General features: G+C 46.1%; 1 pseudogene; it reads left to right on the top strand.

The window, feature by feature from the left end:
* The first annotated feature begins 121,508 nt into the window (after positions 1–121,508).
* LOC138297142 (b(0,+)-type amino acid transporter 1 pseudogene) lies at positions 121,509–240,561 on the top strand (annotated as a pseudogene).
* The last annotated feature ends 47,797 nt before the right edge of the window (positions 240,562–288,358 follow it).

Raw genomic sequence — 288,358 nt, 5'->3', positions numbered from 1 at the left:
CCACTGAGTGCAGCCCGCCTGGTCACGTACAGTGAACTCACTTGACTTAGCTGCTGCCACTCCAAGCTTTTGTGGAAGGGGTGTACTCAGCATCTCCAGTCGTTCAGAGCCTGCAGTTGCAGGTAAGAGTTATTTGTGAATGTCGTATTTCCCTTTGTGTAGTTAGTGGTAAAAGAAAATACTTACTTATCTCATAAAAGTAAGTATTTAACTAAACAATCACTTATTGCTGCTGCAGCATGCATGTTGAGTTATGAGCCTGTGTTCATCCCCCTATATCCACCGCCACCCTTCCCACCCACCCCCGAGGAACTGTGGACTGCTCGACCCTCTTATTAGTGAGAGTCAAGTGCAGAAGGGTTACTTGGCCCAGTTGCTCAGGATCAAAAGTAAGTCAGGCCCTGGGAAATCAGAAGTAAAGGGCCCCAACCCCCATGGTTGTTCCCAGTAACCCCTACTTGCCCCATGGTTTACTGAACAGGGTTCCTGACAATCGGTAGCAAGCTGTGGGGCACCTAAGGTTTAGGAGCCTTGAGAGAGGAGTGGCATTTGCCATTTCCAATTTGCACCAACAGTATAATAAGTCAATTCCTTTACACACAAAGCAATACACATAGGCACTGGAAAACACAGGGTGGAAATAGACCTCACCACTATGTCCATAGATTAAAAGAATTATTTAAGTAAGAAAAGAGGGTGGAGGATTCCCTTCCTAATTTCATAAGGGACCACTTTGAGAGACTGAGTGAAAGGGAAGAGGCTGTAGTTGACTCTGGAGAGGGAACCATAGTAGGAACACATGAAGAGAGTGCTGTGAATTCAGGCTCTAAGATCCCATTAGGACAGAGCTGTGCAAGACACATTTTTTGTGTGTTCCCTAATACATTTTCCAAAATTTCACCGACACTGACCACCTTAAGTTTCTAAAGTACCTGACGTGTGTATGCTAACTCTAATTTCTAGATCTGGCATTCAGCCTGAACTTGTGCCTGTCTCCTGGTCCGGCAATACTAGATAACCACAGTTGACAGTTTTGACTTCTAGGCATTTTTTTCACTTAAGTCTTTAAAATTGCATATCTGCAGTTCTCAAGTAAATTACTGCATTTTACTCTATTTTTCTAAATTGGTGTGGGATTTTTTGTGTTGTGTTTTGGTTCTATTACTGTTTGAAGGGCTGCATAAATATTTTATACATTGACTCTAAGTTAAGCCTCATGTGTTTGTGGCAGTCTATCAGAAGGTTCATCACAGGTTTAGCTGTGATTTGCTTGTGTTTCACCCTGGCAAGTATTGTGGTTGCTGATTGCGTAGGGTTTCACCACCCTCCACCAGTGACCCAGTATCTTACCTTGAGGTTCAGTAGTAGGATTTGGACTTGTGTTTGTGCAGTACTATACAGTGATTTTGTGTAACACTAAAATCCCAGATAAATAATTTGATACTAGTTTGAGTTATTTTAAATTCTTCTAGATTGGCTCTTTTGCTTTTTCCAAATTCACTCTCATTCTACCTGACTCTCTGTAACCATACCTACAGAAATGGAATTCGAGCTCATCAGCCTGGAGAGCTACACTGTGGTTGAGGTCAAGCAGTTCTTTAAGGAAAGGAGACATCCAACCAAGATGGATACCTAGTAGTTGAAGCTTCAGAAAGCTTTGAGGGCCTGGGCAGAAACTCACCAGTTGCTGACAACAACAGAGGATGGGGATGAGGATGATGATATGGAGAATCAGGGCCACCTGGATTCAAGCCCTGAGAAGCAGTACTCATGGGAGGGGGGGTTGATTTGTCTCCTGAGTTAGAACTCTCTGCCAGGGCAGACAACAGTGTGTCTTCAGAAGGCCTGTCCCCAGAGGAGCTGGTAAACAGGAATGCTAAAAGGGAGTTTAGACTGCAGAAGGCCAAGCTGAAGTTGGAGGAGACAAAAACCGAGACTAATAGAGATTTGCCAAGGGAAAAGGCTGAGGCTGAAACAGCCTTGGGAAAAAAGAGACTAGCCATGGAGAAGAGGAGAATAGTCCATGAGCTGAGTCTCAGAGAGCTAGACATACGAGCTAGGCAGGCAGAGTCCACCAGTAATGGTGGCAGCATACCTGCACAGCCTGAAGGGGACAAGAACATTTGTCCATGTGGTAGGGGATGAAATAGACAAGTAGTTTTCTGCCTGCAAGTTGGCCTTTAGCACCAGAATGTCCAAAAAAAGCAACCTGGGGGGGATCAACAGAATGGTGGTCAGGGATCTCACCAGAAGAAAGCGGGGAGAAAAACCTAAACAAAAGAAGTTCTCTAAAGACCCCCAAAATAATTCCCAAGGGAACAACAGTAATAATTCCCAGTCTGAGCCTAAAAAAAAGGGGTTTTATGACAAACAAACAGGTAGGTTTGTCCCTTAGTGTAATGAGGGTTACAAATATTGGCACTCCAAGAGAGACACCAAATATCCTAAGAGGACACAGGCCCCCCATCGGTGGGCAGACACTTGGGTTTGCCAGTGAAGTATTTGAGGAGGAGGTGGTCCCAGTAAGCATGGGGTAGAGAGCAGAGGCTACATTAGTGTTCCTAGGAGATATAAAGATGATGCCAAAATCCTATATGCGGTCAAATTTCAAAGTATAGGCGGTGGGTCACCACCATTTGGCACAGGGTGGAGGCTTCGAGAGACACAGGAGCCAGTATGACTACTGTGAGGTCTGGTGTCTTCAGAGCAGGTCATCCCTAACACATTCCACCAGGTCATAGTCGCAGATAATAGTGAGAGTCACTATCCAGTGGCTCTCGTTCCCAATGAGTGGGGGGGGTCTCAGGTTCCCTCAAAGTAGCTGTGAGGCCTGCCATGTCTGTGGATTGCCTGTTAGGCAACAACCTAGAGCACACTGTCTGGAAGAAAGTGGAGCTCAGGTCACACCTGGAGATGTTAGGCTTGCCTGAATGGGTCTGTATGACCACGAAGTACATGGCTGCCCAAAAGGTGAGTCAAGGAAGCCTGGAACCTGGAAAATAGCCCAAGCAGCTGTCAAGAAAATGAAGTACAAGGAATGCAGGAAACCATCCTCTAAAGTCCCCACGGGTCAGGTTAATGGGACACTTGAGGAAGTTGCCCCTGAGCCTACTAGGCAGGACATTGCCACCCTGCAAGACTTGCCCGTGCTTGCTTGATGGCAAGTTAAGGGGTTAAGGATGGACCCACCAGGGAGGAAGTCTGCAAGGTGCAGAAAGAGTGTTCAGGTATAGAGGGCTTGCGATTGCAAGAGAGGGCCCAGGCAGTAGGTGATAACACTGGAGATTACCTTATCTATTGGGAGGATGACCTCCTATACTGTGAGCCTAAGGTTCCTGGATCTGGGGCAGCCTGTGTGCTGGAGGTCCCTCAGTGTTAAAGGGCCTTCCTCCTGGGATTGCCTCATGACATACCCCTGGTCGGACATCTGCAACAGGACAAGACCTTTGCCATGCTTTTCCTTCACTTCTACCAGCCCCACCTGAAAACAGCCTCAGACACATTCTGCAGGTCCTGTCACACCTGCTAGGCCAGTGTGAAGGCAGGGAAAAACTAAAGGTGCCCCAGGTTCTGTTGCCTGTTGTTGGCACTCCTTTTGAAGGGATTGGCATCAACATTGTTGGTCCCTTTGATCCCAAGACAGCCTTAGGCAATATGTTCATCCAGGTCTTGGAGGACCACACCACACAGTTTCCACAGTTCAACCCCCTGATGTAAGTGACTGCATCTTCGGTGGCTAGGATCCTGATGAAGATTTTTCCCCATGTAGGGTTCCCCAACAAAGTGGTGTCTGACAGAGGCACTAACTTTATGTCAGTGTGCATGAAGTCCATGTGGGATGAGTCTGGAGAAACCTGCAAGTTCTTCACACCCTACCACCTGCAAACCATCCGGCTTGTTGAGAGATTCAGCAAGACCCTAAAGGGCATGATAATGGGTCCGCCTGAGCCCATAACGTGGAAGTGGGATGTCATCTTTCCATGTCTTCCATTCGCCTACAGGTAGGTGGCACAGAAGGCGTTGGGTTTCGTTCATTTGAGCTCCTTTATGGCCACCATGTTAGGGGACTTCTCATTTGTGTGAGAGAGGGGTGGGAGCAAGCTTCCAGGAAGTTTCCACTAGATGTAGTCAGGGACACACTGGTTCTCAGTAACTAGATGCAGCACTTCTGGAAAAAGATGATGGACAATCTTGAGGCCAGTCAAGCAGTAATGAATCTCTGGTATGATCAGAAGGCCACACTGGTAGGATGTCAGCCTGACCAGAAGGTGTTGGCCATGGAACCTGTTGAGCCCAGAATTCTCCAAGACTGTAGGGCAGGTCCACATGAAGTGAAGGAATGGAAGGGGGAGCTCACATACCTGGTGGCCTTCAAGACCCCTAGGAGCCCTCAGGGTGCTCCACATTAACCATCTTAACCCACACTTTGAGAGGTCTGAGGTCACCATGCTCCTGTTGACAGATGACAAAGAGGAAATCAATCCTCTCCCTGACCTCCTGTCTACCCAAGATTATGATAGGTGACTACCACTACTCTTACCCCAGAGCAGCAGAGTGATTTTTACCAGTTTCTGGGGCAATTAACTTCTCTGTCTCTCTCACCCCTGGGCTCACACACTTGTTTAACCACAACAGTGATACTAGGGACAGTATGCCTCTCAAAATCATAATTTACAGGTTGTCGGATAAGGTGATAGCTATTATCATAGAGGAGATCTCGAAATGCTGGTACTATATGGGTTTGAGAATTCCAACAGTCCCCGGCACAGGCCAATTGTGCTGGTACCCAAGGCTGCCCCACCAGTCACCACCCCAGAATTTAGGTTTTATGTGGACCACCTGCACTGATGAGCTCAGACAGGCTGTGCACTGCCAAAGCCCTCAGTACTTTTGATCTCACATCAGGGTGGTGGCAGAATGCTCTGACTAAAGAGGCAAAAGAAGAGGGCTACTTCCAATTCAGGGTGATACTTTTTGGCTTGAAGAATGCCCCTGCCACCTTTCAGAGGCTGATGAACAGGGGTCTGTCTGGGAAGAAGTAATTCTGTGCCACCTAGCTAAATGACATTATTGTCTTCAGCTCCAGCTGTGAGGAACACCTGTGCTATCTCTGAAGGAGTTTCAGGCCCTGCAGCAGACAGGACTGACTATCAAGACTAGTAAAAGTCAAATAGGGCAGGGTACTGTGGTATATCTGAGCTTCATGTTGGGCGGGGACAAGGTGCAGCCCCTCCAGGCCAAGATTGAGCTTATCCTGGCCTATCAACCCCCCTAAACACAGACTGAGGTGAGAGCCTTCCTGTGTCTAACTGGAAATTATAGGAGGTTTGTTAAGGATTATGAAACCATTTTTACCCCCTCAACTGAGCTTATTTCTAAGAAGCAGCGCAAAAAGGTGATCCAGACATAGTCCTGACAGAGGCCAGAAAGCATTGACTCCCTCAAGGAAGCCATATGTACAGCACCTGGACCTAAGGTTCCTGATTTATCTAAAAAGTTAATTGTGCAAACAGGCCCGTCAGAGTATAGCGTAAGAGCTGTCTTAGAACAGTTATATGAGGAGGGACTAGTCCAACCTGCAGCTTTCATCCGCATGTTACTTCCCCGGGAACAGAGGTGGAGTGCTATTGAGAGGGAGGCATTTGCTGTGGTCTGGGCACTGAACCTAGGACCGTACCTGTTTGGGACTCACATCCGGCTTCAGAGAGACCACAGGGCCCTCAGATTGCTCATTCAAATGAGGGATGAGAATCCCAAGCTGCTGAGGTGGTCCATTTTCCTACAAGGATTTGACTTTACGGTGGAACACCTTCCTGGTGCTGACCATACCAATGATGATATTCTATCCAGATTCTTCCACTTTATTGATAAGGAGGTTGGATAGTTCTCCTGACGTTCGGCTTGGGAGGCATGTGCTAGGTCTGTCAGCCTTAAAGTAGTCTTTCCCAAACTCTTTGCCTTACTTTGATGGCCTTAGGACTCTGTGCACTTTATCATTGCCAAGCAGTGTTAAAGTGCGTATGCTTACTCCCTAAAGCATGGTACTATCGGCTTACACCCAAATGACAACTTTAATTTATGTCTACATCACTAGTGCAGTGGCACTTCATGTACCCAGGGCCTGTAAATTAAATCCTTCCAGTGGGCATGCAGCCCTTACTGTGCCACTCACTTCAGTAGCCTTTCAAAAGTGTCCCAGGCCTGCCACTGCAGACTATGGCCCTCATTCTGACCCTGGCGGTCTTTGACCGCCAGGGCGGAGGACCGCGGGAGCACCGCCGACAAGCCGGCGGTGCTTCAATGGGGATTCCGACCGCGGCGGTAAAGCCGCGGTCGGACCGGCACCACTGGCGGGGTCCCGCCAGTGTACCGCGGCCCCATTGAATCCTCCGCGGCGGCGCAGCTTGCTGCACCGCCGCGGGGATTCTGACCCCCCCTACCGCCATCCAGATCCCGGCGGTCGGACCGCCGAGATCCGGATGGCGGTAGGGGGGGTCGCGGGGCCCCTGGGGGCCCCTGCAGTGCCCATGCCACTGGCATGGGCATTGCAGGGGCCCCCGTAAGAGGGCCCCTAAATGTATTTCACTGTCCGCTGCGCAGACAGTGAAATACGCGACGGGTGCAACTGCACCCGTCGCACAGCTTCCACTCCGCCGGCTCGATTCCGAGCCGGCTTCATCGTGGAAGCGTCTTTCCCGCTGGGCTGGCTGGCGGTCTGAAGGAGACCGCCCGCCAGCCCAGCGGGAAAGTCAGAATTACCGCCGCGGTCTTTCGACCGCGGAACGGTAACCTGACGGCGGGACTTTGGCGGGCGGCCTCCGCCGCCCGCCAAGGTCAGAATGAGGGCCTATGTGTATGCAGTGTAACCTGCCATTTCCACCCGGCAAAATAAACCTTTTGCAGGCCTAAACCTTCCTTTTTAATAAATAAAAGTCAGGGTGCAATGTATTTAAAAAGTTGGACATATACTTTTAACTTCTACATATATTGGTAATGAAAAAGGTTTACATTTGGTTTTCATTAGGGCAAAGCCTGCCTCTCCCATAGAATAACATTAGGTTACTTCATTACATTTAATTAGTGCTAGCTTTAAGGTGTAAATATCAAGATTGCTGTCTCAAGAATTGAAATTTAAAACCCCCTTTAGTGTTAAATTTGAATTTAAAATCACAATCCTGAAAAAGCCAGTTTTAGAAATGGTCTTGTCCTAACCATTTGGTGCCTGAAACCTGTATCCTGGGTCACAGATAGTGATTTTGGCAAGATGGGGAATCTCTGAATTGATAGGGGCAAGCTGTCACTTACCACACTTGCACAGCACACAACCTCTGCCTATGCACATTCACAAAGGGTTTGACACTAGTCATCAGTGTCCGCAGACAAGCTAGGGCCGGGGCAGGAAGTTGGGAAATTACAAACTCATCTAGCGGTGGTAACCACCAGACCCTTCAAAGCTAGAACCACGTAAAAAATACTGAACCCTCAAACCCAAACTCTACAGTACACCTCTGGACCTGTGCCAGAGACCCTGAGTTTGCAGTTGCCACTTCAGAAAGCTAAGCATATTGACAAAGTTGCTGTGCTGCATTACATGAAAGGAAGAGAGCAGAACTGCTCCATATTTATAAATATGTGGAGTGCTTGTGCTCTCCTTGCACTGTGTGCAGCCTAGCACCAACACAGGCACCCTTGAACCATAGTGCAATGGTAACTTCATTACAGGCAGTATTGTTTTTGTGCAGGAATGGACTCCTTCCTGCACAAAACAACCTTTAGAGGCATTTTCCTCATTCTATGTGTGGTGCAGAATGCAGTACATGTAGAAGGATGGAATTACAAGGAAAAATAAAGATATTCCTCCTTGTTGTGCCTCATTTGGGAAGGTGTAGTATTGTGGCACATTACCAGGTTTACAAGTCTTTGTAACTCTAGGAATGCCCCAAAATCTAAGGGTGGATGCATTGGAACGCCCAATCTCCATCCATAGAACGTCTTCCATGTTGAAATTTAACGTAACGTCATTCAAGCTTCCTTGTGTTACATTTCTTTACAAACCCACACAAGGCCACACAAATCAGGCCTTGTGTAGCTTTGTAAATATTACTGCAGCCTTTGCGATGTCCTTGCATCACCTTGCATGATGCAAGGGCAGCGCACATTTTTCATAAATATGGGCCTAGATGGCTATCCTCCTAGCTTCCATACGGCAGTCTGCCTCACCACTCTTTAGTCAGGGTTCAACCCCATTCGTGGACAATATCAATCCATCTTCTGAAGATAACCGTGATGCCACATGTTTATAGGCTAGCTGTTAGAAATGGGGTCTCTGGTTGACAGTCAGGTTACCCCCTGTTCAAGCAAGGACCCTCACTCTAGTTAGGATAAAAGAGAATCACCCTCAGCTAACCCCTGCTTACCCCCTTGGTAGCTTGGCAGAGCAGTAGGCTTAACCTCAGAGTGCTGGGCGTAAAGTATTTGTACCAACACACACAGTAACTTAATGAAAACACTACAAAATGACACAACACCAGTTTAGAAAAATAGGAAATATTTATCTAGACAAAACAAGACCAAAACGACAAAAATCCAACATACACAAGTCAAGTTATGATTTTTTAAAGGTTTAAAATAAAAAGAGTCTTTAGGTAGTTGTAACACCACACTAGCGCTGCTAGCGTGAAAATGTACCTGGTTTGCGTCAAAAATAACCCCGCATGGGCGGTGTGCGTCGAAAGTAACCCTGCACGGCTGTGTGCGTCGAAAACAACTCGGCACGGCGGTGCGCGTTGAAAAAGCCAGCCACACGACGATCCGAAAGTCCCGCGGCGCAGGGTGCGATCTCTCAGCCTCCGTCAGCGATGCTGCGCGTCGTTTCTCCTGCTCCGGGCGTCGGTTTTTCGGTCGCGTTTCCTGCGGCGTCGTTTCTCAGCTGCGGAACCGGCGTCGCGTCGTTTTCTCAGCCGCGATCGGATTTGCGTCGATCTTTTCTCCGCACGGTGCTCGGTGCGTGTATTTTTGTCCTTAGGCTGCCAGCCTCTCCTTTCAGGGTCCCAGGAACTGGAAGGGCACCACAGAGCAGAGTAGGGGTCTCTCCAGAGACTCCAGGTGCTGGCAGGAAGAAGTCTTTGCTATCCCTGAGACTTCAACAACAGGAGGCAAGCTCTACATCAAGCCCTTGGAGATTTCTTCTTCAAGATGGAAGGCACACAAAGTCCAGTCTTTGCCCTCTTACTCTGGCAGAAGCAGCACTGCAGGAAAGCTCCACAAAGCACAGTCACAGGCAGGGCAGCACTTGTTCCTCAGCGATCAGCTCTTCTCCAGGCAGAGGTTCCTCTTGATTCCAGAAGTGTTTCTGAAGTTTGTAAGTTTGGGTGCCCTTCTTATACCCATTTTAGTCTTTGAAGTCACCTTTCTTCAAAGGGGACTCACACCTTCTTGTGAAATCCTGCCTTGCCCAGGCAAGGCCTCAGACACACACCAGGGGGCTGGAGACAGCATTGTCAGAGGCAGGCACAGTCCTTTCAGATGAGAGTGACCACTCCACCCCTCCCTCCTAGCAGAGATGGCTAATCAGGAAATGCAGATCACACCCCAGCTCCCTTTGTGTCACTGTCTGGTGGGAGGTGAAAAACAACCCAACTGTCAAACTGACCCAGACAGGGAATCCACAAACCAGGCAGAGTCACAGAATGGTTTAAGCAAGAAAATGCTCACTTTCTAAAAGTGGCATTTCCAAACGCACAATCTTAAAATCAACTTTACTAAAAGATGTATTTTTAAATTGTGAGTTCAGGGATCCCAAACTCCACATGTCCATCTACTCTCTAGGGGAATCTACACTTTAATCATATTTAAAGGTAGCCCCCATATTATCCTATGAGAGAGAGACAGACCTTGCAACAGTGAAAACGAAATTGGCAGTATTTCACTGTCAGGACATATAAACCACATTACTATATGTCCTACCTTATCCATACACTGCACCCTGCCCTTGGGGCTACCTAGGGCCTACCTTAGGGGTGCCTTACATGTAAGGAAAGGGAAGGTTTAGGCCTGGCAAGTGGGTACACTTGCCAAGTCGAATTTACAGTGTAAAAATACACATACAGACACTGCAGGGGCAGGTCTTGAGACATGATTACAGAGCTACTTGTGTGGGTGGCACAACCAGTGCTGCAGGCCCACTAGTAGCATTTGATTTACAGGCCCTGGCACCTCTAGTGCACATTACTAGGGACTTACTAGTAATTCAAATATGCCAATCATGGATGAACCACTTACATACAATTTAAACAGGAGCACTTGCACTTTAGCACTGGTTAGCAGTGGTAAAGTGCCCAGAGTAACAAAAACAGCTAAATCAGAGTCCAGCACTCATCAACAACCTGGGGAACAGAGGCAAAAAGTTAAGGGAGACCACGCCAAGGATGAAAAGTCTAACACGTGTCCCCCCCAGCTAAAAGTGGGGAGCAACTACCCAACCTCATGGGAGTTCTCATCACTAAGGCGGAAGAACCTGGACAGACCATCAGCATTGGCGTGCTCTGTACCGGGTCGATGTTCCACCGTAAAGTCCATCCCCTGTAGGGAAATGGACCACCTCAACAGTTTTGGGTTCTCACCCCTCATCTGCATTAACCATCTGAGGGGTCTGTGGTCGGTCTGAACTCGGAAGTGAGTCCCAAACAAGTAGGGTCGTAGCTTCTTCAGTGCCCAGACCACAGCAAACGCTTCACGTTCTATGGCACTCCACCTACGTTCCCTGGGTAGTAACCTCCTGCTAATGAAGGCTACGGGTTGATCTAGGCCCTCTTCATTCAGCTGTGAGAGTACTGCTCCAATACCATGCTCTGAGGCGTCTGTCTGTACAACAAACTCCGTGGAGTAGTCAGGTGCCTTCAGCACAGGTGCTGTGCACATGGCAGCCTTCAGGGCATCAAAAGCGTTCTGGCAAGCCTCTGTCCAGATCACTTTCTTGGGTTGCTTCTTAGAAGTCAACTCAGTTAAGGGGGTAACAATGGTACCATATCCCTTAACGAACCTCCAATAGTATCCTGTGAGACCTAAAAAGGCTCTCACTTCAGTCTGGGTCTTGGGAGGCTCCCAAGCCAGAATCGTGTCAATCTTAGGCTGTAGGGGTGCCACCTGGCCACTCCCCACCTGGTGTCCTAAGTACACAACAGAACCCTGCCCTATTTGGCACTTGCTCGCCTTAATAGTGAGGCCTGCCTTCTGCAGGGCCTCTAACACTCTCCAGAGGTGTTGCAGGTGTTCCTCCCATGTGGAACTAAACACAGCAATGTCATCCAGGTAGGCGGCACTGAACTCATCCAGTCCTGCCAACACCTGGTTGACCAACCTCTGAAAGGTGGCAGGGGCATTCTTCATCCCAAAGGGCATCACATTGAAGTGGAAGTGCCCATCGGGGGTAGAGAATGCTGACCTCTCCTTTGCCCCTTCAGTTAAGGCAATCTGCCAGTACCCAGATGTTAAATCAAACGTACTGAGGTACTTGGCAGCTCCTAACCGATCAATGAGCTCATCAGCTCGGAGGATGGGGTGTGCGTCAGTCTTGCTGACCGCATTGAGACCCCGGTAGTCCACACAGAACCTAAGTTCTGGAGTGGCACCAGGAGCAGTAGCCTTTGGGACCAAGACCACTGGGCTGGCACAAGGACTGCTGGAGTGCTCAATAACCCTTAGGGCTAACATTTTGGAGACTTCCTCCTTAATGCAAGCCCTCACCCTGTCAGTCACCCTGTAAACCTTATGTTTAACAGGTGTACTGTCCCCAGTGTCCACATCATGTGTGCACAGGTGTGTGACTCCTGGGATCAGGGAAAACAGTGAGGCGAACTGTCCCAGCACGTGGCGACAGTCCCTCTGCTGTTCCTCAGTCAGGGAGGGGGAGAGGATCACTCCCTCCACAGACCCATCTTTCTCTCCTGCAGACAGGAGGTCAGGAAGAGGCTCACTCTCTTCCTCCACCCCGTCATCTGTCGCTAGGAGCATGGATAGCTCAGTTCGCTCAAAGTGTGGTTTGAGGCGGTTGACATGTAGGACCCTCAAGGGGTTCCTGGGGGATTGCAAGTCTACCAGATAGGTGACCTCGCTCTTTCTTTCCACCACCTCAAAAGGCCCAGTCCACTTATCTTGGAGAGCCCTAGGCTCCACTGGTGCCATGACCCACACTTTTTGTCCAGGCTGAAACTCAACCAGAGTGGCATTCTGGTCGTACCACCGTTTCATGTCCTCCTGGCTTGCTTCCAGGTTCTCCTGAGCGAGACTCCTGAAGCGGGCAGTCTGGTTTCTTAGTGCCAGCATGTAGCTAAATACATCCTGGGGTGGTTTACTAGGAGCTTTCTCCAAAGCCTCCTTCACCAGACTGAGCGGTCCCCTCACAGGGTGGCCATAGATGAGCTCAAAGGGGCTAAAGCCAAGTCCCTTTTGAGGCACCTCCCTGTAAGCGAACAGAAGGCATGGCAAGAGGACGTCCCACTTACGCCTCAAGGGCTCTGACAGGCCCTGAATCATGCCTTTCAAGGTGCGGTTGAATCTCTCAACCAGACCATTACTTTGGGGGTGGTAAGGGGTGGTGAACTTGTAGGTTACCCCACACACCTTCCACAGAGACTTCATATAAGTGGATATGAAGTTTGTACCCCTATCAGATACTACCTCCTTGGGGAACCCCATGCGGGTAAAAACCCCCATCAAGGCACGTCCCACCACGGGGCGGTGACCGTCCTTAGAGGAATAGCTTCTGGGTACCGTGTGGCATGGTCCACCAAGACCAGGATGAACCTGTTGCCCATGGCTGTCTTGGGATCCAGAGGCCCCACAATGTCAATTCCTACCCTTTCAAAGGGAGTACTGACTACCGGTAAAGGTTGGAGGGGAGCTTTGCATTTCCCCCCACTCTTGCCACTTGCCTGACAAGTCTGACAAGATCTACAATAAGCAGCTGACTGCTTGTTCATCAAGGGCCAGTAAAAGTGGGAGACAAGCCTCTTATAGGTCTTGTCCTGCCCTAGATGTACAAGCAGTCAGCTGCTTATTGTAGATCGACAGTTAGGTTACCCCCTGTTCAAGCAAGGACCCTCACTCTAGTTAGGATAAAAGAGAATCACCCTCAGCTAACCCCTGCTTACCCCCTTGGTAGCTTGGCAGAGCAGTAGGCTTAACCTCAGAGTGCTGGGCGTAAAGGATTTGTACCAACACACACAGTAACTTAATGAAAACACTACAAAATGACACAACACCAGTTTAGAAAAATAGGAAATATTTATCTAGACAAAACAAGACCAAAACGACAAAAATCCAACATACACAAGTCAAGTTATGATTTTTTAAAGGTTTAAAATAAAAAGAGTCTTTAGGTAGTTGTAACACCACACTAGCGCTGCTAGCGTGAAAATGTACCTGGTTTGCGTCAAAAATAACCCCGCACGGGCGGTGTGCGTCGAAAGTAACCCTGCACGGCTGTGTGCGTCGAAAACAACTCGGCACGGCGGTGCGCGTTGAAAAAGTCAGCCACACGACGATCCGAAAGTCCCGCGGCGCAGGGTGCGATCTCTCAGCCTCCGTCAGCGATGCTGCGCGTCGTTTCTCCTGCTCCGGGCGTCGGTTTTTCGGTCGCGTTTCCTGCGGCGTCGTTTCTCAGCTGCGGAACCGGCGTCGCGTCGTTTTCTCAGCCGCGATCGGATTCGCGTCGATCTTTTCTCCGCACGGTGCTCGGTGCGTGTATTTTTGTCCTTAGGCTGCCAGCCTCTCCTTTCAGGGTCCCAGGAACTGGAAGGGCACCACAGAGCAGAGTAGGGGTCTCTCCAGAGACTCCAGGTGCTGGCAGGAAGAAGTCTTTGCTATCCCTGAGACTTCAACAACAGGAGGCAAGCTCTACATCAAGCCCTTGGAGATTTCTTCTTCAAGATGGAAGGCACACAAAGTCCAGTCTTTGCCCTCTTACTCTGGCAGAAGCAGCACTGCAGGAAAGCTCCACAAAGCACAGTCACAGGCAGGGCAGCACTTGTTCCTCAGCGATCAGCTCTTCTCCAGGCAGAGGTTCCTCTTGATTCCAGAAGTGTTTCTGAAGTTTGTAAGTTTGGGTGCCCTTCTTATACCCATTTTAGTCTTTGAAGTCACCTTTCTTCAAAGGGGACTCACACCTTCTTGTGAAATCCTGCCTTGCCCAGGCAAGGCCTCAGACACACACCAGGGGGCTGGAGACAGCATTGTCAGAGGCAGGCACAGTCCTTTCAGATGAGAGTGACCACTCCACCCCTCCCTCCTAGCAGAGATGGCTAATCAGGAAATGCAGATCACACCCCAGCTCCCTTTGTGTCACTGTCTGGTGGGAGGTGAAAAACAACCCAACTGTCAAACTGACCCAGACAGGGAATCCACAAACCAGGCAGAGTCACAGAATGGTTTAAGCAAGAAAATGCTCACTTTCTAAAAGTGGCATTTCCAAACGCACAATCTTAAAATCAACTTTACTAAAAGATGTATTTTTAAATTGTGAGTTCAGGGATCCCAAACTCCACATGTCCATCTACTCTCTAGGGGAATCTACACTTTAATCATATTTAAAGGTAGCCCCCATATTATCCTATGAGAGAGAGACAGACCTTGCAACAGTGAAAACGAAATTGGCAGTATTTCACTGTCAGGACATATAAACCACATTACTATATGTCCTACCTTATCCATACACTGCACCCTGCCCTTGGGGCTACCTAGGGCCTACCTTAGGGGTGCCTTACATGTAAGGAAAGGGAAGGTTTAGGCCTGGCAAGTGGGTACACTTGCCAAGTCGAATTTACAGTGTAAAAATACACATACAGACACTGCAGGGGCAGGTCTTGAGACATGATTACAGAGCTACTTGTGTGGGTGGCACAACCAGTGCTGCAGGCCCACTAGTAGCATTTGATTTACAGGCCCTGGCACCTCTAGTGCACATTACTAGGGACTTACTAGTAATTCAAATATGCCAATCATGGATGAACCACTTACATACAATTTAAACAGGAGCACTTGCACTTTAGCACTGGTTAGCAGTGGTAAAGTGCCCAGAGTAACAAAAACAGCAAAATCAGAGTCCAGCACTCATCAACAACCTGGGGAACAGAGGCAAAAAGTTAAGGGAGACCACGCCAAGGATGAAAAGTCTAACACTAGCTAAAACTTTAATGGATAACAACATTTTCAACAGGCATATGTACTCTTAGGAATTGAACCATCACTTACAGGATGGTTAGTCTAGTAATCGGATATGTAACAGGAAGCATATAATAAGGGTCTGAAGCACAAAGATGTTTTGTGGTTGCCAAGTGTGAGATTCACAAAAACACAGGGTTTGCAACCGCACACCAGCTTTTTATTGTAGCAAACCCCTTATTTGAGTCAGACATGTTTTTACATCTGATGAAAGGACTTTTCCATCTATTACAATCTAATATGGATCACAGGAGGGACATAAAAGAGGCCTCTGACTCCAGTTTGAGATTCACATTGGAATTCTTCTGTTGTTTGTGTGGCATTTGCTGTTTGAAGCCATCGACCAGTTACTGATCCCCTAACTGGGATAATAACTAAGTTGCAAAGGGGAAGCAGTGCCCAAAAGACAGATCCCCTTTGGGAATGTAAACTTCAGAGTTAGGGGTAGAGAAGGCATTGCAAATGGGATGAATACCCACAAATGTAAAGCTCATACTGAATGTTTATTGTACACTTCAATACACTCCTAGACGAAGTAGAAGTAATGGTCCATTCATGGGAGCCTATTCACAAACATACATTTGGTCGTATATATGATTATAACCAAATGAACATTTTTAAACCTGCAAGGAATTCACAAGGGGATTCTTTGGCGATGTAAATGATTTACAAGTGTGGAGGATTTCTCTGCCATAAGTGCGGGGAAATCCACACTCATAAATCACATTCAAGAGGTGAAGTGGGTGCCCTAAGGCATGGTTTGGTTTGCACACTTGGGAATGCATACAAACATATATTTTTGGGGAGTTCCAAGTTTAATCTGACCCAGTGCTTTAAATGGAAAAATACAAGTGCAGGTACTCTGTAATAGCGTACCTGCTTGTTTCTGAGAAGTGCCGGTACTCTCCAATTAAAAGTATTATGTTTTTCTTGAGATATGCCGGTACTCTCCCTCTCAAAATAAAAAAGTGCCGGTACTCAGTACCGGAGAGTACCGGCCCATTTAAAGCACTGATCTGACCCCTTTCTAGTCTAGAACTCTTCTGAGAGTTATTCCAACATTATTATTTAGGTCTGGAGAGACTCCCCTTCGAAGATGGGATAGAGAATGGACTGAATAGATTACCACCACATTTAACGGGGGTACGTGGAAAAGAATTCCTCCATCGGGTTTTCACTGCTGAGAAAAACAAAGTATGTGTTTGCAGAGATGGCTGCATTCCCCATGTGCGCACTTCCCCATGCTGAAGAACTCCACGCAGGGTGAGTAAGCAACATTCCCAAACGTAGGCCTAGCTGATTCAGTTTTCAGACTACTTCAGTAAATGTTTGTTAATTGCAATGCGGACAAAATGGCAGCCACTAGGGCTGCGTTGTTCAATTATAGGCCCCAGGGGGCCCTATTCAATGAGAGGTGGGGCTGAGCGCCCCTCCTCCTCAAGCCATTGAACACCCCTGGGGATCCCACCCCTGGGCACAATTTGCATAAAAGGGGAGGGTGGCTGTGGGCCCCTTCTCCTCGAGCCTTCAGAGGCCCTGGGTACCCCATCCCCGGGTCAATTTCCTTAATAAGGGGAATGAGGGAACACGCAGCCCCCTCCCTGCTCCGTGAGTAATTATCCCTGGAGCTGAAATGCTTCAAAAAGGGGAGGGCCAGCATGGCCTCCCTCCCCAAGTCTTTAAAATGTCCTTGGGACCCCATCCTACAGGGCCACTGTTTACATTTTAAGGGAATGGGGATACATGGTTCCCTTCCCTGATTCTCCCATGGTCCCGGGTAAAACAAATCCTGGGCCCACCTCACTAGCTATGTCCTGGGGAGCCCACCCCCAGTTCACAGTGGTTTCTCTGCCCGCACCAGCATCTTGCTGGGAAACCTGTGTTTGCTCCCGCCTCGCAGGTGCATTTTTTAATATCTCCCCCAAGCGGAAGAAACATAAAGGGCCTCATTTATTTTGAGCTTGGTGGAGGTGGTCACTCCATTACAAATGTGACGGATATCCCATCTGCCATATTACGATCCAATAAAAGCTTATGAATATTGTAATATGGCAGACGAGATATCCAGCACGTTTGTAAACCATCCACCAACCTCTAAATCAGGCTCAAAGTCTGCTCTCAGCGGGCGGGAGCTTTGAAAATGCTCTCATTGTCAGAAAGATTTGTTATCTGTTTCCCTGTCAGCAATGATGCGGGCAGGGAAAGAGATCAAGAGATTGTTCCCGCCTACTGAGGCCAGCATTAGTAGCTGCTTCCTGTGGGCGGGAGCAATGCCGGCTCCCGCTGCATGTGGTGAGATGGCTGGGGCTGTGTGGGCCCTGGTACTCCACCTGAGGCCCCCAACGAGATGCACTGTGGGTGTCCTCGTGGGCACAAGGACACCCCTCATTAATAATGCGGGCCCCGGAGAATGGAGCACCCCATATTCAAAAACGGCTCATGGAGAGGGGCTGTGTGGCCCCCTTCTCCATAAACTTAAGTAGTGGTGCTGGGGGGTCCCAGGGACTTGTTAAGGCTTGTGGATGGGGCCTGCGTGCCCCCCTTCCTTTAATTATCACATTGGGCTCCAAGGATGGGATCCCAGGGTCCATAATAGGATCAGTGAGGGGGCTGTCCTGCACCCTCTCCTTGAAAAAAATGCACCAAAAAAAATGCACCTGGAGAATGGGGTCCACAGGGCCCAATAGGGCTCAGGGAGGGGGGCCTCTTGGTCCCTAGCTCCTGTAAAAATATCCTTTAAAGGATTGGTGAAGGGTGCCACTTGGTCCCCCTCTCCTTTAAAAGGCCTTAAAAAAAGGTCTTGGGGGATGGGTTATTCAGGGCCTAATAAGGCTTGTGGAGGGAGTTTACCCTAGTGTCCCTGGGTCACAAAGAAATAATGCCCAAAACCCACATGCCTTCCAATACTTCAAAGTATAGGAAGTAGGTCACCATCAATGAGCCGAGGGTGGGGGCTCTGAGAGACATAGGAGCCAGTATGACTATTGTAAGGTGTCATCTGGTGTCAATATATTCCACCAGGTTGTAGTAGCAGAAAACTGTGAGGGTCACACCTGGAGACGTTTGGGTTCTCTTATTGGGTCTACATGACCACACGGTCCATGGCTGCCCAGTAGGGGAGTCAAGGAAGCCTGGAGTCTGGAAAAATGGCCAAAGCAGCTGCTTAGAAAGCAAAGGGCAGAGAGCTTGAGAAGCCAGCTCCAAAACTCCAACAGAACAGGTTGGTGGGGTGCCAGAGGAGGCTGTCTCAGAGCCTACCGGTGAGGAGTTTTGGAAGGCAAAGTAAGAGTGCCTAATGCAAGAAAGCGTGAGGCAGCAAGCTGAAGCCCAGGACACCTCTGGACATCTCCTCATATATTGGGAGAATGACCTTCTGTATAGTGAACCTAGTCACCTGTGCATGGGAAAACGTGTTTTGGTGCTACGGGGCCTTGCTACTGGGACTAGGTCATGATATACCCCTGCGCCTACTGAGTGGTACAAAAACCTGAGAATACGTTTAGGTGGCATTTCAAGCAACCCCGTCTGCCACACTTTGCTCTCCGCTGATGACGGCCAAAAGCCAGAAACACGTGTCCGGAGATACGACATTCGCCGCACCAACTTATGGTGAAAAACTTTCTACAACGTTACAGCACTTGCTGCACCCATTTATGGTGAAAGACTTTATAAAATATTATTCGAGTTCATTCTAATGACTGCATTTATCATGATGCTTTGGGGCTATTCGAGCTGAAATGTAAGACAGGGTGCTCCCTTTTTGGCTTATGATATACCCTTGGCAGGACATCTGGGGCAGGACAATACCTTTGCCAGGCTTGTCTCTCATTTTTATTGGCCCAGAGTGAAGGCATCTTCAGATACATTCTGCAGGACATGTCTCCCCTGCCAAACCATTTGGAAAATGGGGAGAAGCTCAAGGCTCTTCTGAATCACTTGTCTGTAATTGGTACCCCCTTTGAAATGGCTGGCCTTCACATTGTTGGATACCTGGACCCCAAAATTGCCTTAGACAACGGGAGTTATCCTGGTTTTGGTGGACCATGCCACTAGATACCATCCCTCTGAGGTCTGTAACAGATGCTGTAGTGGCTAGGGCCCTGATGGGGATTTTTACCCAAGTGGGGTTCCCCAAAGAAGTGCCTACATGAAGTCCTTATAGGAAAAACATGGGGGTAACCTAAACATTCTCCACGCCCTATCATCCTCAGACCAGTGGGCTTGGTTAAAGATTCAAGAATACCCTGAAACACATGATTATGGGCCTACCTGAGCCCAGGAAGCAGAAATGGGAAGTCGTCTTACCGCGCCTGTTTTGTGCCTACAGCGAGGTGCCACAGAAGTGAGTTGGGTTTAGCCCTTGTGAAGTCCTCTATGGAAACCCTGATAGGGGACCTCACAGTCTGGTGAAGGAGTGGGGACAAGCTCCCAAGAAGCCCCCCAAGATGTAGTTAGCTACATGCTAGCCTTCAGAAACCAGATGCAGAAATGCTCAAAGTAGGCTTCTAAAAAATTGGAAGCCAACCGGTAGGTCATGAAACTCTGGTACGAATAAGGCTACTCTGGTAGAGTTTATGTCTGGCCAGAAAATGTGGGCAATGGACCCAGTGGAGCCCAAGGCCCTCAAAGACTGTTTGAAAGGGCCTTATGAGGTAAAGGATAGAAAGGGGGAAGCCACCTACCTAGTGGACCTAAGGCTCCCAGAATCTCTTTAAGGATACTTCATGTAAACCACCTCAAGCCACACTATGAGAGGTCTGAGGTCACTATGCTCCTGGTAACAGATGATGGACTGGAGGAGGAGAGTGGACCTCTTTCATACCTCTTATTCTCTAAAGAGAAAGATGGGCCGGTGAAAAGTGTCAACTTCTCTCCTTCCCTGATCCCAGAACAGCAGAGGGACTGTTGCCAGTCTAAAAAAGAGACTAAGGGCCTGATTTAGTTTGTGGTGGACAGGTTACACTGTCACAATGGGGACAGATATCCCGTCTGTTGAAATGTAAATCCCATTATATTCTTCGGATTTATATTTTGGCAGACATGAAATCTGTCATCTTTGTGACGGAGTAACTCATCTGCTAAGAAATAAATCAGGCACTAAGTCCAAATGAAGGAATCTTCACAGTGATTTCTTCCAGTGGTCCCCGATGATGACGCCTCCTCTTCAGGCACCACCAGCTGTCTTGCTCTGCAGAACTTTACCTTCTCAGACATTTTCTTTTAAGTCGGAAAGTAAGAGGAGACCGGACCCAGTTCACTTAGTGTATCTAACTCATTTTGGTGAGCGCTAACTTTTGACTTTGCCCCAATCTCACGTGATTCGATGTCAGCATTTGGAACTTTGATCATTAGGCTTAATTTTTCAATGTAAACTTTAAAAATTCATAACTATTGTTCTACTGATTGAATTTTTGTCTTTTCGTTGTCAAATAATTTATTTAAATGTATTCTATTTTTCTAATTTGTATGGAATTTTTCATATTGTGTTTTCACTTTATTGCTGTTTGTGTGCTGCATAAACACTTTACACATTGCCTGTAAGTTAAGCCTGACTGCTTTTGTGCCAAGCTACAAGAGGGTTAAGCACACGTTAATTTAGTGACTTTTTATGGTTCACCTTGTCAAGGATTGTAGCAGTTTCTTGGGTAGGGTTTTACTACCCTAAACCAACAACCTTGTTTCTCACTGGCATAATATATCTTGTTTCTCACAGGTATAATATACCTTGTGTGGGCTGTCTAGCTGGGTTAAGTGACATATTGTGTCATGGGCATCCGGGTATATTGTAGTGAGACTTTGTTAAGTGACTTATTGTGAGTAGTGTTCTCCATCCCGTAGGTGTTGGTTTACTAGTAAATGGAATGAGTAGGGAATTCCCAAGTCACAAGTGCAGAAAGTCATGGCATAGAAACTTAAGTTTGATCGTGAGGGGGTAAGAACTTATGGCAGCATTGTGTCAACTTGTTCTTGATCAAGGATTTTGTATTACACCATGTCTCAGTCCAGTGCTGTGGGTCATTTCCAGAGGCCTCTAGCCTCCTCCTTCTGCAGGGATTTGGACTTTGTTTCTGCCCATCTCGTTAATATGGCATGCCAAGAAGTAACACTTGGGAGAGAGGAGGCTTTCCGTTAGGAATCAACTGGTAAATATTCTGTGATTGAGGGAACTTGTGAAGACCCAATACACAACTCTTCATGTTCCTTAAATCTTTGTGGTCTGTGGCTAGGGAAAACAAATTGGTTATTTCCATCCAGAAGGTGGTAGCTGTTGGGTAATCCCAAAATATGTGTGTGATGTCTGCAGCCTCTGCTTGATAGGGAGTTCAAACAGTGTTGGCCGTGGCATATATTTTTCCTATTCAAGCCAGGTAAGTCCTGTGGACAATGTTGAACTAGATAAACTGAAATCTGGCATTTTGCGATGTCTTGTGTGACGGTCCAATATTATAGCATCCCATTCTTTTTACATGAAGGCACGCCCCACACTGTGAAAGACGTGATACAGCATTTTCTTTCCAGTGCAAAATGTTTTTGTATTAGAAGAAGTGCTCTTTTTTTAGCAATAGCGCTTTTCACTCCTTTGCATCTAGTGGGTGTACAAGAGGGCATTCTAGCATGCTACATGCTTAATCCAGGATAACCACCCCTGGTTTTTGATGCAAAGCCTAGCTACAAACATTGCTAGACCAGGTTTTGCATAAAAAATAATTTTTCTTAGATGCAAGTACAAAGTAGGAAAAATGTTTTTACATTTCATACATTGCTTGTGTGCTGCACTATGTACTATGTACCCAATGTGCGAAATTCTTTAAAAAATGTCTAGGTATATAATTTTGTACCGCAAGGGTAACCTTTCAGCACAAAACATGTGATAAGTAGTATGAAAGCAACTTTGCCCTATGGTGTAAAGGTGTATGCATGGCGGTAGGCAGTTTTAACGAGAGCCAGCTCATGGATTGAGAGCAACGGCAGGCTCTATTTAATGTGGCTCTGTGCCAGTGTCATCTTGAGTATTTTAGGGGCCCCGGGCAAGACATACTGCTGGGGCACTGTTCAAAAAAACTTTGAATTTTATTACCAATTCCCTTCTAATTCAAACCCACATGATGCCAACAATATTAAATTATATGTTAAACTTTTTTTTTAATTAATTAGTGCTTAACCCTCTGGTAGTTTGGCACAAAGCAGTGAGGCTTAACTTAGAGGCAAGGTCAGGGAGAAGTTAATTCTCTGCTTCTACATGATCATGTGTCACCAGGAGCATCGTGACCTCAGACCTCTCAAGATGGAGTTTAAAGTGATTCATGTGGAGGACCCTTTGAGGGCTTCTAGTGGTCTTGAGCTCCACCAGGTAGGAGGTCTACCCCTTCTGCTCCTTCATCAAATATTGAACTGTCCAACAGTCTTGGATACCTCTGGGCCCCACAGGTTTCATGACCTACACCTTCTGGCAAGACTGAAACTGTATCAGAATGGTCTTCTGGTCATACCAGAGATTCATCACTTGACTGGCCTCAAGATTGTCCTTGCCCTTCTTCCAGGAGTGCTTGATGGGGATGCCTCAGGATACCGTGTGGCGTGGTCCTCCAAGAACAGCATGATCTTGTTGCCTAAGTCTGTGTTGGGGTCCAAGGGACCAAAAATGGCACTGCCCATCCTTTCAGCAGGAATGCCACCAACAGGAAAGGGAACCAGTGCAGTCTTCAGTTTTTTCCCTGCTTTTCTTCTGACCTTTCAGGTGGGACAAGACCTGCAGAATGTGTCTGAGGCTGTCTTCATCCATAGCTAGTAAAAGTAGGGAACAATCCTGGCAAAAATCTTGTCCTGTCTCAAAAGTCCTGCCAGAGGTATGTCATGACGCAACCCCATTAGTAGGGTCTTGTAACACTGAGGGACCACCTGCATATGGACTGCCCCAAGTCCAGGTACCTTAGGCTCACTGAATAGGAGGTCATTCTCCCAATAGATAAGGTGATCTCCAGAGGTATTACCTGCTGGCTAGACCACAGCTTTCCACTTCAAGCCCTCTAGAGTTGGGCACCCTTTTTGCACCTTGCAGAATTCCTCCCTGGTGGACCCACCCTCAACTTGCCATTGAATAAGCTCAGGCTGGTCTCCCAGGGCAGCAATGTCCTCCCTGGCAAACCAGGCAAACCCCGGGCCAAGGTCGTGCCAGTCTTCACCCGTCTGCGGCCGACTGAGGCTGGGCTACCCATCTGACACAGTTATTGCCAGAGATTCTACTCTGACCATAGCACGCCATGGGCAAGCACAGGGCAACGGGGTGAGCTATGCTGCCACATAGGCCCACAAGCGTAGATATGATGCATGAGCGGGCAGTAGGTTTATACTTATATTTACAAATGAAATAGCTCTGACCAAATTAATATTGTCCTTGGAGGCTAGGAAAGGAAATGGGGGGACAGAGAGAGGCCATGGGGAGCTATCAGCTGGAAGTAACACGTATGAGGATGCACCCCATGAATTGGCGATGGTTTATCTACCAAGGAAGGACAACTCACAATCAAGCAAAAGCTGCTTTCTCAGGTGCCCAGTTAGCCTGGACCTTGGGAACTTCAGAGGATAGTTTCTCACGCCCCTTGCCCTTCCTCTTTTTGGCAGCTGCCTGGTCCATTTTTCCAGGCTTTCTTGACTCCCTTCTCAGGCAGCAATGTACCATGTGGTTACACAGACCCATTGAGGCAAGCCTTACATCTCCAGGTATGACTTCCACTTTCATCCAGACAGTGTGCTCTAGATCGTTGCCTAACAGGCCATCTGCAGGCATGGCAGAGCTCACCGCTACTCTGAGAGAACCTAAGCCCCCCTCCACCCACCCACTCAAAGGGAACTAGACCATTGGGTAGTGACTCTCACAGTGGTCTGCATCTAGATGACACCTCACAGTCTTTATACTGGCTCCTGTGTCTCTCAGAGCTTTCACCCAATTGATGCCAATTGATGGTGACCCACTAACTATACTTATACTTAGAAGTATTTGATTTGAAGACATAGGATTTTGACATTATCTCTATATCCCCTAAGGATTCTAATGTAACGTCTGCTCTCTCCCCCATGCTAACTGATGCCGCCACCTCAACTGGCCAACCCAAGTGTCAGCCCACCGATGGTCATTTGGTATCTCCCTTGGGGAGCCAATGTTAGGCTTGACAGCCTTAGGGTGGTCACTGCCAACTTTTTTGGCTGCCTCCCTCCACTTTTTAACTCTATTTTTGCTGGTTTTAGGACTTTGCACACTTTACCACTCCAATGCTAACCAGTGCTAAAGTGCATATGCTCTCTCCCTTAAAACATGGTAACATTGGCTTATACCCGATTGGCATATTTAATTTACTTGTAAGTCCTTAGTAAAGGGCACTGCATGTGCCCAGGGCCTGTAAATTAAATACTACTAGTGGCCCTGCAGCACTGATTGTGCCACCCACATTAGTAGCCCCTTAACCAAGACTCCGGCCTGCCATTGCAAGGCCTGAGTATGCAGTTTCACTGCCACTTCGACTTGCATTTAAAAGTACTTGCCAACCCTTAAACTCCCCTTTTTCTACATTAAAGTCACCCCTGAGGTAGGCCCTAGGTAACCCAGAAGGCAGGGTGCTGTGTAGGTGAAAGGCAGGACATAGATCTGTGTATTTTATATGTCCTGGTAATGGAAAACTCAAATTCGTTTTCCACTGCTGTGAGGCCTGCTCCTTTCATAGGCTAACATTAGGGCTACTCTCATATATTGTTTGAGTGGTAGATTCTGATTAGAAAGGGGTACACAGGTCATATTTAGTATGGCCAGAATGGTAATACAAAATCCTGCTGACTGGTGAAGTTGGATTTTATATTACTATTTTAGAAATGCCACTTTTTAGAAAGTGAGCATTTCTCTGCACTTAAATCCTTCTGTGCCTTACAATCCATGTCTGGCTATGTTAGTTGACAGCTCTCTTGTGCATTTCACTCAGACAACCCCAAACACAGGATGCTCAGTCACACCTGCACACATCTGCATACTGAATGGGTCTTCCTGGGCTTGGAGGGCTTGACACTTACATTTGAAGGGACAGTGGCCTGCCCTCACACAATGGACTTCCAAACCCCCTACTGGGACCCTGGCAGACAGGATGGAACTGAAAGGGGACCTTGTGCACTTCTAAGCCACTCTTTGAAGTCTATCCTACTTCAAAGGCACATTTGGGTATTTAAACAGGGCCTCTGACCCTACCAACTCAGACACTTCTGGACAAGATACCATGGTGAAGAAACTCTGAACCAGATCCTGCAACCTGACAAGAAGAACTGCCTGGCTGCCCAGACGACTCACCTGACTGCTTTTCTACAAATGACTGCTGCTCTGCTGTTGCACTGCTTCCTTGCTGCCCTCTGGCTCTGCTGAGAAGTGCTCTCCAAGGGCATGGATAGAGCTTGCCTCCTGTTCCTTGAAGCCTCATGGCCAAAAAGACTTCATCCTGCAAAGAACTCCTTGTGCTACGAAAATTCGACGCACAGCCTGCATTGCTGTGAGAAGATCATTGCACGCCGAACCGGAACAACGCAGCCAGGAACGTTGACGCATGGCCCACTGGATTGAGGAATAGCCGAGCCGGAATGACGCAAACAGACTTCTTGCAAGAAGAATTGATGCAGCACCTGCCGTGCAACAGAGATTTCCCTGCATCGAGCACCGGATCAACCCAGCTTCTGTGACTTGGTCCCGTTCGCCCAGGATTTCTCCGCATCGTCCCCAGGGCGTCCAAAAACCTTGCAACCTGAAGAGGATCCAAGTCTTCGCGCCGGGTCTCGACGCAAGGCCCTGACTGTGTGCAAAAATATCAACAAATCGTCTGTGTGCACCCAGAGAAACCAACACACACCTCCCCGTTTTCCACGCATTTCCTCCTCTTGGGCCCCTTGCGGTTAATTTTGACGCAAACCAGGCACTTTGTGCTTGCAAGAGACACTTGTTGGTTTTTAAAGACTAATGACTCTTTTTATCATTCTCTAAAGTGATATTTCATGGTGTACTTATCAAATCTTGATCGTTTTGACCTGCATTTATCCAGATAAATATTCTATATTGTGTGGTGTATTTTTGTGGTGCTATACTGTGTTATTGCATGATTTATTGCACAAATACTTTACACATTGCCTTCTAAGTTAAGCCTGACTGCTCAGTGCCAAGCTACCAGAGGGTGGGCACAGGATAATTTGGATTGTGTATGACTTACCCTGATTAAAGTGGGGGTTCTTGCTTGGACAAGGGGAAACCTGACTGCCAACCAAAGACCCTATTTCTAACACATATGTTTCCAGAGTGATTCCCCCCAAACCTTTGCAGGACCCCTGTGCATCTTAAGGGCCACCTCATGGGCAGAAAACCACTTGTCAATGTCATCCCCTACCATATAGCTGGGCACCAGATCTTTTGGTATGCAAACTGTCTTGTCTGCTTCAGACACGGTGGCATGCTGTGATCTTTGTTGCTGGACTCTCCTTGCCTCACTCTTATGTCCAGCTTTCTGAGAATCAGCTAACTGGCTATTCTCCTCTTCTCCCTTGTAGTCTTTTTCCTCCAAGGCTGTTTCAACCTCAGCCTTTTCCCCTATGAAGACTCTCTCAGCCTCAGCCTTTTTGTCCTCCATCTTGAGCTTGGCCCTCTGCAGTCTAAACTCTATTTCAGATACGATCTGAACGGACGCTTTGCAGCACGGATTACTCATCGATGGGGCTTACCATGGCCATATCTGTATAACTCACACCGTTTTCAACCACTTTAATATCTTTGTCTCAACAATACGGACGTCATTGGCCCCAGATGGCTCAAAAACCACTCCACATTTGAACTGCTAATACGCACACCATCTTACACTACTGGATTTCAACCACGTCTTTTGAACGACCTTTGTCCTATTAGCTTTGATAAAGTCAATTTGATTAAACGTGTCAGCTGTAGCTGTGGCTGAGACTTTTTTGGACAAGAATAATTTTGATCTTCACTAACTACGTGGACTCAGACTTTCATTTACTTTCCACTTGGATCTACTTCATTGGACTACCTTTTTGGTGTGCCCTGGTCTACACTAATATACTCTATTTAAGCCTTCCTATGCACCAGCTCCTCTGGGGACAGGCTTTGTAAAAACACACTGCTCTCCACTCTGGCAGGGAGTTCCAACTCAGGAGACAAGTTATCACCCTCCCATGAATGCTGCATCTCAGGGTTTGCATCCAGACCCTGCTCCTCATCCTCCATGTCATCTTCCTCATCCCTATCCTCTGTTGTTGTCAGCAACTGGGGAGCCTTCGCCCATTCCCTCAGATCTTTCTGAAGCTTCTTTTTGGTGCCTTTCTTGGGTGGAAGTCTTCTGTCCTTACATAAATGCTTGAACTCAACCACAGTGTAGCTCTCCAGGTTGATTCTAAGTAAATGCTTCTTTTTGTATGGTCACCGTCAAACATTTTTACTGATGCTACTGGTCTTTTGACTCTGAGAGTGCACCATACCCCAGTGCCAGTGCCCCAACTCTGAAGTGTATGTCGGATTGGCTGTACCCAATTAGAAATGGCTAACTCACCTGTAAGTCCCTCAAATGGTACCGGAGAAACTGCGCAGACCCCAGTGCACTGTCTGAGTGGCAGACCAAGCTGCTCACACCATTCCTGATGCTGCTCTCGTGCTAGGCACAGCATGAGAGCAGTGCCAGGATTGCATGGGGGAGTCTGTGCTGGTGACACCAGGAGAGCAGAGGAACGAGGCATCAGGCAGTGTCGGCAGCGGAACTGTAAGTTTTTTAAAATTGTTATTTTATTCCCCCCATTTCCCCTCCCCTTGAGATTTGCGGCCGCCACCGCTGGACTGCAGGCCAGGGAGGTATCAACTCCCTCCTGCAGGAAACCACTTCGTAGTTAGCTGCAAAAGGCAGGCGAAGGTGAAGCTGCCTTTGAAGGGCAGATGTTTAACACTAGAAGGGAAGGATGCTGTATTGTTGAGGTAGACAGACTGGCATTTGAAGCAAAGGGGAGAAACTTATTGCCAAACCGAGTTCCCAAGGAGCGTGTAGCCCTGAGGTAGCCACACCCTGGGGGTGGGGTAATGAGGTCTGTACACCAGGAGAGAGGTCTCCCATCTTGAAAGTGGGAAGAATGGTACATCCTGGGATAGCCAGATGCCACACTCTACAAGGTGGTGTTCACTAGGTGAGAGGGAACCCGGTAGCCCATTGGATACCAACCACATCCTACCCTGAAGGCACTTTTCGCATGCAAAGAGGGCACCACTGGCACCCAGACCTCAGATCTCGACCCACTTGGAGGAAGGACCGAAGACAGAATGCCCTGCTGCACCAAGGGGCCAGCAAAGAGAGAGTGCACAGACGAGGACTACATCTGCTGCACGTGGTGACTAGCAAAGAGAGGGACTGAGTCTGCTGTGTCCTGCTCAAGAAGAAGCTGTCTCCAGAGCCCCGTCAAGTCAAGAGACTCTAAGGGTCATCTGACTGGCCTTCTGTTCGCAGCATAGGGACACAACAGCTGATGTTGTTGTATGCCAAAGTCTTCAACCTGCTACCACTGCTGTTGTGCAGCACCAAGGAGTAAGAGACACACAGATTTGCACCTGAGTATGCTAAATGCTGTCAGAGAGTTGCTGGGACCCACAGAAGGGAAATTATCAACCGAGGAAGGATTAGTCTGTGACGTGACAATTGGTGACTGTAGGCCAGTGGCACTGGAGTTGGTAGCAGCATACCATGTAGTGATCATTGGGTGCAAAGAGGCCTTTTTACCTGAGTTATTGGAGCAGGGCCTACAGGCTCACTCATGTAATGGTCTACTACTATGTGCTTAACTCATCCTTAGCCGACATCAATTTATCATGTAGAGCGGTGATTGCAAGCATGTGCTGGGTGAATGTGTGCCAGTGGCACTGGAGTTGGTAGCAGCATACCATGCAGTGATCATTGGGTGCAAAGAGGCCTTTTTACCTGAGTTGTTGGAGCAGGGCCTACAGGCCCACTCATGTAAAGGTCTACTACTATGTGCTTAACTCATCCTTAGCCAACATCAATTTATCATGTAGAGCGGTGATTGCAAGCATGTGCTGGGTGAATGTGTGCCAGTGAGTGGCACAATAAGTGGAAGACTCTGGGTGCCATTTTTGGAGGCCCAGGGCTGACTGGAAGATCATGAGGAGGTAGAGGAGGATGTTAGAATTCCCCCCAGACAGATTGGTGGATTGCTGCAATCCTGAGAGCTGTGTGGGAAACGTACCGGAGGAAGGAAGAGCCAGGCCATTCAGTACACTTCAAAGGGTGCTCCTTGATTCAGACATAGGTCACTGGGAAGGAGCTAAGCACATCTTAGAGATTAGATGGGTCTGGTAAAAGAATATTAAGGAGTAGTGCTGGGGCTATTGGATAACCATTTGGTGCACATGCCACTGTGGCTGATTTTCAGGTATGAACCTGTAGACACTCCTGCGGCATAGGTTGTGGAGCTATCAGATTTGGAGTTGTTCCTGCTGTGACAGATGGTTTTCTGGAGGAAAGGCAGCACAGAGGAGTGGGCACTTCAAAATGAAGTAGACCCCCAACACAAACTTCCAAGACACAGGCACTCTGCATCTAGTCCCACCCCAAGCCCGAGAAGCCTTGGACTTCTAGACCCTCATTAATACAGAGAGTAAGGGCCTAAAGGGGTACTAGGCTCATTTGGTAAGGACCCATAGTAAGCCGGGCCATTGTTCATTTGCAAGGCTTGTTTGCAGGACTACACAGTGTGGTCCTTTATTCTTTCTAGAAGCCTTTCTTGCAGCATGGTTGGGTGCGGCTTGTGGGCGGGGCTTGGCTCTATATAAGGGAGCCAGCCCAGCTCCACGTGCTCACTACTCAGAGGTCCTGGTGCAGAGCAGTAGCATTTTCCAGAGCTCCTGTCCCTGAGGCCTATCCAGTCATTTCCAGGCATGCCCTCGTTTATTTGGTGATCTTCAAGCAGGGCGGTAAGGCGGAGGTCGGGTTAGGCCCCCGACTCCGTTTTCCAGTGACCCTCAAGTTTTGGGCCTAAACTTAAAAAAATCGCATGTGCGATTGTTTTCATGGTATTTGGTTCTTGATAAGAGCGCGATCATTTCATGGCATATGTATTGTGTATTCCGAATCGGCAACAGTGTGCGCGATTCATTCGAGGCATTCACTTCTTGGCATTCAGATCGGCAGTGCGCGCCATCATTTCATGGCATTTGTATCGTGAATTCTGAATTGGCAACAGTGTGCACGATTCATTCCAGGCATTTACTTCTTGGCATTCAGATCGTCAGTGAGTGCGATCCTTTCATGGCATTTGGTTCTTGATAATAGAATCGGCAACAGTATGCGCGATTCTTTCCCGGCAATACACTCTTGAATCACAGATCACAGTGAGCGCGATCGTTTCATTGCAAGTGAATCTCGATGTTTGAATCAGCTACAAGGTGTGCAATTCATTTCTGGTGTTTAACTTTTGAAATACAGATCGGCAGAATGCGCGATCATTTCTAGACATTGATATCTAGATGTGCAGTTTGATTAAGGTGCATAATATTCCCAGAGCATTTGAGTCTTGAAACTCTTAATCAGAGAGTGACGTAGCAGTGTTATTCATGGTTCTAGTACAGTTCATTCATGCAGAGAAAAAACCATGTGCTCTTTGATTCTTGCTACAATGCAGAGATTATTGTAAGAAGTATTTGGAGAGAGTTTATTGTTCAAAATATAATATGTTAATTCTGGAATGTTCATAAGAAAATCTTGCATAACCTTTCTTGATTTCCAGGTACCTAGATTCTTGAGGCCTAGTTATAGTGAAGCCTTAGGCCATTCATGTTTTCAGCATAAGTGTTTATTTGAAACAAAACTTATTGAAAGTCATTGTGATTAATCTTGCAATTGTGTTGTTTAACTCTTGCTTCCACAGGTCTCCTTCCCCGCTGTTCCCAACCCAAAACCCATTCCCCCAGTTGGCCATTCTTTAACTCTGTGCTATATAATTAGTGGAGTTTGGAGCTGCCAAGAGGTGGACATGCTGGGAACATGCGCAAGCCCAGAGGATCTGGTCTCCTTGACAGTGAGCCCTTTAAGAACAGCACTAGATGCAGCTTTCCAGGCATCCTACTGATTCTTGTGATGTCTTACCTTCTGCTATTGCCTCAATGTGTAATTATACATAATGTGGAATGGAATGGAAGGAATTGTGTAGGGTGCACTAAACCTGAAGGCAAAGTGCTTAGGCCAGTGGGGAACATCCGTGGAGACCAAGGAGGTACATTGACAGAAGGGAGAAGAGGGAGGTTTTGAGTTGTTTATAGAAGACCAAGAAAGACTCCAAGTTCACAATATGTGCAGGCAGTGTTCCATAACTTAGCAGCCACTCCGAAGTAGGGGTGGTTTCTCCACCTGGTTTTATGGAATCTAGGAATGGTCACTTTCTTGAGAAAGGATACTCTAAGCAGTCTTTTGGGGGTGTACCAGTGGAACAGTGTTATGAAAGGCACAGGCATTTTACGGTGAATAGCCAGAAAGACCATGCAGAGAGCTTTATATATCACTCACTTTCTGACTGGCAGCCAGTGAGGGGAGCGGATGCCTTCCCTCGTCGATAGATGTTTAGGCACATTCAAGACCAGGCGGGCTGCAACATTCTGAATGACCTGTAGTACGTTTAGCGCGAACTTTCTGATGTTCAAATATATTGTGTTACACAAGTCTAGACAGTATGTAATCAAAGTGATAACCCCTGCCACTCAGAGTTCAGATGGAATGAGAGCAAATATCTTTTTCAAGATTCTGATCATAAAAAAGCAGGAACTCACAATCCTGCTGAGCCGTCCGTAAAAAGTAAGAGTGTTATCAAAAATGACCCCCAGGTTTTGAGTAGATTCAACTGGAAATGGTAGAGGACCAGAAGTCTCTGGCAACCAAAGTTCAGACTTTGGCAACCAAAGTTCAGACCACACTGAATGCTGCACTCCGAAAACCAAGATCTCTGTTTTTTCAACATTCACATTTAACTAGCTGCCCTCATCCAGCTACTGATGTAATTCATACATTGGTTGAACTTGTCTGCTACCAAAGGCAGAATAGCTGATATGGAGACAACAATTTGAGTGTCATCCTCATAGGATAACACCTGAAAGCCAAATGAGCACACCAGCTCTGCGAGTGGGGAGATATACAGATTGAATAGTGTGGGGCTGATGGAGAACCGCTCTGGAACCCCAAAGGGGAGCTTGAAAGGTGAAGGTTGTTGAGGTCCTCTGAGTCCCCATTTAGTTTGGTTTGAAGGTGAATGACTACACCTTCCTTCCAAAGACAGGGATACACTCCTGTTGTTATTATCTGATTGAATACTTCAACTAAAAAAGACACAATCTGATCCAGAGCAAGCTGCAAGACTGTTGATTGTCAGGGATCATCGGGTGAACCTGGCTTTATATTCTGAAGGAGAATTTTAACTTTCAAGAAAGAAATAGGAGGAAAAGCAGACAGAATTGCAGGGGAGTGCAAACCAGCAGGTTCACCTGCATCAAACGAAGGGACAATCCTATCCTCATGGACGTTGAAGTCTGAGCAGTTCATCAGGATCTTGTCTCTAAAATGGACCTCAACTTTGCTGCAGAAGCTTTGCGAGTTATCCATGGAATGTTGGACAGGAGGAGTAGAGAGCTCTTTTACCACCTTAAAGAGTTCAATATGGTAGTTTCTAGCAGACCTCATTTTATTCACATAGAAAGAGAATTTGGCTGCACCAATAGCACATTTACACAAGAGAATCAGCCGTTTATGTTTTTCTTTCTCCACTGGGGTGATTTTCACCTCCATTTCCATTCTTGCCTCTGACGCTGCTGTCTGGGATCTTTCAATTCGTCCAAGAACCAAGGAGCGGTGGCTTTAACTCCGGGCAGACCTTTGTTTAATCTGGAGCAATCTGATTGATTGCAGCCTTCAACCAGCCATAAAAATCTTCTGCAGTTGGTCCCTGTGAATAGTTATGATTAAGTAAGGATTCTCTGAGTGCAGAATCCAAATCATTATTAGAAATTTTGCTCCAATTTCTATAGCCTGCTCTACCCCATCTGCAATGCAATTTTATAGGTCACTGCCCAGTGGTCTGCCCAGCTTAATAGGAGACTATGTCCCACTACAAGGTCCGAATGGTTAGTAAAAATGGCATCCAACATATGACCTGCACTATAGGTGGGGGAATCTAACCAGCTGGATGAAGCCAAAATTAGTCGTGAGTTCAAGGAAAGTGTTTGAATCATTGCACCCCCTATCTTTGAAATGGACAACATCACCCAGTATTGTAAAGTTGAGATTTGTAATGAAAGGTTCCAAAACTTGACCCCAGGCATCGAGAAACTGACAGGCATATTTAAGAAAAGTGGCACTGCACACAGTGCAGCACCACTTTCCTTGCACCCTTTAGCGCCCCCCTACTGCCACCATGTGTGCGCTGTATTTAAAATATAACACACCATGACGAAGAGTAGGGGGAAAAATTGCAATTTTTTGAGTATGACGCTATTGATGTACTCTGCAGGAGTTGCGCCAAACTTTTGGAGTTACTCCTGCAGAGTAAATGGGGCCCATTGTATTCAATGGCATGCCATCTTTTAACGCCTGCTCTGAGCATGCATTAAAAGTGCCGAAAAAATAACGCAAGGAAATCTTTTAGATCTCCTTGCATTATCTTTTCAGCCCCCCCACCGGGGGAACGCCCCCTTTGCAAACATTATGCCTGGTGCAGGCATAATGTAGCACAAATAGTTACAAAGTGGCGCAATGCATGCATTGTGCCACTTTGTAAATATTGTGCAGCGTTTTTGGCCTTCTAACACCACATTAGCATAACAAAATGACGCTACGAAGGCGTTAGAATGGAGTGAGGGGCTCTTAAATATGCCCCTGCGTTTGAAAGCCAGAAGGGTGGTAGACTAAGAGCCCAGAGAGAGTGTTTTTCCTATTTTCTTTCAGTCTAAAACGTGCCACCTCGCAGGTGCCTTGCGAGCCTAATCTAATCGGTTCTAGAGTACAGTTGATCACATTTCTTGCTATAATGGCAAGCCACATAGCCCTGCATAGGGGCCAACCAAGTCTGGCAATAATATACCCAGAGGGACAGCTGGCACACTATCTGGCCCCGAGTCCTCCTTGGCCCAGGTTTCTGTTACAAACAGACGCTCTAAATCCAGGGCTTGAATCAACTCACACACTTCCACACTATGGGGCATATTTACAATAGCCCTGTGGCACACGAACGCTGCCAGAGCACTGCTTTTGTGATGCTCCAGTGGTGCATTGTCCGAGCATATATTTACAAGGCCATGTAAAGCTACCTTGCACAGCTTTTCATGGCCTTGTACATATGGACCCCTTTCACGCATACCTCTGCATGAACAGGGCATTCAATGGGTTTGCTGTGGGTGTTCCCACGCAACACCCATGGAATCTGACGCATTCCCAGATTTACAAGACTGGGAATGCATCAGATTCCTATGCCAACCCAGGGCAGCACACATAGAAGGAAGAAAACGCCATTAAGGATTGTGTGCAGAAAGGTGTCCCTTCCTGCACATAAACAAGCATCCCTGCAATGTAGGCACCCTTGCACCATAGTGTAAGGAGGCCTGTGTTGGCGCTAGCTAGCCAATTGTACACCAGTGCAGCGGAAAGTACAGGGATGCAGCATATTGCTGTAAATATGACGCACCCCTGCACTTTCTAATGTCGCAGCACATCAAGCTGGCTTGCGAAACCACATTGTGTCATTTTATTATAAATATAGGCCCATGTTTGACTTTCACGGCGCACATTAACCAAAGCGCATGAGATCTCCTCCTGACAATGTGCTCCCCTCTTCCTAACCTCTATCCCTTCTGTAATTATGGATGTTGAATCTCCCTACTCAATGGTTAAAACACCATTCCAATCGCAATTTGCGCAGCAATGAGCTGTAGTTTGAGCTAGGTCAAGGGTGCCACAACCCTTCCTCTTACCTTCAAGGTGCCACTTAAATAATTCTGTCCGTGAGTATTGAATCTGCTTACTCTTAGTGGTAGTTGTGTCCAAATGGGCAGCATTTCTGGCCCCTGGCGCCGTCCTGGTGGAGACGGGCACAGATGAGCCTGCCTTTGGTGCACCTTATGTACCACTATACACTTGTCGCAGAGATCCCAATGGTCAAATGCATATATTGTTTCCTTTTTTTCTCCATAGAGAAAACATTTTACTCCATGGTGATACCCTACACCTATTTAGTTTCAGGATGCAGCATTTGACATGTTCCCCTGGAAGGGGAATTACTCCAGCCCACTTCCCAAAGTAAATTTTTGCCTTGGTCTTCAATTTATTAGTGATATTGTAAGCTGCAGACTCCAGGTCTTAAATATGGTGGGGCGTGATTGTGCCAAACTCACAATATCTGTGGCTCTCTCAGCGTCCACGAGCAGGAATAGAAGGACTTCCCTGCTCAGTGGAACGTGATTGCAACCAACCCTGGAGCTGCTCTCATGCTTTTTTCAGCATGACAGCAGCTCCATGGTTGGGGGGAGCAGGCTAACCCAGGGCTCTATTTGAAGCTGGCAGCCTGTGTCATAAATCCCCCAGCTGTTTGACAGCCCTCGTATTGCTGGATCTACAGTGTGCATGTTGGGCTGGCCGTAGCTCGACAGATGGCCAATCTGACATGCGCACTATAAGGAGCAGCAGTCATCCTACAATTGCAGGATGCAGCCCTGCCCCCGCTCTCATGCTGCACACAGCGTGAGCGCAAAATAAAATGGCATTATTATGTCATTTTATTTATTTGGTTGCCTGCTGCGCTCACAGCAGGTGGGGCGATGCTCCTATGCTCCATAGGAGGAACCTCCTCTGGATATTGTACATGTTTACTGTGGTCAAGACCAGATAAGTTTGGAGGCAATGCTGTACTAATCTGGGTGGCAAACTTCCTTCAACATCAGTCTCATCAGTCTAGGCAGAAGGTTGTAGGTTAAAGAGCAGAGTGCTAACACACACTAGCTTATTTAAAAGATGAGCAATCTTGGCCTGTTTGTCTTTGACCCAGGTATTCCAATATAAAGACTGGATGATGTGCAGTAATGGTGAAGGGATTTTCCACTTTAACAACTTAGTACACAGTATTGCATGATCCACTCCATCACATGCCATAAAGCAGTCTATAAAAAAACAAATGTTTTTCACCTTTACACCTTTACACCTTCATGACTAGTCATATACAGTGCCAGTATGTTATCATTATTATTACCTATAAGGTCTCAATCCTTTTTATATGTGTGATATTAGACTATTTGAATTATCCAAAGACTAAAGTTTATTATGCGAGCATAAAACTTAGCCTCCAGGTCTAACAAGGCAATCTTTCTACAGTTTGACACAACGCTGGGGTCACCCTTTTTGTAGGTCAGATGCAAGAAATAACCCTGCCAAGATGATGGGTCAACCTGTGATTCATATGCACAGCTGTATAATGTGGTGAGCCAAGGTGACCAAAATTCAGGGTTGGCCAGAAAATGTTGTATGGGAGCCCACCAGATTTTGATGCTTTAAAAATCTTGTAGATTACATTAAGGCCCTTATTTTTAGTCCTTGGGGCAAAACTGTACTAACGCAGTTTAGCATCAAACAGTTTAGCACCGGCTTGCACCATTTCTGTGCACCACCCAGTCTCCATATTTATGGAATGGTGCAAGCCGGTGAAAAGGGTAGGCTAGTGTTAAAAGAAAATGTCGTTAGTTGGGTGCGGCTGGCGGTATGGAAGAAGGGGGTTTTGCATCAAAAAATGACACTAGGCAGGTTAGAGTAAAATAAAATCACTCTAACCTGCATAGAGTCCTTTTCTGACGCAAAATCATCCATACCACATGACTCCTGTCATGCCCACTACCCCAATGGCCAGCACAGGGGACCAGGGTCCCCTGGGCATGGCCATTGCACCTTGTGCCATGTATGGGGGGCCCAATTCATGGCCCCCTATGGCACTTTAAAAAAATATATATATACTTACCTGTACTTACCTGGGATGGGGCCCCCATCCTCCACTGTCCTTCTGGTGTGGGAAGGGTTGTCCCTGGGGCGGGCACCTCTGGGCTTATTCCATGGTGTTCCACCATGGAAATAGGCCCACAGGTCCCCTAACACCTGCCCTGACCCAGGCATTAAAAATTGGGGCAAAGCAAGCTTTGCACCATTTTTTGACCCCTCCTCCCTCCCTTGCACCATTTTTGCACGGGAGTATACATATGGCATTAAGACCATAGAGTCATTTTTTGCACTAGAACGCCTACCTTGCATCTTATTAAGGCAAGGCAGGTTTCCACATCCAAAAAATAACTTTAACTCTATAAATTTGGTGCTAGACGGGTCTAGCACCAAAGTATGAATATGGAGTTCGTTTTGCACCGAATTAGAGTAAAACAAATGTCACTAATTCGGTGCAAACAGAGTATTAACATGCCCCTAAGCTCTAATAGGGATTTTAAAAAAGTTGAAACATGAGTTTCCATTCTCCCTGTTATCTTACACATATAGAGGCATATTTATGAGTGGGGTTGCTTGCTCATGTGCACCTCACACAACATGGTGTATGTGTGACACAAACCCAAAATGCGATTTTTTGGCCCTGAGTGGCTTGATAAATCATGTCTTAAGGTGAGCCACCCAGACCTGCTTAGACATTGAGTTGCCCACATCAATCTCATACTTAGAGTTCAAACTTATTATCAACCTCCCGATTGTTTTGACCTTCCAGACCTACACATTTCCGTTACAGTTAGCCATTGTTGATCTGTAGATGTCTTCCTACGTTCCCAGATCTGTTGTTTATAATTTTCCCTTATAATCCTAATCCTTTTCAGCAGAAGAGTTTGAGGGTTCAGCACCTACATTTTTGCAGAATTCTATTCAATTTCACTTTTGCTCTCTCAGTTTTATATTAAACCATTCCTTCTTTGGCATGCTCCCAATGCTGAATTTTGAGAGATACTATTTAAAGAGTTAGTGCAATGCTGAACACAAGTTTAGTTATTAGTCCCCAGGTAAAACAACATAAAAACCAAGAACAATGTCCAACACCCATCTGCCTCTTCAAAAATTAAGGGCCACATGTATGAAGATTTGGTTTTGTGACTCGCAAAGTGCGAGTCGCAAAACCGGATGTACAACAGTCTAAATGACACTGTTTGCGATTCGCAATGGGGTCACAAATGACCTACCTCATGAAGATTCATGAGGTAGGTCGCAATTTACAATTGGGAATGGAGGCACTCACAGGGAGTAAAGGAAAATAGAATGCATTTAAAAAAAAAAAAGTACGTTTTCGTTTCATTTTTTTCAGAGCAGGCAGTGGTACGGACCACTGCCTGCTCTGAAAAAAACTTTTTGTGTGCAATTTGCGAATGGGTAAGCACCAATTTGAGACTGGTGCTAACTGCAATTGTTTTGTGACGCATTTAAGGTCACAAAACAATCATACATTGGACTGCGACTCCCAATTAGGAAGGGAACACCCCTTCCTAATTGCGACTCACACACTGTAGGAGGCTGGACTGGCTTGTAGTGAGTACCAAGGGGTACTTACACCTTGCACCAGGCCCAGGTATCCCTTATTAGTGTAGAGGGGTGTCTAGCAGCTTAGGCTGATAGAAAATGGTAGCTTAGCAGAGCAGCTTAGGCTGAACTAGGAGACATGCAAAGCTCCCACTATACCACTAGTGTCATATGCACAATATCATAAGAAAACACAATACACAGATATACTAAAAATAAAGGTACTTTATTTTTATGACAATATGCCAAAAGTATCTCAGTGAGTACCCTCAGTATGAGGATAGCAAATATACACAAGATATATGTACACAATACCAAAATATGCAGTAATAGCAATAGAAAACAGTGCAAACAATGTATAGTCACAATAGAATGCAATGGGGGCACATAGGGATAGGGGCAACACAAACCATATACTCTAGAAGTGGAATGCGAACCACGAATGGACCCCAAACCTATGTGGCCTTGTAGAGGGTCGCTGGGACTGTAAGAAAACAGTGAGGGTTAGAAAAATAGCCCACCCCAAGACCCTGAAAAGTGGGTGCCAAGTGCACCTAAGTTCCCCAAAGAGCACAGAAGTCGTGATAGGGGAATTCTGCAGGAAAGACCAACACCAGCAATGCAACAACAATGGATTTCCAGACGAGGGTACCTGTGGAACAAGGGGACCAAGTCCAAAAGTCACGATCAAGTCGGGAGTGGGCAGATGCCCAGGAAATGCCAGCTGTGGGTGCAAAGAAGCTGCCACCTGATGGTAGAAGCTGAGGATTCTGCATGAACGACAAGGGCTAGAAACTTCCCCTTTGGAGGATGGATGTCCCACGTCGTGAAGAGTTGTGCAGAAGTGTTTTCTCGCAGAAAGACCGCAAACAAGCCTTGCTAGCTGCAAGGGTCGCGGTTAGGGTTTTTGGATGCTGCTGTGGCCCAGGAGGGACCAGGATGTCGCCAACTGCGTGAGGAGACAGAGGGGGCACCCAGCAAGAGAAGGAGCCCACTCAGAAGCAAGCAGCACCCGCAGAAGTGCCAAAACAGGCACTACAAAGTGGAGTGAATCGGTGCTCACCCGAAGTTGCACAAGAGAGTCCCACACGGCCGGAGGACAACTCAGGAGGTCGTGCAATGCAGGTTAGAGTGCCGGGGACCCAGGCTTGGCTGTGCAGAAAGGAAATCCTCGGTGAGTGCACAGGAGCCGGAGTAGCTGCAAAAGACGCAGTTCTCAGCAATGCAGTCTGGCGTGGGGAGGCAAGGACTTACCTCCACCAAACTTGGACTGAAGAGTCACTGGACTGTGGGAGTCACATGGACAGAGTTGCTGAGTTCAAGGGACCTCGCTCGTCGTGCTGAGAGGAGACCCAGAGGACCGGTGATGCAGTTCTTTGGTGCCTGCGGTTGCAGGGGGAAGATTCCGTCGACCCACGGGAGATTTCTTCGGTGCTTCTAGTGCAGAGAGGAGGCAGACTACCCCCACAGCATGCACCACCAGGAAAACAGTCGAGAAGGCGGCAGGATCAGCGTTACAAGGTCGCAGTAGTCGTCTTTGCTACTTTGTTGCAGTTTTGCAGGCTTCCAGCACGGTCAGCAGTCGATTCCTTGGCAGAAGGTGAAGAGAGAGATGCAGAGGAACTCTGATGAGCTCTTGCATTCGTTATCTAAAGAATTCCCCAAAGCAGAGACCCTAAATAGCCAGAAAAGGAGGTTTGGCTACCTAGGTGAGAGGATAGGCTAGCAACACAGGTAAGAGCCTATCAGAAGGAGTCTCTGACGTCACCTGCTGGCCCTGGCCACTCAGATCAGTCCAGTGTGCCAGCAGCACCTCTGTTTCCAAGATGGCAGAGGTCTGGAGCACACTGGAGGAGCTCTAGGCACCTCCCAGGGGAGGTGCAGGTAAGGGGAGTGGTCACTCCCCTTTCCTTTGTCCAGTTTCGCACCAGAGCAGGGCTGGGGGATCCCTGAACCGGGGTAGACTGGCTTATGCAGAAATGGGCACCATCTGTGCCCATGAAAGCATTTCCAGAGGCTGGGGGAGGCTACTCCTCCCCTGCCTTAACACCTTTTTCCAAAGGGAGAGGGTGTAACACCCTCTCTCTGAGGAAGTCCTTTGTTCTGCCTTCCAGGTCCAAGCCTGGCTGGACCCCAGGAGGGCAGAAACCTGTCTGAGGGGTTGGCAGCAGCAGCAGCTGCAGTGAAACCCCTGAAAAGGCAGTTTGGCAGTACCCGGGTCTGTGCTAGAGACCCGGGGAATCATGGGATTGTCTCCCCAATACCAGGATGGCATTGGTGGGGCAATTCCATGATCTTAGACATGTTACATGGCCATATTCGGAGTTACCATTGTGAAGCTACACATAGGTAGTGACCTATGTGTAGTGCACGCGTGTAATGGTGTCCCCGCACTCACAAAGTCCGGGGAATTGGCCCTGAACAATGTGGGGGCACCTTGGCTAGTGCCAGGGTGCCCACACACTAAGTAACTTAGCACCCAACCTTTACCAGGTAAAGGTTAGACATATAGGTGACTTATAAGTTACTTAAGTGCAGTGTAAAATGGCTGTGAAATAACGTGGACGTTATTTCACTCAGGCTGCAGTGGCAGGCCTGTGTAAGAATTGTCAGAGCTCCCTATGGGTGGCAAAAGAAATGCTGCAGCCCATAGGGATCTCCTGGAACCCCAATACCCTGGGTACTTCAGTACCATATACTAGGGATTTATGAGGGTGTTCCAGTATGCCAATGTAAATTGGTAAAATTGGTCACTAGCCTGTTAGTGACAATTTGTAAAGAGAGAGCATAACCACTGAGGTTCTGGTTAGCAGAGCCTCAGTGAGACAGTTAGGCATCACACAGGGAACACATACATATAGGTCACAAACTTATGAGCACTGGGGTTCTGGCTAGCAGGGTCCCAGTGACACATAACAAACATACTGAAAACATAGGGTTTTCACTATGAGCACTGGGTCCTGGCTAGCAGGATACCAGTGAGACAGTGAAAACACCCTGACATACACTCACGGACAGGCCAAAAGTGGGGGTAACAAGGCTAGAAAGAGGCTACTTTCTCACACACACTCTTTTTGCGATTCGGTAAATAGATTACTGAATCGCAAAATAGGGTCTGTACATACCAAAATGTTTTTTTTCTGTTGCAAACGGTCGGATTCTGCAATTTGGGCTGTTTGAGACAGGAAAAAATCCGAAATAAGAAAAAAGTGTACGCAAGAACTGCCTTTCGTTACCTGGAGTTGTTGGTATAATTCATAGTTACATCAATGCAAAGTCTACCGTTAAATAATCGAAAATTGACAAAATACACAAATGTTAAAATTTTGAGAGCCCTGAACGACATGACGTCAGAAATGTTTGATTACTGATAACATTTCTCAAAAACAGTTTGCATGGACAACTACAGATTAATCAGGTAAAGTATATTCCACATTAAGATTGAAGTCACATATTAATACAAAATACACTTTTTTTTTTCCATCCAATTAAATATAAATCCTTTTTTTTTTTTAAAGTCGCTGCATAAACCTAACACCGTTATGTAAATAAACATGAATAACAAAAGGGTAAATATCTCCCACACTCTCCTTACATTTTAATTCAAGTGTTTGAATAGTCTCAGTGCCAAGATCGTTGATCTTGATCATCCCGTCCGATGACTTTGTGATATGAATTCCCAGGCCACCTTTGTTCTGCCCATTGATTTTTCTTTGCGGGCACTGGCACAATAAGCACTATGAACAATTATGGCTAATGACTCACACGTCCATGACTTCTGTATGGAAAGAATGTCACTTGTAGCAGGAAGTTACATGCGTTCTGTGTTTTTTTCTTTCAGTTTTCTTGCCAGTCCTTACTCATTCTAAAGCGATTTGACAACAAGTTTATTGGAGGCCAAGTGCCGCTTCTCCGCGCTACTCATGTTGTACTACACCAGAGTTCAACGCTGGGGCCAGCCAGCTCCAATCTTCTGCCTAATCAGAGCTTGAGCACTTCTACTGTAGTAAGGAAGCCTTGCCTGCCCGTCCAGCTGCTCCACTTGATGAACATCTTTCTACCTCGAAGTATGCAAAAGGGACTCCCAATACTGACCAAGACCCAGGCGTTAAATTATTGAGAGGTTTTGTTGTATTCATAAATGAAGTTGGATATCTAGCAGGAATAGGGCTTCGCAAATTTAATCCTGACAGAACCCCTTTCAGAGGGCCACGGGACAAGCGGGAGCTACTGGGCCCAGCTGTGGAGGTTGTGGCCTTTTACTTTTATGCCCCATGGTACGACCTGCTATGGGACCAGGCCAAGTACTACCCTTTCAGCACATATAACTTTCTTTAACTTCACTCTCTGTAATACTGTGGATTTAGCAGTCCAAGGCTCATCACGGGGAGGTAGGTGCAAGATATACAAGGGCTCTTAACTCATAATACCACCCCCAGTGACCACAATAAGATGATTATCTAATCCAATACTGATCTTTTGTGTAGAAATCAGTATTTCTTATATACACTAAGCACATCACACTAAATAATTCACATAATACTCTCTCAAGTGCTTGTCAATGCTGTGTTTCCCCTGCTGGTTCTCTATCTCTCTCCTCCACACTATATTCGGATCCCCTAGCGGGATTCTAGAAGGTGATCCCAGATGCTGCATGCACTAGCGATGTGCATCAATGTCTGCCTTTGGCCTTGGAAGGTTCTCAGCTGTTCGGGTGGTAAACTGCCAATATCCATCGACTCTCACAAGAGCCTATGGCCCTGCTTCCACCTTACCAGAACCAAACTCTGCAGAGGAGTCCAGGAGGCGGGGCACTTCTCTCTTGTTGCACTCCTTACTGAACAGCTTTCACCATGCCGTTCTTGAAGTTGATAGGATCAGCGCACTAGGGTGGCTGTTCCTGCTGGTAAACCGGTGAAGCGGTGACCTCCATGTAGGCAGCAGCTGGACTTGTTCCTGTGCCCCTCAGCTGGTTGCGACAAAACAGCTGACACAGCAATGACCCTAATGATTTTCATGCCCATCCCCCAGCATATGGTGCTCACCAATGTGAGTGACTGTCCCTATCAGGTCAGATCCTCCAGGTGACGGCCCCAGTGTCTAAGTGGCCCTCTATTGGCATAGGAAGTTCACAGACATGGGCTATAACCCACAGTATGAGTAGCATAGGGAATGGCCACAACACTTCCAGCAGCCCTATCCTGAAACATGAGATTCAAGGACATGGGCAACATCCCCAACAAGATCAGTGCTAACATATGTCAGTCCACAATTTCACTACACTTGTTTTCTGACTTCTGCAAAAGTGCGGACAGCTCTTTCACAACACTGACTGGTGACTGGACTGGCGCTGTACAGTCTGCATGCTGAGATCCACTTTCCAGGATCCCTGCTGGCCTCACTCTGTCCAGTCTCTCTTCTCCCCCTCCTCACAGGGCACACTGGTCTTGGCAGGTAGGCAGAAGGCCAGTGCTCCAGGCAGAGAGCAAGCATTTGTGGCTCCTAGGTGATGGTCCCTCATCCAGATGAGAGGCTGGCAGTCATTGGTCCCCAGTTCTGGTTCCAGCACCAAGAAATTTTGGGGATCTTCCCTCTCCTGATGAGACCGTGCTGTTCGACAAAGTATGTGGCACCGGACCACGCCTCCCACACCCTTGCCCCCATCATTGCCAGGAAAAGACAGGGCAGGGCCACCCACTTTGGCTCTTCTATGAGGGATTTCCTGTTTTTATACTTTTAACACGTGGAAAATGCGTATGTGCTCTTTGCCCATGCTTTAAACTAGTTGCGTCCAAAGCAAATGCTTACACCTTTTAATTCCAGTGTGACCCTTTAAATCTGAGCTCCTACAAGTGCTGATCTTGCCTTATGGCTTGTACCCACTAGGACCCGGTATTGTCTGACTACCTACTTCTGGGGAGAACGTAATTTATGTGGCTAAACAAGGTTTATCCAGAGTTGTTCTTATTTAGTCAGAAGGCCATTGCCTTTAATAGTTGCTTTTGATTTGGCGTTATCCTTTGTTACTTCCAGGGGTTTCTCAATTCACATTACCATTAGCTCGCTTGAGGAAGCAATATTAACATTAATACTGCTAACCTTTTGTGTTTTTAACTTACTGCCCCATATTGACTGCCAACTTACAGTTATTTGGGGATTTTCGATCCTATATGATTGAGGACATTTTTTTAATCTTGTGCTTCAGCATTGTTTTATGTCATTTTATGCAGCCTTTGTAGGTTTTTAAAAATGTCATCTCAAGTATTTTATCTAGTGATATAACTAATTGTTGTTATTTGTCGGGACTGTGATTAGTTTAGGTACTCAAGATGGGGAAAGGAAGTGTACTGAGAAGCACACCAGTGAGCCCTCAGGTAAAAAAAAAACGAAAAGTAAATAATTGCACCCTACAGGATACTGAAAACCTCATCGAGGAAGTTGGATCAATTCTATGTCCCAGGTCCCCGAAAAAGAGGACTGAAGTGCAAACCAAAAAAAAAGTAAAATTGCCCCTTTATTTAATTAAAAGGGCACTAAGGATAAATCTCTTAACCCTTAATCCCAATCCACTAGGAGTTTGGGGCCACATGTAAGTAGCATTTTGCACATCGCAAACAGCGAATCGGGCCGTTTGTGATGTGCAAAATGCACTTTGATATGTTTAGACCCATTTTTGCGATTCAGTAAACTATGTACAGAATCGCAAAAAGGGATTGCGACTCGCAATTAGGAAGGGGTGTTCCCTTCCTAATTACGAGTCGCAGTCCCATGTATGATTGTTTTGTGACCGCGAGTGCGGTCACAAAACAATCCCAGTTAGCACCAGTGCCACACTTGTGCTAATCCATTTGCAAACGGGAAGGGGCTCCCATGGGACTCCTTCTCCTCTCTGAATGGCAGTAAAAACATTTTTTCAGAGCAGGCAGTTTCCCTATTAGCAGCATCTGGCAAGCCCAATAGCAAGCTTCGATCAAGATTCCTCGACCCTATCGAGATCGAGGGTCTGAAGGCCAAAATGACCAATTTAAGACCTGTGGGAAAGTATTTCCCTTCTTAGAGCAGAGGTCACTGATCTATGATCTAACGTACAGACCTTGCTGGAATTCCATTTGCCCAGACAATTGGCTGATATACACAGGAGTAAGTGCCTGCAGCAGGTAAATAAAGGGGTATTGAGGCAACCTAATACCTCCTTAGGTAGGTCACCACTTCCAGGACCAAGAGAACTTCCTTTAGGACCCCTGTTCCCCATGAAGAAAAACGTTAGGGATCTTGTAAGGCCACACCCTGTGATTAACTAAGGGAGCTCAGAAGTGTCCAATATGACCCCCAAGATGGATAAACTGGCTCCTCCTCCAGGGTAGGGGGTGGGACCTTCCAACTCAAATGAATGAAAAAAAACACCTTTCTTTGAACTTGGCTCCACTACTTCCAAGAGTTCTAATGCTCCGTTACTGAATTCAGTGACAGCAGCTCCACGTAAGTACAAGTGGACATGTCCAAAAACAGACCCTGTTCTGTTCTGACCCTAGCATATTCTAGATGACAGGTGTCCCAAAGATCCAAACAACTCATAGGGAAAGTGAAGAGTCTTTGATAAATAAGGCAGCTCACTGGATTAGGGATGTTCAGAAATGTTGCAGTATAATTTATTCTGATATCCTCTCCGCCTCTCGACTACTGTCACCTGACGATAAATCTGATTTGATTAAACTAACAGTAGTTCACCCATCTCTTGTAAGGGGTCTAGTTTCCCTGGAAACCTGCACGATTCCCCCAGTTAGTTCCAGGATCCAGCTCAAAGTAAATGTTCTTGCAGAGAAGAGGACAGAGTGTCTGCATTCTTCTTCCCCAACATCCCTTGTTGATTGACTGGACAGCCCAATTAGGCCAGTTCAGACTAGAACAAATGTAACATCTGCAGTAGTAACCCAGGGTCCCCGAATACATACCCCAGTTTCAAGCTAGGTCGTAACTCATGATAGTTCTTTTCCACCTTCGTTGCTTGCCTTTACTAGTTCGGCCCAAGAACCACCTTTGATAGTTGACTCACCATCTGTAGAAATGGTGCCCGTAATTGTGTTCAAGGATACGAGAGCCTCCCGTCAAAATTATGAGACCATATCTTCACTACATAGCAACCTAGCAATAAATTAGTAATTATCTCATGGAACATTCCGTGACTCAAAAGTAAAGAAGCCCAGACAGACTGGCGGGGCTTTCATTGATAGTGAGGATGTTGTCATGCTTCAAGAGTCTTGGGAGCTAAATGAACCCCATAGGCAAGGGTTCAAATCTTTTAGTGTTCCAGCAAAAAAGGCAAAGTCTGAAAGGCCATCAAGGGGATTTGCCATATGACTAAAACAATTCTTCTAGATATCATGGAAATCTGCTAAAGATTGATTCACCTGACTTGAGGGGACTGGAGCTGTCTGCGGGTAATGAGGAAACATTGATTTCATACAATATCTATAGTAGAGCTGTCCCAAAGTCCTCAGAATCTCTAGTTGTAACTTTGTTGAAAGAGCTTATTGATAGGACTCCTCAAGGGCACTTATTGTGTTGGTGGGGACTTTAATGGCACTTTTGAGCCCTAAGTATTGATTAGGGAGATTGCCGTTGAGGAACACCAGACATGAGGAATAGCCCAACCTTTGGGTCCCTGTGTTTCATGGGCAGCTGGGTTGTTTTGCAAATTGTGGTAAGCTGTAATTTAAGAGCTTTTGATCGCCAAACACTTTCTGATCTGGCTAGATGTTCAACTTTCAAAAGGAACTTCTACAGGGTACTATTAAATATTTTCTATTGGACATTCATCACTGGTCGAATCTTATTAACATGGAGGTGATAGAGGGATCTGAAAGTGATCACGATCCATTGATTCTTATGATCCAAGATACGTTTAATGATCATGATTGTCTTATTAAATTGCCACTTGGTAATTTGGGTATCACAAATAATCGTAGAAATGTAATGTGTGAAAATGTGTTAGAAAATGATAGTGTATGTGGAGTTAGGTCCTATTTTGTCTTTGTTTTCAGATCCCGATTCTTCTTCTGATTTAATAATGGCCTCCCATACCGAGTGCTTTGATGTCCTGACACTACCTTCTCTAAATTACCAGCCTAAGGCAAACAACTTCAAGAACTACATTCTCTGTAATCCCACCTGATATAAAAAGTCTTATAGGTCAGCAAAGAGCACATTGGTTTAAGCTGTTAAAGGTGGCTCTCAGCGTGACATACAGCTAACCAGAAGCAAGTATAGATGAGTGCAGAAACAGGCCAAAGTAGACTGGGATGCTTCAACCTGGGAGTATTACTGGGTGCAGATTGCCCAGGTAACCAGAGTGATTTTTGGCAGGTGGTTAGTCATGGCACCAAAACAACTACTTTGAGACCAGAAAATGTCATGCTCCACCAGGACTGGGTAAGGTGTTTTCAGGCCCTCTATAGTGCAGGCCCAGAAGATCTTCCCAACTCTACTGAGGATGAATTCCCAGTGCCAAATCTAGTTGCAGAACAGACCAATGTTGATGACCATGTATTTTGTTTTGGCCGAGACCCAAGTTACCTGCAGATCTGTTTAAGTATGAACCCACCATTTGGGCCCCCGACCTAAATTGCCTTGCCAATGTCATCAAGGCAGGGGTCAGACCCATACTACCTGGAAAGATGCCAAGATAGTACCCATTTTCAAGAAGGATCTCAAATCTGATCCAGTCAATTATCATCCAATAAGTCTTCTAGATGCAGCAAAGAAAATTTTCTGAAGGCATATTAAGGACCATTTGGTGAATTGGATCGAGGATAATAAAAGCTAATCACAATTCCAAGGAGGTTTTTGTTAAAACAATTAGCACAGTGGACCAGGTGTTCAGATGTTAATTGTTAAGGTGGAAGGAGGTGGAACCACAAAGGCAGCCTTTATGTGCTGTTTGCAGATCTGGGGGCTGCCTTTGATATGGTTCCCAGGGACAGACTGTGGAGTGTCCTCTAGGAGTTAGGTTTCCCTGCCCAGCTTTTGAACGTCATTGTGCATTTACATCATAACAACTAAGCCCAAGTTAGGTGTGGAGCAAATGAGTAAGTCACAGAGCATGTTAATGTTAATAGAGGGATTAGGCAAGAATGTGTCCTTGCCCCCATGTTGTTTCTCCTATTCATAAATGGCTGTGTTGACTTCCTGACGAACTGCAGTAATGATTCACCAATCCTAGGAGGTACGAAAACCCCAGCATTATTATTTGCGGATGATATCCTTGTGGATCCTTTTGGCCAGGTTCAAATTATTCTGCACTAATCACGGCCTGGACATTAACACCAAAAACGAAAGTTTATGGAAATTTACCCCATAGGCATTAAGAAGTGTTGATACTCTGGAGGGTGAGAATCTTGAGAGAGTAACAGACTTCAATTACATGGGAGTATGTCTCTCTAGTAGTAGCTCCTGGGCTAGTCATATTGTAAAGTGCATGCTCCTACTTAACCATAGGGCAGGAGTTGCCCTGGGTCTGGCTAAGAGGACTTCCCTCCACCCTATGGGGGAGATTTAAGAAAAGTTGTGCTGCACCCAGAGCAGTGCTACTTTTCTTGCACCCCTTAGTGCCCCATACCACCACCATGTGTGTGCCTCTAGCTTCTCTGGGTTTGCCAAATTTGTGGTCTAGCCGAGAGCTGAACGCATTTTTGTCAGTCGCTTTGGTGAAGCACATCTTTTGGGAGAAAATTGGGCACCTTTGAGCCATCAAGTAACTGCAGGCTCAATTGCAATAACTTTTTGGAAGCAAACTTTGTTCCTCCATTTGAACCACACATGGACAAGATTGATCCACCTTTTACCAAGGCGTTACATATAAAATCCAGGCTGGGCACCTTTCTGCTGGCGTTCTTTACCTCTAAATGGACGGGCACTAAAGAGGGGAATAAACTATGCTCTGCATGTACTATGCAACCGGAATCTTTTCCGCACTTTCTTATTTGTCCTAAATATACCAGACAACGTAAACGATGGAGTGTCCCACTATGTTGTGCCAGCTATGGGCTGCTTTGAGAATTTGTCAGTTTGACATACTGCCCCATATTGTATTCTCAGTCGCAAAATACTTAAAAAGTGCTTGGCATATTCGACTGAGAACTCTACCACCTTGATTTATATGAACTGACATTTCATGCTCCTTGTCCCACGAGGACGACTGGAGGAGGACAAAATACATGGTTTATTGTAAAGTTGTATTTTTTTTTCTCTTCTTAAATATAATGGTCTAAATTCTGTTAAGAACTTGCATTGTAATATGTCATTTTTAATGAAACGTTTTAATTGTTGTGTTTTACTGTTCCTTGGGAAATTGTTAACATTTTTGCTTTTTTTTCTTCTTTTTTCTCACGAGACCTATGTGATTTTTGGGTCAAAAAGTAAATTTTATTTCATATACATTGCTTGGCTTTTATGGTCTTTAATCAAAATAAAAGAATGAAATTGAATTGAATTTATTGATCAGAAATTTCTCTTCTCCAACCTCACCTAATTTTACCATGGCATTGCCTATGTTAGCAGAGATGGCATGATTTGTGTGGAAAGTACCTACTGTCATGTGGAAAATACCTACTGGTTTGCTAAATTCTTCTCTTTTTTTGCCAAACAATATTACCCTTTCTGTGCCACTTGCAAACCCACAACATTGGAAAGGGATAACACCTTCCACAGTGGGGCCCTTTTGTCCATCTGCAGATGGACATCATCCAAATGTATAATTGCTGTTTTTTTCTAGGTGTCAATAACAGTTTGTATGTTCTCATATTAGATTGAAGCCTACATTTGTGCTTGAGCAGATGACTTTGCAGTTGCAAAAAGGCTAATAAGATATTGTATTCCTAGATTTGGGATTCCATTTCCACTAGGATCTGACGAGGGCTTCCATTTTGTGTCATCTGGACTTCTAGAAATGTGAAATTAAACATTTTCACTGTGTTTTCAGGAAAAGTTGAACGCTTTAACTCTACCTTGAATATCAAAATAGCAAAATGCTGTTATGATACTGCCCTTAAATTGCCTGATCCTAACCTGTGGCACTCTGGTCAAGCCGAGCCATTCCCACTTAAAAGAATAAGCTAAGTCCATAAGAGCTAACCACGGGCATTACACACTGCTCTTGTTCAATACTCCAGTATCTCCAGCTCTACTGAACTTGACTGAAATGATAACGTAACTCTTTGGTTTTGCAAGCAACTTATTCACTATCTCTACAGCTTCGGTTCCCAGGTCCTAGCTTCCTTACCTGATTGTCTGACTGAAGCCTGCCATGATCTGCAGCCAAGAGACTGGGTCCACATGCCTGTCCATCAACGAAAAGCTGATCTCGAGCCCTGGTGCAGTGGTCCTTTTGATATCCTGCTCACCCCGATCATTGTTCTGAAGTGCTGAGGAATATCAACTTCCTCTACACTTCCTGCTCTGACTACAGTGGATCACGGTCTCATGGACCCAAGAAAGAATTCCATCTTTCAAACCCTTTCAGCCTTGTTTACATCAAAATGCAGGCTCTCCTCCTTCCCACAGATATAATTTCCTGAGGATACAGGTGGAAGCCCCCCAGCTGTATGATCCCCTGGTTTGGCCAGGGTTCTCTGCTGTAAGCCTTGTTGTCTGACTCATGGTGCGGCTCTGTTTAGAGGGGCTGAGCTAAGGTTTTAGAGAGGTTTACTAAAGCCAAAGCACTAGGGTTGTGAAATAAAGTCAATCCTTCCCCATTCACATAAAGTCCACAACAGGTTTAATAAGGCAGACTTAGAGAAAATAAACATTTAAGGAGACAGTGCTTCGCCTCCTGAGACACTGAGCTTGTAATGCTAACCCCTTGCACAATTCACTACTCCTATGCATTCTTGTCCCATAAGCAACAGTGGGAGAAATACAGGTGGCAGAAACTGAACAACAGTGAGAGCTTAAGCAGGTGCCAGGCTTCTCAGGGATCAAGAGGACCTTCAAAAGATACAAATAATCTACGTTTCTCAGATGCTGAGCTAAGCATTTGTGAATGTCGCTTACAAGTGCCAATAAGCTGAATATGTCAGACCCCTGAGTGAAGGGCAGCTCCAACTATAACAAGGGCATACAAAATGGCTGTGGTTACACAACATGGTGTTTCAGTTAAATATCACATAAATTCAAAATACTTGATTGAAAAAGGCAAAACGTGTTTACAGTCTCTGCCTTTTGGACCTCTTGGTGCAAGCTAACGGGTATTTATAGCCATCATTCTGTTTATTGCACCTTCTCCTTCATGTCTGCCACGATCACATTCACAAACATTTTCAGCTCTCCGGCAGTCTTCAATAGTTGTTAATTGATATGCAGGGTCATTGCCTTTATTAGCTGTGAAAAGATTAACAATGCACATGCATAACTTTACAAAAAAATAAATATCACTATATGAATGAATACTGCAAATATGCCTTGGAAACTTTTCATTCCCATCCGGCAAGATACGATTCGGCTAGGACGAAATACCTCCTGAAAGACACTCTTCATGAGGGGCAAAAGGTGGGGGGGGCCCTTCGCCCTAAAGGACGGGCCTTAGGGTGATCTTGTTTGCAACATACAAACTACAGGCATACGAACATAGCAGGCGTACAGAACTCCTGTGGCAATTCTAAAGTTGAAAGGGGGACAGAAGGCCTGATTTAGAAGTTGGTAGAATTGTGAAGGAGTAGTCTTCCCGCCAACTAAAAGATCCATTTGTAGTGGGCGGACCCTCAGGGTATAGATGGCAGCGACTACTCCGTCTTTGCTGCCTACATGCACCTTAGGCGGCCTGACTAAGGGCTGCATCAGGTTTGGCCATGTGTCTGCCTGCCATATTTATATTGAGGGGACACATGGGCAGTTGTCACTGCATGTTACCGTCATGTAAACCGTGGGGGTAAAGGACAGTAAACATTTGAAAGTGATCACCATGCCATGGGAGAATGCTCCCTTGGCAATGGGGGTGAAGGGTCATTGTTTTTGTTTTTATTGTTTTCAAAAAGAAAATCCTGCTTTGGGATTTTCTTTTTGAAAATAAAAAAAAGACAAAAGAAAAGTTGTAAGTTTGATGTACGGCTCCGTCATGTTGACAAAGCTGTCTGTCGAACCTACAATACATTTCTAGGAAACTCTGTGACGGTGGTTCCTGAAAATGCTAGAGATTTTTGTGTGGGTAGCGGACATCTCTAAATATGGGGGGGCAGAATACGCTTGTACTTTTCTCTACCCAAATTCTAAATCAGCCCCATAGACTGGAATCACGTCAAGAACAATGTTATACTCTAGTGTCTCCCAAAACATTCCCCGTACAGAGTAAGCAAAGTAAATTGGTGTGGACATAATGCAGTCATCAAGAATTGAGACCTGGATGTTCTATGGAGTATTCCTAAGGAAGGGAATCCTCTATGGTGTGCCCATTGAAGTACAGTTACAAGTATGTTTCCTCTGTGGTAAGAGGCAGGGACAGGGCCCCTTGGGAGTTAATGGGCAGGTGACAGTAAATCCAGCAAGATGAAAGATTCAGACCCTGTCAGTAAGTCTCCAATAGGTGCAGATGAGTGTTCTGATATACGAACCTGCGGATCCGGGAGTGAGAAACGGGCACTACGCTGCTCTTCTTCACCAAATGCAGTTCTCAATTTCGATGAGGTGTCACACAAGAGACTAACAGCAAAAATGGATGGCCAGATCTACATAGGGCTCAGGTAGCAGGTAGCCAGTCAATCACCTCAGATTTAGATGGTGGTGATGAGGGGGGGGCAACTGCATCTTGTGGTCGAACAGGTGCAGACAGAAAGCTCCTTACTCAAGATGTCAAGGTAGGTCTAGAAAGATGGAGTCTGCGAGAGAAAGGATACATTACGGGGGCAGCCTTATGGGTGTTGGGTGTGCAGGTGTATGGGCAGTTTTGGTGTCAGGTGGTACAGGCGTATGTATATGCTTGAAGCAACTAGTACAGATCCCTCTGAGGAGACCACTGCACTTCACAGTGGTGTTGGTGATCAGTAATATTTAGCAGGGCCCTCTACAAAGCAGCTGCAGAGGACTTCTGTTATTGTACTTTGAAAACCACCCAGCTCCCTGGCTTTAGGTAGTGGCTGACTTCAGTTGCACACAGGAGCAGGGCAGCTTGGACCTGAGAATGGACAAAGTAGAGGGAGTAAATCAATTGTCTGCTGTCCTCTGGGACCACATCATAATTCAGTTTGAGATTCAAAGGAGTAGGTGACACTGATGGGCTGAAGGGGAGCATCATGGGTCTTTTTGGGAGGGAGCCACAGCACCAAGGGCAGAGTATCGGGCCAGTTCAGTTGTGTTTCTGAGTATATCTTTGCAAATCTTCTTACCCTAGAGTTGATATGGTCACTTTTCCTTGAGGACACTAGGTGGTAAGCACAATGAAAATGTTCTTTGATTTCTATGACTTTGCAAATTTCCTGAACAGGAGCAAACAAAGTGAATAATGTTATCACTTGAAAGGGGAATGAAATATCTGGCTACACTCACAGCATGGGTAAACACACAAGGTTAAGCCTTGGCCCACCATCAGAACATGTACACAATTATAAGAACATCCAAATATGAACAAAACTTAGGCACCATTTCCAGATGGCTGAAGGGAACTCAAAGAGGCAGGTGCCCTTAATCCCTTTCCTAATGTTGTAAACTTGGCAGGTGATGCAAAAGTGGCAATAATTCTGAGTGATATTTCTAACTGCAGATTCCGCACCTTAAAGTAGGTTACACATGCCAGGCTGGAATCGGAAACATTTTACAGCAGTGGTCTTGTGAGTCACTCAGTGGCACACGTGGGTCTCCAATTAATCTATTCCATCCTGGATGTGACAGAGCAGAGCTGCATATGAGAGTCACTCCTGCATACTTACTGAGTTCCTTTTTTTCCACACCTTACACTGCAGACTTGGAGTTCTACTTCCAACTTTGTTGTTTTTTACGGTGACTTCTAAACAATTTAATCAGTATGCTAGGGAACAATGTTCCTACCCAAAACAACAGGTTTCAAGCCATGCTGCAAGAGATGTCTTTGGTGCCTGGGCTCAGGCCACAATTAAGTTGTGCAACAGTGCACCCTCATGCACCTGAATCCAAGACCAGGGGGCACAGCCGTATTTCACCAAACACAGGGAGAAGTTGTAGCCTTTCCGTAGGTCTCACTCCCGATCCAAGTCACAGGTGTGGACCCAGTACCATTGTCGATGCTGTTCTTGCAATCACTCAAATTCATGCAGAAAGTCCTATGGTAAGTCCATAGCCAAGCGCCAGCATAAGAAAGTGAAATGGAACCCATCCCGTAACTACTTGCACCCCTTCAAGGCCCCAAGTCACGGAACCCATTGTTCCGCTGGTCCCGATGTGCACCAGATTTCTTAGGACATTGCTGATGATACAGCAAATTAAGGCCGTCAGGAAGACCATGCTGTAAATATTCGGTGAGCTTCTGGCTCTTTCTGGCTCGCCTTTTGGCCCCACAGAGCTTCTGGGGTCCACAGTCAGATTACCACTGGCAGACTTCTACTCCAAGCCCGAGATCCACACAGGCCCCTTATACACCAGTGTTGGTGTCGATGCCACCAGTGCCGGAAGAAGACCTGGTGCCACCAACACCAGTGTCAGGCCCTGAGCCAACTTCAGTTCAAACCTCACCAGTGTCACACTATCAAATTACAAAGGTGCAACCAATCGTCATTCAACCTCATTCAACCTCTCTCTGGTTTGGTGCCTCTGCCATATTGAACCTATCAGGAGAGGCTTCGTTATTTTATTACTTAAAATATTGATAGTGTGATGTAAAGCCTCTAAGGTCTGACTCCATCTTATGCCGACCCCCTCAACTGTATCTTAGTTAATGGAGGTCGCCATCTTATAACACTTGAAAAATTGAAGTTGCCATCTTTCCCAGTTTATGCAGAATCATTCTCATGTCTCCTATTTGACGCAGATGTCGTCTGACCTTAGCTCTCTAAGAACTTTGATAGCGTCAAGTAGTATGACTATTGACACAGATGTAACACCTAATGCGACATTCTTCTGCGTAAAATGTCTATTTTTCACACACAGCCATGTAGTTGAAATAATGTAGGCTGAATTGACGTCCTTTTATCTTATATGTTCATAAGGAAACAACTGGGACTCACACCTTGATGTGCATAATCTATGTAAGACATTCCTAAACGTATGTCAGAAATTTCAATTTCTGATAAGATTTACTATATAATGACTACCACTTGGCCACTTTTCATGAGAGACCCTTTGTCCAGATTTTTGCCCGAGTTTCTGCCAGAGATGGTCTCACCTACTGACGGCACACTTCGCAAATGCTACATCTTGCCTAAAGCCCGAGGCCAATAAAGCAGAGTTCCGGAGAAAGACAAGACTGCAACCTCAGCATGTGTTTGCCCTTCGTGGGGAACACTGTCTTCACACCTCAGCTGAGAAAGACAGCTGTTGCTGTCAATAAGCTGTGCAGTGCTTCTAAGCGCCCTGAGAAACTCAAGACTCCAAGTTGCTCTGCCTTCCATGCTCCCTTAGTATAGTGCATAGAAGTTGGTGTTAGTGCTTAGATGATATTTTAACCAAGTTAGTAATGTTAATTTTATTCTTGTTATTTAAAACCTGTCTTCTTGCTGTTTTATAATAGTCTGTGTAGTTGTTTAGACTTAGTGAGAAACAGATTATTCCTTTAGTGATAAATACTTTTTACTTAAAAGTGTTTAATCTTCTTAATACCCTGTGTATGTGTGATACTGTGATTTTAGGGAAATGGGGTTGTTACTGTTACCACAGTGCCCCTGATGTCTTTAAGGGATTGTTAGAAAACCAAAAGCAAGACTTCTATTTCAATTACACGCTGAGTAGTTTTCTGCAGGGCTACAATAACCTGCCTTCCACATTCATCACTGGTGCACTGATCCAAGTTCACCCATCTGTGGGTTTGGCATAGCTCTACAAGATATGCCAAAGTCATAACTTATGCAACAAATCGTGATGGGGTGGCTTGTTTCCCCCTCAGAATAATGGGGATAAATTATAAATTGATTTACAGAATGCTAGTGGGCTTGACACCTCTCCTGAGACAGAGCTTGCCTCACTACTTGAGCCATCAACAGAAGAGTGTTTCTCATTTGCAGTCGTGGTCCAGATGGTAGTTGAGGCACTAGTACTAGAGCTACCCTGTGTTGCGACAAAACAAATGTCTAACAGAGATCATACAGCCTGGGCCATCTAATTTCGAGACTTTGCTTCCCTTCAATGATGCCCTCATTGATAGTTTGATAGCTATTTGTGTGAATCCTTGTGCTTGTGCCTGTGAATAGCAGTTAACCGGATGTCAAAGTCCGGTGCCTGGTGATCAGGATTTTCTCAACAAAGGTTTTGACCAGTAAGGTGAATTATTTCCAGCTGCTCCTCTGGACAGGAAATCCAAGAGAATGAGGGCGACTGGCAAACACATGTTTTTCTCTTCCAGTCTAACAAAGCAATCTGTAAATGCTGTTTGTTTGCTTAGTTACTACAGGCATGCAGAGCCAGCAAGGTCATGCTGGCAGTCGTGGAAGACCTTAGGGTCTCTTTAGCCCAGATGATTCATAATGCATAGCAGTCATTCTATTGTGTTCGTCACTACACATAGATGTGCTCCACAAGATTTTCTGGTGATGTACAGGCCTCTTTCATCGATATGCTCTTTGATGCGTCCTGCCCTTTTGGTGAGAAGGCTGTCTCTGTGATGAAGCCTTTTAAGGACAGTACATCAATAGAGTGATCCTTGGGCCTGTTGACCCCTGCTGGACAGTTGCTGCATTACTTCAGAAAGGTCAGGGACTATTCCAGAGGGCTAGAATAAAGGGACATCCTTCCGAACCAGTGCAGCAGGCGCCCCGGTCTTTTCAAGGCTCTGGATGCGTGTTTAGCACTCAGGCCAACAGTTCCTCCTTCCCTGCGAAAATGGCCACCAAATCACTTTAATTTGTGCATGCACAATCCGTGGGGAGCAGGATTCAACATTTAATCCCAGTTTGGCAATTCATCACGTCAGACAGATGGGTTTTGCAAATTGTTCAGAATGGCTATATTCTGCCTTTTACTTCAGCCACACCCACTGTTTTGTCCACACCCGGGGGGATTCAATGAGCATTCTGTTACAGGAGCTGCTGCTGCTGCTCTCCAAAGGTGCAATCAAGAGGGTTCTACACTCAGAAAGAAGAGGGGGTTGTTTCTCTAGCTATCTCTTCATTCCAAAGAAGGACAAATTCAGAATGCTCATGTTGGTGCAGATCCTGTCTACTCTACTCAGGTGACTGAATGGTTTCCTTGGACCTGCAGTCCCACAGCTATGATCTGTGTTCTTGGTGCCAGGCACATTTTCATTTCACGGTTTTCCCTTTCAGCTTCACCAGTGTCCCTCAGGTATTCAGGAAAGTGATGGCAGTGGTTGTTGCTCTTCTTCAAAGGTATGGGGATATCTGTTTACCCATACCTCAATGACTGGCTTTTAAAGGCAGGCTCGCCACAGTCAGTGGTGAACCACCTCAATGGCAAACCTCCTAATAGCACTGCAGTTCGCGATCACAAAAACCAAAGTCCTACCTGACTCTGTCGCAGAGGCTTACATTCACTGGAGCAATCCTGCACATTGTGGAGTTCAGGACCATAATGAATCCAGGACATTCAGGCAATGATCCCGATGTTTTAGGCTTAATTCTGGATCACACTGAGAGAATTTCTGAGGCTTATTATCCCCCCTGCATCCTCCTTGTCAGGTATGCCAGGTGGCACATGTGGCAGCTGCAGTGGAACCTGAAGTTCCAATAGGCCAAGCATCAATGTAATATGATGTTAACTAGGTCTTGGAGGAGACTGCTCAAAACATGCAATGGTGGCTGCTCAAACCCACTCCACTTTATCTTGATGTTTCTTATGTGTACGTCGTATCAACTGATGCATAGCTGCTTGTTGTCCCTCTTGACTTTAAAGACTAGTTCTTCATTGCTATTATGTTAGCTTGATGCATGAGTGAACTTCAGACACTTTTCAGTGCAAGTGTCCTATATCACCTGTTTCACCGACAAGTTGATACCGTGGACTCGGATGGCATTCTTGTCAAAATTCATGGCACCCTTCCACATTGGGCAATCCATTACTCTGTCTGCATTCTTTGCTCCCTCTCACTCTTCGAAAGAGGAGAAGAGGCTTCACCGACTGAACCTCAAAAGGGCCGCAGCAAAGACCCTTGAGTGGACAATCAACTTTTAGTAGGGTTCTCTAGAGCAAAGAAAGGGAAGGTTTTGCAGAAGAGTACCCTGTTGAAGTGGGTAGTTCCCTGCATTAAGATATGCTATGTAGTGGCCAAAAGGCAGTCCCTGGCAGGTCTGAGAGCCCGGTTCACTAGGCATAAGGCTGCTAGCATTGTGCTGACTTGCGGAGTGCCTGTTATTGATATTTGAAAGGCTGTGACGTGGGTGCCAGTGCCTTTGTTCATGAAGCACTTCTGCTTTGACAGCTAGATCCAGCAGAAAGGACATTTCGCACACTCAGTCCTGCAAGACTTTTTGATTAGATCCCAATCCACAGACCTTACATTTGAGGAGGTACTACATTGGTATCTGTTCTAAGGTGAGAAATCTGTAGTTAGATTTATTTTTTAGTAAGACTTTTTCTGGTGCATAAGATTCCTTATCATCTTTTCATTTTCTCTTTCTGTGCAGTGGGCCTCTTTTTAACATCTAAGAAGGTTCCAAATGAGTATTTAGCACTAACAGTTGTTCATGCTCCACATCTGAGGGGGTGAAGGGAAAAAAAGACTAGAAAAAGAAACCAGCACACAGAGGTGGGGTTTATATGTGGCTCTGCTCTATCAATTCCAGGGAAGTATGGTACCAGTATGGAGGCACACAGCACCACCAAGCACAGCGAGGAAGCACTGCTGCAATGTGAGGTCATGTGATGAGCTGCATCACCTTGTGTTGGTTCCAATGAGAGGCAGCAAGGGCTACGATGTAAGGTCCAGTGTCAAGTTACTGTTACAATGACGAGTTCTGAGGGCTGCGATGCACAGTCCAGAATCTTGTTGTGTCACGCTGCATCACTTTTGATGAAGCCCACAGTTAGGTTGGCACAATAACTTCAACCCCACTTCCAAGGGTCCAGGACTATGGGGGCACAACTTGGGGAGTCAGGACTCATCACAGGCAGACTCCTGTCAAGGGTGTTGGAGCTTGTTATATCCCTGTAGCTCAGAATAGGGGGTCAGCCAGCTAGCCCTTGGAGTGACTCTAGTGGTCATGGGTTCAAGGTGCAGACTCAGTCCCCTTAACATTACATTTTCAGAGAATCTTTCATGTGGTCTTATGTTTGACAATTCTCACATTGGCTTTCTCAAAAAAAAAGCAACACATTTCTGAAATTATCCACAACACCGCTTGTCTTTCTCTTGACACCTAAACACTTTCTTAAATGTGAAACTTTAAACATGTCTGAAAGCATTTTACATTTCTTTTGCTTGTTTATTTCTTTTTTTTAAATGTAGTCTTCTAAAACGATACAACTGAGCCTTGACCTGTGTAATTTCAGACATGCCCCGTTGGGAGTGTTTTAAGTAGTATCAAATGTAATTATGCACAAAATGACATTCAGAAAAGCAGCCCAGAAGGATGGCCACTGGTAACTTGGCTGAAAGTAAAGAATGTAAAAGTGCTATGACACGGCTAGCATTTCCACAGCCGCAGGGTTTTCATTTTCTTTACTTTCAGCCATGTTGCGCAATGGCCGTACTGCTAAACATTTGCACAGGAATCGTCTGGTTATTGCACAAACATTTGAACAGTTGTATTATTTCGAAACATATTTTTATGTATAATTCAGCATGAAATTGAAAGCTTGGGTAAATATCATTCCTAATCAATTCACATTTTCAAAACATGGGTATCTGAACCTATTTCAGCAAGTTTCCCTCCCCCTTAGTAAAATCCCTTCTACTCAAGGGGGCCATCATGTTCTTGGTCTTTTCCCCATTTTTAGCCCAACAATGCTGGTGGGGTGACGTCACCCTGTGAATGTCAACAATGTAGTGATCGAGGAGCGAGCGGAAGGCGTGTTCAACCGCCACTGATGGAGGGCGGCTGAGACAGGCAGCAAGCGTAACAATCAGAGTGGATCCACATGTTCTGTGGAAAGAGCAGCAGCTCGAGCCACCATTTGCTCACAAACAAGCGACCTACAGTAGCCGCAGCTCCTCTATAGTGAGAGCCACTGGGAAGCAACCAATAACAGAGAAGGAGTACCAGCCACACTTTTTCTGCCTCTCTCTTACCGGCTGGGAGCATGCATCCAGAGGCTGTAGAGGGCATGCACACACACAAACACAAACTGCCATGTGCCGTACTAATAAAATCAAAAGTGCGCAATGGTCAAACATTAAAGTAGATGCTGTGCTGCCGTAAGGCATGCAACATTTACAGGGCCATCGGCGCTCCAGCAACTTAAAAAACAAGCTCTCCTGTTAAGAGCTCAGAACAAACAAAAAAAGTAGTTCCCAAACTACCCTTCCCAAATACTGGAAGAGGAATGACAAATTAATGCCATCAACAAATAGGATGAAAGAATAGAAGAGTGACAATGATGCCAGCAAATAGCAAGTCTATGAGTGGGATGTAAGCCCAGAGAGTGAATACAGCATGTCTCGAAAAGCCAGCGCATGCGGTGCCTAGGCTCGACCCAAAGAGGAAGATTTAGGCCTGGCAAAGTTTTATTTTTCAAAATGAATTTAATCATAAATTGTAGGAGCGAAGGCAAAACGTTTGGGGGTGCCCCTGCAGAAAGGGTCACGTCCAACATGACCCTTTTCAGCCAAAAGCCAGGGTGGACTAATCAACACCTTGATGGGCTTCTCTGCTTAGGCGATAGAACATGGGTGAAGGCCCTCCTACGCAGTCTCACTTGTCAGTTCTATGCCCCTCTAAACCATTTGGATCCCTCTGTTACTATTCTCCTACTAAAACGGCCCATGGGGAACACTTCCCCTCATCTGTGGACCCCATCTATGAAACACCAAACCTTAACTTGCTCACAGATGTATCCCAGTAGGCAGACAGTACCACTATTTGCAACAAAGTGATGAGGCCCATTCGTCCCATTGGATCAGAATTCTGTTCACAACCCAAGGAAAACTGTGCCCATAAGGAAAGTAACTAACAGAGGCCACTGGCAGCTGTCAGTGTCAAGAGCCAGGCCCTGGACCCTCCAGGGATTTCTGACCACTGAGGTCTCTCAGAGTGGAGGCAGACAGCCCCAGGTGTTAGGCACCCTACCCCCACTCTACCTCCCACCAGTCACAGGTTTGTATCCTGAGACTGGCTTTTCAGCTCAGGATCTGTATCCTAAGGTTGAACAGGTGACAGGGGTGAGTCCTTCCTTCGCCTGCCCCTCCATCAGGGTCTCCTTATCCTTCAATTGGGAGTGACTCCCCCATAAACCTGAGCTTTCTGGGCACCCTTGGTGGCCGCCCCTTCTAGTTCTCCAGACACTGGCCATAATTCATTACCCAGAATGTGGTCAATGGGCATCTGGGGATTACCTACCGCCAGTGGATGGTATTTTGTTTGCTACAGACCAGGCCCCCTTGCGTGAGTCCCAAATGGGAGCAATCAAAGCATAAGATTTGGAAATGGGTTGCCCTGGGCCACAGCACACCAGACCCTCCCTTCCTATTCTTAGAACAGGCATGGAAGCTCTCCCCCGCTATTCTGCGACCTATCTTGGTCACTGTGTTTTTTCTCCACATTCTGTTCGGGGAACATGAACAAACTACCCTCCTCAGGATAACTCCTAGGTACTTTCTCAGACACTCCGGTACTAATACAGAGATCTGCCTCCTTTGCAAGCTCCCTTGGGTAAGAGGGCCTGCAGTCAACAGGGTGTTGCTGCAACTCTGTGAAACAGTTAATGAGCATATGCTCTCTCAAAATTAGATCATACAGCCCCTCGTAGCTACTCTCTAGGCTGTACTACACCCAACCATTATGTGCCTTATTGGAGAAGTCCACAAAATGTACCCAAGACTGGTAAGTCAGATTGTGACTGTTTCTAAACCCTAAGCAGTATCCATCTGGATGAGAGAAACTTAGTGATAAGAGCTGCCTTCATATGGGTGTAGGACATCTAGTCAGTCACCGCTCAAGGCAACAGGTTTTCGTTCTCCATCAGATCAAGCCAACAGGGCATTGCTCTCTATCAGAACTTTAGTGAGGCCTGATACTCTTTGGCCTGGTTCCTATTACCCTTTTTATTCTCATCTATGGGTAACCTTACACTCTTAAGGATAGGGCAACTATACCTCTTTTAGCAGTCAAGTCGTCAAAAAGATTGAATTTGTTGTTCCCCAAAATATTCCTTTGTATTCAGTAATGAAAGTGCAATTCTTGATTTAATTAAATTCCATAATGCAATCTTTTTCATAAAATTCAGCATATTGGTTTCATTTTTCATAGAAATCTCTTGTATCATACATTTTTCAATCATTTTAGCATCATACAGAACTTTCTGGAGCTATGAAGAATTCTTCATGTAATAAATCCAAACAATATCTGATATATTTGTTTTCAAAAGGGTCTCCAGTAATTACTTTATAATCCTGATATTTTTACTCCTGAGTTATTACCAGTTGCTCCCTTGTTTGGGAGTCAGCCACAAGACATGTTATATTTATTTCCCAATCCTGATATTTTTGTTGCTGGGTTATTTCCAGTTGTTCTCTTGATTAGGAGTCAGCGAAGTAATTACTTTGTAATCCGTCTCTTTAGCTGGCTTGTGCCTCCAGAGACTGGCCTCCCAAAACTCCTCTGAGAACCTATGTATTCTGAGGGTTTCCTCATAGGATGTGAACCACCTATCAATATCATTTCAACCTCAAAGCTGGGCACCAGGTCTTTGGGTATGTGGACTTCTTAATCTCCATCGGACACTGTGCTGTTGCTGCCATTACCGCTAGACCCCAGGTGTTTGGCCTTGAAGTCTAGCTTGTTTAGGCTCAGTTCATGAGCCCAAAGCACGCTTTTTACTGCCAAGTCAATTTCGGCCTCTACCCTTTCCTTGCTATGGCCCTTTCTACCTCAGTTTTAGACTCTTCAGGAGACAGGGATTGGGAGTATACACTGCTTTCTGCATTGGATCCAGCAGCGAACTCCATCTCTTGTGGGCCCTCCTCTTTCCTCTGGAGCCACTGCCAAGTCACTTCCCTTCTCCTCTTCATCCTTCTCCAGGTCATCAGCCTCTTGGTCCTCTGTTGAAGTCTTCCACCAGTGAGCTACCTTAAAATCATATTCAGCTCCCCATTATTGAAGTATGCTAGGTCGTTGGGATCTATTTCCATATTTCCATTCTGGTGAAGTATCATAGGTGTGACAACAAAAAATGTCACAAGGGTGGCCAAGTATTACATTTGGAAAATTGACCAATTTGAAGGAAAAACTGAGAATTTAAAAAATAATCAATTTTGATGTCAATTCACTCTCTGAAACTTTTGTGTTACACAAATCACTGCACAGCACAGCACAAACACAACTACTCAATCTCACCACTGAACACCAATGTGGAAAATTGTGTTGTTGGTTGAGTGGGGTGTGAGCCCTTCTTAAGCAACACCCACAATCCTTTTCAGGGTGAATTACAAAAAAGCACTACGTTAACCTGTGCTTACCCCTCTGAAAGCCTGCAACAAAAGTAGTCACAGTTAACTTAGAGGCAATGTGTAAAGTATTTATGCAGCACAAAAACAGTAATCAAGTGAAAAGATAGCACAAGAAAAATCCCACACCAATTTAACAGATTGAGTACATTTTAATAAATTATTTGATACCAAAATGACAAAAATTCAATCAGTAGAACTGGAGTTATGCAAGTTTAAAGTTTTTATTGAAACTATCTCCAAAAAGCACAAGGCACACACTGCGGTTATCTGGTTGTGCTGGATCTGGACAAAGTCACAAGTTCAGGCCGACCTTGTTGGAGCATGGGCTGGATAGAGGGACCAGGTTAGTCAAGCTGAGAATTGTACCTTATGTCCTTGATGCAGTACATTGCATTGCGCTGTATCAGTTCTGGTGAGGAGCTGCGAGGGCTGTGATGCAAGGTCCTGTGTCGCACTGTATTGGTTTTGATGAAGCCCACAATTAAACTGGCACTGCATATGTAGCCCCACTTCCATGGCTCCAGGACTGAGTAGCACCACTTTGGGGGTCAGGCCTCACTGCAGGAAGAGTCCAGCTGCAGGGCTCAAGGATGTTGGAGCTTGTTATGTCCCTGTAGCACAGAACAGGAGGGCAGCCAACTAGCCATTGAAGTCACTCTGGTGGTCCTGGGTTCAAGGTGCAGGCAATGATCTCCTTCCTCAGACACCCGGGCAGCCTTTCATCAATGAGACACCAGAGGACTCCCTTTTCTGAGTCTTCCACAGGTCCAGAAGTGATCTGTACAGTTCGATCTGAGGGTTCAATAATTATACCTGGTGCTAACTTTTGAAGTGGGAGTGGTATTTGACCTCAACGAATGTCTGGAATTTCCTTTCCCTCCTGGCCTGGCCCCAGATTGTCTAGAATTACAATGGACTGGTGTGAAACCTTTTGTGCATGTGCTGAGACAGCCCCTTTGAAGTGTATGTGTAGTTGGTGACAGCTCCCCCCATCCTGCTACAGATAGCCCATCCTGCCAATACCTTGCCCCCCTTTGTATCACTGTCTGCAAGGAATACACAAGGGCAACTGCCAGCTACACCTAGTCATGTTACCCAGGATACAGGCTGCAGGCACCAATTGGTTAGGACAAGAAAATGGCAACTTTTTAAAAGTGGCATTTTCAGAACTTTGACTTAAAATCTGACTTTATCATTAAAGAGGGTTTTAAATTCCAATTCTTTTAAAATGTATTAAGGTAACCCTGTGTTATCAAATGGGAAAGGTAGGCCTTGCAGTAGTGAAAATACGATTAGGAGTTTTTTTTACTACCAGGACATGTAAAACTGAAAAAAAATTGTGCAACTTTGTAAATACACTGCACACTGCCCTACAGGCTATTTAGGGCCTACCCTATGGGTGATCTATAGGTATTAAAACAGAAGGTTTCGGCCTGGCAAAAGGTTTCTTTTTCCATGTTGAAATGGCAGTTTAAAACTGCAAACACAGGCTACAATGGAAGGCTACAGTGGCAGGCCTAAGACAAGTTAAAGCGCTACACAATGAATGCTGCAGATCCACTAGTAGCATTTAATTTACAATCTCCTCAGCCAGTCTAACTAATCCACAGGTGACACACCCTGTTCTGCTTAGAGTTGGAGATCTTTGTTAATTTAGGAGCTCATTACCACTTTGGCGGTCTAAGCAGAAGACCGCCGTCTGTGCGTGAGCCAAAAGACCGCCAGTGTCGTATTACAAGTCACAAACTTCAGACCGGCCAAAATCAGCCAAAAATCCAACACCGTCGGCCTGACTGAGGGCAGGAGAGAGGTGGTTCCACTGCCTGCATTCCACGCCGGCAACATCCCGCCCTCCAAATTACGACCCACAACTCATCACAGCGGTCTTTGCACGGCAGTAATCCATTGGCAGTCCAAATCACTGCAGTCAAAAACTCAACTCCACCGGAACACAACACCACATTGGACAATACGAATACCCCACATCTGACACACATAAACACACCACACACACCTGATCACTGCACTATAAAACACACCCTTATACATACCCATAACCCCTTGCATCCTGAATCTTTCACAAAAAAAGGAAATAATGCACAAATAGAAGACACTGCACCTGGATACTATAGGCACCACCACACCTAACACTACACAACTGCACCCCTGTACACAACAAACACATCGCCACTGCACACAACCACCACATACCACAAGCAAACCGAACCACACACCCCACCTCACTGAACAGCATACCCCGCACCCCTGCACATTACACACCCACAACACATCCACTATGTCACAACAGAAACACCCACTATTCACAGATGGGGAGCTGAGTGTCAAGGTAGACAAAATTGTCAAAGTGGAGCTACAACTGTTTGGAGCACAACAACATCAACAAGACTGGCGGTAGACCCCCACCTTCTCCCCCAGAGTTAAAATCATGGGAGGAGAAGGTCTTGGCCATCTTGTACCCAGAGGGCCTGATTGGAATACCAGGAGGACTGGACTCTGGTAGGTCAACAACACTCCCCGGGCACCATGTACCCCTGTACAGCATGTACCCCCACCACCCTGACACCCCCTCACAGCACCCTTACATGCACCAATCCACCCTGAAGCCAATACCCTCCCTTGCATGCCACACCTCCCCACTACCACTAATCCCACACAGGCCCAGCAAGTGCACAGATATATCCCACTGTAGCAAGTACTACAACTACCACAAGGCAACACTCCCCACCCTTGTATAACTGCTAATTCCACTCCACATTAGAACCCCTGCACGTATAATCATGTCACCCCTTTCACCTACAGGATACTTGAACCGCTCACTAGTACATGGCAATGACAGCATTGATGTCCACAACCTACTATACTACAAACACACAACAGCACTATCCATGAGCCCTTAAACATTGCCAGTGGTCAAGCATCTGTCATTGCCATCACTGGAAAGCATGTCAAGGCTATGATTGCAAACAACCATGTGAACAACAAGTACATTTCAACAATGTAACACACTTCCTATCCATCCACAGGTATCCCTACTACTGCTACCCAGTACAGGATGCCAGCGACAGGCAGTCAGCCCCTGGAAGTAGGCTCAATTGAGGACTACAACTCTGGATGCCTGAAAGGGGATACCCCACCTGGCCCATCGGGGATGACTGGTCAGTCTACCACCACCAGCCTCACCCTGCCGACATTTGAGTCCCCCACCTCTGTGGCTACTACAGCACAGGAAACCCCTCCGCCCAAAACCCGTGTCCCAAGGACAGGTCAATCTATTGATGCCCCACAGTACCGGGACCTGAGTTGACCCCTAACATCCAAGATGATAAAGGTCTTGGTGTCAGTGGGAATGGGCACACTTTGCCACGGTCACCTGCACTGGGGGCAGGGGCAGTGGGAGGGCAACTGTGGATCAAGGGATGAGGTACCAATGACTGGCCAGGAGGCCATCTCCAGAATCCTGGGAGCATGCCAGCAATCTCAGGACAGGATGGGTCAAATATTGACAACCTTGCAGGAGAACCAGAGGCTGCAAAGGGAATACCACCAGGAGGCCATGCAGCAGAGACAGGCACACAATGCCACCACGGCCTCCACTTGTGGGGTGCTCACTGAACTTACCAGCATCCTGCGTGCTTTCTCCACACACCAGCAGGCTCCTACCAGTAGCCAATCAACACCTGTGCCATCTACATTTGCCACAGCAACTGCAATGGAGGCCCAGGCAGAGGACTGACAGGCTATGATCACCCCTGCCCCTGCAGCTGAGGTTCCCCCACGCAAACAAGGTCATCCATCCAGGCATCCTGTAGGACCTGAGGCCAAGACCAAAAATACCGCCAGGAAGTGATCTCTCTCCTGAACATTCTCCGTTGTGTGCCACTGAGACACCCAGTTGACTGTCCACTGCCAAAACTAAATTTCCCTTGGCCATGGAGACTGGGCCTTTGAAACCAACAGCTGGGCCACCTACTCTGATGCTTTCAAATCCCATAACCCCACTCCTCATAAAATGCACTTTGAATCACAATAAACACATTTCAGTACAGTCATGGCTTACGTGTCATCATTGTCACCAGTACCATTTAATATGAAAGATATAAATTGAAATGCACATATAGGTGTCAATAAGTCTGACAGATGGACAGATGTGGCAGGAATGTCCAGCAGGTTGGTCATGACATCCTTCCTGTACTGTAATCCTATGCCAAGGTTGCCAACAGTCAGAAAGCAGAGTGTAACCACACATCTGACCTGAAGATAGAACAAGATAGGGTACAGCTTCAATGATGTCTCCCATGTTGTCCATCCAAGACACATGTAGAATTTAATGCAATCCACAGGAATCATGTTGCAGTGGGGAGGACACCACATTTCTACAAGGTTCTTTTACTCTGCAAGTCACACACATGCAGAGTAAAAGAACCATTCCTCATAGCTAACATCAGAAAACCTATCTTGCAATGTCTGAAACAAGTAGGTACCAGACATCTGCCTTGGGAACACTGTGGATGGATAGCTGGACTGTCATATGATAGGAGTAGGGCAGACCATACACATCCAAACTGCAGTCTTGAAACCATGCAACATAGGGAACCCTATGCTGAAGTCATGCCATGCCAGCAGTAAGTGCCACATGGCGTTGGTAGTATAGCAGTTACACCTCCCCTGATAGTAAGTCATCATCCCATCAAAATGTTTAACACAGATGGATGGATGTAGTGCCATCATATCCCCTGATACAAAACACAAGGAGGGACAATGTTACTAGGCAGACAGGGTTAGAGGTCCCATTAACTTTAGACTACCCATACCTGGCATTCATTGGAAGAATGTCCAAATCAACACAGTCCTAGAGTCAGCTGCAGACTCCTCATCTGCCTCCTAGTCAGTTCCAGAGTCATCAGCCTAAGCCACTAGTCCAGCTGCCACATCCTCCTCATCCAACAGTGGAATGTATCTTCTCAGGGCAAGACTGTGTAGCATGCAACATGCTACAATGATTTGACAGACTTTCTGTGGTCTGTACTGTAGGACACCACCGGACACATGTAGGCATCTGAATCTTGCTTTCAGTGCCCAAATGTCCTCTCGATTACACGCCTTGTTCGTCTGTGAGCCTCATTGTATCTGTCCTCCCCATCTAATGTAGGGTACCTCACTGGTGTCAGGAGCCAGAGCAGGTTGGGGTAGCCGGAGTCACCTTTGTGCACAAAGGTACAAATCATTAGGGAACTATGAGAGGCATAGAGCTTACTGTGAAGTGAAGTAGCATAGACGTTAGACATAGACAGTGGTACACTTACCAATGAGCCTCTGTAGTCGTTACATCATTTGTGGGACACTGCTGTTCCTCAAGATGTAAGAATCATGTACAGATCCAGGAAACTTTGTTATCACAAGGGATATGTATTGGTCGGCAAGACACGCCACCTGCACATTGATCGAATAGTGATACTTCCTGTTCCTGTGGACTTGCTCATTGGCTTGCTGAGAGGAACTAAAGTGATTTTGGTGCCATCAATAGCCCCTATTACATGTGGAATGTGTGCAATGTCATAAAAGGCAGACTTTACAGTGTACAGATCAGCGCATTGTGGGAACCTAATGTAGCTGTTCAAGTGCTTGAGTATGCCATCCAGTACATCCTGTGACACAAAACTGAACATTGGCTATGACATTCCTGCAGCCAGTCACACTGTCACTTGAAAAGATCCTGAGGCGAGGCAATGCAGGAAAGAAAACACCTGTACTGTTGGTGGTATGGCATGTGTATTACGTATGGCTGCAGGAGATCTGGCTCCAACTGGGTACACAGTTCCCTGATGGTCTGACGGTTCAGGCGATACGTCTGCATAATGTGTCTTTCTTCCATGGTAGCAAGGGCGACTAGGGGCCAGTAGACCAGTGTACTTCTCAATCTCCCCATTGGAAGGTATCTAGGCATAGGACAGAAGACATTTCAGGACATCTATTGCACTATTGTTATTAAAGTACACCATAGAAGTGGAAAACAGGACAAGTAATGTAAGGTATTTGAAACCTGACACAGGGAAACAGTTATTCACAAACTACACAACTGTGACATCCTGGCTGTCAATTCCATAGCTATACTTGTCACGAGGGGTCTGTACAGGAATGGAAGTCAGACATAGTAAACTCGTCCCTAAGTTGGAAACAGTTATCAAACGCCCACACGTTGAAAAGATTATACATCAGACATTTTGGCAGGTGACACTTCACTAGTGAGTTCACAAGAGTTTACATCGTACACCAAGCAACTAGTGATTGACTTCATGCTATGACACACTAGGATGACATAGATATCTTAAAAATATGTAAAATGGCTGCCGTCTGTCCTACATGCAGAGGACAGACGGAAGTGACCTCATCCCTCCGGCTTTAGTTGTCATGGTGGGAGGTGGTCAGAACCGCCGTGCAACTCGTCATTGGTTAACATTCATGTCTATGGGAAATTGAGGCCAATGATGATCACCGCCGGCGGTGATGGTCATGAAAGCGGCGGCTGTGACCTATATAGCCCAGCTCACTTGACTCCTGTCACTCGAGCAAGCAAGACCTCTACTGCGTGAGCTGCTATGTTCTGTATCTGGAAGCCACAACGGCACGTCCTGCAGGAGATAAGGCCCCAGCCTTCACCCCAGAGGAACTGGAGAAACTGGTGAAAGAGGTCCTACTTCTGTATGGACAGTTGTATGGGGCTCCAGATAAACAGGTCAGTACAATGTGATATACATATCAGCTAGGGTGGTGTTTGACAGTGAAAGTGTGTGAATATAGACACGGCATGTGTTGACTGCTGGGGTTGTGTTGTATGAATGATAATGGCGTATTTTTACAAGGAAAACAGATTGTGGCTGTTTGTGAATGGTGTGCACTTCCGAAATATGCGCTAAAGGTTGGATCCAAGGTATTTGATCAACAAATTCCAAATAATGTTCGAGAGAGTGCACAAGCGGTTCTACACCCAGCCACAGGATGTGATAGCTCTGAGCCCAAAACAGTCCACAGTTGATTAGATAGTAGAAGAAATACCACGGCACATCCCAGGTTCAAAGTGGTATCTTTTATTCCTCCATGATAAGTCTGATAAACGGTCAACCAAACATGTCCCCAGCACATAGGTAGCTGAGAAAGATGTCATCAAGCCAAGACAGTTCTTGTGTTCACAAAAATCAACAGCCGACACGTGTTTCGTCAGAAATGACTTTCTCAAGGCTGTGAACATAATGTTGCATATATGAGATGTATCAGTGATGTGTTTCCAACTGTCTAACGGATGGTGTTACGTCTAATAGTGGAGCCGTGACATATCAAAAACCCGAAGGCCCAAAGATAATACATGAGGTGATTAAAACAATGTGAGCACCCCACTCTATAAGTGTAAACTAAAAACTATCAGCACATGTTTACAAACAACACTGTGTTATTAAAGTGTGTACGGTGCTGTTTGCATGCATCAAGCAGTGATACTGTGCCTCAGTTAGAAAAGTGCAGAGCAAGTCGCAGATTATCGGTGCTCCTAAAGCCCCAAAGCACAGACCGAGAAGATGGTGTCAAAAACATAAGATCAAAAATTAAATAAAAAGATTAGGCATACCTATAATGCGTAGATTGAGTGAATGGTATGCTGTAGTTAAGCGAAGAAACGTCCAAATTAGACGTTGATCTCTGTCCTTATTTTTCCAAGTCCAAGTGATTCTAGGAGTATGGTGAAGTATTGGCCAAAAAACGTTCAAGGACCATGATAAGTCTGAAACAAGGAAAAGGGTGAGGTAATGAGCAATAACTGAAAGCACTCAGTATAAGGTAAAATTATATCCATTAATTAGGATAAAGTGTTGTAAGGAGTCAATTAGAGTGAGAAAGAGGCCGGAAAGGGCTCATCCATAATGTACCAAGAAAAAGAAAAACATAGAGGGGGCAGTTTTACCGGCAAATGCGTAGGTCAAACCAGCATACATAGGTGGTCATTACGACCCTGGCGGATGGTGTTAAAGCTGCGGAAATACCGCAAACAGGCCGGCAGACAAAAAAAGGGAATTACGACCCTGGCGGTAACCACCAACAAAGACAGCCACTTTAACACTTCGCCCGCCACGGCGGTACAGACAAACAGCGTGGCGGTCACCGCCAACAGACAGGCGGGAGACAATGTACCACCCACACTATTACAACACACCAATCCGCCACCTTTTCCGGGGTGGATTCACCGTGAATAAAAACACGGCGAAAACAGCCTTTGCTATGGGAAAACGCTCACCTCAACACACTCCACGAGGAACGACGACTCCATGGAGCCGGAACTCCAAATCCTACCTGCCCTTGTCTTTCTGCTCCTCTACGAACAACAGCGACATAGGCGCAGAACATACCAGTGAGTACTGCATCTACGACACGGGGGAGGGGGAAAGCAAAAGTTAGGGGGACACCCACCAAACACCCCCACCCTCGCATATTACAACATACACACCAATGCAGTCAAAAATATCACATGAACAACCCACAATCCCCCCGGAAGAATGCAAAGACAAAGCGAGATCCGTTCAAATATTGTAATGTGCCAATATACATGTCATATAAAAATATACTGAATCATATCTCGAAATCTGTCATAATTATATATTCAATACAAGAAGTAGTGCAGATATGTACACAACAATGTCCGTGCACCAACAGTCCAAAAATGCATGGGCGAGGCCCACAATAGATACCTGACCAAAATCAAAGAGAACACTGCCGGGGCATCATATAGAAACACTACAGGCACCTCAGGGGAAAGGGAAGGGGGGGCACCTCAGCCACATGACTGCAAAGCCAGATCCACAACGGGGCTCCATGCCCATTGATGTATCCTGGGGAGTGCAAAGCCACAGTCTCTCAAGTCTCTACAGTGGGTGGTTTGCCCACTGTGCCATCCTGGGGAGTGCAAAGCCACAGTCTCTCAAGTCTCACAAGTGGGTGGTTTGCCCACTGTTTTATCCTGGGGAGTGCAAAGCCACAGTCTCTCAAGTCTCTACAGTGGGTGGTTTGCCCACTGTGCCATCCTGGGGAGTGCAAAGCCACAGTCTCTCAAGTCTCACAAGTGGGTGGTTTGCCCACTGCTTTATCCTGGGGCGTGCAAAGCCACAGTCTCTCAAGTCTCTACAGTGGGTGGTTTGCCCACTGCTTTATCCTGGGGCGTGCAAAGCCACAGTCTCTCAAGTCTTTACAGTGGGTGGGTTGCCCACTGGACCATCCTGGGGAGTGCAAAGCCACATTGACGCAAGTAGATGCAGTTCTCAACTGGTACTGGAAGGGGCTGGTGGCCAGACTGGATGAGTCTCCCCGGGAAAGTTCCTGTCCTGTCACTGTCCCAACTGTACATGGGAGAAGGATGCCTGATGTGGCCGCCTATTCATACCCACACGGTGTTTGCCCCGATCAGCGGTCTTCACCATGGCGGTCTTGGCCTTGTTCAGCGGAGCTTTCCCATGGCTGGCTATGGACTGTTCTGCGGTCTTCACCATGGCGGTCTTGGCCTTGTTCAGCGGTGCTTTGCCATGGTGGTCTTGGCCTTGTTCAGCGGTGCTTTGCCATGGCTGGCTATGGACTGTTCAGCGGTCTTCACCATGGCGGTCTTGGCCTTGTTCAGCGGTGCTTTGCCATGGCAGTCTTGGCCTTGTTCAGCGGTGCTTTGCCATGGCGGTCTTGGCCTTGTTCAGCGGTGCTTTGCCATGGCTGGCTATGGACTGTTCAGTGGTCTTCACCATGGCGGTCTTGGCCTTGTTCAGCCGTGCTTTGCCATGGCTGGCTATGGACTGTTCAGTGGTAGCCTGAGATGGCGGTTCAGATACTGACATTGGGGTGTGGCATGACGAACTCCACACTGGACATTGGTGTGTGGCATGACGAACTCCACACTGGACATTGGGGTGTGGCATGACGAACTCCACACTGGACATTGGGGTGTGGCTTGACGTTCCATCATCACCCACCGGGGCTGTGGGATCCTGGTCCCTCCTTGCCCCTGACTCTGGCGGTGGCCTCCTGACCAGTAACGATACTTGGGCCCTCCTGGGCACTGACTCCGGCGGTGGTCTCCTGACAAGTAACGATACTTGGGCCCTCCTGGGCACTGACTCCGGCGGTGGTCTCCTGACCAGTAACGATACTTGGCCCCTCCTGGGCACTGACTCTGGCGGTGGTCTCCTGACCAGTAACGATGGTGCTGGCGGTTGTGTCTGGACCGCCGGAAATGATGGCGCACTTCTCCGCCGTGACACTCACAACAGGCTGGGCAGACTTCCTCGGAACCTTCCCCACCTTCTTTGGAGTTACAGCTGACTCACCAATCGCCTTTGATCCCATTTCACTTGTTGTCCCACCAGGATTCTTGACACGGTCCCGTCGTCCACTCTCCAATTTCAGTGCCTTTACAGGGGGTGGGCTGCCAGTGACTTGGCTCCGGGTTCTACTGCCTGCCCTGGTCGACGGTGCACTCCAAAAACCTGGAACACGCACCACTGGTACTGAAGGCTTTTTGGCTGAGGCGCTACGACGGGACTGATGAACAAGAGGGGGGGGGAAACAGGTCAATTTGACAGAGGGACAGTTTCTGACGGACACTGGGATGGGTAGCTGGAGGGTGTCTGGCAGTGGAGGTGGAGGAGGTGGTTGTAGGATGTGTCACTTCAGGTGTTTTGGGTGCAGGTGCAGGTACTGTAGGCTGTCGTGAGGTGGATGGATGTTGGGTGAGTGATTGCCGGCGTTTGTGTACTTTGGGAGGGGGCGTCACAGACACACTGGGAGAGGACACAGGGGACGTGTAAATGGCAGTGGAGGTGGTGAGTGCAGGTGAGCGGCTTGTGGTGCTGGGTGTTCTGGTGCGAGTCCTAGTGCCTGTAGATGTGGTGCATGCAGGTGTGTGTGTAGACGACACTGGGAGGGAGGAGGGAGAAGAGGAGGAGGGGGACACAGTGGAGACAGTGGATGTTGCTGTGTCTGTATGGGTGTGATGCTTGTGTGAGTGCCTGTGGTGCCTATGTTTGCTTGAGCTACTTTTGGGTGTTGACTTGTGTGCCTGCTGGTCTGTAGGTGTGCTTGGGATGGGCTGGGGTACAGGGGATTGGGTCTGGGTGGAGGAAGTTGGAGGGGGGAGGCTGGACACAGGGACAATGGCTGCCATCAGTGCTGAAGCCAAAGATTGCAGGGTTCGCTGAAGGACAGCCTGACCAGAATGAATGCCTTCCAGGAATGCATTACTGTGTTTCAACTCTCGTTCTACACCCTGGATGACATTCACAATGGTAGACTGCCCAACAGTGAGTGACCTGAGGAGGTCAATGGCCTCCTCACTGAGGGCAGCAGGGGTGACTGGGGCAGGGCCTGAGGTGCCTGGGGCGAAGGTGATGCCCACCCTCCTGGGTGAGCGGGCATGGGACACACGCTGAGGGGCTGCTGGGAGGGCGGTGCTGGTAGGGGAGGTGGTGGCTGTACCTGTAGAAGTGGGGCGCACAGATGGTGCCGCCACCACAGGGGAGCTCCCATCGGCGGACAGGTCCATGTCGCTGGTTGGTGATCTGGTGGCCGACGTGAAGCTCCCCTCGCCCTCCGTCCCACTTGTGAATTCAGAGTCTGTGGTGTGGCGCTCCATGGCCATGTGGGATGCAGCTCCCTCGTGCTCCGGTGCCACTGTACCTCCGCCTGTTGATGCTGATGTACAAAAGGACAGGGAGAGCGGAAAAGGGGGGAGACAGAAGAAAGAGTGCATGGCATACCGCTACCGTTGGCGGAAAAGACAGACGCAGCAGCCCCATGCATTACGCCGTGCTCCTGCCCTCTGCACATGCTATTTCTGGGATATGGCCTACATGGCAATGGTAGTAATCTGCCCACATGGATGGCAAAGGGGCAACTATACATCAATTTGCCTCTGTTTTAAGCTGGGGTAGAGTGCCACATGGCCTACATAACGGAGGGGCCTTGCCTACCTAACTTGCCCTGGCCTAGGGACACCCAACCAGACACCTCCACTGCACGCAAAGTCCATAGGATGAGGTTTTACTCACCCCCTTGTGTCTGCTGTGATGTCCTTAAGCGCCCATCCAACTCCGGGTAGGCCACCTCCAGGATCCGGAACATCAGGGGGGTCATGGTGCGACGGGCACCCCTCCCACGTTGGGAGGCCATCCCCAGCTGAGCCTCCGCCGTCTTCTTGCTGTAGCGGCGAATGTCCTCCCATCTCTTACGGCAGTGGGTGCACCGTCTCTGGTGGGCCCCCAGGGTCCGGACTTCCTTGGCGATAGCACGCCAAATGTCCCTCTTCTGGTGGGCGCTGACCTACATGACATGCACAAGGAAAGAGGAACAGTCATTACCTACTGCACCGTCGTTGTGATTGGCCCCCTCCCAACTCTATCCCTGTGGCCCATTCATCCCCATGCATAACTGTTCTAGGTACTCTGCCCCCTTCCCTCATCCACCCAGCCCTCTCCACCCAAGCCTAGCCCATACAACGTGCTCCCTGTGTACTAACCTGTTGGTCTGGAGGACCGTAGAGTAGCGTGTACTGGGGGAGGACCCCATCCACAAGTTTCTCCAGCTCCTGTGCAGTGAAGGCAGGGGCCCTTTCCCCAGACGCAGCAGCCATCGTCGCTTCCAGACCGAGGTCACAGCAGCACTAGCAGTGTAGGTCCTCTCCTGTCGGAGGTCAGGTATCTAGTGATTGAACAGATAGAAAATGGTGGTGACGTCCGCGGCAGGGCGCATCATCACAGCCAGCGCACCTGTTCATTGGCTCCTGGGACCCATAGGGTCCAATGTTAACCAATGCAGCATTGCGCCGCGCTCTACGACCGCCTACCGCAACGGTGTCCAACGCCAGCCCAGTTACCCCACAATTCCATTGTCACAGTTTAGAGGTCAGGCAGCCGCCATTTCAGGGGCCCACATGGCTTCAATTACTACTGCGTCACACATACCGAGGCCTACACTCAAAACCTTTCCCGGATGGGTTAATTGTCTGTTGTAGTCTTGTGTGTGACTGTGGGTACATACATGGAGGAATTCTGACAGTTTCTTTGCTGTTGTCCTTCTTAGGCACCGTCAGTTGGGACATATTGGAAGATGGCGGAATCCGCCGGTGTATCGACCGCTGGTGGACCTGTTGACAATGGAAGAGCGACATGTAATCGTGACCTACCGGTTTGACCGTGCCACAATCCAGAAACTATGTACCCAGTTGGAGCCAGACCTGATGTCACCAATCCGCCATCGGACTGGAATCCCCCCTGACGTGCAGGTGCTGTCAGTGCTCCATTTCCTTGCAAGTGGGTCTTTTCAGACAACAGTGGCCATGGCATCAGGGATGTCCCAGCCTATGTTTTCCAACGTGTTGTCCAGAGTGTTGTCTGCCCTGCTGAAACACGTAAGGAGATACATAATTTTCCCTCAGGTGGAGGATTTGCCTACAGTGAATGGTGACTTTTATGCCCTTGGACATATCCCCAACATCATAGGTGCCATTGATGGGACCCATGTAGCTCTGGTCCCCCCCGGCAGGAATGAACAGCTGTACAGGAACAGGAAGAGTTATCATTCTATGAATGTCCAGATGGTCTGTTTGGCAGACCAGTACATCTCGCAGGTAAATGCTATGTTCCCTGCCTCAGTGCATGACGCCTACATCCTGCGGAATAGCAGAATCCCTGATATGATGGGTGAACTCCAGAGGCACTGTGTATGGCTATTGGGGGACTCTGGTTACCCCAACCTGTCATGACTACTGACCCCAGTGAGGAATCCCAGGACAAGGGCAGAGGAACGCTACAATGAGGCCCATGGGCGGACTAGGAGGGTGATCGAGCGGACCCTCGGCCTCCTGAAGGCCAGGTTCAGGTGCCTCCATATGACAGGTGGATCCCTATTCTACTCACCGAAGAAGGTGTGCGACATCATCATCGCCTGCTCCATGCTCCATAACTTGGCCTTGCGACGCCAGGTGCCTTTTCTGCAGGAGGATGATCCAGATGACGGTGTTGTTGCAGCGGGGGAGCCTGTGGAGCCTGTGGACAGTGATGAGGATGAAGCTGATGAAGATGAAAACGACAACAGGGAGTCAGTCATACAGCAATATTTTCAGTGAGACACAGGTGAGTACGTTTTCATGTTTCACATAATATTAACTTTCACACGTCTACCTCTATCCTGTACCTACATTTCACTCCCTATTTGTTAACTGAGTTGTCCCCTTCCATTTCAGTTTCACTAATGTGGTAACCTACGTGTCAACAGCTTGCACCCTTGAAAGGCTTGTGATGTGTGACATTGGTATGTTGGCCTTCCAATGGGTAATCTTTTTTAACACTGTAATTGACAATACAAAGTTCACAATCATTGACTGACTCCAATTTTATTAGTGTTTCAAGGGTGTTTATTTAAGTGCATAACAATGAAGGGGCGTTGTGAAATGGGGATGGGTGATGGTGGAGGAATGTCCATGGCAGAGTCCAGTCTATTAGTCTCACAGGTACATTGCACATCTGGCCATTGGAAGTGGAGCTTGGGCAGTTCCGATTTGGACAGGGTAACAAAGTGAGACAGTGGGAGGACGATAAGGCTGGTCTTATTTCCTGGTGGGGGTCTTGCCATCTTGCTCTGTCCTGTTCCTGAATCTCAGGGCCCGCTTGCGTGGTGGTTGTCCGTCTGCAGGGGAAGGGGTGCTGGTGTGTTGGTCCTGTGGCGGGGCGTCCTGTCCACTAGCGCCGGCGGAGGTGGTGGGCATTTCATCGTCCTGGCTAGTGTCACGGTGTCCCTCAAGGTCTTTTGAATGTCCGTCAGCACCCCTACAATGGTGCCCAGGGCGGAGCCGATGGTCCTGAGCTCCTCCCTGAACCCCAAATACTGTTCCTCCTGCAGACGCAGGGTCTCCTGCAACTTGCCCAGTACCGTAGCCATCGTCTCCTGGGAGTGGTGGTATGCTCCCATGATGGAGGAGAGGGCCTCGTTGAGAGTAGGTTCCCTTGGCCTGTCCTCCCTCTGTCGCACAGCAGCCCTCCCAGTTCCCCTGTGTTCCTGTGCCTCCGTCCCCTGGACTGTGTGCCCACTACCACTGCCCCCAGGTCCCTGTTGTTGTTGGGGTGTTGGGTTAGCCTGGGTGCCCTATAGTGGTGGACACACCGCTGATTGACCTGTCCTGGGTAGGGAGGTTTGGGCCTGCTGGGTGGGTGCTGTGCTGGTGTTCCCAGGGGGTGGCAGTTCGGTGTTAGGCTGTGGCTGGGCAAGGGGAATCGACTGTCCTGAGGCCCACGATGGTCCAGGCTGGTCATCAAGATCCAGTGGGGCAGAGCTGCTGTCGTCACTGTGGGACTCTTCTGGGGGTGGAGTGGTGTTGTCTGGACCCTCTGGTGTGGTGACGTTCCTTCGGGTTCCTGCGGGGGTATGAGTACATGAATATTGCATGTGTGTGTTTCATGATGTGCAATGTTTGGGTGTGCGTGAGCCCCAGTGCAGGCATTCCTGTGTGGGGGCTTGTGTGGTGATGGTTGGGGGGTGTTGCGGGTCTGTGCAGTGGGCATGCTTTAGTGATGGGTATCCATGCTTAGTTATGTCATGCAGGTCTTGGGGTTGGGATGGGTGGTTGGTGTCATGGGTAGACAGGTGAGGATTTGGAGTGACAGGGGAGGGTATGAGGGTGGGGGTGTTTGATAGCATGCAGGTAGGGTGGGGGATATGATAGTTCAAATTTGACTTACCAGTGTCCGTTCCTCCAACGACTCCTGCGAGGCCCTCAGGATGCAAGATGGACAAGACTTGGTCCTCCCATGTTGTTAGTTGTGGGGGAGGAGGTGGGGGTCCGCCGCCAGTCCGCTGAACCGCGATTTGGTGCCTGGATACCGCTGAACGCACCTTCCCCCATAGGTCGTTCCACCTCTTCCTGATGTACTCCCTATTTCTTGGGTGCTGTCCCACAGCGTTGACCCTGTCGACTATTCTTTGCCATAGCTCCATCTTTCTGGCTATTGATGTGTGCTGTACCTGTGAGCCAAATAGCTGTGGCTCTACCCGGATGATTTCCTCGACCATGACCCTGAGCTCCTCCTCGGAGAAGCGGGGGTGTCTTTGGCGTGCCATGGGGTGGTGTGTGTGATGTGTGGGGTGGTGTATGTGTTGATGAGTGTGGTGAGTGTTGTGGTATGTGGTGTTTTGTGCGTGGGTGTTGTGTGGGTGATGGTGTAGTGTGCCTCTGTGTGATGGGGTTCTCTATTCTGTGCTGTCTCTCTCTGGCCTTCTCTCAGAAATTGTGGTCGTAGGGGTTTGTGTGTGATGTGGGTGTGTGTTTAATTATGTGTTGGGTGTGTGGGAGTGGTGTGTGTATGTGTATCAGGTGTGTGTATTTGTAATTGTCCAATGTGGCGGTGTTTTGTAGATGTGTGTGTATTTTGAGCGCGGCGGTGTGTACCGCCAATGGAATACCGTGGTTGAAAGACCGCCGCGTGGATTCGTGGGTCGTAATAGCATGGGCGTGTTTCTGTTGGCGTGGAGGTGGAGGATTTGTTTCCGCATGTTTATCGCTGACCTTTGGTGTGGCGGTCTTGTGTGGGTGTCTGAATTGCGGCGGATTCCGAGATGTGTGTCATAATAGCTGTGGCACAATTCCGCGGCCGCAGCGGTGTATTGGCGGTCTTCTGCCCGGCGGTAAGCGCCTTATACCACCAAGGTCGTAATGACCCCCATAATGAGGAACCACACAGTCTGCATTACCTCTGCTTCATATCGAGACGGATATAGAAAGGTGCAGAAAACTGCCAATAACCGTAAATAGGCAGCCGCTTAATGTCAAAATGTACAATAATAGATATGCAAGAAAAACGAGTACCAACTAGTAAAGGGGGGACTGCGCTATTTGGGAGGCCGCGCAATGTCTCTTTTAAGTACTGTAGTGAGTATATAAGAGCGTGAAAAACAGCCAAAGTTAATAAGGAAGCAGCGGCATGTTGTCTCCCGATACGTGGCTAATGAAATGTGAAAAGGTGAAAACTTACCCTGGGACTAGTAGCGGATAAGTCCTAACGGTGCAGCGTCTGTATAGTGGCGTGTGCCCTATTGAATGGCTGCTAATGAATTGGGCTCGAGGCAATAGAAATGAAAGACGGACTTGCAGTGAAATATCGCCACATGTCAGCCATATTGGAAGGAATAAAAGGCACGTAAAACAAAATGAAAAACGTTATAATAGAATGTGTGGATATGAAGAAAGACAAAGGAAAGTATAAAAATAGTAAAGCACACATCACCAGGACTATATTGTGGCCCTAATGATGTGAATAAACATTTACAGTATGCTAAGATAAACATATATAGTTATGGACACATATGTACATGGCAATAATGGTCCTCCATGTTGCGTCAAATAAGCAATCTACCAGGAGTCTCATACAACATGTAGGTTGCTTAGAAACCGATCATTAAGCCAAGACAGTTCTTATAGTCACAAGCATAGAAAGCCACAGATAATACAATAAATCTCTTTACAACATGAGTTAGTGACATAAAATAAAGCATGAAACAAAAAAAACTGCAACTATCTGTTGTCAACCAAAGGAATTTAGTTACAGACATATATTCTAATATACTTCATCTATAATATGTGAATGATGCATGCATAGTATCTGTATATGGCACATCTACTATGTCCTAGGAAATTTAATAAAATCTGTATTATTGCTTGAAAAACATAAACGTGACGTGATGGCAGGCAAACTGGGTGAAATCTAGACCAAATCTGGAAGACAAAGGTCAGGAAAAGTAATAATGTATCAAGATCATGATAGCTACAAAACGACATGTAGATCCTTATCAGAGTTTAGGCCCTCCTCTACCGCCCGTAGCTTTATTATCCCCCTACTTTCTAACTGTCTAAGGTGGAGGGTCTTGTTGCCACCTCTCGGACATCCGCCCAGGGTGGCAATACTATGTGTTTTGATATCCAATATTTCTCTATGAGAATGTTCCAAGTTATAATGTACAGCAAAAGGGTAATCCTTATTGTTGTTTTTTATGGCCCTGATATGTACTTGTAACCTCTCTTTGAGGGGTCTGATGGTACTTCCTATGTAAATTCATTTGCATGTGCAAACAAGACAGTATATGACAAATCTTGTATTACAATTGATGAATTGTTTGATATGATGTGTTATACCTGTGTTATAACAAAAGGATTTGGTTTTGTCCATGGTGAATTCACATATATTGCAACGGCCACATTTGAAAAAACCCTGCGGATGTTGTGGAATCCAACCATCATTTGTGAATGTTGGAAGAAAACTGAGGCACAAATGATCTCTCAAGGTGCGTCCCCTACTGTATATGATATCTGGTCTGTTCTTGAGACTGTTTCTCAAGATTTCATCCGATAGTAAAATGTGCCAGTTCTTATTTAGGATCTTGTCAATATCCGGGCTGGCAGAACTGTATGGTGTAATGAATAATAAACCAGCCCCCTTCGCTGGCTTCCTAGGAGTTGAATCAGCTAGTAGGGATGATCTATTGTCTGTCTGTATTCTTCTATAGGTATTATTCCACAGTGTTTTGGAGTAACCTCGATTGCGGAAACTTTGTTCCAATATTTCCAACTGCTGCAGGAATTCTTGATTATCATAGCAATTACGTCTAATCCTGATGGCCTCACCGTAAGGGATAGCTTTGATTTGTGAACGAGGATGAGCACTGGTAGCGTGCAGAATAGAATTAGAGGCAGTGGGTTTTCTAAACAGTCTGGTGTGAATATGGTTGCCATTGATGTAGAGGGTCAAGTCTAGGAAGCCTACAGTAGTTGTGCTGGAACAACTGGTGAAAGAAATATTATAGCTGTTCGTGTTAAGGTGATTGACAAAGAGATCCAGAGTAGCAGAGTCTCCTGATCAGAACAAAAGAACATCATCGATGTAACGGCCCCAATATATGATGTGTTGCGTGAGTTCTGGTGGGCATTTTAACCACATGAAAAAAAGAGAGGGACTGGGAGAATTATGGTCCAGTGTAGGATCTCCCTAAACGTGAACCTCTAAATAAACTGAGTACACTATTCCAAAAGATATATATGCGCAGGGACGAGAGATGTCAGTACTTAGCAGGAGAGACCTCAAGCATCAACTGGGATGCTAGGCATCATCATTGGGCTATCTCCTCATCAGACCGGCACTGCAATGTCTGGCGGACCACCCCACATATAGTGGTGGCACTCAACCGGAGATGGTATGGCAGATTCAATAGGGTCTGCAGTACGTACTGACAAAGAAAGGGGAGGAGAGTGAAAAATCGGTTAAAATTGGCTCTGAGCCCCAGGCATCATAATTTAATCACTCAAAATGAGGATCAGGCCAAGATTAAAAAAACACAATTAAAGGAGTTCTTGAAGGGAATAATGTCCCACTGTACTCCTAAAAAAAGGCAAAGGAGGTGATGTACCCTATCCTAACACAGTGTGTTCAACATGTTTTGCGCCTCTGCGGTCAAAAATTGATCCTATGGCGCTTCATCAGGACCATGAACTATTACTTCTCCTATTAATAACAAACTGTAAGTGCTAAAAGGTCACTTACTGGACGCGGACTATTTGTCACTGTCAGTTGGTCGGTAGGTCGCCCTGCGTAAAAGATAGAAACTGAGACATAAAATATAAAGGGGGTCATTCTGACCCTGGCGGTCTTGGACAGCCAGGGTCGCGAATGACGGAAGCACCGCCAACAGGCTGGCGGTGCTTCCAAAGCCATTCTGACCGCGGCGGTAAAGCCGCGGTTTCCCGCTGTTTTTGCCCTGGCTGGGAGAATCCTCCAGGGCAGCGCTGCAAGCAGCGCTGCCCTGGGGATTCTGACCCCCGTACCGCCAGCCTGTTTCTGGAAGTTTTCACCGCCAGGAAGAGGCTGGCGGTAAGGGGTGTCCTGGGGCCCCTGGGGGCCCCTGCACTGCCCATGCCACTGGCATGGGCAGTGCAGGGGCCCCCTAACAGGGCCCCATGAAGCTTTTCACTGTCTGCCTAGCAGACAGTGAAAAGCGCGACGGGTGCAACTGCACCCGTCGCACCGCCGCATTACCGCCGGCTCCATTCGGAGCCGGCTCCTGTGTTGCGGCCCAGCGGGAATGTTGGAATGGGGGCAGCGCTATTTTGGCCACGTGGCGGCCAAATGGCGGTTCCCGCCTGGCTGGCGGCAGACTTAGAATGACCCCCTTAATCTGTTAGCATGTTGGAATGTTGTAGTAATGTAGCGTCTCTTTTATCCAAAAAATGTTAAATGGCAACAATGCCTTTTTCTTTCGGTATGCAAGTGTATAAAGAGATAACATCAAGGGATGCTAAAATGTGCCCTTATGTCCATTCGTAATCTGCGATCAAACAAAGAAGATGTTTGGTGTCCCTAATGTGTGAAGAGAGATTACACACAAAGGGTTGTAAGTACAGATCAATAAATTCTGAGAGTTTTTCAGAAGGGGAGTTAATACCCGAAATTATGGGTCTGCCTGGGGAAAATCTGCTGTTTTATGTACCTTGAGAAGAGTGTAAGTACACAGAAAACTAGGTGTTGGATTGAAAAGGTACTTAAATTCTAGGTCTGATAAAAAAAACCCTGTCCCTCCACATACCCAATTTTGTTTCTATATCTTTAGTGATTCTACCAATGGGATTGTTGGTGAGTTTACAGTAAGCCACATTGCCTAGTAGTAATCTATCAATCTCTCTGATGTAGTCCTCTCGATTCATTAACACCATACTTCCCCCTTTGTCCGCCTCTTTAATCACAATGGCGGTCATTACAACATTGGTGGTAAAAGCCGCTTACCACCATGCAGAAGACCCCCAACACACCGCCGCTGCCGCGGAAAACCGCCACAGCTATTATGACCCACATTTCGGAATCCGCCAAAATTCAGACACCCACACAAGTCCGCCACACCAAAGCTCAGTGATAAACTGGCGAAAACAAAACCGACAGCGTCACGCCAACAGAAATATGCCCACACTATCACGACACACGAATCCACGCGGCGGTCGTTTAACCGCGGTATTCCATTGGCGGCACACACCGCCGCGCTCAAAATACACACACATTTACAAAACATTACCACATTGGACAATTCGAAATACACACACCTGATACACATACACACACCACTCCCACACACCCATTACAATATAAAACACACACCCACATCACCCACTCTTCTCCGCACTCACCGTCAACCAACCTACCCTCACCACCGACCCCGACACAGCCCTCAGCCTCTCGAACTGGATCTCCAACTGCGCAGACAACCTTGCTCCCCTTAGACGCACGCATCAACAGGCCATCACCAAAAAACCTCTCTGGTTCTCTGACACCCTTAAGGAATCGAAGAAAACATGTCGCGCCCTCGAGAAGGCCTGGCGCAAGGACCACACCGCCGACAACATGACCGCCCTCAAAAACGCAACCCGCGAACACCACCACCTGATCCGCGCAGCCAAAAGGAATTTTTTCACCGACAGACTGGACAAAAACAGCCACAACAGCAGAGAACTTTTCAGCATCGTTAAAGAGTTCTCCAACCCCAACGCCAACGCCGTCACGCCCTCACAAGACCTGTGCAACTCCCTCGCCACCTTCTTCCATCGCAAGATCACCGACCTCCACGACAGCTTCAGACACCAGACCCAACCAAGCATCACCGAACCCACACCCCCGGCCATCACCCTCAATGCCTGGACCCACATCAACACTGAAGAAACCAAAACCACCATGAACTCTATCCACTCCGGCGCCCCATCGGACCCCTGCCCTCACATCAGCTTCAATAAAGCCGACAACATCATCGCCCCGCACCTCCAGGCCATCATCAACTCTTCATTTTCTTCTGATACCTTCCCCGAAAGCTGGAAACACGCCGAAGTCAACGCCCTACTAAAGAAACCTACGGCTGACCCAAGCGACCTGAAAAACTTCCGCCCCATCTCGCTCCTCCCCTTCCCTGCCAAGGTAATAGAGAAGACCGTCAACAAACAGCTTACCAACTTCCTGGAAGACAACAACCTTCTCGACCCTTCACAAACCGGATTCCGAACCAACCACAGCACTGAAACCGCCCTCATCTCAGTCACAGACGACATCAGAACCCTGATGGACAACGGTGAAACAGTCGCCCTCATCCTCCTCGACCTCTTGGCTGCCTTCGTCACCGTCTGTCACCGCACCCTAATAACCCGCCTCCGCTCCACCGGGATCCACGGCCAGGCCCTGGACTGGACCGCCTCCTTCCTCTCAAACCGCTCTCAAAGAGTTTACCTCCCACCTATTCGCTCAGACCCCACCGAGATCATCTGCGGCGTACCTCAAGGCTCCTCGCTCAGCCCCACACTCTTCAATGTCTACATGAGCCCCCTCGCCGACATCGTACGCAAGCACAACATCATCATCACCTCCTACGCCGACGACACCCAACTCATACTCTCCCTCACCAAGGACCCCGCCAGCGCCAAGACCAACCTACAAGATGGCATGAAGGACGTCGCAGATTGGATGAGGCTCAGCCGCCTAAAGCTGAACTCTGACAAAACGGAAGTCCTCATCCTCGACAACACCCCGACCGCATGGGACGACTCCTGGTGGCCCACGGCCCTTGGCACCGCACCGACACCCTCAGACCACGCCCGCAACCTCGGCTTCATCTTGGACCCTCTTCTCACCATGACCAAACAAGTCAACGCCGTGTCCTCCGATTGCTTCCTCACCCTCCGCATGCTCCGCAAGATCTTCCGCTGGATCCCCGCTGACACCAGAAAAACCGTGACCCACGCCCTCGTCACGAGCCGCCTGGACTACGGCAACACCGTCTATGCTGGGACCACCGCTAAACTCCAAAAACGCCTACAACGTATTCAAAACACCTCGGCCCGCCTCATCCTCGACGTACCCCGCAACAGCCACATCTCCGCACACCTGAGACACCTGCATTGGCTCCCAGTCAGCAAAAGGATCACCTTCTGACTTCTCACCCACGCACACAAAGCCCTCCACAACAAGGGACCGGAATACCTCAACCGTCGCCTCAGCTTCTACGCCCCCACCCTTCTCCTCCGTTCCGCTGGCCTCGCGCTCGCTGCCGTCCCTCGCATCCGCCGCTCCACGGCGGGTGGGAGGTCTTTCTCCTTCCTGGCAGCCAAGACCTGGAACACCCTCCCCACCAGCCTCAGGACCACGCCGCATTCCGGAGACTCCTCAAGACCTGGCTTTTCGAGCAGCAGTAACCCCCCCTTCTCCCTAGCGCCTTGAGTAGCGCGCTTTATAAATGTTAATGATTTGATTTGATTTGACAAACCCCTACGACCAAAAAATTCAGAAAGAAGGCCAGAGAGAGACACCACCAGCAAGAACAACAGCATCCACAGGCACACAATACCATCACCCACACAACTTCCACTCACCTCACACAACACACCACTACATATCAGCACACTGATCACTACACAATCCACCCCACACATCACCTACACCACCCCATGGCACGGCAAAGACAGCCCAGGTTCTCAGAGGAGGAGCTCAGGGTCATGGTGGAGGAAATCGTCCGGATAGAGCCACAACTATTCGGATCACAGGTGCAGCACACCTCCATTGCAAGGAAGATGGAGCTATGGCAAAGAATAGTGGACAGGGTCAATGCAGTGGGACAGCACCCAAGAAATCGGGAGGACATCAGGAAGAGGTGGAACGACCTACGGGGGAAGGTGCGTTCCGTGGTCTCAAGACACCACCTGGCGGTTCAGCAGACTGACGGTGGACCCCCACCTCCTCACCCACAACTAACAACATGGGAGGAGCAGGTCTTGGCGATTCTGCATCCTGAGGGCCTCGCAGGAGTAGGCGGAGGAATGGACTCTGGTAAGTCAAATCTTAACTATTACATCCCCCACCCTACCTGCATGCTATCACACACCCACACCCTCACCCCCAGCACCCCAACTCCTCACATATGTCCCAACATCACAAAACACCCATCCCAACACCAAGCCCTGCATGCAACAACAGAGCATGGGCACCCATCACTAAAGCATGCCCACTGCACATACCCATACAACCCCCTAAACCACCATCACACAAGCTCCCACACAGGAATGCTAGCACTGGGGTACACGCTCACCCACCCATTGCACACCATGACACACACAGATGTAATAACCATCCTTTTATACCCCTGCAGGACCCCTACCCAACGTCACCGGACAGGAGGGTCCACACATGTCCACACCACCAACAGGAGAGGCCCACAGTGAGGACACCACCTCTGTCCAACTGAATCTAGATGACAATCCCGGCCCATCGGGGACCTCGGGACAGTCGGTTCCCCTCACACTGGCACAGGCCATCACAGACCTTCCGCCCTCTGGAAACACCAGCACAGCACCCACCCAGCGGGCCCATACCTCCGTCCCCAGGACATGTCAATCAGCTGTGTGTCCACCACTACAGGGAACCCAGGATAACACACCACCCCAACAACAACAGGGACCTGGGGGCAGTGGCAGTGGGCACACGGTCCAGGGGATGGAGGCCCAGGAACACAGGGGAACTGGGAGGGCTGCTGTGCGACAGGGGGCGGACAGGCCAAGGGAACCCACTCTCCACGAGGCCCTCTCCTCCATAATGGGAGCCTACCACCACTCCCAGGAGACGATGGCAACGGTACTGGCCAAGTTTCAGGAGACCCAGCGCCTGCAGGAGGAACAGTATTTGGGCTTCAGGGAGGAACTCAGACCCATCAGCTCCACCCTGGGCACCATTGTAGGGGTGCTGAAGTAAGTACTCAACAACAGGAGGGACACTGTGGCACTACAAGGGGCCCCTGACACGAGCATCGACGATGAACTGCCCACCACCTCCGCCGGCACTAGTGGACAGGACGCCCTGCCACATGACCACCACACCAGCACCCCCTGCAGAGGGAGAACCACCCCGCAAACGGTCCCTGAGATCCAGGACAAAAACAGAGCATGATTCCAAGACCCCCGCCAAGAAATGAGACCACCCTGATTGTCATCCTACTGTCGCACTTTGTCACCCTGTCCATACTGAAACTGCCCCAGCTCCACTTCCAAAGCCCATTTGGGCAATGCACCTGTGAGACTAATAGACTGGACTCTGCCATGGACATTCCCCCGCCATCACTCCTCACCATTTCACCACCCTCTCCAATATTGAGCACTTAAATGAATACACTTAAAACACAACACAATCTGCAGTCTGTCTGTGATTTCGAAATAGTGTATTAGCAATTACAGTGACAAAATGCTCTTTCAATAGTAATGTCAACATACCTATGTCACACAGCTCAAGTCCATGAGGAATCAAAGCAGATGTCACAGAGTGGGACCCACATCTGTCAAATCGTAAGGGAAAGTGACAACTCAGTGACCATACACTGGGTGAAAAGGACAGACAGTAGAGAGGTAGCAGTGTTTAACTACATGTAGTAGGCAGGTCTGTACTCTTACCAGTGTCTCACTGGAAATATTGCTGGATCACTGAGTCCCTGTTGTTCATGTCTTCTTCCTCTGCTTCCTCATCTTCACTCTCCACAGGCTCCACAGCTGCAACAACACCGCCATCTGGACCATCCTCCTGCAAAAAAGGCACCTGTCGTCGCAAAGCCAAGTTATGAAGCATACAGCAGGCCACGATGATCTGGCACACCTTCTTTGGTCAGTAGAATAGGGATCCACCTGTCCTATGGAGGCACCGGAACCTGGCCTTCAGGAGGCCGAAGGTCCACTCGATCACCCTCCTAGTTCGCCCATGTGCCTCATTGTAGCGTTCCTCTGCCCTTGTCCTGGGATTCCTAACTGGGGTTAGTAGCCATGACAGGTTGGGGTAACCAGTCACCTGCAAATGGCGAGGGACAACTGTTAGACACACACTAACCTGGAGGGATAACCCCAGACCCAGACAACCATTCACACTGTTTTGCTTCCAGGTGCTCACCTAATAGCCACACACGGTGCCTCTGGAGTTGACCCATCACATAAGGGATGCTGCTATTCCGCAGGATGTAGGCGTCATGCACTGAGCCACGGAACTTAGCATTCACATGGGAGATGTACTGGTCTGCCAAACATACCATCTGTACATTCATCGAATGATAACTCTTCCGGTTTCTGTACACCTGTTCACTCCTGCGGGGGGGAACCAAAGCCACATGGGTCCCATCAATGGCACCTATGATGTTGGGGATATGTCCCAGGGCATAGAAATCACCTTTCACTGTAGGCAAATCCTCCACCTGAGGGAAAGCGATGTAGCTCTGCATGTGTTTCAGAAGGGCAGACAACACTCTGGATAATATGTTGGAAAACATAGGCTGGGACATCCCTGATGCTATGGCCACTGTTGTTTGAAATGACCCACTTGCAAGGAAATGGAGCACTGACAGCACCTGCACTTGAAGGGGGATTCCTGTGGGATGGCGGATTGCTGACATCAGGTCTGGCTCCAACTGGGTACACAGTTCCTGGATTGTGGCACGGTCAAGCCTGTATGTGATTATGACATGTCGCTCCTCCATTGTCGACAGGTCCACCCACGGTCGGTACAGCGGAGGATGCCGCCATCTCCTCACATGTCCCAGCGGACGGTGCCTATGAAGGACAACAGCGACCGCAGAGTCAAACAACTCAGAGGTACGTACCCACAGTTTACACAGAACACCAATCATACACAAAAGGTGGCCTGTACGTGTGTTGAGTGTAGGCCTAGGTATGTGTGACGCAGTTGAAAATGAAGCCATGTGGGCCCCTGAAATGGCGGCTGTCTGACCTCTAAAGTGGGACAATGGGATGTGAGGTAACTGCGCTGGCATTGTACACCGTCGTGGTAGGCGGTCGAAGACCGTGGCACAATGCTGCATTGGTTAACATTGGACCCTTTGGGTCCCAGGAGCCAATGACGATGTGCGCCGGCAGTGACTGTACGCACTGCCGCGGATGTGACCGTCATTTTCTATCAGTTGAATCACTCGATACCTGATCTTCGACAGGAGAGGACCTACACTGCAAGTGCTGCTGTGACCTCAGTCCGGAAGAGACAATGGCTCGAGTGTCTGGGAAAAGGGCCTCTGCCTTCACATCGGAGGAGTTGGAGAAGCTTGTGGATGGGGTCCTCCCCCAGTACACGCTACTCTACGGTCCTCCAGACAAACAGGTATGTACACAGGGAGCATGTTGTATGGGCTATGCCTGTGTGGAGAGGGCTGGATGTAAGAAGGAAGGGGGGAGAGTGCTACGTGCATGAAAGAAGGTGAATGCATGTGCCACATGGCAAGGGTAGAGATGGGGGCCAATCATTTTGACGGTGCAGTTGGTACTAACTTCTCTTTTTGCCCTGTACATTTCATGTAGGTCAGTGCCCACTAGAAAAAAGATATTTGGCGTGCAATCGCCAAGGATGTCCGGACCCTGGGGGTCTACCACAGACGGAGCACCCACTGCCGGAAAAGATGGGAGGACATTCGCCGCTGGAGCAAGAAGACGGTGGAGGCTCAGCTGGGGATGGCCTCCCAACGTGGGAGGGGTGCCCGTCGCACCATGACCCCCCTGATGTTCAGGATCCTGGCGGTGGCCTACCCGAAGTTGGATGGGCGCTTGAGGGCATCACAGCAGACACAAGGGGGTGAGTACACTCTCATTCTGCTGACTTTGTATGCAGTGGAGGTGTCTGGGTGGGGGAGGTGGGCTGTGGGTTTCCCTAGGCCAGGGAGAGTTCCATAGGCAAGGCCCCTCTGTAAGGCAGGCCATGTGGCACCCCAGCCCACCTCTGTAGAGTGCCAAGTACACCTAGTCATGCCCTTGTGTCATATATGTGTGCAGATGTCGTCCATAACCTTGTAGGCTATTTCCCAGAAATTGAACAGTGGAGCCCAAGAGCGCGGCGTAGTGCAGGGGGCTTCTGTGTCTGTCGTGTCCGCCAACGGTAGCGGTAATACATGAACTCAACATGTCTCTCTCCTGTCTTCCGCCCCCTTTTTGTGGTCTCCCTGTTCTTGTGTGCATAAGCATCATCAGGCGGAGGAGCAGTGGCACCGGAGCATGAGGGAGCTGCATCCCACATGGCCTTGGAGGGCGACACTACGGAGTCTTAATTCACCAGTGGGACGGAGGGCGAGGGGAGCTCCACGGCGGGGACCGGAGCTGAGACCAGCGACACGGACTCACCCTCTGATGAGAGCTCCCTTGTGGTGGCGGCAACATCTGTGCCCCCGCATCTACAGGTACAGCCGCCACCCCCCCTACCAGCACCGCCCTCCCAGCAGCCCCTCAGCCTTTGCCCCGTGCCCGCTCACCCAGGAGGGTGGGCATCACCTTCGCCCCAGGCACCTCAGGCCCTACCCCAGTCACCCCTGCTACCCTCAGTGAGGAGGCCATTGACCTCCTCAGGTCCCTCACTGTTGGGCAGTCTACCATTTTGAATGCCATCCAGGGTGTAGAGAGGCAGTGGCAACAAGCAAATGCATTCCTGGAGGGCATTCATTCTGGTCAGGCGGCCCTTCACCAAGCTTTTCAGATTCTGGCCTCAGCACAGATGGCAGCCATTGTCCCCGTCTCTAGCCTCCCCCCTCCAACTTCCTCCACCCGACCCAATCCCCTGTACATCAGCGTATCCCAAGCATACCTACAGACCAACATGCACACACCTCAACACCCAAGGGTTGCTCAGGCAAACATAAGCACCACACATCCCACAGGCATTTACGCAGGCATCACACACATGCAGACACACCAACATCCACTGCCTCCACTGTGTTCCCCTCCTCCTCGTCTCCCTCCTCCCTCCCAGTGACGTCTACACTCACACCTGCATGTACTACATCTACAGCAACTACGTCCCTCTCCAGCACACCCACCATCACACCCTGATTACGTGCAGTCACCACCCCTACTACCATTCACACGTCCCCTGTGTCCTCTCCCAGTGTGTCTGTGACGCCCCCTCCCAAGATACACAAACGCAGGCACACACCCACCCAACAGCCATCCACCTCACGACAGCCTCCAGCGCATGCACCTTCACCCAAAGTCACCAAACGTACACCTCCTACAACCACCACCTCTTCCTCCACTCCCAAACCCCCTCCAGCTACCCGTCCCAGTGTTCCTAAGAAACTTTTCCTGGCCAGCCTTGACCTCTTTCCCTCACCTCCCCCACCCTGTCCGTCTCATAGTTCCAGAACTAGCACCTCAGCCACAACCTCTCCGGGACCAGTGGTGCCTGTAGTCACCGGAATCTGGAGTGCCCCGCCCACCAGGGCAGCCAGTGTGGCACGGAGCCACAGCACAGACAGTCCCCCACCTGTGAAGCATCAGAAGTTGGCCAGTGCCCGGCGGGAGAGGGGGAAGACTCCAGCCACCAAAGCCGCTCCCAGGGGTCCCGGTGGGAGTGTGGAGTCAGCTGTGACACCTTCCAAGGTGGGGAAGGGCCACAAGAAACCCGTCAAGTCTGGGAAGAGCAGCACGGCGGAGAAGACCACCATCATCCCCGCTGCCCAGGAGGCCACCGCCAGCACCAGCCCACCTGCCCAGGAGGCCACCGCCAGCACCAGCCCAGCTGCCCAGGAGGCCACCGCCAGCACCAGCCCAGCTGGCCAGGACAAGACTGCCAGCACAAGCCCAGCTGCCCAGGACAAGACCACCAGCACAAGCCCAGCTGCCCAGGACAAGACCGCCAGCACAAGCCCAGCGGCTCAGGACAAGACCGCCAGCACAAGCCCCGTTGGGCCATGAAGGACCGCCAGCAAAAGCCCCGTTGGGCCATGAAGGACCGCCAGCAAAAGCCCTGTTGGGCCATGAAGGACCACCAGAAAAGGCCCCGTTGGGGCATGAAGGACCACCAGCAAAAGCCCCGTTGGGCCATGAAGGACCGCCAGCAAAGGCCCCGTTGGGCCATGAAGGACCACCAGCAAAAGCCCCGTTGGGCCATGAAGGACCGCCAGCAAAGGCCCCGTTGGGGCATGAAGGACCGTCAGCAAAAGCCCCGTTGGCCCACGAAGGACCGCCAGCAAAAACCCCGTTGGGCCAAAGAGGACCGCTAGCAAAGGCCCCGTTGTGGCATTAAGGACCGCCAGCAAAGGCCCCTTTGTGCCATGAAGGACCGCCAGCAAAGGCCCCGTTGGGGCATGAAGGACCGCCAGCAAAGCCCCCGTTGGGCCATGAAGGACCGCCAGCAGCTGAGACCCTGCAATGGAGACTGCTATCTCAAGCACCGCTGCACAGGGCACCGCCCTCTCAAGCACCGCTGGCCCATGAGCGGCAAGGGCACTGACGCAACTGAGTCTGTCACGGGGTGAATGAAGCACTCTGGGCACAAAGCCCCCTCCAGAACCAGTGGAGAGATACATCCACTCCCTCTGTCCTTAGCAGGATGACGCACTCTGGGCACAAAGCCCCCTCCAGAACCAGTGGAGAGATACATCCACTCCCTCTGTCCTTAGCATGATGAAGCACTCTGGGCATAAAGCCCCCTCCAGAACCAGTGGAGAAAGGCATCCACTCCCTCTGTCCTTAGCAGGATGAAGCACTCGGGGCACAAAGCCCCCTCCAGAACCAGTGGAGAGATACATCCACTCCCTCTGTCCTTAGCAGGATGAAGCACTCTGGGCACAAAGCCCCATCCAGAACCAGTGGAGAAGGCATCCACTTGAGAGACAGTGGCTTTGCACTCCCCATGATGGAACAGGGGGCAACCCACCCACTGTAGAGACTTGAGAGACTGTGGATTTGCACTCCCCAGGAAGTAACAGTGGACAACCCACCCACTGTAGAGACTTGAGAGACTGTGGCTTTGCACTCCCCAGGATGGAACAGTGGGCAAACCACCCACTGTAGAGACTTGAGAGACTGTGGCTTTGCACTCCCCAGGATTGAACAGTGGGGAACCCACCCACTGTAGAGACTTGAGAGACTGTGGCTTTGCACTCCCCAGGATGTAACAGTGGGCAACCCACCCACTGTAGAGACTTGAGAGACTGTGGCTTTGCACTCCCCAGGATGGAACAGTGGGCAAACCACCCACTGTAGAGACTTGATAGACTGTGGCTTTGCACTCCCCAGGATTGAACAGTGGTCATGTGGCCCCCTCGTGGATTTGGCATTGTGCACTCATCCAGCTGAGGTGCCCCCCCTTTCCCTCCCCCTGAGGTGCCTGTTTAGTTGCTGTCTGATGCCCCTGCAGTGTTCTCTCCGTCATGGTCGGGGATCTTGTGTGGGCCTCGCCCATACTGTGTGGTCCCAGTGTTCCACGGACTTTCTTAGAACACTACCTGGACTACTATGCTTGGTATATATTATGTACATGGTGTATATATATATTTCTGCCTACTTGCTTTTAATATATTACAATGGTTACACTCATTTTCTATTGTCTTTGCATTCTTCCGGGGGGTCTGGGTGGTGTAACTGTGATGTATTGATATGCATTGTTTGTGTGTTGTTGTGGGTGAGGGTGGGGGTGTTGCGTGTGTGTCTCCCTGTTTTTTGCCTCCCCCCCCCTGTGTCGTAGGTGCAGTACTCACCATGGTCTTTGCCGCCGGCGTTCGTGCTCCTGGTAGAGGAGCAAGAAGATAAAGGCTGGGAAAATGTGGAGCTCTGGTTCCATGGCGTCCTCGTTCCTCGTGGAGTGTGTAGAGGTGAGCGTTTTCCCTTTGGGATTCCTGTTTCCGATGTGTTTTTATCCGCGGTGAATCCGCCCCGGAAAAGGTGGCGAATTGGCCTGTCATAATAGTGTGGGTGGTACATTGTCTTCCGCCTGTCTGTTGGCGGTGACCGCCGCGCTGTTTGTTTGTACCGCCGTGGCGGTCGGAGTGTTAAAGTGGCTGTCTTTGTTGGCGGTTTCCGCCACGGTCGTAATTCCAATTTTTTTTTCGCCATCCTGTTGCCAGTCTTACCGCCGCCTTAACACTGACCTCTAGGGTTGTAATGACCACCTATGTCTTTGGCTTCGGCAAGAGTCTGTAATGCCTTACGTTCCCGTACATTGATGTTGTGGGGGATTGTCCTACATCTAGTCAAGTGTCGTTTTTGTAGATGGTATAAGTCATTGGTCACCAATATGTAAAAAATGTCTATAGTATTGTCTGATGGTAAGGTGGGCATGAATCTAGATCGAGGTTTTAAGCCACTATTGAAGGTCTCAGACATCCCTATGCCCAAATCGGATAAAATATCCTCACAGGAAGGTACGGATGTAGTATTGGTGGTATCGTCTAAGGATAGTAAGGTCTGGATATCTTTTATGTCTCCAATGGACAACTCACAAGACATTGTGTCATCCCTTGCGAGGGAGGTCGAATGTTGTTTTGCCTTAAAGTATTTGAGTAATTTGCATTTACGTATAAATTTGAAAAGATTAATATGCATCTCTGTGAAGTCAGGTAGTGATGTGGGTACAAATCCCAATCCCTTATTAAGGACACTCAATTGGTTATTGTCAAGTACAGTATTGGACAAATTTATAACACAAAGATCATTGTCACGAGATGCGGAATTCTGTCCATTAGGGCCTAGCTCTTCATACTGCGTGTTGTTGATCTTGTAGTCACACCTATTTTGCCTAGTCCAATTTCTGGTGTTTTTTCTCTTCCCTCTTCTAGTTCTCTTTGGTGAGTAGCCTGCCCCATTCTGTTTTGTCTTTGACCCTTGCAAGACCTTTCCAGTTCCAACAAAAAAGTCGACTTAATGTTAGCAGTGTTTCTATTCTCTTGTGTAGAACTACCAGCTTCATCACTAGTAAGGCTAGAACAGCTGGACAAGTCTGTATCACTATTTGTGGTGTTGGGTAGTGTATGAAATTGTTGTCTAGATGTCCTGTCACTTTGTCCCTCTACATTTATGTTATCAGATTTACGGGAGTAAGTGAAAACCCTCCCTGTGGTGTAGTTGTAAGCATTTCGTTTTAATTTGCGCATTGTTTTATCCTTGAAATACTCTTGGTGTTTTCAGAGTACCTCTTTCAAAATGCCATAGTTTTTCTCTATCGCTTCAGATAGGTTGGTGTCTTGAATTTCCTTTTCTAAGAGACTGATGTCCAGAAGTAGTTTATCCCTTTTCTCCCTGGCATCTCTAATAAGAATGTCTATGATGCCGTATGAAGACGTTATTAGTAACTGTTCCCATTCTTGTAGAAGTAGTGGGTTAAGGTCCCCAAAGGACGGACAAAGTACCACTCAGAGACCCCTAGGAATTTGTTTTATCTGTATATACTTTTATAAAATAGTAAAATCCCACCACCTGGATAGTTCCTGTTTTTTTAATCGTTCCAATTTTACAAATTTCATTCTGAACCCTTCCTTTTTAGTACTATTATTGCTATTAGAGGGTTCTGCACATAATTTAGTGTTGAAAAGTTCTTCAAGTAATACCTCTCTATTATTATCAAAGTTAGACCTGTTGGAACACCAAAAAAAGACACAGCAAGAATCGAAATTAAACAAAGCATGTAGTCCACAATTATTAGCTAGGAATGCGACTCCGTACACAAAATATACATATACAAGTAAAACAAATTGTGGCTGTGTATGAATGGTGCGCACTTCCGAAATATACGCTAAAGGTTGGATCCAAGGTATTTGATCAAAACATTCTAAATAATGTTCGAGAGAGTGCACAAGTGGTTCTACACCCAGCCACAGGGTGTGATAGCTGTGAGCCCAAAACAGTCCACAGTTGATTAGATAGTAGAAGAAAAACCACGGCACATCGCAGGTTCAAAGTGGTATCTTTTAATCCTCCATGATAAGTCTGATAAACGGTCACCCAAATGTGTCCCCAGCACATAGGTAGCTGAGAAAGATGTCATCAAGCCAAGACAGTTCTTGTGTTCACAAACATCAACAGCCGACACGTGTTTCGTCAGAAATGACTTTCTCGAGGCTGTGAACATAATGTTACATATAAGAGATATATCAGTCATATGTTTCCAACTGTCTAACGGATGGTGTTACGTCTAATAGTGGAGCCGTGACATATCTCAAACCCGAAGGCCCAAAGATAATACATGAGGTGCTTAAAACAATGTGAGCACCCCACTCTATAAGTGTAAACTAAAAACTATCAGCACATGTTTACTAACAACACTGTGTTATTAAAGTGTGTACGGTGCTGTTTGCATGCATCAAGTAGTGATACTGTGCCTCAGTTAGAAAAGTGCAGAACAAGTCGCTGATTATCGGTGCTCCTAAAGCCCCAAACACAGACCGAGAAGATGGTGACAAAAACAGATATCATATATAAAGATCAAAAAATGAAATAAAAGTATTAGGCATACCTATAATGCGTAGATTGAGTGAATGGTATGCTGTAGTTAAGCGAAGAAACATCCAAATTAGACGTTGATCACTGTCCTTATTTTTTTGTTCATTTGCAAAATTCCAAGTGATTCTAGGAGTATGGTGAAGTATTGGCCCAAAACTTTCAAGGACCATGATAAGTCTGAAACAAGGAAAAGGGTGAGGTAATGAGCAATAACTGAAAGCACTCAGTATAAGGTAAAAGGATATTCATTAATTAGGATAAAGGCCCTCATTACATCATTGGCGGTAAAAGCCACTTACCGCCGAGCAAAAGACCGCCAACACACCGCCGCGGAATTCCGCCACAGCTATTATGACCGACATTTCAGAATCTGCCAAAATTCAGACACCCACACAAGTCCGCCACACCAAAGGTCAGTGATAAACTGGCGAAAACAAAACCTCCACCGTCACGCCAACAGAAAAACACCCACACTATCACGACACATGAATCCACACGGCGGTCTTTCAACCGCGGTATTCCATTGGCGGTACACACCGCTGCGCTCAAAATACACACACTCTTACAAAACACTTCCCCATTGGACAATTCGAAATACACACACCTGATACACATACACAAACCACTCCCACACACCCATTATAATATAAAACACACACCCACATCACCCACAAACCCCTATGACAAAAAATTCCGAAAGAAGGCCAGAGACAGACAGCACCAGCAAGAACAACAGCATCCACAGGCACACAACACCATCACCCACAGAACATCCACGCACCTCACACAACACACCACTACTTATCAGCACACTTATCACCACACACTCCACCCCACACATCACCTACACCACCCCATGGCACGGCAAAGACACCCCAGGTTGGCCAGTGCCTGGCGGGAGAGGGGGAAGACTCCAGCCACCAAAGCCGCTCCCAGGGGTCCCGGTGGGAGTGTGGAGTCAGCTGTGACACCTTCCAAGGTGGGTTCTCACTTGTGTCTCGTTTGAACTTCAGTAAATTTAGGAAACTCACTTAAGTCCTCCAGCTGGTACATTTTCAGAAAGACTATTCCCAAATAACATATGCCCTGCCATCCTCTAGGAGGACGATAATAAGACGATAATAAGCATTCTTCCCACAAATGCACAAATGTAATATACACCAGGCACTGGAGGATCCTGACCATTCAGCATAAAATTCCATTTACTCTGAAACAAAAACACATGTCTGCATTCACTCATACCCACATATATTCTAGCAAGGTAACTTTGCAGCCTGCATATACAAAGCTTCCCTACATGCTGTGCATCTAATGCTAACTGCCCTTGTTTAGTGATGTCAGTGTAAGCTTGATCAATCCCAGGTCTACAATGAACTACTCCCTTATCTATCTTAGCTTTGATTGCTCTTTTTCTGTCCTCTGTGTTATCTAGAAACTTCTTTTCTACAGGTGAAAGTAAACAGGTGCGATTATTCCTGTGTGCAAAGGCTGTTCCAAAGGTCAATATAGGTTCAAAGAAACCCCTTACTAAAACTATATATTTTCCTCAGCTATTCTACTTAAATATCTATTTATAGATCACAATTAGAAAATAAATATTGAATATATTCCTGGTCATAGAATCGTGTTAGTAAAAACTACACCTTATAGCATAAGTAAGCTATAAACTATGATAAGCAATTCCTTCCTCAACACAGGATGGAATCTGCGTACAGACTTAACAATCTTTTGCATCCATTACATCAACAAACTCACGCAATAAGCGATAGAAGACATTAGAAGGAAGTTCTTTCTCTTCAAGTAAGTATTTATCATCTATTTTAAACCTATCTATTGCTGAAAGAGTAGTAGTTGACTCTAAAGAACTAACAGTTGTGAGTGTTTCTATAGTATGGTTGGCTCCATTTGTCTCAAAAACAATCACACTCACAATCAATAACAGACATACTATTACACAAACAATTTCCAAACTAATACCTATACATTTACAACGACTATTTTCAGTGTGTTGGTTACTAAAGTGTCCCATGGTCTGTAAAGAATCAAAAAATAGAAGTAAACACAAAATATGGCTATGCAGCAAAAATAAAAAAATAAAAAAAGACAAAAATGTCAAAAATTCTTCAACTTTCAACTTCAATCCACCCTAATTTCTGCATTTTTTTTTTTTTAAAGTTCATTCACACTATCAGGATTCTCCTTGTCAAAATTCGGCAAAAATGTGTCAAATCAGTTTAGCATCTTGTTATCAAAGTCTCTTTAGGTACGACTTCATCAAAGTCTTTTCATTTACTTTCTCAAAAATTCAGCATCAGTTTTTCCTTTTTACTGTTCACGTACCAAAATATAATCTCGGAATGTCTCTATCAAAACAAAAATTCAAGAAATCTTCTTGCCATTCATTTGTAGTTACATATGCCCATTCTGGACCAGAATATTTCTGATTTGCAACTCTCTTTCTTTTCACTCTTTGACTACTACCAGCTTCTTCTTCACTGAGATCTTCTCATTTTTCCAACTTGTTTTCTTCCTGAATTGGTGGAACCACATTTATTTTCCCTGCTTCTTAGCCTTTTCTCTGGCCAGTTGTCACCTTTCAAAGGCCTTCTTGTTAAAACTCTTTTCAGAATTGAACTCAAACTCTTCTCCTTCGACGTTCCCGCAACTGGTTCAGGAGGAGTCAAACCCTCTTGGCTTGGATCTGTCTCAACTCCGTTTCCAATGGGGTCAGTCACCTGTTCAGTCTGGTTCATCAGACCACCTGCTTCTGAGGACACCCTCCTCTGAGCAGTGTTTCTCTCGACCGGTACTCTCTCTTGTTCCACTTGGACCGGTTCTTTTACCACTCCATTCATAGATGATTCACCCTCCTCTTCCAGGATACTTTCCACTTCGTCTGATACAGGAGTAGGTAAATCAATTGGAACACTTCCAGGTACGATCTTCAGCTCTTCTCTTTCTCTCTCTGGAACGCCCTGGAATACGTTTCGCTGCTGGTAATCTCAACAGCTCTTCTTCTTGCTCTGTTGGTTTGTCCACCTTCCGAGTGTGGCTTGCATGCACCTGGTTCGCAAGTCCTGCACACTTCACAGCTGTTGTTGTTATTAATCTCTTTCTTGTTCCACTTGGACCGGTTCTTTTACCACTCCATTCATAGATGATTCACCCTCCTCTTCCAGGATACTTTCCACTTCGTCTGATACAGGAGTAGGTAAATCAATTGGAACACTTCCAGCTACGATCTCCAGCTCTTCTCTTTCTCTCTCTGGAACGCCCTGGAATACGTTTTGCTGCTGGTAATCTCAACAGCTCTTCTTCTTGCTCTGTTGGTTTGTCCACCTTCCGAGTGTGGCTTGCATGCACCTGGTTCGCAAGTCCTGCACACTTCACAGATGTTGTTGTTATTAATATCACCTGGTAGGGTCTTTTCCACCTTTGCTTCAAGCACAACTTCCTCACATGCTTACGAATGACGACCCAATTACAAGCCTTCAGGTTGTGTCCTTGGCCTTGAGATTGTTGAAGTGTGGTTGCTTCAACCTGATGAGAAAAAGATCGAACCACATCAGCTAGGCCTTTGCAGTAATCTAACCCCAAGTCATCTGTAATATTTGTAAGAGCATTTGCAGGTACTGTTGGTAGTCTAATGGCTCTATCCATGAGTATTTCATGGGGCGACAATCCTGTTTTCTTGTCAGGAGTACTTCTCATGGACATTAGAACCAATGGCAAAGCATCTGCCCATTTCAAGTTTGTGGATTCACACACCTTTGCCAGTCTGGACTTTAGAGTTCCATTCATCTGCTCTATGAGTCCTGAGGCTTCTAGACGGTAACTACAATGGAGTTTCTGTTCAATGTTTAAAGCTGGACATAGCAACGTTAGCACTTCATTGTTGAAGTGGCTTCCTCTATCTGATTCCAAAGGGACTGGGAAACTGAAACGTGGACTTAACTCTTGAAGCAGTAATTTAGCTACTGTGAGACTGTGATTTCTTTTTGTAGGGTAAGCCTCAATCCAGTGACTGAAAATGCACACAATCACCAACACATACTTCAAACCAACGCATGCAGGCATCTCAATGAAAAACCATTTGCATTCTGCTAAATGGTCCTCCTGCCATGCCAATGTGTCCCATATTGACTACTGTCCGTTTGCCAACATTCTTTTGCTGGCAAACGATGCACTGAGGCAATCTGCTTCGGCAACTTGTCTAAATTTTGGAATGAACCAGTGCTGCTTAAAACTTCGAACCATTGCATCTATCCCTATGTGTGCTTGACCATGATAGTATCTAGCCATTTGAGTCAGTAGAATATTTGGCAGAAATACCTTTCCTTCTGCTGTCGCCCAGATATCATTCTCCCTCTGGACACATTTAAGTTTGATCCAATCCTCCCACTCTTCTTTAGAAGCATTGTCTTGTAGAGGCTTCAGCTCTTCCAAAGTATCACTAATTTGCAAAGTAAAATTTGCATAAATTTCATTATTTTCAGGTAACAATTCCCAATTTCCTTTGAAAGACATGCCATTCAGGGCACAAAACTTTGCAAACTGGTCTGCATAAGCATTTCCCAATGACACATAGGCCCTCATTACAACCCTGGTGATAAATCCTGCTTACCTCTGTGCAGAAGACCGCCAACATACCGCTGTGGCCGTGGAATTCTGCTACAGCTATTACGACCCACAGCTCGGAATCTGCCATAATACAGACACCCACACAAGTCCGCCACACCAAAGGTCAGTGATAAACTGGCGATAACAAAATCGACACCGTCCAACAGGAATACGTCCACACTATCACGACCCACTAATCAACGCGGCGGTGTTTCAACCGCGGTATTCCATTGGCGGTACAAAATACACACACATTTACAAAACACAACCACATTGGACAAAATACACACACCTGACACACATACACACACCACACCCACACACCCAATCCAATATAAAACACACACCCACATCACCCACAAACCCTTACTACCAGAATTCTGAAACCACGCCAGAGAGAGACACCACCATAAACAACACCAGCATCCACAGACACACAACACCATCACATACACAACATCCACGCACCTCAAACAACACACACCAATACATCCCCTCAAACATCACAACACACACCACCTTACACATCACCCACACCACTTCATGGCACCTCAACAACACCCCAGATTCTCTGAGGAGGAGCTCAGGGTCATGGTGGAGGAAATCGTCCGGGTAGAGCCACAGCTATTCATCTCACAGGTGCAGCACACCTCCATTGCAAGGAAGATGGAGCTATGGCGCAGAATTGTCGACAGGGTCAACGCAGTCAGGACAGCATCCAAGAACTAGGGATGACATCAGGAAGAGGTGGAACGACCTACGGGGGAAGGTGCATTCTGTGGTCTCCAGACACCAGATTGCTGTACAGAGGACTGGCGGTGGATCCCCACCTCCTCCCCACAACTAACAACATGGGAGGAGCAGTTCTTGGCAATACTGTATCCTGAGGGCCTCGCAGGAGTAGCAGGAGGACTCTGGTAAGTCAACTCTTTACTACCTTATCCCCCCCACCCTACCTGCATGCCATCACATACTCCCACACTCACCCTCACCCCATCACTCCAACATCTCACACATGCCCCACTATCACAACCCACCCAACCCAATACCAAACCCTGCATGCAACACCAAAGCATGGACACCCATCACCAAAGCATGTCCACTACAGATACCCACACAGACCCCAAACCCAATATCACACAAGGACCAAGCCAAGAATGCATGCACTGGAGTACAGGGTCACTTACCCATCGCACACAATGGCACACACAGATGCAATAATCATGCCTTTACACCCCTGCAGGACCCCTACCCAATGTCACCGGACTTGAGGTAACAGACATATCCAGTCCCCCCACAGAGGAGACCCACAGTGATGACAGCAGCTCTGCACAACTGTATCAAGATGACCAGCCCGGCCCATCAGGGACCTTGGGACAGTCGGTTCCCCTGACACTGGCAGAATCCACCACAGAGCCTCCCCCCTCAGGAAACACCAGCACAGCACCAACCCAGCGGGCCCATCCCTCTGTCCCCTGGACACGTCAATCATCAGTGTGTCCATCACTACAGGGAACCCAGGCAAACCCACCAACCCAAGAAAATCAGAGACCTGGGGGCAGTGGCAGTGGGCACACGGATCGGGGACAGAGGCACAGGATAACAGGGAAACTGGAAGGACTGCTGTGCGACAGGGGGAGGACAGGCCAAGGGAATCCACTCTCCACGAGCCACTCTCCAACATCGTGGGAGCTTACCATCATTCCCAGGAGACGATGGCAACGGTACTGGCCAAGTTTCAGGAGACCCAGCGGCTGCAGGAGGAACACTATCTGGGGATCAGGGAGGACCTGAAGTCCATTAACAACACCCTGGTCACCATTGCAGGGGTGCTGCAAGACCTTGTCAACACCAGGAGGGACACTGTGGCATAACAAGGGGCCCCTTACACTAGCCTGGATGGTGAACAGCCCTCCACCTCCGCAGGCGCTAGTGGACAGGGGGCACTGCCACAGGAACACGACACCAGCACCCCAACCCCTGCAGATGGAGAACCATCCCACAAACGGTCCCTGAGATCCAGGAACAAGACAGAGAACATTGTCAAGACCCCCGCCAGGAAATGAGACCCACATGAAGGTCACCCTTCTGTCCCACTTTGTCACCCTGTCCATCCTTCAACTGCCATTGCTCCACTTCCTATGCCCCTTTGGACAATGCACATGTGAAACAAATAGACTGGACTCTGCCATGGACATTCATCCACCATTCCCCCTGCCCATTTTACAACCTCCTCCACTTATTTGCACAGAAATAAACACACTTCAATCACAAAACAATCTGGAGTAAGTCTGTGCTTTCACAAACGTGTAATTGCAATAACCATGGAATATAACAATGTCAATTTACTTGTGCACATACTGATGTAACACAGCTGTAGGCCTGGAGGAAATATAGCAGAGGGCACAAAATGGGACCCACATCTGTGAAATGGAAAGCCAAAGTGACACGTCAGGGTCCATAGACTGAGTGTAAAAGACAGACTTATGCTAGCTCCAATAATAGTATAAGATATGGAAGGCAGTGACATCTTCTTACCTGTGTCTCACTGGAAGTATTGCATGATCATGTTGTTTCTGTTGTTGATATCCTCTTCTTCTGCCTCCTCTTCTTCACTGTCCACAGACTCCTCAGCTGCCACAAGACCACCATCTGGCCCATCCTCCTGCAGAAAAGGCACCTGACGTCGCAAAGCCAGGTTGTGCAGCATACAGCAGGCCACGATGATCTGGTACACCTTCTTTGGTGAGTAGTAGAGAGAACCACCTGTCATATGGAGGCACCGGAATCTGGCCTTCAGGAGGCCGAAGGTTCGTTCAATCACCCTCCTAGTTCGCCGATGTGCCTCATTGTAGTGTTCCTCTGCCCTTGTCCTGGGATTCCTCACTGGGGTCAGTAGCCATGACAGGTTGGTGTAACTAGAGTCACCTGCAAATGTTGAGGGACAACTGTTAGACACACACTAACCCTTAGGGAAAACCCCATACCCAGACACCTATTCACACTGTATAGGGTCCTTGTACTCACCTGTAAGCCACACACTGTGGCTCTGGAGTTGCCCCATCAAATAAGGGATGCTGCTATTTCTCAAAATGTAAGTGTCATGCACTGAGCCTGGAAACTTGGCATTCACATGGGAGATGTACTGGTCTGCCAAACACTCCATCTGCACATTCATAGAATGGTAGCTCTTCCGGTTTCTGTACACCTTTTCACTCCTGCGTGGGGGTACCAATGCCACATGTGTCCCATCAATGGTACCAATGATGTTGGGGATATGTCCCAGGGCATAGAAGTCACCTTTCGCTGTGGGCAACTCCTTCTCCTGAGGGAACACGATGTAGCTGCACATGTGTTTCAGTAGGGCAGACAACACTCTGGACAACACGTTAGAGAACATTGGCTGGGACATCCCTGATGCAATGGCCACTGTTGTTTGAAAGGAACCACTTGCCAGGAAATGGGAGTACTGACAGGACCTGCACTAGAGGGGGTATCCCTGTGGGATGGCGGATAGCTGACATCAGGTCTGGCTCCAACTGGGCACACAGTTCCTGGATTGTTGCACGATCAAGTCTGTAGGTGACTATGATGTGTCTCTCTTCCATTGTCGACAGGTCCACCAGCGGTCTGTACACCGGAGGATGCCCCCATCTCATCACCTGCCCCAGCAGACGTGCCCTATGAAAGAGAACAGCGAGCAGAGAGTCAGCCAACACTGAGGAATCACAAAATGTAATTTGCACACATTTATTAATCCGCAATGTGCCTGTAACTGTGTGTATTTAAGGCCTACATTGGTGTGACGCAGTTATTATTAATGCCATGTGGCCCCCTGAAATGGCGGCTGCCTGACCTGTGAGGTGGGACATGGGGATATGAGGTAACTGCACTGGCGTTGTACACCGTCGCGGCGTGCGGTCGAAGACCGCGGTGCAGTTCTGCATTTGTTAACATTGGACCCTATGGGTCCGAGGAGCCAATGACGATGTACGCCGACGGTACGCACTGCCGCGGACGTGACCGCCATTTTCTGTCTGTTCACTCACTTGATACCTGACCTTCAACAGGAGAGGACCTACACTGCAAGTGCTGCTGTGACCCGTGTCTGGAAGCGACGATGGCTCATGTGTCTGGGGAAAGGGCCCCTGCCTTCACTTCGGAGGAATTGGAGAAATTAGTGGATGGGGTCCTCCCCCAGGACACACAACTGTACGGTCCTCCAGACAAACAGGTGAGTACACTGTGAGCATGCTGCATGGGCAATGCCTGTTTGGAGTGGTGTGGATGGAAGATACATGGGGGGGCTGAGGCCTGCATGTGCGGACGGCGAGTGCATGTGCGTCAGGGCAAGGGTGGGAACGGGGGCCAATGAGTATGATGGTCCGGACGGGTAAAGAATTTCCTTTCCCCCTGTACCATTCCTCTAGGTCAGCGCCCACCAGAAGAAGGCTATTTGGCGTGCCATTGCCAAGGACGTCCGAACCCTGGGGTCCACCACAGACGGAGCACCCACTGCCGTAAAAGATGGGAGGACCTGCGCCGCTGGAGCAAGAAGATGGCGGAGGCCCAGCTGGGGATGGCCTCCCAACGTGGGAGGGGTGCCCGTCGCACCATGATTCCCCTGATGTTCCGGATCCTGGCGGTGGCGTATCTGGAGTTGGATGGGCGCTTGAGGGCATCACAGCAGCCACAAGGGAGTGAGTACACTCTCATTCAGCTGACTCTGTGTGCATTACGAGGTGTCTGGGTGGGGGAGGTGGGCAGTGGGTTCCCCTAGGCCAGGGCGAGCTTGGTAGGCAAGGTCCCTTGTGAGGCAGGCTATGTGGCACCCCAACCCCACTAGTTGTTAGTGCTATCTACACCTAGTCAGTCTCCTGTGACTTCCAGGTGTGCAGAAATCGGGCTTAGGCCTTGTACCCCATGGGCACGTGGTTAATCTAGGAACTATAAGTGCATGGCATAGTGCAGAGGGCTGCTGTGTCTGTTGTGTCCGCCAACAGGAGTGGTGTTGCATGCACTGAACATGTCTTTCTCCTGTCTCCGACCCCTTTTTGTGGTCTCCCTGTTCTTGTGTGCAATAGCATCATCAGGCTGAGGAGCATTGGCACCGGAGCAGGAGGGAGCTGCATCCCACTTGGCCCTGGGGGGCGAAACAACGGAGTCTGAAGCCACCAGTGGGACAGAGGACAAGGGGAGCTCCACGGCGGGGACAGGAGGAGAGACCAGCGACTCCTCCTCTGATGGGAGCTCCCTTGTGGTGGCGGGCCCCTCTGTGCCCACCACATCAACAGGTACAGCTGCCACCCCCCTACCAGCACTGCCCTCCCAGCAGCCCCTCAGCGTGTGTCCCGTGCCCGCTCACCCAGGAGGGTGGGCATCTCCTTCGCCCCAGGCACCACAGGCCCTGCCCCAGTCAGCCCTGCTGCCTTCAATGAGGAGGCTATTGATCTCCTGAGATCCCTCAGTGTTGGGCAGTCTACCATTCTGAATGCCATCCAGGGTGTTGAGAGGCATTTGCAACAAACAAATGCATACCTGGAGGGCATTCATTCTGGCCAGGCAGCTGCAGGAGACATCCTACTTTTTCACTCAGCTGGTGCTGACACATGCTCCGCCGCCACAGACCTCGCCGCAAGCACCGCCACAACTGACACCGCCGTAAGCACCGCCAGTGGCCCCGCAACCTCCTCAGACAGTGGCACCACCGCAGACATGGCTACCATCCCCAGTGGTCAGTCGTCAAAAGCTGGTGGTGAGTTCAAGGACCCTGGGCAGCTTCCATGAAGCAACCATGTGATCACAGTTGTCACCTGCATATGGAATGCGAAGCCGCAGAAGTGTGGGGTATGTCTCTGCCTCCATGGCGTATCATGCAACCTGTACCTCGGCAATCCAGTGGCACACACACCCAGGAGAGTGCATTGTTCCAGCCACACTGCGCATGGAGCACTCTGGGCACCATGCCCCCTCCAGAACCAGTGGAGAGATACATCCACTACCTCAGTCCTTGGCAGGATGTAGCCCTCTGGGCACCAAGCCCCCTCCAGAACCAGTGGAGAGATACATCCACTACCTCAGCCCTTGGCAGGATGAAGCACTCTGGGCACCAAGCCCCCTCTAGCACCAGTGGAGAGATACATCCACTACCTCAGCCCTTGGCAGGATGAAGCACTCTGGGCACCATGCCCCCTCCAGAACCAGTGGAGAGATACATCCACTCCCTCGGTCCTTGGCAGGATGAAGCACTCTGGGCACCAAGCCACCTCCAGAACCAGTGGAGAGATACATCCACTGCCTCGGTCCTTGGCAGGATGAAGCACTCTGGGCACTATGCCCACTCCAGAACCAGTGGAGAGATACATCGACTACCTTAGTCCTTGGCAGGATGAAGCACTCTGGGCACCATGCCCCCTCCAGAACAGTGGAGAGATACATCCACAACCTCAGTCCTTGGCAAGATTAAGCACTCTTGGCACAAAGCCCCCTCCAGAACCAGTGGAGACTGTTATCCACTTGAGAGACTGTGGCTTTGCACTCCCAGGATACAGCAGTGGGCAAACCACCCACTGGAGAGACTTGAGAGATTGTGGCTTTGCACTCCCCAGGATACAGCAGTGGGCAAACCACCCACTGGAAAGACTTGAGAGACTGTGGCTTTGCACTCCCCAGAATACAGCAGTGGGCAAACCACCCACTGGAGAGACTTGAGATCCTGTGGATTTGCACTCCCCAGGATACAGCAGTGGGCAACCCACCCACTGGAGAGACTTGAGAGACTGTGGTGTTGCACTCCCCAGGATAAAGCAGTGGGCAAACCACTCACTGGAGAGACTTGAGAGACTGTGGCTTTGCACTCCCTAGGATAAAGCAGTGGGCAAACCACCCACTGGAAAGACTTGAGAGACTGTGGCTTTGCACTTCCCAGGACAAAACTGTGGGCATGGAGCCCCCTCGTGGAGCAGTGGCGTTGTGCATTCATCAGGCTGAGGTGCCCCCCTCCCTCGCCCCCTGAGGTGCCTGTATATTTTCTATCTGATGCCCCTCCAGTGTTCTCTCCGTTTGGAGTCAGGTATCATGTGTGGGCCTCGCCCATGCGTTTTGGGCCCAGTGGTCCACGGACAATGATTGGTGCACTATCCGGACTTGTGTATTTGGTGTATATAATTGTATATATTGGATTTAGAATTTTGATAATTATATTTCACATGATAACATTCATTCAAATAATTTCCTTTTGTCCTTGCGTTCTTCCAGGGAGTGGGGAGATGGATATATAATGTTGCAGCATGTATTTGTGTGTATGGTATTGTGGGTGGGGGTGTTGTGTGTTGCGTGTGTGTGTGTCACTCTCTTTTCCCTCCCCCCTCTCCTGTGTTGTAGGTGCAGTACTCACCGTCGTCGTCGCCGCTGTTGTTGGAGCTCCTGAGAGAGGAGCAGGAAGGCCATCATTGGCAGTATCTGCAATTCGGGCTCCATGGCGTCCTGGTTCCTCATGGGGTGTGAAAAGGTGAGTGTTTTCCCTTCTGTGTACTGTTTCCGACATTTTTTTGTTCACGTTGGTTCCGTCCCGGAAAAGGTGGCGGATAGGCCTGTTGTGATAGGGTGGGCAGTACATTGTCTTCCGTCTGTCTGTTGGCGGTGTCCGCTGCGCTGTTTGTTTGTACCGCCGAGTGTTAAAGTGGCTGGCTATGTTGGCGGTTTCTGCCACGGTCGTAATCCCATATTTCTCTCCGCCGGAATGTTTGCGGTATTACCGCCGCTTTAACACCGACCACCAGGGTTGTAATGAGGGCCATAATCTTGTGATCTCTTATGTGCGTTGCATTTCACCATAGCAATTTTCTCTGGCTTTTGAACAGCTTGTAACAACTCATGAATTTTCTCATCATTCCTTACTGCTGAACCAGAAGAAGTAAAGAAACCTCTCTGTGACCATATCTGCCCAAAGTTATGCACAATGCCGAATCCACATTGACCATCTGTGTAGATCGTCACATTCATCTGCCTCGAAATTTGGCATGTTCTAGTAAGAGCCACCAATTCTGCTACTTGTGCAGAAAACACTCCTTAAAGCAATGAACCTTCCAGTATGCCAGTGATAGTGCATACCACATATCTTGCTCTCAAAGTGCCCACATTATCTCTCATTCAGGAACCAACAACAAAGATAATTTGATCATTGCCTTCCAGGCTCTGGCTCATCAAATCTAATCAAAGGAAATTCCCCAGACACCGACTCATTGTTGATAGTAAGTGTTGTGTCTTTATCATCACTGTTTGTCTGAATCTAATTTCCCTCATCTGTGCAAGTAATTGAACATCTTGTTTTACACAACAGATCTCTACTCAGGAGTGACACTGGACTTGAGTCACTAACCACAAACTTATGCAAACCCTTAAAATTACCAATTTTTAACAATAACTGGTTCTGTAATAGGATTTGTCAAATGTTTGTTAGCAACTCCCACAATCTGAACTGTCCTCCCTGACAGGGGTAAATCTGGAACCATTACAGATCTCAATGTTGAGCATGCAGCTCCAGTATCAACCAAAAAAGAAACTTTGTGACCATGCACCTTTCCCTTCACATAAGAACCTTTCTGATCCACTTCTAATGATGCAGCTATCACATACTCCTCGTCATCTGAACTATCCGACAGCCATACATTGTTTATTTCATTCTCACTATGTAAAGGAAATTGATGTACTGTATTGTCACTCTGGTTTGATTTCTGATTTGTGACCACCGGAGAAAGCATCACCTGTTGCTGATCCATAGGACTCTGCGGAACTTGCAATTGTCTAGGCATTTGAATCTGCACTTATGGCTGTAACTGCTGTACTTGGGGCATTTTTACTTGTTATACCTGCGGTTGTACATTTTGCACATGCTGCATTGGCTATAAGGTTTGGAAACCCTGCATCGGATTTACATCATTCTGGAGATTTTTAATTTGACTTCTCATTCTTGGTCCTCTCATGCTCTGAAAAGTACTGATATAATTTATCTGTTGAACAACACTCCCTTGATTTAGCATTGGGCACTGCCGTTTCCAATGCCCAATTGCCACGCAAACATGACAAGGTAACATTCTTTTTCCCTTCTGCTCTCCTTGCATCATCACAAAATTAAAATCCACACTTCAATTAACAACTAGAAGTGTCATTCCACCACATCCTCTACCTCTGCCTTGATTCTGAAACATACAATTTCCCTTCCCCTGCTGCTAAAAATGTCCTTGAATCCCTGCCTGTCCAGCTTTAATCTGTATCACCATCTCTTTCTCTTTCAACTTTCTCTGCTTCAGTTCAATCATATCACTACAGTATTTCACATTCTTTAACACCTCATCAATCGGTTTAGCTTGCCAACAAATCAAATGACCCTTAATCATCTGGCCAATCTCTGGTCTCAATCCTTCAACAAACCTGAACACAAAATGAATCATGTCTTTCGGCTCATTTGTTTCTGTACCACTGTAATGTTTAAGCGCTTTTAACAACCTTTCATAGTACGCATGGATCAATTCTTTCCCTTCCTGAGCTGTTCTATCAATGCGTTGCCAATCAATGTTTTTCGGCGAAATTCTCATCTTCAGGAACCTTATAGTAATATTTAATTACTTCAGAAGATGGTGCACCTGTTTTCTAATCTCTTTGCAGTTCACCTGTAGGCCAATCTACACTCCTTTTACACTCTACAATTTGCTGGAACAACAGTCTCAAAAAGAGTATTTTGGTCCTCCCACAGGCATTTTGCAAGTTTCACAAGCCTATCTGTCTGCTGATACCATTCCACTGGTTTCTCTCTTAACCTGGGGTAATCATTTTTAAAACTTAAAATATCAGTCCTGATCTAAGGTAGATGTACAAAATTCCCTCCTGGAGTTTCTGTCATCGGCAACATTTTTACTGGTTCTCTTGTCTGCATTATATCTACAAGAGGAGTACCTAAGTCTTTCTTCGGCCTTTCTCTTTCCTTGACCCATCTGCGTTCCCATTTTTCTAATGCTCTCCAAAATTGGACTCTCTCAAGTAATTCTCTAAAGTGTGTTTTCATCCCTGCAGACCTCATATGTTCAAAATCTTCAGCATCAAAATGTAATCTATAACTTCTCTTCAGGTTCTTCATTTTTGTAAGATCTATTTCGTATTTGTCTGCTAATTCCTGTAATTGCTTATGTGCTTCAACTGCTCCCTCTGTAATTAATCTACTGGGCTTTAGTATCTGATTCAAGTATATTTACTCCCATTGTCCCTTCAAAAAGTTCACCTGCTTCTATTGATAATCTAGTTTTGTTTATGACTTCCTCTCCTTTATTTTGATTCTCTGGGACTTTTGAAACACTCACATTTTCTAACCATTTTGTTATTTCCTGTGCAGTCAGACCTTTTAATAAAACATTATCAGACTGAATACTCGATAACTGCTACTGCATTGGACTCACACATAGGGGAGTTAATAATCTCCTCTCCTGGCCACTGCATGATCCAATTATTTCAGAATTTCTGACAGAAGACATGTCTATTAAAGAACTTGACTTGTTTCTGCTCTGTCCCATAGATGACATCAGCCCAATGTTACCATTCTCCCTTTGAACTCCTTGATTCACTACACCCCTGTTGCCCTGGACATATAAAGGCATAGGTGGACCAAATGTAATTGGTACTGAAATTGCATCTGGGCTTCTGGTTTCTACATTCTGAGGCTGTGTTATTCCCACATTTTGCATCTGTGGTAACAATATCAGAGTAGGCTCTTTCTGAATCAATCTCAGCTCTTCCGGATTCTGACTCGCATATAACACTAAATTAGTAGTCGTCCTCACAATATGAACATCTGGATAAATCTCAGAAACATTAATCTCTGGTAGCTGTCTATTGTCTGTTGACGGATTAAAGCTACTCTGCATTGGTGTTTGCTCAAAAGGACTATTCTGTCCTAAGCTCTGTGAACTCTGTCCTAGTGAACTCTGATTCACATTAGGATTAAGCTGTACCGAGCTCTCCGTTGTGCTTTGATCACTGTGAACTAAAATCTGTGACACTACAGCTGCTATCAGTGCAGTAGGATGTAGAGCACTAGTACCAGAACCTTCTTGAGCCACATACGGTGGTGGACGATTTCTCACAATCTGTGTAAAAAACTTATCATTATCTGATTCATCATCATTAAACAAAACCCTTATAGGCTCTTTTGATGTCTGCTCTTCAACTGCTGAAGAACTCTTTTTAGTCTTCTTTGAAACCTTATTTGTCTCTTTTTCACCTTGTAAGGTATTGAGTCTCCACTGTCTCTGCTCACTGTCCCATCTAGCTTCCGCTAGTGACTTTTCTGCCCTTCTCATTCTTCTCTCAAATTTCGAAGACTGTTGCTTTCTAGCTACTAGCACCTAGATCGCTAAAGCTTCGAACTGAGCTGGTCTCGGTGGAGGTCTCAGACCATACATCTTCTGTCTCAAAGTCTCCAAAATCCTCAAATTAAATGTACCAAGCTAAACAACCTACCTTTTTTGTGATCTTAATCCAGTGTTTTAACCAAAGACATGCTCTGGGACCTTTCTCCTCAATTACAATATATGCCGGAGTACCTACTGGCAGACAAATTTTTCCTTCCCTGGCCGGAATATACACATCTCCTCTAAGGGCACTTTTTAAAGCTTTGAAAAACTTCATTTTCAGGTTGACTATACGGGGTCCCGCCGATACCTACATGGGATTTCTTTTTTTGTTTGTTTGTTTCTCCTTGCATTGTTTTGACTGCTCCTCCCCACTTTATCATTTCTGCATAAAGAAAAAGAAAGCGAACGGGTTTCACTTACCTTTTCTTTCCCTGGTTCTATTTTTCTGCATGGTCCCGCCAACCTGGGAGCTGAACTCCGGATAAGATATACCTAAAAGAAGAGAAGAAAACGGAGGATTAACAGAAACAACAGAGAAAACCCAATGACCAAAAAGACAAAAGAATGAAAACAAAAAGAGACTATAAAGAGATAAAGACAAAGAACTAAGATCTTTTTACCTGTTTGATACGGCACTTTGAATAAATTCATCCAGTAAAATAACGAAGGTTATATTCATTTCTGTGTCTTCCATAAACAAACCCCAAAGAACCCATCACAGATTCTACTACGATCTTTGCCCAATCTTTATCTAGTATGGGGGCTCCCAAATCACCCTCCATCGTGCCTTCAAGGCATCCAGCGGTTGAAGCATGTCCCCTTGCATTGCCCTATATAAGCATGTGACTGCTTTAATCGTACCTGCTGTTTATTGGCCTGTAGTGTGGGGCTATGGTTCTGCTAGGCCATTCCCCCAATGTTTACGAAATGGTGCAGTAAGCACAATGAAGCAAAAATAGCCCTGCAGTAGGTTGAACTCCTTGTGCAAATGGTAAGATCTTGCCTGTTGTTGTCCGCGCCGTCAACCATTCTGCCTTCCGCTCCCTGCTGCCACCGTGAGGTAGTGTTTTCAGCACAGTCATGGGTAGTTCTGGGGAATACGAGATGCACATTAGCAATTTCTGCACGCAGCGGATCCAGCAGCGACTCACAACTTTCAGGTTGCGTGCCCCCCTCTGTTGTTCATCCTACCCTCAACAATACTCTTGTCAATCTCTTTAACATTGAGGTAAAGGGTCTTGCAGTCCTGTCTGGGGTCTGTCGACTTGCCAGCCATTGTGAGAACCACTGGAGCTGTGCACACAGGTAGTAGGATTCGAACACCTGTACTGCCAGTCCACTGTCAGTACAGGAATTCAAGCCTTCCCGATCCCCAAAAAATGTTGTTATGAGGATGTCTAGTTCTTTGGATATAACCCTAGGAATCCGTACTGGTATAAAAAATACAATAGCCTTGGGAGGACTATCATCTTGAATATGGTTACTCTTCCCGCAATAAGTGGAAGCGTGGACCAGAACTCAGTACAGGCCCTAATCGATCTAAAAGCTTGGCCCACATTACCGTCTAATATATTTTGTCTGTCATGGTAAATTTTGGTCCCCAGGTACAATAGACAGTGGGGTTCCCATTGCAGTTCACCAAACTCCACCAGTGTGTCGCAATTGGCTCGTAGTGGGATTAAGAGAGATTTTTGCAAGTTTACCTGCAGGCCTGACAGGGCACCGAATTCAGCTATCATGCTCTTGGCTCCCTCAAACTACAAAGATATGTTCTGGAGGAAGATCATAAGATCATCTTCATACAGGGCTATGTGATGCAAAGAAATGCCTATTTGAAGCCCCTGATATCTGTTTCCCTCCCTTGCTGGCTGTCCAGTGGTTCCATGGCTAGGGCAAACAAGAGGGGTGAAAGTGGGCAGCCCTGCCACATCCCTTTTTCGATGCTGTAGCTCCCCAAAATAGTTTGTCCTGTATGTACCCTGGCCATCAGACTTGTGGACGACAGTCAGGCCCATACTAGGAAACCTCCCCCTAGTCCCATCCTGGTCATGACCTCAAACAGGAAGTCCCACTCTAGGCTATCAAAAGCCTTTACTATGTCCACAGCAAATACGATTGCCTCAGCCCTTTAGTAGGTAGTGTCTTCCAATATCGCCAGTAGCTGGCGGACATTGAACGCTGTGTTTCAGCCGGGGATGAACCCCGCTTGGTCAGAGTGCACCAGTTTAGGAATGAGTGGTCAAGATCCTACTGAGGCTCTTGTAGTCTATATTAAGCACTGATAGGGGTCTATAGGCCTTGCAGTCATGTGCTTGCTTCCCTGGCTTTAATAAAGGCACTACTAATGCCTCCCTAGTAGTGGTCGGTAAAGTGTCCATGTCTTTTGCTGCATTGTAGAGGTCCACTAGTTTAGGAGGCCAACTCAGCTGCAGATGCCACATAAAATTCAACTGGAAGCCTGTCAGTTCATGTTGTCTTGCCGCGTGCCATCCCCTTGATCGCCGCCCTTATTTTCTGAATAGTTATTTCTCCTCCTAGTCCCTCTGCCTCTTGCCAGCGTGAGGGTTGTAAGAGTGAGCGGCGCAAGGAAGACATAGGCCGCGCCCCCATCATGCCAAGTGATGCTTTCGTAAAGCCCATTATAGTAGTGCATGAAATGGCTATTTATCTCTCCCTCTTTTTAAAGTCTGTGGCCCTCATCTGTATGCATTTCCACTACCACAAGCCCCTCCTGGCGGCACTAGCCAGTCAAGCCAGCAGGAAGCCAGCTTTCTATTTAAGTCATGCCTTATAACTATTGGGGGTGAAAAGGTTTTACCAGCAAAAAAACAATGGGTCAAGATGGACAAATAAATATGAAAACATTTCTAAGTTGATGACGGGAGGAGAAGATGAGTCACATCCTCCCCATCTACCTATTTAATCCCTCACCCCAGAACAACTACACCCTGCATCCAAGAAAAAGTGCTGCTTAGCATGTCAACCTGTGGCATCTTCCGTATTTAACGCTGACAGAGGCCTAGGGACAGAAGTTTGTCCTTTTTGCCCCTCACCTCCCAGAAACATCTCTGCCAGCCCCCTCCCTTTTCCATTATTCTTTCTACAGGTTGCCAGATTGCCAGCATATTGGTCGGCTTCACTTTTACTGTTACTTGGTGTGTATGTCATTGGGTTGCACATCCCTTATCTTGGGTGGCACAATATACACTCTCTATAGAGGTGTCTTGGAATCTCAAGGGTTGTTTTTTCATTGGTTCTAGCTTAGAACTCTATGGCCCTCATTATGATATTGGTGGTAAAAACCACCTACCACCAAGGTGATTGCCGCAACTAGACCGTCGCCGCAGCTACCAGCTGTCCGCCGTATCATAACCACAGCCAGATTTCCGCCAGAAGAATGGTGGAAATCCAGCTGCGGCCATACCGGCGGATGGCGGTAAGGTGGAGCTGCTGTCACCAGCAATGCCACACCAGTGGACCCATACCAGCCGTATTATGACCTATAATGCGGCCTGGCGGTGTACTGCTGTCGGATGCTGCAGGTGGCAGCAGTGCCCTGTCCCGTCTCCTGCCGGATGACCCCTGAACACAGGTAAGTGGGTGCTCCGACAGGGGAGGGGGGCATTGTATGTGGGGGGGGGGTGGGAATGTTTGTGCGTGCATGTATGCAGGTGTGTGTTTCGTGTTGAATGTGTGTGCATGTATGGAGGTGTGAGTGCATGTATGTTGTGTTCTGTGAATGCGTGTCTGCATGTATGTATGGAAGTGTGTGTGGATGTGTGTGTGAATGGATGTTTGCATGCGTGGATGCATGTGAGAATGGGTGTGTGTATGCGTGTGTGTGTGTGTGATTGTGTGAAGGGTGTGTGAATGTAGGGGGGGTTTGGAGAGGAAGAGGGGGTGAGGGGGTATCTGGAGAGGTGGGTGGGGGTGGGCAAGACCTCTATTAGTGACAGGGAAGGGATTCCCTGTCACTGATAGTGCCTACCACCATGGTTTTCGTGGCGGTAAGGAAGCCACGGAAACCATGCGGTGGGTGGGGTCATTATCCTGCAGTCGGTACAGTGACGGCCGCTGGGCTGGAAATTGATATCTCCAGCCGGGCGGCTGTTACCTCCGTGGCGATCTGTGTGATACATTGGCAGTTTGGCTTCAGCCAAACCGCCAATGTCATAATATGGAGGAAAGTACCACTAGCCTGTTGACCATATTACTGCCGACCGCCAATGTCATAATGAGGGTATCTATGTTATTTCAGTGAGTTTTCCTGAGTTGTATATTTTCTATCTCAATATGGCCTCCATAGACCATGTCTTTACCACACTTTCTGTGGGTTGCACCACAACCACTCCTGAGAGTTACACCACATGTTTTCTAATGATGTGTTAGTTAATCTCAATGGGCTGCACTTTCACCGCTTTGAGGTGACCCCTCCAGTAGCTCTATCGAGGTGCATGTGCTAATCCTTGTATCATCCCTTCTACCTGTCTGGATGGCTCAATAGACCCCACAGTCATGGCACTTGGTATTCCTTGGGTCTCGCCTCTGTTGCACCTTATGGATTCCACAGGGGTGAATGCTATTTGTATGTGCTGGGCATTAGGATATAGGCTCCTTGATTTGTGACTTGTCTCGTCTGTCTCATTTGACTTGATAATTTTTTGGGTCTGCATGCCAGAATGTGACCTTAGGCCCTTGCTGCCTGTAACCAGTAAATGCTTGTTTCCCACTTTCCTTTAGCCACATTGAAAGACAGTGCCAGATGTTTGCATGCTGGCAGGTTACTCGTTAATGTTCCTTAATAGACTCTTTACATCATTTACAAAGATGCCCATGGGTTGAATTTCTGTCACTTCTCAGTGGATCCTATGGAGCATTAAAACTGTCTCCTTCCGCTTGAGCACTCATGTCAATCGTGCTTCTGTCACTCTTAGCTGGACCCTATAAGGCATTTATCCTGGTTACCTGTACCTTCTGCATGCTGTAAGTTACTCCCCTCTCCAGTGGATTTATAAAGCATTTATGCTGCCTACATGCAACCAGTGAACTCCTGTGGGATACTCATCTGTTGCTCTTGGGAATCCGCTGAAGAGCATTACTATAATTTCCCCCTTTCATGCATGTTGATTACTCCTCATTACCTCTAGATGAATTCAGATCTATTACCTGGCTGGCAGTATGCAGTACATGCCTGGGTGTACCCATTGCTCAGGAAGAACAGACTGAGTATCTGCAATAACATAATGTATTAGTGTATTTAATGGGGTGCTGCTTTGTGGCTTGTGAGTGGATTACTTAGAACAACGCCAACAGGCTTCCCCACATAGACCACACTGCTATTTAACACTTTTCATCTAAGCACTCCCACTAGGTTTAGCGCCTCTGAATATTATATAAATGTAATTATAATACAATACACATCACAATGACACTGCAAAACAGCACCTCGGCTACAACACAACAACAGACATTTGCACATCAGCACAACTTAACAAGTGGGTGTACAAGAAAGCAACACTACTACAAAACAACAAAACATATCACACCATACAACATGATAGTCCAAAACAATAACATAATATCATCAGTAACTTTGTTTTTATAAAGCTGTTCAGTGCACACCACTGTAATGTCTGGGTGCTGCAAATAAAAGGCATTATTCTTATCCCATGTAAGCATACTGAATTTAGCAAACCCAGGGATTTAAGGATGAGTTGGTCTTAATTGGATTCCAACACGTGACCTTACCGCGAGCAGACAACATACTGGACCATCCTGCTGGCAACATAAACAGCACTACACTTCTGTCTATCAACAACACACAACAATAAAGCCTTTACAAAATGCAATGAGTAGAAGTAACAACAGAACAAAAAACTACTCAAGAACACACTGAACCAAAACAATTCTAGATAAATATAAGAACACAACACAACAAAACATCACCCACCTGTATAGCAAACCAAAAAAAAATACACATGCACAGCACAGAAATGCAACACACCATCATTCCAACAACACAACTCAATTGTATTGTGTTGCTGTTTAAAGTTGTGTTGTGTGCTGTTTTGTGACATGTTGTTATGCTGCACTGTGATGTGGCTTCTGTGGCTGTTGTGCTGGTAAAGTTTTATTGAATTTTGTTGTTTTTGGTTTGTATTTTGTTAGTGTGGTTGGTGGTTGAGGTTTAGTTCTGTTGTGTTGTAGTTTTGTAACTATTGAGTTTTTGCATATTTATACTACATGATGCCGACCATGAGAGTGCCACTGTTACAAATGTTGAGAGCATTCATTATTTGGAAGTTCTATTTGCACCTGGTTTAACAATAATCCATATATGTAAACCACCTAGACAGAGTTGCCCTTCTTTTGGCAGAAACATCTTATCCCGTCCTTGCTCACTCAGAAACCTGGCTCAAGCGTCATGGGGTGACCACTGTGTGCCCATCAAGTAAATATTTAATAGATTAACCCAGTTAATATTTAGTGTGGTCCTACATACATATATATACAGTCAGTACCTTTCATTGTGTCTAAATATTTTGAGGTTGAGCAGGCAGCAGCCGCCTGATTTACAGCCAAGAGGTACAATGAAGGTACGAGCAGAGGATGAGAAGCCAAGCCAGGTTCTCCCATCAGCAGCCATGAATGGGAAGACGGAGAAACTGAGGCTAAAAAGGGAGATTGGGCTTCTCAGCGCTGGCTGTTTAATTGCAGGGTCCATGATTGGGTCAGGCATCTTTATGTCGCCCCAGGGAGTGCTCTTCTACATGGGCAGTCTGAGTGGCAGCCTCGCAATTTGGGCTGCCTGTGGCTTCATGTCCTTTCTCGGGGCCTTGTGTTATGCAGAACTTGGGACTACAATAATGGAATCTGGAAACGATTATATTTACCTGCTGAGGATATATGGCCCTTTGCCAGCCTTTCTGTACGCATACCTCTGCTTGTTCCTTTTGTCACCCGCTGGTATCGCAGCTGTTGCTTTGAGCTTTGGTCAGTATGTGGTAAACCCGTTTTACCCAGGCTGCCCTTCCCCGGAAGCTGTGGTTAAAATGACCGCCATTGCCTGCATTTTGGTTGTCGTAGCTGTAAATTGTCTGAATGTGAAGATGGCTACCTCGGTCATGAATATCTTCACTGTGGCTACACTTGCGTCCCTCCTGGTCATTGTTTTGGGCAGCGTGGCGCTGCTTGTCAGCGGGTACGCAGGACATTTCCAGAACGCATTTCAAGGCACAGCGACAGGATTTGGGTCCATTGGAATCGCCTTTTACCAAGGGTATTGGTCGTACTCTGGATGGAGCTCTGCCAACTTTGTGACAGAAGAGCTGAAGCACCCTGAAGTAAGTGTGCATGTTTGAAGATAGGCGCTTGTCTGTGAGCTCTTTGGGAACTGTTATGACATGTACCAGAAATATCCAACTACTTGAGTGTTTATTGCTCCACAGTGACACCTCACTAAAACGCCTCCCTCCACCACATATGTGGCACCCACTCACCCAGGTCCCGTGCTCGGAGCTCTCATTTTCTTTTGTCAGCTTGTGTGCCTCAAAGCTTATAGCTCATTATAAGTCACATCTGAAGAGGAATAATTGTGGAAAGATCTAGGGTCCAACTCACAAAGAGAATCTTAAATCTGCGTTCTTGGAAGCACTATTCTTCACAAGCGCAGATTCACAACTGTCCTTTATTCACCAACTCAGCAGTAGTGCCCCCAGAAAGATGCACCATGCACACCATTCCAGGCTTCCGATGAAGTGAGGCATGTGTGTTTTAACTTAGCTATTTCCCAAATATGTAATTGCACATAATATACATTTATGCAACGTTGACAGGCAGCCCAGTGAGAAAGTGCATATATTATTTCCTTTTTCTCTCCATGAGGAAAGCATTTTCCTATCCAGTTTAGGGAAACTCCGTTACCCTTCCCGACCTGGAGGTAGAGTTACTCATGCCCTTCAATGGAGTAAAATTCTAACAGTAACCAGGGTGGGACACGGTCGCACAGAGGTTTGTGAATGCTCTCAAAGTCACTAACTCATAAGGCAACATCCCATTCCCCACCCCTTGTGTGGGGTTCACGGTTGTATAATTTTATGCACCCACTGCAGAGAATGATACTGTAGTAAAAGTATTTATGCTTGACTAAGTATCCTTTTCTAATTTAGCTGTGTGGAGTAAGATGAGCGTTTTACAGCCATAAGCGTAAGGTAAAGCGATGGGAACACTGTGGAAAATGTGTAATTTTGTTGAAATGACACATGTTAAGCTAGGGAACAGGTAGTGAAATTCAGCTTTCCCATTGGTTGCACCAGGGATCGCTTCAGATTTTAGGAAAGGCAGATCTTTTAGTTGATTGGCTTTGGGCCAGATACCAGCGGCCACTGGCAGTGCTTAAATTGGTGTCCCAACCTGCAGTAAGCTAGAGAGCTTTAGCAAACAATGTCCGCTTTCTTCATTGGGTTCTGCAGTTGTTCTCCCTAGGAGATGTTTGCAAAGAACATGGGACCAAATGGTCCATTTTACATTATAATTTTCACACACATTTGCACAAACGCCACAGGTTTTAGTGACAGCCCTTGAACGGCATTCATGAAAATACCCGAAAAGAGCGTCTACCTCTCTACTTCAGTCAAGTTTTTCCACTCACATCCTCATTTCCCTTAGGCCAACCTCTCTCTCCCTCACCATCTAACTTTCTCTCACAATGTATCTCTCTACCCTTCTCTGGCATCACTTTCGTCTCCCAAGATGGCACTTATGAAAATATTCGAAAAGAGCTTCTACCCCTCTTGTTCAAAAATTATTTTACAACTCACATTCTCATGTTGTGTCTCTCTCTCCCTCACCATCTAATTTCTCTCAATATTTATCCCTCTCACCCTCTTTCTAGCTTTTTCTCACATTAATTCCCCTCTCGTCACTGTGTTTCCATTACTCAAAATGTTCTCTCTCACCGTTTCTATCTGTCTTGCTTCTCCCTCTCTCTAAGAGGTTCTTTTTCCCTTTAAGAAGCGTGTATGGAGCTGTTTTGGGGTTGTGGGGACACGGGCAGGCAGGGTTTACAAAGCCTCAGCTGTGGAGCTAGGTCCATTTCCCTTTGTGGTCCCATGGTCTGTGCTACTTTGGTTCTGCAAACTGGACCAAGTACAACCCTTTTAGCACTTGATTCTCAGCTGTAGTGATAACGAACAGCCACAGGCTTCTCGGGGAGGTTTATGTAGGGGTGCATAGGTTCAGCACTTACCACCACACCCAGCAGCCCAATTATATAATTATCTTGCCCAGCGTTTTTCTTTTGAGAAATATCAGTACTTTGGAGCAGATTTAAAGGTTTTGTGTTGCTCTTGCGCCAAGCAAAGGGACTCAGGGTGAAGTAAAAGCCAGAGGGAGATGTACAAAGCCACGCAAGGCCACCTTGCGTGACCCTGCATGGCTGGTTCAACTGGAGCAATGCACGGCAGTGCAAGTTGCTGCTTTGTGTTACTCTGCCCCAGGGAGGCATTTCATGAGTAGAGCGTGGGTGTGCCCCTGCATCCACCCATGGATTTTGGTGTATTCCCAGAGTTACCATGAGTAGTAGACCTGGGAATGCGTAAAAATGTTATACCTTCCGAGGGGAGGCGTAAGAAGGAGAAATATGTTTATACCTCCTCACCTTTTCCTCTTTCTATGCGTGATGTTTTCTGTAGCATGCACAGAAATAGGAAAACGCCTTAGCAGATTGTTTGTGTGCAGGAAGGCATCCCTTCCTGGTGAAACACAATCCTGCCTGCAATGCAGGCACCCGTGTACAAGGTTGCAAAAGTGCCTGCATTGAAGCTCGGCAGCACATAGTGCACCAGCGTAAGGAGAGGACAGGAATGTGCCTTATAAAATATGACACATTCCTGCCCTCTCCCTGTCACACAACACAGCACAGCAAGATGTCTTGCTACATGTTGCATGACATTTTTATAAATCTACCCCTTTATGTTTACAAAACGGCACAATACTACAAACTACAAAAATGTGTTAGATACGCAGTGCTTAGGTGCAAGTCCCATTTGCTTTAAGGTAGGGCCCCTTCTAGGTGACCTATCCCCCTCGAGGTTGCTTGGTCTCACTCTCTTTTAATGTTGTTTATTTATTTTAACTCGGTTTATTTGGTATATTTTAATATTGCAATTTTTCTTGTATGACTTCCGCCTGGCTCTGAAGTCAAGGTCAGTGCCTTCTCTACCCACCGGAATCGCCAGCTTACCTGATCCCAAGGTTTTTCAGAATAGCACACACAGCACGGCTGCACTAGATTAGTAGACTTTCTGGACTTGCCTGGTGTTCTGTGTCATGGTGCTGTCCACATTTCTTTCATTGTACCTCCTCAGCCTTATGTGTATGGTGGGGCCATTTCAAACCCATTTTTGTTTTAGCCTTATTTTTGGGTGGTATCTTTAATTTTTTGTATTTTTTGCCATACAAGGATGCCTGGCCTTGCTTTCCTTTCATTTTATTTCTTTTGTTTTATGTAGTAATTTGTTTTTCTTGATTGACTGATGCCTGGCTCTGAGGGTGGAGCCTGTAGTCAATGCCTGCTCCACCCATCTGAAGCATCACCTTTCCGGATCGCAAGGCTCTTCAAAATAAAACTTGGACATGTTGCTTCTGCGCCAATGGTGCAGCAAATGCAAGACATCTGTGATTGATCCACATCTGTTGCCAGAATCCCTGGATTTCAGGGCACTCATGTCAAGGTAAGGTAACTCCGTCTAAGCTACAACTGCAGGTCCTTGTCTCTTCTTGTCTCACCAGCTCTCCTTTAGCTGGAAAGTTCCTCTCAGCTGCCCTCGCTGTCTGTTTTCATACTGTTCTTTGCCTACCTTTTGTGAAGAAACCCCACATCCCTCAAGAGTCCACTCATAGCACATGGATCTCTGGTCCCTAACAGCAAAAAATGTTACCTGTGCCCTTTTTCAGTCCTTCAAGCATACACCCTATCATACATTAAAATGCAAGCTCTCTTGCACAGCTTGCTATAAAAATTTGGGATCTCATTAATTTCTATTCTTCTCAAACTCTTCCTTTCTGTAACCAGGCTCAATCCTGATTTTTAACGTGATATTGGCATGACAGTTCCACTGGGATGTAAGGTACTTATACAGGATAGTGAGCACAGATGGGTGGTTGGATCACTTTCACAAAACCTCTGATTCCACAAGGGAGACCTTTGCTATCGTAAAGGATTACAACAGACAGATATCCGGCTATCTCAAAGCCAGCCATCATTTGGAACCTTTGAGTTTGGCATTTGGACCACTCATAGCACAGAAATTGCCCATCATGTGGCTACTGATGACATACAGAGCCTCTTGGATCAGGGAGACTCTACTGCCCTGATCCTACTCTACTTAACAGTGGCATTTGAAACACTGTCACATCCCATTCTAAGCGAGCGCTTCAATGACTTTGGCATATGCTTGAATGCCCATAAGTCACTTCACTCCTTTCTTTCTAATCACTTTCAATCCATCCTACTTACACCTTTTCAATCCAACATTTCACAAATAATTTGTGGGGTCCCACAGGGTTCCAGCTGATCCCGTACTCTTTTCAATGTATACCTAAACCCTCTTGTGGATATTAGGATATCCATTTGTTTAGAGGTTTCTCAGTTAATCATATCAACATCTGATAGCATCCACAGTACTACCAGCTTTAATTTATGTATGCTAGAGGCAGCCAGCTAGAAGTGAAACAATTCCTTAAACTTCAGTGATGATAGAACTTAGGTGGTCTTGTTTGGCAAGACTGGTTTGATTACTGGTGGCTTAAATACTTTGGTCCAACTCCCCAACCATTCAACTCAGCCAGAAACCTAGGGATCATTGACAATATATACATCACACTGGCTGACCAGGTCACAACTATCCCTGCTTCTTGCTACAGAATTGTTAAAATGCTATGAAAAACCTTTTCCAAGCTGCACAAACACTCACAAATCTGTCATTCAAGCCTTAGTCACTAGCAAACTAAACTATGGTAATTTTCTCTAAATAGGCATTCCAGAATACTTTACTAAAACGATTACATGTTGTGCAAAATGCTGCAGCAAAACTGTTTCTGAACCTCCCAGCCAACTTGTTGGCGTTCAGTCATCTCAGGGATCTTCTTTGGCTCCTTGTCCATAAGTGTGCACTTTTTAATTTCCCCTAAGCCTACAAAGCCCTGAAAAATATGGGTCTTCACTATTTAAACAAAAGAATCTCTTTCTTCAGGCTATCTAACCTCTTATGTTCAACTTCGCTCCACCTGGCCTGTGCTCCACGCATATTCCACTCCATAAAAGGGGACGCTCTTTGTCTTATTTGGTCGACAAATGATGCAGTTGATGTCCTCTCACTCTACAATCTGCAAGCTCCTTCCTGGAATAAAAAAGAAACCTAAAATCTGGTTCTTTTAGCTTCAGGAGCCCCTGCATATGTCTTGCCAGCCTAACACCAGAATACCCTTTTAGGGTGTTGTGAGTGCTCTAAAAATCCACATAACATGACATAACGTATTCCTGTTCCTGTCAGTGCAGAGTTGTTATGGACATCCCATGGGCAGGCAGGTTCACCAACAGCATGCAGGCCAAATGCACAGCTTGTGGCTGTCTGCTTAAGTGGGGTGGCATCAGGCGGGTGCATCCAGTCTTTGGAGGAAAGAGGCAAGAGTGTCAGCTTCTGGAGGTGGCTCTTTTCTGGACACGGGTGGTCTCACAACACAGACTGGCCTTCCCATGTTGGAGGCAGTTCAGCAGTCTATTTCTCCAGACATATAGGCACTTGTAGGCCTGGTGAAAGCAGGCTGGTCTTATTCTGGGTTCTTCAGCACCTCTATTGTCAGGCATTAATCGATATATAGTGCTTTGAAAGCGACAGCCTCGTTCTTAAGAGGAACATAGTCCACTTTGCACCCTTGAGGGCCATTGATGGGCTAGCTATGAAGTGAGGAGTACCTTGGGCAGGCATCAAAGGTTTGCAGTCTTCACTTTCTGAGTGGCCAGGACTGCACAACACAGCCGATAGTGCTACATCAGCCGTTTACAGTTGCGGACACACAGCAGGTGCCACACAGCAAATGTCGATTCCAGCTTCAGATGGGAACACTGCCACACTGCGTGTCAGGCAGACAACAGCTCTAGTTGAACAGTTGTCCTCTGGGCATTTTGCGGAGCACCTCTTTGGTCAAAGAGAATTTGGAACTGGAACAAGAGGGTCAATAGATACCACTTGTTTAGAGTTGTCAGACAGATGATGTGTATTCTCATTCTTTGCATAATCTGTGTGGGTCAAAGTCTTTATCAGGTGTCCTTTACAGGATGTCCTTCAGCCTCAGCCTTTGTCTTGTGTGATACTCTTCACAGCAGGGTTGTGTCAAGGTTGGCCCATCCACAACTGAGGTACAAAAAGGTATAGGCAGTTTACATCTGACTATCAACTGCCACACTTTACAGTGATCAGGAAGAGAGATAAAGACATGTTCCCTTTCTAAAGGACCCTTCCCACCCTGCCAACAGAAACCGCTGCCCTTCACCAAACTGCAGTCTCAGGAAGACTAATCAGCAGCCCTCGGAAAGGATGTAATCAAATCCCTTAGTGGACGCCTTTCTCTTTTTTCTCCACTTTAGGGGGTCATTCTGACTTTGGCGGGCGGCAGAGGCCGCCCGCCAAAGTACCGCCGTCAGAATACCGCTGCGCGGTGAAAAGACCGCCGCGGTAATTCTGAGTTTCCCGCTGGGCTGGCGGGCGACCGCCAGAAGGCCACCCGCCAGCCCAGCGGGAAACCCCCTTCCATGAGGATGCCGGCTCCAAATGGAGCCGGCGGAGTGGAAGGGGTGCGACGGGTGCAGTTGCACCCGTCGCGATTTTCAGTGTCTGCTTGGCAGACACTGAAAATCTTGGTGGGGCCCTGTTAGGGGGCCCCACGACACCCGTTACCGCCAGCCAGGTTCTGGCGGTCAAAACCGCCAGAACCAGGCTGGCGGTAAGGGGGTCGGAATCCCCATGGCGGCGCTGCCTGCAGCGCCGCCATGGAGGATTCCATAGGGCAGCGGGAAACCGGCGGGACACTGCCGGTTTTCCGTTTCTGACCGCGGCGGTCAGAATGCCCCTGAAGCACCGCCAGCCTGTTGGCGGTGCTTCCTCCGTCCCCGGCCCTGGCGGTCCATGACCGCCAGGGTCGGAATGACCCCCTTAGTGTCTTGGGCCTCTAACTCCAGTCTAAGTAATGTCAGGTTTCCACTTCCACTGTCTGGGAAAGCAACCTCACCTTCATCGGATAGGCCATGGGCTTCCAAAATGGAACCCACTGGCCTGTGTGTCTTTCTGGTTCACTTAGGCACTCATGCAATGCATACCAAACTTATCTATCATACAAGCACACGTCAATGCAAATGGGATCTCAGTGCTAGGATTCTGAGTTCACCATCAGGATGAGAACCTTAGGTAAATTGGCCAGTAGGTTCCCATTCACTTGTCACAGGTAAGAAGGCCTTGTCATGCTATAATCACTTTATTAACACATATGCTGCCACCCCGGACAGGGACAGTAGCCGTCGTCTGAATGTCCACTTGGGGTATCACTCTTGGCCCAGACCAGGTCCAGTACCAGTTGTAAGTCAAGGGCAGGCCTAGGCATGAGATTAGCATGACTCTGTGGCAAAACTCTGAATTCCATTATACCAAATACTCGCAACAGAGCAAGCAAGGGAGTAGCAATAACTGTACGCCATAGAGGAGTCATTCCTGTACCACCAAAGTGTGTTTCTTTTCTGCTTCATAAAACTGTTTTTCTTCTCTTTTATACACTTAGAAGCATATGCCATCTTATGCAAACATTTACATCTTCATGAATGCAAGGCATGCAAATTCAAAAAAGCATTGGCAAAGCCAGTAGTTATGCATTTTAGAGCTGAGAACTCTTGTATTTGCCAGTGCTTATTAAATCTGCATTCACGTTGTATGGTGAATCAAGGATACATACCCCTCTTTCAGCCGATGCCTAAAAAGCACTCCAGGCAGGATATTTGATAGGCAGGTGAGCCGTCTCAGTTTCCCTTGCAGAACCTATACTTTCTGCAACCACTTGGTTCTTCTTCTTTAGACTGTATGATCTGAAGAGGAAGGCTTCGGTGGTATTGGAGAGCCCTTCCCACTGCCCCCAATCCATAGTCCAAATGTGCATAGTATGCTTTTCCTTCTTACTTTGTGATGCCTATGTATGTGAGGAACATATAAACACGAAGGCAGGCGATCGAACACGGTGAAAATGCTGCTTACAACAATCACTTTTGAGCCTATTTTGGCCACGTTTACGGCATCTGCACGGTAATGGGAACACTGTCACAGAGAGACTGCAAAAACTCCCTATACTTAAATAGCTGTAAAACAACTATGGAAATCAGCACAGTATTCTGAAGTATGTTTTCCTTATCCTCAGTGCCTTAACATCTGCCCATTAAATCAAGCCCTACCCACAGTAGAGAATGAGCAAGAGTGAGATTAAGGGGCATATTTAGGAGCCCCTGGCACCTCCTTGCTCCACAGTAGCATCATTTTTTCTGACGCTAATGTGGCCCAACAAGGCCTAAATCCCTGCGCCACTTTGTAACACTTTGTGCTACATTATGCCTGTGCCAGGCATAATGTTTGCAAAGGAGGTGTTCCCTCTTTAGGGTGGTGGAAAAAATGGCGCAGTCATTTTTCACAGCACTTTTAACCCCTGCTCTGAGCAGGCGTTAAAAGGGGGCACACCATTGTTTACGATGGGCCCCTATGTACTCTGTAGGAGTAGCACCAACATTTTTGCGCTACTCCTACAGAGTACATCAATAGAGTCATGAAAAATGATGCTATTGCCCCCTACCCTGTGCCATGGCACACCGTATTTTAAATACGACACACACATGGTGGTGGTAGGGGGGGCAGTAAAGGGCGCAAGAAAAGTGCATTGTGCATTGGTGCATGCCTCATGATGCCAATAACTATTTTTAAGTATCCCATATAACATGGGCATAAAAAAGAAATAAAGAAAGATATGCAAACTGGAGTATTAGTGAAAAAAGAGTGTGATGAGGAGGGGCGGGGATGCGAGACGGAATGAAAGCTGGAGGTGCATGAAAGGCAAAGCACTACAAAGAGAGAGAGCAAGAAAATGTGTACTCCAATGGAGTCCTTAAAACACACACACTTCCCTGAATGCAAGCAGTGTCAGCAGAGGAAGCATACAAGTCTACTAATCAGAACACTATGAGATTGCAATGCTCCAGGGCAGGTAATACATGTAAATAAGGGGAAAAGCCATCAAATCAGGTCAGGTAATGAATGAAGACAACAAAACCATCCAATCAAAGCCCACTCTGGATAGTGCAAATAAAAGGTCTGGCCAACATATAGTCAAAGCTGCCTGTGACCAAGACCTAAAAGGCAGTGGCTTGCATGAGCAGAGGCCTTGTGCTCAAGTGACCCGTCCTTGAGAAGACTTGCATTGGTCCCTGTTTACTGTGCCTTATTGAGAGATGGTGTCACAGAACGTTGGTGATGTAGGGGCTGAACATTTCATATTTGAAGTATTCATGGTGTAGAGTATTGAAAGTTGTTACTCACAGGGGGAATACAATCTTCCCCTATGTGCTTTTTATTGAGCAGATGAGAGCAGGGGTATACAAGTTGTTTGTGTCACCACACTTATGTTTAATTCATGGCGAGTTTGTGTGTGTTTGATGTAATGCCTCTTTGGGCATTAGTTTGTGGGTCGTTACGTGTTGGTGTGCCTTATGATGTAAAACAACTGGCTGTCAATCCCTGATAGTGAAGCAAACATCTGTAACATAACTGCCCATCACTCACAAACCATTTTTTCAAACACAATGAAAGGCAGCTACACAGAAATTACTTCTTGAGCACTGCTGTAATATTTTTACCACAACAAAGTCTGTAAACAGGCGAGAAACGTTCCTGTTCTCTTTAAAATCAGTCACTCTGCTGTCACCAGAAGTTTAAATGTGGCGACTGCGTCTGACAGCCATCAACTAAGGCTCATATAGTGGAGCCAGTGCTGGAGCTTAACCGTAGCAATTGGCTTGTGTTTTTCAACTCACACTAATAAGCTGCACCAGTTTTGGCATATACAATAGGTTGTTTTGTTTTTTATACCAGATACAAATGTTCAGATCAAGTCCACACTTTTGTCGGTGCTTTTTACCATTAAAGGGTCGAATGGTCGGATCAGGCCATATGTGAGCCCCAAATGACGGAACCCTAGACATTGAATTAAACTAAATAGGATTCAATGCACAAACCATAGAGGTTTATTAAAAATTAAGAATCAATACAGAAGGCAAAATACAAATGTTTAGTCACATCAAATTAATGCAGATAACATAAGGTTAGATACTTCCAAAAATGTTCAAAATTTAAGATCAAATAACAGTTTGACTTGGACATTGCTCAGTGCTATAGGCAAGGAAATATTGACAAATATCTCAAAAACAACACTCCCAAAATTAATAAACAAGTAAGACTTTTAACCTACATACAAGTTAAGTGACATCACATTACTGAACAATAGCTTCTTAAACTATTAATAAAGCGCAGTTCTAGCAAATACATTAATCTTGAACATTGAAACATTATGAGTGTTCCTCCAACAGGATAGGACAGGAGGTTTTCTCTGGGAGCTTGTAAATTGGTACAGAGAAAATAAACATCACAAAAAAGAATAACACTGTAGCCAAAAAACATGAACTCAGTGCACAGGGCAACTTTTAAAAGCCATGTTTTCAGTGCATCCGAGGTAAGGACCAGTAAATTTATTTTGCGGTCTAATTATGCTAATTTAAACATATAATTTTGTCCATTCTAATTTAGTTCCTACACTTTCTATTCATGAAGGGGCAGTTGCAGCTCGTTTCGTTCATAAGGAGCGGGGCGGGTGCGGGGCACGGAGGGGAATGCGGGGAATCTAAAATTTAATACATTTTTAAAAAAATGAACACTTATATTTTCTCCAACGCCTCTGTGCCCCGCTCCTCTATGGATGCTGCAGGCACACACTCCCAGTCTGCCCTGCGGCTCAAAGCAGCGTCAGAATTGGCTGGGAGTGCACAGCTGTTGCCGGGCTGGAGAGAGTCTACCGCGCATGTTTGTTTGGCCGCCCCGAGACGTCTGGCCAAACATACATGTGCACTGATGGGGAGTGCTGTGTGAAAGTTTAGCATCTTCTGTTGCTGGCGGGAGGGCGACGCTCCTCCGCCCTAACGGAGGAGCCACCCCTGTGAAGAAGACAGAATCAGCTTATTTACATCTTCTTCTTTGTGTTTAGTTGCTATTGAGTAGAGATAGAGTATTTAGCTTTGCAGCCTAAGAGCAATTGTCGACTCCTACGCATCTTTCTCCAGTCCCAGCTGAGACCCTGGTAGGTCAAGCTGCTCCCAAATGACGCCGTAAATGAGGACATAGCAGGAGAATCAATATGGAGTCAGGGGCTGTTATGGAGGAGACCTTAATTAGTTTTCATGTGCAAAACTACATTCACAAAGTTTACTAATCTTTTGTCAGAAAAAACTTTATTTGAGAACAGTTGATTAAGAGAGGATTATGATAATCTTGTTACTGAGATTACTTCGGTATTGGATATGGTCCTGCCTTTGTTTTCAACCCACTATAGAGAAACCTCCCCTTCCTCCTTGAGAGAAGCCAAGATTGCCTGTAAAAACCTGGAAAGGCACTGGAGGCACCCATGAAGCTAACTATGAGCTCAAGGGGGCTTACAAGAAATATAAAAAGCAGGTTCAAACAACTAAAGCAATTGTTTTTGCCACTAAGATCTTGGGATCGCGGAATTCACAAAGGAGGCTTTCTTTATTGGTGGCTCCCTCACGGCTCCTTTATGTATATCTCAGAACATGAACGACACTCAAATAATATGTGATGCCCTCTACATCCTCTTTTGAAACAAAGTTGATAATATCTGTTTGAGTATTGCCCCCCTGTCTAATACATTCATCAAGACAGCTTCTGTATTAGACACAGGGACACCTCCCCTCTGTAAAGAAGTTTTCTTTAGAGGACTTTGTGGAAATCTCTAACCGGATAACTTTAGGTTCCCATTTATTTCCCATTATATCCTATTCAGTTGGAAGCTGGCCCCTCAGTGTCTGGCCTTTCCTTTGCTGGAACTGTTTAACGAATCTGTCTCAACAGCCCAGGTATCAGAAGTATGCCCTTTTCACTTAAGAACTTGGAAAAAACATCAACAGGAAGAATTTACAGTTTCTGGAATTGCATTTGATTTTGGACTCAGCTCAGTCTGGGTTTCGTCTGGGTCATGGGGCAGAGAGAGCACTGGTGTGTGTATGAAATGATTGTTAAACACTGAAAGACCAGTGTATTTCTTCTGTTGTTAGATCTGTCTGCCCCATTCAATACAGTCTCTCACAAAGGATTACCCTTTAGACTCACTGATCAGGAATACAAGGAAGACATTGCAGTGGGGGTAATCCTACCTAGAATATAGATGCCAGGCTGTCCATATGCCTCCCATCCATACAGAGTTCACATCGGGGTCAAGGAGCGTTCTGCAGTCTCCTTGCTCATTCTGATGCCTTTTAACATCTATTTGCGGTCGTTAGCAGAACTGACCCACTCCTTACCGAACAGCTTTATGAACATTGCTGAGGGTACCCCAGCCTCAATTTCACTTGGCATATCTGACCCTCACTCTGCTGGCCAGTTCCAGAACTCTTTGCAAGCAGTAGGTTCCTCGTTGGCAGATAATTTATTGAAGTTCGGTGCTCACAGAACTGACGTTCTGTTTCTTCCTGCCTATGAAGTGTCCGGCATTCTTCCCTATAATTTTTGGCCAGCTCTTTCTTTGAAGAGGATACTGTGTAAAGTTCTGTCTTTGCTACCTGTGCATTGTCTCCCCTCAGTGGTTTTGATTCTAATTCTTAGTCGCCTGGGCTGCTGAAATTCTTTATTCTTGGGGTCTTTGGAGGGACCAATGACACACATTCAGTGTACTAAGAACCCTGCAAGGAGAGTGGGCCTTCAAGAAGAGGAGTTCTCTGTTTATTTTGGTGTTAAATTCTGTTCGTTGGTTGTCAATCACTAAACAAGTCAATTTTAAATATTGCGGTTTGGTCCACGGAGTTCTGCATTTCAAGGGTCCTAACTTTCTCCAAAGCAAGTTTCACAGCTACATGCCTTTAAGACAACTGCACTCCACTGGCGCTTTCATGGTCAATATTTCCAAATTTCAATATACAAATTTGGGCGGCAGGTCCTTCATGGTGAAAGCTGCTCAGCTGTCTAATTTTTTACTATTTTCTCTGATGAAGACATTTCAGTTATTTCCTGTTTGTTAGGCCTTAAAGACCTCACCTTGTACACAAAAAGCTTCACAGCTTCACTATGTTCGGGCTACCTAGCACCATTATCCTTTTATCAGTTGCACAGCTCTTTATAAGATTAAATAACATAACACAACAAACTAGGATGAGTTAACAGGAGGTATGATTTAGAAATGGCCAGAGGTATGAATCAGAATTGATGAGAGGTATATTTTAAAGTTAATGAGAGGTACGATTTAGAGTTGACGAGATGGATGAATTATGCTTGACAAGCAGTATGATTTAGTCTTCAAGAGAGGTATAATTTAGAATTGTCAATAAAGCTATGATTTAGACTTAACTATCTGTACAGTTTAGACAAGGAGAGGTATGAGTTAAAATTGAAGAGAGGTACGATTTATAGTTGGTGGCAAATTAAAACCGAAGATTGTCTGCTAACGGAGAATCTGCAGGTGGAAAAAAACTTGCCACACTTCCTTAATCCTTAGACCAGGCCCCTTGTCCCATAAAGTCATTTATGCCGAGAATTCTCCCTCCAAGAGGCCCCTGGTTGAACTGAGTGGCTGAACTGTGAGCTAGTGCAGGGAGGTGATCATGCGACGCAAGACTTAGGAATAGCTGCTGAGCAGTTCGTGCTGTTCCAACCACCAAGAACATTCTGGGAATTAAGCAAACGTAACGAGCAAGGAGCAATTCTTCATGTAGAACTTGTGCTTCTGTGAGTTACATGACTTATTGACGGCACCACTGCTATATTAGTTATGGTTAGGAATTAAACATTGTGATTAAGGGAATGAACTAATACAACTTTAAGACCCAAAACTGCCCCAAATGTCTCGTTAGTAAATCATTGTTTGGATTTATTACTATTTTTTAAAAAAAAGGCAGATTGAGGTCAAGAACATTGTTATTCAAGAAACAGATCTTAATCCTGTTCTTGATTACTCAGTCACATATTCAGAAATGTTTTTTTCAACTGCACTTTAATTTGCAGCGAAAAAAAAGTGCTAAGCTATCAAAGTTGCTAAAAGCCGACACACATTTTGTGAAAATATATTATATAATCGTTTTTTTCAGGACATTAAGCGTCAGTTGTAACATCCTGTATCAAATCATTCTAAAATTAAGGAATTAGTAATAGTAAACTGTGATAGTAAGGATATATGTAGAAGTACTGTGAAGAAGAAGAGATAACATTTGTGAAAAGAACAAGATCAAGAAAGCAAGACACAACATACATTTTTATTTACAGTCACAAACATTTCAAGAGTAAACGTGGCCTAATCACAAAGGTAAATTTACATGTGTTTCACATGCAGCACCAGATTTAGGGCAGTTCAACAAGTTCTGCTGCATCAGGTGCCAAGCTCGTGGGGACCTGGATGACCTTCCCAGCTCTCTGCTAAATTGTCAGTGAGGAGGGCAGGAGGACTCAGGGCCTGCCTCCTCTTATTTCTGCAGCATATTTCTGTTTGAGACTTGTACTACATGTTTGTCACCTTTTGAGTATTCTGCCAGGCATCAGGTTGAATCCGGAAAATCTTTAGTAGTACCCATGCACGCCGGCATGTGGTGCGAGTGGCTTCGCGTCAATGTCATTCTGACCTGAATGTGACACGTGTTGGCTTATAGAAGCAAGACTCATGAGTGCTGGCATCAGTTTCTGTTTTCCACACCAACAGATGCAGATCCATTGCTACCGTTCTTCTCTTTTGAAACAGTTATTTTGACTTTCTAAAACCTTGTCAGTGTTCATGGGACTATGTCCAAAATCTACAGGGTTTAAAATGTGTTGAAAATGTTTTAGACAGATGTCTGGGAACGACTCAGATTTGGTTTGCCTGTGGTGCATTGGTTCGGACCACAACTCCAAGGGCTGCAGTGACTATTCCATGATGCATCCCAAGGCCATCTAGGATCGAGAATTGAAGCTCCTTGTCTCAAAACACCACAAGATTGCACATCGCAAACAATCTTGTTCCTGAGGCAAGTTTCACAGCTGATCTAAATCCTCTGGTAAGTCCAACAAAAACAAAAGAAGTCCATCTTTCTCGATCTCCTTAAAAGGCACAAGGGCGTCATCATGCCTCAAAGTCTCGCTCCCAAAGCCTTTACACTTTGGAGTCAATTCCAATCCTTGTTCCACAACAAATGGAATCCATGGGGCCTTTGGTGATGCCTCAGCAGATTAAAGAGGTCCACAAAGCCATGCTGCAGCTCTTTGGAATGTTGCCAGCTCCCTGTGGCTCACCTGAGGGCCACAAGTAGCAGTGAGGCCTCTCAACTGAGATTCCACCTACAGGTTTGCTCTTGGTGCCAGCTGGGCCCTCTGTTTTTTTTATTCCAGGATCCAGACCAACATCAGTACTGGGTCCCTCTCCGGCACCACAACCGATGCCGGTACACAACCCACCACCTCCGGAGAACGACAGCCAACCCATAGTACTCTCTGATGCCAAGGCAGCACTGCCCCAACCGATGCTGTGCACAAGTGGACAACGGCACCTCCGTTTAGCCAACTTTCTGACTCTGATATTGTACCTTTGCCCTTTGGCACAGCTTAGTTCTACACAAAGGGCCTCATTAAAACTCTTTAGGACGGAAGACTTCCAGTCCGGTCTTCCGCCCACTGGCCCATTAAGAGTTTCCCTCTGGGCCAGCGGGCGGAAATGCTGTTTCCGCCCGCTGGCCCAGTTGGAAACTCACCACAACATTGACGCCGGCTTGTAATCAAGCCAGCTGCAATGATGCGGTGCGTCAAGTGCGACAGCACCCATCGCGTTATTCACTGCCTGCTTTGTGTCACAGGGCGGCCATGGGGGCCCATGCACTGCCTATGGCAAGTGTATGGGCAGTGCAGGGGCCCCCATGCGGCCCCCAGCACCCCGTCTCCGCCTGGCGGACACGGAGATCGTAAACCCAAGAGCAGCGGTGCTTGCAGCGCTGCCCTGGTGGATTAAGACCACCGGAACCTCCAGGCTGTCAACCGGCAGCAACCTGGCGGTGCTGGTGGTCAGACCGTGGCGCTTCTGCTGCAGTTAAAATGTGGCGGCCAGACCGCCGCCACCACAGCCTTGGTGGTCTCATGACTGCCAGGTTCATAATAATGGCCAAAATGTTTAGCAGAGACTCGGACAATGGTGGCTAGAAGGTTGGGGACAAACCTGCACAACACTATCAAAAGGACAACTGATGTGAGGACCTGCAGGACGCTAGTAATCTGGATACCTCCCCAGGCAGAGAATTGGTTTAGTCTCCAGGCTCTGCCACCTGAGATAGGCATAGGTCTTGAATCTTAAGCTTCCAGGAAGTGAAGAGCAATGTTTTAACAGAGGTGTTTCAGCCTGACCACATAAATTCTGAGATTATTCTTCCCTTTAGTGAGGCCCTTACAGATAAGCTTTTGGGGACCTGGGCCAAACCTGTTCAAGGCCCCCTTCAGTCGTCTGGTTGCCAAGCACTATCAACCTGCTTGAGGTGATCCGAATTTCCTCACTCAGCACCCTACATTTGAGAGCTTAGTGGTACATGGCTTCAGCTGCCAAAAGTGAACAAAATTCATTCCCCAACACTCTCCCTGACAGGGAGTGGAAACAAATAGAGACTTTTGAAAAAAAAATCGTCCCCTTTCTTCCCCAGGCTTGGCTCTTTATTCTGTAAACACCAGTTGTCTCCTGAGCCGCTTTATTCATGCTTTATGAGACTTGGGGGGTGATTCCGACCCTGGCGGTAAAAACCGCCAGGGCCGGGGTCCGCGGGAGCACCGCCAATAGGCTGGCGGTGCTCCTTTGGGCATTCTGACCGCGGCGGTACAGCCGTGGCCAGAAACGGAAAGTCGGCGGTGTACCGCCGACTTTCCGCTGCCCATGGGAATCCAGCTGCGCCGCCATGGGGATTCCGACCCCCATACCGCCATCCTGTTCCTGGCGGTTTCGGCCGCCAGGAACAGGATGGCGGTATGGGGTGTCGTGGGGCCCCTGGGGGCCCCTGCAGTGCCCATGCCAATGGCATGGGCACTGCAGGGGCCCCCGTAAAAGGGCCCCACTTTGAATTTCAGTGTCTGCTTAGCAGACACTGAAATTCGCGACGGGTGCTACTGCACCCGTCGCACCCCTTCCACTCCGCCGGCTCCATTCGGAGCCGGCTTCATCGTGGAAGGGTGTTTCCCACTGGGCTGGCGGGCGGCCTTTTGGCGGTCACCCGCCAGCCCAGTGGGAAACCCAGAATGACCGCTGCGGTCTTTTGACCGCAGTACGGTCTTTTGGCGGGCTGGAATGACCCCCTTGGCATCCCAGTTTCTATCCATTGTCCCAGAGGAACCCCGTGTTATCCTTTCATAGGCTATTCAGGACTGCTGACACAACTGACTTGCTCAGGAGACCCATAGCCACCAGTGTGACTCTTCACAGGCATCTCTGGCTGAGTTCCACTAGATTTTTTTGAGGATGTTCAGTCATGCCTTCTTGAAATGCCATTTGTTGCTTCCCATCTTTTTCGGGTACAAAGTACCTTCAGCTCTGGAGTGCTTCAAAGACAACAGTGCCTCAGTATGCTCCCTGGGCCCTTTTGCTCCCCTACAACAGCCACAAATCTAGTTTTGTTTCCTCCATAGCCATGGTAGGAGCTTTCCGGACAGGAAGTGCAGGCTCTTTTGGGCAAAGGAACCATAGAAAGGGATCTGATGACAGAAGTGGACAGTGGTTGTTGTTATTATCGCCACTTCCTGGTGCCAAAAAGAAGATGGCAATATTCATACCACTTTGGATCTCTGCCCTCTCAATGCTTCCCTGTGGAATGACAAATTCAAGATACTCACTCTGGCCCAGGTCTTTTCTGCCTTAAGCTCCGGAAACTGGATGGTGGAGTAGGAAGTGCAAGACACTTATTTCCAAATCCCGGTTCTGCAGGTCCACAGGAACCACCTGCATTTCACGGTGGACCATAGCATTTTCAATTCACCTTACTCCACTTTGGCCTCACCAGCATCCCCTAGGTGTTCATAAAAGTGATGGTGGTGACCACAGCACATCCTTTTGACCATGGGTCTTACCTTATCTTGATGCCTGGGTGTTGAATGTAAGCTTACCCCTGGCAGTCTTCACCTACCTTCAGGCTACCATGGACCTCCTTACATCACTGGAGTTCACTATCAATATGCTAAAGTCACAACAGACTCCTTCACAGACACCCCTATTCATTGGAGCCATTCTACACACGGTGCAGTTTCACACCCATCATCCGGAGCGGAGAGTCCACATTACTGGGGCTGTGATCCTGAAGTTTCAGCCTCTCTCCTGAATCTCAGTTAACACAACTCTGAGGTGGCTGGGACTGATGGCCTCCAGCATGCTGATGGTCAAACACGCTTGGTAGTATATGTAGACTCTGAAGTGCAATCGGAATTCCCAGTGGCAACAACACCTGGGGGATCTCCTCGACCAAGTCCAGATTTTGAGGGAAACTGTAAAAGATCTGCAGGAGTGACTGCGGGACCATGATGGGTCAGCAACAGAACTCTTTCCTTACACTTCCCAGAGCTAAAAGTGATGACCAATGCATCGGATTGGGGCAGACATCTGAAAGAGGTGGAGATCACAGGTTTCTGGATGAGGCTCAGAGCCATATCAACATATTGGCATTGAGAGTTATCTTCTTGGCGTTGAAAGCCTCACTGTCATTCAAAGGGTAAAGAGGCTGGTTCAGGTGTTTATCAACAACACCACTGCCGTGAGGTATTGCAACAAGCAGGGCTTCGACCCCGTGGCAGGAGGCCCTGTGCCTCTCCATGTGGCTGGACTACCATGGGATTTTCCTGATGGTGCAGCGCCTGGGGGAGAAACTTTGAACATCATACAAACAAACTCAGCCATCCATACATAGCAAACTGCAAATGAGAGTTTTACCAATAGGTGGTACAAGGTCCCTTCTGCAAATGGGGAGAATCTTCATTTGATCTGCTTGCCACTATGAGAATCCACAATTTCAGCATTTTTGTGTGTAGATCTTTCCAAATCAGTTCTTGCTAAGAGATGTGTTCTGTTTAATGTAGAACTCTGCACTCCTATATGCTTTACCACCGATACTACTTCTGCCAAGTTCGTTCTGATGATTGATAATGAATCACGTGGCTGTAATGTACTTTGCACTCTCAATGTAGTAATTGATTAATGAGCTGTAGAGACAGGTGTTGCTGTTTGAGTTGCTTGCACACCTTCACCAGGAAGCAGTCAGGAACTTCGACATATGAAAGGTGCCATATATATGGCTGTGGCACTAGATATTGTGCTTGTGGGGGTGGTGGTGAGTGGAGTTATTGCCAAAGTCCTGGTGTCACCAATTGTTATTGGTCTTCTAGACCATTGTTCTTCTAGTAAGTAAGTGTCTTTGGCTTGTGGAGGGCATGTCTAGGTCGTCCCCTTCAATGTCACCTAAGAGATGTAGCCTAAAGCTAGTGCTGCAGATTTTAGAACAAGAGAACCAGGCCCAAATACAGGCCTTGTTTCAACATATTGTAGTTGTGAGCAGATCACATAATCCCTCTGTGTTTTAAATAATAATTTGAGTCACATAGTCTGGTTCTCTTGCAAATTGTGTTAATGCCTCTAGGACACATTTATGCTGTATAAAATTGCAAAGTAAAAATAACTGTGGACGTTTTAGATAATAATCTTACACTTAATCACAACAATAAGCTACAATTCATGTTTTCCATACATCTAATATCTGCTTCCAATCCTGTTATCTTGGACCATACATCTAAGTGGTGAACTTACATTAATTAAGATATAACATCAGAAAATTAATTGTCTAAATTATATGATTTCAATATTTTGTCATGTAATGTTCTTTTAGTTGTAGTACATACCGCTCCTCATAAATCAAAGCGGGTGATATTTTATCTTGATAATCACACTAATCTGTGCACTTCCATGTGTGAGTCTATATATACATATGTAGCCAACACCTCATGTCAAGAGTATAGATCAGGGTGATCTTATTGTGCCACAGGGCATTGCAGAGTGGGGCTGGCGACGGAATCAGAAGCAGTGCACCTGACACACAGGACCATATCTACATACCTGAAAGTTTCCAAAAAATGTGCCACCCAGAGAAGCAGAAGAGAGTTCTTGAGATGGCGGTGCCAGGGGTACATCTGTAGCCCACAGTGGTGCTGAATAATCCTCGTTGGTGCAGGGCTTGGCTCGGTGACCTCACACTGAGAGAGATCCAAGTGACGGATGGGTCTTTCCTACTTTCAATGTGTGTTACACAGTGCAGCACACAAGCAACGTTGGAAAAGAAAGGAGAAATTAAAAAATTTCTGTTTTTAATGTCTGCTTTTAAATGGCATTAATTTTGATGCAAACCTCTGCCTTACATTTTTGATAGATAGGATTTTGTGTCAAAAAGCATGGGTGGATGCCTGGGGACGCCAATGTAACGCCCCCTTGATGCTGCTGGAGCATTTTCATCCTTCGCAGTAATCAATGCTCAATGAGTTCAATGGATCTTTAGACCATGCATAGGGTGTGGTAGAACCAAACAACAAAATCTCAGTACAAACCAATTACATTACACAGTATGACCAAGGTGGCCATACAAGGAAAACGTCAGTCAGGAATAAATTAAAGGGATTTATTACAGACTTAAGCTCAGAGTCATGTACACAATTCTCAAGACAAAGACAATACAGAACATCAGTAAGATAACCTGATGTATGGAAAATAAGCATTGCATGGTTCAAATCAGAGAAAACATGTGTGGGGCAGAAAAGTGTGCAAAAGACAAAAAGGGCAAAAATAATTTGAAAAAAGGTAGTTTTGTGCATCAGGTTATGAACTAAAATAGGCAAAAAGTAAGTAAAAAGGGGAAGTGTCAGCTTGTCAGAAACTCAGTCAAGAGTCTTCTCCTTTGGGCTAGGTAGAAATCTCTAGGTCTCAGAAAGGCACTTCAAGGGGCAGGGGCAGAGAGGGCAATACCTTTCAGAGTCCAAGGGGCTCAGCATTCAGAATACTGGAAAGAAAAAGTGTTCAGCTTCTCATCTTTGGGGATTCTCCTGGGGTCTGCAAGGGTTCTCGGACCAAAGTCAGGCTGGGTAGCAATATTTTAAAGTTCATAAGGCAAGCTGATTTGCCAATGAAACAGTTCATTTGACATTGAAGGGGCAACATCCAGTTAAAATCGATCGTGCAACTCCAACCTCAAACATCCACATGGGTTCCCAGGTCTGTCATGAGACTAGTGTCCAGCTATATATTTCCACACAAGATTAAAACAAACATTTAACTTGCCAGTTCACAGTCCAGGATGTTCTTTCCTTTGAAGGACATATTCTCACAACTCTCCATATGGGAAGCTGTTCATGTCAAAATTACTGATCCCTATAGAGGACACCTCATGGAATACATAGCGTGTTGCAAAATGAATATGACATACACCAAAATGAATGTACTATGTGTCAAAATAAATATGATGCCTGGCAAAACCAAACCAATATGAAACCAGGCAAAGTGAATATGCTACTTAGTGAATATTATGAATAACGCACACTCAGAATTGAATAAGAGATATACTGAAATATATATAAATCATACTGAAATAAATATGGCCCTCACTGTAAATGATAAAGCAATCACTGAAACACATACAATATTTGTCAAAACGAATGAGACATTTCTTGAAATGACTGACATATGCCAAGAGGAATATTACACACATTGGAATGAATATGACAGCTTGAAATTAATATAAGGTACTGAAATGAAAATGCATTATTCTGAAAGGAATATAATGTGCAATGAACATTACATTTATAAAAAATGAATATGGTTTGCATTGAAAGTAACATGATACACATTGACATGATTATAATATGTGTTGCGATTGGTATGAGTCATGTTAAAATCAATATCATGCGTTAATATGAATGAGACATCTATTGAAAGGAATATGACACATGCTAAGATGAATATGACATGAAATGAATATACGCTCTTTTGAAATTAATTGACCATGCCTTAAACTGAATATGACCTATGCTGACATTAAAATGAAACTTGTCAAAATGAATCTTATGCTTTGAAATCAATATGATACACAGTGACATGAATTTTGCATATATTGAAATGAATTTGACCTATGTTGACATGGATATGACCCATATTAAAATGATAATGTCAGGTGCTAAGATGAATATGACATCCACTGACACGAATATGCCATTCATTTAAAGCAATATGACACATGTTAAGATTTATATGAATCATTTTCAAATGAATATGATATCTGATGAAGTTGATATGACCCATATCAAAATTAATATGACATTCATTAAAACTAATATGACACTTATTGAAATGGATATGAAACTATATGAGATAAATATAGCATGCTTTGAAATGAATGAAGCACATATCGAAATGAACACAAGCCATGTGTAAATTAAAATGCTCACTGTTTAAATATGGCTTGCCTTGAATCGATGTTGATTTGCTTTAAAATTAACAACACATATTGAAATTAATATTAGATATTCTGAAAGGATATGATATGAACACAAATTGATTAACTAAAATAAATATATGTTTTTGACTATGTGCTACATTTAGTTTTTGCCGGCTTTTTGACTCTGAGCACTTTACCACTGCTGACTAGTGCTAAAGTGCAAGTGCTCTCTGTCTAAATTGACCTGATGATTGGTTTATCCATGATTGGCATAGTTGTTTTACCCGTAAGTCCCTAGTATAGTGCAACATGTGTGCCCAGGATCTGTAAATCAAATGCTACTATTGGGCCTGCAGCACTGATTGTGCCACCGACATGAGTAGCCCTGTAAACATGTTTCAGACCTACAACTGCAGTGTCTGTGTGTGCAGTTTTAAACTGCCATTTCAACCTGGCAAGTGCACCCACTTGCCAGGCCCAAACCTTCCCTTTTACTACATGTAAGGTACCCATTAGGTAGGCCCAAGGCAGCCCATTGGGCAGGGTGCAGTGTATTTTAAAGGTAGGACATATACTGGGGTATTTTACATGTCCTGATAATGAAATACTGCTGTAGGAAAGTAACATCTTCCTTGGCAGGTTACCCCCATTTGTATCTGTATGTCAGTATGTTTTTGCCTGTCTCACTGGGATCCTGCTGGTCAGGACCCCAGTGCTCATAGGTTATGGCCTAATGTGTGTATCTGTATAGTGCTTGACTGTGTCACTGAGGCTCTGCTAATCAGAACCTCAGTGCTTATGCTCTCTCTGCTTTTAAATTGTCACTGTAGGCTAGTGACTTAATTTACCAATTTCAGTTGGCACACTGGACCCCCTTATAAGTCCCTAGTACATGGTACCTAGGTACCCAGGGCATTGGGGTTCCTGGAGATCCATATGGGCTGCAGCATTTCTTTTGCCACCCATAGGGAGCTCAGACAAACCCTTGAACAGTGCACACACTATTTCACAGCCATTTTCACTGCACTTAAGTAACTTATAAGTCACCTATATGTCTGACCTTCAATTGCTGAAGGTTAGGTGCAAAGTTACTAAGTGTGAGGGAACCCTTGCACTAGCAAAGGTGCCCCCACATAGTTCAGGGCCATTTCCTGGGACTTTGTGAGTGCGGGGATGCCATTACATGAGTGCACTACATATAGGTCAATACCTATATGTAGCATCACAATGGTAACTCTGAATAAGGCCATGTAACATGTCTAAGGTCATGGAATAGTCCCCCCATTCCAAATTTGTTATTGGGGAGCCAGTTCCATGCATCCTGGTGGCTCCAGCATAGAGCCCCAGTTCTGCCAAACCAGCTATCTGAGGCTTGCACTACAGCTACAGCTGCTGCCACCTCACAGACAGGGTTCTGCCCTCCTGGGGTCTGAGCAGCTCAGTCCCAGGAAGGCAGAACAAAGCATTTCCTCTGAGAGCAGGGTGTTACACCCTCTCCCTTTGGAAAAAGATGTTACAGGCTGGGGAGGGGTAGCCTCCCCCAGCCTCTGGAAATGCTTTGAAGGGCACAGATGGTGCCCTCCCTGCATAAGCCAGTCTACACCAGTTCAGGGACCCCTTGTCCCCTGCTCTGGCACGAAACTGGACAAAGGAAAGGGGAGTGACCACTCCCCTGTCCATCACCACCCCAGGGGTGGTGCCCAGAGCTCCTCCAGTGTGTCCCAGACTTCAGCCATCTTGCTTTTCAAGGTGTGGGGGCATTCAGGAGGGCTCTGAGTAGCCAGTGCTAGCAGGTGATGTCAGAGACCCCTCCTGATAGGTCCTTACCTGATAAGGTAGCCAATCTCCCTCTCAGGGCTATTTAGTGTCTCTCCTGTGGGTTCTCTTTAGATTCTGCTTGCAAGTTTCCTTCAGGAATCCTCTACAACTACTACTTCATCCTCTGACCTCGGATCAACCGCAGCCTGCTCCAAGAACTGCTGTAACAGCAACAAAGTATCCACAAGAGATACTTTTCTTCTGCAACTTCAGCTCCAGCCAGCAACTGCACAGTTTCCACTGTGTGCACGCTCTGGGGACTCCCTGTCTTCATCCTGCACCAGAAGGACCAAAGAAATCTCCCGTGGGGTGACGGAGTCACTCCCCTGCTAATGCAGGCACCTTCCAAGACGACGACTGGTACCCTTGGACTCCTCTCACAGAGACGTGTGTGCTCCTAAGGACACATATGGTGGACCCCATCGACATAATCTGTCCTGAGGTCCTGCTGAAGCAATTTGGAGGAGGTAAGACCTTGCCTTCCCTGAGATCGACGGTACCCCTGTGTACTGCGTCTTCTTCACCTCCTGAGGCCTCTGTGCACTATTTGCAAAATTCCTTCATGAACAGACAGCCTGGCCCAGGTCTCCAGCACTCCATCCTGCGACGCTCAACTCACTGAGTTGTGCTGCACCAACTGCGTTTTGCACTTCCTTTGTCCCTATGTCGTGGGATGTCCGTGGGTGCTGCCTGGCATGCTGAGGGCTCTCTAAAGTGCTGAGAGCCCCCTCTTCCTCCTCACACAGAGTTGAAGCCCCCAGGTCCCTCCTGGGTCCAGCCAGCACCATTTTGATGCAAAATACATATTTGTCGTAACCAAGGCTTGTTGGTGACTTTTGACATGAAATCACGTCTGCATCCATCTTCACATCGTGGGACATCCTTTGCATCATGCAGGAACCCGCTGGCATCTTCCTAGGGTACTTTCCGGCAGCCTTCATCCAAGCAGGGACTGTGTTTTTGCACCCTCTTCTGGGTTGGCAGGGGCTCTTATCCTTCCTGGAACTTCTTTTGGCTTCTGGACTTGGTCCTAGCCTTTTGCAGGTCTTCAGGTCCAGGAATCAAGCAGTTGTTGTTTGCAGACTTGATTGGTTACTGCAATAATCCATATCACGAGGTGTAGTGTGTCCTAAGGAAACTTGCAGTACATTACTCCTGCTTTTCTGGGCTCCAGGGTGGGGTACTTTCCTTACCTTTACTGTATTCTTACTCCCCCAGCAATTCTGCACACACTACACTTGTCTAGAGGGGAATTTGTGATTCGCATTCCACGTTCTTAGTATATGGTTTGTGTTGCCCCTAGACCTATTTTCTCCCATTGCATTCTATAGCATTTCCTATTGTTTGCACTATCCTATGTCTAATATCTTACCTTATTTTGGTGTCTAGTGTATATACTGTGTATAATACTTACCTCCAGAAGGAGTATTGCCTCTAAGATATTTTTGGTAGTGTGTCACCAAAATAAATACCTTTAATTTTGGTAACACTGAGTATTGTCTTTACTTGTGTAGCTATAAGTGGTATTGCATGAGCTTTGCATGTCTCCTAATTCAGCCTAAGCTGCACTGCTATAGCTACCTCTATCAGCCTAAGCTGGGAGAACACTACTACTTCACTAATAAGGGATAACTGACCTGGTATAATGTGTAAGTACCCAAGGTACCCACTACAAACCAGGCCAGCCTCCAACATTGGTGATGCAGCAGTGGGATAAGTACTTGCAATTGCTTTACCACTTTGTTACCTGTGTTTTTCACAAGAAAAGCTTGCTCCAATACTTAGAGCATATATAATATATACCTAGAAGTAATTTCTAACTTTCTAAAAGTTCTGTTTAACTTTGAAAACGTTTTTACAAAGTTCTGAAAAGTTTTCTTCTTTTCTCTAAAAAGTCAGCTCTGTTATTCTACTAACTTTTTTACTCACTTTTCCTAAACATTTTTCTTTCAATATGTCTTCTATAGATGCTACCCCTAGAGCTGTGAAAACAACACATGAAAATCTTAACTTTAAAAGTTTGAGAGGTCTCTGTATTGAAAGACGTTTGGGGATCGGGAAGAACCCCAATAAGGAGTTCCTCTTAAATATTCTCCTCCAAGATGACCAGGGACTCAGCAATGGTCCAGATCAAACAGGGGAAGAGGTAGAGGATGGTTCCAGCCAGGAAGGCTCGAAGGAGCAAACTGACAATCCTGGGGAGGGTACTTCCACAGATCTATCTGTCAATAAGTCACTTAGCACAACTGGTAGTGGGAAGGGTTCACACACAAGTAGGGTTCCCTTCATCCCTAGAGGCTAGGTCACTAGAGTGGCCCCTGTTAGAGATAGATCTATCTCTGCACACTCTCACGCTACCTCTGTCTCAGAGGCATCCCACAATTCTAACCCTGAGAACCAGTACCTAGATAGAGAACTCAGAAAGCTGAGGTTAGAGGAGGCCAGACTGAGGCTCATGCAGCAACTGTTGGCCTTAGACAGGGAATTCCTGGCTGTGGAGAAAGAGAGGCAGGGTTTGGGGTTAGTTCCCCATGGTGGCAGCAGCAGTTTTAGAAATTCAAATGTTAGGGAACCTTCATTTGACTCTATAAATCTGCACAAAGTTGTCCCTCCTTACAAGGATGCTGATGACATCTACAAGTGGTTTGCTGCACTTGAGAGGGCCTGTAAAGTTCATAGGGTCCCTCATGTACAGTGGTTATCCTTCTCTGGCAAGGGGAGAGACAGACTTCTTATTGTCAGAGAGGATGATGCAGATAACTATAACATTCTGAAAAAATGCACTCTTGGGCTTAACCACTGATCAGTACAGACTTAAGTTCAGAGAGACCAGAAAGGAGTCATCACAGGACTGGACAGACTTTGTAGACTGTTCTGTGAAAGCCCTAGAAGGTTGGTTAAATGGCAGTACGGTGACAGACTATGAAAGCCTGTATAACTTGATTCTGAGAGAGCATATTTTGAATTATTGTGTGTCTGACTTGTTACATCAGTATCTTGTGGACTCAGATCTGACCTCGCCCTAAGAATTGGGAAAGAAGGCAGACAAATGGGCCAGAGCAAGGGTGAGCAGAAAACCTCATACAGGGGGCGACAAGGATGGCAAGAAGAAGGATAGTAAGTCACGTGACAAGGGTGGGGACAAAGATAAAAAATCATCAGAGTCTTCATCAGGCCCACAAAAATCCTCTGGGGGTGGTGGGTCCACATCCTCTTCTCACAAAGATAAGAAACCTTGGTGTTATATGTGTAAAGCCAAAGGCCATTGGGCAACTGACAGTCATTGTCCAAAACGAAACACCAAACATCCCACCACCACAACCCTAACTGCAACCACTAGTGCCCCTAGTAATAGCAGTGGTGGTGGGAAAAACACCACTAATAGCCAATCAAAGGGTGTAGCTGGACTCACCACTGGTAATTTAGTTGGGGTTGGTCTAGTTAGGGAGGTCACTGAGGCTGTTTTAGTCTCTGAAGGTGGCACTGACCTAGCCACTTTAGTTGCTTGTCCCCTTAATTTGGATAAGTACAAGCAGCTACCCCTGATTAATGGTGTTCAGGTTGAGGCCTACAGGGACACAGGTACCAGTGTCACCATGGTGATGGAAAAACTGGTTGCCCCTTAGCAGCACCTACTTGGTCACCAGTACCAAGTGACAGCCGCCCATAGCAACACTGTAAGCCACCCCACGGCTGTTGTGAATCTCAACTGGGGGGGGGGGGGGTTACTGGTCCACAGAAAGTTGTTGTAGCCACTGATTTACCTGTAGAATGTCTGATAGGCAATGATTTGGAGACTTCAGCTTGTGCTGAAGTGGAGTTGGTGGCCCATGGAGCAATGCTGGGCATTCCTGGGCATATCTTTGCTCTTACCAGGGCTCAGGCCAAGAAGCAAAGAGGACAGGGAAAGTTGGATCCTGGAATAATGGACCAAGTGCTCCCAAAAACTAGGGGTAAGAAGGGCAAACCCTTGTCCACTACCCCTCCCTCAACAGATGATTCCCCTTTTGAGGAAGAGGAATTCTCTCCCTGTGCAGAACCTACACCAGAAGAACTGGAAGCTGATACTCCTGAGTTTTTGGGTGCAGGGGGGCCTGCCAGGGAAGAGCTGAGTGTGGCACAGCAAACCTGTTCCACATTGGAGGGCCTCAGACAGCAAGCTCTCAAGCAGCAAAACAGTGATGTCACTGACACACACAGAGTTTATTGGGAGAATAATATCCTTTATACTGAAGCAAGGGACCATAAACCTGGTGCCACCAGGAGAATGGTCATCCCCCTTCAGTACAGGGGATTCCTCCTAACTCTGGCTCATGACACCCCTTTAGCTGGGCATTTAGGCCAGCGTAAAACAGGACAGATTTGATCCACATTTTCACTGGCCCCACATGTCAGAAGACACAAAGGACGTTTGTTGCTCCTGTGTCAACTGCCAAGCCAGTGGCAAGACTGGTGGCACCCCAAAGGCCCCCTTGATCCCACTGCCAGTGGTTAGGGTGCCCTTTGAAAGGGTAGGGGTTGATATTGTTTGCTCCCTTGACCCTCCAACAGCTTCTGGCAATAGATGTATCTTTCTGGTGGTGGACTATGCCACAAGGTACCCAGAAGTTATCCCATTAAGGACCATTACAGCTCCTGCAGTGGCAATGGCCCTCCTGGGATTCTTTTCTAGGGTGGGCTTCCCTAAGGAAGTGGTGTCAGACAGAGGTAGTAACTTCATGTCTGTATACCTAAAAGCAATGTGGAAGGAGTGTGGTGTTACCTACAAGTCCACCACCCTTATCATCCACAAAAGTAATGGACTGGTTGAGAGGTTTAATAAAACTCTCAAAGGTATGATTATGGGGCTCTCTGAAAAACTCAGAAGGAGATGGGATGTCCTATTACCATGCCTCCTTTTTGCCTACAGGGAGGTACCCCAAAAAGGATTGGGCTACAGCCCCTTTGAACTCCTATTTGGTCACCCTGTTAAAGGTCCCCTTGCTCTTGTTAAGGAGGGTTGGGAACAACCTTTAAAACTCCAAAACAAGACATTGTGGACTATATACTTGGTCTGAGAAGTAGAATGGCTGAGTACATGAAAAAGGCCAGCAAAAACCTTCAGGCCAGCTAAGAGCTCATAAAGCAATGGTTTGACCAGAAGGCTGTCCTGACAGAGTACCACCCAGGACAGAAGGTGTGGGTATTGGAGCCTGTGGCCCCAAGAGCACTCCAGGACAAATAGAGTGGACCCCTTCTAATTGTAGATAAGAAGGGTGAGGTCACCTACCTGGTGGACCTGGGCACTGTCAGAAACCGCTTTAGAGTGCTTTATGTCAATCGCCTAAAGCCTTACTATGACAGGGCTGACTTAACCCTACTCATGGCTACAGATGAGGGACAGGAAGAAGAGAGTGAGTGACCCTCTCCCTGATCTCTTCTCCAACTCTGAAGCAGAAGGAAGACTGTAAAAATCTCCTTGATCAGTTTTCTGAACTCTTCTCACTCACACCTGGTACAACAACTTGGTGTGAACATACAATTGACACTGGAGAAAGTTTATCTGTCAAAAGTAAAATTTACAGGCAAGCTGACCATGTCAGAGATTGCATAAAAGCTGAAGTTCAGAAAATGTTGGACCTGGGAGTTATTGAGCCCAGTGGTGCTTGTCCACAAACTGCATAGCAAAGAAGTAAAGAGAGAAATGTGGTTTTGTGTGGACTATAGGGGTCTCAATACAGTAACCAAAACAGATGCTCACCCTATACCCAGGGCAAATGAGCTAATAGATACACTGGCATCTGCCACGTATCTAAGCACTTTTGATTTAACTGCAGGGTATTGTCAGATCAAAATGTCAGTAGATGCTAAAGCAAAAACTGCATTTTCTACCATAGGAGGGCATTATCAATTCACAGTTATGCCATTTGCTTTGAAAAATGCACCTGCCACTTTTCAGAGGCTGGTGGATACAGTCCTCCAAGGTTTGGAAGCTTTTAGTGCAGCATATTTAGCTGATACTGCTGTCTTTAGCTCCACCTGGGATGATCACCTGGTCCACCCCTGGAACGTTTTGGAGGCCTTGCAAAAGGCAGGCCTAACTATCAAGGCTTCAAAGTGCCAGATAGTGCAGGGGAAAGTGGTTAATCTGGGCCACCTGGTAGGTGGAGAACAGATTGCACCACTACAGGGAAAGATTCAGACCATTATGGACTGGCTGCCCCTACTACTCAGACCCAGGTCAGGGCCTTCTTAGGTCTCACTGGGTATTACAGGAGGTTCATTAAGAACTATGGCCCCATTGCATCCCCTCTTAATGACCTCACCAGCAAAAAGATGCCTAAAAAGGTATTGTGAACAGCTAGCTGTCAGAAAGCTTTTGAGGAGCTTAAGCAGGCAATATGCTCTGCACCTGTCTTAAAGAGCCCAAACTACTCCCTAAAAAATTGTTGTTCAAACAGGTGCTTCTGAATTAGGGGTAGGGGATGTACTATCACAACTGAACTCAGAGGGCCAGAATCAACCTGTTGCTTTCATTAGCAGAAGGTTGATCCCTAGAGAAAAGGGTTGGTCTGCCATAGAGAGGGAGGCCTTTACCTTGGTCTGGGCACTGAAGAAGCTGAGACCCTACTGGTTTGGGACTCACTTCATAGTTCAGACGGACCACAAACCTCTATTATGGCTTACACAAATGAAAGGTGAAAACCCTAAATTGTTGAGGTGGTCCATTTTCCCTACAGGGGATGGACTATACAATGGAACATAGACCTGGGAGTACCCACTTCAATGCAGATGGACGCTCCAGATATTTTCCACTAAGACAATGATGACTCATCTGGGCAAGGTTAGCCTTATTGTCCCTCATTTGGGGGGGGGGGGTTGTGTAGGAAAGTACCATCTTCTTTGGCATGTTACCCCCATTTTTACCTGTATGTCAGTATGTTTTTGCTTGTCTCACTGGGATCCTGCTGGTCAGGACCCCAGTGCTCATAGTTTATGGCCTAATGTGTGTGTCTGTATAGTGCTTAACTGTGTCACTGAAGTTCTGCTAACCAGAACCTCAGTGCTTATGCTCTCTGCTTTTAAATTTGTCACTGTATGCTAGTGACTTCATCCGCCAATTCCAATTGGCACACTGGACCCCCCCTTATAAGTCCCTAGTATATGGTACCTAGGTACCCAGGGCATTGGGGTTTCAGGAGATCCTTATGGGCAGCAGCATTTCTTTTGCCACCCATAAGGAGCTCAGACAAACCATTTCACAGGACTGCCACTGCAGCCTGGATGAAATAGTGCACACAATATTTCACAGCCATTTTCACTGCACTTTAGAAACTTATAAGTCAACTATATGTCTAACCTTCATTTACTGAAGGCTAGGTGCAAAGTTACTAAGTGTGAGTGCACCCTTGCAGTAGCAAAGGTTTCCCCACACCTTCCAGGGCCAAATCCCCAGACTTCGTGAGTGTGGGCCACCATTACACATGTGCACTACATAAAGGTCAATACCTATATGTAGGGTCACAATGGTAACTCCGAATATGGCCATGTAAGGTGTCTAGGATCATAGAATTGTCCCCCCATTCCAAATCTGTTTTTGGGGGGGCCAATCCCATGCATCCTGTTGGCTCCACCATGGACCCCCAGTATTGCCAAACCAGCTCTCTGAGGCTTGCACTGCAGCTACGCCTGCTGCCACCTCACAGACAGGGTTCTGTCCTCCTGGGGTCTGAGAAGCCCAGTCCCAGGAAGGCAGAACAGAGCATTTCCTTTGGGAGGAGAGTGTTACGGCCTCTTCCTTTGGAAATAGGTGTTACAGGCTTGGGAGGGGTAGCCTTCCAGAGCCTCTGGAAATGCCTTACAGGGCACAGATAGTGTCCTCCTTGCATAAGCCAGTCTACACCGGTTCAGGGACCCCATGTCCCTGCTCTGGCACGAAACTGGACAATGGGAAGGGGAGTGACCACTCCCCTGTCAATCATCACCCCAGGGGTGGATGCCCAGAGCTCCTGCATTGTGTCCCTTGCATTAGCCATCTTGTTTTCCAAGGTGTGGGGACACTCTGGAGATCTCTGAGTGGCCAGTGCCAACAGGTGACATCAGAGACCCCTCCTGATAGGTGCATACCTGGGTAGGTGGCCAATCCCCCTCTCACGGCTACTTAGGGTCTCTATTGTGGGTTCCTCTTCAAATTTGGCTTGCACGTTTCCACCAGGAATCCTCTGCAACTCCTGCTTCATCCGCTGACCTCGGATCAACTGCAGACTGCTCAAGGAACCGCTGTAACTGCAACAAAGTATCCAGAAAGGCTACTGCCACTCTACAACTTCAGTTCCAGCCAGCAACTGCAACGGTTTTCATGGTGTGCACACTCTGGGGACTCCCTGTCTTCATCCTGCACCAGAAGGACCAAAGAAATCTCCAGGGGAGTGACAGAGTCACTTCCCTCCTCCAGCAGGCACCTTCTAAGATGACAATGGGTTCTCTGGGACTCCTCTCCTGATGACAAGCGTGCTCCTTGGAAACCAGGTGGTGGACCCCTTTGACACAGCCTGTCCTAATGTCCAGCTGTCCAAATTTGGAGGAGGTAAGAGCTTGCCTTCCCCATTTGTGACAGTACCCCTGTGCACCAAGTCATCTTCACCTCCTGAGGCTTATGTGCACTATGTGCAAGAATCGTTCAGGCACAACCTGGCCCAGGTCCCCAGCACTCTATCCTGTGACACTCAACTCGCTGAGTTGTTCTCCGGCGGCGTGGGACCTTCTTTTGTAGTGCTGCAGCAACCTGAATTTGCACCTTCTTTGTCCCCGTGTCCTGGGACCTCTGTGGGTGCTGCCTGGTCATCTGTGGGTTCCCTCTAGTGTTGGGAGCCCCCTCTGCCTCCTCAGTCTGAGTTGAGGCCCCCAGGTCCCTCCTGGGTCCAGGCAGCGCCATTTTGACACAATCCACAACATTGCTTGAACCAAGGCTTGTTGGACTAATCCAGCGCTACAACTCGCCTGCATCCAACATCTCCATGTGGGACATCCTTTGCATCATGCAGGAACCCACAGCCATCTTCTTTGGTGCTCTTCTGCAGACTTCTTCCAACCAAAGAATCCTCTTTTGCACCATCTTCTAGGTTGGCAGGGGTTCCTATCCTTCCTGGAATCTTCTGCGACTTCTGAACTTGGTCTCCTCGTTTTACAGGTCTTCAGGTCCAGGAATCCACCATTTGTTGCTTCCAGTCTTGCTTGGTTCTTGCAATAACTCTATTCACGACTTTTAGTGTGTCCTAAAGAAACTTGCAGTACTTTACTCCTACTTTCCTGGGCTCTGGGGTGGGGTATTTTACCAACCTTTGTGGTTTTCTTACACTCCCAGTGCCCCTCTACACACTACACTTTCCTAGGGGGGAATTTGTGATTTGCATTCCACTTTCTTAGTATATGGTTTGTGTTGCCCCAAGGCCTATTTCTTCCTATTGCATTCTATGGTATTTTCTATTGTTTGCACTATCCTATGACTATTTACTTACCTGATTTGGAGGTCTAGTGTATTTAGGGCCATATTTATACTTTTTGACGCAAAGCTGCGCTGGCGCAGCTTTGCGCCAAAAATTTTAACGCCGGCTAACACCATTTCGATGCGCCGTGTGGGCGTCAAATTTATACTTTGACGCACGGCGGCGCAACCAACAGGTGGGAGTCATTTTTTTTTTACGCACACAGCGGCGTCAAGTCGTAAAGGAAAACAACGTTAACGCGACGTAAATGACTGTGGGTCGATTTACGACAGCGCAACCCGGAAAGCGCCGTTTTTTTTGACGCAATAGCGTCAAATTTACCCGCGAACACTGCCCTTTCAGCAGAGGAGAGCCAAAATGGATCCCAGATGCCACTACAGACCCCAGGAAGATGACAGCAGACCAGGAACCAGCCAGGATGATCCATACAGGAACCAGGACATATATAGAAAAAAAAGAAAGTGTCGCTTCAGTGCAGAGGAGCAGGAAATCCTGGTTAAAGAGGTGACGGAACACCAGCACCAACTGTTCATCACCTCTAAGTTGGCAATCAGCAGGAGAGAGGCCATATGGCAACAAATTGTTGACAAGATCAACAGTGTGGCTGAAGTACGCAGGACAGTCACTGAGTGTAAGAAACGCTGGCATGACTGCAAACGTAGGACAAAAGAAAAAATGGCCAGGAACAGGAAGGCAGCACTGCAGACTGGAGGTGGGAGTCCAGCACACCAGGAGGCCCTGGACCACATGGAGGAGATGGTCGCAGCCGTCATCCCTGAGGAGATCGACACAGGGATTCAAGGACAGGGCAGCGCAGACTACCACGAGACAACGCACATGCAGGGTAAGTCGCATGGGGAATTAAAATGCAATAATGTCAACTGTGAGCAGGGGGAGGAATACCTACCACACAATGCATGTAAGTCAGCATATATAAGGAGTGGCATGGGTAAAGGGGCACGGCAAGGGGGAATGCCCAGCACAGACAGAAGCTGGGGCACGACATAACACAGCACCAACAACAGTCCCATGGGGGCATGCTGTCATTAAAACAATGGAGCTAAGGGAAAGCTGCGACAGGTGGGAAGGCCACTACGTCAAACTTACATCCTGGCACTCGTCAGTCAAAATATATCCTACATCAACTAGGTCCCTATCAGTAATCCAGTAGCCAAAACAACAACTGCAATGTAACTGCGACAACAGTTGACACTAACACCTCTGATCTCTGTGCAGCTATAGTAGCCAATGGCAGTACATCTCCATGGAACATACATACCTAAATTAGGGGGTGAGGATGACATCAGCAACTATTTCCAGAAATAAGAAAAAGGCACCAGTACACTCAAATGTCAATGCCCATAGTTGACACATACATCAGCCAAAGTAAACAGCAATAGGAGCCACACAGCACTAAGGACACACACATGCTGCATACGTCAGGGTCCCTCAAGTGCCTGGCTAACAAGGCAACATCACTAATGTCATACTGCTCAGACAACAACATTGAGGAGGGGACACATGCACCTGGTCACTGAAACACACCTGCACAGTCTGAGGACCAAATAGGACATTGATACGATAAACAGGGCAATCCAATTAAACACACATTACCCAACATCAGCTGGAAACCTTAACAATGTCTACATCCATATCACATCGTAACATTGCCATGCATAGGATATGCCACATAACAATTACAATTAGGTCAATGTGAAAAAAAAGATTTTGGGGCAGGTCCTGAGAGGCAAGTGTGCTGCCAGGGCAATCACAACACCCACAGCCAGTGAAAGGTCCCACCATAAGAATAGTTATACACGGAGGGTCGAGAAGGACAAAAAAATGGCTATTCCCTAATTGGTACAAAGTAACACCTCGAGTCGATTAGGCAGACAAGTCTGATAACTCTATATCATACATGTGACACACAGGTGGGCCATAGGCCTATAACAATGCCCATATGAAGGACAGCAGATATCAATAACAAACCAGAGCACAAAGTAAAGTCATCAAGAGGCTTGCATGTTATGGCAAAATTGTCACAACACAGACACACTAATTGTACCCTGTTTCATTGCAGAGGAACATGGATCTCCTGCCGATATGCCTGTCCCTGATTTCCCTGATGACATGGATGACGAGCCCATAAACATTCCCCAGGAGACCATCCAAAAGGTCCTTGAAACCCTTCAGACCCCACCTTCAGTCACAAGGAGGAGCACAGAACAAGCAGCCATCACAGAAGAACCACCCACCACCCCAATTGTAAGACCTGCCAGCTCCAATACAGCTGAGGACTCTGACGACACTGGCACCAGCTTTGAAAGAACTGTAGTTGGTGTACAGCGGGAGCTGGCCAAGGAGGTGCGGGTGCGGATGCAAAATATGGCAGCCAGCCTTGAGGGGGTGCGCTCGTGCATGACGTCATTTGCAGATCAGGCAGCTGCTATGCAAGCCCTAACATCTATCTTGCAGGAACTGCAGAAAACACAGAAGGAAATCAGCACAGCTGTAATACAGTTGACCCAACACCTACAACTGCAATCCAGTCAACGCGTGCACGAATGCAACATTGAACCCCTCAGGGCCGACCTGGCTGCCTACCATCGTGATGTGGCTGCTATTCTCAAAAACCAGCAGGCCCTCCTTGCAGCAGTACTGCCCTTAAGAACTTCACAGGGAGCAGCCCCCAGGATGTCTGACTCCACGTCTTCTAACACTGAGGTGTGTGTTGCCCCTTCACAACCACCAACAACAAGGACAAACCAGGCAACACACACATCAGAAGAAGAAGACATGGAACAGATCACATTCTCACGGAAGAGTACCCGGAAGCACTAGTCCCTGCACCATGGCCTACTTTGACCAAGGTCCTACGTTTTGTCAAATGCCAGTCTCACTACAACTACACTCAATGACTGTTCTGCTAACCACTGTATGACTTGTCACCATTGCCAGTGAATGTCTCTCTCCTACTATTCGGCAAATCCTGTCCCTCTGCACTGTCTGTGACATCACCCCAGCATGTCAGGAGCATCATCCACACCCCTTCTGTAGGATCACCATGTAAGAATGCACCAGAACGGACTCAGCAAACATGGACAATGGACATTTTGCACTACAGCACTTATCAATAAATAGCACTTGCACACCTAATATGTCTCTGTGTTATTTGACACATCAACTGTGCTATAGATAACTCTAAGGTGCCTGTGTGACAACCATGTAGCTTGTCAATACAACTGTCCTGACATCATGTAGTCTGATACATCTGTGCAGTGGCCAGGATTGCATCATAGCCTTACCATACTGAGGAGAATAACTGATGAAGGGACAAACCACACACAATCATGCTGTGTTGGACAGAATAATGCTCCATCTATAGGAATTCAAGTCAACTAATGGTGGCTGAGAAATGTAAGCACCATGCAATACTAAAACATGAAATTATGCAGCATAATCTAAGCAAACACAAATAAACACTGCATCAATCTCCCTTTCTGAGTGTACTTCCATGAAGGGAAGTCATGCTGAATTTTTACATACTTGATCTATGTCAGCAATGAAGGCAACAAGACAAGAGTGTTAACAACACCTCATCTACAAAGATCTCCCTGAACATCACACTGCAGTCCCACCTAATAAATTACCCACAATACCAAGTCTGGAAGCACACTTTGTGATGTAGAATACCTACTCATCAACACAAATCCTTGGTGATTGATGTAAACGACCAATGGTGGGTCTCCCAAATGGTGGATACTTACCAAGTTAGCACAGGGGTAGCTGCCATGTTAAACCTCAATTTTCTGTGGTGTGTAGCATAGGACACAAATGTCATAGAAAAACATTCACCTACACTGATGTCAAGGCCATGATCAAGTAGCAGTTAACGCATAATGCAAAGGGTTAACTATATGTTTATTCCTATGTATTCACACCAGAGGCAACTAAGGGAAAAGTCATACCTATACTTATCTAACCTGACTACTCCTAACCCACAACTGTCCCTAACTAACCTAAGCTAAACTAACTCTACACATATAACGAATCGATCTAAACATCAACCCCCCTCCCACCATTATGAGACAGGACACATGCAGGACAACACATACTAACCTACACACATACTATCCTAAACAATCATATATTTTTTTGTAATTTTTTTTAAATAAATTTGTTTATATATATATATTTTTTTTAAACAAACAGGAATCCCAACATTGACCCCCACCCACCCACACAAAAAAGAAAAATAGAAAGAATAAGGACCCCCCACCCTCCTCCCAAACACTTACTAAGCTAACAACCTACACTAACCTAACACTAATCCCCAAAACCCAACTATCAGTACAAAAAGGAAAGAGGAGAGAGGGGAGGGGTAAATGTAAAACATGCAAAAAGTCCTAGAGGTTGGCCCTCCGTAGGGTCCGCCTTATGGACCAAACCCTTTTCTTAATATATGCCACATCCTGGCTTAGATTGTCCACCTTTGAAATAAATTTGTCCATTTTACGGCTTAATGCCAGGAATGCCGCTGGGTCTACAGGAGGGGCTGCTGCAGTCTGTGTGCTGGCCGAGGTGGACGATGTGGCAGTAGTTGTTTGCCCACTGGACTGTCCTGCGTGTTGGAAATGGCTGGGTCCAGGTCGTGCTGATGAGGCAGGGTCAACTGTCCCTGCCGTTGCTGGGGCCACTTGAGGAGACCTGGTGGATGTGGTCGTGGTGGCTGTTGTGGGCAATGTAGGGCCACCCTGTGGTGAGGCCCACCATGCCACGGAGGCCCGATCGGCTTGGTATTTGCAGGCCATCCTCCTGAACCCCGACTGCACCTGCAGGATGTGCCGGTATCGCATTGCACGCCGTTCAAACTGGTGTCTCTCTGCGGCACTCATGTTTGCAGCTGTGAAGAGATATGGCAACTATTTACCATAGGAAATGCATTGGGTGGAATTGCACAATGGGTCAATTGCACATTACTTGTACTGTATTTGTTACAGCGATTGTCACAACATAGTTCATTGAAAGTCTCAGAGGAAGTACATGTGAAGCCTGCATACAAAAGGGCATCTCAGACCTAGCATATCCATGTCTCTACATGATGGGTGACATCAGCCTAAACTTCTCATCCAAATAATGGCTAATGCAGCTGACATAATGGCTGAACCTCTTCCGCATACTGACTTCACTACATATGTCACTCTATGTGATAACTATCACAACCCCCACTCAATGCCATTTGTAAATTTTTGTTTGCAAATATTGAACTCATGTGCCATAACCGAATGTGTACACTAGGGGCCAGATGTAGCAAGCAGTTTTGCCCATTCTGTGTCTATGGGAAAATGTGTTCGTACATATGGCACTAGGTTCTAAACAAAGTTGCAAAAGGTCACAAGTATGTGTAACATACTGGTTGCTACAGTCCTAGGTACCCTATTCCCAATCACATGGCAGTCTTTGAGGGTGGGGTGGGAAGAACAACCAACAATCCCAGATTCAATGCACACCCAGGAGTGTATAGAAAGGTCAACAAGTATTTGCCTCCACACACAACACCAATGAAGGGCTAGCAACAATTTGGAGTCAGCCAAACCTTGTCCTATCCAAGGTCCACACATGTCAAAATGCACTGACTTAGGCCAACATCACATACTACCAGTGAGGCATACTTTTAACACACACACAGAGGAGCAAGAACACCCATGATCATGAGTAGAATGAACACCTAGGCCATTGCACTCTAGTCCCACACACTTCTAGTTCAACTTGTGGAAGTACATGCCCCCGGAAGATCCAACCTACACTGTACTTAGTCCATCCTCAACTAGGGAAGCTGCATATTTAAGACAAGCCTTTTGCAGAAGCTATGTGGGAGAATGTCAGTCTGAAATGCAGACTCAGTCCAAGCCAAGTCCCAGAGCAACTCTTACATTAACCAGTTTATTCCACATGACTCATCCCACTCCCCAAAGCGGGGCCGACTGGAATGACCTACAGCCCCTAAATCTGAGAGATGGATAAGCATTGGTCTACAGAAACTGAAGTGATATTTGAAATCCCACTAATGCAACAATACCAATGAATGGGCAGCGCATCAAATCTTGAATTCTGTTGAACACACAGTAGTCCATCATGCATCACTAGCAAACAATAAAAATAGCACTCATGCCACACTCACTGTAGGTGTCGGGGTCCTCAAAATGAGCCACCTCTCCCACGGTGTACGGTGCAGGTCCACCTGTAAAGCATGGAAGGAAGAATATACTCTGCGCACTGACAAACAATTGCAGTTACAATGACAATGTGAGAATATGACATGCGTAATGAAACACTTTGACACATGCTCATACTGCATGGAAGATTTCTTAATCAACATTTACATTGGATGAGTCTCCTGCTACAGTTACACACATGCAGTGGCCAGGACAGTCATGTGGTGTCAAAGATACACCTCAATTAGTATGCCCCAACAATATTGGGGTGCATTCATCTCATCATGTGCATCCCAGAGAGACATCCAAAAGCTGGTTACTTGGGGACTGCATGACCCCTCAAACTCAAACAGGCTATGTGGTCATTTTCAACACACACCAACCAGACACACATGTGACATATGTGTGGACAACATAGCTAACTTCAATTGATGTGAAGGCACCACTCATTTATAGCATCATAATGGTTTTACAAATTTCTGTCTAGCTATGGCGTCTACATATGTAGGTATGATGTTTCAACATCCATTTTTCACTGGCAATTATGACATGTAGAGTTCAAATAGAGGCATTAACGTGTCGCTTGTCTGACACAAAGGCAACACTACATTACATACAGCTACAGGCATCCGGTATGTGTTGAAAACATGAGCTATCTGACTGCTAGCATTTGTCTTCCTACACATTGTGCAACAATTACCCAGTAGGTTTCCCTAGCATTGCACACAGTCAGCTACTTATCTAGCAGATTGGGTAACAATCATCACATTTCCCCACACAGCTTTCAATTATTCATATGTAATTGATTTGTACTCACCAACATGGCCACCAATCCTGATTCCCAGGTGGTCCAGCAGGTCCTGCTCCCTGGATATCAGAGCAGCCCAGCGGTGCTTGAGTTGATGGTCATTCCTCAGGCTACCGTAGACCCGGACCAAGTGATGGCGCACCTTCCCCCACCGGACTTTACGTGCCTCCGTGTGATACCCCTGTATCACATGGCCCCCAGCCTCCAGCATGAGTGGGAGGAAATGGCAAACAAGCCATATATATTCCCCCAATTCCTCCTCACCCATCCTGGCAAGCCGTGGCCTACCTGACATCTTTAAAATGACAAAGGTGAAAAATTTGGAACAAAAAGGAAAAGGGGGAAATGGGGAAAGGTAGAGTAGTGAAGAAAAAAGAAAACTTAAGAAAAATAGCCCAACTAACCCCAAATTTAAACTACACAGAACAGACTCCCACAGACAAAAAAAGAAACACTGGATTTGACAAAAGTATACAAAACAGACTCAGACAATATTAGACAACAAGACAATGATCACAAAAGCACAATAGAGAAGGTACACTGGACACAAAAGCACTAAAACACAGGACAACACTTTTCACACAGCCACACAGTCTAGAATAATCTGAGACTGCAAAGTGAAAGTGAAAGTACACTCACAGTACAGATTCTGTAAACAGGATATCCTATTACATCACATCCTGCATAATATGGCCGCCGTTTTTATTTTTCCGCTATGCGTCATATTTTCACGCATACAGATTGTGCGTCATATTTTTTGACGCCTAACAGTGCACATAATGCAGAGTCAAAAATAATTTATACATTGTTCCCTTACATTTTTGTGAGGCTGATTTTACAGTTCTAGAGTTGAAATGTAATTCTCTGGCAAATATGAGAACCAAATATGAAAATTATTTTGGACTCTGCATTCTGTGCACTCCTGTACGTCAAAAAATTATGACGCCCAAGCTGTATGCGTGGAAATATGACGCATCATAGAAAATATGGTGGCCATGTAATGCAGCTTATTAATCTATTATTTTTAATATGATATTTTTTGACTCTGCATTCTGTGCACTTCTGTACGTCAAAAAATGATGACGCCCATGCTGTATGCGTGGAAATATGACGCATCATAGAAAATATGGTGGCCATGTAATGCAGCTTATTAATTTATTATTTTGAATATGATATTTTTTGACTCTGCATTCTGTGCACTCCTGTATGTCAAAAAATTATGATGCCCATGCTGTATGCGTGGAAATATGACGCATCATAGAAAATATGGTGGCCATGTAATGAAGCTTATTAATCTATTATTTTTAATATGATATTTTTTGACTCTGCATTCTGTGCACTCCTGTACGTCAAAAGATTATGACGCCCATGCTGTATGCGTGGAAATATGACGCATCATAGAAAATATGGTGGCCATGTAATGCAGCTTATTAATCTATTATTTTTAATATGATATTTTTTGACTCTGCATTCTGTGCACTCCTGTACGTCAAATAATTATGACGCCCAAGCTGTATGCGTGGAAATATGACGCATTTTGACAAATATGTCTTAATTTTGTCAAATTGTGAAAGGAATTTTGTCATGACCAAACGGTGCTAAGTGATACACATTTGGGGTTAGCTATGACACATGTCCCTTATTGGATGTATAGGAGGCATTCACAGTGTAATAGTAATGATTGCTCAAAATGGTTATTACCCATAATTGTACACATATTTTGGGTAATTGCTGATGGCTAATTTCAAATGATGAATGGGATACCAGGATGTATTCCTTAGCAACAATGTGTCCACATTTATCACGGTAATCCAATTATCTATAGTCCAAACAGGTAGTGCAATTGTCACTTACACTTTTTATTGGGCTAACCATGTCCTAATAATGATTTTGTGTATCTTATATGTGTTTTACATTTGACATGTAGGCCACACATGCGCCTTATGCATGTGTGTACTTCACATGTACATAATTCTTGTATATTTGGGGGGCGGTAGAGGTGGACTTAGGCCCCCAGCACCCTAGGGTTTGCCCTTCCAGATTTGCTAATTTATCCACGGCTTTCATTTATTCTGTTATGCTAAACCTGCAGCAGCAGGCTCATGGAAGGCCATAGGGTATGATTCACTGTTAGCCATTCAATAATCCCATTTGCCCATTTGACGTTTGCCCTATTGATTATTTGGAGCAATCTGACATACCATTTTGCATTGAAATTTTTTGCTGAATCTCGGCGTTCCTCATGTGCTGATGACAAATATGTTGTTGATGTATGTGGCCCTTTATGCATTACCTGGTTTAGTGGCATGTTTCATTCTTCCTGCTGGGTTCGAACTGGGACACTACTGTGATCGGCTGCTTGCAAATATTTGGTTGATTGGATGGCATATGTTTATATGTGTGGTCCAATGTAGATCCACTATCAACTGTCTGGGTGTATGTTGTCACTGTAACTTCAAGGTCTCCTCATGAGTTAGTGGCAGCTAATCTTGTTCCAATTGGGCATTGTTTGTAGCAAAAATGGAGAGAAGCCATTGAGGACATGGTCACGTACACATGGATGGTCCCACCCTGTCACTGAACACGTGTAATGAGACTTTCGAATGAGCTAAATTTTTGTGCTGAGTGAGAGAATGTCTCAGGTGTCTGGATCAGGCATGTGTCATTGCCACATTTGTACTCCTGTTGGCCTCTGTGGATGGTAATGTATCATGAAACATCATAGCCTCTGTGCAGACATTTGTGGTGTATATTTTTTGTGTGATGAGTGTTATGTCATTATTGCTCAATGAGACAACATTCTTCTTCGGCAATTTCAAACTAAAGGTGGGCAGAAATGAATAGGCCAAACCATGATGTTGTGTTTGTTATCTGTGTTTATTTACATACAATTGTGCATTAAGTGGTGATATAAGAAATTATGAAAAGAAATTATTTACAATCTGTTGGTGCCTATGCACTCCAGCAGCCGTGTTTGGTTGTTCTCCCTCCTGTTGCAGGCCAGCATCCTCCTCTTCGTCGTCTTCAGGCATGTCTGGGTCTGGTTCGAGGAGGGGAATGTTCCTTTTACACAAATATTGTGCAATATGGCTCAAGTGAGTATGATCCTACAGACCATCTCTGGGGAATATAGTAGGCTACCGCCAGTGATGTCAAGGCAGCGGAACCTTGACTTGAGGATCCCAAAGGTCCGCTCAACAATGCTGCGTGTCCTCTTATGGGCGTCGTTGTATGCCCGCTCTGCAGCAGTAGTCGGGTTCCCAAATGATGTCATTAGCCAAGGCTGGATGCCATACCCCTGATCAGCTGAAAGAAAAACACAGAATGTGATCATGTAGATGTAGGAGGCACTCTTGTACAGACCTTTGATGGCAGTAGTTGTCTTGTGTTGTCTGTGACTCTTTTGTGTACTAATGTGACAACCTATACTTGTAGGCTAAAACTTTTGCATTGAGTTTTTTCCTTGGCTGAGCAAGTGTTTGTTAGCTAACCGTTTGTCAGCAGTATGTTTTGGGATTTGCAGTACAGTGTGCCCTCCCTAGCATTGTGACTTGTGATACAGGTGTCCGTGTGTCTTCACTGGGGGTGAGATGATAGTTCCATGCAGAGTTAAAATTGAAAGTGTAGTTAACACGTTCATATGAAAGTACCCTGGACATCCCATACCTTAAGCCTTATGCAACATATTAATGTACAGGTTATTGTGACACTTACAATTTGCAAGGTGACATTTAGGCAACCACACTTATTAATGTCTTCACATTAAGCTGTACAGTAAATTCCAATGTGTGACAGGTTCAATGGTGACTTAAGAAACATGGCTAGTGATGTGAGGACCTCAGTGTGTTCCTGGCTAGGTGTTGCTGTTGTGGTGTATGTGTTGTGTGTCCTAGAGGGTTGCTATTCACTGTGTATATAAGTAGGTTTTTGTACTTACCAACAAGTAGTCCATTGCCATACCGTCCATCCTGGAAGTGTTGGTTGATGGTAGAGTGACGGAAGATGAATGCGTCATGTACACTCCCAGGATATTTAGCCACAATGTTGCTGATCAATCCTTGGTGATCGACTATGGCCTGCACGTTGATTGAATGTGTGTGCTTCCTGTTGCGGTAGAGGTGTTCTGTTGCAGCAGGTGGCACAAGGCGTACGTGTGTGCAGTCGATTGCACCAAGGACGCGTCGGAAGCCATTGATGCCGTAGAACCCCTGTTTAGTTTCCTGCTGCTTCTGCAGTGTGTTAGGGAAGCAGATGTGGAGGGGTGTCATTTGAATGATGGCATCCAGTACTTTTGGCAGAAATGCGGAGAATGATGGTTGTGATATTCCACCAACCAGGGCACCAGCTGTTTGAAACGAGCCACTTGCCAGCAGGTGAAGTACGGCAAGCAGCTTTGTTTCTGTTGGGATGGTGTGGGATGTCACTAAAGTTGGGGCCAACTGCTGTTCAATATTTCTCAGCAGCTGCTGAATGGCCTGCCAGTTCAACCGGTACCTCTGTATGATGTCGTGTTCCCTGAGGCCATGCAGGGTTGTTCTTGGGCGGAATATCCTCTCCTGCCTTCTGCGCTGCCTTTGGGGTCCCTGCTGTTGTTGTAGCTGCTGTTGTTGCTGCAGGGCTCTGCGTCTACGTGCACGCTGGATAAAAATCACCTCCATGTCTCCCTGTTGCTGCTCTGCTGCTCTGCTGCTCTGTTGTTTGTTCTGTGTGTTCTGATTAAATACAGGTGTGTTTGCCCCATTTTAACGCCTGCCCTGACCCAGGCGTTAAATTTTGACGCACATCGGCCTTTGCGTAATTTTTTTCCTCCGCCTCCCGGCCGAGAGTAATTTTTGCCTGGAAGCATAAATACGACGCACGGCCGTGTGCGTCATTTTTTGGACGGGAACGCCTACCCTGCATATCATTAACGCAGGGCGGGTTGCCGCTTCCAGAAAATGACGCACACTGCGGATTTTTATCGTCCGCGGGCGTCAGGGTTTAAATATGGGGCAACGTTTGCGCTGATTGTGCGTCAAAAAGTTTGACGCACATTCGGCGCAAACGGAGTATAAATATGCCCCTTATTGTGTACAATACTTACCTCCAGAAGGAGTATTGCCTCTAAGATAATTTTGGTCTAGTGTCACTAAAATAATGTACCTTTATTTTTGGTAACACTGAGTATTGTCTTTTATTGTGTATACGTACTGTGTAACTATAAGTGGTATTGCAGGAGCTTTGCATGTCTCCTAGCTCACCCTAAGCTGCTCTGCTACAGCTACTTCTATCAGCCTAAGCTGCTAGAACACTACTACATCTCACTAATAAGGGATAACTGGACCTGGTATAAGGTGTAAGTACCTAAGGTACCCACTACAAGCCAGGCCAGCCTCCTACAACAGCTCACAACCCACAGCCCCATACACCTCAGTCACCATTCCCCCAGACACCACCACAATACCCACAGACACATCCACCACATTTGCTGTTGTTTTTTAATATCTGCATTTGTGGGAAGTGTTGGTCACCCAAGACAAGGGTAGATGTTTACTGTATGGATTTGTGGGTGTTGATCCAATTGGGGTGTCATTGCATTGTGTTATGCTTGCTAGGGTAAGTATTTCATCTTGTGTTGGCCGATGTCAGCATGTATGGTGTAGATTTGTCCCCTGATATAGATTTCACTTTCGTCTCATGTGCGGGAGCTAGAGTTTTGTTTGTCCACACATGGAGGGTGTTAAATTGTGGTAGCATCCTTTGGATTTGACTGATCATGTGTCCACTTTGATGTGTGTACCTTACAGCTACATAATCAAGATGTCTGGACCATGCTGTTGCCGTTGTATGTGCTTTCTTGACTTGCACTTATACATTTGGCAGCTAGGCATATCACTTGGCTCACATATTGTTTGTCCCTGAGATACATGAAGGGGCAATTCCTATGCAAATGCTGTTTTAGGGGCATGTGCAAAGTGAAATGTGTCCATGAATGCTCCTGATGTCGCCATCACTATTATGCAGGTATTGTTTGAATTGTGAGCCTTTGATATTCGTCTGCGGCGTACCCCAAGGCTCATCACTCAGCCCGACACTCTTCAATGTCTACATGAGCCCCCTCGCCAACATCGTACGCAAGCACGACATCATCATCACCTCCTACGCCGACGACACCCAACTTATACTCTCCCTCACCAAGGACCCCGCCAGCGCCAAGACCAACCTACAAGAGGGTATGAAGGACGTCGCAGATTGGATGAGGCTCAGCCGCCTAAAGCTGAACTCTGAAAAAACGGAAGTCCTCATCCTCGGCAACACCCCGTCCGCCTGGGACGACTCCTGGTGGCCCACGACCCTCGGCACCGCACCGACCCCCACAGACCACGCCCGCAACCTCGGCTTCATCTTGGACCCTCTTCTCACCATGACCAAGCAAGTCAAAGCCGTGTCCTCCGCCTGCTTCCTCACCCTACGCATGCTCCGCAAGATCTTCCGCTGGATCCCCGCCGACACCAGAAAAAACGTGACCCACGCCCTCGTCACGAGCCGCCTGGACTACGGCAACACCCTCTACGCTGGGACCACAGCCAAACTCCAAAATCGCCTGCAATGCATTCAAAACGCCTCGGCCCGCCTCATCCTCGACATACCCCGCAGCAGCCACATCTCCGCACACCTGAGACACCTGCATTGGCTCCCTGTCAACAAAAGGATCACCTTCCGACTTCTCACCCACGCACACAAAGCCCTCTACGACAAGGGACCGGAATACCTCAACAGACGCCTCAGCTTCTACGTCCCCACCCGCCCCCTCCGCTCCTCTGGCCTCGCACTCGCTGCTGTCCCTCGCATCCGCCACTCCACGGCGGGTGGGAGATCTTTCTCCTTCCTGGCGGCCAAGACCTAGAACTCCCTCCCCACCAGCCTCAGGACCACCCAGGACCACTCCGCTTTCCGGAGACTCCTAAAGACCTGGCTGTTCGAACAGCGATAACCCCCCCCTTTTTCCCCTAGCGCCTTGAGACCCGCACGGTTGAGTAGCGTGCTTTATAAATGTTAATGATTTGATTTGATTTGATTTACAACCTATTGTGCATCCCATTAACCTTCCATTGTGTTGCAATGTGGGTGCTGTGTGGGTCCATCGATGAGCAGCACCTGCGTCAGGACGTGCTTGTGATGGGCTCCATGGCGGCACAGGTCATGTAACACTGCCTGCAGGTGAGTTGCTTCCTTTATGCATTCCGTTTTCACCTGCTGGGATGTGGTGGTTGGACTGCCACGGTCACGCTGGCGTTAGAAAACATCATAAAGTTTCCATCCGAAACACCGGCTCAGTCGGCCTTTTTGCCTTGCCTCGCCACCGCGGTGGTCTGCGCTGCTTGGTGGTGCTGGCAGGACTGCAGCAGTCTTTCCCTATGGGACTGCCAGTATTGTAATACTGTGGTCTGACTGCCAAGCAGATGGAGGTCACACCGCCGCCATGGTGGTGCACAAACCGCCAAACTCAGAATGCGACCCTTTGAGAATATGTAACATTAATTTCAATATGTAATATTAATTTTAAAGCAAATCAACATAATTTCAGAGCAAGCCATATTCATTTAAACAGCAGTCATGTTCATTTAAACATGGCTTGTGTTAATTTCAATATTTGCCTAATTCATTTCCAAGCATGTTACATTTATCTCACAGTTTCATTTTCATTTCAGAAAGTGTGATATTCATGTTACAGAATGTCATATAACTTTTGATGTGGGCCACATTAATTTCATCAGGTGCCATATTAATTTCAAAGTGGCTCATATTTACCTTAACATGTGTCATATTCCTTTCTATGAATGCCATTCATTTCAATGGATGTCATATTCAACTTAACACCTGTCATAATAATTTTAACAAGGGTAATTTCCATTTTAACATAGGTCATATTAATTTCAATATATGCAGTATTTATTTTGCTGTGTACCATATCAATTTCAAAGCACAACATATTCATTTTGACAAGTTTCATTTTAATTTCAGCATTGGTCATATTCAGTTTAAGACATGTTGAATTCAGTTTGGTGGAGCTCATATTTGTTTCAATGCATGTCATAGTCATCTTAGTATGTGTCATATTTCTTTCAATGGATGCTTCATTCATATTAACACATCTTAATTTTAACATGAATCATATCCATTGCAACATATATTGTAATCATGTCAATGTATATCATATCACTTTCAATGCAAGCCATATTAATTGTGATAAATGTCATGATCATTTTAACGTTACTTGTATTAATTTTAAAACATGTCAAATTCATTTCAATGAAGGTCATATTCATTTCAGCATAGGTCATATTAATTTTAACATGTGCTATATTCTTTTCAATAAATGTTAAGTTTATTTCAATGGATGCCATATTCATATTAACACTTGTCATATTAATTTTAAGATGCAACTTATCCATTTTAACATATATATCATATTAAATTGAATATGTATCATATTAGTTTGAACATGTGTCATATTCATTTCAAGGCGTGCCATATTCATTTTAACAAATCTCATATGAATTTCAGCTGTAGTCATACTCATTTGAAGACATGTGAACTTCAATTCAATGGGGTTGCATTAATTTTAACACAAGCCATATTAATTTTCAATCATCTCCTGTTCATTTCTGTGTGTCTCATATTCATTGCATCTCGGTAGTATTCATTTCAACACAATTCAGATTCATTGCCACATGTTTAATGTTCATTTCAAAGTACATTGTATTCGTTTCAATGTGCATTGTTTTTTTTCTCAGAATATAATATATTCATTTCAATCCTTTATATTATTTTCAATCTGGTATATTAATTTCAATGTATGTCATATTTCTCTTGCCATAAGTCAATCATTTCAAGAAACGCCCCATTCTTTTTGGTTTCAGTGATTGCTTTACTGTTTACAGTGAAGGCCATATTAATTTCAGTATGATTTATATATATTTCAGTATATTTCTTATTCAATTTGGTGTGTGTGTTATTCATATTAATCACTAAGTAGCATATTCATTCTGCCAGGTTTCATATTTGTTTTGGTTCAATTCAGATTCACTCTGCCAGGTATCATAATTATTTTGACACATAGTACATTCATTCTGGTGTGTGTCATATTCATTTTGCAGCACGCTATGCATTTCAGGAGGTGTCCAATATGGGGAGCTGTAATTTTGACATGAACGGCTTCCCCTATCTCCATGTGTAGAACAATATACATCTATTACCAAACTAGCATTCTTATGGCAACGGAATCTGAAAGAAAAATACACGTTAACAAGATGAATTGACATTTTCTGCACAGTTACAAACACAGAGCCTAGCAGGCCTCACTTAGGCCATTGCGGGTGAATTAAAAAGGCACATTCATACATTCAAGTAAAACACATTTTAATATGCAAACTATAAATTCGACAATAATAAATCTTCATTAGTATTCATGTTGCAGTAACTTTAAAACAAAAAACCTTTGCCAATACATTTCAGTAAGTGTGGCGCAGAACTGCTTTTCTCAATTTTTGCACACTTATTTAAAACACCAATCATTAGAAACTCAATATGGTTTCTATACAGACTATTAGTTTAGCATCTAAAATACAACATAATGACAGATTTACTCTTCAACCGTAATTTAATCTCAATACCACCTATGTTTCAGTCATTAGTCTAAAACAAATGCACACTAAAATAGCATCTAAGTGCATCACTCTACAGTCAAACTATTAATACTTTGATTAACATAATCCATAAACTGTCACATATAGATGATCACTGTGACAGTATACAAATTTTCTGCTACATCCACGTTAACTAACACAAAGCAGTGCTGCTCGCTACTTTATGTTACTTTTAGACAATTTCCAGTGCAAAACAAGATGTGCACAAAAAAGCATTCTGTGCTGGTTTTAATCACGTTTGTGATGCAAACGCAGCACAAAACTTTAGTAAATCTGCCCCCTAGGTTGTTATGTATGGCGTTACGCAATGTCTCTGTAAGTGTGTTGGTGATCTCAGCCTACTACGAAAGTACAGAGGAAAAAGACCACATCATAATTGAGAGATCAACTTGGGGTACATTACTTGGGGACAATTTGAAGAGGCTTTGGGATAAATCTTATTAAGCCCACTAGGGGTGAAATAATTATAATTGTGTTTATATAGTGCTTACTACCCATGATGAGGCACTGAAATAAGCTCTGTTTACTATATTAATGTTTATAAGTTTAACTCATGCATTCCGCAAAATCTTGTGCAGGTAAGTGACTATATTCCAAGATACATCCCGATGTTGTGTAAAAGCTTTTTAAAGCCAATTGTATTAGGCATCTGTTATCTCCTTTAGTGTGAGACATATGGAGAAGTGTATCTGTGCGAGGTTCAGAGCCAAGCATCTGGGAACTAACCAAAATTCAACTGGGCACTGCCATATCAAAAACCATAGAGCATTCTTATTCGCCAAAGGTATCAGTTCATGTTGCGTTGAAGGGCCATCATCCAATAATAATCAATAGCATGGCTCCAATTTGAAACACACTCTTCATTCACAAGCTTTTCATGAGAACATCTTCCATCCGTGACACTAAACACAAGTTTGAAACAATTGTATACAATGTCAGTTCATGTTCCACTCCCAAGAGTGATAAAATACATTCTCTCTATGCTTAAACAATGTAGTCTATTACCAAACTCTAGTCTTCTCATGGAAAAACAGTCTGAAAGAAAACCCACGTTATGAAATTAAACCAGCTTTTCCTGCACAGTCATGAAATACGAGCTTCAACAGGCCTCACTCATTCTTATACAAAAAGATAATAATACATTTAATTAATATGTTTTAATTTTAATTAAACACGTAATATGCAAATTTATTAATTCAACATCATTAATACTCAATTAATTTGAATAATACAATTCAATTCTACTAGAAACGTTTTGTCAATGCATTTCATTCGATGTGGTAGGGGAATACTTTTCTCTAATTTTTGCACATATTTTTAATTATTTACTCATGAGAATTCTAATATTTTTTCCATATGTACTGTTAGTCTAGAGTCTAAATTACGTTGTAACCATAGTTTCGGCATTCTAAAATGTAATTTAATCCAACTACCACCTAAGTCAAACTCTGCTAGACAAACAAATGCACATTTAAATTGCATGTCAGTGCAGCTTCTACTTTTAACTATTAATACTTTGATTAACATAAGGATTACACTGTCACATTTTGATGACTTTTGTGATACAAGGGGCTTTTACTAAAATTTAGGCTACATCAGTCGCCCCTTGTTGGCAACCATTCTATCACAAAATATTCCCACTCTCATTTTCAATGAGACAGCCTAAAATTTCAGAGGTTTAATTTCTGATAAGATTTTCTGAAATCCTCTAACTGCTTGACGTTACTGTAATACACCCTTCTACTGTTGGCTCTTTTGTCCTTCAGTGTCTTGTATAACTTGTAAAACCCAAGTGCATCTAGAATTGCAATTAGAAGGGACCTCAAGACTGTTCCGACAATTCCTTTTGCCTGGTTACCAAACCATCACCAATGGCTGTAAAACCATTACCTATAGCTTCTCATGCACCTGTTGCGGTCAGTCCTTTTAAGTCTTGTCTGAAGTCAGTCATGTTTGGAATGTACTTTCTTATTTCCTTACTATTGACAGGTATATACGTGCAACATTGTTGCACCTTTAGCATTTTGCAAACTCTGCCTTCTTTTGCAAGTAATATGTCTAAAGCAAGACAATTTTGCAAAACCATTGATCTCATAGCTACCATCTCTGTGTCCATTAACAATATGGTATGTGCAGTGTCTGTAGATTATTTATCTATTATTGTTGACAAATTTCTTATCTTGATATCATTCAAAATCACACCTACTGATTGAATTATGGCAACAAATATATCTCCTGTAATTCTGAAGCACTTGCTCCTCTTTTGACTCTGGAGTTGGATTTCTCACTCCAATCTGGATCATTAAAATATTCTGCATGATAAATCTTCGGAAAAACAACTCCCAGATAACATGTACCATGCCAGCCCTTCGGCAGCTTGTACCACATATAAAGTGTACACCTGGTATGGCGGGGTCTTGACCATTCAGCATGAAATTCCAATCAGTTTTAAACAAAATACATGTCTGCAGTCACTAGTACCTACAACATGTATGTCAGTCTTTGATTTAGGCTTGTATATGTATAGCTTCCCTACATGATGCCAATCTATAGTCAGGAATCCTTGATATCCAGCCACTGAATTTGTTGCATCTTTTTCCCAATTTTGTAAAGCTACTCATTTTTCAATTTGAGCTTTCATTGTTATTCTTCTCTCCAGAACCTGTCCAATAAATTCCTTCTCTATTGAACTAAGAATGTAGGTTCTTGTGTGCATATACTATATTCCAAATGTCAAGGTAGATTCAAAGAACCCTCCCACGTAATCAATGTTCTTTGCTTTTGCAATACTACTCGAGTGTTATATGACGGAGACAATTTGAAACACCAAATCATAATTTGAATAAAAGTATTAGTAATAGCCCTGCTGATAAAACAGTGTTAATAACAGGCGACAGGAAATTCCATGGGTTGGGGTAAACTAAGATATGTAATTCTTTCACTTACTGAGGAAGGCAGCTGTGTGTACACGTAACAGTCACTAACTTCTATTGTCTTAACATACTCATGCAACAATTTATAATACACATTTGCTGATAAATCTCAGTGTGCAAATACTTCTCATCAGTGTGAAATAAATTTTGATTTTGCAGGGGGATCTGTAAATTCAAAACAAGTGTGGGTGCAATCAGATTTTAATCATTTGCTATGGGCAAACTCAAACCTATCATAAATAATATAATCATAATAACTGTCACTACTGCTAAACCTGCGCATGTGTATTTACATTTACTACTTCTATTGCAATTCAACTCCAGGAGTTCTCTAATTCCAGACCAAAAAGTCTGAATTCAAAATTAAAATCAAAGATTAAAAAGCAAAACTGCTTTGTTTATCACTCTCTTTTATGTTCTTAATTTGTGAGCAAAATCAAAAATAGTCTCTTAAAAAATGCATTTATTCACAAAGTTCCTTGATATTCTAGAAACTTCATCAAGAGCTTTTTTTCTACTTGAAAATGTCCAAAAGCTCCAACTAAACAATCAGATGTCTGTAGTAAAGGTGCAGTTCACAATCACTGATAATCACTTCCAAAACATAATGGTGGTCATTAGGACATTGGCGGTGACTGTTAAAGTGGCAGTAATACCGCCAACAGGCTGGTTGTAATTACTGCCAAATTAAGACCATGGCGGTCATAACTCCCAGAGACAGTCAATGTACCACACCATCTGCCAGGGCATTAACACCACGCACCACGGCGGTAGCCATCAAGAGCCAGGTGGAAGACAAGGTACCACCCACCATAACATGGCACTGCAATCCGCCACGATTTCTCGGGCTGTACCAACGCCATCAAACACCTGGCAGAAACACATCACAGACGACCAAAGACTCACCAACAGAGACACAGAGAAGATCAACGCCACCATGGAACTGGAACTTCAAGTCTTCATGATGCTCTTCTATGCCATGCTCCACCTGGATTACCAACACCGACGAAGATGATGACGGTGAGTACAGCTGCCGAGCACACAAGGGAGGGAGGGAGGAAAAGGAGTGTGACACACGCACAACACACACCATTCACACCCACACACCATGCACACAAACAGCTGCAGACGTAAATCAATGACACAGAACACACAGCATAATAATACAAGGACTACAGGTCGGCAGCACTGAAATTGTAATTGCAAGGCAAAAGCCACCATATGAACCACTTTTTGAACAGAGATACAAAAACAATTGTTCAGAAAGGGCCAATGCCCAGTCCAGAGTCCATAAGGCCCACGTGGCAACAGGGTACAGTCTAAGCCCCAACTTGATCCTGACTAACTTTGCACAAAACTGTGCAGGGGCAACATCACAGAAATGGACAGGCACCTCAGGGGGGAAAGAGAGTAGGAGGGGCCTCAGCTGAAGTCAGGAACTTGCCTACTGGTTCTGGAAGGGGCTCCATGACAAATTCCCAATGCTGGGGAGTGCACGGTCGCAGTCTCTGAGGTGGGGAATTTGCCCACTGATCCTGGAGGGGGCTCCATGGCCATTTCCCAATGCTGGTGAGTGCAAGGTCACAGTCTCTGAGGTGGGGAACTTGCCCACTGATCCTGGAGGGGGCTCCTTGTACAATAGTCCCTGGAGAGTGGCCTACATGGCCTTTGCTGGAGGTGAGGGCTGCTGTGTCGCAGCTGGAGGTGAGGGCTTTGTGACCACTAGTGGTGGTGGTGGTGGTATTGGTACCTTGCCAGCCTCTGCTGGAGCTGAGGGCTACTGTGTCTCAGCTGGGGAAGGTGCCTCCTGGGCAGCCTCTGCTGGAGGTGAGGGCTGCATTGTCTCTGCTGGGGGAGGTGTCTCCTGGGCAGCCTGTGCTGGAGGTAAGGGCTGCTGTGTCTCAGCTGGAGGTGAGGGCTCTGTGACCACTGGTGGTGGTGGTGGTACCCTGCCAGCCTCTGCTGGAGGTGAGGGCTGCTGTGTCTCAGCTGGAGAAAGTGCCTCCTGGGCAGCCTCTGCTGGAGGTGAGGGCTGCATTGTCTCTGCTGGGGGAGGTGCCTCCTGGACAGCCTTGGCTGGAGGTGAGGGCTGCATTGTCTCTGCTGGGGGAGATGTCTCCTGGGCAGCCCCTGCTGGAGGTGAGGGCTGCTGTGTCCCAGCTGAAGGTGAGGGCTTCTTGCCTGTCATTGGTGGTTGAGTGGGAACCTCTTCCGACATTGGTGGTTGAGTGGGAACCTTTTCTTGCATTCGTGGTTGAGTGGGAACCTTTTCTTGCATTTGGTGGTTGTGTGGGAACCTTTCCTGTCATTGGTGGTTGAGTGGGAATCTTACCCCTCCTGGCTGGCGGAGTGGGATCCTTCCCTTTCCTGGCTGGTGGAGTGGGATCCTTCACTGTCTTGCCTCCACGACTAGGAGGTGCCTCCACTGTCCCCTTGGACTGTATGGCTGAGGTGTTGGGCTGGGTCGTTGGGACTTATGGACAGGACGAGGGGAGGGATAGGGAAGAGGTCAAGTTGGGCAAGGAAAAGCTTCTTAGCGAAGTTGGGGCGGGATGAGGGAGAAGGAATGGGAGTGGAGGTTGAGGGAGTGGTTGTTGGAGCAGTACGTCTGCTGGACTTGGGTGCAGGTGCATGGGCAGTGTGCTGATGCGAGGTGGATGGCTGTTGGGTGTCTGAGTGCCTGCGTTTGTGCCCTTTAAGGGGGGACAGACAGGGTGGGAGAGGACACAGGGGACGCGTGGATGGATGTTGTGGAGGTGTCTGCTAGTGAGGTGTGTGTGCTGCTTGATGTGGTGATGCTGGTTGTGGCTGTTGAAGCAGTTCATGCAGGTGTGAGTGTGGATTTGACTGTGAGTGAGGTGGAGGAGGAGGAGGAGGGGGAGACAGTGGAGGCACTGGATGTGGATGTGTGTGCAACTGTCGGGTGTTTGTGTGAGTGCTTGTGGACTGAAGTGTGGTGCCTGTGTTTGACTGTGCCACTCTTGTGTGATGTGTTGTGTGCATGGTCATCTATATGTGTGCATGGGATGGGTTGGGTTTGAGGAGACTGGGACTGGGAAGTGGTAGTTGGAGGGGGATGGTAGAAACAGGGACAATGGCTGCCATCAGAGAGGAGGCCAGAGCCTGAATCGATCTCTGTTGAGCCGCCAATCCACAGTGGATGCCCACCAGGAATGCATTGCTTTGCTGCATCTGGGATACCAGGTCCTGGATGGCATTCACATTGGTTAACTGCCCTACAGAGATGGATCTCAGGAGAATAATAGCCTCCTCACTCCTGGCAGCAGGGCTCACTGGGGCAGGGCCTGAGGTGCCTGGGGTAAAGGAGATGCCGACCCTCAAGAGGTGTCCGCCACCACCAGGGAGCTTCCATCGGAGGAGGAATCAGAGTCAGTGTTGTCACCTCCTGTCTCAACCCTGGTGCTCCCCTCTCCCTCTGTCCCACTGGTTCCCTCAGCGTCGGTGGACTCTGCCTCCTGGGTCCTGTGGGATGCAGCTCCCTCTGTCACCGATGCCCCTGCTCCTCCGACCAGATGATGCTAATGCACACATGAACAGGATGACAGAAGGAGAAAGGGGAGAGAGGGGGACAAAGGGAGCATTGGGTCAATTACAGCACCAACACTACAGTTGGCATACACAGTAACATCACACACAGGGATCAGGAATGAGCAATATGCATTGCACTGGCATTCAATTGGCTAGATGCCACAGCAAGATGAGGGCCAACCACCACCAACTGCACCCCTTTTGGGACCCACAAAGCCCTGACTGACATGGAATGCAACCGGGCTAGGTTACCTGAATTTGCTAGACACCCATCTCCCTTAGCTGGATCATGCTGCACACTCTGACCTGGCATTAAGGGGCACGCACTAACTCACACCCACCACCAGGATCCCATGCCACCTACCAATGATTGTAGTAACGCTCACTGTTCCAACCCCTTGTGGCTGCTGTGATGCCCTCAAGCGCCCAACCAGCTCTGGGTAGGCCACCGCCAGTATGCGGGCCATCAGCGGGGTCAGGCTCCAACGGGCACCCCTTCCTCGTTGGGAGGCCTTCCCCAGCTGTGGCTCCACGGTCTTCCATGCCCAGCATCTCAGGTCCTCCCACCGTTTCCTGCAGTGGGTGGTCTGACTGACGTAGACCCCCAGGATCTGCACGTCCTTTGCGATGGCACGCCACAATCCCTTCTTTTGATGAGCGCTGACTTGCAGAGGTAATACAGACAGGAGGACACCATTACACATACAATCCAGCCGGTCACACATATGGCCCACAAATCCTGTTTCCAACTCCATTGGCATACACATCACCCAGCATCCACCATGTACACTACCAACAGACATCCCCCCCAAAAGACACGATGCCTGCACACACATCTCCATCCAACCTTCCCACATGCATCATGCCTGAGGTGTACTCACCTGTTGGTATGGAGGCCCATACAGCTGTCCAAACTGGTGCAGAACCCCATCCGCCAAGAGTTTTAACTCCTCTGAAGTGAAGGCAGGGGCCCTTTCCCCAATCACACGGGCCATGGTAGGTTCCAGACACAGGTCACAGCAGCACACTCAGTGTAGGTGTTCTCCTGTGAAAAGTCAGGAATCAAGTGAGGTTATAGAAAATGACGGTCACGTACGCGTTGGTATATCCCTATTGGCCACTGTACTCCATAGAGCCCCATATTAGCCAATGAGGAATTGTACGGCGGTGCAAGACTGCCTTCCGCCACAAGGCCCAACGTCAGCGGAGTTACCTCACTTCCACCTGTCCCTAGATACAGGACAGGTGGTCGCCATTTCATGGTGGTGGACTACATACAGATCTTCCATAACTGCGTCATTGCCAAAAATTGTACATACTTTGCCATTCCCACTGCCCCATCACATTACTGCTGTAGCACACTGAGGTGGTGGTTCCATTGTTCAAATTTTGACGGCCTACTCACTCTTGTGTCCCTTAGATACCTACTACTGCAGATGAACAGGAGGAGGAGACAACCCCCTATATACAGACCTCTTGTGGTCTTGGCTACACTGGAGGACAGGCATATTATACTCACCTATAGACTGGACAGGGCCACAATCACAGAGCTCTGTGCACAATTGGAGCCTGACCTGATATCAGCTATCCGTCATCCCACTGGGATCCCCACTCTTGTGCAGGTTCCATCAGTGCTCCATTTCCTGGCAACTGGTTCTTTCCAAGTGACAGTGGGCTTTGCAGCAGGAATGTCACAGCTTATGTTCTCAATCGTGCTGGCAAAGGTATTGTCTGCCTTGGTGAAACACATGTGCAGATACATTTCTTTCCCGCTGGTGGAAGATTTGGCCGTTGTGAAGACCGGATTCTATGCAATGGGACATATACCCAATATTATTGGAGTCATTGACGGTACACATATTGCGTTTGTTCCCCCCTCCCCACCAGAATGAACAGGTGTTCAGGAATCAGAAGAGTTTCCACTCACTGAATGTGCAAATGGTGTGCCTGGTGGACTAGTAAATCTCCCACAACACCCACATCACTGCCAAGTATTCTGGTTCGGTGCATGACACCTTCGTTCTGAGGAATAGCAGCATTCCAAATGTGATGGCCCAACTACAGAGGCACAGGGTGTGGCTAATAGGTGAGCCAGAGTCCCCACCAACTGTATGTCAGTGTATGTCTTCAAGTGTTATTCCCATAGGATAGTGTAAGGCTAAATTTTGTCCCTCAATATTTGCAGGTGACTGTGGCTACCCAAACCTATTGTGGCTCCTGAGCCCTGTGAGGAATGCCAGGACAGGGGCTGAGAACCGTTATAATGATGCACATGGACAAACCAAGAGAGTAATCAAGAGGACCTTCGGCTTCCTGAAGGCCAGGTTCAAATGCCTGACAGGTGGATTCCTATGCTACTCACCCGAGAAGGTCTGGCAGATAGTAGTGGCATGCTGCATGTTGCACAACCTGTCCCTCAGACGACATGTTTTCTGCAGGAGGAGGGGACTGTAGATGACCCTGTGAAATCAGTGGACCATGAGGACAGTGAGGATGAGGTGGTAGAGGATGAGGATGTGGACAACAGAACATCAGTTATACATCAGTACTTCCAATGACACACAGGCGAGACAGTGCAGCTGACTCTGACTATTGATGTTTTCTTTGTGACTGTAGCATGAAGGCATTCCCGTCCTTTGCATCTCAACTTACTGTCACCTATGGCTTGTCCTTTTACAGATGTTGGTGATATGACAACAGTGTCCTGATGTGTTTACTGCAGACAGCTACAGGTCATTATTTGAATGCTATCACAGTGTTCAGATCATTTGCACTAGATGTTCGCATAAATACACATTTTTAACACATAAAACGGTGTCATGTCACTCAAATTGTGTTCAAGGGTGTTTTTTGTACTGAAAATAATTGGCTGAAAAGTGCAATGTAATGGGGTGATGGTAGAGGAAAGTCCAGGGTATTGTTCCAGTCTGTTTGTAGCACAGGTCCAGTGTCCAAGGGGCCATAGGAAGGGGAGCAAAGTCAGTTCAAAGTGGACAAGGTGACAGGGTGACAGACAGTGAAAAACGCGATGGGTGCTGGTGACCACGACGCACTGCAACATTGCAGCGGGCTCAATTACGAGCCGGCGTCAATGTTGTGGGCTGACCCAGTGGGAAACTCTTAATAGGGGCCTTTGTGAGGAGCCCGCACTGGCGGGCTCCTGACCGCAGGACTTCGGCGGACAGCCTTTTCCCTCCGCCAGAGTCATAATGGGGGGGCCGAGTCTGTGATACAGCAGCAGCCACTTGTCCAGGACCAACATCTTGGTTGACCTGATCACGTGTACCCGGTTCGGGGGACAAGCACACTTCACAGATGTAGTCGTCACGATGACCACTTGGCGAGGGCCTTTCCATCGTTGTTCCAAGCATGTCTTCCTTACATTCTTTTTTATCATGACCCAGTCACCGGGACACATGTCATGGCACAGTTCTTGCTGCAGCTGCACAGCAGCCTCTCCAATCTGATGTAGCAAAGAACACACCATGTCAGCCAGTGCTTTGCAATAATCCACCACCAAGTCATCCGTAATGTTCACAAGCACATTTGCAGGCTTTGCTGGCAATCTCATGGCTCTCCCATAATGATTTCATGAGGTGACAAGCCTGTCTTCCTATCAGGTGTGCTGTGCATACTCATCAAAACAAGAGGCAATGCATCTGGCCATATCAGAGTTGTGGATGCACATTAATTTGCCAATCTGGACTTCAAAGTTCCATTAATCTGTGTTACCAGTCCTGAGCCTTCTGGTCTATAGCTGCAATTCAGTCTTTGTTCAACTTGTAATGCTGCACACAACACATTAAGGACATCACCGCTGAAATTAGTTCCTCGTTCTGATTCCAGAGAAGTCGGGAATCCGAATCACTGTATCAACCCTTTACTGTGAGACTATCCTTTCTCCTAATGGGGCAAGCTTCCACCCAGTGGGAGAAAATGCATACAATGACTAAGACATAACTCAGTTAATTGCACATTGACAGCTAAAAAAATCCAACTGCATTTGGTTAGAAGGGCCTCCTGACCTACCTATGTGACTTAGTAAAACAACTGTGCGTTTCTCTACATTCATGTATTGACAGATGGCACATCTGTGACGTGGCTTCAGCAAATCACTCTAAACTTAGGGTTAAACCATGTTTGCCTGAATGTTCTGATCATTGCGTCTCTACCTGTCTGAGCCTGTCCATGGTAATATCTTTCCATTGTGGACAGTAAATTATCTAGCAACACTGCTCCTCTATCACGTGTCACCCAAACATCATCTTCATTTCTTTTGACACGTCCTGCTCTAACCCAAATTTGCTGTTCTTCCTCTGACACTTCTTCCTGCAATCTTCCTTCCATGTGTCAACAACAGTCAATAGGAAATGTTTACTTGTCTCATCTTGTTTATCACTATTCCCATCTCCATTGAAGGAGGTATAACTAAGGGCGTAGTATCTAACAATTTCATCAGCATAAGTAATGCCTAAAGTTACATAATCAGTTGATTTTCTGTGCACCATACATTTTACAACTGCAACTGTAATGTACTGAACAGATCATACATTTTGTCACCGTTTTGGACTGGGGAACCAGAAGATGTCCTAAAACCTCCCTGGGACTATACTGGTCCAAAATCATGAACGCACCAAACCCATACTGGCTATCAGAAAAAATTGACACTTTAAGCTGTTCAGAAACACAGCATGCTATAGTAAGAGCAACCAATTTGGCTACTTGGTCTGAAAAGACTTCTTGAAGCCAGGAGGCTTCTATTACACCTGAGACAGTGCATACTGCATATACTGCTCTCATGGGACCCATCTTTATCTCTTAAACATGCGTCATCAACAAACATGACAGTTGTTTCCATCTAAGGGGACAACTTGATTATCAGGTCTTGGTTTGGTGCACAATTCAGTCACATCGAGATTGTCATGCTCAACCTCATCTTCTCGTCACTTGCATTTTACCTGGAATGGGCATCAAGGGTGCAGGATTAAGCACGGTGCAACGTTTGATGTTTACAATGAACGAAGCAAGAATGGTTTTCTCATAATGGGTCAAATGTGTACTTTGCTAAATATTGGGTCTTTGCACGGGTCAACAAATTTTTCACTGAATGGGAAATAAAGCATTCAGTGGGTGTCAAGGAACAATGCCTTTGCACTGTTCGATGCTGATGCTGAGTGCTGCAACTACCTTTAGACAACCAGGCAGCGCTGCAGCTACAGGATCAATGGTAGCATCTTCTCGGTCACTTGCATTTTACCTGGAATGGGCATCAAGGTTGCAGGATTAAGCACAGTGCAACGTTTGATGTTTACAATGAACGAAGCAAGAATGGTTTTCTCATAATGGGTCAAATGTGTACTTTGCTAAATATTGGGTCTTTGCACGGGTCAACAAAATTTTCACTGAATGGGAAATAAAGCATTCAGTGGGTGTCAAGGAACAATGCCTTTGCACTGTTCGATGCTGATGCTGAGTGCTGCAACTACCTTTAGACAACCAGGCAGCGCTGCAGCTACAGGATCAATGGTAGCAGAAACATAAGCCACAGACATGTTTGCATTTTCATGCAACTGTGTGAAAACTGAGAGAGCAATTCCATCTCTTTCACAACAAAATAAAGAAAAACATTTATTATAATCAGGCATTCCCAGTGCTGGGGCTCAGCACAGGCTTTCTCTCAAGTCAGTGAAGGCATGTATACAGTTGTCATACAATGGTACAGAATCAGTCACATCTTTGTGAGTTAGCCTCTGTAAAGGCTTGGCCAAAAGTAAAAAGTTCAGAATTCACTGACAACAGTAGCCAACCATTCACAAAAACATTCAGACTTCTTTCTGTGTTGCAGGAGGGTTCATTCTCATGATTGTGAATATTCTCTCATAGGAAACTTTCCTCACACCTTTCTCAATGTGTTAACCCAAATACAGGACGGCTTTCTTGCACTACTGTAACTTGGCAAGGGAAACTTTATGGCCATCCTCTCCTAAATGATTCAAAAGGGCAATTGAATCTCTTCTGCATGCTTCTCTGGTGTTTGATGCAACCAACAGGTCATCAGTGTATTGCACTAATACTGAATGATAGGGCATTTTACGGGACCCCAGATTCTTTTTCCAGGTCTGGATGGTTACTCTCTATACCCCTGAGGAGATTGGCACATGCCATATCATGACTGCCAAATTTAAATGAGAAAAAAAATTGGCTTTCCTCGTAAAGGGGAATGGAAACAAAATCCTCGCAAAGATCAATGACTGTAAACCATTCCGCCTCACAGGGAATTTGGAACAAAATCATTGCTGGATTTGGCACCATGGGACAACATGAAACAATAATCTTGTTCACTTTTCATAAATCCTGAGCTGTGCTGTACTTTCATTGGGCTTCCGCAATCCTAAATTGGAGAGTTACATGGACTTCCCATGATTTCTTTTAAGCTACCCTGCTCAATCAAACAGTTAATCAAAGGGGTAATTCCAGGAATTGTCTCTGGGGACATAATATACAGGTGTGTTTTTGGATACACTGCATTTTGCTTCACTGTTATTTTAATAGGCTCAACTCCTTTAATGAATCCTATTTCTTTTCCTGGAAAATCCTAAACTTCAGGTGTCACTGCTTTTTTTAAATCTTCAGGCATTATGATTCATTAGGTACAATGTGACATTCTGGTACTGTTGTACAATTTTACAGGGCACACCTTCCTCATTTGCCTGAATCGCTATTCCTTTAGGTGTACAACTAATGGAACAATTCAGCTTGCCCAACAGATCACGTCCCAACAAACTTACGGGACTTGAATCACAGACCACAAATTGGTGCTCATCTTCAAATGAAGTTATTTTAACAGGGACATTCTCTGTTACAGGATATGTCAATTGCTTGTTTGCAACTCCTACCACCTGGATTCTTTTTCCTGAAAGGAACAAATTTGGTACTTCAGCTGTTCTGACAGTGGAACGTGTAGCTTCAGCATCAAACAAGAATGACGCATCATGGCCAATAATGTTTGCGTTTACATAGGGACTATGTGGATCTACTTATAAGGATGCACCTAACATGCAATCTTCATCATCAGAACTATAACTGTGAAATATTTCTATGAATTCCTCATCACTCAGGCCAATTAAGGGAAATTGTCATGCTATCTGATTCATGTTTCCATTTGACATTTGATTCATGTTTTGCTGAAGAACAGTCATCTGCTGCTGTGTAATCGGGGTTAGTGGTACCTGCATCTGCTGTCCTGGGGACACATTCACATTTTGAACTCAGGGCCTTTAAACTCTTTGAATTAGAACCTGATTATTAGTTTGAGTCTGAGCAACTCCAGCATTCTGCACATGAACATTCACAATATTATGTGTACATTCCTGTTGCCAATTACCCAAATCTCTGCACGCATGGCACAGACTGGTTGTCTTCTAAGCCTGGTCAACAAGAACACATCCACTCTGATCTATCTGAGGACCACATCCTCTACCTCTAGACTGGACAACATTTGTTACCTGCTCTGGTACTCCTTGCATAATGCTAGTGTTCACCATCATCTGCGGATCCTCATTTGCTGTCTGTGCACTTTTTAATTGCAAAGCTATGACTTTTTCTTTTAACGTTTTCTGTTTCAACTCTATTTCATCACTACAATATTTTGCATAATGCAAACTCTTATCAATCAGTTTATTTTGCCAACAAATCAGGTGCTGCTGAATCATCAAACTTATGTCTGGCTTCAATCCTTGAAAAATCTAAAAACAAAATTACCCATATCTTTAGCTTCTATAGTCTCAGTACCACTGATGGTTAAAAACTTTATTCTTCAGAAATTCAATTCCCTTGCAATACTTTTACATCACCTCTTCACCTCTTCAGATGATGCACCTGTTACTGGATCTCTCAGCAGCTCACTTTCAGGCCAATTGACATGCACTCTACACACTGTCCACAAATCATTCAGAACCACAAAGTCAAACCACAAATCTTCCCATAGGCGTTTTGAAAGTTTCACAAATCTCTCTGTCTGCTTGTACCATTCCACACGCTTTTCTCTCAATCTCAGGTAAGCATTTGTGATTAACAATATATCACTCCTACTCATAGGTACATAAACATAACTTCCACCCAGTGTTTCTCTCAAGGGCATCATTTTCACATTACCATTTGCTTGATTTGCTCCTGCCGCGGGTGCATTTGGCTTTGCTTTCTTCGGATCTCTTTTCTTTGCAAATCGGCCTTTCCACTTATCTAATGCTCTGCATGTCTTAATGTATGTGATCAGTTCCTTAATATGCAATCTCATTCTAGGAGATCTCATGTTAACTTTATCTTTTGACCTGAACTCTAATCAGTAACTTCTCTTCAAGGGTTTTGATTTTTCTAAATCCACATCATATATCTCAGACACTTCAGCTAATCTCTCATAAGCCTGCCATGCACATTGAGTAATATCTCTGTACATGAACCATAGCTCGTCCTTTGTGTAAGTTTCCAATTGAGCTATGTCTAGCGTTACCAAAATCATTTACTTTAATTCTAATTTCAATCTGGCCACATTAATAGATCTGTCTCTCTCGGGTGTCTCTTCTGTTCTGGCATTGTCATTTGTCAATCCTGTTGCATCTTTGTCAGTTGTTTTGCTGTGAAAACTTGCAAACTGATATTTGTTCTCTAGAGTACTTCTTGCAGGATGAGCAAAAAGGTATGCAGTAAGCTCATCAACAACGCACCATCCCAAAAGGTACCCCCTAGTACAAAGCAATATGTCAGTAAGTTAGCAGAAACAATACATAAGTATCAAAGAGCGTGCAACAACACCATAGTTCCTACTGCAATAAGGAACTCGACGGGGCTGAAAGACAGCTCCACTAAGAAATACTCCAAAAGGTGGTGCACTGCAAGCTGTATAAGAGACAGTATACAAATGGCCAAAACCAGTGTTACAATGTAAAGAACAAAAGTTTCCAATGTAATACTTAATTGACAGTCCAAAATATTGACGTTATGCCACCCAAAAGGGCAGTGTGAATTCTGACCACAAATAATAAATAAACAGGAAAGCACAAAGAACTTTGGGGGTCATTACAACATTGGCGGTAAAAGCCACTTACCGCCGTGCAGAAGACCGCCAATACACCGCCGCCGCCGCGGGAGACCACCACAGCTATTATGACACACATCACGGATTCCGCCGAAATTCAGACACCCACACAAGTCCGCCACACCAAAGGTCAGCGATAAATATGCGGAAACAAATCCTCCACCTCCACGCCAACAGAAACACGCCCATGCTATTACGACCCACAAATCCACGCGGCGGTCTTTCAACCGCGGTATTCCATTGGCGGTACAAACCGCCGCGCTCAAAATACACACACACCTCCAAAACACCGCCACATTGGACACTTCGAAATACACACACCTGATGCACATACAAACAACACTCCCACACACCCAACACAATATAAAACACACACCCACATCACCCACAAACCCCTACGACCAGAATTTCTGAGAGAAGGCCAGAGAGAGACAGCACAGAATAGAGAACCCATCACACAGAGGCACACTACACCATCACCCACACAACATCCACGCACAAAACATCACATACCACTACACTCACCATACTCATCAACACATACAACACCCCACACATCACACACACCACCCCATGTCACGCCAAAGACACCCCCGCTTCTCCAAGGAGGAGCTCAGGGTCATGGTCGAGGAAATCATCAGGGTAGAGCCACAGCTATTTGGCTCACAGGTACAGTACACATCCATAGCCAGGAAGATGGAGCTATGGCAAAGAATAGTCGACAGGGTCAACGCTGTGGGACAGCACCCAAGAAATAGGGAGGACATCAGGAAGAGGTGGAACGACCTACGGGGGAAGGTGCGTTCCACGGTATCCAGGCACCACATCGCGGTACAGCGGACTGGCGGCGGACCCCCACCTCCTCCCCCACAACTAACAACATGGGAGGAGCAGATCTTGTCCATCTTGCATCCTGAGGGCCTCGCAGGAGTCGTTGGAGGAACGGACACTGGTAAGTCAAATCTTCACTATCATATCCTCCACCCGACCTGCATGCTATCACACACCCCCACCCTCACCCCCTCCCCTATCACCCTAACTCCTCACTAATCTACCCATAACACCAACCACCCATCCCAACCCCAAGACCTACATGACACAACTAAGCATGGACACCCATCACTAAAGCATGCCCACTGCACAGACCCCCCAACCATCACCACACAAGCCCCCACACAGGAATGCCTGCACTGGGGTTCACGCACACCCAACCATTGTACACCATGAAACACACACATGCAATAATCATGTACTTATACCCCCGCAGGAACCCGAAGGAACGTCACCACAGCAGAGGGTCCAGACAACACCACTCCACCCCCAGAAGAGGCCCACAGTGACGAGAGTAGCTCTGCCCTACTGGATCTTGATGACCAGCCCGGACCATCGTGGGCCTCAGGACAGTCGGTTCTCCTTGCCCAGCCACAGCCCAACACCGAGCTTACACCCTCTGGTAACCCCAGCACAGCACCCACCCAGCGGGCCCATACCTCCCTACCCAGGGCAGGTCAATCAGCGGTGTGTCCACCACTACAGGGCACCCAGGCTAACCCACCACCCCAACAACAACAGGGACCTGGGGGCAGTGGTAGTGGGCACACGCTCCAGGGGACGGAGGCACAGGAACACCGGGGAACTGGGAGGGCTGCTGTGCGACAGAGGGAGGACAGGCCAAGGGAACCGACTCTCAACTAGGTCCTATCCTCCATCATGGGAGCATACCACCACTCCCAGGAGACGATGGCAACGGTCCTGGACAAGTTGCAGGAGACCCAGCGTCTGCAGGAGGAGCAGTATTTGGGGTTCAGGGAGGAGCTCAGGACCATCGCCTCCGCCCTGGACACCATCGTAGTAGTGCTGATGGACATTCAAAAGACCTTGAGGGACACCGTGGCACTCCAAGGGGCCCCTGACACTAGCCACGGCGATGAAATGGCCACCACCTCCGCTGGCGCTAGTGGAAAGGATGCCCTGCCACAGGACCAACACACCAGCACCCCACCCCCTGCAGATGGACAACCACCACAAAAGCGGGCCTTGAGATCCAGGAACAGGACAGAGCAAAATGGCAAGACCCCCGCTGCCCCAGCTCCACTTCCAATGGCCAGATGTGCAATGTACCTGTGAGACTAATAGACAGGACTCTGCTATGGACATTCTTCCACCATGACCTCTCCCCATTTCACAACCCCCCTACATTTTTATGCACTTCAATAAACACCCTTGAAACCTCAATAATATTGGAGTCAGTCAATGATTGTGAACTTTGTATTGTCAATTACAGTGTTAAAAAAGGTTACCCATTGGAAGGTCAACATACCAATGTCACACATCACAAGCCTTTCAAGGGTGTAAGCTGTTGACACGTAGGTTACCACATTACTGAAACTGAAATGGAAGGGGACAACTCAGTTACCAAATAGGGAGTGAAATGTAGGTACAGGATAGAGGTAGACGTGTGAAATGTAATATAATGTGAAACATGAAATTGTACTCACCTGTGTCTCATTGAAAATATTGCTGTATGACTGACTCCCTGTTGTCGTTTTCATCTTCATCAGCTTCATCCTCATCACTGTCCACAGGCTCCACAGGCTCAACCGCTGCAACAACACCGTCATCTGGATCATCCTCCTGCAGAAAAGGCACCTGGCGTCGCAATGCCAAGTTATGGAGCATGGAGCAGGCGATGATGATGTCGCACACCTTCTTCGGTGAGTAGAATAGGGACCCACCTGTCATATGGAGGCACCTGAACCTGGCCTTCAGGAGGCCGAAGGTCCGCTTGATCATCCTCCTAGTCCACCCATGGGCCTCATTGTACTGTTCCTCTGCCCTGGTCCTGGGATTCCTCACTGGGGTCAGTAGCCAGGACAGGTTGGGGTAACCAGAGTCCCCCAATAGCCATACACGGTGCCTCTGGAGTTCATCCATCATACCAGGGATGCTGCTATTCCGCAGGATGTAGGCGTCATGCACTGAGCCAGGGAACATTGCATTTACCTGTGGGATGTACTGGTCTGCCAAACAGACCATCTGGACATTCATGGAATGATAACTCTTCCTGTTCCTGTACACCTGTTCATTCCTGCGGGGGGGACCAGAGCTACATGGGTCCCATCAATGGCACCTATGATGTTGAGGATATGTCCAAGGGCATAGAAGTCACCTTTCACTGTAGGCAAATCCGCCACCTCAGGGAAAATTATGTATCTCCTTACGTGTTTCAGCAGGGCAGACAACACTCTGGACAACACGTTGGAAAACATAGGCTGGGACATCCCTGATGCCATGGCCACTGTTGTCTGAAAAGACCCACTTGCAAGGAAATGGAGCAATGACAGCACCTGCACGTCAGGGGGGATTCCAGTCGGATGGCGGATTGGTGACATCAGGTCTGGCTCCAACTGGGTACATAGTTCCTGGATTGTGGCATGGTCAAACCGGTAGGTCAAGATGACATGTCGCTCTTCCATTGTCAACAGGTCCACCAGCGGTCGGTACACTGGCGGATTCCGCCATCTTCCAATATGTCCCAACTGACGGTGCCTAAGAAGGACAACAGCGAAGAAACTGTCAGCATTCCTCCAGGTATGTACCCACAGTCACACACAAGACTACACCAGACAATTAACCCATCCGGGAAAGGTTTTGAGTGTAGGCCTCGGTATGTGTGACGCAGTAGTAATTGAAGCCATGTGGGCCCCTGAAATGGCGGCTGCCTGACCTCTAAACTGGGACATTGGAATTGTGGGGTAACTGCGCTGGCGTTGGACACCGTCGCGGTAGGCGGTCGTAGAGCGCGGCGCAATGCTGCATTGGTTAACATTGGACCCTATGGGTCCCAGGAGCCAATGAACAGGTGCGCTGGGGGTGATGATGTGCACCGCCGCCGACGTCACCGCCGCCGACGTCACCACCATTTTCTATCTCTTCAATCACTAGATACTTGACCTTCGACAGGAGAGGACCTACACTGCTAGTGCTGCTGTGACCTCGGTCTGGAAGCGACGATGGCTGCTGCGTCTGGGGAAAGGGCCCCTGCCTTCACTGCACAGGAGTTGGAGAAACTTGTGGATGGGGTCCTCCCCCAGTATACGCTACTCTACGGTCCTCCAGACCAACAGGTTAGTACACAGGGAGCACGTTGTATGGGCTAGGCCTGGGTGGAGAGGGCTGGGTGGATGAGGGAAGGGGCCAGAGTACATAGAACAGTCATGCATGGGGATGAATGGGCCACAGGGATAGAGTTGGGAGGGGGCCAATTACAACGACGGTGCTGTAGGTAATGACTGTTCCTCTTTCCTTGTGCATGTCATGTTGGTCAGTGCCCACCAGAAGAGGGACATTTGGCGTGCCATCGCCAAGGAAGTCCGGACCCTGGGGGCCCACCAGAGACGGGGCACCCACTGCCGGAAGAGATGGGAGGACATTCGCCGCTGCAGCAAGAAGAGGGCGGAGGCTCAGCTGGGGATGGCCTCCCAAAGTGGGAGGGGTGCTTGTCGCACCATGACCCCCCGATGTTCCGGATCCTGGTGGTGGCCTACCCGGAGTTGGATGGGCGCTTGAGGACATCACAGCAGACACAAGGGGGTGAGTACAACCTCATCCTATGGACTTTGAGTGCAGTGGAGCTGTCTGGCTGGGGGTGGTGGGCTGTGGGTGTCCCTAGGCCAGGGCGAGTTAGGTAGGCAAGGCCCCTCCGTTATGTAGGCCATGTGGCACTCTACCCCAGCTAAAAAAAAAGGCAAATTGATGTATAGTTGCCCCTTTGCCATCCATGTGGGCAGATTTCTACCATTGCCATGGAGGCCATATCCCAGAAATTGCATGTGCAGAGGGCAGGAGCACGGCGTAATGCAGGGGGCTGCTGCGTTTGTCTTGTCCGCCAACGGTAGCGGTATGCCATGCACTAAAACTCTCTTTCTTCTGTCTCCACCCTTTTTCTGCTCTCCCTGTCCTTCTGTACATCAGCATCAACAGGTGGAGGTACAGTGGCACCGGAGCACGAGGGAGCTGCATCCCACATGGCCATGGAGGGCCACACCACAGACTCTGAATTCACCAGTGACGGAAGGCGAGGGGAGCTTCACGTCGGCCACAGGATCACCAAACAGCGACACGGACTCGTCCGCCGATGTGAGCTCCCCTGTGGTGGCGGCACCATCTGTGCGCCCCACTTCTACAGGTACAGCCGCCACCTCCCCTACCAGCACCGCCCTCCCAGCAGCCCCTCAGCGTTCGCCCCGTGCCCGCTCACCCAGGAGGGTGGGCATCACCTTCGCCCCAGACACCTCAGGCCCTGCCCCAGTCACCCCTGCTGCCCTCAGTGAGGAGGCCATTGACCTCCTCAGGTCACTCATGTTGGGCAGTCTACCATTGTGAATGCCATCCAGGGTGTAGAACGAGAGTTGAAACACAGTAATGCATTCCTGGAAGGCATTCATTCTGGTCAGGCTGTCCTTCAGCAAACCCTGCAATCTCTGGCCTCAGCACTGATGGCAGCCATTGTCCCTGTGTCCAGCCTCCCCCCTCCAACTTCCTCCACCCAGACCCAATCCCCTGTACCCCAGCCCATCCCAAGCACACCTACAGACCAGCATGCACACAAGTCAACACACACAAGTAGCTCAAGCAAACATAGGCACCACACACACCACAGGCACTCACACAATATTCAGACCCATACAGACACAGCAACATCCACTGTCTCCACTGTGTCCCCCTCCTCCTCTTCTCCCTCCTCCCTCCCAGTGTCATCTACACACACACCTGCATGCACCACATCTACAGGCACTAGGACTCGCACCAGGACACCCAGCACCACAAGCCGCTCACCTGCGCTCACCACCTCCACATACACGTCCCCTGTGTCCTCTCCCAGTGTGTCTGTGACGCCCCCTCCCAAAGTACACAAACGCCGGCAATCACTCACCCAACATCCATCCACCTCACGACAGCCTCCAGTACCTGCACCTACACCCAAAACACCTAAAGTGACACTTCCTACAACCACCTCCTCTTCCTCCACTCCCTGAGCCCCTCCAGCTACCCATCCAAGTGTACGTCAGAAACTGTCCCTATGTCAAATTGACCTTTTTGCCCCCACCCCCCTCCAATTCATCAGTCCCGTCGTAGCGCCTCAGCCAAAAAGCCTCCAGTACCAGTGGTGCGTGTACCAGTTTTTTGGAGTGCCCCATCCACCAGGGCAGGCAGTAGGACCCGGAGCCAAGGCACTGTCAGCCCACCTCCTGTAAAGGCTCCAAAATTGGAGAGTGGACGACGGGACCGTGTCAAGACTCCTGGTGGGACAACAGTGAAATGGGATCCAAGGCGATTGGTGAGTCATCTGTAACTTAAAAGAAGGTGGGGAAGGTCCCGAGGAAGTCTCCCCAACCTGTTGTGAGTGTCACGGCGGAGAAGTGCACCATAATTTCCGGCGGTCCAGACACAACCGCCAGCACCGTCGTTACTGGTCAGGAGTCCACCTCCAGAGTCACAGCCCAGGAGGGCCCAAGTATCGTCACTGGTCCAGAGACCACCGCCAGAGTCATAGCCCAGGAGGGCCCAAGTATCGTTACTGGTCAGGAGACCACCGCCATCGCTGGAGTCACAGCCCAGGAGGGCTCAAGTATCGTAACTGGTCAGGAGACCACCGCCAGAGTCATAGCCCAGGAGGGCCCAAGTATCGTTACTGGTCAGGAGACCACTGCCGGAGTCACAGCCCAGGAGGGCTCAAGTATCGTAACTGGTCAGGAGACCACCGCCAGAGTCATATCTCAGGAGGGCCCAAGTATCGTTACTGGTCAGGAGACCACCACCACCGCCACCGCCGGAGTCACAGCCCAGGAGGGCTCAAGTATCGTAACTGGTCAGGAGACCACCGCCAGAGTCATAGCCCAGGAGGGCCCAAGTATCGTTACTGGTCAGGAGACCACCGCCACCGCCGGAGTCACAGCCCAGGAGGGCTCAAGTATCGTAACTGGTCAGGAGACCACCGCCAGAGTCATAGCCCAGGAGGGCCCAAGTATCGTTACTGGTCAGGAGACCACCGCCGGAGTCACAGCCCAGGAGGGCTCAAGTATCGTAACTGGTCAGGAGACCACCGCCAGAGTCATAGCCCAGGAGGGCCCAAGTATCGTTACTGGTCAGGAGACCACCGCCACCGCCGGAGTCACAGCCCAGGAGGGCTCAAGTATCGTAACTGGTCAGGAGACCACCGCCAGAGTCATAGCCCAGGAGGGCCCAAGTATCGTTACTGGTCAGGAGACCACGCCACCGCCGGAGTCACAGCCCAGGAGGGCTCAAGTATCGTAACTGGTCAGGAGACCACCGCCAGAGTCATAGCCCAGGAGGGCCCAAGTATCGTTACTGGTCAGGAGACCACCGCCACCGCCGGAGTCACATGAGGGTCCAGAATCCCACAGCCCTGCTGGGCAATGATGGAACGTCAAGCCACACACCAACGTCCAGTGTGGAGTTCGTCATGCCACACACCAACGTCCAGTGTGGATTTTGTTATGCCACACACCAATGTCCAGTGTGGAGATCGTCATGCCACACACCAATGTCCATTGTGGAGATCGTAATGCCACACACCAAAATCCGTACCAGAACCGCCATGGCAAAGCACCGCGGAACAGGGCAAAGACCGCCATGGTGAAGACCGCTGAACAGGGCAAAGACCGCCATGGCAAAGCACCGCTGAACAAGGCCAAGACTGCCATGGTGAAGACCGCTGAACAAGGCCAAGACCGCCATGGTGAAGACCGCTGAACAGGGCAAAGACTGCCATGGTGAAGACCGCTGAACAAGGCCAAGACCGCCATGGTGAAGACCGCTGAACAGGGCAAAGACTGCCATGGAAAAGCACCGCTGAACAAGGCCAAGACTGCCATGGTGAAGACCGCTGAACAAGGCCAAGACTGCCATGGTGAAGACCGCTGAACAGGGCAAAGACTGCCATGGTGAAGACCGCTGAACATGGCCAAGACCGCCATGGTGAAGACCGCTGAACAGGGCAAAGACTGCCATGGCAAAGCACCGCTGAACAGTCCATAGCCAGCCATGGCAAAGCATAGCTGAACAGGGCAAAGACCGCCATGGTGAAGACCGCTGAACAGGGCAAAGACCGCCATGGCAAAGCACCGCTGAACAAGGCCAAGACTGCCATGGTGAAGACCGCTGAACAAGGCCAAGACCGCCATGGTGAAGACCGCTGAACAGGGCAAAGACTGCCATGGTGAAGACCGCTGAACAAGGCCAAGACCGCCATGGTGAAGACCGCTGAACAGGGCAAAGACTGCCATGGCAAAGCACCGCTGAACAGTCCATAGCCAGCCATGGCAAAGCACCGCTGAACAGGGCAAAGACCTCCAAGGTGAAGACCGCTGAACAGGGCAAAGACCGCCATGGCAAAGCACCGCTGAACAAGGCCAAGACTGCCATGGTGAAGACCGCTGAACAAGGCCAAGACCGTCATGGTGAAGACCGCTGAACAGGGCAAAGACTGCCATGGTGAAGACCGCTGAACAGGGCAAAGACTGCCATGGCAAAGCACCGCTGAACAGGGCAAAGACCGTGTGGATATGAATAGTCCGGCACATCAGGCATCGTTCTCCCATGTGCAGCTGGGACTGTGACAGGACATGTACTTTCACAGGGAGACTCATCCAGTCTGGGCACCAGTCCCACCCAGTACCAGTAGAGAACTGCATCTACTTGCGAAGATGTGTCTTTGCACTCCCCAGGATGGCACAGTGGGCAAGCCACCCACTGTAGAGACTTGAGAGACTGTGGCTTTGCACTCCCCAGGATGTAACAGTGGGCAAGCCACCCACTTGTTAGACTTGAGAGACTGTGGCTTTGCACTCCCCAGGATGTAACAGTGGGCAAGCCACCCACTGTAGAGACTTGAGAGACTGTGGCTTTGCACTCACCAGGATGGCACAGTGGGCAACCCACCCACTGTATAGACTTGAGAGACTGTGGCTTTGCACTCCCCATGATACATCAATGGGCATGGAGCCCCGTCGTGGATCTGGCTTCGCATTCATCTGGCTGAGGTGCCCCCCCTTCCCTTCCCCCTGAGGTGCCTGTATTGTTTCTATCTGATGCCCCGGCAGTGTTCTCTCGGATTTTGGTCAGGTATCTATTGTGGGCGTCGCCCATGCATTTTTGGACTGTTGGTGCACGGACATTGTTGTGTACATATCTGCACTACTTCTTGTATTGTACATTTATTTTTGACAGATTTCGTGATATATATATCTGTATATGTTTTAATGAGTAGTATATTGGCACAATACAAAGTTTGACCGCTATTCGCTTTGTCTTTGCATTCTTCCGGGGGGATTGTGGGTTGTTACTGTGATTTTTGTGAATGCATTGGTGTGTATGTTGTAATATGCGAGGGTGGGGGTGTTTGGTGGGTGTCCCCGTAACTTTTGCCTCCCCTCTCCCCCGTGTCGTAGGTGCTGTACTCACCGGTATGTTCTGCGCCTACGTCGCTGTTGGTCGTAGATGAGCAGGAATGCAAGGGCAGGGAGTATTTGTAGTTCCGGCTCCATGGTGTCCTCGTTCCTCGTGGGATGTGTTGAGGTGAGCGTTTTCCCATAGCACAAGTTGTTTCCGCCGTGTTTTTATCCACGGTGAATCCGCTCCGGAAAAGGTGGCGGATTGGTGTGTTGTGATAATGTGGGCGGTACATTGTCTTCCGCCTGTCTGTTGGCGGTAACCGCCGCGCTGTTTGTCTGTACCGCCGTGGCGGGCGGTGTTTTAAAGTGACTGTCTTAGTTGGCGGTTTCCGCCAGGGTCGTAATTCCCTTTTTTTGTCCGCCTGCCTGTTTGCGGTATTACCGCAGCTTTAACACCGTCCGCCAGGGTTGTAATGACCACCTTTATGTCCTTGTAGTAAATTATTAAACAGAAAATAAGTAGACGATGAATAGTCTGTAGTGAATTCTTAGACAGAAGGTAAGTAGACGATGAATAGCCAACGCGTTTCACCCAACATTGGGCTTCTTCAGGGCTGTAAAGTAACCAGAGAGAACATATATATTCTGTCCCTAGTGCGGAGAGAAGCAGGTAGATGTAGAAGTGTACAGAAACCACAACCGGAGATGAGAGAAAAATGAGAGTACAGGGGAACCAATTGAAATGATCAATCAAAGATCTATAATGTGGACAAACGCATGCATATCGTATTCTAGATCATGCATTTAAATAATATGCAGTGTGTAACCCGTAATATAGCAAGAAAGAAGGTGATGTCGATGGGATGTATATAGCAGGTAGTGAAACGTATAATATGAAATGTTAGTGACAACATTAAGGAAAAAACGTCTCTCAAACTTCGAAACCACTTCTCATCTGTACCTACTATTGACAAAGGTACACTTCAATTAGAGACAAATGACGCAGCAACTCCCCTTTTTGAAACTGGTTCCTTGATTCAGTCAGTTTCTGATTTACATGATGTGCAGTTACTTATGTCCTTAGATGATGACAGCAGGGTGATAGAAGACATTAGGATTGACCTAGGGATTTCCGAAAAACCTGAAAGAATAACGAGATTTAAACCGCGATCCAAATTTACACCGGCCAACACTCATAGTAATATTGAGCTATTTACAAAAAGAGTCTCTGCTGATTTACACCATACATTAAATGCTCGTATTCGCAATTGGCGGCAGGTGAACAATTTGTCGGTTACAGAGAGGGAAGCTCTTCGGAATCTTAAGAACGATCGATCCATCATTATACGTGAGGCTGATAAGGGAGGTAACGTGGTGGTCATGAACCATAGGGACTACATGGAGGAAATTAACAGACAACTAGCCGATACCACCTGCTATAAACATCTCACACACAATCCTTTTGGTGGTCTAATTGATTTTATTAATAACAAGCTATGGGGATGGCATGAATTAGGGTTACTTTCCAATGACGAACTTAAATATCTACATGTCTCTAACCCTAAATTTCCGTGTATCTATATACTTCCCAAAGTACATAAGGGTGGCACTTTCCCCCCTGGAAGACCCACTATCTCTGGGATTGACTCTCCTACAGAAAAAATAGCTGAATATGTTGATTTTTATCTACAGAAATTTGTTACCAACTTGCCTTCCTGTATACAGGATAGCAAAGATATCGTCAACAAATTTGATGACTTTACCTGGTCTGAGGACCTCCTCTTTGTAACCATGGATGTACATAGCTTATACACGTGTATACGTAAACCTTTTTGAATCCAAGCAGTCACCATGTTTCTTAACCCCTTCTGTGCCCAGGACGTAATGGTTACGTCCTGAGGCACAGTGCTGCTGTGCCCAGGACGTAACCATTACGTCCTGTGCACAGAGCCAAGAGGGAGCGCTAGCTCTCCCTCTGTGGGGTTCCCCCCCACCCCCCCAAGTCAGGGATGACCCCCCCAACCCCCCCTGTGACGTCAGCGCGCGAGCGCGCGCTGATTAGTCACAGGGTCTCCCCCATCGCGCTGGAAGCAGAGCTTCCAGCGCGATTGAAAGAGAAATGCTTTTGCATTTCTCTTTCAATGTCATGGGGGAGGCCCCGAGAGGCTTCAAAGGGAAGGAAATGTATTTCCTTCCCTTTGAAGTCTCTCACAGGTTTCAAAAGCCGGATTGCTTGCAATCCGGCTTTTGAAACCCCACTAGACACCAGGGATTTTTTTTTTTTCAATGAAATTGGCAAAAGGGAGCGACCCCTTGGGCAAGGGTCGCTCCCAGGGGGGGCATTTTTTTAGGAAGGCCTTTTCTGCCCCCCCTGGGGGCAGATTGGCCTATTATTAGGCCGATCTGCCCCCAGGGGGGGCAGAAACCTCTAGGCACCAGGGACCTTTTTTTTTTTTTTGGGTTGTTTTCTTTTTTTTTAGGTGGGGAGCGACCCCTTAGGCAAGGGTCACTCCCCTAGGGGGCAAATTATATTTAGGCCATTTCTGCCCCCCTTGGGGGCAGATTGGCCTATTTTGATGAGGCCAATCTGCCCCCAAGGGGGGGCAGAAACCATTAGACACCAGGGATTTTTTTTTTTGCGCGCGAATTTCACGCAACGGGAGCGACCCCTTGGGCAAGGGTCGCTCCCAGGGGGGGCATGTTTTTGGGAAGGCCTTTTCTGCCCCCCCTGGGGGCAGATTGGCCTATTATTAGGCCGATCTGCCCCCAAGGGGGGCAGAAACCATCAGACACCAGGGAGTTGTTTTTTTTGCGCAAATTTCATGCAACGGGAGCGACCCCTTGGGCAAGGGTCGCTCCCCTAGGGGGCAAATTATATTTAGGCCATTTCTGCCCCCCTTGGGGGAAGATTGGCCTATTTTGATGAGGCCAATCTGCCCCCAAGGGGGGCAGAAACCATTAGACACCAGGGAGTTTTTTTTTTGCGTGAATTTCACGCAAGGGGAGCGACCCCTTAGGCAAGGGTCGCTCCCTGGGGGGGGGGATTATTTTAGGCCATTTCTGCCCCCCGGGGGTAGATCAGCCTATTTTGATTCGGCTGATCTGCCCCCAAGGGGGGCAGAAACCACTAGGCACCAGGGATTTTTTAGTTTTTTTGTTTTACAGATGGGGAGCGACCCCTTGGACAAGGGTCGCTCCCCTGGAGGGGCAAAATGTATTTAGGCCATTTCTGCCTGCTTTGGGGGCAGATCGGCCGATTTTAGGTCAATCTGACCCCAAGGGGGGCAGAAACCACTAGGCACCAGGGATCTTTTTTTGGCGCCGTCACGCAAGGGGAGCGACCTTGTAGGCAAGGGTCGCTCCCCGGGGGGGGGGGGGGGTAGGGGGGGCAAAATTATTTTAGGCCATCTCTGCCCCCCCCTGGGGGCAGATCGGCCTATTATTAGGCCGATCTGCCCCCAGGGGGGGCAGAAACCTGTAGGCACCAGGGAAATTTTTTTTTTGTGTTTTTTTTTTGTTTGTTTGTTTTTTCAGAGATGGGGAGCGACCCATCAGACAAGGGTCGCTCCCCTGGGGGGCAAACTGTGTTTAGACCATTTCTGCCCCCCTTGGGGGCAGATTGGTCGATTTTATGTCAATCTGCCCCCAAGGGGGCAGAAACCACTAGGCACCGGGGATTTGTTTTTTGGCGCCAATGTCACGCAGGGGGAGCGACCCCGTAGGCAAGGGTCGCTCCTGGTGGGGGGGTGGGGATTGGGGGGGCAAATTTATTTTAGGCCATTTCTGCCCCCCCTGGGGGAAGATCGGCCTATTATTAGGCCGATCTGCCCCCAGGGGCGGCAGAAACCTGTAGGCGCCAGGGCAAATTTGTTTTTTGTGTTTTTTTGTTTGTTTGTTTGTTTTTTTAGAGATGGGGAGCGACCCATCAGACAAGGGTCGCTCCCCTGGGGGGCAAACTGTGTTTAGACCATTTCTGCCCCCCTTGGGGGCAGAGTGGTCAATTTTAGGGCAATCTGCCCCCAAGGGGGCAGAAACCACTAGGCACCGGGGATTTGTTGTTTGGCGCCAATGTCACGCAGGGGGAGCGACCCCGTAGGCAAGGGTCGCTCCTGGGCAGGGGGGGTTTGGGGGGGTGGGGGTCAAATTTATTTTAGGGCATTTCCCCCCCCCCGGGGCCAGCTGAGCTAGAGGTCAAAATCCACAGGTAGGCACTTTGCAAAAAACACCTCTGTTTTCTGTGAAAAAATATGTTGTGTCCACGTTGTGTTTTGGGCCATTTCCTTTCGTGGGCGCTAGGCCTACCCACACAAGTGAGGTACCATTTTTATGGAGAGACTTAGGGGAACGCTGGGTGGAAGGAAATTTGTGGCTCCTCTCAGATTCCAGAACTTTCTGTCACCGAAATGAGAGGAAAAAGTGTTTTTGGGCCAAATTTTGATGTTTGCAAAGGATTCTGGGTAACAGAACCTGGTCAGAGCCCCGCAAATCACCCCATCTTGGATTCCCCTAGGTCTCTAGTTTTAAAAAATGCGCTGGTTTGCTAGGTTTCCCCAGGTGCCGGCTGAGCTAGAGGCCAAAATCCACAGGTAAGCACTGTTTTCTATGAAAAAATTTGATGTGTCCACGTTGTGTTTTTGGCCGTTTCCTGTCGCGAGCGCTAGGCCTACCCACACAAGTGAGGTACCATTTTTATGGAGAGACTTAGGGGAACGCTGGGTGGAAGGAAATTTGTGGCTCCTCTCAGATTCCAGAACTTTCTGCCACAGAAATGTGAGGAACATGTGTTTTTTTAGCCAAATTTTGAGGTTTGCAAAGGATTCTGGGTAACAGAACCTGGTCCGAGCCACACAAGTCACCCCATCTTGGATTCCCCTAGGTCTCTAGTTTTCAGAAATGCACAGGTTTGGTAGGTTTCCCTAGGTGGCGGCTGAGCTACAAGCCAAAATCTACAGGTAGGCACTTTACAAAAAACACCTCTGTTTTCCGTCACAAATTTGGATGTGTCCACGTTGCGCTTTGGGGCGTTTCCTGTCGCGGGCGCTAGGCCTACCCACACAAGTGAGGTATCATTTTTATCGGGAGACGTGGGGGAACGCTGGGTGGAAGGAAATTTGTGGCTCCTCTCAGATTCCAGAACTTTCTGCCACAGATATGTTAGGAACATGTGTTTTTTTAGCCAAATTTTGAGCTTTGCAAAGGATTCTGGGTAACAGAACCTGGTCCGAGCCACACAAGTCACCCCATCTTGGATTCCCCTAGGTCTCTAGTTTTCAGAAATGCACAGGTTTGGTAGGTTTCCCTAGGTGGCGGCTGAGCTACAGGCCAAAATCTACAGGTAGGCACTTTGCAAAAAGCACCTCTGTTTTCCTTCAAAAATTTGGCTGTGTCCACGTTGCGCTTTGGGGCGTTTCCTGTCACGGGCGCTAGGCCTACGCACACAAGTGAGGTATCATTTTTATCGGGAGACGTGGGGGAACGCTGGGTGGAAGGAAATTCGTGGCTCCTCTGAGATTCCAGAACTTTCTGCCACAGAATTGTGAGGAACATGTGTTTTTTTAGCCAAATTTTGAGGTTTGCAAAGGATTCTGGGTAACAGAACCTGGTCCGAGCCACACAAGTCACCCCATCTTGGATTCCCCTAGGTCTCTAGTTTTCAGAAATGCACAGGTTTGGTAGGTTTCCCTAGGTGGCGGCTGAGCTACAAGCCAAAATCTACAGGTAGGCACTTTGCAAAAAACACCTCTGTTTTCCTTCACAAATTTGGATGTGTCCACGTTGCGCTTTGGGGCGATTTCTGTCACGGGCGCTAGGCCTACCCACACAAGTGAGGTATCATTTTTATCGGGAGACGTGGGGGAACGCTGGGTGGAAGGAAATTTGTGGCTCCTCTCAGATTCCAGAACTTTCTGCCACAGAAATTTGAGGAACATGTGTTTTTTTAGCCAAATTTTGAGATTTGCAAAGGATTCTGGGTAACAGAACCTGGTCCGAGCCACACAAGTCACCCCATCTTGGATTCCCCTAGGTCTCTAGTTTTCAGAAATGCACAGGTTTGGTAGGTTTCCCTAGGTGGCGGCTGAGCTACAGGCCAAAATCTACAGGTAGGCCTTTGCAAAAAACACCTTTGTTTTCCTTCACAAATTTGGATGTGTCCACGTTGCGCTTTGGGGCGTTTCCTGTCACGGGCGCTAGGCCTACCCACACAAGTGAGGTATCATTTTTATCGGGAGACGTGGGGGAACGCTGGGTGGAAGGAAATTTGTGGCTCCTCTCAGATTCCAGAACTTTCTGCCACAGAAATGTTAGGAACATGTGTTTTTTTAGCCAAATTTTGAGGTTTGCAAAGGATTCTGGGTAACAGAACCTGGTCCGAGCCACACAAGTCACCCCATCTTGGATTCCCCTAGGTCTCTAGTTTTCAGAAATGCACAGGTTTGGTAGGTTTCCCTAGGTGGCGGCTGAGCTACAGGCCAAAATCTACAGGTAGGCACTTTGCAAAAAACACCTCTGTTTTCCTTCAAAAATTTGGCTGTGTCCACGTTGCGCTTTGGGGCATTTCCTGTCACGGGCGCTAGGCCTACGCACACAAGTGAGGTATCATTTTTATCGGGAGACGTGGGGAAACGCTGGGTGGAAGGAAATTCGTGGCTCCTCTCAGATTCCAGAACTTTTTGCCACAGAAATGTGAGGAACATGTGTTTTTTTAGCCAAATTTTGAGGTTTGCAAAGGATTCTGGGTAACAGAACCTGGTCCGAGCCACACAAGTCACCCCATCGTGGATTCCCCTAGGTCTCTAGTTTTCAGAAATGCACAGGTTTGGTAGGTTTCCCTAGGTGGCGGCTGAGCTACAAGCCAAAATCTACAGGTAGGCACTTTGCAAAAAACACCTCTGTTTTCCTTCACAAATTTGGATGTGTCCACGTTGCGCTTTGGGGCGTTTCCTGTCGCGGGCGCTAGGCCTACCCACACAAGTGAGGTATCATTTTTATCAGGAGACGTGGGGGAACGCTGGGTGGAAGGAAATTTGTGGCTCCTCTCAGATTCCAGAACTTTCTGCCACAGAAATGTGAGGAACATGTGTTTTTTTAGCCACATTTTGAGGTTTGCAAAGGATTCTGGGTAACAGAACCTGGTCCGAGCCACACAAGTCACCCCATCTTGGATTCCCCTAGGTCTCTAGTTTTCAGAAATGCACAGGTTTGGTCGGTTTCCCTAGGTGGCGGCTGAGCTAGAGGCCAAAATCTACAGGTAGTCACTTTGTAAAAACAGCTCTGTTTTCTGTGAAGTGTCCACGTTGTGTTTTGGGGCATATCCTGTTGCGGGCGCTAGGCCTACCCACACAAGTGAGGTATCATTTTTATCGGGAGACTTGGGGGAACATAGAATAGCAAAACAAGTGTTATTGCCCCTTGTCTTTCTCTACATTTTTCCCTTCCAAATGTAAGACAGTGTGTAAAAAAGACGTCTATTTGAGAAATGCCCTGTAATTCACATGCTAGTATGGGCACCCCGGAATTCAGAGATGTGCAAATAACCACTGCTTCTCAACACCTTATCTTGTGCCCATTTTGGAAATACAAAGGTTTTCTTGATAGCTATTTTTTACTCTTTATATTTCAGCAAATGATTTGCTGTATACCCGGCATAGAATGAAAACCCACTGCAGGGTGCAGGTCATTTATGGGCCCTGGGTACCTAGAGTTCTTGATGAACCTACAAGCCCTATATATCCCCGCAACCAGAAGAGTCCAGCAGACGTAACGGTATATTGCTTTCAAAAATCTGACATTGCAGGTAAAAGTTACAGAGTAAAACGTAGAGAAAAAGTGATGTTTTTTTCACCTCAATTTCAATATTTTTCTTTTTCAGTTGTTATTTTCTGTAGGAAACCCTTGTAGGATCTACACAAATTACCCCTTGCTGAATTCAGAATTTTGTCTACTTTTCAGAAATGTTGCGGTTTCTGGGATCCAGCGTTGGTTTCATGCCCATTTCTGTCACTGACTGGAAGGAGGCTGAAAGCACAAAAAATCATAAAAATGGGGTGTGTCCCAGTAAATGCCAAAATTGTGTTGAAAAATTGGGTTTTCTGATTCAAGTCTGCCTGTTCCTGAAAGCTGGGAAGCTGGTGATTTTAGCACCGCAAACCCTTTGTTGATGCCCTTTTCGGGGGAAATACCACAAGCCTTCTTCTGCAGCCCATTTTTCCAATTTTTTTGAAAAAAATGAAATTTTCACTGTTTTTTGGCTAATTTCTTGGCCTCCTTCTGGGGAACCCACAAAGTCTGGGTACCTCTAGAATCCCTAGGATGTTGGAAAAAAAGGACGCAAATTTGGCGTGGGTAGCTTATGTGAACAAAAAGTTATGAGGGCCTAAGCGCGAACTGCTCCAAATAGCCAAAAAAAGGCTCGGCACAGGAGGGGGAAAAGGCCTGGCAGCGAAGTGGTTAATACCAGGTCTGCTGACTGTTATGCACACAATCAGATGTTTCTTCAAAGGATTGACATTATTTTGTCCAGAAATTACTTTCTACATGACAATGTATGGTATCACCAGATTGAAAGGGACAGCGATGGGTTCTAAATTTGCCCCATCATATGCCTGTCTGTTTATGGGCTGGTGGGAAAAAAACACATGCCTGGGGGAAACTGGCATCGCCCTGGACCAACTTCATTGTTTTCTGGGGACGTTATATTGATGATATCATTATCATTTGGAATGGGACCATTGACCAGCTTAATGAATACCATGCCTTTCTCAATAACAACCCTTACAATGTACAACTTAGCTTACAGCATCACAACAATACCATTGATTTTTTGGATATCACTTTCTTCATACACAATAACAGTATACAGAGTGCTCTTTTTAGAAAATCCACTGCATGTAGCAGTCTTCTCCATGCTACCAGTGCCCACCCTGCTTTGGTTATTCACAATATCCCCTATGGGGAAATGGTACGTGTCAGATGAAACTGTAGTACCAATGACATTTATAGGACACAAATCCAACACACACGACACCGGTTCATTAACAGGGGTTATGACGCACATGATCTAACACAAGCAGTTCATCGCATTATGAAGACCCCCAGGAAGGACACATTGGTGACTAGGACACAGGGGTCCAGGCAGACTGGCAAGAATATTCTATCTTTTGTGACTCGGTACACGATCCATAGCCAGGGTATTTATAAAATTCTCAAACGTCACTGGCCCTTACTAACTGATGTTCCGGGCTTGAAAGGAATAATATCTAACAAACCTAGGATCACCTACAGAAGAGGACTTACCCTTAGAGATCACTTATGTCCTAGCTACATTGCTTCCACCTGCTCTGCCACTTGGCTTCCAATAAAACCCCAGGGGTTTTATGTCTGTCATGGTTGTAATGTCTGTATCTATGGTCGTGATAAAATCAAGGACTTTTGTTATCACAATGTGAGGAGTTTCACTATTCACCAATTTATTAATTGCAACACTAAATTTGTTGTCTACATTCTGGGTTGCGCTTGTAATAAGATCTACGTAGGCAGCAACATACGCCCATGAAAACTCAGAATACAAGAACATTTGCGAGCCATAAAAATCATGATTTTATATATCCACTTGCCACACATATGACACTTGTTCACCCTAATGATCCAAGAATCTGGTTCCATGGCATCGAATTTGTCCCTGCCCATCCGAGAGGGGGCAATAGAGAAATGATTTTACGCCGAAAAGAGGCGGCCTGGATCTGTCACCTGCAAGCGGTGGACCGAGGCCACAATACGGATCATGAACTTCATTTCTTTTTATAACCTGTTTACTTCTTTTATAATTCATGTTTTCATGGTTATACAAATCCAATTTTCCTTTGTATTTGTTGTAAAGTGATCACTACTTATCTTGTGAAAGCATATTGTTATTCGCTCTATTGGTGTTTTATGTTGTACTATTGTGGGTACTTGGATTTATATACTGTCTCAAATGTTTGAATCTATTTTCAGTATGCTTTACTTAATTGTTTATACAGTGTATTTACTGAATTACACTTCTCTAAATTAGGGTCATATGAACACATCACCTATGTTGGGTCTCGTTTTCCTTTCTAGTCACTTTTTCTCTCCTTTCTTACTATTATTACGATCTGTGGCTTACTCCTCCTATTGCTCTTAGTACTCATATCACTCTTATCCACAACAACCTTGGGTCCAGTACAGCTGTCCTTTGACACTATTACATTACACTTCCTTCATGTTTCGGCTATACCTATTTTTGTTTTTACAAAAATTATTTTATATATGTTATATTTTATTTTATTTTATCTTATTTTTAATTTTTTTATTTTATTCATTTTTTCTTGTCCCTTTTGGGTTCAATTATATATATTTTTTGCCTTTACCTTTCTTCTTCACACCTATTTATCTTAATTTTACACGATTCTGGTGCGTTTTTTATCGTCACCCTACACCCAATATGGCGGCGTTTGTAGTCCGTCTTTTATTTTTAGGATAGGGAGACCGGTACTCCCACTTCCGGGTCCCGGGCACATAACTTGTGGCTTCCGGGCCCGGCTTCTGATCGGTGCCTGATCTTCGGTATTCCTGCCGGCAACCTCCTGAGTTGCCAGACACACGCGGGCTCCGGCGGCCATTTGGACCGCATTTGGGAGCATTTCTATTTGGAGCTACTTCTTCGTCCTTTTACCAACGGACGGTAAGCGTTTTTTGAACCCCACATGGTTCCCATTATACTACTGGTCCTCAGGGACTCTATGTGCCCGTCATTTTCACTGTACATACCTTATAGGCTTGTTTTTGATTTTTAGGTATATATTTTTTCAATTCTGCGTCACATATGGGATTGGTCACTTTCTCTCCCCACGTCTTCTCGGATTATTCCTTCTGCAAATTTACTTTCTTGACATTTTACATAAGCGGTAAGCCTCTTTTTTCTTCTTTTTTTCTTATTTATTTATTATTTTTTCGGACCTTCTTTCTGGACCATGAGATTATATTGATTAAGTATCTCATTGTCCTGTCACCTGTATAAATTATCATACTTATTTTGGAATTTATCTTTCAGGTGATGGATACATTAACACACATTGTGTTACTTTTGATTGGATTTAAAAAAAACAACAACAACAAAAAATATTTTTATAGGGTACGTTGCTCCGTTTTTTCCTTCCTGTTGTCACTGACATTTCATATTAGACGTTTCACTACCTGCTATATACATCCCATCGACATCACCTTCTTTCTTGCTATATTACGGGTTACACACTGCATATTATTTAAATGCATGATCTAGAATACGCTATGCATGGGTTTGTCCACATTATAGATCTTTGATTGATCATTTCGATTGGTTTCCCTGTACTCTCATTTTTCTCTCATCTCCGGTTGTGGTTTCTGTACACTTCTACATCTACCTGCTTCTCTCCACACTAGGGACAGAATATATATATTCTCTCTGGTTACTTTACAGCCCTGAAGAAGCCCAATGTTGGGCGAAACGCGTTGGCTATTCATCGTCTACTTACCTTCTGTCTAAGAATTCACTACAGACTATTTTATTAAGTTCATTCGGTCTAGAAATCTAGTCCATTTAAGATAATAATAACAATCATACTTAAAAAAAGAATGTAATAAAAACATGATAACAATGTAAAAACCAATAGACGTCAAAACAGTGTAACAATAAGAACAACAGAACAAAGCATTTCATGAAATATATAAATACAATAAAATAAAACATAAATAGATATAGTAAAAAAGGGGACAGAGCTAAAAACTAAAATATAGGACTTTTTGTCTGGAGGACCAGTATGCACAACCAGAAGACAAAAAAGACAGAAAATAGTCTGATTGGACTAAAAGAAAACATTATCAGAGTACCAATAAAAAAAAACAACAAGAAAACTATATGAGAAGGCTATATGAGCTTGTGCAGTCTTGGTAGTCATGAGGAAGGCAACAAATTCATAATGGAAATTTCCAACTAAAAACAATACAAAAAGGATAAAAAGAGAAGATTAAAATCCTTCTAAAGACAAGTATAGAAATGGCTCAGGAGCCTTTGGGTGCAATGAACTTGCGACGGATGTACCAGGCCTCCGATAAATATTTGGTAACTGGAATGGCAACCCTGGGAGAAAAATCATGCGTACAGATTCTAATGGCTGTTACTCTGTCCTGAAATGACATGTTTTTACAGAGGGGAATAATCCACCTCTTTCTTGGTGTCTTGTACAAAGGGCAGAAGAATAATACATGCTCTGATGTTTCTTTACAATGTTGACAGAAGATACACCTATCATTTGTAGCGATGTTAGATGGCCAATGGGCCGTGAAACCATTGGTAGGCAATGTGCCATATCTTAACTGCAGGTATAGAGCACGGGCATACGGAGGGGTAGGGAGGTTCAGGAAAATCTCAGCCCAGGGTTCATGCTTAATTTGAAGAAAATCCATTGTTAACCTACCCGCCCTCTTTTGGTGCAGGGAATCTTCGTTAACTTTCTCCCAATATCTGCTCGTAACAAATCTCCTAGCCTTGTCAGGGATTTGATCCGGGTGATTCCAATAATGGGGAAGACCCATTTTGTCCCAGGCAATTTTCATCTCTTTCAGCCAGGGGATTCTCTCCAATGCCTTAGGGGCGGCTATCAACTCTCTTATAGCCAGCCTATATGGTTCTAGTTCAGCAGATTTCCATAGACGAATCCAGTAGGAAAGGGGTCTTAAGGCCGCTATGGTTTTAATGCCATTTAAACCAAGGTCAAGCCTTAAAGGGGTCATTGGAGTGCCCGTACCTAGCCTGGACACCTGCCTAAGGAAGATATTTTCCTTAGTTTGCAGAATGTCCAGGTTTTTATGGGACCCCCAAAGTTCCGCTCCATATAGGGCTGCTGCTCTGATTTGAACATTATAAATCTCCGCAAGAATGTTCAGAGGGGGGCTCGGTGCCTTTCTAGATCTGCGGACTAAGGCCCCACCTCTTTGGCTTATGATCAGAGCCCCTTTGTCAATAGCTGCCTTCCATTTGCCTGATGTAGATAATCTGAAACCCAAATAATCAAACTCTTCAACTTTCTCCAATGGGGTCGAATTCATCTCAATATTAGTACGCAGTCGTTTTTTAGAGGTAGTGAATATCATAAATTTAGTTTTCTTAATGTTTACATCTAAACCATAATCACTACAGTAAGCACAGAACTGGTTAATTAGGTGTTGAATTCCCATTGGCGATTTTGATAGTAGGATCGTATCATCTGCATAAAGCAGGCAGGGGATTTTTTTCCCACCTAGTTTTGGAGAATCATTTATGCAGTTCTCTAGGTAGTGGATGCAATTATTAATGTAGAGCAGAAAAAGAGTAGGTGCCAAAACACAACCTTGTCTAACTCCTTTTTTGATAGCTACAGGGTCAGTCAGCTCGCCCCCTTGTCCACACCTGATTTGGGCAAAGGTATTTTGGTGCAACTGGGCTATGAGTTTCAGGAGGCCAAATGGCACTCCCATGTTTGATAATGTTGACCACAGCAGATTCCTGGGGATCAGGTCAAATGCGGCTGTTAGGTCTATAAAGACCACGTAAAGGTTACCCCCCCCCCAGGTCGACATTCTTCCATTTTATTGACATAAATCTTAGAGCTTGGTCAACTGTGCTCACAGCGGGTCTGAAACCCGCTTGTAAATCAGAAAGGGCTTCAGACTCAATAATCCATTCCTCAAGGTGGGACAGAAGATGTTTCGCATAAATTTTTTGGAAGTTATCGAGGAAACTAATTGGACGGTAGTTAGCCGGAATGTTTGGATTTCCTTTTTTGAAGATCGGTACAATTTCAGCCCCTTTCCAAGTAGATGGAACTGGAGCGCCTGCTGCAATAGTATTGCAGATAAAATTGAGGTAGGGAGCCCATATATCAGGTCTAGATTTATATAGATCACCTGGAATTTTATCTGGGCCAGGAGCCTTCCCCCATTTCAGGGAGTCTATTGCAGCTCTAGTTTCGGAAAGAGAAAAAGAAATTGGAATGATCTCTTGGTTTGTTGAATCATTGGGGGGCCACAGAAAAACTTCTGGTGGACCTCCATAAAGTTGCCCAAAATGCTCTACCCAAGTTGCTGAGAGGATTGTAGAGCCAGGCGCGGCTGGAGAGTCACTGTCATTATCAGCTATTAGTTTCCAAAACTTGGAAGTATTATTAGATGAGGCTGAAACCAGGATAGTCGCCCATCTGGCCTCCTCCCAACTTCTGCGTGCCTTTGAGCATTCCTTCTTATAAGCGCCCCTGGCTATTCTCAGCGTCGCAGCATGGCCTTCTTTAATTGCATCCAGGAGAGCTAGTTGTGCTGTTCTGCAGGAATTATTGAACCAAGGGGCATTGTGTTTTTTATTGGAGTTGTTAACAGTCTCTTTTGTGAAAAGTTGTTTTAAAGATTGGAACAGATCAGTGTGGGCTGTAAGAAGGCTATCGCCCTCCTCGGACTCATCTAACCGGATCATACACTCCATATGATTCGCAAGCAAGCTGTAGATAGATGCTAGATGTTTAGGGGAGGAGATAACAGATTCCCATTTTAGATTGCGTCTATTATTGGTTAGGGCCAGTTGGGACACATTGGACCTAGAGTGAGGCACTATAAACGAAGGAAAAAGACCTCTGGTTGATAGAATCAGGGGGTCGTGGTCGCTCACGGGCTGCTCATCTACCCTCATATCTACCATGTAACACCAAAGACGGATATCAAGAAGTATGTAGTCAATGCGACTGCTATGTTCTCCGCGCCTAAAAGTGGGACGCAAAATAGCATCCGAGTGTGAGCGGCCATTACAGGCTCGGAGGCCATGAGCTAGTGCGATGTCAGCCAAAAAGCGTGCAGATTTGTTCAATCTTGGTTTTTTGTTGGAGACTAACTGGGGGATGCCCCAATGGGCATCCTCTTCTTTACAAATTCCTTGGACTAAAGGATTAGGTTTGAAGGTAACATTAAAATCTCCTCCAATTAAAACAAAAGAGGGGGGATTACTTTTAAGAACATAGTCCAAGTTTGACAGAACATCAGACTCAAAGTGGGGACTCACATTCCTGTTATAGATATTAATTAAAAGGAGGGGTTTTTCTTCAGAAATCATTAACAATAGGGCTTGCAGGTCCGGGCAACCAGTGTCTAATTCTTCTATCTTGCACCTGAGAGAAATATTTAGCCACACGAGCAACCCTCCCGAAGGTCTCCCAGAAGATGACTTACGGGCCGGAACCCAAAAGCTTTTGAAACCGAGTCTATATTTGGGTTCTAATGCCCATGTTTCTTGAAAAAGACAAATCAAGTGATCATCAATAAGGTTACCCCAACCTGGGCTGTGTAATTTGCTTTCCAATCCAGCTATATTCCAGCTGAGCACCTTATCGAGATCCTCTGAGCATGAGGACCCAACTTTATTCTGGGCATATAGAATACTAGGGGGGGGACTGTTAAGGACCATGGTGCTTCCCTCGAGGGACTATTCATTGTCTACTTATTTTCTGTTTAATAATTTACTACAAGGACATAAAGTTCTTTGTGCTTTCCTGTTTATTTATTATTTGTGGTCAGAATTCACACTGCCCTTTTGGGTGGCATAACGTCAATATTTTGGACTGTCAATGAAGTATTAAATTGGAAACTTTTGTTCTTTACATTGTAAAACCTGTTTTGGCCATTTGTATACTGTCTCATACAGCTTGCAGTGCACCACCTTTTGGAGTACTTTTTGCAGGATACTGCCATGTACATTCAGAATCTGATCTGGTCAGAGCATAGCATGAGATTAGGTTCCCTGAGGAAACATTGTATCCAAAATAAATCCTGCTTGATTTAACATCGGGTTAGGTTCTACAATTCCTGTAGGGGTCAAAGGTAGAACAAAAGAAGCTGTTCTCTCCATCTCTGAATTGTTTAAATACACTGATCTCTACATACCAATTGATGATATCCTGGCAGAAGTAACTAGTGTTTCAGGAACAGCTGGGACATTTATTGAATGAGTATTACTTCCAGAATTGCCTGAAGCATACAAGGGAACAACTGGACCTACTGTCACAGGAACTGTTAATGCATCAGACCAATAATATTTGTCTGATTTTGAGGAATTGGAATCCCTGCACCCTCCAGTTAAGACAGTGCTAAAAGTTGTCCTGTTTGTCTCAGGGTAACATTTGTCATTGACTGAACTAGACTAAACATTGGCATTGGCTGATGCGAGGCACGATTTTGAATGGGCTGATTCACGTAGGGTGTCTGCACTGCTTGACTCACATTGGGCTTTAGAACAACTTGATTTACAACTGGACTTGGAATGGGCTGAACTGTATTAACAATTGGAATGGGTGGATAAACTACAGGCACTTGTGTCACGGAACTTACAAGTGCACCTGGAAAAGTCTGAGTCGGGGTCTGTGTAACTGGAACAGTTGGCACGTTCAGGACTACATTTTGCACTGCTTCACTTCTCATTCCCACCTCAACTGAATGGTACGGTGGTGGACGATTCATTATTACCTGATTTATAAACTCATTATCTGAGTCTCTTTCATATGTTATTGTTTTTTTTACTCTCAGCCTCTGCTGTCGGTCATGCTTTTTCTGCTTTCTTTCGAGTCTTAGGTTCTGTTCTCTTATCACTTTCCTCTGAAATAGCTGGAAACATTCTGACTCCATCTCATATATATTCTCTCCACATTTTCTGCTCTGCATCACATGTAGCTTCTGAAAGTGTCTTAATTGATTTCTTCATTCTATGTCGTATTTCGTTAACATTCTTTCTCGAGCAACAAGTTCTCAAATTCTAAGGGCTTCAAATTGAACAGGTTTCAGAGGCATTTCATTTCATCCAATATTCACCTCAAATTGTCTAAATTGCTCAAAATAAATGTTCCGTTATCGGGGAAATGCTAAAGCACCTTCTTTCTCAGTAATTTTGCACCATTATTCAAGCCATGTACCTGTATGAAAACCTTTAGCAGATGACACAATATAACCTGGTGTTCCTTCTGGTGGCATTTCCATACGAACTCTAACTGGAATAAACCCATCTCCCCTTAACATACTTTTAAATCCCTTAAAAACTTCATTTTTGGTCAAAGTCAATTAATCGCAACAACATTCGATTGAAACAGGAAGTAACTTCAATCCCACAATCCTTTGCGCTCAACAGTTTCACTGGTGACAGGGAGCATAAAAACACAGCCATCTTTGAGTGTGTGTCCATGTAAGGGGGCGAGCAGAAAAGTGAAAGTGCTTGAGATAAACAGCAGGTGAAGGTCTTTCTTGTGGATACTCCATCTAACATCATATTCCTTGTCTAAAGAGTATTTCCAGACACCTGATTGGATCCAGAGATTTTTTGTAGTAATACTCCGGCAGGTAGGTGGGATTCTGTGGATCAGCATTGTCTCCTTACAGCATGAGAGGAGATGGAGCCGCCAGTAAGCTCCACCCCTGACGCCAGTTTCCGCAACTTTCTCCTTCCTGACATTGAGATGCAGATCGTTTAACAACTGGTCAGAAGAGTTTTCCAGCTTCTAACTTGGAACATTTTTATACATTAAAGAGACCACTTCACAGAACAGAGAGTCAGGAAGGTAATGAGGAATTTCTGTTTACTATTCACTAGAAAGAGCATTGTTTGTTCTTCTGTCAAATGCTAATAACTGCAGAGTCCTGCAGATTAAATTGATAAGGTGACCTCGTCGGGCGGGATTGTTATGGGAGAATACTTTGTGAATGTATGCATGGGTGCTAACATTGCAGCCTAGGAGGCTTCACAACATTAACATTGTTGAAAAATATTGTTGGACACAAATACTGTGTCAAAAATATTATAATGTCAAGAATTTCATGGGGCAGAATATCACAGAAAAGAATCATGGGACAGAATATCGCAGGAAAGAATATTTGCTTTGTGAAGTGTTCAATATAATTTGTTTTAGTAGGAATGTGTATAATATCATTTGTTTACTTATTTTATAATGTAATATTGCTTTTTGTGTTCTAAGTTATTATTTGTTTGATGTTAATTATGATTAATTGTTTCTAGTACAGTTGATTTTATTTTTGCTTTGGTAATACAGAAAATATGTTTTTATTTGAATGCATTTATTTGTGAGTTGTTTGGTTTGCAGGGGAATAGGATGGGATTTTTTTAAATATATATTCTATAATTGTTTATGAATAGTTTATTTTATAATTAATAATTTGATTATTTTATTTCATTTATAAAGTATTTATTAGACTTTTTGTAAAAAAAAGGTATTTTAATTTGTTAGTTAGCTTATTGATTGTGCAAATTATTTGATTGATTTAAATATTTTTTAATTTATATATATTTAATGTCCTAATGGGTAAATTATTTTAATATAAATTTGTTTATAATCATAATTTTTATGTATATGTTGAAATATATTACAGACTAGATTTACTAACCTTTCATTCAACATATCCAGGCAACATGCTGTGCTGATTTCTGTAAAAGGGGTGGAGCAGAAATGAACCCTATCTACTAAGATATGGCACACTTCTGCATTCTCATAGCGCTGGTACACTACAGGCAGTTTAGCACCAAATCAGGCACCCTTTAGCCATGTTCCATGGGTGCTTGCATTATGAGCAGGATCATTTATGTGATGAAAGAACAAGAAGCACAAGAACAATCCATAAAAGCTTGCTCCTCATTCTGTGTGTGATGCAGAATGAAGATATTCCTCCTTGTTACGCCTCTCTCAGGTAGGCATAACACTTTGGTGTAAACCCATGGTTCTCGCCTTTAGTAAATTTGGGTTTGCATCAAAATACATAGGTGGATGGATGGGCATGCCCATGTTCCCCCAATGTAGTGCCTACCTGACGCAATGTAATTGTAGTTACAAAGCCACTGAAGGTGACTCAAATCGCCCCTTGTGCGGCATTGTAAATCTCGAATAGCATTCTGCATCATGGCTGTACCGAAAAAGTGGAGCAACCACATCTCAAAATCTTAGTTCATCTGGGTCTTGATGTTTTTTTTTGTCTCTGTATATTATATTTTAATTTAGGGGTGATAATAATAAATATGCCCTTCCAAAGTTCAACACTTTTCCTACTGTTCATTAAATTGCAGTGACAATAGTAACTCTGAACTCCACAAAATCCAAAACTTTCCCTAATATTGCTCAGGTTGGATTGGGAATAGTAACTCTGACCCCTTCAAAGTCCAGCACTTTTGCCTGAAGTATTGAAATGTGGCAGGGGCATTACATAACCTCAAGGGCATTACACAGTACTAAAAAGGCCCATAAGGAGTCTTGAATGCGGTTTTGAACTGGTCTCACTGTCTGACCGTGACCAAGTGGTATGCCACTCTAAGATCCAGTATGGTGTGTATAGAAGTCTCTTTGACTTGAGTTAGGTAAGAGGACTGGGGTGAGTAGAAAGGGATCATTATTCTTAAATGTTACCTTGTTTAGGGTTTGATAATTGATTGGTACAGGTCCGTAGCTCTCCATTATCTTTCATCTAAACAAAAATTAAGATGCAGCACGTGAATGAAAAGGTTTAATAAACCTTTTGGATGAATACCTGTCAAGGTATGCTTGCAAGTGTTTGTTCTCAAGGTCAGCCAAAGAGTAGATTCCATAGTTTGGAATGTTGGCTCCAGGTACTACATCTATTTAACAGTCATATAGATGATGCAGCTGTAGAACCTCTGCCATATCTTCTTTAACACATCTGAGAATGGGAGTAAATGTCTGGTAATTCTTCATTTTCAGCAGCTGGTGCTATCTCATGATTATGGGTCAAGGAATAAAAAGGATAACCAAAATGACTAACTGTATGAAAGAAATAAGCACAATTGAGATGCAAATGTTATAGAATTTCCTAACTAGTAGATGGGTTGTGAAGAGACAGTGAAAGCATGCCTAGAAATAACCCATACTAATGTGCATCAATTACATTCAACTGAATCTCTTCTATGTGTCTTTGTTGTTCACAGTCATACCATAGAGACAGTAGCTTGGTATGTGCAGTAGTAAAACCAGAAGCTTGTTGTTAACCATCAACCACCATAGCTGGTTCAGGAGTCTTTTTGGAAATTACAGAAATATATGTTTTACCATTTGAGCGTCATTGAGTTTCCAGTAGCCACAGAATCTATTATCATAATATTAGGAAATTGATCTTTTTTTTCCTCGTAATAAAACATTGAGAGAGAAAAGTGCAAAACTATACTGCAGGGAGATCTTGGGCTCGAACAAGGGATTTGCCAAAATGTGCTCAATGAGGTCCTTTCCTCCTCCCTGTAGCCTTTTAGTTTTCTAGCTTCATTCCCTCAACTTTGTCAATTGATGACTTTTTAATCTCCTTTGTCATATTTAATTTTTTTTATTTTACATGACACTCCTTCACAAAGTGTCCTTTTTCCCCCACAGTATATATATGTATACATATATGTATATATATATATATACATATATATATATATATACACAGTCCTTTATTGACTGTTTGATACCCTCTCCTCCTTGAAAAGCGAGGGTTTCAAGTACCCACTTCTATAGTTTCTACAGCATTATCTGCATCAGAGTTATTTACTCTAACTTGACACTCGTGATCAAAACGTTGTGGGCCTTTCTCATATTTGTTCCTTGTCTCCTCTGTGCTCAACTAGATGGTGATCTAGAAATAAATTCAGGATAACCATGCATGTTGAAGGCTTTGTTTTGAGATTAGTATGCACAAGCAAATCCTTTATATCATCTTTTAATGGATGATTAAGCAAATGACCACTCTCTTCTCTTCTGGCCAATCATTTTCCACCATATGATAATTAAAATGGGTTAGATAACTCAAAAGATGCTTATCACCCTGTATCAACTAATTATCAGCTGATAAGGTAGTAGCATGTCTTTCAGAAACTTTGGCAAATTCCAGTTTGGAATCATTCCATTTTTATAAAATTGTGTCATCCTGTTTTACCACAGGAACTGCCCATAAAGCAGCATTTCCTTCCAGATAAGAAGTTAGGAATTCAACTGGTGACTGAATGTCAAGAAAAACATTAACAGGGCTACTAAAATGTGACTGGATTTGGTTTAAAGAATCTGTCCTTTATTTGGGTCCCACGTAATTCTCTCCAGAGTAACAAGGGTACTACTGAGGGAATTGTTACTAAAATGTTTTTTGAGGGCCCAGACTGCTGTGTATTAGATTAACCTGCAAAGTGGGGGCGGGGACTAGTCTTGTGTGATTGAAAATCTCCCAACAAATCTAGATCCCAGATTTACCAAAGTGTCACACAACACAGTGAAGCAACCAAAACTGCTTCATTGTGTGACAGAGGAGAGCAGGAAAGCCCCATATCTGCAGCTATTCTGCTCTTTCCTAAGTGCTGACGCAGAATTAGTCTGCCGAGTGCCACGCACACACCTTTGCACCATAGTCTAGAGGTGTCTGCGTGAGTCTGGCATACGTTTTGTATAGGAAGAGTATCTTTCCAGTACAAAATACTGTGCTTACAGTAACTTTAAAACTTTGTCTACTTCAAATGTATGCTGTGCAATGCAGCACATATGCAAAGTGGGAAATGGTAGGAGAAGTAAAAGTATTTAACCTCTAAAATCCTGCTTCACAGTGGTGTTAATTTTTGTTGCAAAACCCTGTCTTCTATTGTTAGGAGATAGGGTTTTGTACCAGAATCCATAGGTGGTTGCCTAGGAACCCCCATGTACTACCCATCAAACGCCCTTTTGGCGCATAGTAATGCAACACAGTGCTTTGCAGCGTTTTGCTTTACTTTCAGGCAACTTTTCTTGCACTGGAAAGTAAATTCAACAAAATAATTTCTGCATGTGATGGAAAACCCAGCACAAAAGGTTTGTAAATGGGGTCAAAAAGGTTTGTAGAACTGGTTCCTAAGCTGCAACTAATTTACCCTTCTAGATAATGCTGCAGTCTCAGACCATGAAGCAGCTACATCTCGCTAAACTGCCACTGGGGCCTTTTTGTATCCCCTAAAGAGGACATAAGTGCCATGTGTTACACTGGAGGACAAACATTTTTGGGTTCACATTCTGTCAAGGTATGCCTGTGCCCTCAAGAAATGACACAATAGCAGTTTTCGACCTGTGGCATGGCACTGTGATGCCCATAATTAGGGTTGCCACCTTTCTAAAAGGAAAATAACAGTCACTTGCTTACATCTTAAGACTATGCAAAGGCCCTCAAATGAAAGTTACAAAGAACTTTGTATAAAATCTTCAGTATTCGTTTTCAGCGTGGCCTTTCTAGCTTTGTTCATTATAATTAGGAACCCCACAAATGTCACCCCCCCAAATTTACTTCAAATTTTTTTCCACAATTTGATGAATCAGAGTTGGTTTCAAACATCAATTTCCTGAGACAATGTGTACCTGAGTTAAGGTACTTCCCAATACATGAAAAACATCAAAAGTACAGTTGTAAGAAATTGGCTTATTGGTTGAGGGGGGCAGAAGCCCCACTCGGGCAACAGCCTCAGTCCTTGTCAGGGTGAACCACAAAAGTTACTAAATTAACTTCTGCTTAACCCTTCGCTAGCTAGGCACCAAAGCAGTCAGGCTTAACTTAGAGGCACAGTGTAAATAAGTTATGCAGCATGCTAACAGTAATAAAGCAAAAACACAACACAAATAAAATAATACCAGAAAGACATACATCCATTCAGTAGAACCAGAGATGTACCATTTTTAAGGTTTAAGTGAAAATAATGACAAGAAGCAGAAAGCACCACTCGTGGTTATCTGGTTCCACCAGACTGGGGGAAAGTTCCGGTTGACTGCGATGGAGTGTAGGTCGGGTACAAAGACCAGGTTAATGCCACTGAAGAGTAAACTTCTCAAGTCTGGTGAGAAGAGTTCCATTAGTGTTGGAGGACGCTACAAGGAGGAGGCTTTTGGTGTTGTGAAGAGCCCAAACCTCAGGACTTTCACCTTTTTCTTGTGAAGGAGCTCTCACCGATGTCAGACAAGGGTTGAGAACCTGGAGGACATCTCCTGGGGATCGGGACTCATTCCATCCGAAGCCAACAGTAGTGCTCAGGAAGGTCCAGGCAGATCTAGCTGCAGCGGGCAAACTGCAGTACAGGCCTCTGGAAGCTTGTTGTGTCCCGGTAGATCACACAGGAGGTCAGCCAAGTTAACCTTGGAGTTACTCTGGGTAGCCTGGTATGAAGGCAAGCAGGTCCAGCCCTTCAAGCAGCAGCAAAGCAGTTCTTCTGGTAGCAGGGCATCTCTTCTCAATCTCACAGGTTCAGGAGTGTACTGAAGAGTTGTTCTGAGTGTCCAAAATGTGTACCTGGTGCCAGTCTTTGCTTGTGGGAGGATACCCTATTCTACCCTCACATCTGATTCTGGAAAGTTCTTCCCTTCGCCTGTCAAGGCCCAATCCTGTCTGGGGAGACAGTAGTATGGCTATCACGGTCATATGAGAGTGCTTGAGGCAAGCTCTTTCAAGTGCGGCAGGAAACAGCACTTCCCCAACCATCCTGGCAGTGTGGCCCACCCTGCCCACATCTAGTCGCCTTTGTGTCACTGTCTGGGAGTAACACACAAACCCCAACAGGAGAGCCATTCACAGTCATGTAGCCCAGGACACTGGCGAAAGGTAGAAATGGTTAGGACAAGAAAATATCAACATTCTATAAAAGTGGCATTTTCAGAATTATGACTTACAATCCACATTTACCATAAAAAGAGATTTTAAATTCTAATTCATTTGAGTCTAAACAGCTTATCTCTATCTGTTCTAAACCCAAAGCTAGCATTTATAAAATCTAATAGGGTACTCAGTGTTAATCAATAGGAGAGATAGACCTTACAACAGTGAAAACAACTTTTAGAGTTTTTCTCTGCCAGGACATGTAAAAACTAAAACTGCATGTCCTCGTTTTTAAATACCATGTACCGTGCTCTCTGAGCCTTTAAAGCCTAATTTAGGGGTGACTTTTATGAATTAAAATAAAGGTTTATGCTTGGAAAAAGGTTTATTTGGCAAGGTTGAAATGGAAGTTTAAAACTGCATTTCAACTGCAGTGGCAGGTCAGAGACAAGCTACTTTAGTTGGTGGCGCAATGAGTGTTGCTACTTTGTAGCATTTAATTTACAGGCCCTGGTTACATGTAATACCATCTACTAGGGACCTATGTATATTAAATGTACAAATCAGCCAATTGTTTTAGGGAGAGAGCATATGCATTTTACCACTGGTTAGCAGGGGACAGTCCCAAAACAAATCCCATTGTCTTATAACTTCCTTTAAATCATGTAAACTTTGTGTGAAACACATACAAAGAAATGTGTCCAAACAGCTTGGGAACAATGATCAGCCACTGCCTACTATAATTGAGCATAAATGGCAGCGTCCCGTGTGGACCCAATCTTCTTTTGAGATTGGCTTCAGATTTCTCAGGATTGGTGACTAACGTATCCCGGGTGAATAGCGGTTGAAACGTCAACTGTTTACGGGCTTACCCAGATCATACAATGTTGGATACTTCAACTCAAATATTCTTAGCATTGTGTTCGTAACATTTATCATCCTTGGATTTGGCCTTTGTTTTGTATATATTGTAAATACATTTTTGTATTTGTTTTTCATTTATTTGTTATGGCTCACTGATTTTCACTTCTCACTGCGCCGTCACTTGAATAATATTGAAATATTCATGATTTCGGTTGTGCATTTCTTTTGGATATACAAATTATTGATGTAACTATGTTTAGTGTTTGAAACCCATGACCAAGAGACATTTGTCTGCAAAACTAAGAATGTGGTAGGACATTTTGTTTATTCTAAGAAGCAGGAAGTGCAACTCGCGGTTATCTGGTCGCACCAGACCGGGTGGAAGTCACAAGTTTAGGCCAGGTTAGTCCAGCTGAAAAGTTACCTTCTCAAGTCCGGTGTGAAGAGCTCCGTTCGCGTTGGAGAAGGCCACAAGGATATGACTTTAATAGCAAAGAGCAGGTCTGGTATCGCAAGGAGTCACACCTAAGAATGTTTACCTTTTTCTTGTGGAAGAGCTCTCAGTGCTGCCAGCCAAGGGCCCAGGACCTCGGGCACCTCTTAGGGATCAGGACTCACAGCAGAGAGGTCCAGGTCTAACAACACTCAATTAAGTAAAAGGGCTGAATCAATACCTATGCTCTGGATCAGGGGAATAGTTTAAAAGTTTTATTATAAAAATTCAGACATGCAGTATAGAATAATTCCTATGAAGTTCCAAGTGGAAAATTATTACAGAGGTTAAAACAGCCCAAACTATCAAACCATTCACTAACCTTGCTAAATCCCTTTCCTATCTCACTAAATCCCCTTCCTATCTCACTAACCCAATATCCTACTGTTTTCCTCAAGCCATCCTCCCCTAAAGCTTGGGTTTCACAAAAAATATTAGTTATGTTTGACACATCTGCATTAATAACCCTACTGTACCAGGGTATGAACCTTCAAAACTCTAAGCTCTAGGCAATTTTGCATGATCATCCCCTGCATTGAAATTAGTTCAGAATTAATCTGAGTTAGGCACCAGCGGTATTAGAAGCAAGCCTGTCCACAAGCGTAGGCAACAGTGTAATTTTCACATAATTCACAGCCATACCTAAAGATGGAATCATAGTTCCTAATATATCTGATACTATCTGTCTGTTGGACCTGGCCCTTTTTACAGGGTCATCCCCAAACTTTTTGCCTCCTTTCTCCTATTTTACCTGGCCTGTTTTTGTTGGCTTTTGAACTCTGAGCACTTTACCACTGCTAACCAGGGCTAAAGGGCATATGCTCTCTGTGTAAATTGTACTGTTAATTGGTTTATCCATGATTGGCATATTTGATTTACTAGTAAGTCCCTAGTAAAGTGCACTAGAGGTGCCCAGGGCCTGTAAACCAAATGCTACTAGTGGGCCTGCAGCACTGGTTGTGCCACCCACACGAGTAGCCCTGTAATCATGTCTCAGTCCTGCCACTGCAGTGTCTGCGTATGCAGGTTTAAACTGTAAATTTGACTTAGCAAGTGTACCCACTTGCCAGGCCTAACCCTTCCCTTTTCTTACATGTAAGACACCCCTAAGGTAGGCCCTAGGTAGCCCCATGGGCAGGGTGCAGTGTATGGTTAAGGTAGGACATATACTAATGTATTTTATAGGCCCTGACAGTGAAATACTGCCAAATTCGGTTTTCATTGTTGCAAGGCCTATCCCTCTCTTAGGTTTACCTGGGGGCTGCCTTTAAACATGATTAAAGCGTAGATTCCCTCTGGGAGCAGATAGACATGTGCAGTTTGAGACCTCTAAACTCACAATTTAAAAATACATCTTTTAGTAAAGTTGATTTTGAGATTGTGTGTTAGAAAATGCCACTTTTAGAAAGTGGGCATTTTCTTGCTTAAACCATTTTTGTGACTCTGCCAACTTGTGGATTCCCTGTCTGGGTTAGTTTGACAGGTGGGCTGTTTGCACCTCTCTCCAGACAGTGACACAAAGAGGGCTGGGGTGTAGCCTGCATATTCTGATGAGCCATCTGTGCTAGGAGGGAGGGTAGGAGTGGTCACTGGCACCTGAAAGGGCTGTGCCTGCCCTCACACAATGCAGTCTCCAACCCCATGGTGTGTGTCTGAGGCCTTGCCTGGGCAAGGCAGGATTTCACAAACAAGTGAGACTTTCCTTTGAAGTAAGCCTACTTCAAAGGCCAAAATGGGTATAAGAAGAGCACCCAAAACCACAGACTTTAGACACTTCTTGGGGTAGACACTCTACCTCACAGACACTTCTGGACAAGAAACCTGCTGATGAAGAATCCCTGAACCAGACCTACCAAGAGGAACTGCCTGACTCTCGAAAGGACTCACTGGGCCTGCTTTTCTGAGAAGGACTGCTGCCTTGCTGTTGCCCTGCTGCCTTGCTGCCCTCTGGCTGTGCAGAGAAGTGCTCTCCAAGGGCTTGGATAGAGCTTGCCTCCTGTTCCCTGAAGTGTCAGGACCAAAAAGACTTCACTCATGCAACTGGACTCCTTGTGCGGTGAAAATTCGATGCACAAGCTGCTAACAACAACGCAGAGCTTGCCGTGTGGTGAGAAATTCATAGCACGCCGAACTAGAACAACGCGCCTGACTTCGCAAGGAGAAGATCGATGCAGCGCCTGCGTAGCAACTGGAACTTCGACGCACGGTCCACTAGATCGACGCACAGCAGACCCGGTACGACGCAGCCCAACTTCCAGAGAGGAATCGACGCAATGCCTGCCATGCAGGAGAAATTTCCATGCAACACCCATTGGATCCACACAGCGCTTGTGACTTCGCTCTGCAATCCCAGGATTCAACGCACCGTCACCGGGGTGCCAGAAAACCCCGCAACCCGAAGACGAACCAAGTCCGCGCCGGAAATCGATGCAAAGCCTTGCCCTGCATGGAAAATAACTATCAGGAATCCCCAAGGTGCCTCCTGCGTTATCTGTCAGCATTCCCGGGGATTAGGGTTAAATCATATGTCTGTTCTTGGTTAAACCTTCATGTTTCTAAGTAAACATAATGTGCTGTGTTACGCAATTGGTTTTTATCAATTCTTATTTTACCAATACTTGTTTGCTAATGTGAAGAGGTAAAGACATGTGTTTCTAATTGGGTGTGGTGTAGACATGTGCTTCTAATTGGGTGTGGTGACTCATCCACATTTGGAACTCAACTGCTTTCCTGATTGGCTATAAATAGCAAAGTGAAGCATGCCTCCCTGCTTGACTTTGTTTTGCCTCCTGATCTCAGCATCTGATTCGGCAGTCCAGCCCCTGCTGTCATCCTCGTATTCAGGACTTTTGAGGCAATTCTTTTCTTCATTCCTGTACCAGCTGACACCAGGCATTCTTCCAGCACTCCGGAAAAGACTGCAGCTAAGTGACTAGTATTCTCCAGGGAGTTTGTTCTTTGAGCGCCGCGCTTTCCTAGAACATCTGGTGTATTTCAGACCTCATATTTTGGCAGAGTGCTTATCTTGAAGAGACAAATGAATTTCTGAACATTCTCCATTATTACTGTAGTTACTTGCCTAAATGTGCTTCAGGAAATCTGCTTGAGCTCAAGTACTACTGCAATTTTAAAAGAGCATTTACGTGACTTTTCTTTCTCTAATAGCATAACTCTTGGATTTAAATTGTGTCATTCATGCCTGTGTTTCAGGTTTGAGGAATTTGCTTTTGAAGGGTTTTTCACACACACAGTGAAACCAAACCAAACTGTGCCACCCTAACTGTTTAAACCCAGGTTGGACATTTGTATTTCTTGGATTGTTTTTCTTCTTTTTAGTTTACCATATGCATGCAGGAAAGTTATTTGTGATATATTAATGCCCTTGTTTGTCTTTCTTGTGCATGATACGTGCAACCACAGTTCTAATTGTAGTGTGCAACAGTGAATCTCTGTGAAGCCAGCCCTAGTGTTGCAGTTCTTATTGTTATGGTACTCAGTTTGGGTTTTTGGTAATGCAGTGTTAGTAATTGTGCCAACAGTTATTATTATCCAAGAAAAGTGCTGGAGCATCCCGGTGTTCTTCTACCACTCCCGTGCCCATATCAGAAAGAGAGATTCAGTTTCAAGGAAGTTGAGTGCACTAACTCTTCTATCACTCTGTCAACAATGACCTGCCCCCCACCCCCGAAGGTACAGGGTGCCTGGCTGGACCGGCAAGACATGGCATTGTTTTGTCTCTTTCTCTTCTACTCCCCCTTTCCTTTTGGGATACTGGCTGGGGTTTCTGTGTCCACCAGGAAGTGACAAGAGGTGTTCCAGGAGGTCGGGGCATACCATCGCCCCTGCAGACATCTGCTTTTTGGGTGAGTGGCCCTGTCTCGACATAAAGCCAAGCCACAACATACAGCTTGGGCAATGGATTCCTCAATGGGTACTTTCAAAGGTTTAGCACAGGCTTTACCAGCTGCTCAGGATGCTCCATCTTTATTAGATTTAACTGGGGCCCTAGCAGGATTACAGAAGGAAGTTCTTTCCTTAAAGCAAGAGAACCTGGAGTTGGACTACAGCGGTATAAACCACAAGACACCTCCTGGGATGGAGTCAAACTAAAACAAAGATCTCCTGTACTACAATCCCCTCGGTTTGACCCGTCTAATCATATTCCTAGACCCCATTCAGGCCCAACGACCTCCACCACACAACCCATGCAGGTAATGGTCACAACACCAAACCCTGTGCCCTTAGCTCCTCCAGAAAGGATTTTTGGGGATAGTGGCAAGTTCAACATTTTTCTTAACCAATGTGTCGGGCAGCTGCATTCCCCAGCGATGCTGCAAAGGTAGCTTTTATTATCTCTTATTTGGGACGCAATGCAGCTAATTGGTCTATTCCGCTGGTGGAGCGCAATTACCCTATACTGTATGATTTGAACCGGTTCAAGGAAGCCTTGCGGAAACTGTTCTCCAAACACCTCTTCGTGCAAGCAAGTGACAATGAGTTGCTGAGTTTGCGCCAGGGAAACAAGGATCTACTGTCCTATATCACCTCTTTCAATCGGTTGGTGGCAGAGAATGAGTGGCCCAAAGAGAAGAGGACCTCCCTCTTCTATTTTGGCCTTCGGGACGATCTCAAAGATGTTCTAACCCAAATTGTGGAACCTCCTACGGAATGTTCCGAGTTCATTGACCTGATGGTATGATTGAATCACCGCTTGAGTGAACGTAAAGGAGAAAAGGTCCGGGGTGACACACGCTTAGTGGTGCTCAAGACTGAGAAAAAGGAGTCTACCCGTCCCACTCATGATACACCTGAGCCCATGCACATTGGCAGTGTGCTGTGCCCACTATCGAAGGAAGAGAAAGAACGTAGGGAAAAATTTAAAACTGTGTTTATACTGCGGTAAGGCAGGGCATTTTGCTCGGGAATGTCCTAACACGCCTACTGCTCCAAAGAAAGCCATCAGAGCGGTGACAGGGCCTGAATTCTCTCTTCCTGACCAGGCAGAAAACTAACTGGCTCGATAACTTCTGAGACCATTTTATTGAGCGCTTCTTTCAATATGGTCTCACATCTTCTGGCTAATACCACCAGTCCAGTACCTTGATATCTAACTCTTATTGTGACGTTAGTGTTGTCCCCTCAGGTTCGTAAGGTCTTTCCCATATTGCTTAACTCTAGGGCTACCGGAAACTTTTTAGACTTGGGTTTGGCTAAAACCCTAAATATTACAACTGACAGAAAAGATGTCCATGAACCAGTCCGATCCGTGGATGGCTCAGAATTGTCCTCCGGGCTTATCATTTATCAAACGACACCCTTGTCCATGCTTTGTGCAAACAACCATACAGAACAAATTCTGTTTGACCTCATTGATACCCCAGTATTTGGAGCCATTTTGGGGATACCCTGACTTCAGTTACACAATCCCAAAATTGACTGCGCAGCAAGGACAGTGACATTAGACTCTAAACATTGCTGGCACTCCTGTTACCAAGACAAACCATTACTAGTGACACCCTTGCATTGTGGGCCCACACATAGTACGGCTATCAAGCCAGGCGGCACACTGGCCATTCCTGCACCGTATAAAGACTTCCATGATGTCTTTAGTGAACAGAAGGCCACCCAGCTGCTGCCACATAGGTCATACGATTGTCGTATAGACTTGTTTCCAGGGCCAACGCTACCATGTAGTAGGGTGTATGCTATTTCTGAGCCTGAGAATCAATACCTGCAAGACTACCTGGATGATCTATTGGCTAAGGGTTTAATTCGTCATTCAACGTCACCAGTATCGTCGTCTTTGTTCTTTGTGCCCAAGAAGAATCGCGAGCTGCGCAGATGTATAGATTATCGCGCAGTGAACAAAGTGACCATAAAAAATCGGTATCCACTTCTGTTGATCCCGGTACTTTTACATCAGGTACATCAGTCGGCCATTTATACTAAACTCGACCTCTAGGTCACCTACCACTTGACCCGAGTGATGAAGGGGGATGAGTGGAAGTCGGCATTTCGAACTAAATTCGGACTCTTCGAGTACACAGTGATGCCCTTCGGGTTGCCCTCCTGCAGCGTTTCAATTTTTCATCAATGAAGTGATGCAGGAGTTTCTGGATATCTGTGTAGTGGTATACATAGATGACATTTTGATCTATTAATCTTCCACTGAGGAACATATAGGGCATGTAAGAGCAGTTTTACAATGGCTTTGGGAGCATCATCTCTTCGCCAAGCTGTAAAAATATGTTTTTCACGCTACAACTGTAGAATTCCTGGGATATCTGATGACTCCAGATGGAATTTCCATGGATAGGTCCAAGGTACAGGCCATTCTGGATTGGGTAGCCCCAAGATCCATCAAGGAAGTGCAACAGTTTTTGGGCTTCGCAAATTTTTATCGGACATTTATACCCCTCTTTTCTACAGTGGTATCTCCCATAACTCGTCTCCTACAAAAGGGAGTTAAGTTCCTCTGGGATGCAGAAGCTGAGAAAGCCTTTCAACATCTTAAAAACACATTCACTGAAGCACCCATTCTCCATTATCCCGACCCGGCTCAGCCATTTTTCGTGGAAGCAGACGCTTCCCAAATGACAGTGGGTGGTGTCTTGTCCCAACGAGATCCTGAGTCTGGGCATTTCCATCCAGTAGCTTACTTCTCAAAGAAATTGCTACCCGCAGAGCAAAATCACACAGTGGCGCAGCGGGAACTTCTGGCCATCAAGCTTGCCTTCCAGGAATGGCGTCACCACATACTAGGAGCTAGACACACCGTAACTATTTACACAGATCACCGTAATTGACAGTTTTTTCAACCGACCAAGAACCTGACACCTTGTCAATTATGCTGGCTTCTATTCTTGAACGAGTTTGACTTCGTAATCACCTACAGGCCCATTACTACACAACAAAAGGCAGACATGTTGTCCAGGATGGGTTTCTCCTTTGATGTTGCGCAAGACAGGTCAGAAGCATTATACCTCCAGAAAAAATCGTGGCTGTGTGCACTTTCTAGGACTTCCTTGAGAAAATACGGGTAGCCCAACAAAAGGTTCCCTGTTTAACTGATGTGTATGAAAAAGAGGGTTTACTATACTATGCTGATCAGTTGTACGTCCCTATCAAAGAATTAAGTGATACAGTGTTACATTGGGGACATGATTCTGTCCTTGCAGGTCACCCGGGTGAGAAAAAGATGTTAGATTTCTGTCAAAGATGGTTTTGGTGGCCGATACTTGTGTAGGATGTCAGAAGCCACGTCCAGACTTGTTCCACCTGTGTTCGGGATAAAACTCCACATACTCCAGCCACAGGATTGGTACTTCCCATGCCGGTGGCCCCATGGCATACCATAAATATGGATTTTATTTCTGATCCCCCAGCTTCCAATGGACACACTGTCATATGGGTGGTTGTAGATTACCTAACTAAAATGGTTCATTTTGTTCCATTAAAATGCCTCCCTATGGCTTCCAAGCTCTCTGATTTGTTTGTCCAACACATTGTACGGCTTCATGGGTTGCCCACCACAATTGTTTCCAATCGTGAGCCCCAATTTATATCACGGTTTTGGCGTAGCTTCTGTTCCTCTGTCGGTATGGACGTCCCCTTGTCCTCTGCATATCATCCACAAAGGGATGGGCAGACGGAACATGAAAAACATTCGCTGGAGCAAATCCTGAGATGTTACATTGACATATGGTCTACTGAGTGGGATAAGGCTTTACCTCTTGTTGAATTTGTAAATAACAACACTGTCCACATGCCTACAGGAGCATCCCCATTTTACTGTTTGTTTGGTCTGCACCCAAGAATGCTACCTTTAACGGGGTCCCAAACATCCACAAGAGTCCCATCTGTACAGGAACACCATAATGAGTTACAGGAGATTCAAAAACAAGTACAACACCCTTTAAAACTCTACCAAGCTCAAGTAAAAAAACAAGCAGACAAAAGAAGGAGACCTGCTCCCTCTTACCAGATAGGAGATCAGGTATGGCTCTCATAAAAAAATCTCCATCATGCAGGATCCAGGAAATTAAACCACCGATTTCTAGGCCCCTTTCCTATTGCCAAAATCATCAATCCTGTGGTAGTAGAACTGACATTGCCAGATGATTTCAAGGTACACCCCGTGTTTCATGTGTAGTTACTCCTTCTCTATTCCCTGATACTCGCAATGCCCCACCACCTCCCCCGGTAAAAGTACAAGGGCAATGGGAATTTGAAGTGGTCAAAATTCTTGACTCCAGGCTCGTCCGTGGTGTTCTACACTATTTATTGGCTTGGAAAGGCTATGGGCCTGAGGACAATTCCTGGGAACCCACGTCCAAAATTCATGCTCCACGTCTTACTAAAAAATTCCATCCCCTGCACCCTTCCAAGCCCTGCCCTTTGAGAGGGTCCTTGGTGGGAGGACTGTCAGGAATCACGCCGAACCTGAACGATGCAGACCGACTTTGCAAGGAGAAGATCGATGTAGCGACTGCATAGCGACCGGAAGTTCGACGCACTGCCCACCGGATCGACGCACAGCCGACCCAGGACGACGCAGCCCAACTTCCAGAGAGGAAATGACACAGAGCCTGCTGTGTGGGAGAAATTTCCACGCAACACCCACTGGATCGACGCAGCACTTGTGACTTCGCTCCGCAAGCCCAGGATTCCACTCACCGTCCCCGGGGCGCCAGAAAACCCTGTAACCCGAAGAGGAACCAAGTCAGCGCGCCAGAAATCGCCGCAAAGCCTTTCCCTGTGTGGAAAATAATGACACAAGACAGTGTGTGAAGGGGTGAAACCGACGCACACCTCCCCGTTTTCCACGCATTGCCTCCTCTGCGGTCCCTTGCGGAGATTTCGAACGCGAACCAGGTACTTTGTGCTTGCAAGAGACCTATATTGTTTTAAGAGACATTTATTTGTTTTACAAAGACGTAAGACACTTTATTTCACTTTTACAGTGATATCTCAACATCAACTTATTGCATTTTAATTGTTTTGACCTGCATCTTCTCAGATAAATTATATATTTTTTCTAAACACTATGTGGTGCATTTTTGTGGTGCTATATTGTGGTATTGTATGATTTATTGCACAAATACTTTACACATTGCCTTCTAAGTTAAGCCTGACTGCTCAGTGCCAGGCTACCAGAGGGTGGGCACAGGATAATTTGGATTGTGTGTGACTTACCCTGACTAGTGTGAGGATTCCTGCTTGGACAGGGGGGCCCTGACTGCCAACCAAAGACTCAATTTCTAACATTTTCCAAAACCATCTTTTACTCTCTTCAAACCAACAGCATCATTCATTCCACTCACATGATAGACTCTTGGAAACACTAAAGCTATTCAGCGGGAATCAAGACAATTACGAGGCACATTAAAATAAACAGTCTTACCACACACATAATAAATTCCTTTCAAAATTGGTCCCTACCAACCATCAAATTACCACTAACTACATAACTCCTCTCACCCTCTCACCGACATATTCAGTTGACCTAACCCCTGTAGGTCCATGATGCACCATACACAACTCACCCTTTCCTTCAATCTCCATTCTCAATCTTGAATGCAAATTCAAAAAAAGAAATTCTTCCTCAGTCTTAATCTGCTCTCCTATCTTCTTTTTACAGTTCCAATCTCCCACTATTTTCACCCTTTTCTCATTATATTCCCTAAGAAACTCAGGCTCCTCTGTACTAAATCTGCACACATACTATCATTTAGTTTTATTAGTATGGTTAATTTGTGCAACTGTTTTCAGAAATTTACCTTATTTTAACCCATTTTAGCATCTTCAGAAACCTGAAGGTTTTCCAGTGACACATTGAAATCCGTCAAAAAAGGTAACAGTAACATATGTTTATTAAACGTGCTAACAAACACATAACAAGCAAAATCATAGTACATTGGAATTTGTAGGTAGATTGCTTTGTTATCTGGAGAAGAATGAAGAAAAGTACACACAAAGCAAACCTTGATCACCATGATGTACACATACTCACCCAATATTTTAATGTAGATATATCATGAAATCCACTGAGAGTTCACTACATGTCTATGTATTGGATCCAACATGCATTGTAGATAATCCAACTTCTGGGGAGACATAGCCCACCAGAGAAAGGAAGCAGACCAATAAACCAATTAAGACTATTAGTGACATTATCAAGGAGATTAAACCAATATATTTGTAACATTTTTTATATGCCATATATATTCATCAAAAAGAAAAAGGAATGTGAAACTCCAAAAACCAAGAAGATTCTTCTTTCAAAACAATAATAGATATTGGTATTTTTTTTAAGTAATAATAAAACATCAAAATCAAATCAGACTTCAAATGATTATTAATCAGCTGTTTTGGTTCAGTTCCTCCAGTTCATGTTTTCAAATTATTTTACTTCATCTCGATTCTTTCGGAAAGGTAAAACTGACTTTACCACTGCCGGTCTCTTCTCTCAAAGTTCAAGGCGGCTCTTCTTCTAGTTCGTTTTCAAAAATGAATTTGCAACAGTGTTTTGGACTACAGATTTCTGTAGCTCACTCTTCTTCTTCTTTTCCTTCTTCAGACACATTTGCTAGATACGCCCTATCAGGTGAAACATACTTTCTGTTTGAATTTCTAGTTGTTACTGCTCTTTTAGAAATTGGTGACCCACTTTCACTGTTCTCTCAATCGATTTCAATCACTTCAGATTCTTCTTTGATTTACTTTAGTCTTTCATTCTGGCAGTGCTTTAATTTGCAGATACTCTTTACTGCCATTGGTGTCTCAACTCTTGCATTTTCAGTTGTGACTGCTACTGAATCTTCTCCACTCACTGATGGGCTTGAACTTTGATGAGCATCAGCAACTCAACTCACTGTGAACTGCTTTCTCCCTTTGGGGGTGTGGGATTCTTAAGAATCACATTTTCAACTGAAAACCTTCACTGTTTGGATCAGAGACTATCATTTCTTGCTGCCACTCATGACTTTGCAACAGATCTTCACTTTGACCCTCAATTTGAAACCAACCACAGCTGCTGATACTTTCACCAGGATTTTCACCTAGATCTTCACATGCATGAGCAACAACTTCTCCAACTTCATCAGTTTAAAAATATTCTTCACCCCTCCATCTCTGGATCCATGCTGTGAATTTGATCCTGAATCTGTGAATCATTGATCTTTTCACCACTTCTTTTTCTACTGCCTCATTCTTCATGTGTGGTTGGCATGGAGCCATTCGGGGCTCTTAAACACTTCACAGCAGCGTTATTTAACTTGAAATGGGCCTCTCCAACATTCTTTGAGAGAACTCTTGCAAACATATTTATAAGAACCAAATCTCCTAGGTTCCGGGGTTGGCATTGAGTTTTGTTTGACCATGCTGTTGTCCGACTCATCTGATGGGAAACACATTTCACAGTATCAGCTAGACATTTGCAGTAATCTAGAACAATGTCATCAGTCGTTGAAACAAGTGTAGCTGAAGAAATGAAGGCCAATCTCATTACTTGGTCCATTAGCACAACATGGGGTGAGAGACCAGTCTTTCTATCTGGGGTGCTTCTATTACTTAGGACAAAAGGAAGAGTGTTGGAAATTGGGCTATTGGCTGTGTGGCCAGCACAAATAATTATTCCTCAGTTGGCCTCAGTGAGAACCAAACACCCTATTGTAGCGCTTGACTCTTACAGGGTAGCGAGGCGGAGCAGTCGAAGACCTACTCAAGGAAGGTGGTGTGGGCTAGTACTCACCAATCACTGGCACACAATAATAGCACTCAATAAACAATTGTCCAGTCAGTACTTTTTCTTTAGAAAAAGGAAAAGTACATTTATTATGCACACCCTACTAAATACTACGCAGTAATTTACAAATATACATTGACAGATGGAACATACCATGGATGACATTTGTAACCACTGGTCACCCCCTAACCGGGTGATCCTAATGTATTAATTTTGCACGAATCATTGCCAAAATTGCAATACTTATAGATCAACAGACATATAAAAATTACCATGAAACCCCACTAAAATAATTTTTCAGAAATATACTTGGCCTTCCAGGCCTTATAAAATGTTACCACATACAAGACTTCTAAAGAACAAATTACTCCCAGCTGTAGAGTAAAAACTCAAGCCTTGGGAGAGCTTGAAATTACAAGTGAAACCAGAGAGGGTAATGATTTTGGGGTCCCCCAACTTAAGGTGGGGACCCAGAAGATGATTCAAGGAGAACAAGCGCGTCGTGCTGAGCTATTTAGTAGTGGTCCCATCGTTCCAGGACTACCAGGGGTGGGGATATGGGTGAAAATGCAAGTTAAGTAAAAGGCCCCATAAAGCATTGTGGGGCAGATCTCCAAGAGCAGTGAATAACATAGTATCAGGTCTCCTGCTGAGCAGGGAGAGCCATTGTGGCTTTATTGTTATTTTTTTCCTTCGTATGTGGCCTCACATGTTTTTGTGGGTATGCCCAGTCCCACCTGTGCACCCCAGAGATTGCCTTCGTTGGAGGGCAGCACAGGGAGTTCACCCCTGGCTGCCCTCGCTGACTCTCCACACCGGCAGCACTACTGCGTGCTGCAGCAGAAGCCAGCAGCCTCTCTGTGTGTCTGTCAGCTCCAGCGGGCAGACGTGTACGGTGGGGGAAGCCTCTTGCTGCCATTCCTGGGCCCAGGGATGGGGTGCTGGGCCCCTCCCACCTCCTCCAGGGGAAGAACAACTGTGCTTCCCCATAAATAAGAGTTCATGGGGTCAGGGATGGGGTCCTGGCCCCTGCACTATGAATCCACCCAGGGGAAGGGGTCCTCGGGTGAGCTAGAAACACCAGGAGGAGACCCCATGCAAGCCCTCTCCTTCACTAGAGAAGATGTCTCTTTCTTGCATCGTCCCCAGGTCCACCCTGGGGGAAATTATTAGCACAGCAGCGGAGCCCCAAATGCTCTGAGGCTGGAAAGTAGGTCAAAAGTCGCCAAACTTTAAAATGCCACAACTCGGGCCCCGTTGGGCTGATTCGGACGATCCTCAGTACATTTGACCGTTGATGGTGAGTTCTGTCTACCAGGTGCAGTTGCAACAACCATCCTCACCTCCACACCAGAGCAGTCCACCAAAAGCATGTTCTTCTGGCTCCTTGTGCAACTGCTCCTGTGTGGCTTTGTAGGTGGTTGCAGAAAAGTCCTGGGCTTCCCCCAACTGGTCCTCTGGGGGAGTAAAGGGGCCAGCCTCACTAGCCCTTAGGGAGACCATTGGTCCTGGGGTCAACTGGGCAGAGTCCTGGGTCCTGAGTTTGGGTCAGGGGGGTTCCTCCTTCCAGTTCTCCATGGCAACCCCAGGAACCAGCAGCGAAGCAGGTAGAAACTCCGCAGGCAAGACTGCGTCTTCCCCTTGTGCAAGGGTTTATAAAGGAGAGAGGAGGCTTCCAGAAGACAGGCACCCCTAACCAGTCCTGGGATGCCACATCATCTCCCCACCCCTGTCCCAACCTTCCTGAATAGCATTTTGGGACAATCAAAAATAGAGTCATTAAGGAGCCTCTGGACACATCTCTTCCTGGGGTCTCAGCTCCACTCCCCACTGACAACACTGCCAGGCATGTGCACACTAGAATTTCAAAGGTGGCCTCCTCAGTGGTTTAGCTCAAGTCATCTGGGCATTCTCTTTTGTTTAGTGGACTTGGGCAGGCCCATTCCTGGTGCAGTGTGACAGCTGGGTGAATGACAGCAGTCATTCCGCCCCACTCCTTTCCTCCTCTGGAGCAAGGAGAAGGAGTATTAATTGCTCCTTTTGTGTGGAGGCGGCATTTGTTCCTGCTGCTGGAGAAAAGGTTATTACTGAACATAGCACATAACAACAGGCCTGGGCTCTGATCCTGAAATGAGCCCGGAAAATATGAAAACTCTGAATGACCCACAAGATATACAATTACCATTTTGGAAGTTGCATATTTGGTTTCCTCACACAGGTTAGAGTCTAATTCAAGACGTCAATGGTCTCTGTGGGCCAAAGAGAAGGGAAACTATGCTCTAAGGCAGTTCCCTCCCTATGTGTATACTGGAGTGTCACTATAGTTAAAACAGTAAAGCACACTGGCTTTCCCTACTAGTGTACACTACCCTCATGAGGCCTATACCAGGTTGTAGGAGTCTGGCCTGGCTTATAGTGGGTACCTGATGGTACTTACACCTTGTGCCAGGTCCAGTTATCCCTTATTAGTAGATTAGTAGTGTTCTAGCAGCTTAGGCTGATAGAGGTAGTTATAGCAGAGCAGCTTAGGCTGAACTAGGAAACATGCAAAGCTCCTACTATACCACTTATATCATATAGCACTATATCATAAGAATCACAATACTCAGAGTTACTAAAAATAAAGGTACTTTATTTTAGTGACAATGTGCCAAAAATATCTCAGAGGATATACTCCCTTAAGAGGTAAGTAAAATACACAAATATACACACAAACCAACATCAGGTAAGTAAACAGTTAGAAAATTAGTGCAAGCACTGTAGAATACAATAGGATGCAATAGGCCTAGGGGCAACACAAACCATATACTAAGAAAGTGGAAAGCAAACCACTTAGGGACCCCAAGCCTAGTGTACTGTGTAGAGGGTCACTGGGAGTGTAAGAAAACACTAAGGGTGTCCAAGATACCCTACCCCAAGACCCTGAAAAGCAGGAGTAAAGTTACCTTACTTCCCCAGAAACACACTAAAGTCGTGATAGGAGATTTTGCAAGGACCACAACTGACTGCAAAGCACTGAAGACGGATTCCTGGACCTGAGGACCTGTAAAGGAAGGGGACCAAGTCCAAGAGTCACGAAAGTGTCCAGAGGGGGGCAGGAACCCACTAAACCCCAGATGAAGGTGCAAAATGGCTGCCTCCGGGTAGAAGAAGCTGATGATTCTGCAACAACGGAAGAAGCCAGGAACTTCTCCTTTGCACAGAAGATGTCTCACGGCGAGCTGGACGATGCAGAGTTGTTTCCACACAGAAAGACCGCAAACAAGCCTTGCTAGCTGCAAAGGTCGCGGCTGAAGGAAATGGGTGCTGCCCGGGCCCAGGAAGGACCAGGAGGTCGCCCCTTGGAGGAGGAGGCAGGGGGGGCGCTCAGCAATACAGAGAGCCCACGCAGAAGCATGCAGCACCCACAGAAGTACTTGAACACGGGTTCAAGAAAACTGAGCATGGCGGTCGGCTCAACACTACAAAGGAGGGCCCCACGAAGGTGGTGGTCAACTCAGCGAGTTGAGCAATGCAGGACAGAGCGCTGGGGACCTGGCCTGCGCATGAAGGATTCCTTGCAAAAGTGCACAGAAGCCCTAGCAGCTGCAGTTCACGCAGTACACAGGATTACTGTCTGGCATGGGGAGGCAAGGACTTACCTCGACCAAATTTGGACAGATGGAACACTGGACTGTCGGGGTCACTTGGATCCAGCTTCTGTGTTCCAGGGACCACGCTTGTCAAGATGAGAGGGGATTCAGAGGACCGGTGACGCAGAAGTTTGGTGCCTGCATTAGCAGGGGGAAGATTCTGTCGACCCACATGAGATTTCTTCTTGGCTTCCAGTGCAGGGTGAAGGCAGACATCCCCCAGAGCATGCACCACCAGGAAACAGTAGAGAAAGCCATGCTACAATGTAGCTGGTAGTCTTCTTGCTACTTTGTTGCAGTTTTGCAGGCGTCCTGAAGCAGTCAGCGGTCGATCCTTGGCAGAGGTGGAAGAGGGAGATGCAGAGGAACTCTGGTGAGCTCTTGCATTCGTTATCTGAAGAGAATCCCACAAGAGAGACCCTAAATAGCCTTCAGAGGAGGATTGGCCACCTAGTCAGGTAAGCACCTATCAGGAGGGGTCTCTGACGTCGCCTGCTGGCACTGGCCACTCAGAGGCCTCCATTGTGCCCTCACACCTCTGAATTCAAGATGGCAGAGGTCTGGGACACACTGGAGGAGCTCTGGGCACCACCCCTGGGGTGGTGATGGACAGGGGAGTGGTCACCGCCCTTTCCTTTGTCCAGTTTTGCGCCAGAGCAGGGGCTGGGAGATCCCTGAACCGGTGTAGACTGGCTTATGCAAGGAGGGCACCATCTGTGCCCTTCAATGCATTTCCAGAGGCTGGGGGAGGCTACTCCTCCCCAGCCCTTAACACCTATTTCCAAAGGGAGAGGGTGTAACACCCTCTCTCAGAGGAAATCCTTTGTTTTGCCTTCCTGGGACTGGGCTGCCCAGACACCAGGAGAGCAGAAGCCTGTCTGTGGGTTGGCAGCAGTGGTAGCTGCAGTGAAAACCCCAGAGAGCTGGTTTGGCAGTACCCGGGGTCCATGCTGGAACCCCGGGGATGCATAGGATTGGCATCCCAATACCAGATTTTGCATGGGGGGACAATTCCATGATCTTAGACATGTTACATGGCCATATTCGGCGTTACCATTGTGAAGCTACATATAGGTATTCGCCTATATGTAGTGCACGCGTGTAATGGTGTCCCCACACTCACAAAGTCCGGGGAAATTGCTCTGAACTATGTGGGGGCACCTTGGCTTGTGCAAGGGTGCCCTCACACTTAGTAACTTTGCACCTAACCTTCACCAAGTGAGGCTATAGGTGACTTATAAGTTACTGAAGTGCAGTGTAAAATGGCTGTGAAATAACATGGACGTTATTTCACTCAGGCTGCAGTGGCAGTCCTGTGTAATATTGGTCTGAGCTCCCTATGGGTTGCAAAAGAAATGCTGCAGCCCATAGGGATCTCCTGGAACCCCAATACCCTGGGTACCTAGGTACCATATACTAGGGAATTGTAAGGGTGTTCCAGTGTACCAATCAGAATTGGTAAAAATGGTCACTAGCCTGCAGTGACAATTTTAAAGACAGAGAGAGCATAAGCACTGAGGTTCTGATTAGCAGAGCCTCAGAGACACAGTTAAGCACCACACAGGGAACAACACATTCAGGCCACAAACTATGAGCACTGGGGTCCTGGCTAGATCCCAGTGAGACAGGCAAAACAAACTGACACACAAGTAAAAATGGGGGTAACAGGCAAGATGGTACTTTCCTACACAGGTGAATACTTATCCCTGCAGAGTCCTCATTGCACCAAGCTACCTGTGTGCTGTTACCAGGCTGCACACAACAGTAGTCTCCCACACTCAGCTCGCACACGTGTGCACATGTGTTCCTGTGTTACAGGCCAAGTGCCCCTTGCTGCATTGCAGTGGCCTTATCTTAAAATACAGACACTGGTGATAAACACATGCAGTCCGTTTACCTTGTGATTACTGTGTGTAAGACACCAGTAGTGAGACTCATCCACAGTAAAAAGTCTAAAAACTGGGTGATAAAAAATGCAAAGAAAAATCAAGGTACACTGCTGGGCAGAACCCAGTGCAACAAAGGTCATCTGGTCGTTTTACAATAGTGAACGCACACACTTTGCTTAGTTTGTTTTTGATGGTCCATTCACACTCCCCACAACACCTGATGATTGAGGACGATACCTACAATGGAACATTTGACCAATCTGGAGAGCTGTACAAATCAATTTCAAAATTTTATTCTTAAAGTGGGAACCACAATCCATCTCAATAGAGGTCAGCAGGCCAGATGGGGTATTAATTGCCTCAACAAAACCTTGACAACAGTCTCAGGATTCCCTGATGGGTGATAGTGCACTTTACAAATACAGATAACATAACTGCAATGCTATCTGATTTCCAGTTGGGGTAGTCCTCAAAACATCTTGATAATTATTTTTATAATCCACTTCTTTTCTCATCTTCTAGGTTTTCCTTCTAGAGGATCCCTCAATTAACCCAGAGAAGTATGTATTAGATTCAATAAGAAATATTGTACAATTTCTGCATTATCAACATAAGTATCACTTGATATTTTTGAATATCATTTTGCTATGTCTCTTGAATTGTAATTTGTTCATTTGATATTAAAGCTTCATTCTCAAGTGCACAGCATCTGGCCACCTGGCCTCTGTATTTATTTCTAAGCATGGTCATATATTTTCCAGCCTTATGGGCCGTACACATAACCACTGCATCTTCTCTTGGCTGATGTATTGCTTCCAACAAATCAAGTATGTTGAAGGGTTCCTGGTGGGAGTCCCAGAGAATATCACACAACCCTTTTGTGACCACAACTGTCCAAAGCCATGGACCACTTCAAAACCATATTGTCTGTCTGTATACATCTTCACACTCAAATTGTCTACATGGCAGCAAGCTCTTGTCAGTGCAACTCAGATATGCCACTTGTGCTGAAGTTCCATTCAGCAGGTAAGATACATCATGAATTTCAGAAATGGAACATGCTGCATAAGCAGTCTTTATTACTCCACAATGTTCTCTCAAACAAGAACCACCCGCAAACAGAATCAGAGCAGCCCTTTCAAGGGGACGTTCTTCAATGTCTAATCTTAGCTTGGTATATAACTCTGTGACATTGATGCAATCATATTCTGGTTCATAATCATCATCATCATCACTCCTGTCTTTGTCTTCATTACTGTCTGGAACAGGAAACAGATGTGCAAGATTTGGGAAATTACACCTTTTGAGAGAGATATGCTCAGCTGCCAGTATGACTTGCTCATATCTGGTCAGACTACGGTTTGTCATGTGCTGTGTCAGAGTAAAGGTCAGCTGAATCTCTAACAGAATGTGAAACAAATGCAAGCAATGTATGTCTCATCACAATTCTGTAGCTTTGCCCAGTTTCAGTGCAACAGCTGCTATTGCTTTCAGACAACTAGGAATACCTACAGCTACAGCATCTAACACAGTTGATATGTAGGCCACTAGCCTCATTACTCCACAATGTTTTTGAATAAGGACTGAAAGAGTACACATGCCTGTCTCGTGGCGATAAAGAAAAGAACCCATATTGTAATCAGGCATTCCAAGATAAATCAGTTCTTTCTTACAGTACTGCATCTTTGTGAGGGAAACCTTGTGACTGTTGTCAACTAAATGGTTCAATAGTGCAATCATATCAAGTTTGCAGTCTTCTTTTGTCTTAAATGCCACCAATAGGCAATCCATTTATTGAACCTGGACTGAATTAAAGGGCAACTGTAAACTTTCCAAACTTTTTTTTAGGATGTAACTAAAACTTGAAGAATTTTCAATATACCCTTGTGTGATATCGACACGAAACAAGAACTTTATTTTGGAACTGGAACTCAAAAAGAAATTGACCTTCTTCATGCAGAGGAATGCAGAGGAATGTTTGGCATATGTTGATGACTGTATACCATTTGGCATCTGAATCTGGAACAAAATTAACCTCAGTATTCTGTACCACTGGACAACATAGAATTACTATTTTATTTGACTAAGGTCCTGCATGATTCTCCATTTACCACTCATTTTTTATACCCATCAAGGAAGAACTGTAAGAACTACCAAGCACTGCCAGCAGAATTCCTTCTTCATTTTTTGTAGAAGGGTATCAGTCCTTCTTCTTCCTATTTTGAAAGTTTGTATTGCCTATTTCGATGGAAAACTCCATTTGTGGTTACATTTATCTTGGCAGACTTTGCACTTTTAATGAGTCCTATCTCTTTTCCTGTGAAATCCCATACCGCTTTCTTGACAGCACGTGTTAAATGACGAGGCAAATCACCTTTAGTGAGGACTGGAATCAAATGAATTTTTGAATCATGTGATTTTATTTAAACCTTGAGTCTTCATCTTAAGTTTTAATTGCAACACCATCCGGATGTACAATAAATCACATAGTTCATCTTGCAAAGCAAGTCTTGTCCCAACACACTGACAGGACTCGAATCACACACACTGAACAGATGATTATTCTCAATTGATGTCAACAAGGACATTTGCTTAACTTGGTTAACAATCTCATGACGAAAACCCTTAACGAAAGCAGATATGAAAGAACTCGCTCCATCTTTCTCTGGATCTTCAGCTCCAGTGTGCTTCTTAAAAATCTTCCTCTCAAAATAGGCATGTACTGAATCTTTCAGCTCTTGTGTAAATTCCCAAACTTTTGACCAGCTAACTTCCAACTCCAGCATCTTCTTTTTCAAATGCTCTATCACTGCTCTGTACTTTTCAGCAGCCATCTCAGACGGAATATTATTAGGTGCAGTTCTAGTTGGTTCCTCCGTCAGCCAAGCAACAGCAACCTTACTCTTAGATCACAAATCACTAGGAACAACAATCTCAAACAGTTTATCAAAATCAATCCAAAGCACTGTCAAAGTCACTGTCAATCTATGAACCTCATTGTACCATTTCTCAGGTTCCTCTCACAGTTTTGAAAAATTCATCCTAAAACATAAATATCACCTCTCGTACAAGGTACATGCACATAGTTCCTTTGCAAGGGAAATTCTGGAACTGCTTTTAACTCAGAATCACTAACAGACCCCTTTCTTTCTTGTCTCTAAAGCTTTCCTTTTAGTAGTAACCTTCTTCTTCCACCTTTCTCTGCACTTTCTCAAACCCCTCCCGTCTTTTATCTTCTTAACCGTATGCTTAATGTGACCTTATAAAGTTATTAAGCCCAAATATTTCATGTCATCATTGGTCAAATCCATTTTGTAATTTCTCTGCACATTTTTCATTTGGCTGACATTTGACTGACGTCCACCTCACACTTGACAACCAATTCTTAAAGCTTATCATGTGCTCCATTTGCACTGCTTCTCTGATCAAGTAGCTCATTTCATCCACAATGTATGACATTGGCCTGTCCCCTGAAAGACTTCAAATTCAATCTTTAAAAGCCAATGTCAGTACCTGTTTCTTTAGGAAACTCAGCAGTAACAGTAGGAGCAGGTATGTCACTTGAAACCGATGAGACTATGGCAGTTAGTACTTGGTTCAACATCAATGTATTCTCAGGTGAGGCACTCAATGATTCACCCACAACTGTATCCACAGTCAATCCCTGTGTTTGTGCAATTGTACCATCTCCCGCTGCACCTGTACCCGTCCCACAAAACCTTGCCACTGTCTCTGGATCCCATCAGTGTATGGAGGAGGTCTAGAATTCAAAAGGTCATTTAAAAAGTTATCCTCCTCATCTGAATCCCTCTTTTCTAGATTCTGCTTCTCTCTATCTCCCTCATCACCTTTTCTTCTATTGTTGCTTTGACTATGGCAGGAAAAATGCTCACTCTTTCTATCATATCCTCTGTCACATTTATTCTGATTATTACACTTGTCTTCCATCCTCTGACTGAATGAATCCTTCACCTCCTTTCTTCATTTTCTTTCTTTCCTTCTCAGTTGCCATCCGATCCCATTTATTTAGTGCCTCATACTGCCTGGGTCTAGGTAACAGCTTTCTATCATTCATGGTGTGCCTCTAGAAATGTAACTTCCTGATGTATCCTCGAAATCAAACTGCAAATGTGTGTCACAAGAAGTTTATTCATGCCAGTTGCAAATTCAGGTACAAGTATAAAACCCAATGTTTGTCATCATTTCATACAGAGGCGAACTCTCTACTGCTATTTCGGTCCCTCCGTCTCAGGTATGCTATTCGCCTTTTACTTTTCCACAAAGCAGAACCTATTGTTCTTCCTCAAAAAAATCCAGAAACTGCACAAACAATAGCAAACAATAACCAATCCCAGCGTGGCTAAGCCAAAGGTCATCCAATCACAGCACAGCTTTGACAGCAGCCAACCAACCACAGTGCAACTCTGTGGTGAGGCTCATCAATTCCAAAGAGATTCTTGGGCTGACTAATCAGTTGCAGCATGACTTCTCTGTGACTGAGAAAACAATTGTGCAGCCTTTCTCAACCAACACACACTAAATAAGCAAATAAAATCTGCCCAACCTAAATAGGAGAACATCAGCAGACTAAAATAAAACAATTTCACAAATAACAGAAATAAGATTTGCAGCAGTGTCAATTTCAATTCACACCATAACACACTGTGGTCCAGCGGCAGTCGACCAGTAGGGCCAATATACAAAATCACTAAAACTTCAGAATCATTTTGGTATGATCAAATATCTTACATTTCAGCAAATCAGAGCTCAGCAAATCAGAGGAAATTTTTATTAAGTGCCATATTGCCTTAACACCTAAGCTAGTTATTATGAACATTATGACTGAAAATGGTACAGTGAGTTAGCAGAAGGACCTTGAAGTAAAGTTGCAGTCTTGTGACTGGGCCAGGAAAAATTAATCTAGAGCAACATGAACAGTGACAATGGAAGTAAACAAACATGATTCTGCTTGACTGTGTGCTGCAGAAATGCCAAACAGTGAAATCTGCAGAGGGAATAGGGTGACATGCATTTTGGAAATTATGGCTGCCCAGCATACAAGGCCTATTTCACCCTCAACTGCTCAGGCTTTTCCTCTCCCAGTGCTGAGCCCTGTTTGTTAGCTATTTGGAGTACTTAAGCTCACGCCTCCATAACTTTTACCACATAAGGCATCAATGGAAAATGTGTGTCCTTTTTCCAACATCATGGGGATTCTAACAGTAGCAAGGGTTTGTGTATTCCCCTTTGAGTGGCCAGAGATTTTTAGCCAAAATATAGCTATTTTATTATTTTTAAAAATGGGAAAAAGTGATCTGTGCAAAAGTATCTGTTTTTTTCATATAAATGGCATTAACTAAAGTTTTGTTGTGGGAAAATTACCAGCTTCCCTGTTTTCAGGAACATGCAGAGCTGTACTAAAAAAAGAAATTCACCGCAGTTTTGACATCTTCCTAAGAGGTAGCTCATTTTTCTGAATTTTTGTACTTTCAACTTATTTCTAGTTTGTCTTGGAAACAGGTGTGAAACCCATGGGTGATGCCAGAATGCTATACATTTCTGAAATGTAGACAAAATTATAAATTCAGCAGTGGGTTATTTGTTTAGATCCCTCAAGGTTTTCCCAAAGAAGGTAGCTGTTAAATGTAAAAAAGATTGCAAATGGGTAGGAAAAAAAGGCCATTCATGATAACATTTTCATCTGTAACTTCTTGTCATAATGGCTGATTTACAAAAGCAATTCACTGGTGTGTCTGCTAGACATTTCTGGCTGTGGTGATATTTAGGGTTTGTAGGTTCTCCATGGATCCCGGGGTACCCAGATCCAACAACTGAGTTGCATCTTACAATGGTTTTTCATTGTGTATAGAGTATCGGGCAACTCATATGGTAAAATATAAATAGTGTTAGAGAGTGAAAAATGGATATGAAGAAAACATAATTATTTCTGAAATTAACACCAGACACTGAGTCGAGTGGCAGTGGTTATTTGAACATTTCTGAATTTGTGGGTACTCATACTAGCCTGTGACGCAAATGTCTTATTTTTTCATACACTGGCATGCATTTTAAAGGCACAAAAACAAGGAAATCCCATTGGTAATAATAAATGTTCTACTACTCCATAGTGCCACACATCTGTTGATATAAATGGTACCCAACTTGTGTGGCTGGACCTAGCACTTGTGTACACAATACACCCCACAACGCGACCATATTTTGACCAGCAAAATCCAGGTGTTTTTTACATCATGGGTAGCTGCGGATTTTGGGCTCTAGCTCACCCTTCACACAGGAAAACCTACCAAACCCAGAAATGTCTAAAAAACAAAGATTGAAGGGGGTCCAGAGTGCTGTGACTTCTGTGGGTCTAACAAGGTGTTTTTACACAGAAGCCCTTGTAAACCTCAAACTGCATCCCAAAACACACATTTGTCTTTAATTTTTGTAAGGAAACTTGAGGAATGTGTATGGAGTCACAAATTTGCTACCGCTGTGCATTTCCCCAAGACTCCTGATAAAAATGGTACCTCACTTGTGTGGGTGGACCTAGCCCCTGCGACAGGAAAGTGGACAAAATGTAAACTGGACACATCACCTTTTTCCATGGAATAGTGGACCCATTTTTTTCTAAATTGGGTAGCTGAAAGTTTTGGGCCATAGCTCAACTAGCACCTAGGGAAACCTACCAAACTTGCACTTGAAAACTAGGCACATGGGAGAGTCCAGGATGGCTCTCACCAAGTAATGTTACCTAGTAACCCTTGCAAACCTCAAACTTTGGCAAAATATACCCATTTGCCTCACTTTTCTGTGCTGTAAAGTTCCAGAATCTGTAGGGAGTCCCAAATTTCCTACCACCCAGCGTTCCCCTACGTTTTGCAATATAAATAGTTCCACATTTATGTGGGTAGGCCTAGCCCCCACAACATGGGCACGTCACCTTACTCCACTGAAAAGTCTGTTTTTTTGCAATTTGTGTAGCTGTGGATTTTGGGCCCTTGCTCATCCGGCACCTGGGGAAGCCTACCAAACTTGCACTTTTCTCAAATATTGCCTGCCATAGACCAAACACACACAACACTTACATCAGCAGACTCCTGCCAGTCAAGGGCCCATCTCATTCATATTAGGGGTGAGTGGAACTCACAGAGTTTTTTTCTGTGTAATCCACACGATTACAAGAAAACTCTGTGAGATTCCACAGTTTTCCGCAAATGAGTGGAAATCGGCACATTGTGGTGCTTACGCTGATTTTTTATGCCAGGAGCTTGTTCTGTGCTGAAAAATCAGCTTTAACAGCACTACGTGGCATGCCAGAGGGCACTTCTGCTCTAGTTGATTTTGCTGCTGGAGCAGATTTTCTATTTGAGTGACAGCTTTCTCACAGCAGATGGTCACGACCACCCACATTGGAAAATTCTTGCTGGATGCCCTCCTGGGGCCTGAAAATCATGCTAGGTTACCCTAACTCTTACTTAAGCTTGACAACTTACAGTTGGCAAGGTAGCCATGAGAAAAAACTCCACCAAACAGCGGTTTGGTAATTTTGGACACAACTCTGCATTACAAGTGTAATGCAGAGTGGTCAAAATTCTGCCAACTCCACCAGTGGAGCGGAATTTATCATCCAACAGGACTGAAACACTAGTCACACTGCCAGTCAAACACTCATCAACCAACAAATATTTTAAACACACCTCTAGCAAACCAATACACACATTCTGCCAGCCAACAGCCACACACTGTGCCAGACAACAGCCATGCAGTTGCTACTGCACAAATACTGCCTGTTATGGTTGGGTTACTGCCTTGACCACAGTTTCACTTCATCCATGAACATCTTCTTCTACTTACACAAGAACACAAGATCACTATGAAAACACACCTAGGTTTTGGTTTGACTACCTGTTCATGTGGATCTCCCGAAGTTCTAATTGCGAGGGTGCGAGGTGCACCTTTGCTAAAGACTCACTGTGGAAGCCTGATTAGCCTCAGAAAGACTTTTCTTTCATGTGCTTTCAACACACTCAATGCACTGTTCCAGTGTGTGGCTGTAAGTTGCGGCTCTCTGGGGGTGCATTTGTGGCTCATTGCTCAGACTGTGTGACCAAATGTATCTTTAACAATGGGTCTAAACATTTCGGGGAAGACTAAACTAAATTCCCTAAAGAACACTTCTAGAAAGACTAACAGCCTTAGGGCAGGTGGATAGGGTACTCATTCAAAACATGGCACATGTTATGTTCACTGTTATGTGCAGTGCATTGACTGAAATGCACTAGCTACACTACGGGTGAATATCTGCCATGTTGTGACATGGTATAAAGGTGGCAAACAGGTCTCTCATATGACGTGACAAGTGGTGGATATAGTGATCTTTGTGTTACTCCTATCTTGTTCATCTGCCTTATACCTACACAGGATTCTTATGACAACAAACCTAAGTTAACCTTTGGTTATGTGTTCATGTCTATCATTCACCTGGAGTCCTAATAACGTGAGAATGCCATGTTCACCTTTCCCAACGCCTCTCTTTGGCAGAATACTTAGGTTCAAGAAGACTTGACTTTCATGTGGCATCCTCTGCTCCCACTGCACTAAATCCAACTCTTTCCTGTCTGTGGAAGAAAGGTGGGATTATCTAAGGATGCATTGCTGGTCAGTTCCTTTATCAGTGTTAGCAAATCTCCTTTTAAAATTGTGTCTCAACATTCTGTGGCAGAACTCTACAAAATTCCTTAAAGATCATTTCTCTAGAGACAAATAGTCTTAGGGTTTGGTGGACAGCGCACACAGTCAAACCATAGTGAATGCCCTTTTGACCATTATATGCAGCACACTCACTGAAATGCACTTGCAATATGGTGGACAAAACTTCTGGCACATTTTGGAAGGGAAAGAATAGGGGCAAGCAGCCAAAAGCAAGACCAATGTGAGCCAATAAATTCACGGTGTCTCAAACTTAATTTAGAAAAAAACAATCTTAAATTAGAGTTCTTCTTTCAAAATGACATAGATACATTTTCCAAGACTATACAGCTAGTCAAGTAACGGCCTATGGAAGGTTTATTTTTCCATGAACAGTTATTTGGGACAGATAGTAACTATTAATCTATTTGCTCGACGTCTGTTTCCCAGAACTTCACTTTTGTGAGGTGCACAGTTAACCAAGTTGGCAAACACAAGCCAGGCAGATATGGGCACTGTGGACAGTAAAATCCACTCTCATGCCCCTCTCCTTGCCATGTAAAAACTCTGCATCAGCGAGATTGGCAGCTCTTTTGCTCTGATACAGGAAGGCGGTCAGCAAAGTGCTGATCCTGCAGCCTTGCAATGTCCTCCGCAACAGACCAACTAGAAGCTACTGCTTCTTTAGCAGTAAAGATTTCAGTAACAGACAAGTGAGAGTCAAGGAAGGGCATCAGCCTTCCTGTGTTGACAAAAGGAAAAAGAACAGATGATGGACGGATTGCTGAACAAATCAAACATTCACCTCCAGTCTAAGATCTAGGTTAAATCCATCATTTTTTTGCTCAACACGCCACCCCAGTTTGGACCCAACCAAATACAAATCACTCTTGACCCTGCTCCCCAAGGGAACAGTCCAGCCCAAACTGCCAGGCCAGGCCCTCCCTGGACCGGAAACAACCATCCTGATACCGGTTTCAGGGTATCACCCCTCATCAGATAAGGCTAGCTTGAATCAAGTGGTATAGTGAGCACCCTTCTCATTTAGGACAAAAAAGCAAAAAGAACAGATGATGGACAGAATGCTAAAGAAATCAAACATTCACCCCCCAGTCACTGATCTGGGTTTAATCCATCATCTTTTTGCTCACCACGCCACCGCAGTTTGGACCCAGGCATATGCAAGTCTGCCTTGACCTTGCTCCCCATGGGAACAGTCCAGCTCAAACTGCCAGGCCAAGTCCTCCCTGAAGCAGAAACAAGCATCCTGGGACCGGTTTTGGCGTATCACCCCTCATCAGCAAGCTAGGGTGAAAAAAACAAAAATAACAGATGAGCACATATACTTCCCACCTGTCTGAGAACTCGACATCAAACAGTATGTTGCACTGCAACTCACTGCTCTTGCTTTTTTGGAGCATCTTGCAAACAAGCTCCTAAGGGAATCCTTTGTGGTGCTTTCTAATGGGACCACAAGTAACAGTGCCAACTTTGTACAGTTCAGTAAACAGCTGGACTCAGCAATAAAATGTATGTACATAAATGTTATCACCTTTATTTAGGAGAGATTGGGCAAGCTCCCATACAATCTTCTCATTAACTTCTAACGTGGAAGGGCAACTTACAGGATTTATTAAATAGTCCTTCCCTATGTATACTCTCAGGCTGTACACATAGCCAGTAGTGCTCTCACTCAAGATGTACATCTTGATGCCATAATGAGATCTTTTACTAGGTATGTACTGCCTGAACAGAAGTCGTCCTTTGTACAAGATCAGTGACTCATCAACTGCTATAATCTTTCAAGGAATATAAATCTCAGAAAATTTGGCAGAGAATAACCTGTCATTGTCTGTGTGTTTCTGGGGGTAATGCAGAAAAATTGTTATTGAAATGAAGCGTATGCTTCAAAATAAAAAATCTGTCGCTGCTCATGACCAGCGAGAAACAGGGTGTTACCCAAACCACACGAGTAGAGCAGTGGGAGTGTATGGTTGGGTTGAGGATTTTTCCCATCTTCAGCCTTAAGCCCAGAAACATTTTCAGGTCCCCAGATGAAGAGGGAGTCCACAGGTGTAATCTAGTGTGAGTAGCCAAAGTGCCTCCATGCTCCATCAGAAACTGTTCAGCATACAAATTTCCTGAAGGAAGTCAGCTTGCAAAAAAAAGATGGAAGTAGTCAAAAGGCAAAGAATTAGCTGTATTGACGTTATATCCAGTATCTCCAGTGAATGGAGGAATTACTGGCTGAACTAAATTTTGAGTCTGCCTAGCACGCACTGTGTGCTCAGCGCCCTACCTGCCTGCACGCTACATTGGTGTATCCTGTCACTTGCTCTTCGCTGTACAGTTAGTGCTTGAGAATGGACATCACTACTACCAGGGCTATGTTCCTCTGAATCACGAGAAGATTGCTCATTAGCGGAAAGAACTCTGAAAAAATCTCTACCAGACCCTACTCTTTGACTCTCTCCCTCTGATTCTCTCTCAGTATCAGACCCAGCCTCAGAGATCTCATTTATTTTTCGAGTTAGCGTTCAGGAAGCAGTCATCCAATGAGATGCCATCTCTGTTTCTAACTAAAACTTTCTGGCCTAGGGAAGAAAGCAGAGGTACTCATGGAAATTAATGCTGTGTGTCTGTGTGTGAGAAATGAGGGTGTGTGCCATGAACTGAAAGATTGTAATGTATTGCTTTGAGTCAGTAGTAATGTATGATCACAAATAGATTAGTCTCAAACTTGCACTTATCTGACACAAATAACTTTTTCAAATATCCAATGCTGCCAAAATCTTCTCCAAGATCCAATGCTACAAAAAACGTCTCCAGCAAACCTTAGAAAAAAGTATATGAAAAAAACATTAGTTTGTGTTGCAACACGCATCATAAGAAAAAAGCCCATTATGCTACATTTGTCCCTGATACCAACAGAAACGTTTGCGAGATGTGCTTCTTGTGAAAGAGCAGAATGCAGGTGACTCACAATAAAGTTAGCCTTTTGCACCATTTGCTCCTCTTCTTCCAACCACCACAGTATAGGGCAACATGTCAGCCCATGTCAGGCTTGTGAGTTCCTGTGTCTTTCACATTTTATTTTCACCTGGCATAGCATATATCATTGGGGAAATGCGTGATCACACTTCATACATTTATTAGTCATTGTGCTGTTCACATGGCACTTCTACCCAGTGTGGAATACATCAGGGGTCAATGGCTAAATTGTCTTCTGGCACTGCTCAATTATTCAAATATGCTCATTTTGCTTCCACCTACAACAGCATAGGGAAATGCATCAGCCCACCCATCACAGGCACCTAAATACTGTGGCCATAGTAAAAAGAAAGGGTCTGAGTAACTGATCATTAGCTGAAATGGGCTCACCCAGTGCTTTATGATGTGCTAGGTGTAAATAAATTGTGAGTGGCATACTAATCAGCGGTTGAACTGCTTCCTGGGAGGGTTCACCTAACTACATTCTGCACTTTGTTAACAATGAAAAAACATGAATGCACATATATCTTTAACACCAGTATATTAAAATTCAGATTGTTGGTTTCTTACCACTAGACTGGAGATGAGCAGAAAAACAGCTGCGGCTTCAATTCCATTTGAATGATGAGTTAAATCAGCTAACTAGCTGCAAAGATAAAACAAATCATTAGACACTAAGGGGGTCATTACAACCCTGGCGGACGGTGTTAAAGTGGCGGTAAGACCGCAAACAGGCCGGCTGAACAAAAAAGGGAATTATGACCGTGGCGGAAACCGCCAACATAGACAGCCACTTTAACACTCCGACAGCCACAGCGGTACAGACAAGCAGCACGGCGGTCACCGCCAACAGACAGGCGGGAGACAAAGTACCGCCCACAGTATTACAACAGGCCAATCCGCCACCTTTTCCAGGGCGGATTCTCCGTGGATAAAAACACGGCGGAAACAGCTTTTGCAATGGGAAAACGCTCACCTGAACACACTCCACAAGGAAGGAGGATACCATGGAGCCGGAACTCCAAATACTCCCTGCAATTGTGTTCCTGCTCCTCTACGAACATCAGCAACGGCGGCGCTGAAGACAACGGTGAGTACTGCACCTACGACATAGGGGACGGGGAGGCAAAAGTCAGGGACACACACACGCAACGCCCACACCCCCACCCCGACCCTCGCACACTACATCACACACACCAATGCATAACCAAACATCACAGGAACAACCCCCCCGGAAGACAAAAGGAAATGAAGTACAACCATTGTAATGTATCAAAATACAGTAAGCACATATATACATAAATATATACACATTCCAAATATATACATCACAATTAGTAGTGCAGGTATGCACATTTCAATGTCCGTGGACCACTGGGCCCAAAATGCACGGGCGACGCCCACACACGATACCTGTCCAGAAACAGAGAGAACACTGCTGGGGCATCAGATAGAAATACAACAGCACCTCAGGGGGAAGGGAAGGGGGGGCACCTCAGCCGGATGACAGCACCACGCTAGATCCACGACAGGGCTTCAAGCCCATTGATGTATCCTGGGGACTGCAAAGCCACAGTCTCACAAGTCTTTGCAGTGGGTAGTTTGCCCACTGTACCATTCTGGGGAGTGCAAAGCCACAGTCTCACAAGTCTTTGCAGTGGGTGGTTTGCCCACTGTACCATCCTGGGGAGTGCAAAGCCACAGTCTCACAAGTCTTTGCAGTGGGTGGTTTGCCCACTGTTGTATCCTGGGGAGCGCAAAGCCACAGTCTCACAAGTCTTTGTAGTGGGTGGTTTGCCCACTGTACCATCCTGGGGAGTGCAAAGCCATAGTCTCACAAGTCTTTGCAGTGGGTGGTTTGCCCACTGTACCATCCTGGGGAGTGCAAAGCCACAGTCTCACAAGTGGATAACAGTCTACATTGGTTTTGGAGAGGGACTGGTGCCCACAGTGCTTCATCCTGTGAAGGACAGACGGAGTGGATGCTGTTTTCCACTGGTTCTGGAGGGGGACTGGTGCCCACAGTGCATCACGCTCCCCGTGACGGTCCCAGTTCCGTCACTGCCCCTGCCGTACATGGGCTAACGATGCTTGAGTTGGCAGTGCTTGCCCTGTTCAGCGGTGCTTGCCATGTTCAGCGGTGCTTGCCATGGCGGTCTTTGCCCTGTTCAGCGGTGCTTGTCCTGTTCAGCAGTGCTTGCCATGGCGGTCTTTGCCCTGTTCAGCAGTGCTTGCCCTGTTCAGCGGTGCTTGCCATGTTTAGCGGTGTTTGCCATGGCGGTCTTTGCCCTGTTCAGCGGTGCTTGGCCTGTTCAGCGGTGTTTGCCCTGTTCAGCGGTGCTTGCCATGGCGGTCTTTGCCCTGTTCAGCGGTGCTTGGCCTGTTCAGCAGTGCTTGTCTTTGCTGCCTCTGACCTGTGCAGCGGTGTGTGCCATGGTGGTCCCTCATTGCCCAGCAGGGCTGTGGCTGCCAGGGCCCTCCTGGGCACTGACTCTGGCGGTGGTCTCCTGACCAGTGACGATTGTGCTGCCCTCCTGGGCACTGACTCTGGCGGTGGCCTCCTGACCAGTGACGATTGTGCTGCCCTCCTGGGCACTGACTCTGGCGGTGGTCTCCTGACCAGTGACGATTGTGCTGCCCTCCTGGGCACTGACTCTGGCGGTGGTCTCCTGACCAGTGGGGAGGATGGCGGCATTCTCCGCCTTGCTGCTCTTCCCAGACTTTGGCGACTTCTTCTGCCCCTTCCCCACCTTGGGAGGAGTCACAGCTGACTCGACACTCCCCCCGGGACCCTTGTGAGCGGCTTTGCCTGCAGGAGTCTTCACCCTCTCCCGTCGGGCACTGTCTAACGTCTGGTGCTACACAGGGGGTGGACTGGCAGTGCTTTTGCTCCGTGTCACACTGGCTGCCCTGGTGCCCGGGGCATTCCACATACCTCTAACAGCCACCACTGGTACCGGACTTTTTTTGGCTGAGGTGCTACTACGGGACCTATGAATTGGAGGGGGTTTGTGGGACAGAGGTCAAGGTTGCTCAGGAAAAGTTTATGACGAACACTGGGACAGGTAGCTGGAGGGGGTATGGGAGTGGAGGAAGAGGAGGTGGTTGTAGGAGGTGTAACTTTTGATGCTTTGGGTGCAGGTGCATGTTCAGGAGGCTGTCGTGAGGTGGATGGATGTTGGGTGTGTGTGTGCCTGCGTTTGTGTACTTTGGGAGGGGGCATCACAGACACACTGGGAGAGGACACAGGGGACGTGTAAATGGTAGTGGGGGTGGTGAGTGCAGGTGAGCGGGTGTGGTGCTGGGTGTTCTGGTGCGAGTCCTAGTGGCTGTAGTGGTAGTGCATGCAGGTGAGAGTGTAGACGAGACTGGCAGGGAGGAGGGAGACGACGAGGAGGGGGACACAGTGGAGGCAGTGGATGTTGCTGTGTCTGTATGTGGTTGATGCTTGTGTGAGTGCCTGTGGGATGTGGGGTGCCTATGTTTGCCTGAGCTGCCCTTGTGTGTTGACGTGTGTGCAGGCTAGTCTGATGGTGTGCTTGGGATAGGATGAGGTACAGGGGATTGGGTCTGGGTGGAGGAAGTTGGAGGGGGGATGCTAGACACAGGGACAATGGCTGCCATCAGTGCTGATGCCAGAGATTGCAGGGTTCGATGATGGGCAGCCTGACCAGAATGAATGCCCTCCAGGAATGCATTAGTGTGTTGCAACTCCCTTTCTACACCCTGGATGGCATTCACAATGGTAGACTGCCCAACAGTGAGTGACCTGAGGAGGTCAATGGCCTCCTCACTGGGGCAGCAGGGGTGACAGGGGCAGGGGCTGAGGTGCCTGGGGTGAAGGTGATGCCCACCCTCCTGGGTGAGCGGGCACGGGGCGAATGCTGAGGGGCTGCTGGGAGGGCGGTGCTGGTAGGGGGGGTGGCGGCTGTACCTGTAGGAGTGGGGGGCACAGATTTTCCCACCACCACAAGGGAGCTCCCATCGGAGGACGAGTCCGTGTCGCTGGTTGCTGATCCGTTGACTGCCTTGAAGCTCCCCTCGCCCTCCGTCCCACTGGTGTATTCAGAGTCCGTGGTGTGGCCCTCCATGGCCATGTGGGATGCAGCCTCCTCGTGCTCCGGTGCCTTTGTACCTCCGCCTGATGGTGCTGATGCACAAGAGAACAGGGAGAGCACAAAAAGGGGTGGGGAAACAGAAGAAAGACAGGTTGAGTGCATGGCTTACCGCTACCGTTGGCGGACAATACAGACACAGCAGCCCCCTGCAATACGCCGCGCTCTTGGGCTCTACAGATGCAGTTCCTGGGATATGGCCTACATGGCTATGATAGACATCTGCACACATGGATGACACAGGGGCATGTATACCTGTACTTTGGACTCTACAGAGGTGGGGTGGAGTGCCACATGGTCTGCATTACGGAGGGGCTTAGCCTACGGAACTCGCCCTGGCCTAGGGAAACCCACAGCCCTCCTCCCCCACCAAGACCCCTCAACTGCGCGCAAAGTCATGAGAATGTGAGTATACTCACCCCCTTGTGTCTGCTGTGATCCCCTCATGCGCCCATCCAACTCAGGGTAGGCCACCGCCAGGATCCGGAACATCAGGGGGGTCATGGTGCGACGGGCACCCCTCCCACGTTGGGAGACCATCCCCAGCTGACCCTCCGCCGTCTTCTTGCTCCAGCGGCGAATGTCCTCCCATCTTTTACGGCAGTGGGTGCTCTGCCCCCTTCCTACTTACATCCAGCCTTCTCCACCCAGGCATAGCCCATACAACTTGCACCCTATGTACTCACCTGTTGGTCTAGAGGACCGTAGAGTAGCGTGTACTGGGGGAGGACCCCGTCCACGAGCTTCTCCAACTCCTGTGCAGTGAAGGGAGGGACCCTTTCCCTAGACGCACGTGCCATTGTCTCTTCCAGACCGAAGTCACAGTAGCACTTGCAGTGTAGGTCCTCTCCTGTCGAAGATCAGGTAACGAGTGATTGAACAGATAGAAAATGGCGGTCACGTCCGCGGCGGTGACGTCCACGGTGGTGCGTATCATCACCGCCGGCGCACTTCGTCATTTGCTCCTGGGACCCATAGGGTCCTATGTTAACCAATGCAGCATTGCGCCGCGGTCTACGACCACCTACTGCGACGGTGTACAACACCAGCGCAGTTACCTCACATCCCACTGTCCCACTTTAGAGGTCAGGCATCCGACATTTCAGGAGCCCACATGGCTTCATTTTCAACTGCGTCACACATACCTAGGCCTGGAGTCAACACACATGCAGAAAGTATTTTGTATTTTGTGTCGTGTTCTGTGTAGCTGTGGGTACATACCTCTGAATTGGTTGACTCTGTGGTCGCTGTTGTCCTTCCTAGGCACCGTCAGCTGGGACATGTGAGGAGATGGCGGAATCCTCTGGTGTACCGACCGCTGGGGGACCTGTTGACAGTGGAGGAGCGACATTTAATCACCACCTACAGGTTTTACCGTGAGACAATCCAGGAACTGTGTACCCAGTTGGAGCCAGACCTTATGTCACTAATCCGCCATCCCACAGGAATACCCACTCAAGTGCAGGTGCTATCAGTGCTCCATTTCCTAGCAAGTGGGTCATTTCAAACAACAGTGGCCATGGCATCAGGGATGTCCCAGCCTATGTTTTCCAATGTGTTGTCCAGAGTGTTGTCTGCCCTGCTGAAACACATGAGGAGCTACATCGTTTTCCCTCAGGTGGAGGATTTGGTTACAGTTAAAGGTGACTTCTATGCCCTTGGACATATCCCTAACATCATAGGTGCCACTGATGGGACACATGTAGCTCTGGTCCCCCCCCCACAGGAGTGAACAGGTGTACAGGAACCGGAAGAGTTATCATTCCATGAATGTACAAATGGTATGTTTGGCAGACCAGTACATCTCGCAGGTAAATGCTATGTTCCCTGGCTCAGTGCATGACGCCTACATCCTGCGGAATAGCAGCATCCCTTATGTGATGGGTCAACTCCAGAGGCACCGGGTGTGGCTATTAGGGGACTCTGGTTACCCCAACCTGTCATGGCCACTGACCCCAGTGAGGAATCCCAGGACCAGGGCAGAGGAACGCTACAATGAGGCCCATGGGCGTACTAGGAGGGTGATCGAACGCACCTTCAGCCTCCTGAAGGCCAGGTTCAGGTGCCTGCATATGACAGGTGGTTCCCTATTCTACTCACCACGGAAGGTGTGCCAGATCATCATCGTCTACTCTATGCTTCACAATCTTGCTTTGCGACGCCAGGTGCCTTTTCTGCAGGAGGATGGTCCAGATGACAGTGTTGTGGCAGCTGTGGAGCCTGTGGACAGTGATGAGGAGGAAGCTGAGGAAGAAGACATTGACAACAGGGACTCTGTCATACAGCAATATTTCCAGTGACACACAGGTGAGAACAATTTATTTACTAGTACATTTACTTCCACACTTCTACCTCTATCCTGTCTGTCAATTTGAAGCAGTATTTGGTAACTGAGTTGTACATTTCCATTACGGTTTCACAGGTGTGGTTACCAACGTGTGTCATCTGCTGGCATCCTTCATGGACTTGTGATGTGTGACATAGGTATGTTGACATTACAATCTTCGAAAGGATTTTGTCATTGTCATAGATAATACAAATTTTAGAAATCACAGATTGACTCCAGATTGTTTTGTGGTTCAAGGGTGTTTATTGACGTGCTAATTATTGGAGGGGGTGGCAAAATGGTGAGGGGGGATGGTGGAGGAATGTCCATGGCAGAGCACAGTCTATTAGCCTCACAGGTGCACTGCCCATATGGGCATAGGAAGTGGAGCTGGGGCAGTTCGAATATGGACAGGGTAACAATGTGGGACAGTGGGATGACAATCAGGGTGGTCTCATTTCTTGGCGGGGGTCTTGCCATCGTGCTCTGTCCTGTTCCTGGATCCCAGGGACCGCTTGCGGGGTGGTTCTCCGTCTGCAGGGGGTGGGTGCTGGTGTGGTGGTCCTGTGGCAGGGAGTCCTGTCCACTAGCGCTGGCGGAGGTGTTGGGCAGTTCATCGTCCATGCTAGTTTCAGGGGCCCCTTGGAGTGCCACGGTGTCCCTCATGGTGGTCTGTATGTCCTTCAGCACCCCTACAATGGTGCCCAGGGCGGAGCTGATGGTTCTGAGCTCCTCCCTGAAGCCCAAATACTGTTCCTCCTGCATGCGCTGGGTCTCCTGAAACTTGGCCAGGACCGTAGCCATCGTCTCCTGGGAGTGGTGGTATGCTCCCATGATGGAGGAGAGGGCCTTGTGGAGAGTGGGTTCCCTTGGTCTGTCCGCCCCCTGTTGCACAGCAGCCCTCCCAGTTCCCCTGTGTTCCTTGGTCTCTGTCCCCTGGACCGTGTGCCCACTACCACTGCCCCCAGGTCCCTGTTGTTGTTGGGGTGGTGGGTTATCCTGGGTTCCCTGTAGTGGTGGACATACAGCTGAATGACGTGTCCTAGGGACGGAGGTATGGGCCCGCTGGGCGGGTGCTGTGCTGGTGTTACCAGAGGGTGGAAGGTCAGTGTTGGGCTGTGCCTGTGCGAGGGGAACCGACTGTCCCGAAGCCCACGATGGTCCGGGCTGGTCATCTGGATCCAGTTGGCCAGAGCTGCTATCGTCACTGTGGGCCTCTTCTGTGGGTGGGGTAGAGATGTCTGGACCCTCCTGTCTGGTGACATTAGGTAGTGGTCCTGCAGGGGTATACAAGCATGATTATTGCATCTGTGTGTGTCATGGTGTGCAATGGGTGGGTGAGCGTGTTCCCCAGTGCTAGCATTCCTGTGTGGGGGCTTGTGTGATGATGGTTAGGGGGTGTTATGAGTATGTGCAATGGGCATGCTTTAGTGATGGGTGTCCATGCTTTGTTGTGTCATGCAGGGCTTGGTGTTGGGATGTGTGGTTTGTGTTATTAGTACATTAGTGAGGATTTGGCATGATAGGGGAGGGGGTGAGGGTGGGGGTGTGTGATAGCATGCAGGTAGGGTGGGGGATATAATAGTTAAGATATGACTTACCAGTGTCATTCCTCCACGACTCCTCCGAGGCCCTCAGGATGCATAATGGTCAAGACATGCCCCTCCCATGTTGTTAGTTGTGGGGGAGGAGGTGAGGATCCACCGCCAGTCTGCTGAACCGCGATGTTGTGCCTGAAGACCACGGAACGCACCTTCCCCCGTAGGTCATTCCACCTCTTCCTGATGTCCTCCCGATTTCTTGGGTGCTGTCCCACTACGTTGACCCTGTCGACTATTCTTCGCCATAGTTCTATCTTCCTAGCTATAGAGGTGTGCTGTACCTGTGATCCAAATAGCTGTGGCTATACCCGTACGATTTCCTCCACCATAACCCTGAGCTCCTCCTCTGAAAACCTGGGGTGTCTTTGGCGTGCCATGGGGTGGTGTAGGTGATGTGTGGGGTGGTGTATGTGGTGATGAGTGTGGTGATGTGTAGTGGTGTGTGGTGTTTTGTGCGTGGATGTTGTGTGGGTGATGGTGTTGTGTGCCTCTGTGTGGTGGGGTTGTCTATGCTGTGCTCTCTCTCTGGCCTTCGTCTAAATTTTTGGTCGTAGGGGTTTGTGGGTGATGTGAGTGTGTGTTTTATATTGTGTTGGGTGTGTGGGAGTGGTGTGTGTATGTGTATCAGGTGTGTGTATTTGGAATTGTCCAATGTGGAGGTGTTTTGGAGATGTGTGTGTATTTTGAGCGCGGCGGTGTGTACCGCCAATGGAATACCATGGTTGAAAGACCGCCTCGTGGATTCATGGGTCGTGATAGGATGGGCGTGTTTCTATTGGCGTGACGGTGGAGGTTTTGTTTTCGCCAGTTTATCACTGACCTTTGGTGTGGCGGACTTGTGTGGGTGTCTGAATTTCGGCGGATTCCAAGATGTGGGTCATAATAGCTGTGGCGGAATTCCGCGGCCGCAGCCGTGTATTGGCGGTCTTCTGCACGGCGGTAAGCGGCTTTTACCGCCAGGGTTGTAATGACCCCCTAAGAGACACTCTTGAATAATGTTGTCTATAAGGTACTGTATGTTCTCAATATTCGTTCATATTGCAATCACTTGGTTTCCGAAGAAAAGGGAAGTCTCCGATCCAAAGAAAACATTGCCTATATTCTACAGTTCACCAAAAATCAAAGAAAAGCCAAACTTAACCTGACCCACTAGAAAGCACCTTGGAAGAAACATGTATCTCTTGTTTGCATTATTCGTCATTCAGTCAAAGCAAAATATTTACTTCCAGTTTTCTAATACTTGTGTCACTATAAATCTTTATGAACCCTTTATTTTCCTTCCAATTTTCCTGATATATGATTTTTATGTGTTCTTGTTTCCTTACTCAATTAACTATTGTAAAAAAAAAAAAAAAGTTTCACTTTCTCTCCAGAGAGCATCTTACTCTGCTCCTTCTGCAAAGTCTATGTAATCCTTCAAATCCTCATGGAACCTGCTGTCAGGAATCTGGGTCCCATCCCCAAGTCCAAAAGCACTCTGCACAATGTATTGCTGCCATGCGGTGGACTTTGTAACGTTGAACTCCAAATTTCTAGAAAGCTTCATCACTCTTCTAATCCTCAGAACAGGGAGCACGAGCAACTGGGTGAAGTCTCTATTTGCCTGTCCAAGATGGCTGCTGCTCTAAGATTTATGGAACTTCATGTTCCAACTATAACAATCTTCTTGAGGATCACAATTACTGTTATTTGTACAGTAATTCCCTTAGCAGTTTTTAATCTTCTCAAGGACTCTAATGCTTCTGTCTTCTTGGAATCTCAGCAGCCCTTTGCTATTTCCATTAGGACTTATTCTGCTGAGAGGGGTCTATTGGAGGGCCTCTTTGAGGTTTATGAGATAGCTAAGGAGGAGCGTTTTATAACAAGATATGAGCTGCTCAAGACATTTCGGGTACATGGGCATGCAGTTCTGCATTAATGACAGCTACAGCACAGTGCTGCAGCACATGTGCTCTCACAATTAATTTGAGAGTATCCTACGTAGCTTCCAGGTTTACCAGGTTCATGCATGCCTAGTTAGGCCAGTTCTGTTTTATTCTTAATATTCTGAGACTTGTAGTCTTATTTATCCCAGTATAACACCAAAATTACAAGTCCCAGATGGAGCAGCGTAATCGTGGCTTCAACCCTATATGCTACACAAGTAATACAACCATATAACCAGTATCAAATATTTTGTGTGCCTTAGCATTATTAATGTAAAATGAAGCATCAAAACATGTATTTGAAAGCGTATTCAAGGTAGAAACTAGAGCTTATATATGCATGTGTTCTAATGTTTAACATTAATGTGAAGATTTGTAGTCCTCATACACAGTTACATTTGCATTTGGATATCTTGCATTTATTGAAAGTGCATTGCATACGTAATAATTAATTCATTTATTCATGTCTTACATATATCCTGACATTATGTTTGTATCTAGAATTGTGTATTAAAAGTTCACACTGACAGTGATGTATTAAAGTTAGTTCAACTGGGCATTTAACTTAAAATGAGGAGCATTTTTGCCCTGATTATACCCTCCTCCACCAACAACCCGATTTTTCACACCTTCCCATAGCAAACACTGGTTTACATTATAACAATTTATTATAATAAACTTTAATTTAGGAACAGTTACAAGCGTGATTTAAGGAATAATTTAAATAGTAATTTTAAATCCAAATTAATGGTTACGTTGGATTATATATTACTATTTTAGAAATGGCACTTGTCAGTTACCATTTCTCTGCCTGAGCCAACTGTTAATGGCACTCCTGTGGTGTTATGTGTATTGCCCCAGACAGTAGACAAAAGGCTTGGGTGTGGAGAGGCATTTTTCTTCCATGAGCAGGGTGGCTTTGGGTTGTACCCAACTCCTTTGTAAGCTTGAAAGGGTGCCTACCCTGTCACTGGCAGATGTACCTCACACCTAGGCCTGCCCTCCTTTTCCTTCCTAGTAATTTTTGCTCCAAACCCAGTAGGAGAGGGGCTTGCCCATAACTGGTCTGGAGTGACCACAAGAGAGGGTTTTCCCATTATCATTGCCACACCTCTGGGTGGGCACAGGAGCTCTGACCAGTAGATGAAGTGTTCTGTCATGTTGGATATAGACACAGGATGACACTCTGGGATATGATATATTACAGTAAAACACACAGGAAGTGCTGTAAAAGTGGGAAGAGTCACCCCAGGGAACTTTTACCCCATTAGTTAGAGAGTGGCCAGGTGTTTTGCTCCCCGCAGGCTTGCACTCTGCATAAAAGTGGCATCCCCAGTACCCAATTTAGAGTACTCCTGAACCTGTAGAGAATCAGAAGAAGGACTATCCCGCTATCTGAAGACCATGAAGGAAGAGTGGACCTGCATTACTTTAACACAAAACCCCAGAAGTGACCCCAAAGGTCAGTTGACTCTCCTCCTGTTTGTGCTTCAGGGACACAATAAGGTTCCATAGGACTTCCCAGCAACTGCCCAGTTGACCTATTCCCCTCTTCCCACTGAACATCCCCTTGGGCCTGCTTCTGGTCTCTGCTGGAGTTAGTCTTGACCCCCCTAAATGCTGTCCTCAAGGTCCTGTACCCTTGGCTGGTGTAAAAGTGTACTCCTCCCAAAGTTTCTTGAAACCTGGAACTTAGAAACGTTTTTGCCAACTTTTGCTCTAAGAACTGACAAGGGACTGGGACCAACCTGACAAGTCAATCCGTCAAAGGTAAATCCCACAGTGCCAAAGATTCCAGTTGTTCCCCTTACATCCTTTTCTGCAGAAGCAAATCTGATCCAGCTGCACTTCGCAGAGAAGGTGTCCAGCCTTAGGAGCACTCTTTGGCTACAGCCTGTAGCCTTGCCCCGCTGGAAGAATCTGCACTCCAAAAAAGTGACTAAGTCCAAAGAAAGAAATCTTTGCCAGGCGAAGGCACAAAAAGTGTCCTGTCAACGTGAGATCTTCTCTGGATACGAAATTTGAATTTCTACTGGTCAGAGCTTTCCTGCCAAAAGTCAATGGCTTCACTGAGACCTTATTCAGTGGCTATCCAATGACATGGAGCCCTCTTTGGCCATAGCCTGTTGCCTTGCCCCGCTGAAGATTTTTGGCTTCCATTCTAGAAATTAGGAGCCTCCTTTAGATTTTGGGGGACAGGTTACTCCATCACAATGGTGATGGATAGCCCGTCTGTCAAAATATAAATTCCATAGGATCTAATTTATATTTCGGCGGACGGGCAATCCGTCACCATTGTCACCTAGTAACCTGTCCACTGAAATCTAAATCAGGCCCTAAATCTGAAGGTGGAACTTTTCCCTGGGCTAAACTTGATCCCTGTATCTGACATGCACTTCTTTGCGGTTGCCCCGGTCAAGGGCCACCAGATGACCACAGTTGGTGCGTAATGCTTTTTGGTGCTATTTCGAACTTTAAACTTTAAAAAAAATCATATCTCCAGTTCTACTCGTTGGGTTTTTGTCATGTTGGTGTCATGTGCCAATTTATTTATTGAACTATTCTCTATTTCTCTAAATTGGTGTGAGAGTTTTCTTGTGTTGTGTTTTCACTTTATTGCTTTTTTTGTCCTGCATAAATATTTTACACTTTGCCTCTAAATTAAGTCTGCCTGTTTTGGTGCAAAGCTACCAGAGGGTTAAGCTCAGGTTTATTTAGTGACTTTTGTGGTTTACCCTGACAAGGACTATGATTATTATTTGAGGTGGGTGAGTATCAACTAATATTCCAATTTTCTACAGTATGCATTTCACATAAATCCTCCTTTCACTTTGGCTGTTAACTAGAAGGGAGAATTATAAATGAGGAACTGAACTGAAACCCACTATTCAAGGTATGGCTTGTCTGTAGAAGTTAAACATTAATTGTGCAAGCATACTGTTTTGGAGGAAATACTCTATCAACATGGAAGGATTTGCAGCTCATCTGTCATTTGTAACTGTTTCTGGCACAACCTCATGCACTGGCCTAGATGGAAAGAGGCTTTTGAAGCATATTTAGTCACCTTCGATGGTTACACTTTAACAAATAAAAACTAAAAGTGCTTCTAGTACAAAGCTTAGGCTCAGAAGGAAGAACTATCTCAAAAACTTTACCAATGCAAAAAATATAAACCTAGCTCAATGAAGAAGGCATGGGAGGTGAGTTAGTGAGTCTGGAAACCCTCAATGAATATACTGCGTTGATCAAAACATTAGATAAACTGTTTTCTCCATGTAGAAAAGTGGTTTTAGAGAGGCATATGTTTTTACAGACAGCCCAGCAACTGGTCAAATCTATTGATAGTTTTGGGCCTGACTTGATGGCCCAATGGCCCGCCAGGGCAATGGAGTAAGCTATTATATTGTCCTGGTGGAGGTACAGCCAGTCAGATTTATAAATGACCATAAAGCTGACAGTCATTTATACAGCATTAGCAGGGACCACCACCACCATGGTTCCTGTTTATGCCTTTTGCTGTTTTGCACAGGACTCTGTCAACATGATTGAGCCCTGCACCAAACCGTTTTCTTTTTTCTTTTCAATAAGAAAATCCTGAAGCAGGATTTTCTCTTCCAAATAAAAAAGAAAATCCTCCCCCCGGCATGGGAGACTCCCATTGCAAGGGGAGCATTTAGCAGTTTTCAGTGCCCATTACCACCAGATTTTGCAGGGTTTTCCTGGTGGTGGGTGGCAGTGAAAGCTGACCTCTAATTCTGCCCATCTAAATCAGGTGAGTGGACCTTGAGGTCTGCTTTCAACAGCCCTTGTTGAGCATGAACATCGGTCAGATTTCATCATCGCGGAGACAGAGTAGTCTACGAGTGGACAATTATCTTGGCTGTTGCAACGGAGTGTGCTTCCCGTCAAGATATAAATCGAGCCCTGTGTCTCTTCCATGTGAACGTTAGCTGTTACATGCAATTATCATGAATTCAAACATTAAATTATTCTTTATCAATTAATTGAAATACTGTGCAAAAACTAAATTCAGACAAAAACGCCATCCACTGAAGATGCAGACTTAGAATCTCCCTTAAATATTGAAAAGGCCATTGGAAACTCAGAAGCATAATTCAAGGAAATGCCACACCAGTGAATGCTTAATGCTATAAAAAGATTGAAGGTTCTTGTAATAAAGAGGGCGGCAGAGCCACAAAGAAAAGTCAAGGAAATGGACTTCAATATTGTTTTGGTGGTAATCAAAACAATGACAGTTTGTTTCTGTTGTGAGAGCTATAGTCACATCATCTCAGCTAAGAACTGTCCTGCGAAATTCTAAACGTGTTTTAAATGGAACATAAATGGCCCTTCGCTAGGATGTGCCACAGTTTATGAAATTGATGGTTTCAAAAGTGGATAAAAGTGGTGGATGTAATTTAGGGAATTATTTTTGTCTCACTATCATGAGTGAAAGAAAATTGTTTGATCACTGTTGTGTGGATGAATGCATGGAGCAAGTGACTGTTATTGGTTCTTCAAAGCAGAACCCGCCATATTATGAAGTGCTAGTGAATGTAATGGAGCACAACTCCTGGCCAATCTTTTACGTTAATAGGGCCAGAGACCTTCCAACCTTTTTAACCGCTAAAAGTTAAAGGTTCTGCTTTTAAGATAGTTGCTTGTGGAGTTTGAAGTAAAGTTTTCAAAAAGAGAAATACATCTTGTAAACAAAGGGTCTAAATTGTTAGGGTAGGATGATCAAGGAGAGTTGGACATAATCATAGACCCCTAACAATCCTGATCAGGGCATTTCTAAAACAAGGTGTTGTAATCTCTTGAGTGAGAGTTGTGTGGGGAACCGATAGGTTCCCATCAGTATTTTCAGAACATTTTTAGTAAGTTGAAAGAGTTCCAACTTAGAATCAGTTTAATGGACAAAGCTGTGCCTGTAGTTCACAAGGTGAGAAAGGTACCTATATACTTGACTGAAGAACCACTAAGGAGTTGGACAAGTTGTGCCAACTTGACATAATTGAGTCCATAGAGAATTTTGAGATTTGGACCCTGTGGCTTTGATGCACCAGGATGCTAACTTGTCGCTCATGTGCAGACCTTCTCGATTTAATTCACAATATTTGGGTTGATTGCGAACCCTTGCCTCGTATTTCAGAAATGTTGTGTACTCTCAAGGGGCAGTTGTGTTCACCACCCTCAAAATGTTCGCTTTGTATTATCCTGTCATAATTAGTGGAGATTCTAAACAGCTTCCTTCCTTTTTTGCGCCTCAGGGTGCATTTCACAATAAGCACATGCCATTCAGTTTAGCGTCAGCATTATCTGTGTTTCAGAGGGTGATGGAGGTGATGTTAAAGACATCACTGCCATATTATATTTCCAAAATGACATCTTGATATAAGGAAGAGTTGTTGTCAAGCATGATTCCAGACTGACCAAGGTATTGAAAGACGGGTTTAACTCTTCAGTGCGACAAGTGGAAATTTTAGCAGGCGGAAGTGGATTATCTTGAGTATCATATCTCTAAGAATGGTATATAACCCACATTGAAAATTTTGAGAGCAACTGAAGGTGCTCCTGCTCCGTCCAATAGGGAAAATTTAAAGTCCTTCTAAGGCCTAGTTGAATATTTTTCAAAATTGGTTCCACACTTTGAGGAGTAGAAAACTGCACCACTAAGGAACTTACTCAAGAAGGGTGAAGCATATGTATAGAGCGATGAGTGCCAGTGGCCATTTGATAAGGTTTATGCTGATACTGTGAGTGCTGGCCCATTGAAGCCTTTTGTCACAATGACTTTCTCATTCATTATTAAAGATGCTAGCAATGTTGGTTTGGAGGCTGTATTGAGCAAAATAAAGGGTATTGGAAGGGAATATATATTGACGTTTGCCTCTAGAGCACTCAGTGGTGCAGAGCCATCTTAATCAACCATTGAAAAAAATACTTTGGCGTTATAGTGGGGGACAACTTTGTAAAAAGTACAGTTGTGGAGTTCTGTTTCCTCTTCAGACCAGTGCTTTAAATGGGCCGGTACTCTCCGGTACTGAGTACCGGCACTTTTTTAGTTTGAGAGGGAGAGTACTGGCATATCTCAAGAAAAACGTAATACTTTTAATTGGAGAGTACCGGCACTTCTCAGAAACAAGCAGGTACTCTATTACAGAGTACCTGCACTTCTATTTTTCCATTTAAAGCACTGCTTCAGACGGACCACAAACCTAAGTACTAAACGTATTTAGTACACGTGGGAGTGCGAAGGCCACACTTTGGATAGCAATGTGGCAGACCCATTTGCAGGAATATAATTATACTGCAAAGTATGTACCTTGAAAAAATGTAGTGATAGATTTTCTCTCGAGAATGCCAGTACTGGAATTGTGTGATGAGGTTCATGATGAAGATGAGTGTGAATGATCAGTCAATTTTGGAAAGTGTTGAGAATGGCTGTGTGTGATGAAGAATGGAAATGGGTTTTGAATGAGGATCCAGTGCTCAAACAAGTTTTGTTGGCTATGGTAAAGGGTTGGTCTGATATAAAGTGTTTTTGAATTCAGAATTTGCGCCATATGCTCAGGTTACCTTGTGAGGAAGGCTTGTTGTGATGCATAGGACAAATAGTGGTTCTTGGCATATTAAGAAAGAAGGTGCTAGAACTCGTCCTGATGGTTATATGGGGATTGCAGCCGTGAAGTTAGGGTGAGAGAGGATTTTTGGTGGCCTGGGGTAGATTAGGCTTTGAAATGTTTTGTGAGGGCATGTGGGGCATGTATCTTAAGTGATAAGACACAGGTGATTAAGCCATCTCATGTGACTCTGGGGGCAATGTCTGGGGTACCATGGACAAAATTGTCTCTTGATATTTATGACCTTTTCAACATTCTGGGAGAGTCTTCAAGAATGCTGTTGTGCTCACTGATTGTTTGTCAAAATTACCTGAAGTTGCTTTTGTGAGTAATGAGAAGAAGCACGTGGTGATTCAGGTTTTACAGGATGTCTTCAGCAGAGAAGGTTGTCCTATTGAATTAGTCACAGACAATCTACACAGTTTCAGAGAAGATGAAGCTGTTCTTGGAAATACATGGTATCAAACACACCAGGAAATTTTTGTATCATCCCAGGAGCAACAGGCTGGTTTAAGGCATTAACCATTCATTGAAGGATCAATTGATGTTAGCATTGATGAAAAACTCAGTTGAAGGTGTGTGGTGGCTGAGATGGTATGGGTGATAAAATTGGCTCCCTACATTAGTACTGGTGTATCATGATTTGTGTTACTCAGGTGCGCGATCCAGGATCCATGTTAAATAGACAATAGATAGGGCAGTTCTCATTTGACTCCTCATGCTTGTTCGAGGTGGTGGATGTGGAGAAGTGTGTTCAAAGAGGCTTTGAGAATAGCCAAAAGGTTCTGAGCAGAATGAGACTGGGGTGGTAGTTGAGTTAGACTAAATAAGCTAGGTCATGCACAGAGAGGAGAAATCACGTTTTTGCTCCCTATTTGAGTAGTCTATGTTTTACCAAATGCTGTGCAGACAAGTGATGGAAGATTGTGGAAAAAGAAAGAGTGGCTGTGGTTCTGCCTAACAAGGTTGATTAAGTGTGGGGTCATTTGGATGATGATTAAACTAAGATGTTTTACACTGGTGTGTGTCCAGTATGTTCAAACAGGGTAAGGCGTGTCCCAGGCCTCTTCAAAGATGTATTACATTTAATTGTTCTAATGGGAAATTAATTTTCTTCCTTTAGTTCAAATTCCCTTTGTCCCTTGTTTAAGTTAACTCTCCTTTACTGCTTTATGTTTCTGTTTCCCCAATTCATATTTTTTGTTGGAAATGGCCTAACCGCAGGGTCACCCCCAAACTTTTTGCCTTCCTACTTGTCTTTTTCTGACATAATTATTGCTGGCTTTAAGACTCTGGTCACTTCACCACTGCTAACCAGTGCTAAAGTGCATGTGCTCTCTCCCTAAAACATGGTACCATTGGCTCATACCCAATTGGCATATTTAATTTACTTGTAAGTCCCTAGTAGGGTGCACTACATGTGCCCATGGCCTGTAAATTAAAATGCTACTAGTGGGCCTGCAGCTCTGATTGTCCCCACCACAAAAGTAGCCCCTTAACCATGTCTGAGGCCTGTCATTGGAAGACCTGTATGTGCAGTTTCACTGCCACTTCGACTTGGCATTTAAAAGTGCTTGCCAAGCCTTAAACTCCCCTTAATCTACATATAAGCCACCCCTAAGGCAGGCCCTAGCTAACCCATAGGGCAGAGTGCTATGTAGGTAAAAGGCAGGACATGTACATGTGTGTCTTATATGTCCTGGTAGTGGAAAACTCCTAAATTCGTTTTCCAGCTACTGTGAGGCCTGCTCCTTTCATAGGATTGCATTAGGACCACCCTCATATACTGTTCGAGTGGTAGATTCTGATCTGAAAGGGGTAACTAGGTCATATTTAGTATGGCCAGAATGGTAATAGAAAATCCTGCTTATTGGTAAGGTTCAATTTAATATTACTATTTTAGAAAAGCCACTGTTAGAAAGTGAGTATTTCTCTACACTTAAAATCCATCTGTGGCTTACAGCCTGTCTCCAATCCGCGTCTGGGTTAGGCTGGTTGACAGCTCCTTAGTGGATTTCCCTCTGACAACCATAAACACAGGATACTCAGTCACACCTGCACTCATCTGCATACTGAATGGGTCTTCCTGGGCTGGGAGGGTGGAAGGCCTGACACATTTCAAAGGCTAAAGGCCTGCCCTCACACAATGTACTACCAAACCCCCTGCTGGGACCCTGGCAGACAGACATGTACTGAAAGGGGACCTTGTGCACTTCAAAACCACTCTTTGAAGTCTCCTCCACTTCAAAAACATTTTTGGGTATATAAACTGGGTCACTGACCCCACCAAATCAGACACTTCTGGACGTGGACCTGAACCTGCAACCTGTCAAGAGGAACTGCTTGGCTTCCCAAAGGACTCATATGAATTGCTTTGCTGCGGAGGACTGCTGCCCTGATGTTGCCCTGCTGCCCTGCTGTCCTCTGACTATGCTGAGAACTGCTCTCCAAGTGATTGGATTGAGTTTGCCTCCTGTTTCTGAAGTCTGAGGGCCAAAACTCTTTGCCAAAAATCGAAGCACAGTCTGCCGGAAATGACGCACAGCCTACCTTGCGATGAGAATATTGCTGCACAGTTGAACTGGAACAACGCAGCCTGACTTCCCGAGAGAAGATCGACGCAGCACCTGCGTTGTGACCTGAAATTTTATGCACAGCCCTAACGGATCGATGCACAGCCGGAACGACGCAGCCCAACTTTCTGAGTGAAGAATCAACGCAGCGCCTGCCTTGCAACAGAAAATTCTACGCTTTGGCTACAGGATGGACACAATGCCTGTGACTTTGTCCCGCACACTTAGGATTTTCTTGGCATCGTCCCTGGGCGTCAAAAGTTCTCTGCATCGCAGTGAGGAACCAGGACTGTGCAAAGCCCCTTGCAGCTTGGAAAGAAATGACACATCTTCTGTGTCATGCCAGAAAATCCAAAGAACACCTTATTCTTCCATGCAAACAAGAGACAACTGTTGATTTAAACTAGCAAAAGTGATATCTCAACTTGTGCTTATTGAATCTGTATCTTTTTGATCTGAGTTCAACCAGATAAATATCATATATATTGTTCTAAACCTGTGTGGTGTATTTTTGTAGTATCTTCACTGTGTCACTGTATAATTTATTGCACAAATACGTTACACATTGCCTTCTAAGTTAAGCCTGACTGCACAGTGCCAAGCTACCAGAGGGTGGGCACAGGATCATTTGGATTGTGTGTGACTTACCCTGACTAGGATTGTGGTCCCTATTTGGACAAGGGTGGATACCTTTGTCAACTAGAGACCCCATTTCTAACAGTTTTGTTTTGATGAGCTGAAGGTGGAAGATGTGTAGGGTCTGGCTTTTTGTTCTTCTTACCCTACGTCGATCGTATAATATGTTGTGTGTACAAAATTCCTCTTTAGGCAGATGAAATGTGAGTGAGCTTGGCCTTGTACTCGTCAAATCAACCTCTTCACTAAGTATCCTCATTTTTTTCTTTGCAAGCAGCAGTTGGTGTGGCCCCACCTGTCAAATCAGATTCAAAGTTAGCCACAAACCTTTAGTGGAAATAAATTAGAGCAAAGTAACATACATTTCAGTGACAACTAGCCACATGGGAACCAGCTATCTGAGATGTGTAATGACTTGCATACTATCCATTGGACAACTGTGCTGTTCCCAGTGGGCTAGCTTCCATTGGTGCAGCAGGTGCAGTGCACAGAGGTCCAGAGACCTGAAGTGGCCCACTGAACCCTGATTCTTGCTGAATTTTATCAACCAGACAGCAGTCAGAGAACTAATTTCCTCCTTGCACTACGGCCCATGACACACTGGCTATGATACTGGCTGTTGCTGGGGGCCTGTCTCTAGCAGAACAGAACACAGGATGTAGAAGATGGGGAGGGAGCCCATTTCTGCATTTACGTTGTGCAGTTCTTGGCCCTGCTATGGCCTCTTAATTTCTTTGGTGTAGCTCTTGTCAAAGCAGAGGCTGGCATGAAGAAGTTGACTTGGTATGAGCACAACGAGCAATAAAACTTCCTTTTGACGCCATTCACTTGGATGTCAGTTCAAGCTAAATGGTAACACTCAGCTTCTCAAAGAATTCTACAGGAAGGTGAATAGGGATAGCAGTGCAGGGAGTGGGACAGCCCTGCTGGGAGAAGAGAAAGCGTGGGGTTGGAGGCTGGTTACCACCAAACCATTGGGGGAACTCAAACATTTAGGGGTTGAGTATAGCAAAGGTGACCACATCCTATGGTAACCTCACCTCTCATGTACTCAAGAACTTTGATGCACACTCTAAAGAATCAGCAGGAACCAGTTAGACCATTCATGACACGCAGCACCATTTTACCTACTAGAGTCAATGGTCAGCTTCCTCACTGGGTTGCAGGTCAAAAGGCCTATTATAATCATCTGAAACTAACCTTATGGCCAGATCATGGAGCCAGCAACCACATATGTTAAATTGTGTACACTTTGGGCATACCAAAATCACCAGAGTCTAGTAAACTGTTAATGAGGAACATAAATTCATACAGAGCAGTTGCCAGGAGGCTAGTGTGATGGGTCTCCTGCAAAAAATGTGTAACAGGTATGTGCCACAATAAAATATGAAGAACTGGTTGTCACAAGGGCACAGCGCTAGGGGCCTTTGACCCTACAATGCAGATTATTTTTTTGCTAGTTGGAATTAGGTCAATCAACACCCCACTTTGTGCTCATAACTCAATAATTATGTAACTTCTAAACATTTGAAATATTAACTCCACTTTTAGCATTATTCTGGCTTGCAATGCCTTGGTATCTCTTCTCCCAATGAATACATGGTGGCGGAGGTTAAGGTAATTGTTGATGGTGTCTTCCTCATTGAACTAAGGAGGTTTTCTTCAGTCAGTCCCTTTTGTTAAACTGGGCTAAGCGCTTTGTATTGTTAGTGATTACGATATTGTTGGTGATTAAAGCAATGCTGTGACATTATACTGAAGTTAAAGCATAACTGAAACAAAACACATGTATGTGTAACAAAACAAAAGAGTAAGCTCCACACATTTTAAAACCAAAGTCCATCAAGTTACAAACTATCTGGCAAAAAGTGAACATCGACAAAATACACATGGCCAAGTATATATTCTTTACATAAGAACAGTTTTGGAAACATAGGGGGTCATTATGACCCCGGCGGACGGCGTTAATATGGAGGAAAGTACTGCCAACAGGCTGGCAGTACTTTTCTCCATATTAAGACATTGGCCAGATTAGGCTAGAGCCAAACCGCCAATGTATCACACCGACTGCCACGGCGGTAATGACCGCCGGGCTGGAGACTTCACTCTCCAGCTCGGCGGCCGTCACTTGCCCCCCTGCGGGATTATGACCCCCGCCTACCGCCATGGTTTTCGTGGCAACCTTACCGCCAGGAAAACCATGCCGGTAGGCACTATCAGTGACAGGGAATCCCTTCCCTGTCACTGATAGGGGTCTTAACCACCCTTTCCCCAGGTTTCCCCCGCACACCCCTCTTACCCTCCAGACCCCCCTTCATACATGCACCTTCAGTCATGCACGTACACACGCATACACACACTCATTCCCACATTCATCCACGCATGCATACATCCATTCACACACACACATCCACATACACTTACATACATACAAGCACATATGCATTCACACAACACAACATACACACACTCACACATCCATACATGCACACACATACAACACGTAACACACACCCGCATACACACACGCAAAGACATACACACACCACCACACACACACAACACCGCCCACCCCGCTCCCCTGTCTGAGCACCCAAATTACCTGTTGGCAGGGGGTCCTCCGGCAGGAGATGGGATGGGGCACTGCTGCCAGCAGCAGCGACCGCCAGCAGAACACCGCCAGGCCATATCATGTGTCATGATACATTATGCAGCGGTCTACTGGCATGGCGCTGCTGCTGGCAGCAGCGCCACCTTACCACCATCCTCCGGCATGGCCACAGCCGGATTTCCACCATACTTCTGGAGGAAATCCAGCTGTGGTCATAATCTGGCTGACGGCTGGTAGCCGCGGCATTGGTCTTGTGGCGGCTGTGGCCGCGCCGGTAGGCAGTTTTTACCGCCGGGGTCAAAATGCCCCCCATATTTACTAATATATCCTAGAATGAAGATGGATACCCAGTCACATGCACGTAGAAAACTTTGATGTAGGTTGTGTGTGACCTTGTGCAATACACTACAGCCTGAGAGGATTCATGAATAAATGTATACACGTAAGGGCTGATTCACAAAAGCATTTATGAGTACAGCCGTTAGTATTTCAAGAGTACTCTTTCACTTACATGTCTTTGCGAAACATCCTCAAAATGCCTGTCTCTCTCTTAGTAGAAGTGCAAAGACAGCACAGTCCTTCCTGTTTGTACTTGCTACATTTGAAGGCTGCCTGAATATTCCCATTTTAGATGTTTTTAGATGTATTCATTTTCATACTCCAAAACACTTCTGTGACACCTTTGTGACTATAAATATGGACAATCAGACAAACGTTTTGTTCTGAAATGTTCTTGAAAGTTATATTAAACACGGACCTGTTAAAATGGAAACAGAAAACGGAAATTCTTCTACTAGCAGTTTACTACCATTGCATTGCTCTTTTGTTTTATTTATTTATTTTTGCATAGTTAATAAATAAATAAAAAACATTGCAAAGTAATATAAACACACTAAGTAAAAAAGCAGACTAATTATCCCAGTTGTCAAAATTTGATATCGAAATGAGTAGGAAGACTGCCTATTCTAAATATTCTAAGTATACCGTCAAACATGTGTCGTGTGGGTAGTTAGAATTGTCAGCCTTAGGGAGGTCTTCTGCCAAACCTTTTGCCTGCTTGCCTCCATTTTTCTGGATTTTTGCTTCTGTTGGCCTTAAGACTCTGTGCCCTTTACTGCTGCTAACCAGCCCTAGAGTGTTTTTTCTCACACCCCTAAACATGGCTTGATTGGCATATTTCATTTACTTATAGGTCTCTTGCAGAGTGGTATACCATATACCCAGGGTCTGTGAATTAAATGCTAATAGTGGGCCTGCAGCACTTATTGTGCCACCGGCTTGAATAGCACTTCAGAACACAGCCCAGGCCTGCCATTGTAGACTGGATACAGTGTCACACTGCTATGTTGACTTTCCATATAAATCCCCTTGCCAAGCCTTAAACTCCCCTTTCATTACATATAAGTCACCCTTAAGGTAGGTCCTAAATAGTTTATAAGGCAGGGTGTTCTGTAAATAAAAGGTAGGGCATGTACTTTAAAGTTTCACAAGTCCTGGTAGTGAAAAACTCCCAAATTAGTTTTTTACTACTGTGAGGCCTACCCCTCCCATAGGATAACTTTGGGCATTCCTTACTACATTTAATAAGCTGTGATTCCTAAATGAGAGGAGATAGATATGGCATGTTTGGTTCCTATGAAATTGTAATGATAAACCCTTTGTAATGGTAAAGTCAGATTTATCATTACAATTTTGAAAGTGCCACATTTAGAAAACTCGCCCTTAGCGCCTGTAGCCTGTCTTTGGTCACATGAATGGGTGTAGCAGACAGTTAGACTAGAATTTGCAAATTCCTTCCTGATAGTCACGCAATAGTGGGATTAGCTGACCCTCAATGGGCCATCAACTGTCAGCGTGGCGGGGGGAGTGGCTGATCACAGCCCCACTTGTACATGAATGGGCTGTGTCCTGTCTCCTTACAAAAGGCCTAACAACCTTGTATTATCAGTGCAGCCAGCTTGGAACCAGGGCAGGGGAGGAAAGAAACTCTCAGAAAGTCATAGAACCTTTCCAGAAACTTCTTCCACCTTCTACGAGCAGGGCACCAGGGTACAAAAACAAGGCTCTCAGACCCACTCTTCAGTTCACTGCAGGACCTGCGAAAGGACTCTCAGAAGACTGCTTGCTGCTGTGACCCGCTGAGCACCCTGCCAGACTGCTGCTGTATCTGGAAGGACTGCTTTTCTACCTGGAGCCTGCATTGAACCCTCAGAGGCCAGCCCTGCTATTGGCCCTGCATCTACTCCAGTAACCAGGACTTCCAGAAGTGACTCCAAGGTCTAGTTTTCTGGTCTCCTGTTCATAGACATAGGGATATAACAGGCTCCCACCATCTTAAACCACACCTGGACCCAGCCTACGTGAGTCTTGAACCCCTAAGAGGTCTCTATCCACTCCTGCACCCTTAGTTGTGGTGCTAAAGGTACCCAGATGGCCATTTTCCAAAAATGAGGACTTAGACAAAGTTTGGCCAATAAGCGCTCTGAGAACCAGGAGGAGATCGGGACCTCACCTATCTGTCCGAGATGCATTGCGAGTTGAATTGACTTTGCGGCTTCTCCCACTATGTTATTCTCTTCTCTACAGCAACAAATCTGTCAGTGTTCTTTTGCCAAAGGGGTATCCGGCCTCATGGAACTGTCTACGGCTACAGCCTTCTGCTTTGTCCCACTGGAGATTTTTTACTTCCATCTCGATGACTAAGTCCGCAGGTAAAAATCTTCACTGAGGCTTCTTTCCACATCTATCTGACAATGAAGCTCCCTCCTCTGGTACTCCTGCAGCCTTGCCCCACTGAACTTCTCCCTTCTCAGATATTTTCTCATAAAATCTTTTTTTTAAGTCTGAAGGAAACCGCTGACCAGGCTGAATCCACTTTATGTATCCAAAACACACTGCATCGCAGTCAGTCTTAACTTTTGACTTTGCCCCAGCCTAGCATGACCAGATGTCTGTAGTTGAGGCTTCTATCTTTGAGGCACTATTTTGAACCTTGAACTTTAAGAAATCATGACTCCGGTTCTACTGATTGGATTTTTGTTGTCTTGGTTTCAAATAATTCATTAATATTTACTCTATTTTTCGATATTGGTTTGGGATTTTCCTTCTGTTGTCTTTTCATTTTATTACTGTCTGTATGCGCCTCAAAGTTAAGTCTGACTGCCTTTTGTGCCAAGTTACACAGGGTTAAGCACAGGTTAATTTAGTGACTTTTTGTGGTTCACCCTAAGAGATTGTGGCTGTGGCTCACAGCACCAGTCAACCAACAACCCAATTTGTCACACAGGTGAAAACATAATCCATCTACTTGACAAAATTACATGACAATTGGGGAATAAAAACACTTGAATAAAATAACACTTAACTACAGATTGAAAATGTATATAAAATATGTAAGAACACTGCTTATTATATATACCTTCAAAGCGGTCTCATACTAGAGGAAACATAATACATACATTTGACAAAATTACATGACAATTGGGGATGTTGGCCTCATAAACATTGAATCAAGCCACGTCGGCAAGTTCTTATTTGAAAGATTTTAAAATATTATTGCAAAATTGTCTTTATGTGTTAACTTGACGAAGGTAAAAGGACATGTAATATTGTTTATTGTTTGTAATCACAAAGATGGCAGCTTTTGGATGGTGACGAATGCTTCCAGCATGGGTTCAAGTCTTTTGTGGGAAAGTGCCTATCCTTAAGTGCATAAGCTTTAACTTTATGAAAGTCTAGTGAGAAGTAGCCAGTTATTGCTGAGTAGTTGGATGTGCATAAGATTTTATTTCTGGCAATGCATGGGCCTTCGTAGAAAGCTTATCTTTGTCCTGAAGATGTGAAATAAATATAGCTGATTTATTCAAAACTTGGTTGAAGAATCTATCTGTAACAGTAAACCCCAAAGGGATGTAAGCACTAAAGTTAGTAAAGCAGAAGAAAGTTTATCTCGCAGTGGTTTGTACTTTTTGGCAGTTTACATTTCAACCCATAAATGAAATGCCTAGAAGCTTTCTGGTGCTTGTCATAGATTCTTACAGAATTTAAGAAAAGCCCCTTTGCATGCTAACTCCTACTTTAAAAGGCCAAATTCCAAGCGAGTTTGAGCAGTGTTTGATTGCAATCTAACATATTAAAGCCAGACAAGGCACTTAGAAATATTCGCTTTGATGCATTATTTCAGAGCTAAGCCTCAGCGAAGGTATATCAATTATCTTCAGGATTTGAGCAAGTGATGGACCACACAACATGGTTTGCAATGAATTCAATGCAAATAGACGGGTTTTTGTTTTCTGCTTCAGGCCTTGAAAGTGTTTTTTTTTAGCTTTTCTGACTGTCAAAGATAACTCCTAAATAGGTACAAGTGCTGGTTATTTCCATTTTATACTCCAGATTCAAGACCAGGTTCCTTTCGAATGATTGCCAAAAAATCATGACTTTATTTTTTTTTTATGTGTACTTCGAGCCCATTTCTCTTATTGTACGATGCACATGTGGATCTTAATCATTGTCCGTGGACTGGAGTTTACTAAGTTCAACTATGTCATCTGCACATTGCAAACTAACCAAATGGATCCGGGCAAGCAGTGGTGGATCATAAATTGCCACATTCAAGCTACTGTTCAAATCCTCAATAAATACATTACATAGAAGAGGGGTTAGCACACATCCCTGAAGAGGCGCCGTGGAGAGCACGAGGGGTACTCTGATGCTCCCGGCCTGCGGCGGTGATCTTGGGGGCCTCAAGGGGTGCTTTTTAAAAGCTCCAAGGCCAAGTCTGCAGCGCTCGTTGCAGGGGTCAGGGCCCACAGCACCCAGCACCTGGGAACCAGCAAGAAGACAAGGAGAAGTACAGGGCTGGTGGGCCCAGCTACAGGCCAGCACAAGGGGTGCAGATGGTGGCAGTTCCTTCTAGTGACCAGGTAGGTCACAGGTCAGCACAGCAGCAGCAGTCCAATGTGGGTTCCTGGTGAGTCCATTCATCAGCGTTCTGTATCCAGTTTCATGTCCCAAAAATGTTCAAAAGATATCTAAATTGTGCGGAAAATTCCCCTGTACTTATACTAGGTTTACAGTGTGTTTTACAATGGCCAGGAGAGGGGGTTCCAACTAGTTACAACTTGTTCTGGGACTGCCCTTTCTCTCCTCCAGCACAGGCTTCAAACATCAGTGGGGGGTTAACGACCCTATTGTGTGAGGCCAGGGCACAGTCTTTACAAATGCAGGTGTGCCTGCCTCTCCCTTCTCTCAGCCCAGGAAGGCTTTACAATATGTAGATGCACCTCTGTGACACCTCCACCCTCCCTGTGTTCAGGCTGTCTGAGAAGTATGCACAAAGTCCTAACTGTCAGTCTGCCCAGACGTGGATTGGAGTCAAGCTGCAAAAACCAAAGTTTTAAGCACAGATAAATGTGCACTTTCTAGAAGTGGCATTTCTGTGATAGTAAGAAAAAATACACCTACACCAGTAAGCAGCATTTCTCATCACTATCACAACCATACCAAACATGCCTACGCTGCCCCTCATAAATCAGACAATACCCCTTTCACATAAAGCAGGGCATTTCCAATGCAATCCTATGAGGAGGCAGCACTCACAGCAGTGAGACACCAAGTTAAGCTGTTTGTCACTACCAGGACAGGCCACGCAACATGGCATATGTCCTGCCTTTTACATACATGGCACCCTGCCCAAAGGGCTAGCTAGGGCGTACCTTAGGGGTGACTTACATGTAGTAAAAGAGGAGTTCTGGGCCTGGCAAGTAAATTCAGATGCCAGGTCCCTGTGGCAGGAAACTGCGCACACAGGCTCTGCGCTAGCAGGCCTTAGATAGGTTTGACAGGCTACTTCAGTGGGTGGCGCAAGCAGCGCTGCAGGCCCACTAGTAGCATTTAATTTACAGGCCCTGGGTATAGGGATACCACTTTACAAGGGACTTATAGGTAAATTAAATATGCCAATTAGGTATAATCCAATCATACCAATTTTATAAGGGAGAGCACATGCACTTTAGCACTGGTTAGCAGTGAAAAAGTGCTCAGAGTCAAAACGTCAGCCAACAAAGGTCAGAAAAATAAGGAGGCAAAAAGCGAAAAGTCTGGGGAATGACCCTGTAAAAGGGCCAGATCTAACAATTAACGTTAGCTATCAATACTGCGGTTCACTGCTGTGGAATTTGATTCCAGTAGATGAGAGGGATGAGCGTCTGACCATAGAGGGGGAGGAAGTGGAAACTTACTACCACATTAAACAGTGTCTGGTGAGAAGGTTTGGTCTCACCTCAGAGCAGTACAGGCTGAGGTTCAGGGACACCCAGAAGGTTAGGACTCCATCTTTGGTGGACTTTATTGACATCTCAGTAAAGGCACTAAAGAGCTGAATACAGGGTAACCAGGTAAGTACCTATGAGATGCTCTACAATTTCTTCACGAAAGAGCACGCTTTGACTAATTGTCCCTCAGAAAAGTTGCACCAGTATCTGGTTGACTCTAAGCTGTCTGGTCCCAGGGCACTGGGGGAGACAGCAGATGAGTAGGTTAGAACCAGGGTTTTTAAGAAACACCTGGGGGTAATCACAAGAAACAACAGGTCCCCTTCCAGGGCAAAGCCCTGGGTAACCAAGACAGAAAAGCAAAAATGACCTCTAAAGATCCACAAACACCTGCACCAGGAGGGATGACCTTGAGCCATTCCACTTCTAAAGGGAAGGTGTACCAGGGGAAGAGCGTTGATCCTGCAAAGGCAGGGAGGTTCTTTGACCCTTCAAAGGCAGGGAGGTTCTTTGACCGTACAAAGGCAGGGAAAGGGTTTGACTGTTTTCAGCCAGGACACAAGAGAGGAGATGCTATCTATTCCAAGAATCTCACCCCACTGATGCGCAGTGCCACAAGATTTTTAGTATAGGTGTGGGGGTGGAGTTTGGCCCAGAGATTGGGTACTGATACACATAGGCAACCTTAGTTTCCATCGGTGGGGTGGAAGTTGCAGTCCTCCAAGCATGGAGAAGTACAGGCAGAGGCCTAAAATCAAAAGTACTGAGGTTGAGGATCTGAGAGATACAGAGGCCAGTGTGACCATGGTTATGGACAGATTGGTTTCTCCAGAGCAGATCCTACCTACCATTGCATTGCACCAGGTAGCCTATCCAGACAGCAGAACCAAGCTCCATCCCATGGCAAAGGTGAGCTTAGAATAGGGAGGGGGGACAGGACCTAAGAAGGTAGTTGTGTCTCCTGCCCTCTCAGTACAGTGTCTACTGGAAAATGATCTTGAAGGTTCTGAATGCTCAGGGATGGAACGGAATGCCCATGCACAGATCCTGGACCTCCCTGAGTGGGTATGTGCTGTGACTAGGTCCCAGACTGCACATTAGGGAAGTGCCGAACACATGTACCCTGGAACAATGGGCCACACCTCCAAGAGCAAAAGAAAGGGTATGAGGTTTGGTGAGCCATTCCAAAGAGCTCCAGAGGTACAGGAGGAATCTAACCCTGAGGGGGAGGATCTGGCCTCTGGGGTAGGGTCTCCACCCCTGTGACATCTGTCCAACTCCGCAGAATTGCAAGAAGCCAGTGGACCTACCAGAGGAGAGCAGTGTCAGGAACAAAGAGAATGTCCCACTTTTGAGGGCCTGAAGCAGACTGCCTCCAGGCAAGAGCATGGTGATGTCAGGGGATTCCACAGGGTCTAATGGGAGGATGGGGTTCTTTATACTGAGGCAAAGGACCCCAAACCAGGGGCAACCAGGAGAGTGGTGGTTCCCCAGAGATATAGAAAATTCCTCCTCACTTTGAGCCATGATATCCCTTTAGCAAGATATGTGAATCAGGCCAAGACCTGGAATTGGCTGGTAAACCATTTCTATTAGCCCAACATGTCTGCAAAAAGAAAACGTTTGTGGCTCCTGTGTCACCTGTCAGGCCAGTGGCTAGACAGGGGCAAGACAAAGACTCCATTAATACCACTGCCAGTGGTTGGGACTCCCTTTGAGATGGTGGGTAATTTACATTGTTGGCCCCCTGAACCCACCAACTTCCTCAGCAAACATATATATTGTGGTGGAAGTGAACCATGCCACCAGATATCCCGAGGCAGTATCCCTCAGGATGGTCACTGCTCCCACAATGGCTAGGGCCTTACTTGGTGTGTTCACCAGATTGGGTATACCAAAGGAGGTGGTCTCAGATGGGGCAAAAACCTTATATTTAACTATCTGTAGGTGATGTGGGATGACTGTGGTGTTACCTACAAGGTCACCACCCCATATCATCCACAGACCAATGGTCTGGTGAAAAGGTTCAATAAGACCCTGAAGGGCATGATCATGGGTTTGTCTGACAAACTCGGGAGCAGATGGGATGTTCTCCTCCCATGCCTGCTGTTTGCATACAGGGAAGTGCCACCAAAAGGGGTTGGTTTTAGCCCATTTGAATTACTGTTTGGGCACCCTGTGAAAGGGCCATTGTGTTTGGCGAGAGTTTCTTAGGAGAAATCTCTCAAGGAATCCAAGCAGAATGTGGCCTGAGGTATCACCTGGTAGAGAATATAGGCAGAGCAAGCAGCAACCTGGAGGCCAGTCAAGAGCTCATTAAGCTGTGGCATGACCAGGAGGCTACTATGCCTGAGTACCAGTCAGAACAGTTAGTGTGGGTGTTGGAGCCTGTGGCTCCCAGGTCCCTCCTGGAGAAATGGACTGAGCCCTACCAAATTCTGGAGAAGGGGGGTCAGGTCACCTACTTGGTGAACCTTGCCCCTGATGTTTCCCCACAGGGTACTCCATGCTAACAGATTGAAACCCCACCAAGATAGGGTATACATGACCATGCTGATGATCACAGATAAAGGAGGGGAGGAGGAGAGTCAGCCTTTGTCAGACTTCCTCTCGACCAATGTGCAAGATGGGTCAGTGGAGGGAGTTCTATTCTCTCCCAAGTTGACGGACCAGCAGAAAATGAAGTGTTAAATCAGTTTGCTGGGGTGTTCTCCTTGACCCTAGGTATCACCACTTGGTGTGTACATGATGTGGATACTGATGACAGTTTACCTGTACAAAACAAGTTATACAGGTTGTCTGACCAGAGTAGCGCCAGCATCAAGGCAGAAGTAGCTAAGATGCTGGAGTTGTGGGTAGTTGAGCCCTCTGACAGTCCATGGGCCAGTCCAGTAGTACATGTACTTAGACCTAGTCCCCAAGGGGGTAAGAAGGAATTAAGGCTTTATGTGGACTACAGAGGTTTGAATACAGTCACCAAGACTGATGCCCACCCCTAACTAGACCTGATGAGCTCATTAATAGGTTGGGGGCTGCAAAGTACGTGAGTACATTGGATCTGACCTCAGGTTACTGATAGATTGCCCTAAGTCCAGGAGCAAAATAGAGGTCATCTTTCCCACTCTGGAGGGCCCATTTCAGTTCAAAGCGATGGCCTTCAGTTTGAAGAATGCCTCTGCCACCTTCCAAAGGTTGGTGATCAGAGTCCTGTCTGGGTTGGAAACATTAAGTGCAGCTTATATTGATGATATAGCTGTCGACAAATAGACCTGGGAGAAGCACATGGTCAACTTGAAGGAAGTTCTTCAGGCCCTGCAAAGGTCAGGCCTGAGTATCAAGGCAAGAAAGTGCCAGAAAGGGCAGGGCTCTGTGGTGTACTTGAGTAACCTAGTTGGTGGAGCCTATGTACAACCTCTACAGCCCAAGATCCAAACCATTCTGGATTTGGGAGACCTATACAACCCAGACATAGGTCAGGGCCTTTCCTGTTCAGACTGGGTACTATAGAAGATTTGTTAAGAATGATGGCACAATTGTGGCTCCACCGTCAGAACTTACCAAAAAAGCAGTCCAAAAAGGTCATTTGGATTCCAGAGTGTCAGAAGGCCTTTGACACTCTGAAGGAGGCTATTTTTTCATCACTAGTTGTACTGACCCTTGTCTACACAATGAAATTTGTGGTTCAGACATATGCTTCAGAACAAGGGATTGGGGAAGTGTTGGCCCAAGTAAATGAAGAGGGCCTAGATCAGACAGTTGCCTTCATTAGTAGGCAACTACTTCCCAGAGAATAAAGATGGAGTTTCATTGAGAGGGAAGCCTTTGCTGTGGTCTGGTCCCTGCAGAAGCTAAGACCATATCTATTTGGTACTCACTTCTGTGTCCACACTGACCAAAGGCCTCTCAGTTAGCTCATGCAGAGGAGGGGGGAGGATCACAAACTGTGAGGTAGTCCATTTTCCTACAGGGGACAGACTTCATAGTGTAACACAGACCTGGGACTGCCCAAGCCAAGGTAGATGGACTTTCCAGGTTTTTGCACTTAGCTGATGAGGACTACCAGAGTGTATGTTAGTTACCCATCACCTTGCGCTTGAGGGGGCTGTGTGAGAATTTCATGCTTTTTTGCCCTGATCACCCCCATTCTTTGACTGATACTTTTGGTTACTGACTGACTGTGCCCTGGGCTCTGTTAATCAGGCCCAGGGCTAGTACTCTGTTTAAAAGGTACATGATAATCAGGTGTAATTACAATTAGTCTTGACAACCTACCTGTACGTCACTAGTATAAGTTTAGAGAATCCAGTGGACTTAAAGCACAAAAGTGTGCACTGCTGTGGTGTCTGCTGTCATTTTCTGTCATTTTAAAGCCAGTCCTGCTTTGCACGTTGCTTTTAAAATAAAGCAGTCTGAATTCAACTTTGGAATTAAAAGTACTTCCAAAGTCTTAAACTACCTTTTTTACAAATAAGTCACCCATAGAGTTTGCCGCTGCCTTAGGAGCCCCAAGAATAGGGTGCCTTGTAATTAAAAGCAGGAATATTATAAAATATGTTTTATATGCCCTGATGAGGCGACAACTGCCAATTTCATTTCCCCAATTGTACTGTGCTAGCCTCATAGGCTAACAAGGGAAGACTTTATTAAAGTCTAACCTTTGACAATAATGAGCTAGCAACTTCATTCAGAGTCTCAAAATAATAGTTACAATGAATCCAACAACTTGCCACAGTCGGATTAATTATAACGATTGCAGGAAAGTAGTTTTATAACTTGCTTTCCTAAAGTTATCTAAAACAGCCCTGGAGCAGCCTCTTCTGATCAGACAGCCTTTTGACAGGCTGAGGCAAGCTCCTCTGATGAGGTGTGAAACGGCCTTGACTGAAACAAAGAGATCATCTGGTAGGAGGAGATCTGCTGCTGCAGATGCCAGGATAGGAATGGGGTTACGGAGCCAAACTGATCTTCAAAAGGAGAAAGACAAATAGTACAGGAACCAGGCTCACCGACTTCTTGCACCCATAGCCAGATGAGCGCCCCTGTAATTGAATAAAGAGAGAGGCTGGAAGGGGAGTGTAGGGAAAAATTAGCCACACCAGTAGGTTGGGTTTCCATTTTGATTTGGATTGAGATGTGCATTCTGTGACAACAATGTGCCACACTTCTCAGGAAGTGGTCATTACAGAGGGTGGCAACTTGAACTCCTTGAATATGGGTGCCCCTCTCTTGCTAGCTTAGAAAACTGCAATAAACATGAGAGAGCGCACAGCACCTCAGATCCCTGCTTGAAGAAATTTGAAGAAGAAGGATTGCCCTGCTGAACCCCTGGTCTGCACCAAAAGAGGACTGCACTTACAAGGACTGCACCTGTTGCACACTCTGGGATTAACAAAAGAGGACTTTGCCTTGCTTCCAAAATTAAGGAGGGGACTCCCTGAAAGCAACAGGTAAAACAGAGCTAAAAGACGTTCCCTGTATCAACTCCTGCAAGGACAAACTCGGCTGACTAGCTCAACTGGACTTTAAAGGATTTGACCAGGTGCATTTTGGTAATTGAAGTCCCAAACATCTACGATGCAACTCAGAGTTCTGGACCCTTGGCTGGTGTTGTGGACCCTCAAAGACCCAAAGGAGACCTTCTGGAAAAAGTTCCAGAATGTTGAGAATATTTGGACAACTATTGTCAAAAAGCGACATAAGTCCACTGACCTCGATGACAAGAGTCAAGCTGGTGACGTCGAACCACAACTTAGCCTGACTTCCAGGTTTGCCCTGTTGAAAGCTCCGGAACTCTTCGACATCAATGATGAAGACAAGGACCTCCAGGGCTCACCAAGGCATTGCGCTGAAGCAAGCCGTCATCATCAAACCAAAATCCAGATTGCAGATGACCGCTCAATGTCGAGAGAAAAAGAACTAAAATAGTGACAAAGTGCTAAGGTGAAAACTTGACTGGCCCAACCATTCGTTGTATGTGATCTGCGCTCCATCATGGTCAGCGTAAAACATTGACTTGGTCCCAGTCCAGCGTGACCAGATAGTTGCGGTTGACAATTTATTGTTATCGCTGGTTCCCTACATTTTGATTTTTATTGTTTAGGTGTCATTTTAAAGTTACAAATATTCTCTGTTTTTATAAATTGATGTTGGATTTTTATTTTGTGTTGTGTCTTACTCATTTAATGCTTTTGTGATATTAAATGCTTTACACACTTCTCTCCTAAGTTAAGCCTGGCTGCTCATTAGCCAAGCTACCAAGGGTTGAGCAAGAATTAATTTATTGAGACTTTACTGGACCTTTTTTGTGATTGTGGATCACTAAGGCCTAATTTATGAAGCTTGGTAGGAGTCCAAAATGCATTGTGGATTGTAGAGTCTAGTCTGAGCAAGTGAGGGTGAGATTTTCCATTTGACAGGGGACCGTCATATCTTTCGCCCTCCTGATGGGGGACTAACGGTACTGGTAGAATCTCTGGCACTGTTAATCCATTTTGTGATCATGTGCAATGTCAGGTGTGGTTCGGGTGAAGATAGTAAGTTATTTGTTATGTAAGCAATGTGCCCTGGTTTTGTGAGCTTCTTTAATTGCATTTGCAGGCTAGGAGTAGGAAGGCTGCCTGATTTGTGCATTATGGATTTCAATCTTAAAAAGGTATAGAAATCCATATTTGTAAGGTTGTGTGTGTATATAGGAGTTCTGAGAAGGTTTTGTTATTATCTGTAGTGCCCAGATTTTTAATTCTATTGACACAATTGTTAGCCCAATCGTCCCAATAAACTGTATGGCCATCAATTTAGAAAGCTTGTTGTGCCATAGATGAGCTACAGTGGATTTGGGGAGAAGGTAAGGGAGTGTTTTATCCAGTCTTTTGATCGTGGATACCGTGTCATTGAGAATTTTAATAGAGTGAGCAATTGGAATAGAAGTGATGTTGGGTATCATTTCTAAAGCAGTGAAAGGCAGGGGAGCAATTAGATCTACTTTGCAAGGCAGCAAGATCAGGGCAATATTTTGTGCCAGGATGAACCACCAGGCACCACCTTGGCCAATTGAACAACCTAATTGATATTTGGCAAAGTCCATCAGTTTTTGACCCAAAGTCAGGCTTAGCTTTGGAAAGTGATGGATGCAGGCAATGTGGGCTGAGTGCTCATTATGTCTTGGTATTATTTTATCACCTGAAGACGCTGGGTCAAAGTATATCTAAGCTTAGCTGTAACTGGATATGACTTTATGTGATCTTGAAGAATATCTGAGGAAAAGGCTATGCTATAAGGTTTTTATACGTGTTACCCAGACCATTTCTGAGATATTTGTACTGTTAGCTCTCTGCTCCCCATATGTTAAATTATTTATGAACCTTAAAAAAAATTCTGAGCCTCTACTACAAGTTTGATGTATAATTTTTCATTTGCGGTTTCCATAGGCTGGTTTAGCTCTTGACATTGCCTTTTTATAAGTTGACCTAATGAGTGAAGGTGTATCTTTGTTAGCGAAAGTTTCCTAAATGCTCTTAGTTCCTTATTTACCTGGTGCTTTTCTTCTACTAGGAATTTAGTAAAGAACCATTCTTTGGTTTTGGGTAGTAGACAAAGACTTTGCCCCTTCACAGAGGGGACAGGAGTACACTTTTCTAATAGTTCTCAGGCAAATTTGGTCTACTCCGATACCAAGGTCAGTGGATCTTCTTCCCGTGACACCATAGTTACAAGAACTGCTTCATGTACTGAATAATTTATACCAAATTTGATTCTTTCCACTTAAATTTAGTTTATAGTGTGAGCATAGGATGGAATGGTTGGTTCCTTTTCCAGAATAGCTGTACTATTTTGTAATAAAAGATCAATAAGTTGCGGAAAGTGGCCATTCAGAACTCGTATATCTCGTAAGCACTGTTTCTAAAAGGGACCCTGTCCATTTTGAGATATGATCCTGATTGAGGAGAAATTTCCCAGTGTTAATTTGTTCTATTCCTTGAAAGGT

The sequence above is a fragment of the Pleurodeles waltl genome, chromosome 5, assembly GCF_031143425.1.
Source record: "Pleurodeles waltl isolate 20211129_DDA chromosome 5, aPleWal1.hap1.20221129, whole genome shotgun sequence".
In the NCBI taxonomy this organism is placed as follows: Eukaryota; Metazoa; Chordata; class Amphibia; order Caudata; family Salamandridae; genus Pleurodeles; species Pleurodeles waltl.
The sequence above is the reverse complement of the archived record's forward strand: the minus strand, read 5'-3'. Positions and strand labels throughout refer to the sequence as shown.